Consider the following 288,358-nt stretch of genomic DNA (forward strand, 5'->3'; position numbering starts at 1 on the left):
CCTGGTATATGCGAGCACGTTTTTGAGTTTCAATATAAAAATCACTTGACATGGATGTTAACCTTGTCAGTACTCAATTTAAAACATGTTTTGTTGTAGTTTTTTCTGTTATGTATTGTTGAAAGTAGATTAGATACATCCCTGCACTGACCAGAGACCAAATCCCATCTCCACATTAAGAACCAAAATAAGTGTAGTATGCTAAATTGCTAATCATTTAAAAATCCTTTGAAAATTTCTGGAAAATGAATGGCCCCCGGGGGACAACCAACCAGTCACATTCACATTCAATGAGAATTGAACGTACATCAAAATTTGGGCAAGTAACCACTGTTATGTACCATCAGCGACTGTCACTTGAACCATGTGGTAGAAATCCATTTTCAAAGGAAGTGTTCAGTCAAGAGGTAAACAAGTCGGTGAGGGCATCCCCACAGTTTACACAGCTTAATTAAATGTTGCCTAGACACCGGTGAATAGGCTGCCTGTTAGTAAAAGCACCACATTCATCGATATACGTCAGATCAAAGAGTGATCAATATTATGAGTGGTTGCCTGGATACAGTTACATGAGTCCCATGTGAGAATATACACACTGGCAACCGTCACTTGGCACACACAAAACACACATTATCAATTTATCACATATATTAGCCCAATTTGCCATCAGAGCTCAGCAAATAAAATGTATTTTTTAACAAATTTATCTCCCCAATAAGTAGCTGCATACACTCCCACACACAGGTGCATGAATTGAAGATAGAGGACAATGTAAGGTAGTAGGCCGGTTAAAGCTTTCATGGCCAACGCGTACGCAGCTTGGAATCTGGTGGGAGTCAACTCGATTTTTGCAAACATGGTCAACATTCATTCCAGCAGAAAGTTCACTCACAAACGTCCTGGCCCACTTCTCTCTGGATAAGGACAGGGTCAAACAGTGATAAACATGTGCACTCAGGTATGTATACATACTCATGTAGAAGAATTTTTTATTGTAAAACAGTGTTGTTATTAATGTAAAATACAAAATATGAATATCTAGCAGCCTTGACTTTTGTCTTTTACTCGGAAAACAAACAGAAGTTGAAAGTTTTTTGTATTTTTGTATGAGACAGTTCCAAGGTCTTTGACATTCTGTCAAAATGAAGAATTGCACGAGTGTAGTACACTAAACAATAACATCCACCTACCAATAACACCCTTGTTGAAATTATTCTTTTCAGGAGGTCTTCACTGAATATTCAGTCAGTTATCAGAAGGAAACATTGCTAAAGCTTTGAGTTAATGCTAAGCTGTGCTAATGCTGCTACTCTGTGCAGTCTGGCATTTGGACTTTGCGGCCAAGTCAGCCAATCAGAAAGCGAGATGACGCGGCGGTGAGGAAGTATGGTGGGGAATCCAAAATCAAAACAGTCATGGTGGACGTCAGAGTCCTTTGATCAACACCTTTTTCTTTTTTTTTTTTTAATTTCACTTCTTTTTGTTTCCAACTAAAACCAAACCACAAACTATGGCCACTGCCCCTTTTCGTCTGCCATGTTTGTTTACTCAGAAGTCACGTTTAACTCCAAGAGGAATTGCCAGATTTCCCATCAGACTTGGGAATATTGGTGAGTTAAATCAGTTTATGTGTGATGTGCTGATTTGGCCGTGTGGCTGCACACCACACTTAGGCCCGTGATTTTTTTTTTTTTTTTTTTTTTTTTTTGGTCATCATATGTGGGGTCATTCAGGTTTTGCAAGCCGACAATTTTAAAATCTTGCCATGTGAACCAGGCTTAAAATGCCGCAAACACAAGATTTACATGGTTGTTATATAGCTCATTCCAATTCATCTAATATCACTGGTCACTCACATCATTTTTCTACAACATTAACAAAAAGACTACAATGGAAACGTTCAAATTCCTCTATTCAGAACACTTCCCATTACGGTACTTTCTCACCCTCCCACATGTTGAACACTTGAACTTAGTAGCAAGTTGATACCCAAAATTACAACACACACAAAAAGAAAAAAGAATTAGTATAAAAGTTTTTTTTTTTTTTTTTCTTTAAATTAAAACAAAAGACATAGTGGTACCTGTACTGTATTTAACTAGCCAAATGCACCTCCCTTATTAATTCTACTCCTACTTCTCCCCTGGAGTCAATGTTCTATTTAATTGCAAAACATAAATCTGTTTTTGTCACGATGCTGATAAGCAATAAGTAACACAGGAGAGTTGGATGAAGATTTTGTTTGCTATATGTGTATATTATTTAGTATTTCCTGGGCTGATTATCTGCCTGGTTCCATAACCTGGCCATTCATTACGAAGACAGAAACCTACAGTGGTATCTGCCTGTTATCGAAACAAAAATGTGTGTTTGTTTTGTTTTGGGTTCAGAAGAATCTCCAGGACAGGTTGTTCAACAAACACAACATCACTTCCAAGGACGAGACTTGTGAAGTTGTATGGAAAAACTTTCAATTATGACTCCCTTCTATTCATCTCACAGCAGGCACTTTTTTTTTATGTGTTTCGCATTCATATGAACAGACTTGTGACTACACGAACACAACCAAAACCACGTTTTCATCTAATCAAATGAAAAGGCTTATAAAAATGGTGCAACAGCTCCCCCTGTCATCCTGTTCAGATGTAGAGATGACTCGTTATTTTTTTTCCCCACCCAAGTAATATAAGACTTCCCTTGGTAATTTGATTGCCAATCACATGAATTCTCTTTAACTGCTAAATTCATTTACCCTCTTTATTTTTCCAATTATCAGTTTGTTTATAAGATGAGACTGAAAAAATAAACCCATTGAAGGATTGTGCCATGATGAAATAGCTATTTACATTATTCCTGGGTGACTAGATGTAACAAAATATTGTGGTGCTAAATAATAAATAAAATAAGACAAATAAAATAACATTACCTGCCACCCTTGTGAGGAGCAAGCCGTGAAGAAAATTGATGGCTAAAATAACGTTAAATGTGTGCATTATCTTCATGTTCCAGCAGAGGGCACCATAATACTCTTGTGTAATCTTGTCCATACAGTAGACTGGCAATATATTGGCAAATGTGAAGAAACCTTCAATTCCTCCCACATTCCAAAAACATGCACAGTGGGTTAACACTCTAAAGTTGTCTGAATCTGAGTGTGTATGGTTGTTTGTCTTTATTTGAACCCTCTGATTGGCTGGTGACCAGTTCAGGGTGTGGTGGCGTTATTATTATTATTATTATTATTATATAATTATTGCTGTTGTTGTTGTTTTTGTTGTTGTTTTTGTTGTTGTTGTTGTTGTTGTTGTAGCATCACTGATGGTACAGTGACACACGCGCCTGTAATTTTAACCGGCACTCTAAAATTGTTTTGGGCTTATTTGAGAAGCAAAGCATGAAAAACAGCCCTGAAGGCCATGCAGATAAATACAGCTCGGCTATCTTTTACAATGCATTTGGCATTATTGTGTGTTTCACATGCATTTGTTGTGGGAGCCTGGAGGTCTGATGCTCACTACAACAAAGCAGACTCCTCCTTTGTGTCTATCCACCCAAACAAATGAGTGATTTGACACACAGACACCCAGACGCACACACACATGCACGCCCACACACGCACACACACGCACACACACGCACTCCTATCCAAAATGTTGCTTCCTTTCTCTATGTCAGTCTCCTGTGGACATGTTGTTACTGTTATCTTGGTTTGAAAGCTTTTTGTAACTTTTCCCTCGCTCTCCTCCACTTTCACCTTCAAACTGAAGCCACAGGAGAGAATACCAATGAAGAGCAGAGAAGGGGAAGGAGAAATTATGTCAGAGTTTAAAGGTTAGGTTGTGAACTTTACCCTGTAAGTAGAACCCTACTGTGCGTCGTTTGTGGATGCGCACGTAGGGTTTTGTGCCTGCCTGAACAAAAACAAGAAGGAGCCATACATGTTGTGTTAAAAAATTTGCCAGGCTTTTAATGAGAGCACTGTGCATTTATCAAATAGAACTTTGAAAAGCTGCTGAAACTGTCAGTATGTTTCCATGAGAAAGACACGTAAAATAAAAACAAGTAGGTGTTCAATATATTTCATGTACTGTACAGACAATGTTGTTGTAGTTTGACTCTCGGCTCAGTTAAGATTTGCCACTGCGAGTAGGCTAAATCACATGATATGTTTGGCACCATTTTTTTAACCTTCCTGGTTGATGTACAAAAGTTTGTCAAAGCCATCTCCATTCCATCAATCCATCAATCCATCCATCCATCCATCCATCCATCCATCCAGCCAGCCAGCCAGCCAGCCATCCATCCATCCATCCATCCATCAATTTTCTTAACCGCTACTCCAATGACAGAAAATACTGTAAAATGCATGCCAGGGCAATTGTTGGTGGATGTGTGCTGCTTTTCCTCCCAAGTGTCATCCAAAAGAGTTTTCAATACCCTGTCAGTGGGTCTAAAAATAAATGCACAGTAAAGAATGCGACTTTGTTGAAGATATCAGTAGTGAAATAAATATATATTTTTCTTTAGAAGTGGTATAAGCACAAGTAATATCAAACGGTTGTTGTGTGTCATTGTTGTTTTAGAAGTATGCCCATACTTAACACTTAAAGGGAAGTCAACACAAAAAATGTCTTCAAAATAAACAGTATTCTGATTAATATTGCATTTGTGGAACATGCATTAAGCAGCAAAATCCACTTTTTTTTTCTTTTTTTTTTTAAATCCATCAAACCAATCACGGGTCAGCTTCATTAAACAGGTGAGCCATGATTGGTTGTTACCTAAGCCCTGAGCAACTGTGATATTTTAAGTCGGCAGCAAGTGGCAAAATGGTCGCCCGCTGATAATGATTAAAAAATTGCTGCTTAACTCACATTCCCAAACACATATTAATCAGAATGCTGTGTTTAGACTAGAGGGTTACATAGAACTTATTACTGTAAACAAAATTTGGTGGTTGAAATCCCCTTCATCATATTTTCATCTTCTAGAGTGGAGACGATTGCAGTGTTGTCTAAAAAACTTGAGACGTTTTACACAAGAACATACGTGTAATGTTGTCATCTGTACATTTAACTTCTTTAAAGTGCAAAGAAACAAAAACTCTCATTTCAACACGATCTCATCTGACTACTCAAAAAGCGAGAATTAATTATTGCAGTATGGCAATACTACACTACCAAACCTTTTAGATAAAAAGAATTTTTTAAGCAAAATGAGCAAAATGACAATGTTTGGATTTTCAGGAATCAGTGTTGTCATGTTGATGATTTTTATTTTTATTTTTTAAATGTGTTTTCAGTTCAAACTGGTATCACATAAGTAGCCCCTCAAACACAGACTAAAGTAGGAACATTCACACATTGGAGGTTCATTATTGAAAGGAAGGGGGTTGGGGAAAGGGAAAGGGAAAAAAGGAGCAGATGTTCATCAGGTCTACTGACCCCGCCCCACCCCATTCCAACACATGCCCACCAGACCCCCCATCCCACCCTCATTATGTCATTGGTAATAGTAGCCTCTTATCTCAAGAATCCTTTGTGGGCCCGAAGAGGAATGACTTCACTTCCACACAACAGAATTATTTGGCTGTGTGGGCAGCTCAAGAAAGTGAAGCATTTCTGACTCCGTTGTACATCAATTGGCAATATTTTGTCATCCTCAATTTGTGCTCTCGATCCCCAAAGCAGCTTTTGAAAGCGTTTCTTTTCTCCTGGGAATGCTGCAGTATAAAATTAGGAATATTCCTTCATCATTTCTGGTGTAAAAATGAGGCACCCAGCTGCCACAGTTTCGTCTACATCACACTCGCAATGTCTCTTCTGATCTTTTCTCACACCAAGCAGATGTTGAATAGGCAAATGCCTTTCAAACGACCTGGTTAATCATTCCACGGTGGGAAAATTAGTAAGACAAAGCAGATAAATCTGCCTGATTCATTCAATATCTACTACAAAATTCTCAATGACGCTCTCCCTTAATTGTAGTCCTCTTCTTCATGCTTCCTCTATAAACCCTCCATTCCACGACTCTTTCCCCAAAATCCACTCCTCCAAACAAGCCCTCTTTCCTCCCATTCACTCATCTATGTTAGGTCCACTGAGTGTGTGTGTGTGTATCGAGGTAGTGTGGTGGAAGGCGGGCCATGAGTTTGTTATTTGGTTCTGCAGCTCATTGAGCTCATTGTGCACCAAAGGTACTCTTGCCCAGCTGGACTCAACAAGAAGCAAAACTCCCTTTCAGGATTTCTCCTACTTTATCCCCCTCCCCCCGTTCCTTCAGATCCTTCCTATAAACTCAGTAATCCCAAAATAGCCCAAAGAGATTTGTTCATAGAATTAAACTCAACTTGCCAAACAAATAGCTTGTTTGCAGATAACACTTGTTTACCTAACCACATCAGCAGAGGGACCGCTTGCCTCAAGACACTTAATGTTGTTGACTTCTTGATAATTGCTTGCTAACAGTGCTGGTCTTCATCTGAGGCTAAATGCAGAGAAAATGTCTTTAGACTCTGGACTAATTACAGCAGTGAGTTGTTGCCTAGCATAATTAGCCGTTGTTACCGCTTGCCACAAAGGTCTCAAAAGTTGGACTTCTGAAGGTGTGAACACATCTGAATGACATGCTCACGAGAATCTAACCTCTCTGCCCATATTTGGAAGTTATGATGCACATTTGTATACAGTAGTCCTAACCGAAAACAAGAGATAATGCTCAGTTATTTGTAAGGACGGTATACATTCAACAATGTTTCTTATTGTAATTGTCATTTTTGCACTACATCATATTGAGAACTAGCTACTATTTCAGTTCCCCTATAATTATTGGCTATGAGGGGAGTGAAATATTAGAAACACATTTCAGCTTGAGGCAGTGCAGTTCTACGGCACTGCAAACTACAACAAGAATAATAAATGTGTGGTCTTGTGGCTTTTCCCATGTATGGAGGAAAACAATCATCCACATCGGCTGCTCTGTTTTGGAGCGTTATCAATCCTTTAGCATTTTGAGAGGGAAAAAATCGTTTGCTTTCTTTGTAAGGGGAGATTTTTTTTTTTTTTTTATCTCAATACATTCTTCAAGTGTACCTAATATTGTAAACAGCCTAGATTTACTCATATTTCAACTTTGGATGAGTAACTGTAGAACAAGCTAACTTACAGACCCTAGTTTCACCTGGTGTCTTGGCTGGTTAGACCGCCTAGGGTGAACTTTGAACAATTATATCATTACACGTGTGATCCTCTCAACAAATACAAAAGCTGCACTAATAGTAAATACACTCAGAGACATATTACTGTATTATACTAGACTAAAATAAACTCTTTGTCTTTACCGACCTAATTTTTCACTGCAGACTTCGAGCACTGATCCAGGTTCAAGTGTCCGGCTCATACTTTCTGGGTATGGGGTAAATAATGTGCATGACTTTGTGCTTAACATGAAGACATGGTCGGTATTTCGTCAGTGATGCTCCAGTTTGGCGTTAGAAGAGGATTTGGGATTTTTCAGGTCAGTGTAAAACCTGTGTTTGGGCTATCCTTTAGCTTTGTTTATTTTTGTTTTGACATCCATGATGCATGCAGGTCAGTATGTGATAAGAGACATGCAGTCTTGCAGGCCCAATCAACTGTGATACAGGATTGGCTCTTCTCTGCAGTGGGATGTTTCACACATCTACATTTACCTTTGAAAACAAAGATCTCGCTCCTCCCAGTCTGTGTCATAGGGATAGGCTGTCTCCAAGTCGTCACTTCAGTCCATATGTTTCTGTCTCTCTGTTATCTGCCTGAGCGTTGGGCTTCACATTTGCGTTTTCAAGCAGTTTAAAATTACATCGTCCCCATGCAATTTCCCTAGACAGTAGAAACATCTTATTACTGCAGCAGTAAAAATTACTGCAGCAGACAAAGTTTTCTTCTCATGAACAGAAGAAAACTTTGTCAGACATTATGTGAATGCATTAAAGTTTAAAACGTACAGTGCTTAACAAATTTATCAGAGCACCTCATAAAGAGACCACTCAGCATGGTGAAGTGGATAAATGTGTAAAGTTAATTTGAAAATCAATGGAAAAATAATAATGATATTTTAGCATTACAATAACTGTTAAACATCATACAGTGTCTGTTGTAATAACAATACACAACAGACAAAACATTTAGCAAAATAATACCAAAGTTGTTTTAACGTGTTGCAAGAATCTGAGCTGTCATGTCAAAATCTGTAGAGCAATGGTATCACTACTGTGTGTAACCAACAGGTTATCAGAAAATGCTAACCATCTGTCAATAAAATAAGTAACACTTAGACAAATAAAGACCTCTAAATTACAAATTTGTCAATTAAATCTATATGTGGAGTGCCTTTATTATTGACCTTATATATTTCCATATAAATCACACAAATTGTTCTTGTAGTCTACAACAAGCAATCGTCTCACGTAAAGACATGGATGGAAAATATCTTACTTCTCCCTATATGTTCTGTCTTATGTGCATCAATCAATCAATCAATCAATCAATCAATCAATCAATCAATCAATCAATCAATCAATCAATCAATCAAATCTAAATCAGGGTGAGGCTGACTTTACCTGCGTCATAAAGTAGGCTAAATTGACAAAGTCAAGAGCTAAGTAAATAGTTTCAAATATTGGCAGTGAAAGTTAAAAGTCAGCGAAATACAGCATATAGGTACGTGTAAAATATAATTAGTTAATCATAAACTTTTCACTTCAACTGAAGTGTAAGGATAGCGATACACGTTGGGTGTTTCCCTTGCCTGTTTGACATGTGAGGTTAGCTTCAGTGCTATACTTTTACTCTAGCGGCGTTTAAAAAAAAAAAAAAAAAAAAAAAAAAAAAAAAAAAAAAGTAGTTGCATGTGCATTTTATTTAAATGAGTTAGGAGCCGTTGGGGGCTACCAGGCGTGGTGAAAACAACTTTAGGGCTTTCTGGGTCGCGAATAGGCGGCGTGGGAGTGGCCTGCAGCAGTCGTGTCCGGTTAAACCCACACGTGGTCGGCGTCTTGAGCTTGTTTAGCCCTCCACTCACTTACCACAAACTTCTGATCGACTCATTCCACACACTGCGCCGCGTCCATCGCTGCGGGAGTGGACTGGAGCACACTGAGAGCACAGCAAGCATCATGCCGTCTTACCACCTCGACCAGTTGGCTGGTCTGGACGAGATGATGTGCAAGGTAAAACAAAACAACGAAAACAGGAAACTTGCGAACAAGATGGCCATATTGGCCGTGGCTGCGTGCTCCGCCACAACTTTGCTAAGGTTTCAACTTTTTCGTCGTAACTTTTCATTGTCAAGTTGTAGCCTTCACTAATGAGAGCCAGTTAGCCAGGCATGAAACAAACGTGTCATATTTGCGTGCTTATTAAGTGCTGGCCGTTATGTTGAATGCAGATGAAAAATAGTTTGGACATGTGTGCATCATCTGCAAATGTGAGAAAAGTAACGTCAGTATCTCAGAACTAATCAGTTGAAAACTGTTTACATTCAAGATGCTAAACAGTTGATCACGTGGTTAGGGGGCACTAGTTTGTGATTCCCATCAGTGTGTTGCCGAAAATTATCAAATTACATTGACTTATTATGAAAATGATTTACTTCAAATAATCCAGCCTTGTTTAACTATGTGAGTTAGTAATGTGCAAAATAATATAATGCTCTTCCAATAGATGGTATAAAATTGATCTGTAATGAACATGTATATCCACATTTTGTGACTTGTTTGATGGTGGGCTGTGAGACTTTTTGTGTAGCGTAAAATAAAGGTCGGGAAACGTTACAATATGGGACTTTTAAACTTATCCAGTGCAAAGGAATTAATTACTATTTCTCTTACCTCCAGCCTTAAAGGGGAAGTCAACACCCCAAATTTTGTTTTGATAATATGTTCTATTCAGCCCCACTAGTCTAAATATGGCATTGTGGTTAATATTGCGTTAGTGGAATATGAGTTAAGCAGCAAAATCCTGCTATTTTTATCCATCTCAGGGGGTGGCCGTTTTGCCACTTGCTATTGACTGAAGATAACATCAAAGTTGTTCAGGTCTCAGGTAACAACCAATCACAGTGCAGCTTCAGAAAACAGTTGAGCTGTGATTGGTTATTGTCATCTTCAGTTGACAGCAAGTGGAAAGATGCTCGCCCGCTAAGATGGATAAAAATGGCTGCATTTTGCTTCACAACTCATATCCCACAAATGTAATATTGATCAGAATGTCATCTTTAGACTAGTGAGGTCACATATAACATTATTGTCAAGGAATGTATAAGGTTGACTTCCACTTTAACAAAGTTTAGCATGTCATAGTTACAAAATTTGTGTAATCTTTTTACATTTGGAGTTAAAAAATAATAATAATAATATTGGTGCTTGTTTGAGAAATTTGCTAGTCAGCTGATTGTATGCAAATCCATCAAGGGGGAGAAAATGATTTTTGCGCCACAGCTCAAAGTGCACTTGGAATGAAGTAAACATGAACTGGTATACAGTGTTCCCTCGTTTTCCGCTGGGGTTAGGTTCCAAAAAATACCCGCAATAAATGAAATCCGCGAAGTAGTTAGCTTTATGTTTTACAACTCTTATAAATGTTTTAAGGCTCTAAAATCCCCGACCGCACAATTTATACACTTTTCTCATTGAGACATTTACATGTTCTCACATTTCTCTCTTGTTCAAACATTGACAATGTTCAAACCTTCATAAATTTTATAAAATGGGTATATTACTGTAAAAAAATATCCAAAATTGCACTTAAAAAAAAATCCGCGAGACCGCGAAAAGGGAACCGCGTTATAGCGAGGGAAGACTGTATGGGAACTGGCTTTGTTTTCTTGAGGTCCTAAGTTTTTATTTTTCTTTCTCTTGACAGTCAGGTCATTTTGCTTTATTGCAGGAATTGCTGAATCTAGATCTGAGAGGCCAGAACAGTCAGCCGTCAACCATCGGCTTAGCAATGAAGACACCAGGCTACATTGGACGGCAACATAGTTGTGACACATCCTTGTCTCTCAGCACCAGTCCTCCAGAGAACGTCTATCTATCCTCCACTATTTGGGGGCAGCGACCAGAGAGCCACACGGCTTCCCTTCTTCCGACTTCCAGCCAGTTGCGAAAGCAACGCTTCCTGTCTCAGCGCTCAGTCAGCATGGTGGAGACCTGCAGTGCCACAGCAAGTCTGGGCTGGCCTGATTTAGACATGAAGGACTTTCAAAAAGGCATCAGCCCCACTATGTCGTCTTCCTCCTCTGCCACTTCTTTGACCTCGACCCGCTACAAGACAGAATTGTGTCGTTCCTTCACGGAGAACGGTACGTGCAAGTATGGTGCCAAGTGCCAGTTTGCCCATGGACCTGAGGAGCTGCGGGACCTCAGCAGGCATCCGAAGTACAAAACGGAACCGTGCCGCACCTTCCACACCATTGGCTTCTGTCCCTACGGAATCCGCTGCCACTTTGTCCACAACAATGAGGAGGAAAAGAATTACTTGTCCCGTTCCTCTTCCTCTTCGAGCTTTGCCCCCTTGTCTCTTCCCTCCACGCTCTCCCACAGAATCCCGCTCATCAGACAGAGCGTCAGCTTTGCAGGATTCCCCTCTACTCCCCAGCAAACCCTCCCTCCTCATCCTCCCCCTGCCTCTTTCTCACGAGAGCCCTCTGTCTCTCCTCCTTGTGCCAATATCACCGATCTCCTCTCTAACGTCTTGTTCGAGATGGACTCTACTCCCTTCGAGGCCTCCCCTGGCCCCCAGTACCAAGCCCTCGCTGCTGCAGTTCCACGCTCTCCTTTCCTGCCCTCCCCAGACTCTGGCTGCTCCCCTTCTGGTTTGTCTCCGTCTGCATCTCCATCCCTGAGGCAGAGTCCTGCCGCGTCTGCGTTCTTCTCCCGCTCGCTCGACGCAAGATCCCTGTCCTATACCTCGCTTTCAGATCAGGATCACGATGGGAGCAGCTCGCCTAGCTCGCTGAATGGATTGGAGTCATGCGGCGGCGCCAACGACGGGAAACGCCTCGCTGTATTCAGTCAGCTCTCAGTTCCTGAGGACACTGCTGAGATTTGCCTTTAGGCTGTACCACAGTGCATGCACACGGGGGCTCACACCCATACCCAAATTCTCCCCTGATTTCCATATAAATGTGACATTAAGTTCCATGTTGCAGAAAGATCTTCCTAATGTTTACAAAAATATAGCAAAGATAGTTGGGACAAAAGTTCTCAAAGTCCCACTGAGGTTCTTGCATGTGCATCAAAGCCAAAGATCTTACGTTTTGTAGTTGAATGTTAAGTATGGCGGAATCAGGACCACTGTGTGGCCTAATGTTTAAGAAGCACTGTATTGTATGTATTGTTTTATAAGCTGCTCTTTCCGCCTAACTGCACAGTTCGAGGTTATGGTGCGGTCACTGGCCTCAGATCAGAGGCTTTAAAGTTCGTTGTTGTGTTTTTAAACAACTTGAAAGTACCTGTCGTGTTGCAGGTCATGTTGAACAGTTTGCTAGTTTGTTCCCGAGAGGTGTTTTTTTTTTTTTTTTTTTTTTTTTTTGGCTTTACAAGTCAAAAGTGTTGCTCCTCCATCTAGTTTATTAAGGGTAAAACAAGCCCAAATGTCAGTATGTATATATATATATATATATATATATATATATATATATATATATATATATATATATATATATATATATATATAATCTTTAGATTATCGGTCGATTTTTGGATAACAGCTTTTGTTTCTGTTATTTTTCTGGTAGTTGTAACATTGAGAATGGAGCATTGATTTAAACAGTTGGAAGGACTTCATCAGTTAGCCAGATGACAGCATACTAATTGGTTACAGTTAGGACCAAAAAAAAGTGGAAGGAGCAAGACTTTTGGCTTGAAATATTGATCACAAGCATTCCCCAATGTATCGGTTTGTTTGTTTGTTTTTTGTGAATTCTTCACTGATGTTTTGATTTCTCCCATCCAGTGTTCTTACTGTTCTGGCTTCATGTATTGTAATGACTGTAGCTTTATTTTTGTTTTGTTTTGTTTTGTTTTTTGTCTACCCCACCCCACCCCACCCCACCCCCCATCACTTAAGCTACAAACTAAAGCTAAATCTTTTAGAGATGTTGCAAACTTCTTTTTGTGCATAAAATGTAGTTAGATGATCACATCTTGCTGCGCTGTTTAAAAGGGCCTTTTTCATCAACACATTTTGAGGCCTGTTTAGTGTAGTTGATATGCTTTAGTAAATTAATTGGTTTAATTTATTTTAACCTATTTATAGAGGACTTTCAGTTGTTAATGCTTGTATCAAGTTTAATATATTTGATGGGTTTTTTGTTTTTTCATTTTGTTTTTGAAATAAAGTTGTTTAAAAAAAATAAGGCCTCACTGACCTGATTTTAAAGGTTTGTTTGTAAGTACTGTACTACAATTGTCTGGTAATCAGTTGTGGGTGTTTCCCAAAGTCAGCTGGGATAGGCTCCTGCCCACCTGTGAAAAAAATAAAATAAGCATAATAGAAAATTGATAGCTAAATAAATAGAAATTAACATAAAAAGCTGCAAATATAGTGGCTGGAATAGCAGCAGCAAAAATAAACAAGTGGGTGAACTGAACATGTCAGAACTTGAGCATTTTATTGACGCTTCAACACTACTTGTACATTGTTTGACGTGTAGTACAAACTATCCTGACAGTGACCACATGCACAATCTAGACACATTATGATGGATGTACATCAAAACTGATGCTGATGCTCAGTTTTCATTGACACTGTCAGATGTATTCAATATATTAAGGCTAGTTTGTCGTCTGGAATGTAACATTTTTGACAGTGTCACTCAAAGATGAACACATGTCCTCATTTTATTTTAGATCTTGTTCAACTTGTCATAAGAGTACCGGTACTTGATAAGTTACAACTTGCTGACGTTAGTAGAATTGCTTTGTTTACGGTACATGTACAGCATCATTAACAAGTGGAAGATGCCCAGGGGGGTACGTTTATGGTCTGCATGCATTTTTTTTATATCGCTGTTGTTGTTCAACAGTGATTATTTGTAAGTCTATGTGACAGCTCTGTTCACATGCGGAAAGTTTTGCAAAAATGAATAGAAGAAACGGACACTCCCCGAGGCCTGCTGGAGCCTGTGTGACAGCAGCATGCTGCCATGGAGATCTCATGCGGAGATAAGAAGTCTTTTGTTTGAGAGTTTAATCTCACAGAGCTTGGTCTCCCACCCATTTCCTTTCTCTCTTAACTCGCCACCAACACAGTCCAACCCCCCACACCCCCTTCGTCTTCCCTTTCTTTATTCCTCTCCTTCAGGCATGCCCCCCTCACATTGTCGCCTCAGCAGTTTATGGGGCTATTGGGACCTATTGGCTTCATTAGCACATCACTGCTTTAATTATTATCTGTTTTTTTTATTTTATCTCCATAGGTGATTGGGGTTTTTTTTCCTCCACAAGGATGTACTTTAATGTCATTTTTCATGCATGTCAATACAGTGCACAACTGGGCATGCAGTCAAGGAGGAGGCGAGAAATGTTGGGGGTGGTGCGGGGTACTTGATGCTCTGCTCAAGACACTTAATTCTTTAGCTTGACTTTGTTGATCCGCTAAACACAAATTGAAAAAATAAGCTTGGAATATAAGGTAAATTTTTCAAGAAGAATATCTTAACAGGAACTGTTAACTATGACTATGCAATAAAAATGTCCTAAAATCTAAATAACTGCAGACAGACCAATAGCAGTTTATTGATAGCAGCCGACCAGCTATAAATGACTTTCATCCACACTCATTCAAGCACTATTATCTTGTCACTTTTAACATGAGGGGTGTCTGGGAGTGATTAGTGGCTGTAAAGGGGTTAAAGGCCTGGGTTTGTGTGCATGTGTTGTATTGTATCTGATAGACATTCTCCCACACTCTTGCCCTGTGGGGCATAGGAAAGGCAGGCAGATGGCCGCATTCATGTCCACCACGGGTCAACATATGGCCCATAGAGACAAAGTTTGTGCTTGTGTGTGAGAGTGAGACTCATTCTCAGTATGCATGAGCGAAGGAGGTTGAATGACAAGAATGAAGGCGGAAAGAAGTAATCTCAGAAGTAAGGCATAAACAATAATAATAAGGAAATTGAAGAGGCCGTGGTCTCATATATAAAAGAATGAAAGTGAGCGACATCCCATGAGATCGTTCATGGAAAAGACAGAAAATAGAACACAATACCACACACTCCTGGGACTTTAAAGCTTCCCTTTATTGAATTTCCAGAAAAATTTGATCGACCAAGATGTTTTGGAGGAGGTACGTAAACTCCTGCGTGATAGGTTACAAATGTATGTGCACATGTACATGTACATATACTGCAATGTCTTGGCCACCCCAGATTTGTAAAAAAAAACAAAAAAAAACAGAACATTCATATAAGAAAGGAAATAGAACTATGTATCTGAGTCTGAAGAAAAGTGTCTTGCTCTATTATGAAGCTAAAATAACACTACAAAGTAGGGCCTGACCGGTCCTTCAGATTGTCTGCCAAATCCAATGTTTGTTTGATTGTTTGTTTTTAACCTTAATGTATTTTAAACATTTACAGGAGTTGTACACAAATAACACTGTCTCATTGTTTATTCCTTTTGTTTTATTATGCTTGTTGATTACTGAAGTGATAGAAAGTGGGTCACTGGTGTGCACATTAGCATTAGCAGCTAGATTTGTTGAGTTTCACATTGGTCAATGTCTGGGCCTGTACCGGACATTCGGGTTTGGTTGGTGTGTGGGATTCTCAGCAATCAATGAGTAATATATTTCTTTCTTTTACTTTTTTTTAAAAATTGGCTTTATTTAGAGCTCAGCACGCAGCACTAACAGTATTGGGCGCAATGTCAGATTTCTTCTTTGTGCCTTTTCTTGTTCTTTTATGTCATGTGTCATTACGTGGGTGCCACCCAGTGATCAGACACCACAGTTGAATTAAATTGTGATATAAAACCTGTGTTACTAAAATTCTCATTAATTGGCAGGTATTCATAAAGGCTACTTGAAGCAGTGTAGTATTCAGTTGAATTCTTTGTACTTCAATGTACTTCATTGCTTGAAAAGAAGTTTTACAGCCACATAGTTTTGATTGGGTCTTTTTCTTGCCAATAGATATTTGTGTTTCATTGTATTTATTTATTTTTAGTTCATTTTATTGTGTGTTCTGTACAAAATATTCATATATAACCATTCATTATATGTATTTTAATTAACTGGTAATCCTTAGTATTTTTGACACAGAATCAACCGGGCCTCATACAAAGTAAAAAGTTGAGCCTTTGAGAACGTGGCAGGAAAATGGGAAGGTGGTGAGTGCAACCGCCATCAACTTGACACACTAACAAATGTGCAGAAGTAGAATACAAGGTGTGCTTGAGCTGCGTCTCTCTTTTCACATTCTAACTGAACACATCTGCATATTCTGTGCTTTTAAAAGCTTATTATTTGTTGTTGTTTTATAGCTATATTGTACTGAGCAGCCCAGACAACAAGAGACAACAGTACTGAACTGCTTTACAAGTACAAAGTATTACACTAAGTTTACACATCCATCACATTGTTCCTCTTTGCCATCACACGCACACATATTATAGACCATGAAAAGTGGAGACACATTTGTGGAATTAATCTTTTTGACGATGTTCACTGAACTGAAGTCTGGCAAGACTTCGAGAGGTCTGGTGTGATGTCATGCATGATGATAGTTTGGTTGCTTCCACTTGAGAGGCATATTTTCTAATAATTTTGGTAGGATTCCAAATTGTTCAGGAGATACTGACCATGTGAGCCAATAACGCAAAATATTAATAAATTCTACTCTCCGTTTTTAGCCTGCCCTCTCTTAATTCCCACCCCCTTTGGTTACTTCCAGCCATGCTTCCTCCCGACCCCCAACTCCTCCCATCTCTCGTAAACTCAACCTTTTTTTACATTTCATTTCCCTCAAACCTCCTGTAGAGGTTTAATCTCCCCTTCACAGTTTTCCTCGCACTCAAACTCTCTCGCCACCCCATTTCTGAAATTCCCGCCCCTGCCTCCGTCTCACTGGCTCTCACCCTCTCTAATCCTGCCTGCAGACGTGTTTTATTTTCAGAGGATTTGTGTTTTCAAGCTTTCAGTGGATTGCAATACATGCATATTGTGATTTGTTTCAATAAACCTTCAGTTTATTTTTTGTTGTTCTGTTCATATGACACAGAGCAACATGTATAACTTAACCTGATCTCACTGAATACTCATTTAAAACATTTTAACCATTTTTGAACAATTGGGAAATTTAAAAGACAAAAGTGAGAATCCAACCATTCAACCAATATCTTCTCTGACATGTAATATTACCAACAGTTTGAGATTTAAGATTTAGGATGTGCAGTAGTCACATAGTTATTGGTAGTAGTAATAGTACACACATTTATGAATGGAAACAAAATAATGGTTGTATGCATTTTAACATAAATTGGAATTACCTTAAAATAAACTGAGGAAATTATGATGCTTTGGACATGCAATTGTAAATATGAAAAGTCTGTTGTTTTTAGTTTATTAAACACTCTAAGCATAGGGGCGGGCCTCGAGGGCTGAAGTCCTGCAGGTTTTGGAGGTTTCCGTGTTCCAACACAAGCTGATTCCAATCAACAGGATCGTTATCAGGCTCATGCAGCGCTTGCTGATGAGCTGATCATATATCAGCTGTGTTAGAGAAGGGAAACATCCAAAACCTGCGGGACTCCAGCCCTTGAGGACCGAGATGGCCCAGCCCTGAGGCCTAGAAAACAGTACAGACTTGGTTTAGTTACGATCTAAATAACAATAAAACTACATATTACTATAGTGACAAGCTACTTTGTCATAATTCTTATGTTTCTAAACAGAATGACTGGTTGAGATTTATGAGATCAAGACACATCTGAACTGCATCTAGATTTGTATTTCAGTCGAACCTTACAGCAGAATACCAGCGCTGTGGGTCCCTCTAGTGGCTGAAATGACAACTACAACAGGTATGGCCTTCATTCAGCTACTAAAACGTTTCTCGTTTATTCTGACCAAAAAAATAAATAACTAAAAATAAAAAAAGATGCAATCAAATATTACAAATTCTCACCGAGTGCTTGTATATATTATATTTATATAGATCGCTTGCTGTTCTCAGACGAGCGCATACGTATACGTATGCAATTTTTGACCCTCACCAAGAGTCTTTTGGCTGTTGGGCTAATTTACTGTGACAAAACATTAAACTTTTCCTTCATTTGTCACATATCTGCAGTGCTGAACATTATTAGACTGCCTGTCGTAAAAATAAGAAACATAATCCAGAATCATTAAGTGCTTTAAATATGGATTATTTCAAGATATTTTTTTTTTACTTTTTATACCCAAAATTGAGTCGACTGGCTGTTTCACAAGTCAAAACTTAATCAAGCATACGATTCAACCAATAAACCATTTTTTTTTTTTTGTTCAAGAATGCAAGTCAATAATTACAATTTGATACCTTAACAAAGAATAATGTGATTTAACTTTATTTCCCCACCCCCCATTCCTTGTGAAAACCGGTACATTTGGAAATAACAACCATATTTAAACATTATACAAATTCTGTTAAAGAGACATTGATATACAAGCATATTTTTTTAATTCCCAGTGTTGTAAATTTTGACTAGCTGCTGTATAAAATCTACAATGGGTGGTGCTCTAATTAATTTGTTAAGCTCTGTATTTAACTTGATGTACAACAGTTAACATGCGGACACATTTTGGTTATGTACAGAGGTATAGGACGTAATTTAGTGAAATCATTTTTTAATGTACTTGCAAATACATTTATGGAGCACAAGCGTTCCAAAAAAAAAAAAAAAAAAAGACACTATCAACAAGACCCCCATTGTCAATAAGGGCTTAGTTGCACTTATTTCCATACAATAGATGGAAAAAAGCACACAAACTGAACAAGGACAAATGTTCCATGTTTCTGAATTCAGTAAATGGGAGCAAGGCCCATTTAGTTCTATTGGACGAGAATCTGTACATGTCTTGGGCCCCTTGGGAACTCTGATGGATTCTTTCTGTTCTTCCAGTGATAATTAGGAGAAGAGAATGGCAGCCACTTTACTTTTTGGTAACATCAGAACTTGACATGAAGGACACAGATGCTTGAACTCAGCAGCAAGACAGGAACTTGTCATAATTTCTGGATAACCACCTGGAATTTACCTGCAAAGAGAACAGCACAGTTCATCATTTATTTTAGCTTACTGTACAACACATCACTTTCATTGCTTAAAAAAAAAAAAATACAACAGTCTGGCTTCCATGAACATAGAATGGAGCTTCTAAAGGACAAGACAGACCTCTTATAGTAAATAATGGAAACTTCAATAATTTTTTGGAGGAGTAAATATCTTGCCATCATAAAACATGTATGATCAGGGATTTAAAAAAAAAAAACACTTTAGCATTTAAACAGATAAGTTCACCATTGCTTGGAAAATATATATATATATAAAAAAACAAAAAACAAAAAAAACCTCTACCTTAACGGGAATAATTAATAATTAAGTGATTAACTGAAGTGATTAATGACAATGAGCTATAGGGTTGAAATCAGCACAGTCTGCTGACTGTTTGCACTAAATTTAAACCATTTGTATTAATTCTTTTCATTCTTCATTGTTGTATGAATTAGTTCGACCTTGACAAGCCAATCTTTTCCAAAAATATTCCTGACTTCTGTTGATGCAGTGACATGTTTTTGGCTTCTCCAAAGAAAGCTTTTGTCGTCATCCAGTTTAGTTTTCTTACTGGTAGTTATTGCAAAAACCACCACAAGATTTTTTTTTAATTCTTCCTAGCCCCAACCCCACTATTTGAAGGCAAATAAACTGAGTATTTTTCAATCACCAAATTAGTCGCCCGATCTCAACCCAATATACAGTAGCATGTTTTTCATACGCAAATGAAGGTAGTCTGGCAAAGAATTTCCAGGAAGGAAATTCTAAGGGCACTGAGTGTTTACACATGTCTACACTGATTTATTTTAAATTCACTGTTGTGGTGTAAAAACGTAAAACATAAAAAAAAAAAATAAATAAATAAATAAATCACTGTCCTAACTTGAGAGAAATAGTTTCCTTGGTTTTTATTGAAATTCCAAATTACAGGTTTCACTGTATTGCCCATGATTGACAAGAAGTCTGTTGGTACTTACATGATGGCATGACAGACACCTCAGCTGTAACCACACTTTCAAGTCCTAGATTTGACAGAGCTCCTCTCACCACACCACATGAAAAGGCAAGGTACTAGGAGGGATCACATACTAAAATTAGGAGTGTTGAAAATAATTCATGATGAAAAAAGAAACCCCAACATTAAATATGTGCTCTGACCTTAGGTGCTTGATCCAGGTACTGTTTACCATTAGAGAGCTGTGTCAGCAAATTAAATTTGTTATCTTGCAATACATAGGTGCCCTAAAGAAAGATAAAGAAACATAAGATTTGATATCTCAGAAATGATCGTAAATAAAACAGCGTGATTTTATTTTCACCTGATGGTTAGTTCTGAGATTGTCCACCTGCCGCCTGAAGACTTTTGTCCAGAAGTCTTTACAAATAAATTTCATTATATCCAACTCATCCTTGAAGCAAGGGGAGTCCCTCGTCAACCTTGACAGGGCAAACAGTACAACATATAAACGGGCTGCAGATATTGCAATTAACGAGTAATTATCCACCTCTCAATGAGTCCTTGTCCCACTCTGTAGCCCATGCCCTCCAAAATAGAAACACGGGAGGACCTGTCCTGTATGGGAAAAAGTAATGTTGACAATGTGAAACTCATGGCTAAATGCGACTTTAATAATTACCCCCCAAAAACCGCAACAATTCTTAGAATAACCATTAATGTATCCAAACCTTGGTGTCAGTGTCTCCTTTAAGTGATTGCAGATCCCTGTAAACGTGTGCCACAATCTCCATATGGAGAAACTCAAACAGAGCGTCGTCTGCCATCCCTGACAACCATGTAATGAGAAATAGAAGAAAGGTCATTATAAAAAATTGACAAACGTGTATAATCAGAGTCAGAAGTAAAATCATTGGTGGACGCGATGACAAGCAGCTAGCATAGCTTCAGTTAGCTTGCCAAGCAGTCCTTTTCATTGGCCATTTATTAGGTTACTTTAATTTAATGTGACTCTGATTAAATTGGGATATAAATAAATGTATTTATATGTTATCGTCGTCATCCAAACACGACAGATAACAAGGACACCCGTGTCAAAAACTGTTAAACCTACCCGTCGAAGGAACCAAGGTAAACAGAGACACTTCCGGCATTCACTCGTAAGTATACGCAGGGACAGTCCGCGGAAATAACTCCTAAATTAATATGCCACAACCTACAAGAAAATGATGGTACAGTACAGCGGTTCTACACCAGTGAAGAAATACACCCAGAGACCCGTGCTCATGTCCGGTCTTGTGTTTAATCAAGAGGCATGTAAATGTAGGTGGCCGAGGGGATAACATCCCCACCACCAAACGGTGTACGCCGTTTAAATGAAGCGTACCCTTTTACTATCAGGTGACATCCTCCTACGAGATTGGACTGATTTTTTACCACGTGACGTATAAACTGCTTTTTGGTTGGACATTCATTACAAACTATTTCCTGTCTTCTCACGTGATCGCTCATATGTTTGCATCCGGTGTTGACAATCGTGAGGTTTGATTTATCTTCTTTCATATTGCATCGTTTTGCATTAATTGTACGAGTTATAATATGCGACCACGTATCAATCGTTGTGTTTGATATTTTAATTTGATTCAAATGAAATATTGTTCTCTAATTCAAGTGTGGATGTTTGCTGCTGTGTGCAGTGGCAATGTCCAGCAGGTATCAGATAGTGGTGCAGGGTGAGGCATCAGAAACAGACTCCGATGATGAAGTTTATATCACCTCCCTATCAGCTCCCCAGACGGTCATTGCGGGAGCCAAGGTAGTTTGTTGTCTGCGGCAGTTGAACATAAAATTAAACCTCCAGACAGTCCCTTTTTCAGAAATGTCATTGATCATCGCAGGTTCAAGGGGAAGCTTCTGAAACGGACAGCGACGATGAGGTGGAGACGGCGCAACGAGGTTCTGTATTGAGTCAAGAAAGTGCTAAGATACTCAAAAAAGATCTCCCTCCACTTATTGTAATGAGAGATCACCCTGATATACAATCAGTGGTGGAAGACAGACCAAGCCCTACACATAAGCCTTTCGGTGAGCAATGCTAAACCTAAATACTACATAAAATAGTCATTGTCATGTCTTGACATGATCCAAACAATTAATGGACAGTTTTATTCTGTGTGCACTAACCATTTTGACCAATACATACATAATAATTCCTAACTGATTTATTGTGCAAAATTTTCAGGTGATACATTATTACAGCAGAAATTGCAGGAGTCGAACAGCCGGCTCTATTCTGATGTGGGACAGATGCTACGGCAAGTTTATGGCAGTGCCAGTAAGGAGGTATGGCACACCGCTTCAAATGGGAACTACACTAAGTGTCCATTGATGTACCTGTAGCAAAACATAATGGGATCCAGTGCAAGAGCTTGATCAAAATACATCTTTACAAAGATCATATGGTTCCATTCTGATTGACATTATCTGAGAGAGATGTATTCACAATATATGCCAGTGTGGTATTGTAGGTGTTTGCAGTGGTGTAAAACGTCACTGCATCAGACTGAGAGGATTTTTAATGTTTCCTTGTCTGTTCTCTTTCATGTAACAAAGTAGCAACTCTGTGAGCAACAACCACAATGTTAAAATCGTTAACCAATATGCCAATATGCTGCTGACAATCTACATTCTAAAACGAGAATTGTTGTTGAACCAATTTCAGATTACAAATTGAATTGTTGACCAACTTTAATAAAAAAAAAAAAAAAGGTTTAATCGGTATAAAACGAGTGAATTAAGTTTGTCCAAAGTGAATATATTAAGTTTAATTAATTACGGGTAAAGGTAGAATTTAATTGTAATGTACTAGATCTCATTAGATAGATGTGCAAGTGGTCATAAATGGTGCGTCTACTACTTGGTGTATTGTGAAGATATGAAGACCCATCTTATTGTAATTCTAACCATTTACATACCATTTTGTAAATAGGCTACTGTGTAAGAGTCCGGTTGCCTCGATTGAAACTTTTAGTTTACAATGTAATGACCTGCATCACTGAGACTACACAGACATAAAGAAAAGACCATTTTTTAGCAAGCATGTTTGTATTTTAAAATTGATAATATGAAGGTAAATTAAAAATTACTTAGCCAACTATAATATTGGTAACACTGTTCATTTACCATATGCACAACAAGTTTCAATATATGACAAAAAATGTTGAAATGTTTTCTTTGTGTTCTTGTCAAAGGTGCGCAGTGCAACAGCACAGCTTAACACATCCCAGAGTGCCATCATCAACGCTTCCCACAGCATCCGGCTGATTTTGGATGACCTGAAAGCCGTGTCTGAGAAAATTGACATCATCACCAGCTGTCAGATATTACCTGATATTAAGATGAACCATTCAGAGGAGAATAACACTCCTGTATCCTGAACAAACAAATAAGCATATATGTTATGAAAGGAAGTGAAAATGTTGAGCAACTTCATTTGTTTGTCTTGTATGTAAAGGATAACTAATATTTATCATTCACATTTGATATGAACTGATGATTGAAATATTTATTTAATAATCTATGTGCCGTACTTCTGTTGCATCTCTTTTAACAACAGTAATCAGACTCGAACTACAGATCTTTTTCTGTGTACATTGCTTAAATATGTTTCATTCTATGCATCATTCTACTGTATATTATTATACAATGTAAACTTCAGTTCATCCAAACATATAAGCAATGTAATTGCCTCAAATCACTACTGTTTGTATGCATCCATGCCTACCTTTTTTTGAAGAACCTTCATTAAAAATAAACGTGATAATTCACATTAAAGCGGATTCATGTTATTTCATGGTTATGAAGTATACACTTTACTAATTTTAAGTTGCAAATGCAAGTAAAGCAAAACTATAAAGATGTGGGTCATAACCGCATTTTAGAACTACTGTTAAAGTATTTTACAGTATTACACAATGATTCTGGACTTACAATCCAACAAGTAGTACACTGCCTCCTGTCAACCCAAACACAATACTGTACTCTTTCAATAATTAGCTGCTAAGAGGCGGGTCTCAGTTTCACAAAATCGCTTACATGTGAGATTGATGGAGTAGTAACTACTCTTGCCACATGATGGCATCACAGGTACAGAAATTCCAACTACTGTATTCCATTGAAGCGCTAGTCCATAACTGACATCTACTATTCTTAAAACTGATTATTGAATTTACATATATGTCTCATACGGTATGAGAGGCAGCGAGGGATGGTGTGAGTCACACCATCCCTCGCTGCCTTCCCTTTTCTACTTGCTGTTTCTGACCTGTTTTGCACTGTTGCCCTCTTGCGGTCATCACGTTGTCCATTTGTGTGAGATGGATAGGATTTGACGCTGTCTTTCAGGAAGCGATTCACTCCCTGATGTAAAAGTCCCAAGGGGAAAGTCCACTATATACTTTTTTTTTTTTTTCTTCCCAGCAGTTTTCTGCCAAAGCATTTCACTCGTTCTCATTAATCGTGTTTCAAGCAGACAGGTGCAGAGAAATTGCATTTGAAGAATCTTAATAATAAAGATCTATATCTACAAAGCTCAATGTGAGATGAAGAGAAGGGCTTCAAGACCTCACATAAATATGTATCTTCGGGTTCATTTAGACACTCAATCGTCAGAATCTCGGGAATAAAACGTGTGCTAAGATATGTAAAAGAGTATTAATTGATTTAAAAGGCATTCCTCATATAAAACTCCACATTACCAACATCTTTCCATATTTGCATTTTGCAGACTTGATTACACGTCTTCCTTCCTCGGTTTAAATTGCTTTGCTGCATGTTAGGGGGATCGAAGCAGAGCAGAGAGCAAGTAAAAGACCCCATTAAAAAGGCATTGATCAGTTTCTAAGTAATACATATCACACGAGTATAATGAGACCTCAGGGACGTCCGGATTCTGGGATCTTAATTGGTGAGATCCTCGTTTCAGCCAAAGAAGCATTTCTCATATCCCGTGGTATCTATTATCCCTCTTTTAATGAGAATCTACTACCAACACGTGTGTGATTATCACCCCTGCAGTGCTGAATGCGTGCCAGGATTCGATTTCCACATGAGGGCTATGAACAAGCTCCAGTATAAATGAACTGATCAGAAACGTACTTCGGCCAAAATGTTCAGCTTGCCAAGCTTGTCACTTTTTTGAATGGAGAATATAATCACTTCTGATCCACTTACCAGCTCTAATATTACAGTAGCTCCACTTTATTAATCTCAAAACACCAGACAGATAACAACAAATATTCATGAAAACAATAATTCACACACTTACCATTTATTAGAGTAGGTGTAGTTTACAGTGGTATAGAATGTTACATATGCCTATACAGTATATACAGTACAGTGCATCAAAAGTAGGACTAATCCTTGTTGTTTATGGCTCTGATGGTTTTGGTGTTTACTGAATGAAGTGTTTTGTTTTTGTATCACATGACCTCAAAAAGTCAACCCCAGACAAAATATGTACAATAATATGTTGTATACAGCCACATTAATCTAAACACAGCATTCTGATTATGATTCATATTACTTTGTGGAATGTGAATTAAGCAGCAAAACACACCTGTTTTTATCCGTCTCAGAGGGCGGACATTTTACCACTTGCTGTTGAGCGAAAATGTCATCACAGTTCCTCATTCCAAGGGAAGTGAATCCAGTGATTTGGATGATTTTTCAATACTAGGCTTTACACTGACCTAATTGGCTGGATCGGGATCAGATGATATTTAACATTTTAGGCAAAATCAGTGATCAGCTGGAATCTTTTAACTTGCCCGATCGATCAATGACGTCATTGATCGGCTTCATGAAATATTACGTGTTATAGTCAATGTTTGTTGCCATTTTTTGAAGATCCCCGATGCATTTCAATTGATGTTGTAGCTATATCCTCCACAAACATGCTGAAAATAACTTCTTCATGAGGTTCACAAATTAGTATGGTGGTAGGTATTACATGTGAAGTGGTGGATGAAAACCATTTTTGGACTGGGGTTGCACGATGAAAAGTAAAAATGTGTTTAGACTTTTGTAGAGCGAAACGGTTTTGTTCTGAATAATTACGCTATGCAAGTCATTGCAGAAATTGGATAAAAACGTAAGAACTGCAAACACGCCAAAGTCTGTGAATCACAGCAGATTTTCTTTCAAGGCTAAGTCGACTTCTGAGGGAGTCTACTCTTAACGCTTAACAAGCAAATTGGACGTTATATTTCAGTTTACATAAAACATATTTTCTTATTTCAGTGACAGTGGCTTGGGGCTGAAAGCTAAAAATGAGGTTCATGCTTGAGCTGGCCAGCTAACGAAAGCCTAAAAAGGAACTGCAAACTGGAAGAAGGCATTGAGCAGAAAACAGAAAAACATAATGTCAGTGGTGAACAGAGAAAAGATACATGAAAGTGTGTCGTTACCCCGAATTAAATACCGCAATTTTGTCAGATATGCTTCGAAAGGCTAGTGTGTGTGCGTGCGCGTGCATGTGTGCGTGAGTATGAAGGGCATTCACCCACATTAGCCAGGTCATTGGCTGTCTCATGGAGTGCCTGAGGATACACTCTTAGTTTATCTGGCTGGCTGAGCATGGTTGCGCACAACAGCACAGGTCTTCCAGAGCAATGGTACTCGAGGGGAGAGAAAAAAACAAAAACAAAAACCCTCTGTGGCTAATATTGTTAGTGCATTCATGAAAGCACTGAATTAAGAAGCATCACAGAAGTAATACCTAGAAAGGTAACATATTCTCCTCACTTCTAATTTTACATTTGTAGAATGATCTGCCTTGGTTTTGGAGGTAGCAATTGCAGATTTTGAAGCTCAAATGTAATACAATAGAATCTCTCGGGGCGAACAGGATGGTGGAGCCCAACCCAAGACATGCTTAGGAATGCCCGCATATATATATATATATAGTTATTTTTAATTTCATTTATATTTATTTTTTTAATTTGATTTTTAATTATATTTGTATATCCATATTTATTTATTTATTTAGTTAGTTATATATTCATATATTTAGTTATATATTTAGTTATTATTTATTTTAGTTTTAATTTTGGCAGGTTTGGTCCTCCATACTTTATTACCTCCAGTATACAGTTTTAAGGTAGTATCTCACTGAGCGGTGATCGCTTGCGAGTCTTTGCGTAAATTGGTTTTTCATCAGTGTTCGTTCAAGGTTACAAAATAATTGCAAAGACATTTGCAAGATGTTCACAAATAGTTCATGGTTGCAATCTTTTTTTTGTTTTGTTTTGTTTTTTTAATTTTGACCATGTTCAAACCTTCCTTTGATGTTCTGGGTGACAAAAAAAAAAAAAATTTAAAATGACTGACGTTTGTGACAAGTCCTCTCGTTTTTGACTAACCCTGACGAAAAACCAACATTCGTTATGTTCGCAAACACTTGCAAGCATTTGCTGCTCAGCAAGATATGGGCTTAATATAACAAGTGAACAGTCATTGTATTAATTCCATGCAATTATAAGGAAAATGCTATATTAGAGATATATAGAGGTCTTTTGTTAAAATTGTGTTATTGTTTTTTTGGAAGTTTTATGTATCAATATTGGGCTATGCATGGTATCAGTACTTGATAATGGTGACTATTGCATTGGTCTGAAAAAGTAGTATCGAATGAACAACTGCAGTAACAATGATAACAATAATGAAGTTGTTAAAATTCTCTGTGAAAGTTATCAGCAAATGTTTAAAAAAAAATCTACTTTTCCACAGTTGACTAATGTCGACCTGTGGCAATTTTGCATAAGCAATGAATAAGCAGAGTGCTCTGGAGAAAAACAAAGCTTGTGACATTTTCTACAGACTAATGGATTATAAAAAAAATCATGTGCATACTTAAAGTTGTCTCATAATTATTCTAATTCTGTTTTGGAGAAATTGCCCTGTCTGTTTGACTTTGTCTTGTTGTGTTCCCGTCAGTTCCCTCTGTCCTTTCTGTTCTGTTGTGTATGGCAGCTTGCCAAGTAAACAACATCATGAGCTTCCCTTCTATGAATGCTCCCTAGAAACAAGTGGCTGTGCAAATATGTGAAGCAACCAGGAAACAAATCTGAGCACCTACTCGTTGTTTGTCAGATGTGTGCTTTTGCATAGCGTGAGTTTAAATTCTGTTTTTTTTCTTTTATTATTATTATAATTATAATTGGCATCAATTCAAATGAATTGTCAAATTAATACACACAAGAATAAACAGAAAGCAGACAAAAAGCCTTTTGATGTGATATGCGTGAAACACTCTTCATCCAGCTGATCCATCGTATGCATAGTATGTTTTGGGGGGGAAATGACACAGTGCTTTTTTTTGTTTTTTTTTTATACACAATATAACTTTTATTAATGGCTGAGGAAAATTATGGCCACACTTTTAATATACCCAGTTAGCACTAAAGTTGTAAAGAAAGTGAATCATCATACTCATGCTGAATCTCCAGCTGAAAGTTGTTTTTGTGAATATTCATTTTCTTTAAAAAGTCAACAACTTCCCTATTTTCCCTTTGATTAACCTCATTAAAACCAAATGTTTCCTTACCATGCATATTGGTATTTCTTTTTATCCCGCAATGACTTATTTCTCCTCCATATTCATCAACAATTACAATATCTCCAGCACTCTCTTATGCAGAAGTTTTTTTTCTCTCCAGTCCCAGACAGGCTTAGTCCAAGATGCCCTCTCAGGCTGAAAATCAATTCATCTAATGCGTCATAAAAAAAACTTGAAATCTGAACCTGTCGCTGACAGGTTCAGACTCAGAATGAACATTTCTGAATACAGATGCAGAATGTAGAAACAGTTTAATGTTAATATTTCATTCTTGCGCGTGCAGTCCAAGGTGCGCGCAGCTGTTTTTCCTGTGGCAACAAAGGCGCTTTCCATTAGTGGTGTGAACACAAATTCATCTGTAGAGTGATTAAAAATAGGCACCAACATGAACACACAAAATATTATTTTACTCTGAAAGTCTGTGGGTGTGCGTGCGTGTTTGTGTGTGTGCGCGTACATTGACGGGGTGGCTGGGTGTCTGTGGGCACAGCAGATGGCGCGGACCTGTCCTCTGGGCTTTCTGCTTTTATTAACTTTGAGCCTGTAATGTTAAAAATGTTCTCAAGCAAATTTAAACTCAAATTAATTCAGGAAATTAAAGTAATATAGTTCTTTATCGCAGACCCGGAAACAATAAAATAAGAGTTAATATAAGAAATGTTTATAAATAACAATGAACATTTTGGTCATGTAACCATCGGTAACAAGAGCATCATAGCAATTACTGTTCCTGAATTGTTCTTATTTTCGGCTTGTTAGAGGTCTTCACAAGCACTACTTAAACTTTTGAATGTGAAAATTCTCAGGTTCAAAGTCTTTCCATGAAAAATATTTCATTTGTTTCTTTCCAAAAATATATACATATACAATTTAATTTTATTTTTTGTTGACTTATGAAAAGCCACATTGGTAAGAACTCCGCCTGAGCTGGTAAAATGCTTTATGTATTTGCTTTTCACAACTCAAGAGGACTTTATTAACCTGTGAGTTATGATACATTGCAGTGGCTTTATAACCTTCATTTATTAGAGTGGAGATGCTTGACTTTTGTATGTTGATGTATGACGATATCAATATAACAAATGAAGAGTGATGCAATTACAGTATATTGCCGTTCTTTGTTGGTTGGCACCAGTTGGCTCCGGGTACATCTTGATTTTCATAGATTTGAATACATTTATGCAAAGGGTCATTAAGATTGTGAACAAGAGCCCTAATTAGCAGTTTAGCAAGCTATCGTCATTTATTATTCTGTAGCTGTAGCGCTTAATGACAATGACAATTCCTGTTTAATTAAAAAAAGATGACTCTGTAAACTGTGACGCACAAATAAAATACAGCTTGGGCAATGCCAATTAATTCTTATAGTTATATGATAACATTGCTTAATTAGTTAAATGAAATAATCGAACCAAACATCAACTTCCAGGTCTCCTTGTTTCAAGTTGAATTATTGACATATTAACTTTAGGTGATTACAAACAGAGAGTGAACACATCTGGCATATTGCACATCTGAATGTATATACAATATCTTGTTTTTATAGAAGATCTCAAGAAAAAAAAAAAAAGAAAAAAAGGAAAGCAAACTTGGTGCCCCAAGCTATGAAAAGGCTGCAGTTGAGATATACATTTAGCATCATGTGATGTGACTTTCAAGGCTCCCCTCAATGTGATCTATTAGCAAGATGATAATCAAATATTTGGTGTAACATAGGCCTTCATACAGAATATTCTTCTGTTTTACTTGAAACTTAAAAGCTCATCATGCTGTCAGGAAATTGGGGCTGTGCGATATTCAGAATTGAATTGAGAGTGACCCCTAAGTTCTAATTCAGTTGCTGAATTTCAATTTCAATTTGAAATGAGGTGGCAAACAGAGTCAAATTTGAATTGCAGGAAGTATAATTGAAATTCCATCATATTCAAAGAAATTCATGATGCAATAGTGCGATGAAGCTTTACATTATATTAGCCTATTTACAATTTGAATTTCATACACATATTATTGTAAGGACTTAGGATTCTTAATGATAGTAAATATTAAAGTGTAGTATGTATTGCTATTAACATTAAAAACCCACTCAGATAATACAGATCATTAAAATTGAAAAAACTTTGACATTGTTTGATATGATGGTAGAACAGCCCCCCCCCCCCCCCACCCCCCCCCCCCCCCCCCCAGAATGCCTTGTTTTATGTACGTCTTTAAAATCCTGTAGGGTGGAGTCAATTCAAATGCATCTATTGAATCGAATGATGAAATTCAGAATTTCGCACAGTCCTGCAGAAAAACAAGGATTGCTTGTTTGTCTAGACATGGGCATGTCGTGATTTTTTTATGTATATCTGAATGTAGTCTGTCATCTAATAATACAGATATACAAAACTGCACAATGCTGCTTCCACTGTAATGATGATCAAAAACTCTTCACAAGCCAAAAAGGAAAATCACATTGCGGGGGAAGAGTTTGCAGGTTGCTTCTTGATTCATTGTCAGCTTGTCCTCCAAATTTGGTTGTACTGATCGCAATATAAAAGTGATGTGCTTTACTGCTGAGATTCACGTGCAGGTCCAGTTGTTATTATGTCTTCTCTGGTTTTAACTTGTTGGTAGAGAAGAGAATGACGAGGATCAGATGAAGATTCAGACCCGTTCTTCCCGCTTTCTTGACATGTGCATTTTCTCCTTTAATTGCACAATACTTCAAGATGGAACCCACTTGCAGACAGTTTTTGGTTTTGTCTTGTGATAAGAAACCATGCACAGACGCTTTCGGCCCTCTTATGTCAAATAATTCCCGCCGGTTCTGCTCATTTCCTTTGCAAACATCCTGCACCTTCAAGTCATGTCGCAGCACCACACTGTCATGATGTGTGTGACATTGTCTCATTTTCAAGCCTTCCAACCTGTGATAGTGCTCCGTGACGGCCTTACAGATCTGTTCAAAGAGGAAATAAACCATTATTCTATGACACCGCGCATCGGTAGCGCGATCTGACTTGACTGACTTGTCAACAACCTCTCGTTGCATCTTGGTGTGTTTTATGGTTTGAACATGAAAAGGCATATAGCGCAAACAATGTTAATTCGATGACATCTGTCAGCTTGGTTCTAAAGCAAGCTTATGTAAACATGTCATAATGTTCATCTGGACTGCGATGGATTTATGCAATACAACCTGAAGGGTGCGAAACTTCAGTCAAAATGTCAGATATGTAGCCAAGAAACCAATTTCTCATTTTGAGATATATAATATTGATATGAACCCAGTATTAGCTCAAGGATATTTACATGTCTTATGCACAGTATTACACACATACTAATAATGTATTTGAATAAGCAGTTTGTCAAATGGATGTGTATATGTAGACAAAGGCGAGCAGCAAGAGATTGAGCATGATGCCGATGACCCCGAGCACTGCCAGGAATCTCTCCTCTGGTGTGCTCAGGTATGGACACGTGAGGTCCATGGAAACGTTTCTTGATAAATGCTGCTCACTCCAGAAACTGATCGTATGCAGGAAGGAGAGGCACAAAGGTCCTTCAGTCAATAGTTCTTATAGTGGCCTTTAAGCTAGTCCGTTTGGTCCTTTTGGGTGAATATTCATCTGGCAGTGAAACAAACTTATGAACAAAAACACCGACATAAGCTTCTTTTAGAGTCTCGTATGAAAAACAGCACAGTAAAATCCACCATCAGATAAAATCTCAATTTCATAGAAATGCATGTCTTAAAGATGACACGTTCAATACAGGAGAGAAGATGCCTCATGGAACTCATTCCAGTCGTGACATTTGGCACCTGTCTTCAGGACTATTCATAAAGCAGTGAATTGATACACTTGCACTTGGCCACAATTCAGCTGCACGCACTGCCAAAGATCCTTCTATATCTTAGCACATAATGATCTAACCCTCCAAGTCCATAAATACTTGAAGAGATGTATGGCGGTGGGGATGTTGGGCGGGCGGCAGTCGTTCTTGTTTAAGTCCGTCTGAAGGTCTCAAGTGACCGAGGTGTAGATGTAGACGAATATGACTACTAAAAGATTGAGAATGGTTCCGATGATGCCCAGAACGGCTAAAATTCGCTCCTCTCGATCGTTCGTGGAGTCGTCCTCTCTTGCATGAGTGCTGCAGATATAGTGGCTGCCGGGGATCATGGTTACCATCACAGAACCCCAACGCCACAGGGCACCACGCCTGGATAAAACACAGCGAATATGCGGATGAGAAATGCATTCAGAGGTTATCTCGTGTCGAAAAGATGTCAAGTCACATTCACAATCACAACCTAAGGATAATTTAGATTCTTCAAGGAACATAACGTGCATGATTTTGGAATGTGGAGGGAAGCTAGAGAAACGCTACACGGAAAGACCAAAACCCCGGATTCGAACCCGCAACCTCATGCAGAACTAAGTGTAATGGTATGTGCGAACCACTCAGCATCTTTGCCACCCTCATTATCTTCACAGTTAAATGCATTTCCCCATTCTGAGTGACTTTAAATTGCCCATAGCTGTGTGAGTGAGTGTAAATGGTTGCCTGTCTCTGTGATTGACTGGTAATCTGTCTTGGGTGTCACACGCCTCCAGCCTTCAACTGGGATAGGCTGAAGTCCCCCAATCTCCTGCACAGGATAAGCAGTCAAAATGATAACTAGATAGATGGATGGATTTGAATCAATTCAAAACATCGGAAATTTTTTTATTTTCATTGTCCATGTTTCTTTGTTGGTCTCATTTTTCCACTGTAACTAAGAAATAGAAGTGATGTGAGATAAGTTGGGCATTTTTTAAAAAAAATGAAAAAAAGTTGGATCCTGATTAGGGATTCGTGCTGTCTCCTGAGACAGTTTAGGTGGGAAAAGGAGATTAAGGATAGTGATGGCATGTGCAGTGTGTGTGTCGGCTGAGATAAGAATGACTTCTAGCCACAGAAAGGCAGACTGTATTGTGCTGTCCCATAAGATCCACTCGTAGGTTACCTCATCCAATCCAGTCAATAATTCCGCTGCCACTGTAATACAGACTTTTACAAACAAGTGTGCACAATTACAAGGCAAGTCAAGTTCTTATTGTTGTACAAGTAGGGGAGACCGGAGCTACTTGTATCACTTATTATACTTTGATATATTTCTTGGAATCAATACATCATATATAAACAAAACGTATACCAGATGAAAGACCAAAGTCTTGGGTTTATTTTTCGTATTCATGTCATTTTCGTACTTTGTGTCGGTGCAGAGTTATAAGCTATCAAATAGTGAACATGTGACATGTTGCCCCACCAATGGGTAAGTTGTCACACTATATGGGGTAAGATGTCATGTTGGATTTTGGAAGTAATAAAACAAGGAAAAAAAATTATCCTTGTTCTCCTATTTTGTTTTGCTTGTTTGTTTGCTTTTCCAGCCAGATAAATTGTTTATCATTGATCTTGACAATTTACTATAGTCATTAAGCAAACTTTAACATAAAATATTATGAAATAAATTAAAGTCCTTAGGACCCGCAGGCATGTAGGTCATAGCTCTCGGGCCTCAAATGTCTGTTTTGCTTCCCTTAAACTGGAAATTTGAGATTAAATGTAATGAAAAAAAAATTAAAGCATTTCAGTTAATGGATGGATGGTTCATTATGAAACTTAAACCAATTCCGATATGTGGGCATACTGTAGTTCCAACAACTGGAAAATCAATTTTTATCAATGAAAGAAAACCTATTAAACAAAATTCCTCATTCTTCAGACTCATCATCTGAAGAGCAATTCTGCCATGCGTAAACACAGTTGGCAGAGGTGCATTTTTCATTTGCCCATTCTTTGCATATGTGACAACAAACCCCAAAATGACTGAGACAAGTTGCCCCAAACGACCCTGTTGGCTAAAACTGGTTCTAGTTCAAAGTTAGCTTAATTTTACAGTTAGCTTAAAACAGAGCAGTGACTGAGGCATGACAAGCAACCCGAATCTCTCCTCTCTCCTCCACATGATTTTCTGCTAGAATTTGTCTATGTATGACGCCTGTTTCAAAATATATGAAGGTGAAAAAAAATTACTTTGTGTTGTGCAAAACAGATAACTATAGCCCTCATCTCAACTCACAATATGTTATTTTCTTCTCAGACAGTACACAACCCCTGACCATTTATATGAAGAAAACTAGTGTTACACTTTTTTGATTCGCCCTCTGGTGGAGAAGAAAATTGCAATGTGACAACTTACCCGTGATACAACTAGCCCCGGTCTCCCCTACTCGGCTGTCAAGATCATTCAAGGCAACAGGTTATACAAAATGATGAATCTGACAGGAAAATCACACAAAAATGATATTCAGATTAATAATTATAGCTGCCCACCTTGTTTTCCAATGAGCACAGGGAGGCTTTCATTTACTGAGTGTGTTTCTGATCTCCTTTGTCTGCTCAGACTGAAGTAAGTTGTTTACTCACATCACCCTTCCCTTCTTCAAATGGAGGCTTTTAATAGCTCGCCACTGGTGTCAGTTTCTCTTTTGGCTCAAAAGCAACACATACCATTTGCACACATCCACTTCCTTACTGGTTCGCCATTATCCTTTGTAAATACTTTTGAATCTTACAATGAAAATAATATTTGCCAATTTGTGTTATTTTGGAAAATGACATCATGCACAATTACACATGCATAGGTACATTAGGTGAGATTGTACAATGATTCAGCTTCTTAACCTTGTTGGAGGTGCTAAATCCCACCAGTTTCCTATGCACATTCACCGAACCATTCTTTATTGAAAAATAAAATATGATTTAAAAACAAAAAAAAACAAAAAACGTGGTGTAACTTGTGCTAGTTGTGCTGGACTAGAATTGCTCAACTTTGCATCGCAAATCATGCAGTTAGGACACTCACACCCATCATTCAACTCAATATTTTTACAGCTCTTTAAAACAACCACCGCTGTTTTTTGTTTTTGTTTTTTTTTAGATGAAATCCAAGGGCAACAAATGCAATGCAAACAACAGAGGCCCCAGAATTGAACCCTGTGGAACACCATATGTTAATTCCATTACACATGTGAATCGATATCGCACATATTCGTCCAAACACTTTTGTTTTCTGCTTGACATCGTATGAAGAGATTAAAATAATAAAGAAATCACTGTGCTGAATCCCTGGGACTGACTCACCAACCCCTGGGATTTGATCAAACTTAGGTAAAGAACCACTGGACTGTAGCCTGATTCATTTGGTAGTCTTGTAACTTTGATATGATTCCAGCATGTTTCTTTTGAGTGTTTTCACGCAATAACTTCAGAGAGAACCAATATGAGAATGGTTAAAATGGCCCAAAGATGTGCAAAGGAGAATGACATAGAATTGTCTTTTGATGGAGCTTAGTCATTCAGCAGTGTAATTTAATTATTTCCAACCCAATTAGAAAAATGTAGGGCACACCTTAAAAGTCATGGGCAGAATGAGTGCATTGATTAAAAAATGGCATAAACATTAAATTGTCCTTTTATAAAAGCAATTCAACATGTGTTTACATTATATACTGTAATTATTAAATATGTGTAAAAGGAGGTAAGTGAGTCAGTGCACTTGCTTCAGAATGATTAATCACACAGATGTTAAGACAGGTCCTCCAAATAAATCATCAATAAATGATTTTCCAAGAACAAGCTTTCACTGTCACTCATGTTGTACCCTCCCTCTATCCTCTCCGCCAGGTTCCCTCTTCAAGGTCATACATCGAAATGAGCAGTAGCTGCTCAAGCATAAAGTCAATTCAAATTAATATTTGAATGCAAGCCTTCCATTTCAGCTATTGTAACATCTTCTGTGTCATTAAAGCACAGCCATACACAACAGACAGAAGACAAATGTGATTGTGAAATGGTTTCGCATCAAATGGCTATTATGTGAAACACTAACTGGCATGCTTTTAATCCCAAACTGCTGTTTGAACAGAATCTGTTGATGCCTCCATATATTGTATCATATCAAATATTAAACACTTAAAAAGTAAAAGCATTCATTTGTAATATGCAACTAGTGTGCTAAGTGCAAAATAAAAAGTAGGTTTTCCCACCGAATGAGCAACGCAAGGTCTGATCAAACTTGTGCTTAATATTCATCAGTTCATCTGCAGATTGCTTCTCTGCTTAGTTCACTGTCAAATTAATTCATATAGGATGTGATATGAATTCCTTCCAGATGGTGCATCTGCAATCAAGCATGCATTTCAGTCCAAGTCAGAATCACTTTCAAGTTCATCTCACAGTAATATCAAAACAGAACCTGTGAGATGCAGATGCTGAAGATGTGAGGATGAAATAAATGTTGGTTAGGTTACTGTCTGACAAGCTCAAATAGACACAAAAATAAGCTAAAAATTGCTTCAGGCCAACAAACAATGGTAATAGTAAATCAAAGAATGAGTTACATTACTACAAGCAGGGGTGTCAAACATACAGCAAAGGGGTTTAATCCGGCCCGAGATGAACTGAAAAATGAGTAATGTCGGACCAATTAATCAGATGGCCAAAATCAAAACATAATTCATTATTTCACAAGCAATTCTCAGATGAGCAAGGTAACTTAGACACAAAATTGACTTGGATGTCAGTATTTTACACACAACTTAAAGTTACAGTTGAAAAAAATATAGACCAAAATAAATCAAACATAAACATCCTGAATACGACACAAATTCAGCTAATAGTAACACAAACACATATGACATGAATTAACGTCCTATAACTATTAACTGCGACACACAATGCATTCTGGCATTCCATTCATGCTTTTTATTTATTTATTTTTTTGGAACAGCATATTTACAGTTGAGCCCACTATTTTGGGCTGCCCTGCAAATAGCGAAAATCTGTGTATAACTGACACCAATTGTTTTGACGTTATACACCATGATTTTACCGGTCCGGCCCACTTGGTAGTTGTACTATAATTTCCTCCAGGTGGCCCCTAATATGAGTTTGAGACCCGTGACTTAAAGGAATGTGTGTTCTTGCATGAAGAATTGCGTCTGCAGATTCATACGCATCTCCACTTGCTTAGTGAAAGATAGCAGACATCGCTCGTGATTGGCGCTAACCCACTTCCTATCCGGGAGAACCGTCCGCCCTCAGAGAATGGTGACCTATTTTTTGGAGTTGCTGACTCCAATCATATTTCAATGTGATGAGAAGACCACACACGCGCCTCCTCATCTCCAATTAAGAGAATGCGTTGCTGAACTCCCCAATGTAGTGACCTTGTGACAATTGCTAGTCCTAACACCCACTGGGAACATGCTGGAAGTGATGCTGAGCATACCGACACGGCTCTCTTCTTGATTAAAGAGGTTGACAATAGCTTCTTCTAGCACCCCCATAACTCATGCATCCTTATCAGCATATGACATTGAGACACTGAACAATTCCAGCAAATGCATATAGAAAAGTACAGGCAGAGTAATAAACATATACTGTTTGTTACTCAAATAACATTTCTGTTGAATATAGAGAAGAGTGTGAATCATCTGTGTCGGGGTGTGTGTTCTTGTACATAATACATATTGAGGACCAAAATACGTCTTTATCCAATAGAATGAGGACATTTTTGTGGTGAGGACATTTTGGCCGGTCCTCACTTTGCAAGACCTCTTTTTTGAAGGTCAAGACTTGGTTTTAGAGTTTAGGTTTGAATTGGGTTATGGTTGGGGTTAGGGTAAGGGTTAGGTTTAGGCCAGGGGTGTCAAACTCACGCTAGCTTAGGGGCCGCATGGAGGAAAATATATTATCAAGTGGGCCGCATCGGAAAAATAACGGTATATAACTTAAAAACAATTGCTGTCATTTATACGCAGATTTTCGTAGACCAGACCTAAATTACGGAGCTCAATTGTAATCATATTTTTCCGAAAAATAACACAAATGCAAATAGAACACAGCAACACTTTGCCGGTATACATTCTGGACGTGTGAAATCGACCTGTTTTGCATATATATTGTTCCCAGAATGCACTGCATGGCGCAGTTAATGATGTTATAAGGACGTTTATCCTTGTCATATCTATTTGTGTTACCAGTAATTGAATTTGTGTCGTATTTAACACATTTATGTTGGTGTATGATTACAAAAAAATAATAATAATAATTAAACAAACTGTAGTTAAAGTTGTGTGTAAAATAATGACATCCCGGACGACGATTCCCTGGACAAGTTGCATTGGTCATCTGAGGACTGCTTGTGAAATTACAAAGTTATATGTTTTGATTGTGGCTGGCTGATTAATTAGTCGGACATTACAAATTTATATATATATATATATATATATATATATATATATATATATATATATATATATTTTTTTTTTTAACAAAATTATCTCGCGGGCCGGATTAAACCCATTTGCGGGCCTGATCCGGCCCGCGGGCCGTATGTTTGACACCCCTGGTTTAGGCAATTTGAATGTAAATTTCAGTCAAAGGAGAATAAAGAAAACAAAACGAGCTTCCAGAGCTTTCCTAAAGAAAATTAATAAAACAGTGCAAGGATGCGATTGGAAGAGTCCACCTGCTCAAAGACCCGTGGCTGTGATCTTGTCATTTTAGGTCAGCTCACTGGTGTATATGGTTATAAACGATGGTTAAACTCAATGCAGAGCCATCATTACCTAAATGGCCACTAGTGAAAACTGTGCTAAAAGACACGAAAGACAGGAGGCCCTGGACACTTGCCTGGACCATGCATCTTGTCCAGTAGCTGCAGATACGGACGAAACCTGGCCACTGGACGCCAAATTCGCACCAGAGAACTCAACTCAATATTTATTTATAAAGCACTTTAAAACAAGCATTACTGTATACAATGTGCTGTACATGGAACAGAAATAGGTCATGCCGTAAAGAATAAAATAAGTAAAACAAGAACAAAAACAATTGTATGTGCACAAGTGAATAAAATATACATCAATAAATTAATAAAAAGAAGTAGGTAAGTGAATAAATAAATAAATAAATAAATAAATAAATAAATAAATAAATAAATAAATAAATAAAATAATTAAATAAAAAATTCACAACATAAACGCAAATAACAAAATACAGCAGACACCATAAAGCACAAAAACAATGCTAAATACGCCAAAAGCCAAAGAATACGGGTTTTAAAAATAGATATAACAACGCTTAATGCTGGTCAGTCTGCTTGGGTAAATGTGACATCTACTTGGAAGGAGATAGTGATTGGTAAACAACCATGCTACGTCACTACCTGGAATGCAAACAACATTGTTAACGTGTATATCTTGTCTTGTGAAAAACACTTATTTCCTTTTTATTTTTATTATTATTTTATTTATTATTATGATTATTATGATTATTATGATTATTATGATTATTATTATTATTATTTTACATGTTTACGTTTATGGGGTGAAACTGAATGCAGACCCCACATACCCCCCCACCCCCCCAAAAAACCATAATGAATAAATTAATTAATTAATTAAATTAAAAAAATTGACAAAATGGAAAAAATTAAGTGGTTTTTTACAGGGCAGTGACGTTTTACAAATAAAGCTCCTACAAAATGTATTAAACTGGAAATTCTTGATGAAAAATGTATTTTATCATTATGGTACTAACAACCAAGTAGAGCCGGTTGTAGATGTTTCCGTGCTCCAACACACATAACCCTATAATCAGCTCATCAGGAAGCTCTGCAGAAGCCTGATAACGATCTTGATCTTTATAATCAGTTGCGTTGGAAACGTCTAAAACCCGCAGGACTCCGGCCCTCAAGGACCAGGATTTAGGAAGCCTGAAGTAGAGCAAAAATGACATTGCAGTCGGGGTTCCATTCAAGATGACGGACTAATTTAATTCCGGGCGCTCATCAGTTGCTGGAGACTCTGCTTCTTCCTCAAGCAAAAAATATGTTAACATCTAGTCGACATCATGCTCTAAACAGCATTTTGGAGTAGTATAGTCGATTAGTCAGTAGAATCCCAAGTCTGTGTGAAGTCCCATCCTTTCCCATCTTGATGACCTTGTGACTTTGTCTAGGTCTTTGTTTTTACACAGATCACATGTACTCTAATTTCCAAATCAAATATGAGAGCGTTCCTCTACAATAAAATGAAACAGTAGCCCTCACCCCTAATAGTCCTTTGCAAGGATCTTGATATTGTCCGCCACTGAAAATGTTCTGCTTTGTGAGGAATAGCTTGTATTTCCCAACCTTGCAAGTCAATGTCTTCAGCTCCCCTCCGCTGTTTACAACATGAACAAGAGCTTTACTGGGGCGCATTGAGCTGTGTCTGGCAGCCGCACGTTCCGTAGCAATCATGGGGGGAAAGGCGCTTCAGGCACTGTTTGAAGAAATTGATTGACAATGGTATTGTCTACAGAAAGGGATCAAAGCAATGCTTTTACAGTGTTTGTATTTGCTGTATTACATATTGCTCCAATGATGTACAGAAAAACACATAAAGATTGCTTTTGATTGTTTTAGCTTAAAGGAATAATATTCTGCAGAAGAGGCATACATATCACAAAATGAGGCATATATATATACACACCGTAATATAAAAAAGAGCAACATTATATTTCCAGTTATTTATTTTCTCATTGAGTAGCTACACTGACACACAGACTAATGGTGTGGGGACCATATCCGTATGACACTTGGAACGTTCCACAACCTCATTATGAGCACGACAAGCCAACGCTGAGAGTACGAAGCCGGCGGCCATGAAGGGACTGTCACTTCTCCTCAGCCACAGCTCAGCTTCCCCCATGTTTGTGTTGTTACAGTGTAAGTATGCAGGAGTACATGAGAGGATGAACGAGAATGGCAGAGTGAGTGTGCATATACGCATTATATTTATGTGTTTTAGGAAAGGAGACAGGTTTATCTATACGAGGGCTGATGTGTTTGTTAGTTAGTTAGTTAGTTAGTTAGTTAGTTAGTTAGTTAGTTAGTTAGTTAGTTAGTTAGTTAGTTAGTTAGTTAGTTAGTTAGTTAGTTTGTTTGTTTGTTTGTTTGTTTGTTTGTTTCCAATTTTTCTAGCTAAAGAGCGAGAATCTTCAATCTTCAACATGTTTGAAATTGATGAGACAAAATCCACCAAATGTATACGGAGACCTGAATTCTTGCACCATTTTTTTGGTTTTAAACTGCGTAGTGGCCCAAAAGGTGTCTTAACGCAAACAAGGGGAGACCAAACTATGGGCCGGGGGCCATTTGTGGCCTGACATCCATTTTTCAGCGGCCCACAGCATATACTAAAAATGTAATTTGACAAAGGCCCACTAGGCAAAGTTTTTTTTTTTTTTAAGGGTCGAAGTGGCAGAGTGAGAATGGAGGATGTCACAAAATAGGTCTCACTACTCATAATAAATTGGTTTATGTACAGTAGAGCTTTTCTAGATATGCAAAGATGAAAAAACTGTTCACGACTTCAAAAGACTGGTGAACAAACATAATTAAATTTTAGAAGCAAATTTGCTCTTCCATTTTCTGCTCTGTGTCAGGGTCTGATTAATTGATTAATTAAACATGAATGATCCTCAAGTAACTGTTTTAAACATGGTCAGCATACTACAGTTGGCTCTTGTTTTGGTTCTGAATGTGGAGATTTGGTTGCTAGTAGTTTTTACTAGTGCAGGGGTGGTTCTCGTTTAGTAGGATACAGGACCAATTAAGACCACCCTGAAATTTTGAAAATCCTAAACTATTTGCATTTTCACCTTTAACAGTAAGCTATTTGGTAGCAATTTTTCAAAATAACTACAAAATTTGAACATATTGCCTATAACAATATGGCCGGTTTCAGGAATTGCATGTGTCCGTGTAACTAACATCAGTTACCTTTGCCACAGCATATCACAATGACAACAATTAGCTACACCTCCATTGATACTGTTACCATTGTAGCGCTAACCATGTAAGATGATTTGACATCACATTGGGTAGCAAATTGATTATTGTGGTTGTTTGCAGTGATCTAGAACTCCAGTATTCCGTAGTTAGAAGTGTTTTTAACATTTTGTCAGCTTTATATGGATAATAATAACAGACAAAATATAAGAAACGTTTGACCAATTGTGAATAAATGAAACATGTCTGGCAGCATTCATACTTTGTGTGTAGTTGACCTGTATCACGTCGTGAACATTATTAAGCACTGGGTCTTTCACCTTTGGCTTGGACTAACATCCAGAGGAAATGTGTCATTCATGTGACACACACACCCCAACACACAAATGTGTACTCACCACTCATTGCACCCAAGGCAGTCTCTTTTCTTTCTTCTGTTTATCCGAGCATGATGTTAGTTTTGTCCCATCCTTCTGCCTGTTGGTTTCTTTCTCCTTCCTATTCTCCTCCTCCCAGTGCCCCCGCTCACCACCGCTGTTCAGGTCCAGCTCTGTTGCTGGTGGGCAGAATCCAGGCAACACATGCAGCTCCGTGTGTCATTTGCGGGGGGGAAATGTTCAGATGCAGCTGGCTTCAAAAGCTTGGCTGGCACACACAGGTCGACAACATCACTCAAGCGTGTATAGCAGAGCTCCTCGATAGTACCTTGGACAAACGTTCATCAACATCAAGCTGGTCTTCAGGATGATCGAGAGACTGTTTGCTATCCTGTTTACTTGTTGTGGGGTTTTGAGGAATTGGATATTCAGGTCAGAGTTCGGGGCTGTCTAGCTTAATGCCTTGATGATATTAAGACCCATTACAATGGGAAGAGAGAGAGAGAGAAAAAAAACATTCTGGATCCTTCAAAAACAGTGTTGTGCTTCCTCAACCTTTAGAAACAGTCCAACTTGGACCAATTTTGAAGACAGGGACATTTTTGGAGCAAGCCACTTCAAGTTGAAATAAAAAATGATGTACTGACAGTAATTAGTATCTCCAAGTCGATTTCAAAACAGTTTATACAAAATGCAATCGTCTGTATAAGTCAACAATAGATTTATCTCACACAGAATAGATATGGCTGCAGTTCCCATGTAATTTTAATGGTCTCGCAAATGTTTATTTCCTCCCTGTTGACAGTCACAGCTTCAGTTCTTCTGCCAGTCGTCATTCCTTTCTCCTCACGCCTGGACGAGTACCTCCAGTAGGCCACGTCGTGATCCTCTCTCAATTTGCTGCAAAATATCAGCATAACCTGACACACTTGCCCGCTTGTCTTGTGTCAAAATCCCACATGATGAAAGCGGTTTTCTTTTCCCTGTTTTCCCTCTGTCGAGGAGGAAGCAAGTTGTTTCCAGAGTGGCCTGTCAGCATGAATATTTAACCGGAATCTCTTGCTGTGTCGTCGTCGCAGTTAAAGTTTCCATGCTGTCCCCGGCGTAGTGCACAGACTGACATGTTTTCTCATCTGTCGTGTTTCTATTTTAGTCTTTTTTAAAACTTCTGCTTCCAGCTTGGATTTTGCTCTGTGGCCTGATTCCAGTCTCTTCCTAGAGCAAAACAGTCTTAAGTACCTTTTAGCCCGCCCTGTCCTTTGCAGTCCCGTTTCCAGTGTCATTCAAGCAGCAAATCTTCAGTGACCCTTCAGCTATGCTAATTCCCGCCGCTTCCTCAACTCTGGTCCACCTTTCACCTTCCTCACCCTGCCTTCACCAGGCTGATTCACTCGGCCCACTGCCTCCAAGTCTCCTGCTCTTCTTTCTCCATCCCTGTCTGACGTGTGTTCACGTCTGTTAAAGTCTGCTCTATTTCGTTGCACGTCTCTCTCTCATTTCTCCTCTATCTCACTCGAGCCCCCCTCCTGCATACAAAACACACAGTATCCGAGCTGCTGTGAGTCATACTGCTCTCTCCTCCCTTTTTCTTCCAGGAGCTAATAACTGCCCAATTTTTTAAGTCTCCTCCTAAGAACTTGCCCGCATTGCTCATGAGCCACAATGATGCCTTTGCATCCAAACGAGAGATAAAATGGTATGTTTCTCTCTGTCTTCTTGATTTGAGGTCTGTTAGGTACATTACAAGTGGTCTCCTCCTCTCTGGTCCACACTCCGAGCATGTGTGTTCAGTAATACAAGTGTTCCTTCAGTGCCACTTCAATCTTAGGGAAAACAGAGAAAAAGAGAGAGCAGTGATCAGTGCTCTATGAACAGTACAGTAGAGAGGCTCAAAATATATTAGAGTTGAAGGATGTGGAGATGAATAAAAGAAAAGAGAGCTATGCCCTCGGGATCTGTGGAAGTGACTCGTGAGGAGATATGCAGGGGAGGGAGACTTCAAGGGTGGAGGAAGCATGCTCGTGTGGGTGGACTGTTGAGGAGATTGTACAATGGATATGAAGAGAAGAGAAGAGAGAGGAAGAGCTTTAGATAAGGTTAGATGGGAGTGGGAGAGATGAAGATATATGCAAAGATCTGTGGATGAATGGCTGAAAGGCTTGACAGGTTGACTGCTTTTATGACATCCAAGCAAATCCAGAAACCCCCTTCAGGTCTTTAGTCGTTACAAGTATTCATATTGGATCAATTTATTGAATATTTTACCTGAACGGGAGTCCTGTTCTGCTCTCTTTCGTCATTGCTCCTCTCCATTCTTCTGTCTGCTCTTACAGCCCCAGTCTGTGCTATCTGTGAAATGCAGCATCCCTCTCCCTGCCTCGGCTGCCCAGCCTCCTCTCCACATCTCCCTCCCTCACTTTCAACCCCACACATCCCATATTTGCCCTGCTCTGCTTTTATTTTCTCTCCCCTCCATCCATCCGTCCTCCATCACATTTTTTGTCTTTCCTTACACCCTCTTTCATCATAGCACAGCCTCAACCGGTGTACATACACTTTTGGCTTGATTATTCCACCCGTCCCTTCCAGCGAGCGAGGAAGCTTCTAGAACAGCAGGCTCCAAAAGTGAAAAGCTTTCCAAACATGTGAACACCATTCACAATCCTGCCACATGAATTAAACACTCCCAATACATTCACATTGTAGTTTATGCATGACCGTGCAGAGTAAACACAAGCTGGCAGTCGCTTGCTCCATCTGGCGGTCAAAAACAAAAACATTGCAGAAAAATGGGAATGAAGCAAGTGAAGTGTTTGTAATGGGCAGCATGTATACATGAGCAACATGTATCCCTCCAACACTGTGGCGGCATCTGTAATGGAAGAGGTTTTCCCGCAGCGTGAGACCACATCTGTAAATCATTGAAATAGTAAACCGAGACATGAGACACCATTGCCCCATTTGGGCTATCAGACCAGAGTGTGTCGGTGCGTGTGTGCGTGTATGTAGGTGTATGCATGTGCATGAATGCTTTTGTGTATGTGTTTGTGTTGTGTATTTCCATGTTGAGTAGAGTGGTACCACTAGCCTCAAGCATCACCCAAAACTACCATCTGTGCAGCCAGCCACCCAGTGTGTGTGTGTGTGTGAGAGAGAGAGAGAGAGAGAGAGAGAGAGAGAGAGAGAGAGAGAGAGAGAGAGAGAGAGAGAGAGAGAGACAGACAGACAGAGACAGTTTTTTTCTAGCTCAGTTGTTTTGCCAGAAATGTATGTGGATAAATATGACATTTCCATTTGTCACTTATACTGTATATCCAGCTCAGAGTGATGCTAACAGAACACTGCTACTGCATCTCGCTGATCTGTGAAAACTGCACTGGGGCCTGAGTCATAGACAGGTGACCATGCACTCAGAGTAAAAACTGTACATCTTAATCTTCACCTTCTAATTAGTCCATCCATTTTCTTGACCGCTTATTCCTCACAAGGGTCGCGGGGGGTGCTGGCAACTATCTCAGCTGGCGGGGGACACCCTGGACTGGTTGCCAGCCAATCGCAGGGCACACAGAGACGAACAACTATCCACACGCACAAGCACACCTAGGGACAATTCGGAGCGCCCAATTAACCTGCCATGCATGTCTTTGGAATGTGGGAGGAGACCGGAGTACCCAGAGAAGACCCACACAACATGGGGAGAACATGCAAACTACACCCAGGAAGGCCGGAGCCTGGACTCGAACCAGATTCCTCAGAATGGGGAGGCAGACGTGCTAACCACTAGGTCCACCGTGCCAAATTTTCAAATCAACTTGATAATGACACATTTCAAACCAATACAGATGAAAAATATAAAATTCAATGTACTACTACTACTACTACTACTACTACTAATAATAATAATAATAATAATAATAATAATAATAATAATAATAATATTAATAATAATAATAATAATAATAATAATAATAATAATAATAATAATAATAATAATAATAATGCAAAAATAATTCTGGTCACATCTTACCCAAACATACCTCAAAGTGAATAAAAACACAAATAACATTTGATTCTGTTTATGTCTGAACCATGACTTTATAATACAAATGAGGGAAGCCGCTATGATTGGGTGAGTGTGAGATGATGTTATGTTTCATGTTGCTGGGTTTGTTGGAATTCAAGTGTGACAGGATGTCTCCTTTTAATACATTTAATGTGGTTTCATTCGGGCGACTGAGGTAATAGTGGAAAGTGTCGTGGAAAATCGACCACCACTGAGGCGAATAGACCAAGTGCTGTGGAAAAGGAGCTTTAACATCTGCCTAATCCAATGCTAAACACCAATATCATGAAGATCCGTGGTGAGCCGCAGGGTTCTGGCCGTTATTTCAGAAGTGTAGGGGTGGTGAGGGGGGTGGAGTAAGACAACTTATATGAGCAAATGATCACCCTCTTACAGTCAGCTGCTTCTCTCCATAATGGCCAAATAACTACAGGGGATATTAACTTCGACTCTTGTTGTGTTCAGAATTAACCAAACACATCATTCATTCATTCATTCATTCATTCATTCATTCATTCATTCATTCATTCATTTTGTTCTCTAGAAGAAGCCTGAAAGTTTTATGACAGTGCAGACTGCTATTTGGAATGGTTCATAATTTCCTCCACATTAAGGTTCTCCAGTTGCAGCAGAGGGGGGGGAAGCCCCAAAGCAAGATGGATGCTGTCACTACCATGCTTCATTATAGGTACCAAGTCTTCTGGTGATGAGCACCGATGTGTTTGGACCTAACTTACATTTTGGAATTATGGCCCAGAAAGTTCGTCCTTGGTTTCTTCAGGCCAGAACAAAATCTCCCAAATACATGGGAAAATGTGCTTGAGTGTGATTGGTTAATCTGAAGAGTTACGTCCCCAGTTACAAGACGAAATGCTCACTTGTGCAACATATTATCTCAGTTGTTTATTTTTACTTCTAGTTTTTTTGGTCTCATTTCCTTTATATCGCAAAAACCTGAAATTTGAACAGGGTGTGTAGACTTTTTATACCAGCTATAAATAACCAAATTGTCAAACTTGGTTTGACGTGAAAGACAAGCAGTCTCTTTGTGTTTTAAAAAGAAAACAACTTTCATGGACATTCACTTGGATTTAGGATATTTATTTAGAGTCATTTATGAAACTTAAATAGCTCCAGGTCCCAATCTCGTGCGCCAAAACCTCAACAAATGAGACGATAATAATTTCCAAATATATAATTTTCATAAGATTAAGTGTATGTGAACATTAGGATACAAAAATGCAAATTAATAATCCATTTAAAATTCACTTGCTCTAAACATGTAAACGTGCTTTTATCCATCAATATAATTAGAAAACCTGAAGCAGCTTCTGACTATTGTGGAGTATGAATTGAATACATTAAAACATGTATTTGACATGAACAAATTAACATTAAATTTAAATAAAACCAAGTTCATAGTTTTTGGTACTAGACAAATCACTCATCAAGTTAAAATTATGGTGAATTCAATTGAAATAGAAAGGGTGTACGAAAACAAATTTCTTGGAGTAGTTATTGATGATAAATTATGTTGGAAGCCACACATAGAAAATGTTAAAAGGAAAATGTAGAAAATCATGGGGATACTCTCTAAAATTAAGGATGTCATGAACATGAAATCATTATATACATTATACAGTTCATTATTATTACCATATCTGACCTATTGTGTGGAAATCTGGGGAAATGCATAAAAACAAAAAAACAAAAAAAACAAATACCAACCCTTGTTGCACAGTGATACGAACGAGCAGAAAAATAGTGCCCGGCAGTAATGGAGTCTGACTTTTTTTCCGAAGGGAGTTTTGTATGCAAATGTATCACTATTTTGAACACAAATTGTTTTTAGAAGAAAAACGCTTTATTTCAGACCCCAGCCAACTTGCTGGACTATTTTCCTCTTGTCCAACACTGGACCAGAATTCATGTCACAGAACGCTGTCAGGGGTAAGTCAGTGATGATCTCACACACTGGAGGTGAGGATGAAATAGAGATTCATGTCCAAAAATCCGAACTATCACTTTAAGCAAAGGTGTGTTTCTAGGTGTTAATTTGTGGAATAATTTGGGAATTGACCTGGAAAGATGTGACTCACTTGTTGAATTTAGAAAATTGTTTAAAAGCAAAGTTAAAAAAAATAAATAAAAATTCTTATGTCAGACAAGATCATGAAAATTGTATATGTGAGTATGAGAATATGATTTTTAAATGTATTATGGTATATGTAAGAATTTTATGTACATATGTTGCTGGCAAAAGTAGGCATGTCTAAGTACACTTGTATACATGACCAGGTTTATACATTTTCTTTTTGAAAAACATTAACCTAGTATTGTATCAATCATGAAACAAGTCTAAATATACAATGTATAGGGGTAGGACTAGATAAGTTTTTAACTTCTTCCGGCTCCCTTTTGAACATGTAAACTGAGACTAATTGTTTTGATTTAAAAAAAAAAAAAGATTATTAAAAAAAATAATTTAATGTAAATTAATTTACAGAAGATTTAATTAATTTAATTAGACCATTTTGTACCATACTTACTACACATATTAAAAATAAAAAAGAATTTAAAATAATGCAAACAAATACAGCTTCATGATTCCTAAGAAATACATGCAAAGCACCAGTGCTCATTATTTATCATATATATATATATACATATATATATATATATATATATATATATATATATATATATATATATATATATATATATATATATATATATATATATATATATATATATATAAATAACTAGCAAGCAAACTAACAAACTGTAGCAATGTTTTAGTTTAAGCGTCAGGGCTCTGATTTACACTGTAGTTTTCCCAAAAGTGAGAGAAAAATAGCGAGTCATACAAAGCAGTTTCACAGATGGCACGTTTTATTTCATGACACGTATAGTTTATTATAATGCTCATAATTTCTGATCAGAAATAGCTGTTGGTAATAATCATGGCAATAATTACTCATTCTTACACTTCCTTTGCCATCCTCTCCCTCGTCTAGTAGCTATTAAAAGTATTAAATTATACTACAATAATTCAGTGCAACATGTCAATGTAAATTGTATTAAAAGGACAACAAAGACTGGAAAATTATTAGAACAGATGCATCTGTATGAATATCCATTCACAGAACAAATCTCTAAGTAGGAATCTGGGGCAAAACCACTCATGCAGTAATAAATGACTGAACAGTGTTTTGGCTCTCCCATGCGTTGCTGTCTGGGACTGCAGGATGTTTTTTTTTTCCATATGGTTCATGGAGAGTATATGTTTCATGTAATCAACATAATTAGTGAGTCCAAGTGGAATATGTTACAACATCTGCTATACTGTGGAAACTGCACAGTATGTGTTTATATAGACCATTTGACTCAGCAGAAGTTTATACGCAGCTCTTCTATTGAGTCATCTCATTATATAGTGCAAGTGGTCAAGATTTTATGGCAGGTCTGTTTAAATGTAAGCTGCAAAGCTAATAAACAAAAGCATGAATGTGGCACGTTGTACTTACCGCCCGCCGGGCTCTTGAGAAGTCGAAAAAAAAAAAGACTGTTGTTAGGTAAAATGATTTGTAACAAAAGTTAATTGCACATTCACACTTTGCCCATAAATAACAACACGCAGTTTTCATTCATACTGTAATAGCATTACTGTTAAAAGTCCTTCACATCTTTCTTTGATACACCAATGTTTTTTAAGCCCAAATCGTGAATTCAATGTTTTATATTTGATACCATTTTATAAAAATTCATAATAAACAAACATACAAGAGAAAAAGAGATACATTTTGCAGTTATCTTTATTAACATCACAAACATTCGTTGCTCAGTAAATTACATTCAAAATACAGAATGTCCAGCATTTTCCTTTTCCTTGATTTTTTTTGTAGTACATTCAATAGAATATAACATCTGAAAACTGTCAAAAGATAGTCCTGCTGAAAATACACATTTAAATAATAATAATGATAATACAAATATCATCCCAGATAACATTTGACTGTAAACCAACGTTGTACTTTTTCCTGGAAAGCGATCTGACAAATAACTCAAACCCAAACCTGCAGAGACAGCTGGTGGTTAAAAATGAATGCACTGGATTTTATTCATTACTACATTATTGGTAACATATTCGTCATGTGTGTTATCAGTATCATATAAAGATGCACTTGGAGCTTTTGTCAGCCAGTGGTGAGAAGTCAGCGTCAGGGTCAACACTATAAGAACGACAGACCTACATTTACTGGAAAAACATAACTCTAATAATTGTCCTATTAAATTGTATGAATTTATTCCTATTAACATTATTTTCTCTTTATTTAGTAGCATTTCTCTTTGCCGCACTGCATCTAGTTCATGTATGTGGATGTAACATGTTTTTGTCCTATCAGATGTCTTCCTTGTGCTGTCATTTTCATTTGTAATCAACACAGTAGCACTGGCTGATGTAACTTTAACTTCAACAATTTCAAATTTGTTCTCACAGAGCCAACCAAGTAGCTGGCTCATTATGATGTCAGCATTTTTACTTTCTCTGATTGGTTGGACAGAACAAAATTTGTTATTGCCAACTTGGATGAGAAAAACATGTCTGAAGCGATCAATGCTGAATAATAAATGCAGTCATCACAATTTATCGTGATTATTTATGGTATTTATTGTGAATATGTTACAGTTGTGTACTGTTATGCTGCCTGTTTTTTCCAGATATTACTATGAATGGTTCTCTAATTGTGATCTGATAGTGGCGGTATTAAGAGGTGAATTAAGGTACCACATGCATGACCTGCCAGTTTTCAACGCAGCGTGTAAAATATGGAAATACTTCTAAAATGGTTAAAGGTGAAGTCAACCTTAAACATTTCTTGACAATTATATGTTTTATGTCACCTTACTAGTCTAAACTTGACATTCTCATTAATATTACATTTGTGGAATATGAATTATGCAGCATAATCCAGCCGTTTTTGTCCATCTCAGTAGGTGGCCATTTTGTCACTTACTGTCAACCAATCACAGCTCACCTGTTTTCTGAAGCTGAGCTGATAGGTTGTTACCTGAGACCTGCACAATTGTGATGCCATTTTCACTTGACAGCAAGTGGCAAAATGGCCGCTTTCTGATGTTGATAAAAGCAGCTAGATTTTGCTGCTTAAATCAGATTCCACTAACACATTATTAATTAACCAGAAAACCGTATTTAGACTAGTGGGGCTGCATAGAACAAAACATTGTCAAGAATTTTTTGGGGGGTTGACTTCCTCTTTAAAAGAAGCGGAATGGTTGTGACAACATACTGTATATAATATTTATCTGGTAACTATTAAACCTTCTAGCAGTTTTGGACTCCGTGCGTACAGTACGGTACTTTTATCGTCTTCGTACCAAGCCTAACCACAGATTACCCCCACATCCTCTGCGTGTGAACAGTTGTGCTTCCCAACTCTGGACCGCTTGCACTCAAGCAGCGACCTCTCCCAGCCCTCACACTCCACGTCGTCCAAGTAGATCCTGACGCTACTGTCCGCCTGGCCCAGCCCGGCCCTCTTGAATATACCCAGCGCAGTCCTGAAACCCAGCTGTCGACACACCACCGTGCCCGCCTTAGTGGTGAAAAGATCGTCGCACACGGTCCCCCACTCCCCACGGATAAAGATCTCAACTCGGCCTCGGTCCGGTAGACCGTCTGCGCTTACCAGACGGACCGAGCCGACACGCATCCTTCCACTTCCTCTTATTCGTTTGTAACCGTAACCTCCGCGTCCTCCCCTGGGGCTTTTATTCACCTGGTTGCCTTCATGCCCCTCTGTGTCGTCAGTCTTCTCTCCTAACCCGAGCTTCCCCTCCTGTGTTTTTGTCTGAGTGGTATTTATCAGGGTTCTCTGGGGTTTAAAGGGTGTGGGCTTCGGGGTCCAATATGGTGGCCGCGGGGTTGTCCACCTCCTCGGATGTTCAGGATAACGTGCAGTGGTCAAAGGTTTGTAGGTTTGCTTTGTGGACAGAGGAGGGGGAGGCTGTGGGTGGGTTAATGGAGTAGGGTGGGGTAGAGGGGGTCTCATGTGTCTCCTTGTCCAAGTGGCGGTTGGGGTTTGAGTCCGAGACGAGGCTGTGGTGTAGACAGCCGAGCGATAACCTGAGGGAGAGACAGAATCACCCTCTTTACTGGTAGTTTCAAAAAGAAATCCTTTATCATTACTGATCATTGAAGCTATTCAAGGTAACACAGTTGAAGAAACCCGTAAACACAAACACACAAGGATCAATGTCCAAACTGAGGCTGGTGCAGAAACATTTATTCCAAATAAATAATGCCAATGTAACTGATTTAAATGAAAGTAGTGCAAATCTCAACATGAAAAAGGCACAATGTGTAGACAACATGATTGAGACTCGTGTACCAACCAAAGGTTAGCACACAGTTAAGTGGCATTTACACTGCAATCTACAGTACATCCACTACAACACCTGGTTTTATCACGAGAACATATAATCAGTGGAAAACAATGCAGTTGAATATTGAATTTGATTTTGTGTAAACCATAATAATTCTGACTAAACTTTAAGAATACTGAATGATGAAAATAAAAACGGATGTTTAGCAGAATTACATGCCTGTGATTGTCTTATGTGTAAAGAAAAGTGACAAATACATTTTGAAAGACCCTGCAAAATAAATTTAGAGATTTGTTACTGTCAGTGGAATTTGATTTGACACTTAACAGTTGATCATCGTGTAGTTTCAACTAAGGTATTCAATGGACACGCCTACATCTTCATTTTTTTATTTACAATTTTGAAGCCTCCTTTTATATGCGAGATGATTTTTTTCATTGAACTTTAGCAATTTTGATAACAACACTATTTAATGTGGTGTGCCAAATTTAGGTTTTTTTTGTTTATTTTTTATTTTTTTTGCATACTAGAAAAATGTGTAATTACACATCCACTACATTAGGTGGCAGTGATGCTCTGATTGTGAGAGAAAAGGAGTATATGAACTCCTCTGCAGAGGTCTACTTACAACAAATTTACAACTTTTTGTTTTGTTTTGTTTTAGCTTAAAACAATTTTATAGACAAATGGTACTATTTATAGTCACAGCAGAGTTTGGGGGAGCGCAAAATATTTTCTTATTCCTTCTTCTTCCCCAAAAAATAATAACTGAGAAGCACTGCTTTACAGGCACTTCCATCCATCCATCCATTTTCTTGACCGCTTATTCCTCACAAGGGTCGCGGGGGCTGCTGGCGCCTATCTCAGCTGGCTCTGGGCAGTAGGCGGGGGACACCCTGGACTGGTTGCCAACCAATCGCAGGGCACACGGAGACGAACAACCATCCACACACACGCACAAGCACACCTAGGGACAATTCGGAGCGCCCAATTAACCTGCCATGCATGTCTTTGGAATGTGGGAGGAGACCGGAGTACCCGGAGAAGACCCACGCGGGCACGGGGAGAACATGCAAACTCCACCCAGGAAGGTCCGAGCCTGGACTCGAACCGGAGACTACAGGCACTTTAAAATTCATTATTCTACATAAAGATATATCAGTTCAACTGAAGTAATTTAAAGTCATTCAATTATATATAAAAAATGTAAAACTTAAGTTCATAACATTTTGTGCAATATGAATGAACCGTCATCAGATTTGAGTCATGATCATTTTAAATATAGCCTGAAACACATTAAATCACAAACAAAAGCTAGAACGTAAAATTAAAAATAGGTCCAATGAATATATCATTTAAAAAAAAATCATCTCTGATATAGATTTGAAAAAAAAAAAAAACCAAACAAACATCAAACTATTTATATTGATTCATAATTTACTTTATAAATATAAATAAATCCCTGGAATATGCGTCTGAGATTTGTTGATCTTGATCTTTCAGTTATTTGTAAGCAAGACACATAGCAGCTGGGTTGCAATTGCAAACAACTAACATTTTAAACATGAAAGAGGAAGTCAACCCAAACAATTTTATTACAATATGTTGTATGTGCCCCGAAAAAGTCTAAACAAGGCATACTGATTAATATTGTATTTGTGGAATATGAGTTAAGCAGCAAAAGCCGCCTGTTTTGATTCATCTCAGGGGCAGCCATTTTGCCACTTGCTGTCAACTGAAAGAGGTGAGCCATGATTGGTCGTTAACTGAACCTTAAGCTACTGTGATCTGTCATTGGCAAGTGGCAAAATGGCCGCCCCTTGATATAGATAAAAACTGGTGGATTTGGCTGCTTAATTCATATTACACCAACTCAATATTAATCAGAATGCCATATTAAGATTAGTGGAGCTGCATTGAACATTATTGTAAAGACATTTTTGGGCTGACTGTAAGACGTAGCCCATGTAAATAGCTAAGAGCATCTTAAAATGTAGAGTAAAGCTAAAGTGGTGCAGAAGAAAATGTCCGGTGTGACGTTGATGTGCGCAGCTCGACTGGTGGATTGAATGTTAGTCCTAACAATGGACTTATTTTGGTAGACGGGTGGACCAGTAAGCCTACCGGTGGGTGTAGCTTTGACCACAGTGGATGCCAAGGTGGTGCGAGCTATTGTTGCTGGTGTTGTTCTTATTGTTGGTGGGGGTGTCCTTCTTTGTTTTCTCGTAGGTGCAGGTGTTGGTGGTGGGGGCGAGGCTTTTCTTGTTCTTGGTGATGGAGTTGTGGTTTTTCTGGTTGTTTTTCGTGTTGGTTGAATTTTTCTTGTGGTTGTCGTGGGAACGGGTGTCGTCGTAGTTCTCTTATCAATTACGAATTCTGCCAACAATAAAAGCAATCAATTGGGACATAGTTATCGACTGGCTGGTATGATATATTTTCATACTTGGATAGATAGTTTACACAACTTATTAAGATCTTTCAATGCGTTTCCACTCATTTCTGTACACTTCAGTTTGAGACGTTGCAATTCAGATGTGCTAACGCTCATTATACAGTACTAGCTTGTAAAGATGTGATGTTATATGGCGCTAAGTAGTGACATCAACCATACCAGCAACAACAATTTTCCAAACAGAGAAAAGAAATACGACACAGTGCAGTGCAAGTGCTGACAGTACCTGGAGCGGAAATCCAGCATTGATTCTACCCATTAAAATAGTTACGCTGTAACCTGGAAGAAGGCGAGGCACGGCTCCAGGATTTTTTCCCTCCCGGGGCTAAAGGGAGGCTTGACCGATACATAGTGGGGGCTGAGAAAACAATTTATAAATATATTTTAGAATATCAAGTAAAATGCCAGATTTCTGATGGGGCTACAGCACCGCATAGTCCCGGTGTAGTGCCATCCCTGAAGAAGACAGATAATTACAGCAGGGATGGGCGAGTATCGATACCAGGTGTTGGTATCGGGCTCATACCCGGCCTTATTTCAAGGTATCGGTACTCGCGACAGTGGCCGATACCAGTATCGACCACCCTCTTGTGGCCGTTTTACAATCAGGAACTATAGAAGAATAGAAAATTGCTATTAATTTCATGCAATTTTAAGGAAAAATGCATTATTGGGCCTTTCTTTAAAATGATTTGTCTTTTTTGGGGGGGGTGAGGGAATTTTATTTATCAAAAGTTAAAGTGATATCGGTACTAGGTCTTGGTATTGGTGACTACTCAAGAGCTGAGTACTCGTACTGGTATCGGTCTGAAAAAAAAAAAAAAAAACTGGTATCACTAGCCGTTGACTAATCAATGGACAGCAATGTACCTCGCTTTGACTTGCACTGCAACCAACACCAAACTCAAGGTTGACTAAAAAGTGTGATGATTCTGATTCAACTTGAAACAAATACTGGCACTCTATCGGAATGGAACTTAAGAAAATCAAAACGTACTGTTAGATCAAATGAGGTCATTTAAAATAAAAAGTATGGAAGGAGTTAGTTAGCAGGTTTATCTTACCTTCTTTGGGATAGAAGTGAAAAAGTTTTCCCTTTATCTTTACTGGGGAGGGCTTGATGGCACATCTACCTGGTGCTGCCCGCCTATGAGAAACATGAAGACAATCGTGAAACTACAGTATTTATATTGGGCATTTTTATTTTTATTTTTATTTTTTTTTGTGTGATTGTGGTCATTGTAGTTAAATCTGCCCTTGGAGTTCACTAAATAGTGGATCTTTTTTTTGTTATTGATTTTTTGTTTTTGTTTGCTTCTTGTTTAAAGCACATAATGCACATTTTCATTTTGATACCAAATGGGAGTTGTCATTACATGTACAGAATGTGGTCGCACTCACGGTGGATCGCTCAATGGAACACACAACAGCAACAAATACACTTCACATGCCTGAAAGTGCAGTGGAAGGTGTGTGACAGTGCTCACCTGGAGGGATCCATGATTTTGTAGATAATTCCTGCTCTGGCTGTTGCACTTGGGGCACCCGTGGCAAGGAAGTACAATTCACCTTATTAATGGAGAGGAAAGCACGAGACAAAATTAGATAAAACATTTGGAGACAAAAATAAAATAAAATAAAGAAATTAAACAGTAAAATGTATTTATTATTTGTCAATAGATTTTTTGTTGGAAAAAGGGTTTATTACTCAACTCAACTCAACTCAACTCAACTCAATTGTATTTATATAGTAAACCAGTTACAGTTAATTCAACCCAGAAAATAATAACTACAATATCAATATATTCAGATGTTGATGCCAGTAAAATCTGTAGTGTTTTACTACTTTTTTTTATTTTTTTTATTATTATCGTTAAGTGATGGCCTAGAAGCAAACATTGTCACTAAAACTGATACAAAAGTGTTGTCTCTGTGAATGTTTTGTCAAGACGTTGGCGGACATGTCGGAATGGTGGTTAGCTCATCCGTCTCATATTTCTGAGGTTGGTGGTTTGAATCAGGGTTTCGACCTTCTTAGGTGTGAATGGTGATTGTATAGTGTATTGAGTGTATATGGTGATTTGTCCACATGAGCTTTATGACTGATGACCAGTTGAGTGTCTACCTCTTGCCCGAAATCACCTGTGAGAGGCTCCAGTTCAGCTGTCACCCTAATTAGCATAAGAAGTATAGAAAATGATGGAATGGTTGAAAACTGCATCTGGTTGTGGCTTTAACAGTGAAAAGAAAAGTTATGTGCTAACTTTTGAACGACAGTGAACAATCAAAATAAATAATGCAGGGCCGTGCACAATTTGGTGTTGAATTGACTGTTGAAAACGAAGAACAATTTTCCCTTTCAGAATCAGATTGTGCCAATGCATATTGTCAGAAAGGAATGTTACGATGTGATGTCCCATCTCCCTTTTACGTGAGGATTGCACATTTGCAGAAGCTACGTACGCACAACATTTGAGCAGACACCTGGAAATAGTTGTGTGTGTATTGGAATATTTGGCCTGCTATAGCAACAGGAATATTTGCTGCTCCCTCGCTGTTGGTCTCTAACGCCATCCTAGCAACAAACGAATAAGATTGAATGCTGGCCGGCGCTGAGAGACAAACGGGCTTAGCACTACCTAGAACAAGACTACAGGCTAGTACAACACAACAGGGATTATTGTAGCAGATTAGGCTAAATGATTGCTTTATAGGACTGAGGAAAAACTTCAAATCTACTTTAGTTCATCATCTTCAGTAGACCCGAACTACATTTACGCCATCTACAAATAACCAGAAACTGAATCCTTACCAGCCTCATCCTCTGCAAAAGAAATGATGTATTTATAGTAGGTGTTAACAAGTTTGGGAAAGCTGCAGGTCTGGTCTCGTCCCATGCAAATTTCGTTGTACTCCCATTCACCTGTTGCCACATTCTCCTTCAAGGACATCAGACGCCTGGGAAGCAATCACACATGCGTTCAAACGGCTGTAATAAGAGCTGCAGGAACGTTACTACTTGCCAGCACATCAGAAGTACGCACCCACTCATGAAGTCCCCAAAGATGTACAGTCCATTCAGATTGGGCATCTGGCAACCTCTGTAGATGTATCCCCCTGTTACTGATTTGCCCAACTTATGGGGGTAGGCAAAGATAGGCAAGATGTCATCTATGTAACAAACAGTACATCAAGTGAGTGTTTTGAATTGAATGATTTTGAGTGTTTTTCAGAGTGCCATATTTAGCATCAAGGAAAACTTCTCGATGATTTTGCAGCAACGTTCGCTGCAGCACAGTACAAGTGAACACAAAATGAAATCAAACTGCCTCACCCAATGATGAGTTGCGACAGAGTTTGCGATCATAGCAGCTGAAGCCTTCTTTTGCCCTCCATCCGTAATTGCCTCCTTCAAACACATGGCATTGTTAACTGAACATCTATAAAATTAAATCACACTTCATAATAATATGTCCTATGCAGCCCCACTAGTTCAAAATACAGTATTTTGGTTATAATTGTCTGAGTGGAATATGAGTTATGCAGCAACATCCATCGATTTTTATCCATCTCAGGGGGTGGCCGTTTTGCCACTTGCTGTCGAGTGAAGATGACATCACAGTTGCTCAGGGCTCAGGCAACGAAGAATCACAACTCCCCTGTTTTCTGAAGTCTGAATGTGACTGGTTGTTACCTGAGACCTGAGCAACTGTGATGTCATCTTCGCTCGACAGTAAGTGGCAAAATGGCCGCACCCTGAGATTGGCTAAAAACAGCTGCATTTTGCTGGATAACTTATATCCACAAATGTAATATTAATCAGAACAGAATGTCATGTTTAGACAAGTTAGGTCACAAATAACATATAATTGTCAATAAATGTTTAATGTTGACTTCCTCTTTAATTGGTTATGGTGGTCTGATAAATTTGTTAATAACCGTATACATAAGCTTTTTTTTTTTTTTTTAGTCAGAGCTATAACAATGGAAGGGGGAAAAAAAATCAATGTACCTTTAATTATGATGTCTATTTCCTCATATTTGTTCTGCCCAACATCACCACAAAACATCCGGCCTTGGCCAAAACCGGTCTTTGGGTCTCCACGGTCAATAGAGCAACGCCACATGTTGCGCACACCGTACGCATAAATCTCTGCAAGGGGACATTTACACATACAAATGAATGAAAGTATGCATTGAAATGTTTGTAAAATTAGTGTAAGACTGTTAACACATTCTCTACCAAAAGAAAGATTAGTCTCTTCTTTCATCAGAAAAAAGTATATTTGTGTCTGTTTCCGTTTTGCAGCAATTAGCGTTGGAATATAGCTCAGTTTCGTCCTTATTCAGATCACAGGTAAAAACACTGACAAAAAGAGCTTGTTGCAACATGCTCTGTGATCTCTTCTGCTCTTCTGCAACCTGCTGGCCGTTTTTGTAATAACTACCATTGCTTTAAGCCACCTCTTCATGTCAAAAGCTGCATCATAGCCTTCTGTATGCTCTTGCAAAAACTTACAAACACGTTTTTGGGAGTGAAGAACAAAGTAATAAAATATGTTTTTACATGTTTTTGGTTTTGAATGAGTTAAGCATGTACCTGGGAGGCTCCCCTTCTCTCCTAGAAATGGGTTGTCTGAAGGGATGCTGTATGGGGCACCATCATCGTTGTTGTTAACATCAACACGTAGCACCTTGCCAAGGAGGGTTGACCTACGAAGGTAGAGTGTTAGAATATAGATTGTGTCTTGATGACGTTTTATTTTTTCTACTTTAGCAAGACCGGAAACAATTAACTAAAACTGATACACCTCTTGGATTGAATTATCCAACCGGCTTCAGTAGACGGCAGCTACCATTTAGCCCTTTTCTCTCCCTAAACTCACCTCCTCACAACCGTCCAAATACCGAAGTGTGGCAGCCCGCAATGTGTAGTGTCAATATTAGACTTGGCCAAGTGTATCCTCCTTCATTCCCAACAGTTAAACTGCGTGTCAACACAACCACTCAGAGACTGTAGCTGTCTGGCTAGGTGGTTTCAGGTTGCAATCACTAAACCACTAAAAAGATGCTACATTCATGTTTTTTATTGGAGGTTTTCACCAGACAGAGATTAATAATGAAGATTATAGTGCATGAAGGTGAAATACGTCCTATTTATTTCAAACGAGCGTAATTTAAAGAGTGAGTCGTGACATGCGCTTGTTTTGGTTGCTATTTATGATGAAAGTGTTACGTGACATTATTCTTTAAATACGAGCAGATGAGTCATAGCCACGTTGCCTGCTTTTGCCTGGAGACATTGTGGCTTAATCAGAATGAGTGATGACATTTAATAAAATTCATTGGTTTTTAAATTGCATACTGTAACATATGGAAATAAAAACAGCCAGAGGAAACTATCTATTAAATTGCTAGGTCATGCTTTTACGTGATTTCAAAGGTGAGTAACAATGTTTATTAAAACAGTAAAGGCAATTACTGTATGTCTGCAGTCATTTTAAGAAATCCATTTAATATGAGATTAGGTCATATTCTCCTGACATAAGTTTCACTGCATGAACATATTAATATTTTGTTTGTTGCCTTTCAGATGGAGGTTCACACTACAGGCAAATGTGACCCAAATTGGATTATTATTTTTTTTGCGCCTATGCGACCTGTACTTGGAGACAGTGACCTGAACTGTCCTATCTTACATCCTTCCCTCGTAGGCTGTAGCACTACTGTCCCGTATAGACCTCAACTCCAATGTTTTGTTTACAGCTAGTGCTGTTTCGTCATTTATTTTCCTCTCTAGTCTCTTTTTTTCTTCTCTTGTGTCATTCCCCTCTTTAACGCTCGTTCTGCTTGACTGCAAGCTTCAATAAATATTCCTTGTAATGCAGATGGCCACGGTTGTAAATGAAACTCCACTATTGCACAGAAGAATCGTTCCTGCATAAAACGGATCGATCCATTCAGCATCATCTAGCAGCCGGTAGGTCACACAAAAAAGGAGGAGAAAAAGATGGTACAAGGGCCATTCTAGGCTAGTGCCACAACACCAGCCACTGCTGTTCCCAAGCCAAAATAATAAATAAATAAATAAATAAATAAATAAATAAATGTGGTTTGTGTCAGGAAGCGCATCCGGTGTAAAACCTGTGCCAAACAAACCATACAAGTAACTTGTGGCGATGCATGCAAAAATAACCAATGTGCTTCACTTCAATCAGTCGTTTCTACTTTCACTCAAAGCACCTTTAAACTGTCACCTCAATCATCAAGTCACACAATGATTCAAGAAATTTACAGTCATGGAAAAAATTACCCCCTTCCTTCTTAAGTTTCTTGTTCTGTTTTCTTGCGAAAATACCAACACAAGGTCTAACCTACCTCCGCACAGATTTAGACACACATTGCGCTAGACTGGACACAAAAATAGAGATCTTGAACTTAGTCTTTTATTGATTTGGAATTCAGTGAGTCAATGTGCTTTTAAATCTAAATGCATCTTATTAAATAGCACTTCCATGATCAGTATCAGTCAACACGTTTAACAAGAGCTTTTATTAGGTGTGGTTAATAACTGTGCTTATATGGGAGGACAACAGTTCGTAAGCATAATAAAAATCATTGCTTCAGTATAAGGGAAGCTGTGATGTGTGCTACAATCAAGTCAAATGAAGCACAAGTATTATTTAACACAAATATATCTCTCACAAGCACTTGTGAGTCACACAATGATTTGGTAATACTCACTTGTTCTGCGAGTTGCCAAATTTTCCAAAAGGGTCCCCAGCTCGGCCACCATCTCCAATGAATATGTACAAATATCCATCATGGCCAAACAAAAGCTGCCCCCCATTGTGATTGGATGCTGGCTCCACCAGCTCCAGGAGGGTTCTGCATTAAATTGTGAAAACAAGCATGTGCAAATCAGTAAACAGTGTGCAAATATGGCCCAAAATAATACAGCATCCTCCCCCATCACCTCTCTGAGTTGTGGTCAAGTTGGTTGTCATCATGTGCCGACAGTGTGAACTCGCTGATGCGTATCCTTTCCTCCTTCTTGACGGACACCGAGTAGTAAACATACGCTTTCCTCACAGTGGTGAACCTACATAAGGACAAAAGTTCGCAGTCAAACATACACTGGATACCCTCAATTGTCAGTGGTTGAAGATGAAAAAAGCGAGTACCAACCTTGGATGCAGGGCTATGCATAGGAAACCTCTTTCGTCTCCAGCCCAAGGTGATGTCAGGACAGCTCGAGTGAGGTTGAGGAACGGACGATCGATCCTGGATCCGTTGGGCAGGTAGACCCACACGTAGCCCAGTTGCTCAGCAACAAAGAAACGGTGCGTTCCGTCATCTGCGTGGACCATAGCCACCGGGTTCCGGAGCCCATTTGCAACTTCCTGCAAGCATATCTCCAGGCAGCCCTCAGCATCCTCTCGAACCAAACCCAGGTTAGCATTTAGTTCTGTAGATGGACAAGAGGGGTGTCAAACTATTAATGTGTAAATATTACAAATATATTTTTAACAGCCTTTTAAAAGCTGATGAATAACACACTCACGTGTATAATATGCCCCACAAAAATCACCCTGTTTTTTTCGTCTGTACTTGTGTATAATACAATCCCTCCATATTATCAAAGTACACAAAAGTGTAAATGTTTTTAAATCCAGGTTAAAAGATGATTAAGGTATTTCAAATTATTTATAAAATCTAGTTTTCGAAAATCTTATTTTTTACTGTACGTACATTTACTTTTCCCATAAATCTCTTTTTCACTTTTCAATGTTGTACTTTCATTTAGTTTGTGAATCATATTGAGTTTCGTATGAAAGTGTGTATGAAATGCACCATAAATTAAGGATATCACGATAATGTCAGTGTTGTGATATTGTAATATTAAAATTTGCACAATATCGTCATCATCAATTCATGTCACAATATTAAAAGCAGTGCATCTGTTAAAAAAGGTGAGGTTACGTTCCATTTGTGCAGTTCTAGTACCCTCTGGTGGTTAGTTTAGTAGTACAGTTTAATTTTAATGACAGGCATGGTTTTGGCCACCTATGTTTAAGCCAGATGAATGGAAAAGTACCATAACACGTTTGAGTTTGACTCGATTTACAATGTGTGTATGCAAGTAAGTGCCTCAATATTAGTGTTATTAGTGATGGTGGGTTGTTTATGTATGCTAGTATGTGATGGAAAAATTAAAGCTAGTACAATAGAAAGTAATTAAGTTTCCTCTGTTTCTTTAAACCGAGACCACCATCTAGAGGTGTCAAAGCATATTGCAAGTGGTTCATGACGTTTCATTTTTCCATCACTACCTGTCCTATTTGAACTACTATTAACATTGTATAGACACAAAGTTTCCATGTAATTGTGCAGGTTTATATTATTGGCATTTTTTTCTTCTACAAAAAAACTATAACCAAACTAAACAGTCCAAAGAGAAAACCCGGTCTGATTATTGCTCACATGGACAAAACTATTTTCTAACCAAACATACTGCAGCGATTATCGGTCCCATAAAACATACATACCGGCAAATGTTTTTCAACATCTTCATTTAAAAAAAAAAATAATAATAATAATAAAAAAAAATGTTTTTTTTAAAAAAGAGCTACATAGTCATAGAGCATATTAATTTGCGCCGTTGAGTCAATAGGTGCACATGAGAATGAATTGACTGGCCAAGCCTATTTCCTTGTAACTGCTTTTATGTACAAAACAAAAGCACAATATTGTGTTTAACAAAATGAGCTTCTTCTTTTTCTTTTTCTTCTTCTTCTTTTTTTTTTAACAATATCTGCAGTTTTTATACAGTATTGTGAGCTTTTTTAATATCACCAACCTCCCCACGATATTGTAATAAATATTGTTTCATGAGGTTCATATTGTGATATTTATCATATTGAGACGTTTGGATATCATTAAATTCCTGACATAAATAAGTGATTTATTTATTTATTTATTTATTTTACAGCCCGTAGGTACTGCTTAGGTACTGGTTGTGATTAAATTACAGGAACGTGACAAGATACTTGTTCCGGCATGTACTCATTCACTTTCCACATTTCATGCGTGTTCGATTCTAACGGCGGGCTTGTGTTTGTGTTGACATACCTTCATTTGTCAAGACATTAGGGTAGCAGTACTGTTTGTCCTTCAGCTCCAGAAATTCGCAGAACAGTCTGTGATCTTCCTCGAGTGTGGCTGACAGATTTGCATACTGCATTAGGTTCCCTCGGTCCTCCAGCAGGAGACTCAGTGTGTATCTACACTGGTTCCAGTAGTCGTTGCAATAGTTGCCACACAGTCCTGGCAAAATGCGCATGGGTGTGTTTGCATCCTCTGCGTCGTACAGGTGGGCAGCATATGGGGAACACTCCTACACAGGGTTAGAAATGTAGGTTTAATTAATTACTTAACCGGTCTCAAATTTGTAAATTCTTGTATTGTGAGCTCAATATTGCAAGAGACAAAGAAGCTTGGGATAATTACATTTGGGATAACCAACATTCGGAGGAATAAAACTGGACGTATGTATTAATGTTCTTGCAGTGAGCACTGAAATTGGCTTTCCCAAACTTTTCCCAGAAAAATTGGAAGATTAATTGCAGAGATGAAGAATTAAGATTTACTTTATTTTATTGATAGTATTTGTCAGCACTTTCAAATGAACTCAATGAATCAAGTCAAAACAAATCATTCCATGAGAAGTTCACCCACGTGGTATATTTACAGCAACTCATTTTTGAGCTGTTTTCCAGCTAACTCAATGATGTCATCAGTTTGCATCAGAAAACTTGGCTTCATGCTACAAAAACAATGAATGAATGAATGACCTTTTTATGCTATTTATATTAAATTATGCAAACAGAATACTGCAAACAGCTGTGGCAGAGAAATACCTTAATGTTGATTTGGGATGTTTTCTTTCCACTAGACTGAACGAGGACAAAAAAAACAACTAACATTTTTGTGTCTTAATGTGGTCATATATGATTTACTTAGTTCTGTAAAGAATTATATCATAATGCTGGTTTGGCAATCTGGACGTCTTTCTTCGCACAAAAATAAATAAACACTGCAGTAATTTGACAATATAGGAGTAAAAGCTAACAACATACATAAATAGAGGACGTGTGTGTTTATACCCCTGCAGCTGCCTCACCAAAGTCCAGCCAGGCCTTTGGTTTGGTTGAACAGCTTGAGTTTGTGTGTGTGAGTGTGCGTGTGCGTGCGCTTGTGTAAGTGTAGCATGGTATAAATGGATCCAAGACAAGGTTCAGCCGGTTATTAAGTCGAAACCACGCTCTCAACCACACCCAGAAGGGTGAACTAAAGGCGGATGGAGACGCAAAATACAAACCATGGTGTGGTTGAGGCTGTGAAGTGGAAATGCCTTTTCGGACAAAAAAAAAAAATCAGGGTTGTTCATCTTGATTGATGACACTTTTGGTTAGGTGCACTGTCATATTTATTAACCCATGGAAAAGCAAGATTGCATCATCGTCTGAGTGTGTTTACGTCCCCAGTTTATTTATTTTTTTATTAAGTAATGACATTTTAATTATGGAATATGTTTTATTTGTGTTTCTATTATTATTATTATTATTATTATTATTATTATTATTATTATTATTATTATTATTTACAACTGATGTTTAGAGTTTTTAAGAATGCTTATGATCTCTCACATGAGCCAAAAATGGAATGTTTTGTTTTGGGGGTTTTTAATTAATGTCCCTTTTAATTAATGTGACAATTATCCATTATCTGTGCCATCAGACAAGCAAAACAATATAAATATTCTTTGATCAGTGTGGGAGTTGTGGACAGAAGATGTTTTAGATTTATGGCCCCTTCATCAAAAACAGATTCCCCTTCTACAAGACAAAGCTGTCAGTGTTGGTGGACTATCATTTAAATTTTTTGACAAAGTGTTTATATATATAATTAATGTGTCAATTTTGAGTCAATTTAAGTACCTTTCAACTCACAATTTTTTTAAAAACGCCTGATTATAGACTACCTTACTTGAAAAGCCTGTACTGGGGAAATTCCAGTTGCAACATGTCCAGGTAAAAATTTAGCAATAATAAATGTAATAATTCTACTAATATTTGTGGAGACTGGGGTCAAGCTGTATTTTACAATTTTTACAAATGTGCAGAATTTCACAAGTTACATCATGTTAAAAATTAGATATCGCTTAATATGAAAAGAAAAATGCACTGAGCTGCCATCAATGAGTTACAAATGCAATTATGCCATCTAGTGGCAGAAAATGACCTCAAACACAAATCAATGACACTTGTTTTTACACTAACTCAATTTTATGAGTTATTATGACATTACTGTATCAGTGACTAGACTACAAGATGCAGCCATATTTCTATTAGTTTATCATTTTTCCACTTTTATGTTTATAAGTATGAAAACTTATAAACTTATTTTATTGTACAGTTAGAACAGATATAAAGGTGTAATTAATTGTGAATTACTGTTGAAGTCGTGATTAATTACGATTAAAAAATGTAATTGCCTGACACCCCTAATATACTTTTTTTCTTTTTTTTTTTCTTTTTCAAGAAATGCTCTAAAACATACTCTAAAACTTCCACATTAGACACTTTAGAATGTTGCGCTTTCATGACCAAAAACACATGCAGTAACTCTTCTATGGTATAATTTTAATTTCAGGGACGGCCGTTTTAAACACATAAACACATGCACACATATCTCCAACCATAATAGAAAGTTTCTATTTCCGTTGTGTCAACATCAGTTTATCTCCTGTGCAATGTATTTGTTATCTCATTTCAAAACTTTTTCTTTGATTTCTTCATCCCTCACGGAGGAAATTATAATATCCTGTCCCCTGGCCAGAAGAGGATGTGGATGTTTGTTTGGTCCATGAAGTTTGTGTGGGGGATCTCTTTCACTCTCATTGAGATCAGTGCCAGGAGGCTCCCACTGTGATGCTTGGAACAGGGACTCCCAGTGTAGTGGCTTCATCAAAAGAAATGTATACAGGAAGTCCTCTAAGTGGGCTTTCTTTTAAGTTTCCATTAATAACTGACAAAAAAAACTTTGAGTAATAAATAATTATCAGTTTGCCGTTGAATTGTACTGCCTTTTTTTTAAAGTTCTACTAATGTAACTGTCAATTGACTCCAGAAGCGCTATCCTCATGCTTTGAAAGCACCTCTGTAGACTGTAATTACCGTAGTGTTAGAAACCTATACTTTACGAGTCAGAAGATATGTCATTGTCTTAACATCATGCACTTTTTAGTTTCTGGGTTAAATTCTATCTGAGGTTTATGGGCCAATCTTTAATTGCACTAGGCACCTTTTAATTCACACATATATTATTATATGGTTACAGTTTGGAGTTGCACAACCAGGATCCAATTATGCAATCGGCAAGGCGGGACTAGAGTCACGGCTCGCTGTGCCAGGAAGCAAGTCGTGGGAGTTTGGAGTGCAAGCGAGGCTCCAATGCAGGACCAGAAAAGAGACCTAAATGTAGCCGGGCGGAAATGGACAGCTGTTTATTAGGGTTGCAAGTCCTCTGTGAGGAAATTGCAGCAGACTGGCGCAGCGTGAGTCATTGTTTTCAAAATAGCTTTAAGTGCTACCCATTCAGACCGCGTCTGCTGCTTCTGAACTTAAGTAGCGTGCACGTTAATATGGTCATTCAATCCTCTAATGAGAAGTTGAAAGCAGTTGAAAGACCAGCAGCGCATGTCCGAAAAACATTACATAAGACGCTGAATGTGTGTGTTGTGGTTTCTCTCGTGTCAATCAAAAGTATTTTGCTCATTTGAAAGATGATGTTTTGCATGGATACATTGCAATTAATATGTAATTAAACTACATATTTCTTTTACTATAATATGGCAAACACAGTATACATTTAATATACAAAACATACAGTGTATTTTTGTCAACTAGACATCACATTATCAATTTCATGTTTACTCAGTGATTTGGTTTGCATGTCTGCTTCACAGGTCTGAGGTTCTGGGTTCAAATCTCGCCATACAGCCTTTGTGGGTGGAATTTGCATGTTTTGTTAGGTTAGATTAACCGAAAACTCTAAATTGCTCATAGGTGTGAATGTGACTTCTTATCAAAATTATCAATATGTGCCCAATGATTGACTGGCGACCAGTTCAGGGTTTACCACACCTCTGGCCCAAAGTCAACCGGGATAGCCACCATCTAATATTTGACCCCAATAATGACAACATAGAAAATGGATGGGTGATTAAACTATTTATTTATTCTATATAAACTACTATTACATGCTTATTACATGCTTATTACAATATGTGTGTTTATTTCTTGTAGTATGATCATGGCCAATGAATAAAATCACTATCACTATCACTATCACTATCAGAATTTATGAATCACAGTATATTGAATGCTTACCTGGCAGACGTAGCCTATGTCCCTTGCACAGGTGAAATAACTAGAATGAAGTGCTACGTGATGGAGTAAAACTTGACTGACAACTGATGATCAATTTCCTCATCACAGCATCCAAATTTGGCGTACTATTGATATTCTATTTAAATTACTATTACATGCTTATTCCATGGTTATTACAATGTGTGTGTTGTATTTCTTTGTAGTATGATCATGCGGCCAATGAGTAAAATAAGCATCATCGTTTCAGAAGTCATCAATCACAATACAATGAATGCTGACCTGGCACGCGATGCTGCGTTATGTCCATTGCACAGGTGACATAACCAGAATGATCAAAGTATTCTAGGACAGAGTAAAACCTGATGATACATTTCCTCATCACACCATCCAAATTTGGTGTAGCCTAATATTGATATTCTATATAAATTACTATTAAATGCTTATTACATGCTTAGTACAATGTGTGTTGTATTTCTTTGTCATATGATTATAGGGGTAAATGAATAAAATTCTCATCATTTCAGAAGTAATCAATCACAATATAATGAACACTTACCTGGCAGAGGATGCTGCACAGGTGACCTAACCAGAATGATCAAAATATTCTATAACAGAGTAAAACCTGACTGACAACTGATGATCCATTTCCTCATCGCAGCATCCAAATTTGGTGTAGCCTAATATTGATATTCTATATAAATTACTATTAAATGCTTATTACATGCTTATTACTAGTGTTGTTCCGATACAGTTTTTTGGCTCCCGATGCCGATTCCCATACCCAGCTTTGCAGTATTGGCCGATGCCGAAACCATACCGATACCTAAGGTTTTGTTTTTTTTCTCAACATGAAAAGCTGTCCTGCCATTGGTTTAGAGCATTCAAGGGCCAACAGGATATCTTAGATCGGCTTGCAGTGAACATGTCACATATTAGTGAATGTCGTGCACGAGCAAGACTCAAGATGCTGCATCCAAAGTCCTATATTAGTCTTGGAATTAATGGTATCGGCATGTTACTTGTTAGTAGTCACCGATACCACTGTTTTAAAGCAGTAGCGGAGCCTCTGCCGATACCAGTATCGGTATCGGAACAACACTAATGTGTGTTGTATTTCTTTGTCGGATGATTATAGGGGTAAATGAATAAAATCATCATCATTTCAGAAGTCATCAATCACAATTTAATGAACGCTTACCTGGCAGAGGATGCTGCGTATGTACCTTGCGCAGGTGACATAACCAGAATGATCAAAGTGCTGCATGATGGCGTAAAACCTGACTGACAACTGATGATCCATTTCCTCATCACAGCATCCGAATTTGGCGTACTCCTTGCAGAAGCGCAATGGCTGCTGGGGCTCGAACGGCGGTTTGTAATCCAAACACTGAGGATGACAGCACCCCCACTCCACTTGGGCGAGCAGCAGCAGCAGCATGGTAATAAGGAGATGAGGAGGGAAGTCCCAACCCGGGAGTTGATGTTTGTTCAAGGTGCATTTTGATAAAGTCATTTTTTTTTATTTTATTTTTTTAGTTCAGTAGGGTTTGACTTAACTTGCTAGTATTGTAGTGAGTCAGTTTGACAATGCTAAGTATGTGATGTGAAGTGAACAGGTGTCATGAGAGAATCAATCATCGCTCGTCACACCTGTTTGCAAATTGACCGACAGCTCACATATCACACCTGCCTGACAAGCTGCTCTGAAAGTAAAAAGAAAACAGAAAAAAAGGTCCCAGTGCTCCATGCAGTTCCAGTGCTTTATTTTGGAAATCTGAGGCGCATTTGCAAGTGATGTCGCCCACAAAGTCCTCAGTGTGTCCCCAGAATGTCTCCTTAAGCTTCAATCGTGAAAAAAAGTGTCTTCCCCTCACATGAGAAATTCTCCAAAACAAAACATTTTCTGTTTGCTAAGCGATTCTGACGAAAGCAGCCGCATGGTAAAGACACAATCCAGCCTCCGAGTGGTGGTGAAAACCGCACAAAAAAAGGAAATGAAAGCTGCTTTCAGCGTTCGGTCTTAAAAAACGACGGCTCCTGTTTTGTTTTCTCAGGACATGTGCTCGCTCGCGAATGGACAGCAGGGGAGAGAGGGTCCTTTCATTCAGACATGCAGCGAGCCACGCTGCAGCTCGCTTTTAGATCCCTCCCCTCGTTGCGTCTTTCCTCCACCTCCTCCTGTCCCGGTCTCACTTCTATCCCTCCGCTCGCCTACAAACACACGCATTCCTTCTCGTAGCATGCGGTCTACGTTGCCCTGTAGTTGCAACTTTCCAACTCCCCCTCCTCATTTTCTCCCCTCCTCAGCATTCCTAGACCTGCTCTCTTGTCTCTGTCATTTCCAGACAGACGCGTTCACATACGTGTGTGCGTGCGTGTGAGTGACTGTTGGGCTGATGATGAATCAGGACGTGTCTTAAGTTGTGTGTTTTTTATTGGGAAAGTGAGCACCACAGTTTTGCGTTTTAGTGTCTGTTCTGTTATATTTGTTAGAATTGACAATAGCTGTTATGAAACGTGTTTTCATCTTCGTCCAACAGAATGTTTACAGATTTGGACTTGTGGTCAACATTAACTGAAAAGATGTGATTCTGTGTTTCATTTTGAATGACAAAACCGCATATAAATGCAAATATTATTTGGACCTTGTGTGTTGCTCTTTCTAGAACAAATCAAAGAGTTGTTATGTGTGTGACCATCTGTGTCTCATTAAGTCAGCCCTCAATGTGGGACCCCTTACAGACAAACCTTATCAGTTTGTACCCCAAAAGGTTTAATCCACAGGCTGGCGCTCACGGCAATCACTGGAAAGACTGAAACCACATACACCCACACTTATAATGTGCTCATCCTCAGTCTGACTGAGCCTCTGAGTAACTGTTTTGGAAAAAACACGAAATCCAGCTTAAAAAGCAAGTGTCATTGATTTACCACTGTGATAAATCCAAATAAATCCTGCGCAGTCATTAGGTTGTGCAATAAACACATTTGCCAACTTGAAGATCTACAAAATGGAATGTGAGCATCTAACAGAGGCTAAAAAAAAAAAAAAAAAAAATAACTTTTTTGTTAACCTGAAATTTTATGTTAGAGAACATTTTTTTTATTACGGAAAAACACGTTTTAAAAATATATAATATTGCAATCATTTGTATAGGGGTGCTCCAATCAATCATCCCCCAATCCTGACCAGCTGATTTTTATGGAACATGATCGGTGATCGCCGATCAAAGCCTTTTATGGTTGATTTATTACCCTAAATCGCCAATCATTGTTACTCTAACATTTACCGCATTTGCAAACAATTAATAATGGTGTCATATTTTATTACAGAGAAATCTACCCTATGTCACAGTCAGCATTTTTTTTTTCTATATATCACTGATCTTTCACCAGAAACGCAATGCAGATTAAAACAACCCTAAAATGTACCTGTGGGTTACGTGTGTTTTTTTTGTTTGTTTGTTTGTTTTGTTTTTTGTAAATTTACAGTATTTTCTTTTAAAATGTACACACAGTTGTTTTTACTGTAAATCTTTATTATTTTTAATTCATTCTTTTTTTACAGAACAACTAAAAGTTTCTCTCAGTTAATGACTGTTCAATATATTTAATACAGTAAAATTACATTTTTGGTTTAACAGTCATTTACTGATGCAAATTGATAGTATTATTTTGTGTTGACTTTTTCCACAGTGTAATTAGCAGAATATCAAATGTAAACAAAGTGCTTTACTCTATTAAATGTGTAGCTAGAGTGTTCACTTCCATCAGCAATTGGCAACTGAGCTTGATTTCATGCAGCTGAATTAGATTTCTGGTCATATTCACAATCAACCTGTAAGTCCAGGTGTCCCTGACAGAAGGAAATTGTCAGAAATACCAACCAGGCTGAAATATTGCTTTAGCTCTCATATTGGCCACTGTACCGTTAGATTGTGCAGGAATGCCAGGCAGTGCCCACGACCCAGCCACAGTCGGGCCCGGGTTGCATCAGGAAGGGCTTCCTTCTCACGAATAGCCACAAAATACAACTCTTTGTGGCCTCTGATTGGACAAGTCAAAAGTCAACAATAATAAAATTGCACATTCATCAGTTTCAAAGCTTAGAAATCATCCTTCATTCAGTTTGTGCTTCATATGTTTTTCTCCCTTATGGTGTGAACTGCACTAACCTTGACCTTGAATGCAGGTCATCGTGTCTTCAAGATATTGCAGATAGTTTATAACGTTTACATATCTGCTCATGGTCACCTTCTGTTGTTTAGGAATACATTTCTTGGTGTTTATTCGCACCGAGGTCCTGCTAACCTTTTAGATAGTATTTTACCTTGATAGATATAATAAATGGGGGATTTGTTGAAAGGAATTTTATCCAGATGTACAAGTTATGTCATGTTCAACTTTGTTGCTTGATGAATAATCTGTCCAAGATGTGGCGGAAGGTTCATTTGACAAACACAGCAAATTTGCTTTTGGCTGTTATTGTACTGAACTAGCAAAAAAAAAAAAAAAAGGCAGAAATATTTTGATTTTCTTGGCCTGATAGCTGAAATATTTGCTCTACAGAGGCCCCTTCTCATGTCCTGGTGCCACGTAAACAAGGTCATAGAAAAAATTGCAGGAAACTGAAGGACCTCGTAAAATCTGGGTGAATGCTGGAATTGAAAAAATAAATAAATAAATACTTAGAACAAGTATAAAGTTTTGGATAATAGCATACTCTAGTCATTTTCCTCCCTGTTCATCAATTACACCCCTTAAGAGGAAGTGAAGGAGTTCAACAAAATTACATTATTGTATTAATCTACAATAACAATAATACATTAAAAGGAAAGCCAAGTCAAAAGTGTTCTTCAAAATAATATGTTCTATGCAGCCCCACTAGTCTGAAAACAGTATTCTGCTGAATATTGTGTTTTTAGCCATTTGGGGGCGGCCATTTTGCCACTTGTCGACTGAAAATGGCATCAAAGTTGCTCAAGGCTCAGGAAACGACCAATCACGGCTCATCTGTTTTCTGAAGGAGAGCTGTGAATGGTTGTTACCAGAGACAGAAGTCACCAGAAAGTGGTAAAATGGCCACCCTCTTATGCACACAAGGGTAAAATTAATTAGAATTCCATGATTAGGATAGTGGGACTGCATACAGTGAATTATTTATTGTAAAGAAATTGATTTGACTTCCACCTTTAAAGCGCAAACTCATCTCAAGCATGTGATGATGGATGAAAATGGATCAACACTACTCTTAATGAAGTGAGACCCTCTTTTTTTTTTTTTTTTAGTTTTTTTTAGTTTACATTTATACTTTATACAGAAAGCAGTCCTGCCCAGTAAATAACCTATAGCTAGCCAAAGATTACCAAATAAACGTGGCAAATACTCATAAGAAAAATTAGAAATGCCCTAGTTTGTCTTCTTTGTCTTGTTAATGTCCTTTGTTTTTCATTTCCCTTGTTTACTCAGTGATCGGGTTTGTTTGCCGCAGGGATGAAATGTACTTCATAAATGTCTTGCTTTGCCTTGTTTATTATTCCAGATTTGTGTTTTACTCATTCTTGCATAATCTGGTGACACAAAAACATGCGCATGATTCAAAGAAAGACAAGTAAATGAATAGACATCTCATCTTATTTTAATTTGTTAACTTGTTATTTTACAGATAATTCACAAAGTGCTTCGTACGTAGAAATACATTTTCATGTAAAACTGCATCAAAACCTAAACATCACTGTGTCATTATGACATGTTTGAAAGCAAAATGTTGACATCCTTATTGTAATCATGCATACTAAATAAAATATATAAGATGATGTGACATTATGAACTGCATTGTTCATTTACTGCATGTCACAGTAAACTACTATATCAACAGTGTGGAATGTGTAATCGGTTAGTAAAAACAAAACAAAACAAAAAACATTAATTACATGCACTGTATTTTTAAAATTGGCTAATAGTTTCGGGGCTCAAATATACAATAATGGTGATGTCAGGTCTTTACTCATGAATATGACTCAGCCATCCTAAAAAGCTCTTTGTTGCTTGCTGCACTGCCAGACAATAATGTGTTCATGGTTGTGTCTCATTGAAAGAAACCAAAACAAAAACCAAATACTTCTGTGAAGGGCTGATCATAGTCGGATCAACATCATGCATGGAGTCGCTCCTTGTCAAAATCCTTTTGAAAAGTGATGCTGGACATCTATTCAGTAGGAAAAAAGATAATGACACTCAGTTGATCATGTTAGAGAGATATTCAATGTTGGTTGTAAATAGTTATTGTTATTGTTACCATGATGGACATGCGTGCATGCGTTGGCTGTTGTCGCTTATAAGCAAATGTACATTAACTATACAATACCTCTATGTGTCCCATATACATTGACAAAGTTTTTGCACGAGAGAACAAGCTGTTGTTGAGCATGTACAGTGGATATAAAAAGTCTACACACCCCTGTTCAAATGCCAGGATTTTGTAATATAAAAACATGACACCATAATATTAATCATCTCAACCCTAATTTCATGAATAATGTGACCTAAAACCTGTACAACTCAATTTAGATTTCCAGTCTTTTCATGGAGAGAAGTAAAAATAAACAACTGAAATAATGTGGTTGCATAAATGTGCACATCCTGTAATTAATGGGATGTGACTGTGTTCAGAATTAACTACTGCCACCATTTAAAGTGACTGGGATTAACCACCCCAAATATATTTATTTTTATCTTAATTATTTATTTATTTTAGTGCTAACACTGACTGTTATTTGGAACTGTTTATACTTCAGTCCTAAATAACAGCCATCAATGCTGCTAACCTACAGGGCGCCAGTGGAAATTCAGAAGAAGATGTGAGGTGGAAAACGGGTTCAAAGAGAAGAGGAAAGCATAGGACCGAAACTTGAAAAATGGGACTATGACCAAAAAAACAGGCCGATAGCCTAGAAGCTTTTGACAGGGTTCAAATTGCTTAACAAGTGTAGTGGGAAGTGAAATGGAGTTAGTCGAGAAAGTCCTGGAGATGAAAAGTGCGTCATATCAAGTGATGGCCGGAAACCTGGACGAGACTCAAGATTCAAAACTTTGAGGTGAGGCAGAAGTTCAAACACGCTCCCCCGTGCTTCCTTTGTTTACTGTTATGTACAGTACGTGAAACGTTTTTTGTGTTCTCATGTTACAGTAACATGCACTTAATACAGTTTTTCCTCAAGAAAGACAAATTATTTGATTTGCCCGATGAATGGTCTGAATGTCAAACTGCTGTAGAACGAGGCAAAATTCCTTATGAGTGTTCAACCGAGCAGAGATGAGCCCCCACTGCTCCCTTGTCAGGTCAGCTTGCTGAGTCATTCAACTTGTTATGCTGCCGACTTGAGTTTACGTCCACTCTGGATGTTCTCTTTTCGAGTGACGTCCTGCATGGGACCTTTGGTATGAAAATGTCTTTGTATTAATGTAGAAATGACAAGATGTGAAAAATGATGCAACATTTTGTCAGAAGTAGATAAAATCTAGCTCGGTGTTTCTCAATCCTGGTCCTCGGGGCACACTATCCAGCCTGCTTTCCACGTCTCCCTATTCCCAACACAGTTGATTCCAATAACAGCTCATCAGCAAGCACTGGAGAAGCCTGAGTTAACGATCCTCACCTGCGTTGGAATCGGGAGAAATGGAAAACAGCTGGACCAGAGTTCAGAAACACTGATCTAGATGATCAAAGTTGAAGAACGATGAAATCAAAAGCAGTGTTACAAACAGAAAGGCCAGAATGAATTAAGGGAAGTCACTAAAGATTACATTTCTCACTACTCAATTATTTTTTTGTTACCCCAAAATACACCAATACTCCTTGTGCACCATCACAATGAGAGTGTCACCGCCACCTACGGTAATGCATGTGCAAATACAATGAATTCTTGCATGGCAAAAAAAAAAAAAAAACACGTTTCCTGAAGTCACCGCCCAATGAATGTAAGTGTGGAAGGTTGCCTGTCTCTCTAAGTGACCTATGATTGATTGGCGACCAATCCAGGGTTTCACCTGCGTCTCGTCCAAGTCAGCCAGGTTAGCTCCAGCTCGCCACAGCATCCCTGAGCACAATAAGTGGCATAAAAAAATGGATGGACAAATGGATTAAATTGAACATGCAGTATTGAAAATGCACATAAGGTTTGTGAGTACAAAGCCTTCATAAAATACTCATTTGTCCGCACATCATGTATTTAAAGTAGCAGAAACATTTCACTCTTACTCAATGACCCACTATTGCGTGATGACATTAAGTATCATTAATTGTAACTCACATTTCTTTGACTGTTTTGGATGAGTGCTGTCCTTCCACACATGATAGGTGATAGTTTAGGATTTTGTGGAACGTATAATGTCCTCAAAATTCACTTGTATCCATTGTGGTCCATCCTCTCTTCTTTATGGAATCCAAAATGCTGAAAGTTCTACACAACACTGACTTAACTTGAGACTGAAAGGGTCATGGACAATGACATCTGACCTTTGAATAATCACAAAGCCACTGTGGGAGGCCGATTGTGCACGTGTACATTATCTGAACTAAAGGAGGGGTGAACTATTAATAGATTCTAGAGTAGGGATCGTGCCTGGGGAGCTGCCTGGTTGCTCAGAGGGCTGCAACAAATAAATAGTGTGTAATAAAAACAAACCCTTTTCATCAACTCAATAAGAAATATGGAAAAGTTAAATCTCTTTTTTTTTTTTTTGCCTCCTCAATCCGCTTCACTCCTTCACTGAATTCCTGTAACTCCCGACATGTCACATCATGTTCCGTCATCTTCAAGTGTTTTATAACCTGCCTTCTTGTGCCTCCACTTTGAAGAGATTATGTGGGCACATTCTGTCAGTCCCGCGCATGTGCTAAACTCATCGTCCCTCTCTTTTTCTTAATTGCCCCTCTTGCGAGGATCATTGCAACATCATCTCACTCCAGTTCCTTTTACTGCCAGCTCGTTTTTGCCTTTGACGCAGGCTTGGTTTTATTCTGTCTGCAAACTCGTCTAAGACTAAAATCAAGGCGACAAGTTCAAATCCACTCTAATGGGCTCCACGGGGAGGTTTCCCTCTAGCTCAAGTTCGGGAGAGATGGTGAATTAAACAATATCGGAAGCTAAGGATCCGAGAAGAAGTAACAGTTTATTATGCTGGAGAGAGCTGACAGGATGAAGGCAGACTTTACACACAGTTTCAACTCAACTGAGATCAAATGCATGGCATGTAGCCATACTGTGTGTAGTCCATTTACATTCGACTACAAAACTGCTATCATTTTAATCTTGAATGGTATTGTTCCATGACATACAGTATTGACTACTGACATATTTTCCTGGTTTAGTTTATTTTCAAAAACATTTATGTATTGACTTAACACTCTAAAAGGAGAATTGCTGAACCAACTTAAAAAAAAAAATCACTTCAATTGTTTAGTCCAAAGTGAATATATTAAGTTTAATTAGATATGAGTTCATTAAAGTGACTCCAATCCAAAGTATTACGTTTAATGAAGTCATAATTAATTAAATGATATATTCACTTTGGACTAACTTAATTGTGTTACCAATTGAAGCGTGTTTTTTTTGTTTTTTTTTTGCTTTTAATTGGTCAACAATTAAATTTGTAATCTTAAACTGGTTCAACAATTCTCCTTTAGTGCATGTCACCTCAGGCAGCAGTCATAACTACTGTGGCCACTAGAGGCCCTCATAAACTGAGCCAAAAAGACGACATGAAAAGAGGCAAACGATTCCGTTTAGGAGGACAGACGTGAATTATTTGTCTCACTTGGTTTATCCTTTGTTGCTGTTATTTTAGACAATCACCCATTTAGGACCAACAGTAGCCAAAGACCTAAAATTGACATCAAATTGTTCAAATCAAATTTCTCTTTCTGCCTTGGTCAATCAACTGCGTTATTAAAACCAAACATGAAAAACGGATTTTGTTTACATTAATTCTTGGAGATGTATAGAGATGATCAAAGGGTTTGCTTTAAAGCAGTGGTGTCCAAACTACCGCCCGGGGGCCATTTGCGGCCTACCGTCTACTTTCTAGTGGCCCTCAGCATATATAAAACATTTTGACAACCCTATTGGTGCTGGTGTTGGAAAATGAATAATGAACTTGACTTAAATTGCTTGTTTAGACATAGAATAAATTGTTTACACGTAAAATAGTCACAAATGTCTCTTTATAATGCCTCATGAATGAAGATATTTTAGTTTCAAAAGCAAAAATTTTTTCCTCAACATTCTGCTGTCTGGTCTGATTTGTGAACATATCACATTAATGATGAACCAAGATCCTCAAGTAAACACTGCATTAAAAAGTGTCATCTTAGTACTGATTATTTTTGTTTTAGTTCTCAATTTGGATACCAGCGCATCTATTGTATTGTGATACAGGGCTGTAGGCCACCCCAAAATCATCAAAATTTCCCAACTGTTTGCCCGATCAACTTTTAGTGTATTTAATAAAGTCAGACAATGTCAAAGTGGCCTTTGCATCCTTTGATTTTTTTTTTTTCTGTATGCGTCTCTCGAAGGGAAGTGGTTTGGATACGCCTGCTTTATATGATAGTCAAAAGAGAATCTTGTGTGACATTTGCTGCAGCCCAAACCGAGCTTTTCTATAACATGCATATTGCACACAACAATTTTTTTTTTTGTCCTCGGAATCAGTGTACAGTATTCATTTGTCACTGTGAAAAAAAAAATACAAGTAAGGCTGTTGTTTCTTATCTAGAAAAAACCTAAATTATATTCAGGATGTACAAGAGTCCGTGTCCTCGCAAATCCTTGTTCCGCCATCCTGTCTTGTCAGAAGGCACAGGCACAAACAACAGCCACCACCACTATGTTGCCGATGGTTGCCAGGACAGCAATCCACAGCCAAATTGTGTCACTGGATACTTTGCCGTCATCTTCCGTCTCGGAGGGTCGCGAGTAGCCAGCGTTGAGGTTGGACGTGGACGTCTGCAAGGACGTGTTGCCATTATAGGGAGAATCCATGAAGGCAGCGCTCACAGCCGGGAAATGCTGTCGAGACAGCCGGGAGGGGGGGGCGTAAATTGTAATAAATTAATCGGCGTAACATTTAAAGTCATACATTTGTGACAATTCAGAGCTTTATCATCTTCATCTTTTACACTTAAGGACTTATTTCTTCTCACTTTTATGACCCCGTATAGGCTTTGTGGGGATGCGAGTTGACTTCTGTCGATTGACCACCTTTGAGGTGTATTTGTCTCAAGGATTCTGACCTCAAGAACAACATGACAGAACAAAAACAAGCTCTGTTCAGGGGGATTCTAACCTCACAGCTGCGATGGGCCCTTGATAGCCTGACTGTACAGTAAACGGCGTTCTACATCTCAGTGGGTTTAATGCTCAAAGAATTAACAAAGGCTGCCAAATGTTACAAAGTTTTGCTTTCTTCACGCACAAACTGGCAAAGAAAGCCACTGAGGGAACTAGTGAGGCAGGAAATGAATCTCAGTTTTTGCTTAGCTGGATGTGCGTGTGTGCCATTGTGCATGTCCATAGGGATGGTAATCCACAGTAGCCAGTCAACCAGTCAAGAAAGAGGAGACATTGTTGATATTTAATAACCATAATCACGCACACACACACAAAATCCATCACAAGACCGCTCCAATATATTTACTTGTGCAGCTAGCAGCTCTTCTCTGTGGAATGAGGCTTGTAAAGAGTTGTTGGGTAACACTTATCTTTTTTTAAACAGTCTCCACAAAAAGACAAGAGGACAAGCACAATCTGTTTGCAATACATAACACATGGCAAATGCAGTCACACAGTCTGTTCAGTGGCCATGAATAACTCCAGCTGACGTATTCAACCGATTTTGACCCTTTGACTTGGGGGTGTTTCAGCAAGTTAAAGCCCAAATTCAACATTAGTCCCATGACTATTATGAAAGTCAAATCGGGATTTACTTGGTTTGGGTACAAGGACACTGGAAAATTTGAAGATGACCCTCTGTACTTTTATTTCCGGGGGCCACACAATGACTTAACGTTAGTCAGCAGTCAGAGTGTGAGTGGAATCTTTATTTGTTTATCAAACATGAGCAGTGTTCACTCGGTGGTGTCTCAATTGAGTTCAGCTGCCGATTTGAGCTCTCATGAGTCCACTTTGACACTCAACCTCATTTGAGGGGAAATTGAAGACACAGCAATGTGACATACAGTGTCATACTTTTAACAAGGGAATTGGCTTAAATAATATCTAAGTGTTTGACTTTGCACCTATTGTGTTTTCTGTCTTAAAATGTGTCAATGTCGACTGAAATGCTGACATAAAACAGATGGATATGAATATGATTTTCAATCACTTCTACAACACTCTTTGCAACTTACAGTGTCCCATCACTGGTAACTTGAGCTATTTTATTAAGGCCTTTATAAAATGGCAAATGTAAAAAAATAAATAATAAATACAAAAAAAAATGTTTGAGACTAATATCACTTCGTATGTCCTAAAACTGCAACCAATCCCCTCCAAAATGTCAAAATGTATGTGGCTCTCTTTACTTATATTCGCACTTCAACCTCTGAAAATATGAGAACGATCATTGAGGATGAATTGGGCACAAGTAGCAATGTCCACATAAATTCAGATGACAATTGATTTTAGTTTTTTGACATGAAGTGACATTATTAGTATTTTTTTTTACATTAACTTCAAGCATTTTAACCCTTAGATAGGTTGCAGGCATTTCATGGAATTACTTAAACCTTGGTGAGATCATATTCGGGTTTAGATATGCATCATTTTTCAGACCTTCCTAATTATTAAAAAAAACATGCAAGCATTAATGTTTGCCTGTGCGTGTGTTCTTTAATTCTTCTTTCATAAGAAAAAAGAAACATACTGTATTTCAGCGGTTAAGATACGGCACCATTATTTATAAGAGTAAATCAAGAGCTCTCCTGCATCTGCTGCTTATTATTTATATTTAATTCAAACTGTCTCCGAGGATTTATCACGTTCGAAGCAGGGTTTCGGAAGAGCGACCACAACATCGAAGCTCGGATGTCATTTGACAACAGTACACTACCAAACCTATCAACTGCCACAGTGCATATGTGAATCAGACTTCACGCCCAAACTGGAGCCAAATGTTTCCTAGCAAAGACAGCACTGAACTTTTTCACTCTCATTAAAACGTCTCGGCCTTGGGGCTGTGTCTCTTCCAGAAGGAAAACAGAGCAGACATGGCATCAACAAAAACAGAACAGAGCAACAGTGTGAGCATACTGTAGCTGACGTGCATCCGTTTTCAAATGAGGGAGATGAGGAAGCAGGAGCCTTTCTTAACTGACTGTGGCTGAAAGCAAGACGACACATGAGACTGGTCACCTGTCAATCAGAACGGATAAAGGCAGACCACCATTTGCAATCACACGCACACCTGCAGTCACTTAGCGGGATTCAACCTCAAGCAAGTACAATCTTGCTTCAAACCAAAACATGAAGAGACTGAGCTATCATTTGAGCCAGTTTGTTACCTTGTGCTGTGACTTGTACAATGGCAATAAAGTTGAATATAATGCAATCTGATCTGATAATGACTCCTATCCAATGGCGGAGCTACAGGGCCACCCCACATCTAGGGAAAATTTGGATACTGCAGTGGCTTGTTTGCCGTTTTCACATGGATGCAGACCTCTTGAGAGTCTGCCACAATTCAACTATGTTAACTACTAAACACTTAAATCCACAATTGGTCTGAATGCAAAGAAGTTATTGTTTATCACACCATCCACAGTCATTGTATTTGTTACATATACTAATATATATCCAGAACCTTGCTCAACACATTCATACAAGCAGAAACCAACTTAACTCATTTTCTCCCAATGACCTATAAATGAGTTCTACTTTAAATGTATTAAGTGTCCCAAAGACATATTTTTTTTATGCTAGAGCTTACAGAAGGCTATGATGCAGCTTCTCAACTGCAGAGAACGGGTGAAAAAAAAAAAAAAGGTAATTACAAAAACGGCCAGCAGATGGCAGCAGAGTATAACAGATCAACCAGGCCATGATGAAAACAAGCTGTTTCCCCACAATTCTAATTAGATTTGTGAATAATGATGAAAAAAATAGCTATATTTTAATGCTAATTACTACAAAACGGAAACAGATAAAAAATATACTTTTATATGTTATATTTTAAATGTTTTAAGTGTCCCAAAGTCTTATTTATGCATTTTTTATGTGTGTGTGTGTGTGTGTGTGTGCGTGTGTGTGTGTGTGTGTGTTGTTGTTTTTTTTGTGCTAGAGCATACAGAAGTTTTGGATGCACCCTCTCGGCTGCAGAGAACGGTTGTAGCAATTGTAGTTATTACAAAAACGGCCAGCAGGTGGCGGAAGAGTATAAGAGATCAACCAGGACCATGTTAAAGCAAGCGGATTTCCCCACAGTTCTAATGATGAAACTTACATAGTATTCTAATGCTAATTGCTGCAAAACGGAAACAGATATAAATGTACTTTTTCCTGATAAAAGAACAGACTCTAATCTTTCTTTTTGTAGGTTCCATGTTTTGATGGCAACACACAGTATTCTGTGGGCCTTGCAAAATCAGTCCAAATCCAGTAAAAACCGGGTGTGAAGGGGCTTGCTTCAGTGAAAATGGATGGGAGTAATTGATTTAAGTGCAAAGCAGTGTTTAGAATTGTGAAGAATTGAGATTAGATTAAGCTCAGAGGCCGCAAGGGCCAACTGTTAAGACAAGTAAATAAAAGCAGGGAATGATTCAGGAATGAGCACATCAGACAGCACAGACTGGGAGAGACCAAATTGTAATTGTTTGGACATGCAGAGGAGGGACGGGGGATAGATCAGTAGAAGGATGCTAGAAATTGAGCCACCAGGCCGGAGGCACGGAGGAAGACTAAAGGGAATATGATGATATGGTTGTGGCGAGGGAAGACTTGCTGATAGTTAGAGCAGAAGATGGAGAGAAGGGGGAGTGATGCAAGAAGATGAGTCGCTGTGGCAACCCCAGAATAGAGTTAGAATAAGTACTCCATATTTGTGTTTATTTGTAATTTCGCTCATTAGTTACTTGCTGATTGGAGGTAACAATTAAATGTGCAATTTTGATTAGGGTGTGCCATATTCAATCCACCTTGTTCTGTTAACAAAGCTCAACTGGAGACTAGAGGTGCCAATTTTAGCCCATTTAGAGCCTCCAAATGACCCATCAGACAGCAACTTGACAGGAAAACCTCATTATGAAAACCCATGCATCACCATGGACACCTAAACTCCAAACAGAAATGTCTGAGGCAAGATTTGAATGTTTTGCTAAACTCTTCCTATAACAATGCACCATTTATCCACTAAGTTTTGTAGAATTTGGTAGTGTATTTAGGCCACCTGCTAGTTAATTCATTGACTGACTCTTATAGCGGTTTGCCAACAACAGTAACAAACAGTGATCATGCTTCCTCTTTACACTGAAATAAAGTAATTAGGCTCAGGTGTAATTGCTTCATGACTGTTTTGGCGTACCTGCAGGTTTGTTCTATAAAGTTATTAAAAGAGAATGAGCCAATACAAACTGGAATAGAGCAGGAGGATAATTAGAGGACATCACACACGTCACATCTTGCATTACTGATGTTATATTAGCTACTCAGATGAAGAATTACAATCTAGACAGTGTAAATAATCTCAGGGGAAAAAGATTAATCCTTGTCCTCCTAGCTCATAATCTGTCTACCTGTGTCCCAATCAAATTCACCAAAATTGTGTTAGACCAGCTGGACTAAAGGCGAGATCCCAGCAGGCGTATAATTAGACACCTTTCTCCATCCAACTCAACAAAGGGCACACCCTCGCTATGCCAGAATGTCCAGCTATTGCAGAATGGTCCGTCAAATTCCCAAACTGTCGCAGTGAGGCTCGCCTCTGCACGCAAAAAAACAAAAACACAAAAAAACGGATGTGCCAGCATTTCAAAAATAGAGCTCAGAATGAGAGATCAAAAGTTGACCCGTGAATTTCAGTGTTAATATCAGCGAGACTCTCTTCTCCCTCCGTCCATGCAAATGCAATTAGACATTCTTAGCACTTGGACCAAAGCCTTAATTTTCTTACATCTGCCCCTTTTTTGCTCAGGGGATCTTTATGCACCAATGTTTCTCATACTTCTTTACACTTTCCATTGTCTGTTTTCCGCACTTGAGTCACGTATGTCATACTGAAGCACATCTAATGAGTAGAGGGAACACACGCGCACACGCACGCACACATGCACACCGAGCTAGATGGAGGGGTGACAAGCTGTTCATTCACAATAAAGTTATGGTTACATAAGACTCTTGAAACATTTTACATCACCTGCAAATGGCACACATCATATACAGGTGCATCTCGATAAACTAGAATATACAGAAAGAGTATATTATAATGTAAGAGTTATACTTCACAAGTTTAATTTATAAATTAAACACATGGGAAAATATCTTTTCAAATCCAACCACATTTATGTATATATATATATATATATATATAAAATCTGATTGTTTCAGTTTGACTTCATATTCTAATTTCTTGAAATGGTGAATGTTGACTTTTAGTTAGCTATAAAATAGTTTATAAATTCTAAAGCATAAAACTGTGAAATTATTTCACAGAATCTATATAATAAATGATTTTCACTTTTTAAATTGAGCTACTGAAACAAGTTTTCCACAATATCATCAAATATTTTTTTTAGATGCACCTGTGTCTACTTTGCATCCACAATTGCAGATCACAATTGACAAATCTCAATCAATTAAGGCGGATATGAACAGCTTACATCTTAAAAGTACACAAATAATACAATAATAAAAAGTACTGCTATATGCCGATGCCACATCATGAAGGGCTTTAATGCGAACCATTTCAGTTATTATAGCCCTCTTGATGTTTTATCATTTTAACAGACATAACAATAATTCTATTAGCATTAGAAACTTTCTGTGAAAGATGTTCTTCATATTCGTTTATTAACCATTGTAGGAATATGTAAAAAAGAATTGCCATTGCTGTTCAGTTGGGCAGATGCGGCATTCAATGGTAAGAAATTGGTTAAACAATCGGTAATTATTATTTATTGAACTGATTAATTGGTAATTTACTTGTCTAATTGCTTGCTTTTAGATCAATATTTAACATTTTACATATATTTTAATTGAGATTGAAACACAATTATACTATTGAGAAATTAAATTACAGTATATGGACATGTATTGATTATCCTGTTTTTTTTTGTTTTTTTGTTTTTTTTTAGTTTAACGTATGACGGTTCACAGTATCATGGTTCCTTACATATTCACCATACAACAAAACTTGGGGAACTCGACCATATATCACTTCATCTTTTCTTCCATCAGCCAGACCAACTTACACAATAATAGTGACACCAGCCGCAGCAGTCGCACAGCGTGCACATTCGCTAACACGGCCAGTCAGTTAAGGACATTCAAAGGGAGGATGTTCACTGAGACGTTAGCAGTCAGCATAAAAAAATAACAAGTATAACTGTACGAAGGAAATTATGTAAGTGTAGAAAATAGTTTTGGTGCTGATGCTGAAACAAAGACCCACACCATAGCTGAATTATAAACATCATGCACTTGAAATTAACTTACACAAACATTGCAGTTTCAATCATTTCAAGTCAGTCATTAATAATAGCTATTATTTATCTATAAAGTAGCTATACAATCACTAAAATCAATAGGACAGTAGGAACACTTCTGTTTACCGTCGGGAAATAGAGTCACGTTTTTCATCAGGTAATAGTGCAACAAAAACAGGATCAAAGGGAGAAGTAAAAGCAAAGTTGTACCTTTACGGGTCTGAATGTGAAGTAAAAAAAAAATAAGATCCTCACTCTCCTCCTGCTCTACACTCTGACTGAGGCAGAGAGCACACACGAGAGCAAAAGATCACTTTAATGAGATGTTGTAAGGCGTACGAGAGAGCATGAGTGAGAGAGAGAGAGAGAGAGAGAGAGAGAGAGAGAGAGAGAGAGAGAGAGAGAGAGCATCCACTCTCTAAAGACGAAGTGTGTGGACAGAGCTCCTGCGATGTGTGTGCCTGCGTGTGATGATGGGTACAGGTTGTGCTTTGTGATATAAACGAGGACATAAAAGTGATCAGACCCAGTGTGCAGTGGCGGTTTTGCGGCTGTCTCAGGTGTGAGTCCACCTGAACAGATGATCCTCCCCCCAGGTGGGACCTAAAAGCGATGCCAGAGAGGAATACACCTGATTGAACAAATGGAATAAAAGAAGGATGAAAGGGAATACAGGTGGAGGTGGAGGTAAAGAGAAAAGGTAGGACAGTGGTGTCCAAACTACAGCCTGGGGGCCATTTGCGGCCCGCCTAACACTTTTTGGTGGCCCACGGTAAATACTAAATATAATTTAAACCTAAAACCTAAAAATAAATCCTGAACTATTTGACTTATGACCTTTAGCAGTAGCAATGTTTAAAAAATAAACTACATTATATCAACAATATGTAATTGCTTCAATTATTTTAATAAATAAGTTAAAGTAAAAAAAATAAATAAAAAAATAAAAATTCAAGGCCCTTGCATCTTTGTATGGGGCCATCGGAAGAAAAAGTTTGGACACCCCTGAGGTGGGAGGATGAAGTCGTGATGGAATGTACTGATAAACAAATAAGTGATGCATCAATGAATTTTGAGTGTCTGTCGTGGGGCACACTTCCGTCAATCCATCAGTCATTTTAATCGTTTTTTTTTTTTTTTTAACCACCAAAAGTAAATTTAATGTCATTCATCAGTCTGACAATCGTTAGTCTGTTATTTTAACAACACTTCTGTCATGCTAAAATACATTTTTCCTTACTAATGTTGCCACATATAGGATGCACTGCCAGGACTACTGCACTAGACTCAATACTTGCCCTTTTTAGCTGTTTATTTATTTATTTATTTTTTTAAAGAGCTCAGAATTGTTTATTCGGTAGTCTTACCGATTCAACGTCTTATCATCATTGCTCTTTTTTTTTTTTTTTTTTTTTTTTGTGTATGTGTGCGTGTGTTTGCGTGCGTTTGTGTGCGTGCGTTTGCGTGCGTGCGTGTGCGTGCAAATACGTATGAATTTATACTCATTAATTCACCTAAAACCTTATAAATGTCTGCCAGGACTACTGCACTAGACTCAATACTTGCCCTTTTTGGCTGTTTAATACCTGATGTAAAACGCAACACCGAAGGACCCTTAAAGGGATAGTTTGGATTTTTTTTTTGACATGAATCTCTATTTCATCCTCACCTCCAGTGTGTGCGATCATCACTGACTTACCCCTGATAGCGTTCTGTGACACGAGTTCTGGTCCGGTGTTGGACGAGAGGAAAATAGTCCAGCAAGTTGGCTGGTGTCACGGAAATAAAGTTTTTCTTCTCAAAACAATTTGTGTTCAAAAGAGTGATACATTTGCATCACAATACTCCTTTCGCCAGGCACTACTTTTCTGTTTGTTCATATCACTGCGCGTCACCCTGTGGACAGCTGATAGACGCGCAGCAGACAGCTGATAGTTGCGCCTTCCGCCATCGAAAAGACAAACAACTTGTAGATTAGTGCGCATCTATCAGCTGTATGCGGGGTGCCGCGCAGTGATACGAACGAACAGAAAAGTAGTGCCTAGCGGTAATGGCGTCTGACTTTTTTTTCCGAAGGGAGTTTTGTATAAGTATATTAACTTGTTTACTGCAGGAGAAAAAGAGTGGATCGGCTGCAGTCGTACTCTGCGGTGCATCAGAAAAATGAGCGTGTGTCGGTGCTTCCGTCATTCGTCAACGAAACAGGTGTCCGTCTTTGACAGACTGAGATGGTCCGTTGGTACTGACATTCCATGAGGGTATTGAGATGGCATGAGAATGGCAAGATTATGACTTTCCCTATAAATTAGAGTGAAGTGGGATGATGAAGGAAGATGAAATTATGATGTATGGAGGTCAGACCGGATAAGATAAATTAGTAATGAGAAAAATAGGAACTAAAACAATGAAGGTGGAGATGTTGAAATGAGTAAAGAGGATGAATGGCTGAAGAGTTGAAATGAGGTAAGGTATTAGGAGAGGATGGAGTTGAAGGATGAACGGGTGATGGTATGACAATTTAGGGCAAAGGCATACGTTGTAAACATGAGTTGGTAAAAGGGTGACAGAAATGAAGTAGAAGGATGAAGGGCTGATCGGGTGAGGTAGAGATACATTCGCAGGCAAGATGAGGACTGAAAAATGAAGGGATTATGGAATGAGGGTCAAGGATGAGGACAGAGATGCAGTGGAAGGATGACAGGATGATGGGATAGTGATAGAGTTGACGCTTATGATCCGGAATGATGGGATACAGATACAGATTAGATGTGGGTATCAACAAATGATGGGATTGTGGAATTGGTGAGGAAATGAAAGAATTGAGACAGGGTGAGGGAAGGAAAAGACAAAGGTGAGGAGGAGGTTGATGAGGTAGGAGGAAGCACATGTAAAGAAGGAGGTAAAAATTGCATGAGGTAGGAGGCTGAGCAGATGAGATCAACGTAAAAAGGAGGTGGAAGGGGACGGGGATGGATGTCAAATTGACATGAAAATGAAGCTTGTACTATAATAAGAGCTGGTATAATAAAACGAAAGGATGATGTTGAGTTTGGCTCACCCATCCAAGCATTTTTCCCGTTTTCACCCAAGCTCGTTTCTCAGCCGGATTTGTTACATCAAACTTTGAAGCCATCGTCTGTGCTTCTCACCTGCACCCAAACCTCACAGTGACTTCATCTGCTCTTCTCTATCGCCATGTCACATGTAAATTATTCAGTTTTGCTTTCATTATCTTGTCTAGATCTAGACACTACTAGTTAGAAATGCTACCCTTTTCAAAAGTTGTTGACTTTGTTAAACAAGCAGTATGCACACGGTCATCATTTTTGACCACTACACAAAAATAATTGACTTACTTTAAATTTTGATGAATCCACTAGTCCACAAATGAAAAACTTTATTGACGGTTCCTAGCCAGACCCAGATGTATAACAAAAATGCTATTTTTGGATATGGACAAAATACAATTATTGAAATTGATGTTTTTGATAATACATTTTTCAATGCATGGATAAAAGATCTACTATCCTAACCTAACAACAGAGTTTGAAAGAAACAACAAATGAATGTTGTTGTTTTTTTCCAGTGCAAAAAAGCTCTTTCATAAAAATTTAAACCATTCAAGGATGGCACAAAACTGCTGAACAAGAAACCAACATTTAGTGCAAAAACTCATCTTCTCTAACTTTTTTTTTTTTTTGTGACAAATATCTACTCACTCAAAATTTTAATATTATAGAGGTACTGTGTGGATGGATGGATGGATGGATGGAGGTACTGTGTTTGTCCTGAAAAAAATTCTAAATCTGCAAAAAAAAAAAAAAAAAAAAAAATTACTATATTCAGGTTGTGGTGTTGGGCAGTATAAGACCCAATCTAAGTGTAACTAAATACGGCATCAAGTGGTGAATGGTGATATTACAACTTAAAACTACAGTCAACCCCTGCATATTCGCAGTTCGCTACCCGAGGTCTCACATATGCGCTTTTTTTCTTCTCACAATATTTTTTCATTTTGGATTCCAAAATAATTTCCCTGTTTTCTGTAGAAAGGGTACATTGAATGCTTATCAGCATTTTTTGAAAAATTGTGGAGGTTTATTTTTATATTTTTCAATAATCTGTCCATCCCACCATTATCTGAACCATGCTTTTTTTTTTTTTTTTTTTTTTTTTTTTTTAAATGAATCAAAGGACAACTCAGCTTGGTTGGGCAAAGCCAATTGCACATCACTTGAACCATGTAATGTAAATCATCCATTTGCTGAATAATACAGAGATTCATTCAAGAAGTCCCCATAAGTTTAAAAGGTCACTAACTATAAGCATCCTTTTGTCCCTGACGCTTTCCATGTGTAATGTAATCCACCAACAATGTGAATTGCAGTCTCCTCTGGTTTGCTGCACGCATCCTGCAATCTCTCAAGCCATCGCTCTCATCCCGATTGGATGCATCCAGGACATCCTGGAACAACATGCAATGCTGCGTGACTTGTTGGGATTAAAGTGAAACATCGCTTCAATCCTCAAAATCTCATGATGAGGAAATCCTTGCGGCATGACACCTCAAGAACACAGCACAATTTTGATACGTCATGAATGACAATTCCTGGATTAAACTGAGTGTGAGTGAGTGACCTGTGCATGAAGTTTTATTTTGCTCATGTATGCCCACATTATCCACAAAAACAGTGCAAAGAAACATCTATCCATCCATATAGATAGATAGATAGATAGATAGATAGATAGATAGATAGATAGATAGATAGATAGATAGATAGATAGATAGATAGATAGATAGATAGATAGATAGATAGATAGATAGATAGATAAGAATGAAAGATTTTCATTAGTTTAGGGCTGTAAATGGGATTCTCTGTCTGCTGAAATGAAAAAAAAAGGAAAGAAACCAACGTGAAAAAAGGAGTGAATAAACAGCCCGGCCGCAGCCAGCTGTTCCTTTTCCCTCTAAAACATCTGTCGGGGTAGGAAAAAGACAAAAAGGGGGGAGATGAAGAGAAAAAAAGGGTTGAGGATACGGTAGAACAATAATGAATGTGCAATTTACTGGACACTTCATTAGGTACACCTGAGTACCTAATCTCAAATGATATCCAGTCATGAACTTCATCCAAAAAATTTGCCTCACAAGTCGGTCACAGAGGTACTGATTAAACAAAGTTTCTTTTTGTGTGTAGTGGACATACGAGGTAGCATCAAAATATTGAAAATATTTCAGTATGTCACATTAACTCATTCACTGCCATTGACGACTATTAACGTCAAAACTCAATTTTTACTGGGCTGGCAGTAAATGAGTTCAAACGGAGCAATGTTATTTTTATTTATTGCATGGCTCTTAAGTAATGAGGTGATTGAATTTACCTACAATATAGTGTAGAAGTATTCTAACAATTATAGACATTTTATGATGTCTTATACACCACCATAATGGATATGAATAACCAAATGAAGGCAGATTGCCATGTATTGCCTTCTGACAGAAAAACAAATATTACAAGCATTCACTCATTGTTTGCATCATTCTCTAAAAAGGTAAGTGAAGTTGCTTAATATGTCACCACAGTTTGAAACTGGAATTCTTCTTGGACACTAATTAATGGAAAGGGATGCTACTTCCATACATACTTTTAAAATCTAACACTGCTCAAATACTTTTAATTAGGCTGTCTATCTCTCACTTCTCAATGAATGAATGATACCCATTAGGAATGTGGCGACTACCGATACCAAATATTGGTGTTGGGCCAATACTAGGCCTTATTTCAAGTATTAGTACTCGAGATGGCAACCGATACCAGTATTAGCCGCTTTCTTGTGGCTGTTTTACCATCAGCATTAATTTCATCAATTTTAGGGGGAAATGTTGGATCTATAAAATGATTTGTCTTTGTTTTTGGGGGGACATTTTACGTATAAAAATTACTAGAACTACTAGCTTGCTCAGCATCGGTGACTACTCAAGAGTTGAGTACTCGTACTGGTAGCGGTATGAAAAAAGAAGTGGTATTGAACATCCCTAATATCCATCCACACTCATCAATCATGTTGATGATTTTTCACAATAACTATCACTGTCTGTAACTAAATCACTGTCTGACTGACAGTGATTTATTTAACAAGGTAGGAAATGTTCACATTTCAAATAATCAATTCTACAACATTGTTAGGAATTCATAATGTCTGGTGGGCTATTTTAAAAACAGTGTTCCTTTCCTTTCCTTGGGACCACCTAATGTAGGTGACCCCTGATGTAGAGTCTACACTTATAAACTGCGAGGGATGTCAGCCAAAGGGAAAACGTGAAAAATGAATCCGCCGATATTATCACAATCAAGTCCACCTTGGTAGCAGCGGCTCTCAAAGAGACGTGACGTCACTTTCTCTTGTCTTCTGGGAAAAACATAATAGAAGTGACGTTTTTCAAATGAGTCACAAGATGACTGTTTTCAAATCAATTTTAGAAAAAAAAATACCATCATAATGTCTTAGTTATTGAGCCATGTAATGAAAAGAAAATACAACATCTTGAGCATGTCTGGAGGGAATAGAAGGCTGAGTGAACTTATAACAGAAGGGGAGGGAGCACGAATTACACCGAGCAGGAGAAGAAAGACGATTGAGAAAAGTCTGCAGAGGAAGGTACGGTGAGGAAAAGTACAAGAGGTAGAAAAGTAGAAAAGGAGAATGAGCCGCGGAGAGGCGGGGTTGAGTTCCATGGGTGGCTGAATCTTTGCTTATCTTTGCCGGAGGCGTTCAAGCTGACAGACGAGCAACGAGCGGCAGCCGCTGACATCACAGAGTGACGTCGTCCGGCTTTCACCAGACCGCCTCATATGCTTGTGGATGCGCATATTGGATTGGATGTGTCCAGGTTGGCACACACATACACAGGAATTCCATTAAAACACGTTTTAGTGGGTCAACCTACACAAGTAGGTCCCAAGGTGGTCATGTTTATTTCTGCTTGAGGTCTTTAATCATATGGCGTCCGCTTCCCTTCTGTTCCCCATCTGTCTCCCCTCACTACATTAACACTCACTTAACATCAGTAATCTATTGTCTTCCAAGCTGTACAACATTCAGGTGAAAACACACCTACACAATCTTGTGATTCTAAATAAAACAAACTAATAATTACTTACACCAAGTTCAGGACCAAAAAGACACTTTAAAAAAAAAAAAAAAAAAAAGCAGAATTACACAAAGTACCATAATCTCAGATGTTCTTCAAATGCGGGGGGAAGGGGGTTGTTGTCTGCATAAATGTCAGAATAATGAGTATCACTATAAACTACAAATGTACTTGTCAGGCCATTTTAGGCATGGAGAAGCATGAGTAATAGGGGAAAATCCAAAAACAAAATCGGGAATCAACTTTTATTTTACGGTTGTGCAACATGTCACTGTTTACAGTGATATTTTTGGAAATTACGTTTTGTTAAAGAAATCATTTTGAACTCTCTTGCAAATTTAGGAAAAAGTTTGTTAATATAGTGCTTCACTCGCCTATGGAGGACTCATTTTCAGCCCTGCCAAATTGAGCACAGATTTTGGGAGAGTTCTTTTCCATGATTGCCATGTTGAATTTTCAGTCACCAGTATATGAGAGCTGAAATACCAAATTTAACACACCTGATGCCTATTCACACCTGAGACCTTGTAAAACTAATGAGTCACGTGACACTAAAGGGAAAATGGGTCATTTTCCACTTAGGGGTGTACTCACTTTTGTTGCCGGGGGTTTAGCTATCAGTGGCTGTATTTTGAGTTATTTTGAGGGAGCAACAAATTTACAGTTATATAAGATGTACACTGACTACTTTTCATTGTATCAAAGTGTGGTTTCTTTTGTGTTGTCCCATGAAAAGACATAATTAAATATCTACAGAAATGTGAAGGGTGTACTCACTTTTGCGGCATATTGCCATTTAAAAAAAAAACAAAAAAACAAACTAAATAACTAAAAGAAAAAAAAGAAAAAAAATCTGTTAACAAAATAAAACAAAAACCAAGATTGCTTTTAAAAAATGATAACCAACTGAAATTACACTTTATATTTATAAAAACTAAAACTATAATTAAAGTGAAAATGTCTTTCACTTTGATCTCTGTCAATTAATTTCATCTTTATTTTTGGTATTACTGTATGGCCGTATGGAAGAAGGAAGAGATCATACAGTCGTTTAAAAAATAAAATAACAAACCTTCTCTAAAAAAACATAATTAAAACTGTGTGGGAAAAAAAGTAAATAAATAAATAAAATAGGAAAAAAGTCAATGAACACTCCAAAACTATTACACCCCTGCTCTGTGACAGTGCATTGAAATGTAGTTTCTATAATTAGATCCCATCATGACCTCAGAACCCCCCCCCAAAAAAAATTTTTAACGATGACTCCCCAAAGTGGGCTGAAAATTGACATAACTTATATAAGAGGGACGTCATTGTTTCTGTCCACATGTGTGTGATGACTTTGTATGCTTCAAATCTGTCACGTTCGCCCCCTCCTGAATGCATAAAGCATTATGGGTCTTATATTATGCGTGCCATGACTCACGAGTCATTCGCCTGTGTGCCTAATGTGTTCAGCAGTAACGTGTCCTCAGGTTATCACTAGAGGTTGGCTCAACTCTCGATGTCCGTATGACAGGCACTGTGAATTTCAAAATTAAATCTGACGTTTGCATAAATGTGGCAACCTAGATGAAGACATCTACAATTTAAATCGGTTCCGAATTACATCTGAATGGATGATTACTTTAACGAGAAAGTGTATTGTCAGAACGGATTTCTGTGCATTCAGCTCGTTTTAAGAGATGGTTCTGCTCACATCATTCAGCCTTAGCATTTTCATTTCAGCACATGGGCAATTTAAAAAAAAACTCTCCAAAAAGACTCCAGAAGTTGGACTGAGAAGTAGCAACCTTGATGTTGAAGTTGTGTAACTTCAATTCGATTCCGTCAATACCCACTAACATATGATGTCGATATGGTGGCTGGGTGCCATTTTGTTCAATTGCACATATTTTAGATACGTTGGATAACACTATATTATGTCCCAGGTTTGAAAATTCTGTTTTATCTTACTGTCTCAAAAACCCAACGAAAAATGAAAACGTGGAGAGTTCAAAGCTGAACTGAGCTTTTGTGGGGCAAAGGTCTTGTGCAATATATTGGTATCACACATGACGGCAGTCCAGCTTTTGAAATAAGTGTTTGGAAAAAAAAAAAAAATCACTAGCAATGTTAAAGCCTTTAATGCTTGATGACATGAGTGGGATGAACTGTGGCCGCGCCTGATGTGCTGAGGGGGCTTTGGACAACAGAGTAGGCTTTACAACTACACTATGATTAAAAGCAACGGACAAGTGCCATCACTGATGAACAAATCAATTAGAGTTTAGTTTCTGATCGGTTCTACCGTCTGTAGTTCTGGTCATCTGACCTTTCTCTCGCCTATATGCACACTTGGATAGACGTGGCTTAATTGGGGTCATTCTAACATTTTCTCACATGAAAAAGAAAGAAATTTGGGCTTGAAAAGAGTAAATCCTGTCATCATCACAAGGTCAAACAAAAGCAAAAGCCCTGCTGATGTCTTACTCATCGACACATCATCAGGAAGAGCAACGCCACTAGATAAATTGGTCACTATTGCCTTTGTTACAATGACATTACATGAACAAGCAATATGAAACGACAGTAAATGTAGCAAGATAGCTAGAGCTGCATGATCACATCTTACGAATAGAAAATTAAAACTATTATAAAGACATATTTAGCTGTTAGGTTTCAGAAGAGACATCTATCCCAAGCACGGGCCACACAATGAGTGTTCCTTGATTTACTGTGTGAGACAACAGATGGCTATCGGATGAGGCTTTCCATCAAACTCATTCAGTTGAATGACTTCCAATCACCTCTGGGTCAGACTGGCCCAATGAGAAAATGAGAGCAATTAGAAAGTATTAATAAGGGATCAGTCAAGACACCTTTCAACAGCAAAATGACTTTTCATGCAGGTAACACGGGGCACTATATCAGTATCAATCTTTTGTCCCACCCCTTCATCAAACCATGAACAAGAGAGGAGATAATTTTGACACAAGCTTAGAAGTTGTCAGTTCAAAAGAAAATTGTCGTAAATCTGTCTTCCAGCTAATAGAACACATGTGGGACTGAATGCAACGAATGAAAAGACAGCACGTGGTCTAAGTAGGCCTATTCTTGCACTTAAAAGCAACAGCAATTACTTTCAAAACGTATCCAAAGGCTACCCAGCCCTGCGCTTCACTAAGGGACCTTGATAATGACAACAAACATCCCCTCTGGCTCGCTCAAGCACTCATCGAAGGACAAAGAGTGATGAGATGGAAGAACAGGCTGAAAAAGGAGTGCTGTTGACCATCAGCCAAGGAATTACAAGGAGAAGTCATGAAGGGTGGAGGCCATCAACCTTTATAGATGTGACAGATATTTCCCTCCAAATGACTTCTTTTTAAAACAATAGCCTTAATTTAAAAAAGCAAACAACCCACAAGACGTGACCTCAGGCCCAGAAGTCTGCCCCGTTACTTAGTGACTCAGTTGTTTAAATAAAGCCCTCGCCAAAAATGTCTCCTTGTGGAAAAACCTCACTCTCGCTCGAGTCATCTCACACACTACTGAAATCCACTCATACACAATACTAAATGTGTCTTACCCTCAAATATGTGCGCTAGTGAAACACTCACATATTACTGAAACGCATATTTCAGCACATTATATGAGCGGATTTTAGTATATGCGAAATGATTTTCGTTTTTGCATTCTTTTTCTTAAAGCCCTAAGTACTTAAAGTCCTCCACCCTCAAGATGCCTTTTCCATTCACGCACATATAAAGAATTCGACCTTACTTTAGCTAATCTTCATTCATCTGCTTTCTTAGAGCTTATCCCTGATGCCGCCCAACCTCCACCTTAAACTGTCACACCAACAAACCTCACCACTGTTCTGTACTATTTTAACAGACTTCTTTGCCACTTCAGGCTTCCTCATCATGCTGTACCATACCACGGTTCCTCTCTGGCCAACTGGCATAGTCTTTCTGTAGATCTATAAAGGCACATTGTGACATTCTCTTCCATTTTTCATCCTTTTTCGTGCCTTTCTACTTCTTCTTGCTAATGGTTACTCACTGGACCTAGAATATTGCCTTTTCTACCCTTCCTTCTCTTTGTATTATCTCTAAGTATTCATTCCATCCATCCAGCACACTACAGGCACCAGTCAACACATTTTCATCTCTGTCCTTAATCACCCTAACCTGCTGCATATCCTTTCCATTCTTTCTGTTTCTCTCTCTGGCCAACCTGTAAAGATATTTCTCTCATTCTTTACTCTCCAACCTGGCATCCATGTCAGCATATTTACCTTTGCCACCTTCACCTTTGCCGTACATCACTTCTCTTTGTATTCTTGGCTCCTCTCATGAGTCTCTCAATTGACATTCCAGAGAAATTGAAGTACAAATGTGAAAGCACCTTTAAGACCTTTTTTTGGACAAGAATCAGATAAGTAAATGTTACTTTGCAGTGGCTTTGGTTGTCCATTCAGTTACTTTCACTGGCTCAGTGTGCATTGTTTTGTTTTATTAAAGTTGACAGACGTTCTTAAAAACTAATTCAAACCATTCTTTCTCGAACCCTCGTCTGACTACGCATACCCTTGAAAGCAACACTTATACTGTCATCAGAGACTTCATCTTGTCAGTATTTGCAGTCATTAGATATATTTGCCTGCTCTCCCTTACCTGTGCAGCCATCAGTGATAACTCCATCATTCCTGGATCGATGGTGGCCAGCCTGAAGGCGGAGAGATTCACTTAGCCAGGAGACTGAGCACAGCACTGGAGGAGGGAGAAGGAAATGAGGTTGAAGAAGGTCTCTGCTGTGTCGCAGATATGCTACAATAAATGCGCTTCATGCTTGATGGAGTAGTTTATTCATTCGGCACATGAGCAAATACACCCCCACCCATTGCTCTTATGTCTGTGTCTGGAAGGGGGGACTCGCTTCTTTGAGCGTGCAAAGATAACCTTGCACAATTATTTATGCTGGTATGTCTTACAACATATCTTTCACTTTGTTTTGGGGGAGTTTATTTGCAAACAATGTGGTCTGTTGACGTATCTCCTTCGCAACATGTAATTTTAAACACGCTGTTCTTTATTTTTTCTTTCTACCCATATTCAATATGAGGATAATGGTGGATGCAGATAGGATTACAGAAATGTTGTGTCCTGTAGAGGTAATGTGTTTAACACACCAGAAAATAGTTTCAACACAAAATGTCAATGTTTACTATTTAAGGTCTTCGGTAGGTTATCCGGTATAAATAATTAGTGTACTCTACAGTTTTCCATTAATTTCTTGTATAAACATGTACAGTACTATATGGTGGTTTCAAAGTCAAAAGTGTCTCTCTAAGGAAACGGTAAACTACAATATCACCCAAAACAAAAATGATTTTGACACCTCTAATATAAAGGAAGCTCCGGAGAATTAGGTTTGGCTTTTTTTGTTGTCTTTATGTAACAATTTTAACAAGAAGCATTTACTTACACCGGAAAGTAAATAAATGTAATGTTTTCTTTTCCCTTAATTGTTTTTACATTAAAAAAAAAAAAAAAAAAAAAAAAACTAAGTGCAGTTTGTAGTGTGAGAAAAAGTCTGAGAGGCATATTTCAATTAGTTTATCTATACAAGTACTACAGTTAACAGTGTGTAATACACAAGTCTTATGAGTCATTTCCCTTTATTGCCAAGTATCTTTATTTATCACAGGCAATAAAAACATGAAGTGGATAAGAATACATTCATTAGATACATGTTATGATCGGAGATCAAAAATGGCAAAATTAGTGTAAATTGGTGCGGTCACAATTTTCTGACATTGTCAAACTAAGCATGATCCCTTTTTTTTTTTTTTTTTTTGAGTTTGCTTGATGGATTACAATACATTGCGCATGTGTACCTAGAGGCCAGTGAACGTGGGTTGATTCTTAAAAGTTGAAGTAGAAATTGGCCAAGCTGTTAACAGCAAACCTCCAGTCCACATGTGGCCTTTACAACAATTACTACTGCATGAAATGCGGCAGGCTTTGTATGCCTTTTGAGTGAGAGCAGGGGGTGAAAAATAAATAATAAAAAGCAGCATGCAAGCATGTACATGTGACACAGGAGCAACGTGGGCCTTTTTTGGGCACACCACAGACCATTTGAAAAGGGAGAGGCTCATTTTTCCCTGAGGTGCACTAAGTCCAGCTGTCAGCACTGAAAAGACAGTCACCATGGAGACATTTGGTGAGAGTAGCAAATGATATCAGACTTAAATGGTGCATTGAAGTGAATAACACTGCATATTCAAATCCTGAGGATTACATTTAATTCCAGTATCGATCTTTAGGACGAGTAGTGATGGCAAAATGAAGCCCCGTAAAGCAGTGAAGCCCTGCAGTGAAATGCTTCACACACACGTCGGGGCTTCAAGATGATTCATTTCCTCGACTACGCCTTCATGTGGACAGAAAAATGTATAACATGCTTGGTGCATGCAATAAAATGGTGGGGTGTAAATCATGCTCTAAATACAAAAGAATATATATTTGAACAGTGTTTTAACATGAATTGTTCTGTGTTACTTTGTCTATGTTTGTGCTTATGCAACAAGTGAAAATGTGAAATAAGGAGGTAAAATAAAGTGCTTATTCATTTTTATTTAAAAACAATTTTTTTCCGAAGTTTTTGGACTCAGGCGGTTTCTTTTTTTTGCAGAGAATTTCACCTGCTTTGGAAAAAAAAACTCTTTCACATGGTACTGATGAAGCAGGGGTGCATCGATATGAGATAGCAAGTTTGTATAGAATTGGACGCGTATATTTCTGTGATTCCCAGTACTGAAGGGGACTTTCAACTGTGAACAGAAAAATGTGAATTTTATGTGTTGTCACATTTTATTTTATTTTATTATTGGAATCTGTTAAAATAGTACCGTAATTGCAGTGCATTACCTTCTGAGGTGAGATCTGCTCAAAGTGCTCCCAAGCAAGGGAAAATCTCTTTCTTGCTGGTTCCATCGCAAAAAGAAGCTCGTCAAATCGAATGCCAAAAGCAAAAAAAGTAGCGCAATAAGGGACCCGAAAACACAAAAAGTGAAGGGGAATCCATAGCGTTTCTTTGCCGCTTTTATTTCGAACTACACTCAAACCGAGCGAATCATTTCCTGAATCAGTCACGTGGTACACCTGCTTCGTGGGGCTTCAAACGTCACTACGTACGTCATCAACACGCCGTTTATGAACCACTCATCTACATTACTCGGCACACGCTTCAGGGATTCGACCCGAGAGGCACATCACTAAGGACGAGTAGAAAATAAATGCAAATTTGTATATATTATGTACATAGTTTGGATGAAAACGTCTTCTGCGTGTGTTGACGAGATGCCAACGATAATCAGTCTAACGTGGACATGTAAAGTGCACAAATTTTAACGACACGAGGAAATCAAAGGGTGGCGTTTTATCGCGCTGCCACCGTTGTCCATTCGGTCGAAACAAAAATGACGCCAACCGTAAGAGGCAACGTTCAGGTTTGCGTCGTCTCATGAACCCCAGCCGTTAGTAATAATTACAATGGCGGAGACTGGGGAAGCAGACCAGGAAGAACGCGGAAAGAACCTCGCGTACAGCTTCCCCATCGTCAGGCACTCAGACATGCCTGAGGAAATGAAGGAGGAGGCTATAGCGCTGTGCATTTCAGCCTTCGAAAAATGTCCCGACAACAACGAAAGCGCAGCGAAGATGGTCAAGGACTCCATGGACAAGATGTTTGGCGTTGCGTGGCACGTCGTGATCGGTGAAAGTTTCGGCTTCGGCGTCACTCATGAGGCGAAGAATCTGCTCTACATGTTCTACGGAGGGAGCTTGGCGATTTGTATTTGGAAGTGCTTCTAGCATCGCCATCAGGTCGTCTTTCTCCTCGTTATCGATCGCAAGCAACTGTTCGAGCTAGGAACCATCATCTGATTATTGGAATCAGAAACACTTTAGTTGAAATGTTCGGAAATCGAACGTGGTGGCAACGAAACTACTTCCTTGTTTACGCTCCGATTTATTTTTTCTTCACTTAATTTTCGAGTGGCAGCGTTTGTTTTGTTCCCTCATTATCGCCATCTATTGTCTGGTGGCTGCAGTGGCATAATTAAAGCAAAAAATGTTTCAAATGTTTATAAAAAAAAAATACACTTGACAAGTAGACAACTGCACTACTGAACATGCTTTTCTTTCGTATTGTGTTGTTTGAAAATGTATGCATACATTTTCTTTTAACAATTAATAGTTTGGTAATTTGATTACACTATTTGTTTTATGGAAAACCATGTGAAACATAAGCACAGTCGTCTATGTCCAATATTGAAAATATTGATGTGTATGTGTGCAAATCAGTATAAAGAATTGAGGGTGAAATTTTGAAAAAGTGTATGAACCTATAATTAAATGGCAATTAAATGTCCTTCACATAGCTACAGCACCAAAATGTAGTTCGTGACTGCAATAATTTGGCAATTTATAGTATAAACTTTAACTATGAAATGACTCCGAGAGAATTAAGTCACAACCCAAATTAGTCGGGTGATTTGACAGACGGAAAATAAGCATTAGATTTGCTGCTCGTTCAAATGCCTCCACCTTCAGGCCAATTATACTACTTCAACATTTGTAGTGTAACGACAATAAAACTATTACATTTTTTATTTTCACCAAACCCCTTCTTCTAATTTTAAAAATAGTCATACACTAAGATATTAGCTTGGCAGTATTTTTTTTCATGATTTCTGATTTAAAAAATCAATTTCAATTTATTGCTAAAAACAAATAGACCAAACCGAGAACTCCCATTCCAAGTAGCAAATATACCCGCTAGAGGGCGCACGAGACAGGCTGTTAGAAAGTGACCAAACGAAGAAGACGTTGCTTACTGTACTCAAGTACTGTAGCTGCTGGTTGGCTAAAAATAACTGGATCTTGTCGACTGTACCGGTGAGGGGACGGCAGCTGTCCAAAATGGATTATTCTGCAACCCAGAAAGGTTTCAGACAGCGTAAGTTACGTACGTACGTGCTTTCATGTATCACGTTTCCTCGCTGCGCTCATGCGCCCGTTTTCAACTGGTCAGGAAAGACTAGAAAGATTGAATGGGATGAATGCTAGCTTGTAGCATCGCTGCCAATAAACCACATTATCAAGGCATATGATTGAAATACAAGTAATGAAGCTGATAACACAATGCATTTGGCCACTACAACTAATATAGCAAGCCTTAATTACTGATGTAGTCCAGTGAATTTCTGACTGTTCTCAATATCGATTTATGTCCGTACTCATTGTTTTGGAGTGTTATATTGATCCCATTTATTATTATAACATGATTACTGTATTTCACTGTTCGTCTCAGGTCGGTTAATTGGCAGTGTTTAGGTAACTGATACCGAATGGGTGTAATTTCGACTGTTTCAGAGGCAAGTGCCTCAAATGTCAAATGAGAGTTAATTTCCAAATAGTTCAATCTAAACATTAGATAAATAGTACTGGTTTCATGCCAATTTTGAAACAGTGGTTCTTCACTGTGATGTGATCACTCAGTGGTGCCTCGGGGAGGAGCACAAAAAGCGAGATTTCTCTGCAGTAAACAACACAAGATGTGTCAGCTGAATGCTACAAGTGTGTGAATTTGTTAGGAAAAATTATGCCTGTTAACAGAAAAACCAAACCACATACTGTATTCCTCTTCTCTTCATCCAGAGCCTAATGTACGAAATACTTCCATGGATGGTTCAGATGGCAGCCTGTTGTTTGAGGACACAAGTGGCTGTGGTTCACAGACATCCCAGCAAAGGTGAGGCCTGCCAGACACATTCAACATTAACATCTTAACTCTTCTAAGGCTTAGTGTACATTATCATAAATTTACGGTCCGATTAGCGAATTTAAGCACATGTGATGATCCTAATGGGGTTAAAAACTTAAGACACAATCTGTTCTAATAGCTGGTTTCTACTTCATACCCACTTTTCCCAAGGAATAATAGAAACAGACAGTTAATGTGCGTTTCTGTTGGCAGGAACCAACATAGTGGATATGAGGCAGCAGGTTTTCCGGGCCAGTCCATGCTGGTAGACCCCATGTCAAACCTCGCCATGGCTTATGGCAGCTCCCTGGCATCTCAAGGCAAAGAAATGATGGACAAGAATGTAAGCATGACTCACAGATCTTGCCACAAAAAAATAGAAAACAATTTGTCAGTGTGGGGAAAAATGTGTTTGTGTAGCTGGACAGATTCATCCCCATTTCCAAGCTGAAGTACTACTTTGCCGTGGACACGGTGTACGTGGGAAAGAAGCTGGGTCTTCTCGTTTTCCCCTACATGCATGAGGTAGGTGGGCTAAATTTAAAGCATCCTATTCTGAGAGCTGCTCCTTAGATGATTCTACTTCCTTCTGTGACCTCATTAAGTGTGCATATCTGAATTGACGGCCTACAGATCTTCCTTTGCTTGAAAATTTTACATCCAAACTGGGCTTGATTGTCTCGCCTCACCATTGAGTATTTCCAATGACATTTCCATTCCGACATGTCGACAATCACGTTTCAGAACTGGGAGGTGAGCTACCAGCAGGACACTCCGGTGGCACCACGCTTTGATGTGAACGCTCCCGACCTCTACATCCCCGCCATGGGCTTCATCACGTACGTGCTGGTGGCTGGGCTGGCCCTGGGCACACAAGACAGGTACATGTACACGTTCACTGGGAGAGCACATTGAGGCTTGGTACTTGGTGATGAACGGGAAGCCTGGTGGCTCGCCTTTCAGCGCCCTGAGATTCTTAGATGAACAAAATAATAATAATAATAATAATAATAATAACAGTGAGGAAAACAAGGCTCAAGCTGGTGTCTGTGTATTTATTTATTTTATTTACAGGTTTACTCCCGAGCTGCTCGGAGTTCAGGCAAGCTCGGCGCTGGTGTGGCTCATAATGGAAGTCTTGGCGGTGCTCCTGTCACTCTACCTCGTGACCGTTAGCACCGACCTCACAACCATTGACCTGCTCGCCTTCTCTGGTTACAAATATGTCGGGTATGTATGTACCTCACATACGTGCACGTTCATGTCCCATCTGTTGCTTTCGTCAGGTCTTTAGTGTTTTAAATGAAATATGTGATTGTCTGAATTCTGTGTACCTTTTCTCAGGATGATCATTGGTGTCGTCGCAGGACTGATGTTTGGGAGGCTGGCCTACTATCTCTCTTTACTGTGGTGCTGTGCTGCCATTTTTGTTTTTATGGTGAGTCCGCCAGGCAAAAACCCATTTGTGGACATTTTGGTCTACCGCTTCTTTACTTACTTGAAATCCCGACGTTTTCCATGAAATCATTTCCATTTACGATGTATTTTCAGACCCGCACGCTGCGCCTGAAGCTTCTTTCCGAAGTGGCGGCGGAGGGAAGGCTCGTGAGAGGAGCCAGAAACCAGCTGAGGATGTACCTCACTATGTCGATAGCGGCGGCCCAGCCCATTTTCATGTACTGGTTCACCTATCACCTGATCAGATAAAATGCAGCCGTTCTGTGATAGGAGACCTGCACACGCACTGAAGCTGCCATTATGTGTTAACGGTCTGTAAGAGTAAAACAACAGAGCGCGCTCCATCTTTGCACGGAGCATAACGCCACATGCAATGAGCAAGAGAGTACCTCTCACAGCACAGCCCGTAAATTTTTTGTACTGCCATGTTTTTGTCCTTGAAACATTTTACTAAGTTGTTTTTCTACACTCTGTAATTACTTGTTAAATTAGTTTTTTTGGTAATATTTAAATGTGTCCTATATGTTGGTTAGACGCTGCTATGATCTGTGATTCTTCTGAGCTGACTGAGTGCACATACGTAGACTAACTTAACCCACTTTATGCTTCAGTGAAACCAAAAGCACACTGAAGAGTGATGCGCGCAAGTTTCCAACAATTGTCTGATCTTTTATCATATGATCCGGACTCAAATGTACTGTAGTCCTTCAGGTCTGTTGGCGTGGTTGTGCGCCGACCTCTTAACCTTTACATGCTTTGTGTCATGTCCACGTGCTTGGCTGCCTGATGGTGAAGCAGTGTTAATATCACCAAATAGCAGTCATGTTGTTTTGATAGCCTTTTAAGAAACAATGTAAATTATTTGTCGTTTTTCATATTGAAAGTTGGATCGAATAAAAGAAAGGATTAATAGTATGTGGTATTGTTCTGTGTCAAATTGAGACCAAAGACAAATTTAGAGATAAGTGTGTTTATTTAGCAATCTAAGCACACAGTTAAAATGTATTTGCGACAATGTGTTTTTGTTTTGTTTTTAGAAATAATTCCAATAAGAATAAGACGTCACCGCATAAAACTCAGGATTAGTAATGATCACAACCAGTCTTTGTTTATCTTTAGTAAAAGAACATTTAAAGAGAACAAGTAACATAAGATTTGGAAGAGAAACATATATGCAGAAAGCCCCGCTACCCCTTAGCCTTCTGTTTTATATTTTTTGGTAAAGCCACGACTATGATTGATGGCATAAAGGAGCCTGTTGTACATTTGCCTTCCGACCGGGTACGGCAGATAGATGGGTAGTAACAGAAGGTAGTGGCAGGTGAGGGCCTCTGGGAAATGGAGATCCAAAGAGCCGGGCAAGATGGCGACTTTCATCTGGATGCTGGACATGCCTGAGAAAGGCACCCTGTCGCAGCCTGTAAGAAAAGCTGATGACAAAGCAAAAAGGAAATCGATGAAAACCTGATGAATTAAAAACATATGAAGGTGCAACACTTACAAAGGAATTTCTTCTTTTCTTCCTCAGTCAGTTTGTCAAACACCTCCCAGAAGACGACAATATTTGGATGGGCAGCATGATACTCGCCCTCATAAACGGTGTTCTGTTTGCAAAGGCAAACCAACAGGATGTGAGCAGTCCTAACACAGTGGCTGGAAGCTGACTCCTCTAACATTTGAAGTGACATCTACAATATGTTTTTGCACACCTGCTTGAATGCATCCCAGTCATAGTTTTCATTTCCCACCATCATCGCTTGCAGCTCCTCCGGCTGGAAGAAGGCCACCACGTCCGCCTCGCACACCTTGAAGAAACCTCTCTTGAACGCCTCAAAGACACCCTCCACTGATTTGTTGAAGGCGTAGTTGACAAAGGCAGTCACAAACTCTTTCCTGGAATGAAGAACATGACATTTGCATGTACCAAATATTCTGTTAATTTGTTTAAAAATTAAATAGATTGCGTTGAATGGCAAAATGTTTTTATTTAACCTAATAAAGACATTTTAAAGCTGTAATTTTAATATTTAGACTATTTTTGCTCATGGTTATACCGTCAGAATCTAATATCGGCCTCTGACTTCTCTTACCACAATAATAAACATTCAGACTCTCCCAATGAATTTTCATAATCGTTGTCTGTCATCACATTAAAATGTGCGTCCTTGAAAAGATCATTTTAACAACTTGTTCTTAGATCTATTTGGAATTGAGGCCGATGTGTGTGTGTTATAATAGCACAAGAAGGAGGTCACCTGAATTAAGATTTTGATAATTCAAAACGTTGATCCAAAATTCAAGCACTTTATTAATTGTGAAGTAAGAATTTCAAGCAGTTTGGTGTAAATGGTGTAAAGTGTAAATAAAATCTTCACATAAAGTGAGCAACCAATCACAGTTCAATTTGTAAACGTTAGGTAAGCTGTGATTGGGTGTTACCTGAGCCCTCAACATGTGATGTCATTTTCAGTTGATAGCAAGTGGCAAAAATGTGTTTTTTAAAGGTGAAAAACAATGACGTTATCACATATTACATTTTTACTGCTGAAAATTGCAAAATTAGTCAAGTTTCCCTTTAAACTTACTTGTTGGAACTTGTGACAATTTTATCAGTGTCTTCTGGATCAAGCTCAACTTTATCACCGCCCCAAGTCACCTGCACAAAAAGAAACAACCACCAGCAAGAATCAGAATCATGGAAGTCGTCACCTGTGTGAGAGTTCACATACGGTAAAAGTAGTCTCCATGTCTTTGAGGACATCCGCGCTGTAGTCCTCTAAGATGCATCGCAATCCCCTGATGAGACAAGGTCACGAATGACAGGAAATTGCAGTTTGCGTTACAGTACTTGCATGTACTATAACACAAACTGTGATGGGAAAATGAAGCTTGATGAACCACTTGCGATATGTTTTGGTGCCTCTAGATGGCGCTCTGGATTTAAAGCTGTAATGTCATCACTTTCCATTGCACTAACCTTTATCGTTAAACCAACAGCACCATCTAGAGGAGTAAAAAAATACTGCAAGCGGTTCATGAAGCTTCATTTTCCCACCGCTATCTGTAATGTGTTATTGCTTTCACATCACTCATTTCAACACAGTTATACTGTACTGTACTTAAGACATCCTACTCACAGTGTTCAAATTAATAAAATCTTAATTACTCTCCAACCGTTGGTTCAAATTCCTTCATGTCGTCCAATGAGGGCTTGACGCCGATTAGCTTCCTGAAGAGAACGAGCGGGAAGGGCATATGGACCATGTTGTTGTTGTGCAGAGCCAGGCCACATAGAACCCCAAACAGGAAGTACGTGTTCTCTCCTACTTTGGGCTGTGTTGACAAAGCGACCAGGTTACATTTGGAATGTCAGACATCATTTAACTGTGGCAAATATCATCATCATCTGAAAGGAGGCCATATTTCCGCATTGTGTCATACCTTGGGGGGGAACCAGGCCAGCGTCTTCCTCTCGTTGTACATGAACAAGTTGGATTGTGGCGCCATCAGCTCGTCAAAGACATGGAGGAAGAGGTCCCTCTTGTTGACATGCAGCACTTTGCCATCATCCACAAACTGCACCTTGGATGGAACAACAATGAAAGAATAAACCACCAAAGAAATCTATTGCAAAACACATACAAAAGTGTTTTTGTTTTGTGTGTTTATAACAGATCGTGTCTCTAATGACTTGGCTTACAAAGAATTATACAAACCCAATTCCAATACCCAATCATGGCAACCACCTGTTCTTAATTAGCCTGTTCACCTGTGGGATGTTCCAAACAGGTGTTTGATGAGCATTCCTCAACTTTCTCAAGTCTTTTTTGCCTGATATCCCAGCTATTTTGGAACGTGTTGCTGCCATAAAATTCTAAGTTCATGATTATTTACTAAAAATAATAAAAGTTCAATTAAGTAGAGGTTGAACATGATTTTCAAATCATTGGATTCTGTTATCTTTTATGATTAACATGTCCAAACTTCACTGGTGTTGGATTTGTACCTGACAATTGCAAACTACACCCACAACAGTAAACATACAATAATAATAATAATAATAATAATAATAATAATAATTAACACAAAAAAAACAGTCAAAACTAATAATTATTATCTTTTCATCAGAAAAAGTTGCTACTTTTACACTTTTCACATGCCAATGATATATGACAAATTGTGTCATGGTCACCTGTAAGGACATGCATAACATTAATCTGTCATTGTACAGTATATATACACACCGTGGGAGTCTTTTTGGCTAATCATGTCACCATCTGTCACAAATTTATAGAATTAGTAAAGTATGTGCTGAGTTTTTTTTTCCAGGTTCATACTGTGTCCCCCTTTGAAGGGGCAGATCTTGAGCCTTGTTTTCCCCCTTGCCTTTCCTTATTTCCATTTTATTTTATTTATTTATTTATTTTTTAATCTGAGAAACTCGGGGCATTGAAAGGCAACCCACCAGGCTTCCTGTTCTGTCTCACCCTGTTAGTCATTGTTTTCATGTTTCTTGGACAGATTACAACTGGGTTAATTGCCCTTTTAGGACTCAATCAAGTCATCTTAATCTGGCTTTAACTTCAAATCTATTGGGTTGAACAACTTGTATTTTACTTGCACTTCCCGATAAGTGTCCCACACCAGACACCTTTTGTCACAGAATTCGGTGGAAGCATACTCGATTTGAATCAGTTCTATTGGTTGAAAACCCCGTTGACCTCTACGACTTGTGGTCAATCTTGAGTTTATTTTAACTGAACCAAACCCAAACACATCTTAAGATTCATTACCAGAAGTTCTTTTTTGAAGGCGCTGTGGTCTGCTGCACCGAGTTGTCTGAAGGTGTCCTCGAGCAGGTGACTTGGTCTCAGTGATAGTTGAAGGACTGGCGCTGTTGAGTGGAAATGCGGGGCCCTCGGACCACCACGATCAAGGTGAGCTGACTGATGACATATGTTGAGACAAAAAAGAGAGATGAATGTGTCTGATGTACTATTAGAGATGCACTATAATAGAGCTCAGGTGGGCATTTAGTAAACGGCTGTCAATGCATACGATACCTTTGTTATAGATGCAATGATATCAAAAGCTGCCACCTTGCAGAACAAATTAAGCACAAAGGGATACCGGCATAAGATGGCAGGTGTGCTGGCATCGTCCTTGACAAAAAGATTAGTAGTTAATAACTAATATAAAATCTTCAAAACTGGTCAGCAAGAAACTCCAGCAATGCAGCATTGTGCACTTTTCAGTGATAAAAGATTACCTCATGTTTTGAAAATGCATGCCAAAGATGGACGTCCTCCAGGAGCCTCATTTCAAAGTCCTCAACATAAAAGGTGCTCAGCGGGACTTTGTAGGACTTCCCTCTTTTGTTTGCCTGTGAAAATATACAGTGGTATTGGCTTTATTTAAAACCCAGGTTTCTATAATATAATATTTGATACTGTATGTAAATAAGTTATGCTCGGATTGTATTGCTGTTCCCTGATTGATATCACAGCCATTGATAATCCTATACATATATAATCTTGTATTTCATATAATCTTGTGTTTTGCCATCTTGGTTATTTGAACACACACACTAGTACACGTGACACATTCAACTCAGTTTCACACTGACAAACTGGTCAGGTCAACACCAAACAATATTGTGACAAGCTTTGTCTGTGAATGTGGCCGAGTGAATTGAAAGAGATGGAGATATGATAAACTTGGAAGTCTTTTCTTTTCAGAAACTGGTCTGTCACAGAGTTCTCTTGCAAAGTGAAACGAAAACATCGTGCTCACTTTGTAGAGGAGCTTGAGGACTTCCAGTACGGCTTTCATGCCTGGAATGTGAGTTAACAAGAGGCCATTTTTGACTGCAAAGTCCAGAGCATTTTTGAACACCAGGATGTGTTGCAACAGCATGTCGGCTGTCATGGAGGACCACCAGCCTCCTGCAAAAAAAAATAAAATAATAAATTGTCAGCATAGTAATTACAACTTTATTTGTTTAGAAGCTTGGCGACATGAATGACAATTTTGGCCACAAGAACCAGTGTAACATGATTGAGTCTAGAAGATTCCATCTAAAAATGAATTATATTTATTTAGCATAGAGTAGTTTAAAGTGGCATAATTTTTCTGCTATGTAGCCCACCTTTTTCAGACTAGAAAAAGTTGACGAATGACATACTAGCTACTGCTTAGTAGTGTTAATTTTTATCGGGTATTTTTAAATTTAGTCTCAGTTTTAGTCTAGTTTCAATCAACGGTTGTTAGTTTTTTATCATAGTTAGTCAACCTCATCCCATTTTTATTTCGTCAACTTTTAGTCGACTATAAATCTAGAATTTTAGTGTTTATTTTAGTCCAAGGAAACATTTTTATTCAAGTAATTTTAGTCAACAAAAACTGTCAACGTTTTAGTCTAGTTCTAGTCGGGACAATATTTTACCCCACGTACATTTTTTTTTTTTAGCAGATAATGATGAATATTTCAGCTCTAAAACTATTTCACATGAAATTTTCTCTCATCTTTTTGATGAAAAACAACTTGACACACCATGCTATGAGCTAGCTAGCCAGTATTAGTTAGAGGTCGGATGAACATGATTGTTGGAACATTGTCGCCGTTGGATTAATGATACGTTATAACTAGAATGTACCGGTACTTCTTCTTCTTTTTTAACCACCTCTTGTCTGTCCCATGTGTTTGTGCATGTTGCACTCGCTGCAGATTTGAAAGGGGGTGTGTCACATGACAGTGTCACATGACAGTGTCACAGTGACAGATTAGTCGAGACAGGATTTTACAAAATCCTATCTTTTTTTGTCGCCTTTTATTTTTTATGAACTAAAATTCCCACAGATATTAGTCCAGTTTTTATTAAGTGAAGTACATTTTCCTCTCGTTTTCATTAGTTGATGAAAATGCGTACTGATTTAGTCCCAGTTATTGTTTATTAATAAGGGTTTTAGTCTAGTCTAGTTTTAGTCCGGTGAAAAGTGTGTGTTGAAGAAAATATTTTTGTTTAGTTTCCGTTGACAAAATTAACACTACTGTTTCCATCTGCCATCTGTAAAATCTTCAGGGAAAAGGGTTCAATAATTGCTAACAAATAATGTTGCCCTCCAAAAAGTCAAACTGAAAGATTTACTTAGCGTTGTCTGAGTCTTCTCGCTCATCTCGTCAATAACCATCGCCAAAGGCAAGACGTAGGACAGAACTGCTGAAGCATCTTGCAGGAGAGGACACGAGAGCAGGACCGCGATGATCTCGGGAGATTTGAGGGAGTTTCGCAAACACGTCAGCATGTTTATCAGTGCTGCCAGATTCATCTGCATGAAAGAGAGCCTCAGTCAGTAATTGCTTAGATTTACAACATGTGCAACAATGGAACCAATAAAGTTGAATGCCACTGAGTTGATACAAGAAAATTACCTCTCTAGTGTAAAGTAGTACAAAAACCTTTGAACTACTGCCATGCATGATATCACGCATCAAATGAATACTTGGCCACATACTGTTTCTTCTTTTTAGATATTTAGGAGCCAAATATTTAGCTTGAGACTTTACATACAAATTAGCATTAAAAGCTTCCACTGTACATGACAAAACTGAAATAACATCAAAACGATGAAAGTGATGCTATTAGGATTTACCTTTTTTTGAATCCATGGCACTGCCAGCAGCTTAGAGAAAGTTTGCCTGGCAGCCTCAAGGTCCACATTCAAGGCATCTGCTTTTAGTGAAAGCCCACTGTGGACAAATATATGACATCATAGTAAGACAGAGAAAGACTAGAAGAAGTGCCCGTCTATACATTCTGCAATATTTCAGCCTAATGGAAGACTCACATGTTTTTTGTGAAACTTGCGACAATGCTAGAATTGGTGAAAAACACCTCAAAGATTTCTCTGTTGGAAAGACAGAAAGGAAAAATAACTGAAAGTTCAACTATTGTGTTGATGGTACTGATTATATTAAATCACTATACTATATAATAAAATTCCCCAAATTGAACCTTTCAGCCTCTGGATTTCCCTTTTTTAATGCCAGCCATTTTTGTACTTTTTCCTCATCAAGCCTTCCGGTAATCTGACGTTGTTTTCCACTCTTGAACAAAAAAAAAAAGAACATAAATGGCAAACTAGATATTAAGATGAAGACATTATTGACACACACTTTACCTGTGATGAAGTGAAAGCAAAGTTTGAGTTCCACCCGGCTGCTATTTTCAAATCTGTTTCGATGGAAGACAAAGAGGAGGAATGGAGAAACAGATAAAAGTCATCTAATTGCTGTACATGTCACTACAATGTGATGAAAAGTACGGACTCCCTAACATGACGACCTGTGGGTGCGACTGCTGCACTGTCAGAGTTCCATGGTAGTTGCACTAGCGTGGGAGTCAGACTGCCCTCTGGTTTTCCAGTCCCAATCTGACCTTTCACCCCACTGCCAAAAGCCCAAATGTGTCCAGAGGATCCCAAAACGAGAGTGTGACGTCTAAAAGAGAAGAGTTGAGCCAGTGAACTGAATGTCTTCATTACACATGCACAATTAACAGTCATAAAAAAATAATATAATGTAAAAAAAATACATAAAATAAAAATGCAATGAATAAATATTTTATTAAAAATAAATAAATAAATACCGTAAATAGGACGGGGGGAAAAAAATAAATAAAAGTACAGTTTCCTACAGCAATTATGGTTGCGCAGAGTTTGGCACCGTCAGTGCCACAACGCGAGTTTATTTAGCATCTAGCAGTCCAGTTATGAACCATGTTCACCTGCCACATGCCACCTGTGAGGCCCCTCCATCAATCCCATCCACCAGTTTGGGCATCAGCTCATTAGCAGAAGAGCCATGACCCAGTTGACCGTGTGCTCCCTCTCCAAATGTATAAACTTTGCCGTCCTGCGAATGGCAGCATCACACCGTCGCATGAATAAACCAGCAGATTACAGTAATCCTGTATTTTGTAGGTGCTAAGGGAAAGGTGAGATCGGTACCTTTGTTAAGACGGCAGTGTGAGCCTCTCCACAAGTGATGAAGGACACACTCAGACGTCTAATAGCAGGAACAACACAGACGTTGAATCTGCCTGTACAGGAGGAAATGAATCACATTCAATCTCTATTGTTTTGCCTACACTGGAAATAAGTACTTAATTTCATCATGTTAATTGGTTGCACATGATTTAAAATGTGTTAAAAATAATAATTAAAATTAAAATCAATAAAAATAAATAAATACAAATATTTAAAAAATTAACGTTATTTTGTCCTTTCCGAAAATAATGCTATAAGTTCACTATGTGGTTACCATTGCTATCAATCCTGTTAAGGCCCAGCTGACCATGTCCATTGGCCCCACAGCAGTACACCAGGCCCGACAAGGTGAGGAACAGCACATGAGCCGCTCCGGCTGAGATCTGGGTTACCGGTATGCCAGTGAGTGTGTGCACCAGCTTGGGTGTGTACTGCAGAGAAATCTGTTTCCCCAAACCCAGTTGGCCGTGACTGTTTAAACCCCACGAGAAGACGTCGCCTCCTAAAAAGTGGAACAAACAAATGCAGGCATTCACTAAACACACTTGTAAATATTATCTTGTAAAAGTAACAACAATTATTGTTCTAGTAATATTAATATGCAAATATGATAAATCATTTGAATTATAGTTCTGTGGCGAAACATGTCAGCCTCCTGTAAGCAGTGATGGCAAAATGAAGCCCCGTAAAGCAGTGAAGCCCTGCAGTGAAATGCTTCACACACACGTAGGGGCTTCAAGATGATTCATTTCCTCGACTACGCTATCATGTTGACAGAAAAATGTATAACATGCTTGGTGCATGCAATAAAATGGTGGGGTGTAAATTATGCTCTAAATACAAAATAATATATATTTGAACAGTGTTTTAACATGAATTGTTCTGTGTTACTTTGTCTATGTTTGCGCTTATGCAACAAGTGAAAATGTGAAATGAGGTAAAATAAAGTGCTTATTCATTTTTATTTAAAAATATTTTTTTCCAAAGTTTTTGGACTTAGGCGGTTTCTTTTTTTTGCAGAGAATTTCACCTGCTTTGGAAAAAAACTCTTTCACATGGTACTGATGAAGCAGGGGTGCATCGATATGAGATAGCAAGTTTGTATAGAATTGGACACGTATATTTCTGTGATTCCCAGTACTGAAGGGGACTTTCAACTGTGAACAGAAAAATGTGAATTTTATGTGTTGTCACATTGTATTTTATTTTATTATTGGAATCTGTTAAAATAGTACCGTAATTGCAGTGCATTACCTTCTGAGGTGAGATCTGCTCAAAGTGCTCCCAAGCAAGGGAAAATCTCTTTCTTGCTGGTTCCATCGCAAAAAGAAGCTCGTCAAATCGAATGCCAAAAGCAAAAAAAAGTAGCGCAATAAGGGACCCGAAAACACAAAAAGTGAAGGGGAATCCATAGCGTTTCTTTGCCGCTTTTATTTCGAACTACACTCAAACCGAGCGAATCATTTCCTGAATCAGTCACGTGGTACACCTGCTTCGTGGGGCTTCAAACGTCATCAACACAAGCATTGACACGCCGTTCATGAACCACTCATCTACATTACTCGGCACACGCTTCAGGGATTCGACCCGAGAAGCACATCACTACCTGTAAGGTCAACGCGACCCATGTAATATAATTAATTACTAGACATCCGATTATTTAAAAAAAAAAAAAAAAGTACATTGATGTGATAAAACACATTGTTTTGTATATTATTGAAATTAATAGTGGATTTTTAAAATTAATGAACAATGAAATATTGGAAAATTCTACACACTGTCCCTTTAAAGGTCTCATTTCAACACACATTATGATACAAAATTACTGTTTGTTCGACGAGCGTAGTCCCACCTTTGGTCAGTGCCATGGAGTAAGAGTTTCCACAAGCAACCTGAACCACTGGTATTTGCACTGGTAAAGGCACTGGACTGCATCCAAGGCTTAACGAAGAGAAAGTCACAGTGAACAGAAATTGGGGGGGAATACTGTTTTGCATAATACGGTTTTTAATGTTAATACTTTTGAAGTGACTTTACAAATGATTAGGTAGGTAATGTTTCAATTCTGCTAAGCCAAGCTCAGTGGCAACCCAAAACAGCAGCATCTACAGAGTTTTTCAGTTCTTTCAAGATACTTTCTGCAGATAGGTAATAAAATGCTCCTGGCCGCTAAAGGAAGGAAATGCATTAAGCCCTTTTTACACTCACTCGCTCAGTATGAAAGCGATGTGGTGCACCACGGAACAAAGATGGCGCCCGGTTGCCAGCATATTGGGAAGTCATTGATTGTTGCAAAAATTGTTCATTTTAAGAAGGTGGAGACAGAGGCGATCAGCAGGAAAAAAAATAAAAATAAATAAAGGGACTAGTACATCATTTACTAATGGCTTAGTGAGAAATTGAAGAGTTCAACCATGAACCAAAAAAATCACTAAATCAGTCCGTCAGTTCCTCTACCAATGGAGGCATGCTGTACGCTGATCAGTGCAGTGTGAAAAGGGCTTTACACATGATTTGTTTTATCCATGGTGCAGTCAGTTAACCAGCAAAACTAAATGTTCCTCCTTTTATTAGTTAACATTTTATCCTACAAATAGCAGAATGGGGATCTTACCTCGGTCTCTGAGCATCAAATAAAACAACAGGTGGTAACCCGAGTTGTCCATCCTCTGCTGCTCCCCAGGAATACACTCTTCCAGATGCACAGAGAACCAGAGAATGGTTCTGACCACAAGCCACGCTCAACACCTCAGGTAGACCCTCCACACGGCCTTAACATGACCACACAACATACATAAAGACAAGCTAACAGTTAGTCTAGCTTCTTCCATTTCTTCTTCTTCATAGCAAAAGTGTGGCGGTGGCAGTAATAGTAGTAGCAGTATTTTTGTCTTACTGTTATTAATATTTCTTTTTAGTAGTGTTTTTTTTTCTGGTTATGTTGCATATTGGCAGCTTTAATTCGGCTACTTTGCTGCCATCTGCTGTCTCATATAAACCAGCATACAACAGTAAACTACCAGGTGTCATCATGTAATGCAGTGTGGTTTTGCACCGCTACTCTACAAAATTACAAAGATAACAAAGGTCATTTTTTTAAACTACATGAATTATTATTATTATTATTATTATTATACAAAAGAGTATCAAAGAGTATAAAAAAAATTTAAATTAACTGTGCGCTCTCTGTCCAAGAAAGTTACAGTTTTGTTTCGTGGTAAGATACAGTAATATCAGTTTCGTTTTGTGTAGAACAAAGGTGCAACTCTATGTTGAATACCACACCCTCAACGTGTCTAATTAAATTGCGTCCTCTACGTGTTGTTATCATTTATATATTATCAATTTAATTGGATTAGTTTCAACTGCTTCATAAGTTATTACTTTACAAAGATAACAAAGGTCATTTTTTAACTACATGAATTATTATTATTATTATTATTATTATTATTATTATTATTATTATTATTATTATTATTATACAAAAGTTAAGTAATAACTTATGAAGCAGTTGAAACTAATACAATTAAATTGATAATATATAAATTATAACAACACGTAAAGGACGCAATTTAATTAGGCCGCAGAAGTTTTTAGACACGTTGAGGGTGTGGTATTCAACATAAAGTTGCACTTTTGTTCTCCACAAAACGAAACTGATCTTACTGTATCTTACCACGAAACGAAACTGTAACTTTCTTGGACAGAGAGCGCACAATTAATTAAAAAAAAAAAAAAAAAAAAAAAGCACACGATGTTAGCTCACTTCTCCCATACTTCAGTTAAAGACATTTTAACGTTAACGTTTGATTTCAACCGTATCTTCTCCAAAAAAAAAAAAAAAAAAAAAAAAAAAAAAAAACATTGTTTCTTTTCCACACATCAACGACAGGAAAATGCAAACGTCATTAAAATGATGATGCTTACCTGAGGTCTTTTCACCTGGAAAAACCTTTCGTCCAAGCTGTCTTTTGGAGTTGCTTCCGTAGGAAGAAACAACTCCATCCTCCAGCAGGAATAAAATATGCTGGTCCCCACAGCAAATGTTAGTTACGACACGAGGGAAGGCCCACGACACGGGACTCGATGATGCCTGTGGACCAAATTGTCCACAGGTGCTGTCCCCCCAGAACAAGACGTCCGACATGTTTCAACTTCAACTACCTTGATGGAGCGATGAGGTCAGCGCCTGCGCGGAGGCAGTTTTAAGTGATACATGATGCCTTCCAGTGCCGTCGGAGATTTTGTTGTCATCGGAAAATGCCAATATTGAATGGACATGTAGGCTTGAACAAATCATATCAAGCATAATGTAAAGTACGGACAATTTATTTGGAGGCATTGGGGTTTGGTTCACAGTGCATACGGGACCACATAGGACCACACTCTTCCTAACCAGAGATGCATGACAAAAATGCTACTTTAAATATGGACAAAATACAGTATTGTATGTACAAACGTGCTCAACACGTTGTCTTATAGTTTCTTTTGATAATATATTTTCATGCTGTGTAAAAGATCCAATAGATCATAAACCAATAAAGGGTTTGAAGCAAAAAAAATAAAAAATAAAAAAAATAAATACATTCCCCAGTGCAAAGGGCTGTCTTGCACAAAAAATATAATAAACAAAAGCCAGCAGCAAGTGCAATAACTTATTTTGTAACCCCCCCCCCCCACACACACACACATCAACCCACTCAAAATTAGCATATGCATGCAGCATGATACCAAGTTAATCCCGCAGAACACTCCAAATCCGCATAAAAATTAAAATAAAATAAAAATAAAAATCCTACTCACGTTGTAGGGCAGCATAAGATTCAGTGTCAGCACACGTCTAGTGGTGAATGGTGATATTAGAAGTAATGCCAATGTCAGACTATGCGATTTTTTTGTCTTACACGACAGTTGCGCTGTCACATTACCCGACAAATTCGCTCCGTGTCATGGACGGGGCGTGTAGTCACACTACACGTCTGAACGCGACAAGACACCTGCCGATCATCGCGTGTTGTCTTGCCAAGAGAGACGCGTCGGTCGGGCTGAAATCGGGCTGTTTTCGTGTAGTCTGACATCGGCATTAGAAGTTAGAACCTCTGCATATTCTCAGTTTGGTACCTGCTTATGTGCATATTTTTTCACGTTTTAATTTTTCTTGTTTTTCTTTCTTTTCACAGACTTTTTGTTTATGAAGAATTTTCTGGGTTCGAAAAAAATAAATAAATGAATCCCCCCCCCCTTTTTTTTTTAAATTGAGTCAATGGACCACTAAGAGTTTGTCACATGACCACATCAGCCAGTTGCCCATCTCTGCTCAAGGAATACTATCATACAGTGGACTCTCACATCTAACACTGGCCTCTGATCAAAGGTTCAAGGAAAATATATGCCTTAAAAACCACAATACAATTTTGCTAATCAAACTGTTAAAGTACAATGCCTGATGCAGGCATACAGCACGAGAGTATCATTGTGGCTTATTAGTCTATATGTCTTTTGTGTTTGTGCGTGGGTTTGTAATAAAATCAACTCATTGTCATCTATTGCCTCATTCTTTTATGAGTGCATTGATTTTTATTTTTTTTATTACAGAAACTGTGATATATAGTTTCATAAACAAAGACGCGATTCCCCCCAAACACCAGTTGTGTGAACAATTCAAACCTTGGCAGCAATCTGACTTTTCCAGGTGTTACTCAAGTTCATGACAGTACTATGAAGAACATAGTAGCTAAGACCATGTAATATTGGGTGTTTCCAGCGGTAACCACCTCTGTGGTCCCACACTGGAACAGCAGCCTTTCAACTGACTCCTCAATTTTTTGCTGGATCTGAATGCATCCTCCCCACCTATGAAGGTCCCTGAAATAGAATACACACCTACTGATCCATCCTGAAAACCCACAAACACGCACTGCTGTTCATGCATGAGCAGCGTCAACGGATCCTTACACAGAAACACCCTGCCGACTTTTTCTCCATCAGAGAGTTGTAGCACAGTGAGGATGGGATGTGTGTGCTGGGAACAGACACAATCCCGTTTTGTACATTCTGATATGTAAGCCATGTAACATCCACTTTCATCCAAGCAGGCTCTCATTACAGTACCTTCGGCTTTAAACGAGCACAATCTAACCTGAGACACGTCCAAGAGGGTGATAGCATCATTCTCGATAGACAACAACGCAAAGCTCCCATTTGACGCCATCTGAAAACTTTCCGGCTGACAGTAAAATGTCGCCGGCAGCCAAAAGTGCCTACACACCGTCTCGTCGGACATCTTCCATGTGTAGATCCCCCCTGAGGCGACCACCACGACCACAAAATCGGCATGCTGGGAAAGCGTGCGGAAAGCAACGACATCTTCTGAGCTTTCAACTCTGGGGAAGCTTTTGTTGATCGTGCCCGACCACAAGCTGGCAGCCAGCAGGTCTCCGCCATGGAGGCCAATGAGAAAGGTGCTCTCAGCTGACACCTGTGCATCAGAAAGATACAGGTGAATACCACATACAACACTCCCATGTGTTATCTTCCAAACTCGAGAGAGTCCTTGCTCACAAACGCTCACGCCAAAGTTACAATTTGGTGTAATGAGAACATCTGTAGCTTTGCTTCCACCTATTCGAAGGATATTTTGTCCCGTTTCGGTCTGCCAAATGTAAATATCTTCAGCTGAGAGTGTCACAAGGGTCACGTCATCCGGACTAAGACGTATCTTTTTCACCGGATCGCCATGCAGGAAGTTAGCATGCGGAAGACCTGCCGCCAAGCTCCACCTCCACACCGTATCCGTCCCGTCTGTAGTGTAGAACCACCGTCCTGTTTGCGCCACCACCAGATCTTTGACCCCACATTCCATTTTTGGAGATTCACCAGCAACATAAAGCATTCGCGAATCCCACGTCAGAAGGCAGCCGTTGTCAGTGACGCATACAATATCTGAGGTGGTTTTAAGGAGTGTATGAGGTAGCGTGTTAGCCTCTAAGGAGAGGACGCACTGTCCTGTGCTAACCCGCCATACCAACACCAGGGAACAGGCGTCCAATAAAGCCAGGAAATGGTGTCCATCCTGGGAGAAAATTGCTTGAACGAAAGCTTGACCTTGTGGAGCCAAGAAGTGGTCACACTTCTTCCACTCACATGTATCCCACACTGTGACCTGGTCACAACCGCACACCAATAAACTGCTGATTTCACCCGAGTAATCACTATTGAGCATGTTGTCAAAATCCCTCCCAGCTGAGATTTCTTTAACCAGTCTTGGCGTTTGTGTTTTGGCAGGAACATTCCAGAACTTCACATCTCCCGATCTTTCAACACAAGCCATTTCCTGTTTATCCTCACAGAGGATTATCAACATTATTGCACTGTGGTTTGAACAAGAGTAAAGGAGGCTGCAGTTGTCCGTGTCAAATATCGACACAGTGCCGTCATCTTGGCCGCAAAAAAGGCGGGAACCACACAAGAAGAAACCCACACAGGTTACGCAGCTCGGACACTGCAACTCTTTCACAGTCACGTTGGAGGCATCAAAAAGTCCCACAACGCTGTCCTGCTTCCACCACACGGATAGCCGTCTTCCAAATGTCACAAAACCTTCTAACTTGTTCAGTGTGTGCGAGGTTTTGACCTCCGTAAGGATTCCTGGAGCGTTAACATCCCACAAAAATAGTTTGTTGCATAAGGTGGAAAATAATGTGAATCGGTGGCTGCTTTTCACTCCGGCAAACTTGAGCTCAGAGCTTGACGATACTCGCACGACACCAAAGCTCGAACCATTCCAGATCCACGCCGAGCCATCACACATCACCTCTGCGATCGTCCCACACTGCGTCCCGGCGGCGGACACAGTGAGATATTTCGGTCCGCCGTCACACTCGAGATGCCGAAGCAAGGCGACGGTGTCGGGAGCAGGAGAAAGAACAATTGCCAATCTTGAGCTTCTCTCACTTCTGATCTCGTCGACATAACTTCCAAGCGCAGGAAAGAGCTCCACATATGGAAGCAGGCTCGCCTCCATCAACGTGGGTAGCTCCAACGGGGAACTCTGCAGGAAACAGGACGAGGACGCCAAAATGCCCGCCAGGATTGCGCCTTCCCTGAGATTGTCCCAAGATCCCTCCTCCTGCCTTAACATGGCCACGAGATCCCTCAGGAGGCCCGCCTTCACCAAAACATGATGGAACCTCCATGACATCAACACCTTCCATCTTAACTCCAAACTGTTGCTTTCTTGCAAGTGATACACCAACTCCACAGCTTCTCTCCCATTAACAGCATCTACGTATCCTCTCGTTTGCACACTGCCCTCATCTTCAAGACATGCATTCCATCCACTCATAAAATAATCCGCCATCTCTGAATGAATTTCTTTCCTGGCCTCACATGTGTCAAAATAAGTTTTTGCCACCACAAGTCCAAAATGTCTGCTCACCCAGAACAAAACTTGCCTCCCTATTACAGTCCTCCTGATGAGAAAGGCCTTCATGTCTAGAAGCAGTCTTTCCACATCAACTTGTGCGACCTGATTGGCTTTGGACAAAATATCGGCCAGTTCCGTCTCAGTGAGTCCTACTCTGGAGAGGGACAGGTAAGAGACGGCACGAGCAACCACAGAGGAAGGATATTTGGACTCCAAGTGATCCAGCCAGACGGCAATAGATGAATGGACGCCGTTAGGGAGATGTGACTCGGACACTTCAGAATCTAAGAGGACAACAAAATAAACAGATGAGACTAAATGTAATCAAATAATTTGGGTTAGTTTGCCATACCTGAGCACCAGAGTGATGTGTGAGCATGAAGTAGGCGGACGTAGAGGGTAAGACAACAGGAAGTCAGCGCCTGGTTCACCAGTGCCAGTTGTCCCGAAGTCACTCTCCTCCCCGAGTTGCTTAGAAGTGACATCAGCACCTTTAGACATTGTTTCCTGTCCGCAAAACCCAGCAGTACATGCACATAACCCGCCTGTGAAACAAAACCAGGCGCACTGCACTCTGGGTAGTGTAGTTTGATGATCTCCATAAGTCGAGTTTGGTTGGAGGAGACGCTGATGATCATTTTGACTCCAGGAGGAAGAGGGTTGGGCAGGCTTTTGATGATTTGTACAGAAACGTTATACCCCATCTTGCGCACCCCGTCCAGAATCACAACTAAAGGCTTTTTGGAAGACGGAAGCAAGGAGAGAAGTGAGCCGAGACATTCCGTTGCCTCACATAGACTGATGTCAGGTTTTTTGATGGCCCTCATCACAGTTCTCAGGTTAATGTGAATGGCGTCAGATTCAATGACACCTTGGGAATAATGGCCAGCATTGAGGTCGCAGCAGGTGTCCTGGGAAGATGACGAGAGGCCATAACACCTGAGGATTTGATAGCACAATCTGGACAGAAGGCGTTCGGGGGAAGCGAAGTGTAGTAAGTCTGTAAAAAAGGTGACCACAGCAGGAGCAGTGTCATGCAGCCAGGATTTCATCTGCAGACAGATAAGTAATTTTAATGTTGATGTTGTCATTACACATTCAATTCATATGCTTTCTTCATGAACAATAAGCTCTTGATGGTACATTTTGTCACACAACTGTTGCTATTATGTCCTTTATATATTGTTTACATATTTACTTAATGGTCGGTGGGAAAGAATGACACATCATATCTCTGTCCTGGCTGCATGTTGATTAATATTACGTTTGTGGAATATGAATAAAAGCGACAAAATCCAGCCATTTTTATCTACCTCAGCGGGTGGGCATTTTGGCACTTGCTGTCGACTGAAAATGGCATCACATTTGCTCAGGGTTCAGGAAGTGACCAATCACGGTTCACCTGTTTTTTTTAGTTTGATCATGTAACATTCGCAAGCTGAGCCGTGATTGGGCGTTACCCAAGCCCAGAGCAAATGTGATGTCATTTTCAATCGACAGCAAGTGGCAAAATGGCCACCCCGAGAGATGGCTGAAAATGGGTGGGTTTTGCATATATATATATATATATATATATATATATATATATATATATATATATATATATATATATATATATATATATATATATATATATATATATGTATATATATATATTGCTAAGTGTTAACTGCTAGCTAACAGCTAATGCTGTAAAAATTGTAGTTGGTAATATTCATGTACCTGTTGAGCACAATGAGCCAGCAGCACCGTTTTCCCGGCACAAGGACCTCCTGTCAGCACAAGTGGCCGCTGTTGGTCACTCTGCTGAACATACGCTCGAACCTATGGAAAGTTAACCGTCAAGCTGATGTCTTTTCAAGCTTAGATCAGATCAAATTTCTTGACTTTATTTAAAAATGACCTCGTCCACCTCAGGCCTCGTGATGATGTAAAACTTCGACAGGATGCCACATAGTTCGTCCTGTTCGACTTGCTCTCGTGCCAAAGCATCACTGAGATAACAGCTTCCTGTAATGTTGTCCGTCAACCTCACCAGGTCAGAGTACACCTGATGGCAGAGCAACTCTGCGTACGTGCGCCTCCGCGCTGTGCTGTAACCATTGCGAGGGTCACACTCTGTGGTGGTGGTGTAAGCCTCAAGCTGGTGCGAGTCGATGAGGCTTCTCAAGAAGTTGTCAATCAGATCGGAGAGTAAATTTTTCTCACCAGATGATTGGTTGGAGTTGGGGAAAGTGCCCTGGAAGTGTATTGCAGATGTGAAGCTGTAGCTGGAAGCACAAATTATTCCTGGGCTAACTCCCTCTGTATCTATATGTGTACTGAAATTGGCTGGCCAAATACTTATTTGTTTTTGTTTTTTTAAAATAAATCTCATAACACAAAACCTTTACAGTCTTTTTTCCACTTCTTTCACTAACCATGTCTCACCTCTTGTTCCGCCTTTAGATTGGTGATTTTGTGAACGTAAACAAGACAGCGCCTGATGACATCATCAGGGGGACACTTGTCCAGGGCAAAGCGTAAATCGCATTCAAGGACTAAATAGCCAGAAAAAAAAAGACATATGCATATGATTAACAATGAAATGCACACTTGATGTCCAGGCTGAGCTAGCGCACCTGATCTGTTAAATGTGACGTCTTTCCCGTCAGGCAGAATCTTCCTTTGCACACACATGCTCACAGCAGTCTCAAACACCTTCATCAGATCCTCCATGTGATTCTCCTCCTTTGAATCAATGAAGTCAACAACTACCATTATGTACTAACAATACTAATTATATTAATATAGTCCATTATGTTTTAACCTGAGGCAGGCACGAGCGTCTCAAGCAGAACGACGGTGGAATGACGTTCTCATCTCTGCGGTAAACTCTCTCCAGCTCTCTGGTGCTGAGGCCCGCCTGCTGGATCTGCTGCAGCAGCAGGTGGAAATGTGACACTTCCACCTGGGTAGGAAGACCGGGCCTGCCGTACTCATGTCCTAACAAAGCCTTGCAGCACCACCGTGTGGACAGGGAAGGAATAATTAAAATTGAAATAATTATTAATAATTTGTATTATTATAATTATTAACCATTAACCATAATTATTATAAAGTAATTATTATAATAATTAATAATAATAATAATAATAACAATAATTATTATTATTATTATTATTATTGAGTATAATTATTAATCATATTAACAGATAGAATAAAATTGGAAAATAAGATGATTATTAGAGGTTTAGGTATCTGCCTTAATTACTTGGTGATATTTTATGCATTTTTTGTTATTGGTTTTAAACCATTCCCACGTTTCCTATAAACATCTCTGTGTAGTTTTTGCCACAGTACACAGTATTAATTAAATAATAATTATTTATAATAATAATTAAGAATAATTAAAATTGAAATAATTATTAATAATTTGTATTATTATAATTATTAAAAATTAACAACAATAATAATAATAATAATAATAATAATTATTATTATTATTAGGTTTATTGATTATAATTTTTACTTATATTAACAGATGCAATACAATTGGAAAATAATAATAATAAAATAATACCTATTTTATAGTCTTGACATACACTAGCTCCCAGTGAACTACATAATTTACATAATTATATTATTGGTCGGGCGGCATGGTAGTCGAGTGGTTAGCACGTCCGCTTCCCAGTTCTGAGGTCTCCGGTTTGAGTCCAGGCTCGGACCTTCCTGGGTGGAGTTTGCATGTTCTCCCCGTGCCCGCGTGGGTCTTCTCCGGGTACTCCGGTCTCCTCCCACATTCCAAAGACATGCATGGCAGGTTAATTGGGTGCTCCGAATTGTCCCTAGGTGTGCGTGTAAGTGTGGATGGTTGTTTGTCTCTGTGTGCCCTGCGATTGGTTGGCAACCAGTCCAGGGTGTCCCCCGCCTACTGCCCAGAGCCAGCTGAGATAGGCGCCAGCAGCCCCCGCGACCCTTGTGAGGAATAAGCGGTCAAGAAAATGGATGGATGGAAGATGATTATTAGAACTTAAGGTATCTGCCTTAAATACTTGACAAATACGTGACATTTTATGCATTTTTTTTTTGTTTGTTTGAAACCATTCTCAGGTTTCTTATAAACACCTCAGTGAAGTTTTTTTTTTGCCACAGTACACAGGATTAATTAATTAATAATTATTTATTATAATAATTAATAATAATTACAACTGAAATAATTAAAATAATATTTATTATAATAATTATATTAACAATATACAGCTGAAATTAGTCTGATGCAAATGATTAACTGCTCACGCTGTCCGCTATACTGTTGGGTATATGGCTTTTGTTACCATAACAACTAGTGGCGCAACTTGCATATACAGTAACTAAAAAAGCAAGTAAATTGTGACACGGACGCTAGCCCCCAGGAAGACGGCACTTCTGGAGTCAGCACTTCATCACCAAGGTGCCAACAACTGTCAATTAGTTTGAGAATGTGTATGTGGCGCTTGCAGCAAACAGCACTGAACAATCAACATGTGCTTATCATAAGTCAGCGGATGAATATTTTAGAGATTTAGATTAAGTATGACATGAATCCTGCTCATGCATTTACCAATAAAAAAGGTCCGGCAGAGCTTTCTCTGCACTCTTTTATCAGCTCTTTTCTGGTGTTTTCACCTGGCCAGTGGCTGGGATGAATGGACTCATGTGGGTCGATCACCTGTACATTCAAACACACGCATGCACGCAATCATGCTGCTAAAACAACACAGTGAGGTTCCAACAGTCTAATTACGTAAACTGCTGAATAGAGTTGGAAAAATGTGGCCTCGATAAATGACATTGTTTAGTTATTTGACAATAAAATGAGCAAACTATCAGGAGTTGTAACGAAACGGAACTGCACACAATACAAGCTCAAGTAAAATTGAAATGATGATTTCACAATGATAATAATATTCCATTTTAATCAACGCTATACCATAAATTGTTTTTGACTGAATGTTTACCACTGTGTGAAGTGTGTATTCACCCTGAAGTCCACGCCCAGCTTATGTCTGCAATGCTCTCGTAGTTTGGGGAACACAACCTCTCTTAGAGCTCTGCGCTCCAACACGCTGTCTGTAACATTACAAAATTGCACATAAAACAATGACAACCTTGACACGCGATGAAAATTCTGGTAGTCCTTCAGAGACTTCCTCAACGTACCTGCAGGGTTAGAGCACAGATAAAGTTTCACGCCGGACGAACTGACGCGGCGGTTGGGAGCAGCTTGATCCATAAGTTGTTTTGAATGTTCACTAAATAAGTCGCATTGTCCGACTTGCCTCACTGGGCTGGTGTTTGTCTTTTCCCTCCATCTGCACTCTGATACAGGAAATTCCGCACTTGGGTTATATATAGTGCGAGAGACTCTGTTCACACCCACTTCTTGTGCCTGGTACACAACAGGGACATGTTTGTTAATTATACACAATGAATTGACGTGGACATTTATTTCTAGGACAGGTGGTGCACACGCAAACACACACGCGAAGGCAAACTCTATTTCCAATATTGTTTTATTAATTAACATTTGTACACAATAAATACAAACTTAGCTTTTTGTACAGCCAATAATCATATGCAGAAAGACATTTGCACCTGTTCTCATTATTTGTCACCATGGCAACAGCCCGACTAGAGAGAAGGCCAGTGGTTCTACCACTTTGTAATAATTAAAAGGAAGATCAAAACTGGTGGATGCAATGAAATAAAAGAATTATACCAAAAAAAATAAAAATAAAATAGTATGGCAATACAAAAGGACTGTTGAAAGAAGGGATTAAAAAAAATGTTTTGTTTTGGGGTTTTTTATATTGGAGACCGGAAACAAAACATTTTACAACAGACTGATTGAGACTTTAAGAAATGAGTTTCTGAGGGAGGCTGATGTAAACAATAAACTTCAAAACAAGTTTCAACATCATATAATAAATTAAGATCTCAGAGAAATCAAGGCGAGGCTGCCGTTCTTGTTGCCTTGACCACACACCTTTTAAGATTGTGATCGGTATTACTACTAACAGCAGGGGGACACAAGTTTTGGACCAATACTGTAACTAATTCCAATGTGGATGAAACCACTGATGATCATAATGGATGCTACATAACATGTTAACACGGTATTTCGGTATCCTTTTTTGATGGTAACGTAGTTGACCTACATTTGTGCCATCCCAAGTCTTCACTATATCTATACTGTCTATTTGGTCAATGTAAAAAGTATATAAAAAGAAAAAAAGGGGGGAAAAAGTGCAGCTTCAAACATTACAGGAGCACTGACAATTATTTTTTTTTTAATTTCTCAACGGTATTCTGGCTAAGATTTTGAGATGTTTGTCAACTACACTCAAAATTAAAAAACAGAATATCACTCCTCACCTCAAAAAAATAAATTGTGAATTGGATTTTATATATTTAGTTTTAATAAACTGATTCCACATTTAGTTAGTTGAACTATGGAGAGGTATTAGACAAAAGTAGTTTTAATGTCACAAACACTTCTTCTATCCCATAGAACAGAAAAATACTGTGTGGGAAAATCAATGACAGTTCTGATGAAGGCTGACGTGTAAGCCAAAACTGTCAGCCAGGTAAGAGATTAGAGAACCCTCTCTTTCACCAAAAAAACAAAAACATTTGTCTCAACACAATTTCCACCTAATTATATTGATCGTCATCTCCATCTCAAATGTAAACACACGTTAACAATAGCAAGTTACTGTTAGTTAAACACCATGTTACACTATCCAAATTAAATTGTGTGGAAACGTTATTAAAGAAAATTGCAATTTAAGCCAATTTTGCAATTTTTGGGTATATGAAATTAGTATGCCATTGAGCTGCTGATGCATCTTTAAATTCTATCGATTTACTCTGAGAAACAACCTCTCTGGTGTAAATATGTAAAAAAAACAAAAACAAAAAATATATATATAAAAAAGTGGTATCTCAGAAAAAAACAAAAAAACAACAACAACAAAAAACACAAAAAAACCACATTCTTCACTGGAAACATTCTAACAGTACAAATCCTATTGTTTGTATCAGTTAAGCAAAACACCAACTTAGAATGTCCACAATGCCTCAGTCTCTTTTGAAGAAATTGAAATGAAAACATCAGTGCCACTGAAACCAAGAAGTCAGCATAGATTCACAATGAGCAGAGTTTCTGACTCCAGCATCATCTCTGGTGTGGAGGTGCTGCTACTTTACAGGGGGATGCAGAAATAAACAAAAGTGCTACGCTGCCGTTTGGCAAGGACTTTAAAGGCTTGAAAGGTATTGAATTAAGGGGTTTCCAGTGAGATGCACAAGAGAAATGAACTTGGCGCCCTTTGAATATCATTTGCATGTGTCCATTCAGCGCTTCTGTTCTATTTTAGCCAGCGCTGATCAAACACATGACAAAATTGTATTAAGAATGATGAATGATGGTACTTGATGCAAACACACAGATTGTCAGGTAAAGAACCGATGTAATGTGAAAGAAGCTATGGTGGCAAATGTGATCGAATGAGTCAGCCCCAAAAACAAAAACACAGCAGAGCCTCTATGCCAGAAATACTGTCCGTCCGTATAATTACAATGATACCTAACTCAATACCAAATCAGTCTTTCGGTGCTTTTAACATCACTTAACGTTCAACCAATTGCTGAGAGAAGATACAGCATGTGTGTGTGTGTGTAATATGACATAACTGCATACAGTTTGCGTATGTGAATACAATGACAGCCACCGAGTTGCACTCACTGCCAACGAACAGTACAGACAAAAGTTAGAGGGGGAGAAAGAACTGGCGGTGAAAGAGTTAGCGGGAAGAGCAGAAGGGAGGGTCCAGCCTCTCCTTTCTCTCTTTCCATTTCTCATCTCCTTCCAATTGTCCTTCCAAGCCCTCCTTCCAACTATATTTACAATGCCCTTTCAGAATAACATCTTGTGTTCAATTAGCCGAGTACTGTAATATGAGCATAACATTCCTACAACAACAGTAATGTACTGTACTAATACACATGAAATACGCACTGGAGGATGACGAGAACTATAAATGGCAAGCGGTGGGATGTCCTTGCTCATTCTCATTAAGCTTACTTTTTAGGAAATGCACTCATGACTTGGGAAAATAATTTGCATTTACCACCAATCAGATGATGAAAGGAAAATTGACCTTGCTATGGGCTAAGAATTCGGAACTCCAATATGGGACCAATTTTTTTCTTTTTTTTTTTCAGCGGCATGTCAACATTTGCGCTTATATGCTTGACCGTTGTTTTATTGTACATGACATCATACAGGATAGCACAATGGTGTGTTGTTTTTTTCTTCATTTTTGTGATGGCAAAGAGGAAATGTATGTTTTGCAGTGGCCTGAAAGAGGAAGTCAACCCCAACATTTTCTTGACACTAATATGTTGTTGGTTGTGCCCCTACTAGTCTAAACGCGGCATTCCAATTAATATTGTGTGTGTGGAATATGAATTAAGCATCAAAATCACCCATATGTATCCATCTCATGGAGCGGCCATGAAAATGACATCACTGTTGTTTAGCGCTCAGCCAATGACCAATCACAGCTCAGCTTCAAAAACCAGCTTAGCTGTGATTGGTTGTTACCTGAGGAACTGTGATGTCATTTTCAGTCAATCAACAAGTGGCAAAATGGCTGCTCCATGAGATGGATAAAAATGGGTGATTTTGCTGCTTAACAAATATTCTACAAATGCAATATTAATCTGAAAAACATATTTTGAAAAATGGTGCTTCATAAAATGTAAATAAAATGTTGGGGTTGACTTCCGCTTTAATTTAACATAATCAGATGCGTTTGTGATGACTCAGCAGCGTCGACTGCTTTCAATCCAGAGGGTCAGTGAGTCTCGGGTGTTCAATTTAACTCGTTAGCAGCATTTCACCTCTGTTGGGCCTCAAATTCCTCATTCGACTTCCCGCATTGGCCGCTTCCATGCAAAAACGAGCCGGGAAACAGCCAACGGTCAGCGTAAAAGTGGCCATATGTGATCTGACAGACCTGATCATGTCAATGAAGTGTTGGAGACATATTGACAGAATGGTGGTAAAGTACAAATTATTTGCCTCAGTCCTCATACACAATTATTTGTGTCATAATGAAAAAAAAAATAGAAGTAAGCTTAACAAGATCAGAAGAACTTTTCCAACACTCCTTCCCTCTGCAAACATTCTTCCTCATCCTCCTCTTCAGTGTGCACTGGGCCTCAGCCCAATGAGGTGAGGTTTTAAGGCAAGAATGGAAGGAGGTGGGAGGGCGCAGAGGGACGGCTGCACTTCATTAGGAAGCAAATACAGAAGAAATTTAACTGGGTAGCCTGCCTCCCCCACACTCCTCGATTCCCTCATCCACAATTTTAGGATAAAAGACGATGAGGGCTAGCTTGAGTGGGGGACGGGTTCAGTTCCGTTTTCATCAGTTTATTTAAGGTCAGAGACGTGCCAGTGGGATACCGGCTGCCATCAGTTAAACATGTTAAGGAGTGTGCGTCTGACCGCCTGCCATCTTGTGTCTCGGTTACACCAGCGTGATCTCCACCTCCTCCGCCTTGTCGCTCTTCCCATGTTGTCGGCGGGACTGCTGTTTGGGTGGTGGAGGAGCAGCACGCACCTGAGAGACAAACAAAGGACATATAATTGAGTTTGTTTCTTATCTGGCGAGACCTCTGACCTGAAATGTGATGACGACGTGAGTGGTAGTGCATCAACATAAACAGTACCTTACTATAAGTTGACTAATAGCAAAAGAAGAACAAAATGTAGTACAATGTGAAATAAGCTGTGTAATAACTGGACCACCGACATCAGATCTTCCCACATATACAGAACATTTAATATGTTGAGAGAGTGCATGAAAAGCAATGGATAAGATGGTTGGATGGATAAAATATCGTACACCGTAACTGTACTGATGCCTGTGTTTACAGTACACAAATCCTGTTTTCCAATCTAATAAACTTAGCAGCTCACAATACTGTATACATCATTAATCATGCCCAGAAAAGAGCAATTGCACATTAAAAAATGAACCTACAGCCATTGTTTTTTTTTTTTTTTTAATTTGTAGTCTTAAAATGCAGGATGATTGAGAATTCAGCAAAAATGAGTCTGAGCTTGAAGCACTTCCTGTTTTCCAACCATCCATCCACCCATTATCCAAATCGGTTTTGCTTCTTTAAATTTAATGTTGTGCTGCCACCTAGTAGCCAAAATTGGAATTACATTCCAAACTAGAACAAAATTGAGTTATAATATGGCAACCCCCCCAGAACCCGCGATGGAAGGGGGGTTTAGTGTATTTTTTTATGTACTTTTTTATACGTTTACAATAGTTTGGAATTTTAATGCAAACCTCAAAACATTGCCTGTAAAATAAATGTTTTTTTTGTTTGTTTTTTGTTTTCTTATGGCGACAGTTTTCCTGAATAACGTTTTTCTTGTTTTGATTCCTTCACTCTAAGAAGAGAGTTGTTGAACCAATTTAAGATTAAACAGAAAATTGTTGACCAACTTAATAAAATTGCTTCGAGTGGTAACACACGACTGAATTAAGTTAATCTAAAGTGAATATATTGAGTTTAATTAAATGTAAAATATTCGTTTTGGATTAACTTAATTCAATCGTCAATGACCACACTAAGCAAGTTCATCAAGTTGGTCAACAATTCTCTGTTTAATTTTAAATTGGTTCAACAATTCTCTTTATAGCGTGTTTAGGAAAACCCGTATCAAAAGCATCACAGAACGTATTGTGGTCAACCTCTGAGGATCCACTCTAAATTGCTTTTCCGACTGTGCATACTAACAGGTCGTAGTTTGCCTGGACCTCCTTCAGGGGGGATTCGAGGCAGCTGCGTTTGAAACCCAGGAGACACTGGACTCCGCCCAGAATTTTGATCTAAAGAGAAAAGTGACATTAAAAGCCCATTATGAGTGCTGTGATGTTACTTTACTACAGGAAAAGTGTGGCTCGTAACGCTTACTGGTCGTGGTTAACGGTGCCTTGTGTGATGAGGCGGGCAGTGGAAGCTTGTGATCCCCGTTGAGTGCAGCAGAGGGTGAGCGTGGGAGAGATGGCGGGGTAGAGCTCTCCGGGCTGGTGAAAGGGCTTATGGGAGGTTGATCATACAGCGGAAGAGGTGGAAGTGATGACGGCAGCTTTGCAGAGGGAGAAATCTGGAGGAGGAAATCAACATGGCTACAATTATGAATTGCTACATAATACTTGTAGACATATTGATCATTTGTTTACCTACGGAAGAGCATTAGGGCCAGTAAAGAGGGGAAAAAAAGGTTTGCAAGAATCTGACCTTAATCTCAGCATTCTGACTTTAAAGTCAGAAGAAGTCAGAATTTTCACTTTATTCACAGAATTCTGACATTAAAGTGAGGATTTTCACTTTATTCTCAGGATTCTGCCTTTATTGTCAGCGTTCTGACTTTAATGTGAGAATTCTGACATTAAAGTGAGAATTTTCATTTTTTTTTCAGAATTCAGTTTAATCTCAGAATTATCACTTTAAAGAAAGAATGCTGACTTTCTGACTTCCCCCCACAATCCATAGCTCCACGTCACAAAGTCAGAATTCTGATTTTAACGTCAGAATTCTGAGATTAAAGTCAGAATTCTCACTTTAAAGTCAGAAGAAGTCAAAATTCTTACTTTAACGTCAGAATTCTGTGAATAAAGTGAAAATTCTGAGATTAAAGTCAAAATTCTCAATTTAAAGTCAGAAATTTGAGACTAAAGTGACAATCCTGCCAGCCCCTTTTCTCCCCTCTTCACTGGCCCTGTTAACTGTAAAAGGTACATGATTCCCCCCCCCCCCCGAACCTTTCATGACTAGGCTTATTGTTGTATAAATACCACTGACTGGCAACATTTGGTACACGCACTAATGTGATCAGATAAACAATGTTTCTAGAGAAATAAAATCTGCATCTACATTATTTTTTGGAAATAATTGTGCAGATATTCACTACCAATGCAGTGAGCATTGAAAAAACACATTTAAATTTCCTTTCTTTAAACTTGTTGCGTGTTATGTCTCCAGGCATCTGGGAGGGGCGAGGCTGTATCCTTCCTGTCGCTCTAATGGGGCAGTGCCACAGATAAGAGACCCCAAGATGTGATTGCAGCGCCAGTTTTCTTTTCATCAGTGGACGACTGCAAGAGCATGACAGCTCTAATGCAATGTTGCTGAATGTCTTGCTGACAGAAAGAACAAATATTGATGATGGAAGCAGGGCGGCACGGTAGGATAAGATGAAAATGAACCATGTGTGTGTGATGGTTTGAATCCACAATGCATGTAACATCTCAAAAATGTCACCTTGACATTCTTTAGAATAAAATAGAACAGGAAGTCTTTTCATTCTTTGCCATGAACTGTGCACAAATAAGCTTCAATAACCTTACTGACACAAACAGCGATACTCTACCTGTATATCATTGGTGCCTCCCACTCCGGTCTCGCCATTCTCGGTCAGATCCTCCACCAAAACAGAGGGGAAGACGCCCACCCTTCCGTTAAGCTCCCCCTCCCAGAAGCCATCATCTGTCTGAGTGTCACGGCTTAAAAGGCGAATGACTGCTCCCTCCGAGAAGGAGAGTTCCTCCTCCGCCTGGCCTTCGTAATCGTAAAGTGCTCGTACATACACCACTGTGGGGGGAATAATGGACAGTAATTAGGCACACAGTAGGAAAAAAAACAATTTGAGACACAGATTCTTGGAAGACTGAATGAATCCTGTTATGGCTTGTGTTTCCATTCAGGCGTGTCTTTTCTAGACGGCATGTTTCAGCTCCTTCAACAGATGTTCAATCGGGGTTCATAGAAGGACACTTCAGAATAGTACAATTACTATTAGTTATTCTTGAGTGTTTTTAGCGCTGCGTTTTATGCATCCTTTCTGATACTAGGCAGAAAATCTTCTTTTATTTGTACATATGGCACAGGTGAAATTGTTAGTATACGTTTGTTGAAAAAAGAACATCATCATCATCATCACAGGAACATTGTCCCAGAATATTTGTAGCCATGTAAATATATGAATTTCAGCAAATTCCAGTCTCATTGGGTTCAAGGTATTTCAGTGATCAGTGAGTGTTTTGTTTTTTTGTCAGAGCACTGCACTCTATTGTGTTGCATTCATCTTTTTTGTTGTATTCATTGGTACACTGTCTCGGTGTTATGATGCAGTGCAGCTACTGCCATGTTAAGTCACGCTATGTGGTGGAAACAAGAGCACAAATGTCAAACTCAAGTCCCGGGTGCCAGATCTGGCCGCTATATCATTACATGTGGCCCGCAAAAGCTGATCAAGGATGTCAGCTTCTGTGAAGCTTGTTAAAATTTTTACCAACATGTCAAATTGTCATGTGTTGTAAATAATTATTGATGAAATTGCAAGCATTGTCTTGTTACCAACTTGCTTACGACAGTAACCTTGTTTTAATCTCTAGTTTTTCTTGATTGTATTTTATCTCAGTGCTATTTTAATTTCTAGTTTTAATAATGTTTATTGCTTATGCATGCTAGGTGATATGGATATCTCCATTTTATTGTTTTTTAAATTTGCATTATTTCTTTCCTATTGTTTTTATCGGTGTTTTTGAATATGTGAAACACTTTGGGCAGTGTTACTGCATTTAAATTTAAATGTACTATATAAATAAACCTTGACCTAACAGTTGAACAACGTATTAATTTCAAAACTAGTGATCTGTTATGTACTGTGTATGTAATAATATGAGGGTGTACATTTACCTATATGTTTTCACGTAACTACAATGTGGCCTATGACAAAAAATGAATTTGACACCCATGAGCTAGTGAGATAAACCGTGAGGGCAAAACTTAATACGGTGTATTTATCGTAGGGAATGGGCTATATGCCACGGAAGAGGCGGGACTTCCGACTTCCGTGATTTTGCACATGAGCTTTGATTCCGGTCCGGGTTGCGAACGCGCAACCGAGAGGCACAAAGTCAGAAGCACATGTATTGGGATGCAGCCCACACGTTGCAAACCGATCGGAACCAAAGCTCATGTGCAAAAACAGTCCCGCCTCTTCCGTGGCATATACCCCATACGTTCCAGACTTAAAATCTCCAATAAAGAGCAACCATATAACATTTTTAAAATCTATAGTTTTACCGCCACCCCCCCCTCCAAAAAAAACTAAACATTTAATCTTATTTAAAACATTGTAAACATATTTGAGAACACAATAAAATGCAAGCATAAAATGTATCGAAAATACTGTCCGTTTGTATTGTATTTCTCTGATGATATCAGCCTTTGGCGGGTGGTTGGGGGAAGTTTGGCAAGTATAGAATAAAAACTAAACCAAAAAATTGCTACAAAACAGCATATTGCTGCAATATAGTGATATAGGGGACTTTCACAAAAGACAAGTACTGGTAAATGCTGTATACAAAAAAAATAAAAAATTTCTTCAGTGTAACTGGGAACGCAACCATAATCCAGCTGGACTGTATGCAATACGTCTTCCTTGATGACGGCCTGAAGTTAATAAATCGGGAAAAATTACACTTAAAGGTATGAATGAGCAATTACAAATGGATTAAATCGACTAAAAAAATATTTTTCTTTTTTTAATCAAGGTCACAATACTTGCGATTGGCTGGCAACCAGTAAAGGGTGTACCCCGCCTACTGCCCAAAGCCAGCTGAGATAGGCTCCAACACCCCCCGCGACCGTTAAGGAGGAATATGTGGTCAAGAAAATTGATGGATCGTTACAATTAGGGGTGTGAATTGCCTAGTACCTGACGATTCGATCCGTATCACGGTTCATAGGTCACGATTCGATTCGATGCCGATTAATCCCGATATGAATTTACCAGTCGATTGTTGCGATTTTGTTACTCAAATTTAGAAAATACCATTCAGTAAACTTGTACATGTACATTGTAAGATTTGTATGAAAATGTATTATTTATTGATCTGAAACTTCAGTTTTATAACTGAGCCACTATATTTAACAAACAGGTTGTAACCTTTTTCATGTTAGAACAGCATTGAAATAAAATATTAAGGCTTAATGTTCCATTAATATAACATTCTTCCATGCTTAAGGTATGAAAGTTAGACGTTTTGTTGAATATTTTTTCATCAAAAATGGATGTTAAAAAATCAATTCGGCTGCCTATTGAATCGATTCGAGAATTGTGTGCTGTAGTATCGCGATATATTGCCGAATCGATTTTTTTTTAACACCCCTAGTTACAATACTTACTGTTAACATCACCGTTGATGCAGCCCAAGTGCAACTCCGGCTCGGTTGAGTTGGAAGAAGTATGTGATCGAGCGTCCAGTGTTGCCAGTGACTGAAGCATGCTCAGCAGACTGTTGGATGCGGGAAACTGGAGGTATTTCTCAGGGACATAACCCACTTGACCTGTCTTATTGCGAGCCTGTTGAGACAAAAGAAAAATCCACACTCAGCAGGTCTACAAGACGCAAACACCTGAACGAATCGTGTATTGTTTGTTGTTACTGTAAGCTTGATGCTCATTTGCGTGAACTTTGTATGTGTACTCACACACCTTGACCCAGTCCTCCATGTCACCATCCTCAATGACCTCCAACATCTCCTGTTCATCGATGGTTAGCTCATCTGGCTGAGAAGCCTGGTACAGATGAAGATACAAAACTGTTCAGTACACTTTACCTTGTGAACATAAGCAATAACATTTATGCTGACATAACATATACGGTATACATTTACAGTTCTGCACTAAAGCGTGGTCCCAGAAGGTAATGTTTTCATTTTTGTAACATTGTGTGTATTGGCCTGAATTGTTTCATACCTTGTATGAGAAGAGGACCTTGCATGTCAGTGGATAATTGCGAAGGGTTCCTGAAGGGCTGGAACTGCTGTCGTCGAAAACCTCCATATTCTCTTCACAGTCGTCACCGTCCTCACGCTCCAAGTCAACTGTACCCTATTAAAAGGACACAAAACAAGTCAAAAACCTTTAAACTGATGTCTTCGATGAGTTTCTCTTTTAAAATGGTTAAGTTGTACGTCCCTGTGAAATGATATGAACTTTTTGACACAGGTGGAGGGCAGCAGATGAATGACACCATATAGCCCCTCCCACTTTTGCTGCATAAGCTATTGACTGGCTTCTCGGAAGGTCATGTGATCTTGTGACAGGAGGCGACATAGCACGTTGACCTGTCCACAATAACGTTTGTGTGCATGTGCGCTTTCACCTTTGTGTGTGTATGTACTGTGTGTGCGTGTGCGTGCCATTCCTAAGCTATTGTGTTCAGTCATCAGATATTTGTTGACACAGTAAACATAATACCTGAGTGTGTGACTTTAAATGTGTGTAGGTCAGTATAACGAAGACAAAACTAATATATTGAGGTCTTTTTCTTTTCTAAAAATATCCTTGAGTATAAAACGTCATGCATATTTGAAACATTATTTAACGTTTTGTTATTATCATTCTGTTTCCGTTTTGTCTTCAATAACCAACATACAATTCATTTCCTCATGTCTTGCTTATGGTATAGCAAATACATTCCCCAGTTTGAGATAACAAGATGATACAGATGCTAGAAATAATGTGCAGGAACAAATTTGCCGTTGTATTATTCTAATAGTTATTCTCAGCTGTTTCCATTTTATTAGATGAGAAAGATTTGTTTCCCATTGTTTTGTGCCACCACTAAAATAAAGTGATATTGTGGCTCTCTGGTGGATACAGAAAGTGAAAACAAATCATTTAGAATACAAAATTTTATGATGTTAAAAAGGAGATCGAGGTAAATCTGTTGGGGAAACAAGAAACATGAATGTGTTATTAGGAAAAGTATTATGGTGTGATTAGATTACACCAAGGTTGAAATATTCCACATGGACTGTTTGACGTTAGTGATATGTAGTGCTAATTGGCAATATACAACTGAATGAAAATGAGTCTTTAATCATGCAGCACACAAACTAGATGATGAACCTTTGTCAGTGTTCACACAATTTGCAACTCTCTTTTTTTTCTCACTTTGGCATCTGAGTTTACCTTTTCATTATCCTTTGCTCTCTGGCCAGTTTACTTCCTGTACACCTGCTGTCATTTGAGTCTGGTAATACTGTACTGCATATGTCATCAGCCATTCACAGGCTTTCTCTCTCCTGAGAATCACTCTGGTGTTTGTAATGTGTACTGCAGTGTCATGTGAGCAGAATGACAACATCTCAATTTCAATGTCTGCACACAAACACACATGTATTATTATGTCTACTGACTGGAAGATATATTGATAATCTCAGAAATTAATAATGATCGTAAAGAGAGAATCTTTTGTCTCGTGAAGTTTGCTATGGAATTTGATATTTCAGAGTTACTTATGTGCTTCTTTTTTTAAGAGGCTGGCTGTTCAGACTGATAATTAGGCTATGCAAATATCAATCAATTATCTTTGCATCATTCAGGAGGTGATTTGTCAGGAGAGCTATTCTGGCTGGGTAGTTTATAATGAAATGATAAAAAATGAAAGTGTCTGGTTGCCAGTCTTAAGAGTCTGCATTTTTGAACGTTTCAGTACAACATGAAAAGGAAGGTTCCAGTTAGGGCAACAGACTGTGGTAGTGATATTAAGATGTAAAAAGAATCATACAGTTAGTCCTAACTTTCATGACAAAAGCATGATGTAGCACATTTGCAATGTGACTGGTGATCTCAAGTGTCTGATTGTTTACATTTCTACTTAGGTTTGTGTTTAAAGAAATTAAGCACTGTAAGACAATAAAATGTGCTAATTTTAAATGTGAATAATTGCTTGTCAATATGTGGCTGGTGACCAGGGTGCACCCTGTTGGGAGTCAGTTGGGAATGAGTCCAGCTCACCTGCGACCCTAAAATAAGGACAAGTTCTATCAATAATGAATAGATGGACACCATATAGACATGCAGTTCTGTGGTGATCATGTTCAACACTTTTGAGGAAGTGAGGTTCGTGGTTGTGATTTTTTTTAGTTGTGTTTAAATACTTTTTGCTTAACCCCCCCCCCCCCCCAAAAAAAAAGCAACAACTAAAACATCAGCTTCAAACAAAAATGAACATGTTTTGACAAAGAGACCAGCAACACAAACAGAGTGAGGAGTTGTCTCACCGACAGTGAGGGATCATGGGAAGTGTAGCTGGCCCAGCGCTCATTCTCGAGCTCCTCCATCACCTACATGCACATAAAAAGTGAGCGGCTTTACACAAACTACAAACCCTCGTTGTGAAACGTTGCATTCATGCACATACACAGAATGAATGCAAATCCTGCAGCAAGAATCATCCATGTACAGGGAGTAAGTAGTAGACTGTAACATACCTGGTTCATGGCGCTCTTTAGCCAGGTATCCACAGCAACGCCCACTTGCCGCAGGAGGTCCAACCGAGCTTCTGCTTTTAACTTTATTGTCTGAGGAAAAAAAGAAAACAATTGTAAAAACCATGCAACATGTTACTGGCTACACAGTACAGTACACGCTGATCTAGCAAAACATACGTTTTAATTTCTCGTTATGAAGAGATAAGTTGTGAATTGATGACATTTAACAATGGATATTTGGATGAAGATTTGGAAGAATATTAGACAGCTCAAAGCTGCGACTGATGTGACATGTATAAAGTTTGATTCTTGCAAAAACAATTATTGTTTGCAGAAGAGTCTAAACACTTTGAGGATGACCTGCTGAACTTTGTGAGCTGTGGCATTCTGCATATCAGTCGTGGCTAAAAATGCAATGAGACAGACATATCAGTTTGGTTTATTATACTTGAATGTTGGTTTTCTGTAATGACATTCATTTAATATATTTGATGAGTTTAAGTAATGGACTTGGAAAAAAAGTCCTACCACGGCTGTGGTAGAGGAAATTAGCAGCCCTGAAAACGTGTCATTAGTTTTGTTGTTGTTTGCCACTCAAAGTTCAGCTCTATGCAACAACTTGTAATCAGTCAATGTCAAACTCTCCATGGGAATAACGTACTAAACCAGCTCACTTTTATTTCCAAACTTACTTTTAATGAGCTGCCAGCACTGTGAGGGCTGGATATGTGCTGTCTTCTTTACTAATGAGACAATATGATAAAGCTATAAACACAGACTAGGAAATCCCTGCCTGCCTGCCTCTCTTGCTCAACTCTCTCTCCTTCATCTCTAATCCTCTCTTGTCGTATTCTCTGCATTTTTCATTGCTGTCCTCTTGCATTACCTGCTCCTTCAGTTTGTCTCTCGTGCTGACACAGCATATTGATTGTTGATGGATCCGAGTGTGTACGTCTGACTACAAACACTGACAGCTCTTCAGCTCTGCTTAATAAACACAGTGGCCCATCAAGTGCTATTTGTCACTTTCTGTAGGCAGAGATCAAATGCTACAGAAAAATATGCTCTTCATAGTGCTTTTGGGAATTAAAAATGATGCAAATAAGGAGTGAGGGTAGAGTTTGGTTGGGGGGGGGTATGCAATCTAATCATAACACATTATAAATACCAAAGTATCTTATAAGGGTTGAGTGAGATGTCTTCTTTCTCTTGAGAATTCTTCATTATTATGAGACTGTGTCATGTGTGTGCCACAGTGCAACAGCAAGTTCAATAAAGTACAATTTTAATAATAAATGTTTGGGTTACTTTGGTGTGGAAGAAGTAGCTTTACACCACACAGAGCATCACCCTGAGTAAAAAGTAACAAATTCACATTTTTCTGTATGTAGCTGCTGTTCAAATGTAAACGTAAACATGACGGGCGCTGCTAATGATCTCATGAAGTCATATAAAATTAACACAGTGCAGGTATTAAATGTTTTTATCTGGAAACAGAAAGAATTGTGTTTCTTTGAAACACTAGCCTTGGATTTGTATTTGTCATGCAGTTCCTCAAACGTAAGACAATGACATGTCAAAACAAATCATAGTGGTTCATATCAAAACCATTACATTCATAATGATAATGGCACCTTATTTAGGTACAAAAGCAGTTGAGGTTGCCTCAAAATGTAGAGTGACAAGCATAATGTGTGAACAATGTGTTCATTGTTCCTCTTCTCACATAGAAGACGATTTTTATTATCTTGCCTGCAAAGTGGATGGGAATATTACAGTATGGGTCCAAGGGAAAAGTGCTATAACTAGATGTGCATAATGCTATAGTCAAAAATGGATAATGCAAGTTGTACTACTTTCATTTCCTCTATAATGCTCAGATAAGAGCTCTACAATGTAGCCATTTCATTAAATATGTAAAAGCTAGATCAAGGTAGTGTTGGCCTGGAAGAGCAACGGATGGTAGAGAGACAAAGTAAGCAGGAGATGTTGTGAAAAGGGATGTGATTACACAGCTGATTCTTGCACCACCTGTGTTTGCATTACGTGTGATTGCATGTTATTAATAGTGTATTCTTCTTGTGTGAAGTTTGTGGAAAAAACTGCCAGCAGAGGGTGTCAGACATGCGAATGTACACAGTAATTAGTAGAGCTAAGCAAAGTGACAGAGCGGTAGAAGTCACAGTGATAATGTATGAAGGAACATTTGAGTTTAGTCTATTGTAAGATGCATGTGACCTTTAATAGGTCAAGGAACTATATCTGGTAGCTTAAACTTGATTAATAATGGGTTTCACATGCCTCAAAATAAGGCAGTACTTTAGAACCATTTTTTACGTGCCTGTCAAAAAAAAAAAAGGTCATTTATGATAATGAAAATATTGTACATAAATATCATGAAATAAGGTTATATCTTCTTGATATGTGAATTCAAAACATTTATAATGATATTAATTAAATGATATTTTTTGTAGACAAATGTGAATATGTTGCAATGTAGTACCATTCAGTAAAAAATAAAAAATAGAAAAAAAATCAGCCACATTCAGAATTTACCCAATGCAAAAATTTATTATGCTTGTAGTAAACAAGTCATTTTCAGACCCCTCAAAGCAAACTACCCCAGCTGCAACAATGTTTTAAGATCATGCAGCGTTAAGCGTTGGACTGAAAGAGAGGGGAAAAAAAGGGGATGAAAAGTCACAGACCTCAGCTTTGCGTATGTTTTCTTTGGATTCTTCTATCTTCATCTCAAGATCTGCTCTGCCCTGTTCAGTAGGGGGCAGGCCATGACTCTCACACTCCTCCAGTGACTGACCAAATACACACAAAAACACATACTTGAAGTCAGTACAGTTTTATACATATATATATATATATATATATATATATATATATATATATATATATATATATATATATATATATTAGAGCCGTCAAACGATTAAATTTTGTAATCAGATTAATCACATCGTAGAATTTTGATTAATCATGATTAATCACAGCTTTTTTTCCCCAACATTTTTGCCCGCTGCACACGCTCATCCTGCTCTTTCTAATCAATTATTTGCATAATTTAAAATGGGAAAAAATGACCTACAGCATATGTAAACATTTATTAAATGCTTTACTTTAATGCATGTAGTTATGTTGAATGCTCAAACTGCAACAGCTACCTTTAATGTAACCATCCACTGTTGGATAAAAAGGATCATCTGCGGTCAAAATTAATAGTGTGATTAATCTGTGGTAATACAATGATTAATGCGATAATTTTTTGTGATTAATTAGTTAACGCTTTAACTTTGACAGCCCTAATATATATATATATATATATATATATATATATATGTATATATATATATATATATATATATATATATATATATATATATATATATATATATATATATATATATATAAGGAATGAATTTTTTTTAAAAGCATTTAAAGTATTTTTAAATACATCTATTTCTTTTTTGCAAATATATCCCATGCTGTAATATGAAGAGCCACAGCTACTAAAGCAGTCTTAAGTCTTTTGCCAGTTTCTTGACATTTCCAATGAAAAGTAACATTAAAAAATGTTCAAAATTACCTGTCCATATATTAAAATAATGTGTTTAGAATGTATGTTATGCATAAAGTACCTTGCATTTACTCACTCTTTTGTAGTGGATGATATTCTTGTGTTCCCTGGCTACTCGTGTCGCCCATTTCCTGGCCTCCTTGTTCAGACTGTGCTCCTCTGTGGTCCCCATCTCTGACTCCAGCTGACGACTCTAATAAAACAAACACACACAATCATGCAAGCATGAGTAAAAACGTGGGCAAACATACTCGAAAGCAGAACAGAACTGAAAGAAAAGAAAGAAAATTGAATCAGGTTTTGTAACGTAGTCGCTGTTCATGTAGCGAACAAGAGTAAGAAAGCTTTCTTCTGTTTCCTGTAATAAAGTGAGGATGTGCTGCAAAGCTGCTCGACATCCTATTGCTATCAAAACCACATGTGTGAACAACACCGCGTTCGCGTGTACATTTTTGTGTTGTACTACAATTGCAAGTGTCAGGGGACTATGGTATGGTTATTCTTTGTACTTCATCAAATCATGCAGTATGTTTGTATCTACATATATACAGATTTAATTTCAAACAAAATACTGCAGCTTGATAAAGTGCTGGAATTGCCAAAACAAAAAGTTATGTTACACATGCTAATAATCTTCATGGAAAAGATGTTGATAGGATTTGTGAAATTGTCAAAACTGTGCAAACAACTGGAAAAACATGCTACAATGAGAGAGTATTGAGGGCAGACACAAACGTTTGATCCATGACTTCTGAATGCAATCAAGACACGAATGCTAACAATTAGAGCTACCTGTGCCAGGGTCATTCTCATGGCACTGACGGGTGAAGGCTCAATGTCCACCAATTGCTGCACCGAGCTCAGAGTCTGGCACACGCAGCCAAAAACAGCATCACAAACACACAAACACAAGGAGTAGTTAGTGGGAAAATAGTTAAGGGAAAAAGTGTTAGCAAGGGTTAAGTAGGATCAGGAATAGACAGGCAAGGAATAATCATATTTTATATGAGTAAGCACATTAGGACAACGTTGCGTTCACCAGCTCTCACCTTGTCACACTCGCTGGGCTGGAACTGGAAGTCGTGTGCTTTGTGGAACACGGGGTTCTCTTGCATGAATAACTGCTGGTTGAACTCTTGTATTATCTAAGAACAAGATACGTACACTTTGCATTAGACCATTCCTCAAATACCCGTTACTTTACATCAGTAAAAGAAGAGTGATGGTGAGGATTTATAGACTACCATTGGTGTTTTGGATTGCACCTAAACACATTAAACACACCCAGGGGCCTATTCACTAAAGGTTTGCGTCACCTTTGCACGATGCTAACCGCAAAAAATGGAGAAATCCGGGAGAGCCTAATTCACTAAACGCCCCGCAGATGGGGTGATCCGTCACTAAGTGCACTGCCAATCAAATTGTGCCACGGTGCACCGGTGTTATTTGCGCGTATGTAAATTAGGTAATTTGCATAGATTTGATGCAAAATATGCCCACCCCAATGCAAATTAGACTCATTGATATGCAGCGTCTAATTCACTAACACCAGCGTAAATAGCCACACAAAGTTTGCGTGACACAAATAACGTTTTTTGGAAAGCATGTATTAACCTGACGCAACCTCGATCCCGGGATCATGACAGCAGTGCATAGCACAGTGCACCGTTGCTCTCTGGCTGTTCACGCGCAGAGAATGAAGGGGACGTTCCTCAATGTTGGTTTAGGACAACGTAACCCGGGCCGATTGACAATGGCGGGGAGGCATTTTACGATCATTTTTACGTGCCAGATGCATATACTGTACGGCCACGCCAACCTCTGAAAATATATTTCTAAAAAACTATCGCACCAATAGGTGCGTAACTGGGCGCAGACTGAGGGTGCAGTTCTGGTGCAATATTTCGCGCTATTACCGGACGCAGCACATTCTTAGTGAATATGGCCCCCAGTGTTTTTTTTTTTTTTTTTTTTAATAATTTGGGCTGCTGTGTTAGTAGTCCATTAAGATTACTAGCAGCCTTGATTTCCTCTGGAAGATGCCACCATAATATCATTCATGTAAGAAACAGCTGCTTACTTGTAACACATGCCAGTACTCAAAAAGTCACAACTTGATTCGTGTTAGTCAGCATGACGTAAAGTTTTTTGCCTTTACTAATTGCTGTTGTTAATAATGAGTGATAAAGGACTTATTACGTACTCTGGTAGATTTGTCTAACAGGAACTGGAAGGTGTTGTGTGTTGCTTGTGAGGCTTCCAGCTCAGTGCGACACAATGCTATCAGGTAGTCCTTCACATGCTCATAAATCCTGCCATCCAAGGCCTGGAGGACAGAAGAAATAACAGCAAAGATGGATACTTCGTATTTACATAATCCTGAAAAATAAATCGAGACAGTGGACACATTTGATTCACAATGCCTGTAGGCAAAGTCGCTCAGTCACCAGTGAAGAAAAGTAGAATGTGTTTAATTTAACAGATGATATCATTATTCACGTTGGATGAAGTATGACCTTCTAAATTAAGGCCATGAGGAGCTAAGGTAGTTCAGTCTATTTCAAAACACATCAGACAGAGAGGAAAAATATACACAAACAAATGAAAATGAGGAAGCAATGGAGAAAAAGAGGAAAAGTGAGGATTTAGGCAGATATACGCAAGCCACCGATATAAACAGAAAATATGAGTGCGCAGTCGTCTGTGTGTGAGAGTGTGTTTTGGATTTCTTTCTCACAGCTGCAGGAGGAGGTGAAGGGGTTCATGTGCCAATTCACAACAATTCATCACACACCCTCTCAAATGTCCAGACACCAATAATACCAATGTTTGTGCAAATGATCAAACACAATGGAATATAAAGGAAATGTAAAGGAAGTTATGTCATTATGGGTGGGCTGACTTCATTCAAAATGTTTCCTTATCTTGATGCTTATCTCCTTCGCTCTCTTTCTTTACTTCCCACACCTTTTTTTAATCCATTTTAGCAAAATGAAATGAGTCAGCTTCCAGGAAAAGACCTGTACCATAGCCAGACGCTTGGTGTATTTGATTGTGTGTGTGCTTGGGTTGAATGAATGCACGTGCAATAAACAGTCCAGAGAGGCAGCAGCAGTGTGGCTATGAGTTGACTTACTCTGATGACACATCGGGACAGAAGATGTGTTTATGGAGTGAACTTACAAGCACAGGAGAGAAATAACTAGCAGATTGGTTTCCTCTGGCGCTGTCCCCCATTCGATCCATTGTGTACACGTTCTTGTATTTGTGTATGTGCACAATCCCCTGCAGCCTTCTGCCACTCGGAGCCGCTGATTTATTATTCAGGAGTGCCTCATAGTGTCGATGCTCATGAGCATCTCAGACTTGAGTGTATGGAGGGTGAGGGGTGCATAACAATTGGAACTGAACAGAGGGGTTAACAGTGATGATCTGAAGACGACAGTTATGTTTTAGGGGCAAAGTCATTCATGTACTTTTTTTCTATTATTAGGGCCCGAGCAGCGGCGGCGCTGCGAGGCCCTATTGTTTTTGAAGGAATTCTTATTATTATTATTATTCTTATTAGGGCCCGAGCAGCGGCGGCGGCGGTGCCGCTGCGAGGCCCTATTGTTTTTGTAGGAATTCTTCTTATTATTCTTATTATTATTATTCTCCGCAAAGAATCGCATTTTTGAGACGCTAAACGTGAACGAAAACTCACCAAACTTTACACGCACATCAGGCCTGGCGAAAAATTTTATATTTTAAAGTCGCCATACATGATAACAGAAAAATGGCTCCATAGCTTAAAGAAGCATTCCCATTTGTACGAAGCAGCTAGAGCTACGAAAATTTGTAGACATATGTAACAGCCCAAGATGTACAAAAATGTCTCTTGGTGACCTGTGCTAAACCCAACAGGAAGTCCCCCAGGGGCCGGGCATCACATTTTGAGCTAAAAAAATCCTCTTTAACAAACGTACGTTTCACCTAGACTTACCAAAATTTGAAGAGGTATGTAACAGCCCTGGAGGTACAAAAAACTCTTTTTGAACCATATGCTAAACCTAACAGGACGTCCGCCATTTTGATTTACTCTGGAATGTGTTGCCATTTTTTTTGGCCATTTCATAGGGGTCTTATTTTAATGAATTCCTCCTACAGAGTTTCTCTGATCATTTTCAAACTTGGTGTGATTCATCTTAAGATATTGAAGATGAAAAGTTATTGAAAGTTTTTTATTTCGTCACACGCTGTTGTCGTGGCATGCACTTTTTGCAAAGGAAAAAAATCCTTCTTAATGAAGCATTCCCAGTTGGACGAAGCAGCTAGAGTTACGAAAATTTGTACACATATGTAACAGCCCACGATGTACAAAAAAGTCTCTTGGTGCCATGTGCTAAACCCAACAGGAAGTCCCCCAGGGGCCGGGCATCACATTTTGAGCGAAAAAACTCCTCTTTAACGAAGCATTCCTGGTTGTACGTTTCACCTAGCGCTATGATAATTTGCAGGCATACATAAGAGCCCATGATGTACAAAAAGGTCTCTTGGAACCATGTGCTAAACCAAACAGGAAGTCTGCCATTTTGATTTACGATGGGATTTGTTGCCATTTTTTGTGGCCTTTTTCAGGGGTCATATTTTCACGAACTCCTCCTACAAAATTCATCCCACCGCCTTCAAACTTTGTGTGTTTCATCTTAAGATGTTTAAGATGCAAAGTTATCGAAAGTTTTTTATTTTGTCACACGCTGTTGCCATAGCAATGCATTGTTTGCCAAGTGCTGCTTTTTTTTTTTATCTACATGTGTGAAAACTCATGAAACTTTCCACACACATCAGACTTGTCATGAACATGAATTTATAGAGATTTATTGTGCAATTTGCAATAAATAGCGCCCTCTAGACATTTTTATGAAGCATTTCCGATTGTATGATTATGCTAGATTTGTGAAAATTAGGACAGACCTCTATCAGCCTAAGACCTACAAAAAAGTATTATGTAGCCATTTGCCAAACCAAAGAGGAAGTCTGCTATTTTGATTTTATTTTGGGAATTATACATCATTTTTGGCCTTTTTCATTAAACTTTGCACAGAAAAGGCATGGAAAAAACTAACATTTTAAATGGTCCTTCTTCCATGTAACAGTACCCCAACGTGCCAGTACCCTGACGTGCAAGTAACCCAACGTTGTGCTCAATAGCGCCCTCTATGCATTTGTATGGAGCATTTTCAATTGTATGATTCAAGCGATACACAACTAAAGATGACTTGACCTAGATTTGTGAAAACTGGGAGGCATACCTATTAGCTTAAGACCTACAAAAAGTATTCTGTAGCCGTATGCTAAACCTAAAAGGAAGTCCGCCGTTTTGAATTTATTTTGGGAATTGCACACCATCTTTGGCCTTTTGATAAAACTTTGCACACACAAGGCTTGTCAAAAACATTTTAGATGGTCCTTGTCCTATTTGATAGTACCCCAACGTGCCAGTACCCCGACGTGCAAGTACCCCAACATGGCCCGGGTTGCGAGGGCCCTTCATAGCTGCTCGCAGGTCTAGTTTTATTTGTTTCTAAATGGGGGAGTACGGTATTTCGCTAATATTTGTCATCTGTGGGCTTGTGAAGGCCTTTGAGACACTTTTGTGATTAAGGGCTACACAAATCAATTTGACTAGACGTCACTACATGGGATCCTGTAATGGTTTTAATGTAGAAGGTTAATGTTTAACTTCCTGTTAGTGCTCACAGTTTTTGATTAATCAGTTGGGTATTTGGATATAGGGGATAGTATTCTTCCCTGAAAATTCACTCATTAGGCCTTCCAGATTTTTCCACTGCATATTATCAGTTCGACTAACTCACGCCAATTTGGTGCAGTCAATATCCACTTCAACATAGAACCAAACTAAAGTTGGAAAACCATACCACAATGAAAGCCTCATCATAAGGAAACACACAAACAACAATAGTGGACTACTCTATGATGACCTTCTGTATTTAGTTGTAGGTACAAGTTAAAGACACCAATTTATTCAAGAAGCAAGAGCAACAAAATGGATCGCTGCTTCAAAGGGGTGAGTGTGGACAATTCACCTTAGCGGGTCTCCTTCTCCACAGACAAGGAAATGTGACTTTGAACATTTTTTTTTTTTGTCTCAGACTGTTTTCTAACTCAAAACTCTGAGCTGAAAAATTCTTTCCTGGAAATTCCCTCAGGACATGAGCCATGACTGAAACTCATAAGCCACATGTAATGAAAGCGCATGTCATTGCAGTAATACTGTAGCTGCCTTGAAGATATTACGGACATCAAGTAGGCTACAATACTTGTACAAATGAAATGAAACATGAAGTGCATGGATTTAAGGAACTTGAGTCAGTCATAATGTGAAGACATTTTTTCAATCATTTTGTCGAATACCTGTATGCAGTGGAGCAGGTCTGTGTGGTAGTAGCGGTCATGGTGAGCATTGGCAGCAGCTAATGTTAACAAATAGTCATTTCGGGCCTGTGTTGCCTTTGAGTTGCAGTCACTTCTCTTTGCTTTCAACTGAAAAGACAGAATGACAGCCACCATTTCAACATTCTCTGTAGTTTGCAGGTATTGTAAGTTGTTATGGCCTGTCCAAGATGCAACAGCTTTAAAAATGTTACACAGTCGTTTCTAACAATACCACATCAGAAGACAAATACACAGTATATGAACAGTCTTACCTTTACACTTGCTTTTTGCAAGCTAATTCTTGACTGGAAAAGAGCCAGTTTAGACCTAAAAAGAGAACACAATGAACAAAAACAAATTAATTTTAGTCTAATCTATCAATTTTATTTGCCTACATGCTTTCCAGTGGAATTCAAACTACAAAAACATTTTACTATGTTACTAGCCAGTTAATTTGAATGTGAATCCTAGTGGCATGTCAACCCACATAATGTAATGAAATTAAGTGCAACTGCCCACTGTGAAGATTCTGCATTGAAAAAGATAATGTTGCTTATTTTTGATCGACACTGTTGGAAAGGTATATAGTAGCATTCAAAATGATTCACTCCCCAATTCGAGAAAAAATATTTTCATACAGACTGGATAATTTTATTGAGAAACATAAGCTCTTAAGTGAAACTCAATATGGGTTTAGAGAAAAACGGACCACCTCAATGGCAGTCATGGAGCTTGTAGAAGCAATATCTACCAATATAGATAATAAAAAATTTACTGTTGGGATTTTTATGGATTTAAAAAAAGCTTTTGATAATATAGATCATTCTATATTAATGAATACATTAGAGAAATATGGAATAAGAGGTTTAGCTTATCAGTGGATGAAAAGTTATTTGGATAATAGATATCAGTATGTGCAGTTTAATAATGTACAATCGGAACACATGAAGATCACTCATGGAGTTCCCCAAGGGTCTGTGCTCGGCCCTAAATTATTTATACTGTATATAAATGATATTTGCTGTGCCTCAGAAATATTGAAAAGTGTCTTATTTGCTGATGATACAACTTTCTACTGTTCAGGAGAAAACCTGAAGCAGCTTCTGACTACTGTGGAGTATGAATTGAATATATAAAAAAACTGGTTTGATGTGAATAAATTATCATTGAATTTAAATAACACCAAGTTCATAGTTTTTGGCACTTGACAAATCACTTATCAAGTTAAAATTATGGTGAATTCAATTGAAATAGAAAGGGTGAATGAAAATAAATTCCTTGGAGTTGTTATCGATGATAAATTATATTGGAAGCCACACAGAAACTGTTAAAAGAAAAATGTCAAAAATTATAGGGATACTCTATAAAAGTAAGGATGTTTTAAACATGAAATCATTATATATATTATATAGTTCACTATTATAACCATATTTGACCTATTGTGTGGAATTCTGGGGAATGGCATATAAAACAAATACCAACACCGTTTTCAAATTGCAAAAGAAAGCTATAAGAATTATTAATGGATCAAAATATACAGAACCAACACATCCACTATTTATTAAATTAAATGCAATGAAATTTTATGACTTGGTGGATTTTAAAATAGCACAAATAATGTATAAAGTTTATAACAATTTACTCTGCCACAGTACTCAGAAGTTATTTGAAATTAGACACAGTCCTTATGATATAAGGGGTACAAGTGTGTACAAAAAACCCAAAACAAGAACAAATATTAAGCAAAGGTGTGTCTCTGTAAAAGGTGTTAATTTGTGGAATCATTTGGGAATTGAACTGAAAAATTGTGACTCACTGCTGGAGTTTAAAAAAATGTTTAAAAGTCAAGTTAAAAAAAATTACCTATGTCAGACCAGAATATGAAAATAGTACATGTGAGTATGTGTAAATGATTTAGATAGGTATTATGGTATATGTTTAGGAAATGTATGTATATATGTTTTTGGCAAATGTGAATATGTTTAAGTGCACTAGTGTATATATATAACTTGGTTTATATATTTCATTTTAATAATAGTAAATTAGAATTGTATTAATAATGAAATAAGTTTAAATATATTTAGTAAAAGGGGTAGGACTAGATAAGTTTCTAACTTCTTCCTACTCCCTTTTGAACATGTAAGTTATGATTGATTGAATGATTTTTTTATTGGGATTTTCTTCTCTTTTGATTGTTGTTTTTTTTTCTTATCTCTGCTGTTCATCTGTTTATATGTTCAATAAATTAAATAATGTAAAGTATATGTACTGTATGTGAAATGTGCAAATTTTAACTAGACTGTCTTAATATTAAAGGAGAGCTAAGATATTAGTTGTGTTGTCCCTAACATCAAATATATACTATTGCAGTGTCGATTTAATCATTTTGAGGACAACTATAGGTGCCAAGAAGACGATCAAAATTGTCCATCTAGAGGAAGTAAAAATTATAACAAGGTTTCCGTTGTAGTAATAGTAATAAATAGGTTAATTAAAACAATGCAAAAGATCTTAAATTATTTTGCGACATAGAAGGGACAAAATATAAGACACACCTCTTACAGGTTGATTTAAATAAAACATGAATATTAAAATTTAAGTAAACCTTGTCATATAGCGATTGTGTTGGAGCAGTTATCCATTCATATTACAGTATGCTTCAAAAGAAAACATCTGATAGTCTCCTACACAATAAGAATGATGTCAAAACTGTGATTCATAATGAAAATAAATCTCAAGGATGCAGTGGCTTGACAGCAATAATTCTCAGCCCAATGCAGCCATCATAAGTCATTATGACACCAAACAGAGCTGATAACAGGGTGTGTGTTTTTTATTTTGTTCCTTGTATGGATCCATTTCACATACTGAAATGTGCACAGCATTATTTCTGAAATGCAAGCATATATGTACTGTCAATTTTTATATCCAATTAGGTAAAGTGTGGTAAAGTCAGAATGGAACAGAATAACTATTATCGAAATCTATACTCAGAAATTAATAGACCTAATTCTGAACATATTGAGGTATTCCTAAATAGCTTAAATATACCTCAGGTATCTACTGAACATAAAGATATTCTAGATGCCCCGCTTACTATAGATGAGTTGTATCGTGCTTTAGACAGTATGCCTAATGGCAGAGCACCTGGTCCAGACGGCTTTCCGGCTATATTTTTTAAACATTTCTGGTTAATGTTTGCTCCATTATTTCTAAGAGTAGTAACTGAAATTAAAAGTAAGGGTGATATACGTCAAGATATGAATATAGCAGCAATTAAACTTTTATTAAAGCCAGAAAAAGACCCCACCCTCCCGTCAAGTTACCGACCGATATCACTAATTAATACCGATATTAAAATTATCGCTAAGGCCTTGGCATCTCGACTAGAGACAGTAATCTCGACAATTATTCATAGCGATCAAACAGGTTTTATTAAAGGTCGTCATTCTACTAATAATATTAGGAGGCTCTTTAACTTGATTAGTATGTCACAGCGGTATGATAAAAAGGCAGTTGTTATTTCGCTGGATGCAGAAAAAGCCTTCGATAAAGTTAACTGGTCCTTCCTCTTTGCTGTCTTAAATAACCCCGACTTTCAACTTAGTAATCAGTCGTTCCATTTAAGCTTATGGGAGCAGAAAGGAATTACACACCTTCATCATCTTTTCTCAGATAATAAGTTTATATCATATACAAACTTGGTCCAAAAATATGAAATAAAAAACGGAAATTTCTTACATTATCTGCAAGTCAAAAATATGGTTAAGAAACAAATCCCAACACTTCAGGATACGCTCCAACTGCCTGTCTTAGCTAAAGATATTATAAAGCTTTCTCCAACAACAATAAAGAAAATATCAAAAATATATAAGTTATTTTTATACACAAATAAAACGTATTTACCGACTTTAAAATGGGAAGAAGACTTGTCTATAGTTCCGGAACCAGACTTTTGGACCCAAATCTGTGAAAATGTATTTAAAATGACCAAACAGACAAATTTGCAACTTATCCAATATAAGATACTTCATAGAACATATATTACACAACATATGATGAAAAAAATGGGACTCTCTGACTCCGACATTTGTCTCCAGTGCTCACAAAACACTGCCGATACTTATCTTCATGCTTTATGGTCATGTACTCCAGTGCTGCATTTCTGGACTAAAATCTTGGAAAAGCTCGCTGATATATTAAACTGTAGGCTTCCTTTATCTCCAAGATTGTGTTTACTAGGTGACTTAACAATAACTGAGCGACCATGTAAACAATCCCAATCTATATTTATAGCCCTTACTATTGCTAAAAAAATAATCCTTGTCAATTGGAAAAATAAACAATCTCTAAATATCGACCACTGGTTAAACTTACTAATAAATTATATCTCAATGGAAAAAATCTCTGCCTTAAATAAAAATCAAGTATCAAGATTTAAACAAATATGGTCTATGTACATAGAATATTTTAATCTTAATTTGGCAACTTAATCCTGCCTAGATTCTGCCTGTTAACGAGAGCCACCACATCGTTACAACTTTTGTTTTCGCTGCTTCTGTATTTGGTATTTTGTATCTGATTGTTTTTATTTTTATATAGTCAGGAACCTAGTTGCTGCTAGTGGGCTCGAGCACACCACACTATACGACACTATACTCACTAACTCCTTAAGATTTATTTCTAGTGGGCACTAAGCATCAACACTTGGTGTTACTGCATGCTAATTAGTCAATTTTCTTGACGCCGTCCCCTGTGGTCGGGCGGGGGTAGCTCTAACCCCCCCCCCCCCCCCGTTGTCTGCTCGGTAGCGGTTGCGTCTTGGCCGCTCCCTGGGCCCCCTGTGGGGTGCGGTGTTGGGGTGCTTTCCCTGGTACCCGGGGCGGTGCCGTCCCGGCGCGGTCCGCTGCTCCGTGCCCGGCGGCGCGGTTCGGGGCGGGTGGGCCTCTGGTGTGCCCCGTGGTTCCCTCTCCCTTCCCCCTTCCTCCCCCCCATCGCCTCTCCCTCCTCGCCTCCCCCCGACTGGGGGTGGACTGCTGGGGGGCGGGCGTGCCACCTACACCCGCCGGGTTGGGTGAGGCCCCGCTGGTCGCTCCTCTTACTCACTTCACTAGTTTTGCACTATACACTTTGTAAATATACACATAGGGCAAAAGAGAAGAAAAAAAGAAAAAGAAAAAGAAAAAGAAAAAAGAATGGAACAGAATAAGCTTTAAATTGTCCAAAAATGGGGATATTTGGGTTTGTACAGCAGAAAATAGACACCAGCGCAACAAAAGATTATGTAAAAAGAAAACAAATTATCTAAAATATGCATTGCTGGTATGTATATATTTGCAATGTACTGTATGGCAAAATGACAGAAAACACTTCTATTTAAGTATACTTTTGCAGACATACCATGTGCATGTTTTTGCTTGTCATTGTGGTAGGATGTGAGTCATGACAAAAGCAGTAATCTTGTTCTCAAATTAAATAAAATGGCTGTCTGAGGAGTAGCTGTAACTTTCTATTGAGTGGCAGTCAATAGGAAAGAGCTGAATGGTCAATCAACGCAGTCCACACAGTATGGCAATGCGTCTCACCAAATAAAGCTGGCAGTCGCAAATTTCACTTGAGTTAGAAAGTGAAACCTAACCTCAAGATGTTACTATAAAAAGACACTTGGGTTTGATTTGTATTTGCCCTTACCTGTTAAGAGGTATGCTGGTATGCACTTGGCACAAATCTATAGTATTTTTATGCATAATTTACACACACTTACTTGGCTTCTATATCCGCCTTTTCTCGTACTGCATGGGCAACCTGCTCACAGTCGTAGTATTTTTTCTTGGCTTTTGCCAGTTCCTTTACCGACTCCTGCAGCTCTGCCTGGATGCCACTTAACTGATCGATGATCTTTGTCAGGAGAGAAGAAATATTAGGAAAATAATTTTTCAACATACAGTAAATCACATGTGAAAGTGTGTCATTACTTGTGAAACTATAATAAAGCATAACACTCTTTATGAAACTACACAAGTATCTTCCTCTATGTACTCACCTTTTTAAGTTGCTGCTCTTTGTAGAGTCTGACAGTCTTTGCAGGATCTGAAACTTGACTCTTGTAGTCGTCACACACATTGAGTCTGGACTGGCTCACCTGCACTGTACCCTCTAAGTAGGACCGCCACACTGCATATACATTCCTGGTTGGACAGAGAAAACACAATTTATAAGTTATCCTTTATAAGATGATGCTTGAATCTTTTTCTAAAAGCAATGCACTGTTGTAGTTGCTAAAAATCTTCACAGGACAGGAATTAAAATGTCATTAAATCATCATGTGTCAGTGTCTTTTTATTAAACAAAGAATAATTACTCAGAGGACACCAACAGGCCCTGTTTTGGCGTAAATACAATCTGCACATATACAGTAAATGAAGTTAGCTTGTAATGGAGTCGACACGCACTGACCTGTAGTCTGTTCTCTGGTCATCAGGATTGATCCCAGGCCATTCTCTCTTTAGGTATTGGCTTGCTAACTTCTGCAGAGCCTAATAAGACAACAAATATAAATATGCCATGTTTCAAAATTACATAATTTAGACATTCACAATTTTACACAATTGCTCTATAATGCTTCATTTATGTGTGAACAAATCTGACAGCGCTGGATAGAAGACCCATTGAAGCAAGCCCATTTATTCTGTGCTGATCTACTTTGTTCAGTCTTTCCAATCCATTTCAATCAGTCATCGGCTTAACTTGTTCACCCTGATACGATTGTTTCTATAACAATGAATGGGTCCGTCTTATAGAACAATTAAGGCACAGTTATCTTGTACAGTTTGTGAACCAGTCAGAAACTAGAGGGCTGCAGGAGTGTGTGGCCCACATCTACTACAGTGGGTCACTGTGTCAGTCGTGACAAATCTGCTACACACACACTCCCCTTTGTATATATCTGTGTGGCTGTATGTGTGCTGCACCAGGAAGCTGAAAACAATGATACATCAAGTACAACATCATTCAAATAATTACCATATAATGTATTGTAGCTTCAAGGTCATTTCCTACAATCACTTAGTCATCATTGCTCCTCTCCTTTTCCTCTACCGAGTCTACATTTACTCCACTCTTCTCACATTAGCTACTGCCAAGCAACGGCTTCATAATAATTTGCAAATATTCACCATCCAATCTTTTTACTATTCAAGTCTCTAAATAAGTGGTTTTGCATCACAGTTTGGGAGTCAAAATTTGCATTTTGCGGCATATGAAAACACAGGGAATAAAAGTTTTTCAGGCCGGACCGGTCCCAAAAAGCTTCGCTTCAGTAATCATTGGCTCCATAGCGGCGAATAAGATTATACTTCTGACAAAAATCATTCTCGTGAAAGGAGTAGACTCCCATAGGTGGCAAACTCCGATCCTCGAGGGCTGCAACCCAACATGTTTTAGAGATTTCCCTCCCCAAATACTGCCGAATCAAATATTCAGGATTGTTTTCAGGTCTCTGCAGAGCTTGCCGATGAATCAGGTGTGTTTGAGTAGGGAAACCTCTAAAACATGTAGGACTTCACCCTCGAGGACTGGAGTTTGACACCGATGGAATAAAGGAAATAAGGAGAAGTCATGCTAATTGCTAAGCTAACCCAAAACAGACAAGTAGTCACTTAAGCCCGGAATTAGATGCTTCAGGGATCGAGTATACTTTCCACAAACGTCTGGCTGGAACCACAATAAAGGGGAGTGTATCCAATTTTGAACAGAAAATAGCAGATTAATTAATAACTGTCTGGATTCTGGAAAGAAAATCCTACTTGCCAAACAGAACCGGACACCGGAAATGAATTAAGTTCCATTTTGGCGTGATTTAGCCAGGATGAGTGGCCATTAAGTTTAAAAGTACATTAAAATTGTTTATAAAATCGCTAATATTATTTGTTTTCACAGGAGTCCTGAGTTTTCATTTTTGAGTTTTCATCTGCACAATACATATTCTCACAACTACATTACAGTCGTTTTTTTTATTATTAAATTAAAAATAAAAGAAAAAAGATGATAAAAGACCATTAAGCCATTCAGAAAGTTTAAACTAAAATTTACATTTGTGTTTCAAATTTCCCCACTGAAAAGATTTCTAGACAAGAAAATACAGTTTGCTGCTATACACAATGCGAATTTAAGAAAATAAAACGGTAGATTATATGAATTAACAAATAATAAGAAAAAACTTTTCATTTTTATATTGTGATATTTTATGGTTTAATAAAACTCTTGTTTCAGGTCCCGGGGATTAAGTTGCAAAAAAATAAAAATGAAAAAAATAAAATAAAATAAAATAAAAAATTAAAAAAAATGCTAGAAATTTGCTCCTCAAATGAAGTAATTGATTAGCAAAACTGCCCCGCAAAGAAAAAAATATATATTTCGAGCTTTGTTATTTGTATTTTCCACTCATCCTTCAGTCAATGTATCCCAGCCCTCTTTTTTGAGACACACCTCCTCCCACCATCGTCTTGTCAATGATGTCATTACCTGACAACCTACAGTAGAGTCCAAATTACCACAGCACCCTATATATAGTCTTCCTGTGTTGTCATGCTAAGGTGGAAGTAGTCATTTTAGCATGCACACACACACACACGCACACACGCACACACGCACACACGCACCCACACCCCCACATGCACATCCTGTTTTGATCAGATAGACTAACTGTGTACTCAGTCAGACATCAGAATTTCCCAAGACTTGGGAAATTCTGATGTCTGACTGAGTACACAGTTAGCGCATCAGATCTTGAAGATCTGATGCGCAGCCGCAGCCCAATAGAGAACAAAAAACATTATTTGACATACATTTTCATTCATTTCTTTCATCATCTGTATTTGATTTTGATTGATTTTTTTAAATCAATGTTTCCAAGCAACTTTAAACAATGTAATACACTTATGTAATAGAAATTCTGTGATTGGCTGGCAACCAGTCCAGGGTGTACCCCACCTGCTGCCCAGAGCCAGCTGAGATAGGCTCCGGCACCCCCCGCGACCCATGTGAGGAATAAGCAGTCAAGAAAATGGATGGATGGATTTATGTAATAGAAATTGTGTTTTTAACTAACCGAACATCAACAAAAATAACTCAATTGACGGTTACCTGTACATGTCACCCACAGTTTTTTGTCTCGACTCTACACTGAGTTGTTTTTGTTTTGTTTTTTAGTCACTTTTGCAATTCCTTTGGGATTTTCCCCGTGGCACTTCATGGCAATGCCAAGCCGCGCCTGCACGCTGTGCGGATTTTCTGGATTTGCACTGAAACTGCAGCCAAATTGCCGACCATGATGTGCAACCAACAGCAGTCAATCCGCAATGACCCCATGTCTTGGAAGTGCCAACTGCAAGGCCCACATGTCCAGTTTGTTCAGCAGAATTCAGATTAATGCATCACAATTTGCTTCTTATTTGTTTGGGCTGCTATCACCTTTGGGGTTAACCAGAAACCCTGACCCGTGACCAGCAAGAGGGCTGAATAATTTGGCATGGTTTTAGGCACTAAACGACACCCAGGTAAGGATGTTCAACAAACCAGGTGCTGACGTCTGCTGGACCCTTGAAAGCGTCAACAACCAGAAAGCAATAAGTCCTGGACAGCGGCTAAAGGAACGTGCTGACAAACTGGCCCTAGTACCTTATTCAACACCTGGCTAGATCAGGCTATAGTTCCAAGATGCTAAATGAACAAGCACAATCAAAGTAGTGAAGATGCCCACGATCACCTTCACCAGTCTCAATAACTATTACCAATTAGCAATGACTCAATTCATGATGAAATGCTTAGGCTAGATAAAGTTCACATCACCCTTGCAACCCCTCTTCCTTCTATCTATCTCATATCACCCTTGCAACCCCTCTTCCTTCTATCTATCTATCTATCTATCTATCTATCTATCTATCTATCTATCACAAGGCTACAGCTGCTTGTGCTTAACAACAACATAACATAACAAAAAAAAGGGAAAACATGATTTAAAATATGATGTTCATCCCCTGCTCTGAAACATCGCCTTAGTTTTGTAACAGAACACTGAGCCAGGGCAGCACATTACATGGAATAAACACTGCGTGTTTGTCTGCTACAACCTGTCTCAACATCCTCTTGAATCAATATAGTGTACTGTACATGATTTCCTCTCCATTCTCTACCTGTCGGCACTTCTCTATGCCAAAGCCGTATGCCTTTTGTGTGAGGAGAAACACGGTATCTGGTTGGCTATAAGAGAACACGCCTGTGACTGACTCCACTTATCCACTCAAGCAGCAGCCAAACAGCATGCTGGCCTTTTTGGGCAGTACAGTGAAGAATGACCGCAGCCTACAAGTATGCCAGTAATGTTGATTGTGGGAGGGCAATACAGGACAATCTCTCTCTCTCTCTCTCTCTCTCTCTCTCTCTCTCTCTCTCTCTCTCTCTCTCTCTCTCTCTCTCTCTCTCTCTCTCTCTCTCTCTCTCTCTCTCTCTCTCTCTCTCTCTCTCTCTCTCTCTCTCTCTCTCTGGGCTTCTTTATTTATACAGTTAAGTTTAAGTAAACATTTAAAAGCATTTCAAAACAAAATCTAAAGACATTTAAAAATTAGGTATAGAAATAAAGACCGACCAAAAGAATATACAGTGCAATCAAACGTTTTTTCCCATGATTTTAAAAGTGCTTTGAAAGAGCTTGATCACAAGTATGAGAAAAAAAAAGAAAAAAGAATAGTTTTTAACCTAGACTTAAAAACATGCACACTTAGGGCTGACTTCATTCTGTTGGTAGCTTATTCCATTTGGGTGCATCATTACACCTAAATGTTGCATTACCATGTTTGGCTTGAAATCTTGGTTCCACTATTTGAATGAATTTGAGTTCTATGGGTTAATATTTTATGACAATTTCTTGGATGTATTCAGGACCAACGAGTAAACCATTCAGTGATTTATAGACCAGTAACATCCATCCATCCATTTTCTTGACCGCTTATTCCTCACAAGGGTCGCGGGGCGTGCTGGCGCCTATCACAGCTGGCTCTGGGCAGTAGGCAGGGGACACCCTGGACTGGTTGCCAGCCAATAGCAGGGCACACAGAGACGAACAACCATCCACACTTACACGCACACCTAGGGACAATTCGGAGCACCCAATTAACCTGCCATGCATGTCTTTGGAATGTGGGAGGAGACCGGAGTACCCGGAGAAGACCCACGCGGGCACGGGGAGAACATGCAAACTCCACCCAGGAAGGCCGGAGCCTGGACTCGAACCGGAGTTCTCAGAACTGGGAGGCGGACGTGCTAACCAATCGACCACCGTGCCACCTGACCAATAATATAATTATGTAAATTATGTAGTTCACTGGGAGCTAGTGTATGTCAAGACTATAAAATAGGTATCGATATATCGATACATGATTTTATGTATCGATATTGGGATATGAAAAGGCGTATCGATATGATATCAATATTTTAAACCCAGCCCTAGAAAAGAGTCCAAATCAGTAAAAAAAAAAAAAATTAATAATAATAATAATAATAATAATAATAATAATAAAAATAAATAAATAAATAAATAAATAAATAAATAAATAAATAAATAAATAAATAAATAAATAAATAAATAAAATAAAATTTGCCCAGCAGGAAAAGTACATGTTTGAAGGGGTTAAAGACTATAGGCTACAGTTTCGTAGACATCACACAAGCGCTATTACGCTCGGGTGGGAAAAAAAATGCTGCATCTTGATTTACGTGCAGGTGCAAGCCTCCTTTAGTGTGTTTGGGAATTTGGCAGACTGCACTGCACAATGCTGGGCCTTCCGGTGGACCGAGGGCTTTTTTATTTTTTATTTTTTTTTCATGCTCAGCTAAAAGCAATTCGAAGTTGTGGCACTGGTGATATAGCACGATTTTGGTGGTTTTGATCAGGGTGAGGTGCAGGCAAATGTTTAAAAAACTTCATTAACTTTGACCCTCTTTTTTCATCCTCCCCACATCCATTAATGTTATTTTTTTTTTTCACGTGAAATTGCTTGTGCCTATTTGTCCCTTACAGCTTGTACTCTATTAATCTGTCTCCCCTTTCCCTCTCACTTTCTCCCATCTCTCTGACTCCATCTGTCTCCCAGGCCTGCTAATCGGATGAATTTATGTCTGTGTTGAGAGTAATTTGTATGTGTTAACAGGACGAGGCCAACTAGCCGATCACCATGTACAGTGATGAGAGGCGAAGGCGCAACATGGCCTCATGAAAATGCTCCACAATAACATTACAGTGCATGTGAACGTTTAAAATAATTATATTTTCTAATTCTATTCATCGCCTACTCAAAAAAAAAAAAACGGGTGTGAGCATGTGTTCATCACACAAAACAGGCACACAAAATTAAGGAGGCAATCCAATGAATCCCATAGGGGCTTGTTGCTAGGCAACCACTATTTCTAAGGTTATAGAGACAGTGCTAAGGGAGAAAGGTGGGAGAAAAATCAAGGCAAAGGCCAAAGAGGTAGAGAGGAGCAGACACATTGACCCTGTTCTGAAACCAAAAATGCTGAGCACAATAAATATCCATTTACGGTATATAAAGACCATCCTATTCGGGGGAATGTGCGAACTGATTTAAAGCAAAAGGCAGAATACGCCCTTGAGTAAGTTCTGTAGTGAACAATATAGATAGATGATATATCAGCTCTCCCAATTTGTCTCTATAGAATGCTTCCAAGTACTATTTTTAGCAGCATCTCAGCTGAGACAACCCTTTAAATTAATGTGTCATCTCTGTTGACATTGGTTGCAAGGCCTTCTAGCAAGAATACATTTATGAAATAACACAGTGTAAACAAATTGCCGTTCGTGTTGTGATAAACTTCCAAACTCCGACAGTTCGAGAGTATGTTGGCGGGATTAGTTTTTTTTTTAAGAGCAGGAATAGCGCGGCAGCTCGTGGCAAAAGTCAGAGCTGTTGTCACATACCTGCTTTGTTCTGTTTTGGAATACTAAATGAGACACAGTAGTGACATTACATATATATATATATACATATATATAGAGTGTGAAACACGCTAACGATGCTCGTTGAACTGAGCTATTGTGGGCTCAGATCTCACACCATATGCTGACATCTCGTGATGTCATCCATGACGGCGGTGCATCTTTTTTTAAGATGCGTTGCAAAGAAATCCACCAAAAAAGTCAGAAAATGAGGACAAACGGTTAATCCTTTCATGCTGGCTGAACTTAAGTCTCATATTTGCTGACATTTGCGCAGTTTTAGTGGGTTTTTAGAGAGGGTTGAGATCACAGCCTTTAACATGCATTTTCCCCTCCATCAGTAAACTTGAGATTCCGACTGACAACGTTAGTGTAGATTCCTTCAGTACAGTAAAAAGCAGCAAGACATACCTGTGCATAGTCCCTCTCGAGCTGTCCCTTTTTCAGACTGTAGCTCCTGTAAATAAAAATAAAAAAATTAAATATAGTAATTAAAATGACTTTGTCTTTCAAGTCATATGCTCTATATTCCATTCATCCAGTTATTTTCTGCCAATTATCCAAAGACATGGTAAAGATCCGATGGAGTATTTATTAGCTGACTGGGTGAGAGGCCGGTTACACCAAGTCCTGTTCACCAGTGATTTATACATTACAAATTAATCTAACAGAAACATATTTTGTGGTGTAGATATTGTCAATGTACCGGTTACAGTAACTGTAAAATGGCTGATTTGAGTTTTTTCCCCCCTTTAATGTGAATTTTAGTGTTTAATACTGTGTGTGCATGTGTGTGTGTACTAAGACAGATATAAGAGTATAGGGGATTTAGTAGTTGGATTGAGGACACCAAGTAGACTGCCCGTGTCCACAAACCCATCGTCATACTCACTCACTCTCTTTCTCTTTCTTTTATCCCCCTCTTAAGACTCTCCCACCTAAAATGCACTGTCTCCCGCCGGATTAAATAGCCTTTCATTCTAGCTATCTTTCTATTGATCTGTCCATCTGTTTTTTTTTTCTTTTCACAATATCTTTCATGACAGTGTGCATGTGCTTGTGTGTGTGTGTTCTGTGTGTCTATGCTGATTAAATCCAGCCAGTGGATTAATTAGGGTAAATAACCTCAGAGCAGCTTTTTGGATTTAAGAGTTAAAATCCAGCGTAGGCTTTACAGCGTGAATGTGTTTGATTATGTTTCGCTGGTGTGATGTTTGAAGGTTATTTGGCAGCTAATGCCAGGTAAGTTTCAAGGATGCATCTCATGAATTCACATGGTTGGTTGGTTGCAGAGGTCACTGTCGTTACATTGGGCGCTGTTGTTATGTCAACTTGAATCTGAACCTTTCTAAACATTATGATTTCGCAGAAGAAGGTGAGTAGCTCAACAGCAGAAATTAAATACCCTGCTGAACTCTTATCGGTCGTTTACCCCCTGCATACAGCAGATTTTTTTTCTACTGTAATCACAAGGTGTCATCATCTTACATAGCTGACAAGATCCGCTAACAGATGTCAAACACTTCTACCAAGGAAAATAAGAGCAATTAACGACTGAAACTTTTTTTTTTTTTTTTTTTTGAAACACCAGCAACAACCTCCAGAGGCCAGGAGTGAATGTACAGTGTCACAAGTAATGTTTGCAGAAGAATTCATGAGCAAAAGTATGGAGGCTATATCACATAATGCTAACCACTCATTTGAAAGAAGAATAATGAGGTCATCAAAATGTATGTGCATACGTACAATATATGCATGCCTAAATAATACTCAATATTAGAACAATATTACAACAAAAGTCGTAATATTTTTAATTTTATATGCCTCCTACAGAACAAACATTAACATCAATGTACAAAAATCATGATCGATTGTCACCACAATGTATGTGCATATGTACTGTAGATGCATGCCCACTTCATAGTCTGAAAATATTAGATTGTCCCAATATTTTGGATTTTGAAGAAGCAATGTTGGGAGCCGGCTCCCGTGCGTAAAATAAAAAATATTGTGACTTTCGTTCTAATATTTTTAGGATATGATTTGAGCATGCGTAGAGATTTACACCAAAATTTTGGTGACGATCCATCATGGTTTTCGGACGCAGAGCTTTTCATAGACCACCATCCTGCACCGCACTGAAGAAGACAAAAAAACAGTTCCCGTTTGTTCAGCAACTAGTTCCAATTATGGGCAGGGTTGTGTCGTGTCTGAGCCAGGGTTCATCAATTCCAGTCCTCGAGGTCCGGAGTCATGCAGGTTTTAGATGTTTCTGTCCACTAGCACACCTGATTCATATCATCAGCTCTTCAGCATGCCTGATAACGGATCCTGATGGTAGGCGGAAACATCTCAAACTGCAGGACTCCAGACCTCGAGAACCGGAATTGGTGAACCCTGCCTACACCCAGGTTTGTGCCATGCAAACTATATTAAGTTCAATGCGGTAATTTCCTAAACTCCGTCAGATGTCGGATATCGGGGATTCCCTTGTGCATATTCTGTGCACTGCCTACACGTGCCCATGAGCCCACACATAGACTGAAAAAATATATGCAGTATATTTTTGGAGCAGTGTGGGTGATGAGGCTTAATTAGGGCTGTGTTTTTCATGAATGATTTTACTCGAACAAATTTGAGTGAACATACCAAACGGAATTGTTTCATGAACTAATTCACTCCTTTCCTCAATTTGTTTCTATATGTTTCGAAGCCAGCCCATCAAAATATGTCAATACTCGAAACCGTTGTGTGGTCCAAAAATGGTTGTGGACTGCTGCCCTGGAAAACTGTGCCAAATCAGCTGATCGTGCAGTCCCATTCTCCAGTTTTCAATTTCATCCAGGGATGCAATCCTGGGTGTGTCCGTTGATAGAGCAGTTTCCACAGCTGTTTGCATGAGCAATCAAGTGTGCGCCTGTCCTTGCACACACCTTTAGTAGATCAGGCCCACAGTATTTTAAGAGTGCTGCGTGGTCAAAACAAAACCTGAAAATTTTCACTTGGCAAAATAAGATTGACTTCTCAGTAAGCGAGGACGTACAGTATTGCCATCCGTTTTGCATACTAAGCGAAAAATGGCCCTTTTCAGTTTTCCCACGTGAAAATTGTTGTACAACTTCTCAATGGCATCTACAGTAAAAGCCTGCTGCAGAGTCAGGGAGTCATCCTGAGATGTCATGCTAAGAAAGGGACTTCATGATTCTTTTTATAGCGCAATAGCGAATAATTGGCGGAAAGTTCTGAGAGTAGGGTACAGTTCAGGCAAAATTTCACATTTCACAGGGACATTTATTGCTGCTCGAAAATATAGCTGCTTGACCCTGCAAGAAATGAAGGTATACGTGCATCTTTGACAATGGTGTAAAGCAGTGATTAGCAATCAGGGCCCCATGACACACTAGTGTGCCTTGAAAAATCATCCCTGATGATATTTTGGGGCGGAAAATTATATTATTTCACTGAATTTGTCTGAAAATTTGTATTTATTCATTACAAATATAGAGGTGCAATGATTAATTGGTTAATTGACAACTAATTGATTAGTTTTTGTAATGGCTTAATTGTTTAGATACTGTACATTTGTTTTAATTTAAAATTGTCCAAAATTCTCAGAATTTCAACTTCTAATAGACCCCTTCAGAGCTTGTAAACAATGTGACGCAATTTAAAGGGCGGGGCTTAGCTGGAGGCAAAAACACCTCAGTGGCGTGTGGTTCTAACACCAGTCAGCATATTTTCAGAGTTCACGTCGTAAAGGACGCGGAAAACGGCCATTTGAGTTAATATGTGAGTAAACTGACTCCCCACGACCGTGAATGTTACTTTAAAAAGTTAACTCTGACTGATGGGACGATATTTACTGACCCCTACGCACTCACGCACTGGATAGACGATTTAACAGGACTACCCACCGTGCAATGGCCGGACATTTAAATCTACCTTATAGAAAAACTGAGGGTTTACTAAAGATAAACTGAAGGCCTATAAATCATTACATGTCTATAACTACGTCTTGAATGAACATGTTCAAAATCTAGAATATAACAACTTGAGCAAGGACTTTTGTGTCGTGCGGTCGCAAGTGATGCCAAGTCAACGACAGGGACAGAAGACGAGGATATACGAGGCATGTACCTCTCCTACAAAAATTTTACAAGAAGTTATCGGAACTATTGTGCCTCAACAAAACTGAAACAGACAGCTAACGTTTGGTTAGCTAACGGTTAGCATTGCATGTAGCATGTAAACACGGGCTTTTTGTAAGTCTATGCATGTAAAAATAATCCCACAAATAATGACTAACTTGAGTAATTTCATTCACAAGTAAGTCTAGCCCATATAATTGTCCAGGCTGAATCTGATAGTTAAATCTTACCTGATATGATGTGTGCGCTGCAAACACAAGCATTGTTGATGATAGTCTCAGACAGTCCAGTCCTTTCACCTAATCGCGTTTAACCACAGCCGTCTGCTATTACTCTGACTGGCAGAGGCTGGGATGCGATAGAATTTCAAGTTTTTGTTGGTGCTTTTACGGTTCTGGGAACCATAAACACAACAGGACGACATTTTCTACAGACAACCAGCGTTGTTTACTTCTAGCTGCACTTCCATTGCCTCCAGCGGCAAGTTGTTTTTGCCTCCAGTAAACACAGTGACGTCATCGTGACGTAGGTTCTGCCGTCCGACTCGTCCATGAAAGTGGAATCATCTTTGCGTGGAAACAAAATCCAAATTTGTGTTTACCGGTACTTTGGAAAACAAGGATCACCTGACCATTTTTGCCAATTTTCTAACATGTTACAGACCAGGCCAGTAACTGAATCATAATTAATTTGTCACTTCGAAGTAGCTGCACCCCTACACGTTACATCTTTCTTCAACTATCTATGCCAGTGACTTATAGTGACAGGCACAACATTTAAATGCTCTTCCGTTAGATAGGTATGCACAATAAACCTGTTGCCATTTCAGAATAAGTCATAGCTTCCTACGACTATACAGTATCAGTTTTGTGTTCAAATGAACAGGCCCAGATTTCACACTGATTACATCAATGAGTGAGTAAATGGGAGAGATCATCATTACGCCGTATTCATATATTTTGTGACATTAAAATTGGTGTAAAACGGTTGTCTCAGCTCAATGAGTGTTCAGAAATACCGGTGTAAATAAACTAATGATTTTCAAATAGGCAAACTGAAAAGTGGACTTTAATAGTTACTTTCTTTGTCATACGTCTGGAAGAAACTATATAGTCAAGAAATAGAGCATATCAGTTAGCATATTTGATAAATCAGCTTTCACCCACATAGGATCACTCACACATTGGGTAAGCACAGAACAGATCATCTTGGGTGAGTGGCCTTACCATAAGTGAACTGCACAAGTGAAGGGCTACTGTAAACGAGATATCTTTATTTTTCACAAAATATTCTACTATACCAGTAAGTGCACTGATTATTGTTAATATTTTCTCAGGAAGAGACTTGAATGGATGTAAACATAGATAAGTGTCCTGTTAGATAAGTGTCTTTGCTGACAGTAATTTATTTTATGAGCATTTCCTGTGTTGCCTGGCTGGAACATTGACTTCAAATTTTTAGATGTAATGCAAATATTTGCATAAGCACACAAATACTGAGGGCTTTCGAATGTCGTCAATGCCTACTGGTTGAGATAAAACTGAAAAGAAAGCTAATTTGTTGTTTTCAGTCTTGACTAGGCTTTAGAGTTCAGACTAATTAGCTTACCGCAAGACCTCTAATAATAAATTTGCCTGAGGTTGTAAACTTTCCAAATGAAGCAAAATTTTAGAGAAAATAATAAACTCCTAAATTTACACCTCACTTGAGTTTGAACTGCCGCCGTACAAAACTTATCACATGAAACCTCAGAAGACCATACATCAGTTGTTCAAGTGTTCTGGCATTATGTAAATCCTGTAACAACAGAGCAGTCTAAAACAGTGTAACCTATGGTACTAATGAGCAAAGAATAGAAAACAAAGGACATTGGAAGACATCTAGCATTTGGGGTTGTTATTTGTATTTGGCTACTGATTAATTGGAAAAACAAGACAGACTTTTATGTTTCCATTCCATTTGTCACACAAAAGTGGTGATTCTCTGACTAATTTTCATACCCTTGATCCTTTTCGTGGAAAATTTATACTTTTAAGGGCATTTGGATAGGCTACTTTTATTTTTATCATCTTTGTTTTTACATTTTCAAACACGATGCTTTTATTCGCACCAAAATATGCTACAAAACATATTTACATCTTGCATGTGTTTATGTTTAGCATGAGTGAAATCATGTGAGAAACTGAGCACAAGAAAAGGAATGCAAACAAGAGAGAGTGAGATGATTAGATCGGGCTGTCATAAATTATCGATACTTCGTCCACAAACAAAATGAGAGCATGTGAGGGACATGAGCTTCATCCTGTTGCCAAACAGAAAAAAAAAGGAAGTAAAAAAGAAAAAGAAAGGAGACAGATAGAAAAGATTATCAGAGCAAATGTGACAAAATGAACCCAAAGACAAGGGGGTGGGTGACACGAGGGACTTAGCATGAATGAAAAAAAAAAATGAAAAAAAAAGAAAGGCATTCAGGGAACAGGAAGAGGGCAGCAGGAAATTCCTTCATCATTTCCCTGACCCTTTGTCCTTAAAGAAAAAAAAAAATTCTCAAAGCTAATCATGGTGCATATTATGATGAGACTAAAATCATCTGCCATTTTTTCTGCATTTTGGATGAGAAGACTGTTCATACCTCATGTCTTCCAGCAGGTCGCATTCAGTCTGATTTTTAAAGTGCAGTCTTGTCAACTGGTCTGTGTGAGTGTTCTTCAGCTCCTGTGTTACTTTAACCTGGAGGCGAAAAAATACACATGAACAAATGATTTGGATGGCAATTTTCATACATTAAAAATGCAACACAAAGTGCTTGACAGAAAGTTTGACACCCTATTTAATAGGGATGTCATGATAAGGGCAATATCGTGATATTAAAACTGCCACATATCGAGTGCACTCAGGTACTTCAAGGCACAATTAATCAACAATTTATACCACACAAATCTGCCAAATTTGTATCAAACGTATCAGTTAGTGTGTCTGTATGTAGTTTGCATACAAAACTGATCATACATAACAATTATTTTCTCTTTTTTGGAGAGACAGGAGGCAAATGTTTGTGTGCAGCAGATGCTATGCTAAAAACAAAAATAGACATGTATACACAAACACACACACGCACGCAGAGAAATGCACACACACTCCTGTCAATGCCCAGGGAGTCACTATGAAGGTCATCGTGTATTGTCTGGTGAATTCCACCGGCTATTCACTGCATTAACAGCGGGCAAAATCCAGAGTCTTCTAGACAAAACAAGTAAACACACAAATACACCGGCATCTTAGCCGCACACATACACACACTGCAGAGCCTGTCTCTCATCCGCTGTGTCTTTGAAGATAAGGCGGGCGAGGTTCATTACTTTATCAGGAGAAAAGCGGCTTGATTTGCCCCTCTCGATCATTCATTGTAAAGGACGGGAAGCTATGGAGCAGATGAAAGGCGAGTGGTGGCAGAGATAGAGTGGGAAATAGTGGCTAAAGGTATGCTGGGCAAAAAAAAAAGGCTTAGTAGGGATGAAAATGGCAGGTGAGCAAGTGATAATAGAGAGAGAGAGAGAGAGAGAGAGAGAGAGAGAGAGAGAGAGAGAGAGAGAGAGAGAGAGAGAGAGAGAGAGAGAGAGAGAGAGAGAGAGAGAGAGAGAGAGATGACCCCAGCCTTTTTTCTTTTTTCCAGGGACCAGTTCATGGTAGGACAGAAATTTCTCGGACTGGCAAGCAAAGCTGTGGTGTAATATTCTCACTGAATCACCAATGCTCCCAACTGGGACATATATGCTCCACACCTCCACTCAAAAAACAAAACAAAACAAAAAAACGACTAATTTTGGGGTCAGGGGCAAATATATCAGTAAGACCAGCGCTACAGTGTCGCTGCTTTGATTGTCCGTCAACTCTTGTTGAGGAACTCTATGTGTCAAAAAAAAATTCCAAGACAAAGACAAAGCGCAAGACACAATTCATTCCTGAATACTCTCTGCCAAACAGCAATATTTGTCCAAGTCTCACAGGAACTTCACGTGTCTTGTATTTGTATGGCATACTTTGCCTGAAAATTTCTGAAACATTCTGAACTCTCCAACCACAGGAGCATTCAGTTTTATGTGTCTTGTTTAATCAGTCAGATTTGTGAAACCGTCTATTGAAAGCGAGGGTGTGACATACGCAAGATCTGAAACAGGAAGCAAAGCACGAAAACCTGTTTGAGACTGACATATGGCGATATTCCATGCCTCCGCTGATTTTCTTTTTTGAATTAAATGTTACGTCTATTGACGTCTACTCTTCTCCCTCAAAACCCAGACATACACTGAAAGCAGTTTAATTAAATTCTGGTCCGGAAATATATCAGAAATATGCTCCAATGAACAGGATCCTAATCAGGTTTATGCAAAGCTTGCTGATGAGCTGATCATACGTATCAGGCGTGTTGGAGAAAGGAAACTTCCAAAACCTGCAGGACTCCGGCCCTTAGGACCGAATTTGCCCACCCCTGGCCTGGTTGGTGTACATGATACATATTTTCACAATTAGTGTGCCCCGTTAATTTTTCAAGGGGCTTCTATTTCACTTCACAATAGTTTACTAAACTGCGAATTGAACCACAATTGTTTCTAGTAGACTGCACAATGCCACAAGGTTCCCTGCACAATCTAGTGATATCCATAGAGTGGATGCTTTGTTTGCATTTAGCAACATAATAGTCAGATTTTTTTTTATGCTCTCAATATGATTGAGTACAAGTTTACACCACTGAAAACTTACAGGTGTATTTTTACAGTGAGTGACATTGAAGTATCAAGAAGGGAAACATTGAAGGAACACAAACATTGCAGTGCAGTGCTACTTACTTTCTACTACTTAATTTCATTAGTTTTTCAAATACACAAATGGACATGGCAGTGTGAATGTTATTATGAATGGGTGTCTATCAATATAAATGATCTGCGATTGTTGGTCAGCTGGGTAGGCTGGCATCCCTTCAACCCTGAACAGAATAAATGCTTTAGAAAATGAACTGATGGACTTTACGATGTGTATGTTTATATCTTTCTTAGAATTAGTAACCACTAACAGCCCATCTATCTATTTTCTATACATGTCCTCATCATGGTTATAGGTGAGCTGGAGCCTATCGAGAAGTGCTATACACCCTGGACTGGTCGCCAGCCAACCGCAGGGCACTAACAGTCGTATTTTATCAGAACATGTGAATGAGGCTTGCTCAGTGTGTAAACATACGTTCCGAGACATCAACAAGACACTTAAGTGGCAGCATAAGTCCTACAGGGAGACTGTAATAGTTTCCAACAGACTGATGCAGCTGTGTAATGAACGCGTCAGCCAGCCACATTGCCAGGTTATGCCACAGTTGGCAAGTTATTATCCTCTACCCAAAACACTTATAGATAAGTAAGACTATGACTAACTGAATAAAGCAGCGGGCAATCGATATTGCAATCACTAAGGTACATTTGATCACTGACAGTGTGCAGCCTCCATGGTGATGTGTATTACAGACGTGACATATTCAGGGAAGGTAGGAACTCGAAGCACAAGTGGCACAAGGGGAATATGTGGTAATTAAGAGGAAATTGTGCACTGGTTCACACCAAGGTAATTGCCTCTCATGCAGCTATTTCAGGATAACACACAGACACACAGAGTCACAAACAGGGTACCGATAATAAAAGGGACTTAGCAGTGTTCTCAGAAGCTCTTTCTGAATCGATACAGTGCGTGTGTGTGACCCTGGACATGCTGAAGGTCTCCCCCCCCCAGACAACAAGCATCACACAAACATGATGAGCCAGTGCTGCAGTCACTGTACAGTACAGCATACCTGTACAGTAGCTGAGAACATAACACACAGATGGAGACATTGCTAGCTAGCATCACGTTATGTGCTTGCTAACGTCACGGAAAGGGCAAATATGAACGCTATTAATGATATTGTATATTGTCGCGTTGTACGTGGAGGGGGGGTGTAAAAACAATGTGTCACGTGCATATAGTAACGTGGCTCGTTGTATATTAAGACGACATTTGAGCCCACGTAGTGTTTATCTTGACGGCTGGGCAGATGTTGTATCATCACCATTATGTCATTAAGGAATATGTATTATATGAGCGATAACACACCGCTGTTGCAAGCAAGCAATATTGCCCTTTCTGTAATGTGTCAGCTTTTTCAAAAATGACGTGTTGTGTGCGGTTATCGACACTATTGATGATGTTACTACTGTACATTGTTTTCCATTCGTCATTGTCTCAGCCAGGGTTTAAAAAAAAAAACATCAATAACGGGCTGTGGAAATCACTCACCTTCCTCGGCGGCGGCTGCATTTTGGAGTATTGACATGAATGGTATTTCCTCTGTGAAATGTATAGTAATCCAAAAAAACTCTGATAATGTTTCTTCCTCCAACGACCATAAAAAAATGACAGTAATCCTCCCGTCCACGAGACAGGGAGTAAAGACGGTGAGTTAGATTTGTACTCCGGCGGCCATGATTGATGGCAAACGGGCTGGTTTCTACGAAGCCGAAAGTGAGGCTGCGCTACGAGGTGAGTGTGTGAGCACTTTTGTGTTGCTTGCTGCCACTGCTGGATGACTGGAGAGTACAGTACTGTACTGAGCTCAACTGAACTGGGGAGGGGAGCGGAACAGGCAGAGGGGAGGAAAGGTGGATTATAACGGGGAACCCCTTCGGCCACGAAGGGAAATGGCTCCCCCGAGTGACGATGTACGGTAACGCATCCGGTCAGTCAAGGCTCAGAAGTGAGAAACAAACGTGTCTGTTTTCCACATTTCTAATTACCTGCCTTCCGTTTTATGTCTTCACAACATTCGGACAACATGTCACTGGATTCGGTGGGGTTCTTTTTATTTGTTTATTTCAGCCCGCTCGAGAACATCCTGCTAGTGACAATTTAGCTTGTGCCGCAGAGGAAGAGCTGCATAGCAACAAGGGAACGCAATCGAGCGCAGAGGAATCGATGAGCCGCTTTTAAACCGCTATGGAGATGCAATGCAAGTTCCATTTTAACATTTATTCGATGTCCTTCATTGTGCAAGGTCCATTTACTAGTACGCTATTTGTCCTGGGTCAGTTGACAACTTTGACAAATAGGACAAAAAAAAATGTAAATTTTATATCGAGTCTAGGAATAGATAACGGCCCACGAGCCAGATGTGACCCACGCACACACTCTGGTTGGCCCCTCTATCAATTAATGTTTTTCTGTTTAAATTGAAAATGTATTTATTCATTTAATGAATTAATTTATTTGTTTTCCTTGTGTATATTCTTCTCTCTACATGCAGCCCACTCATTTGAAACAGAGTCCTGTCAAATCAGTTGCAGTAGTTGAAATTTATTTAAATTTTATCTCCTAAAATTGATTTATTAAAAGGTTGATTCATTTCTTGTATTTAAAGGAAAAACAAAAACATATTAGCATAATTAACTATTTTATATACGGTATACATGAAAATATTGCACAGTATAAAGTCATTGTATCATTAATTGTAAATAAACAAATAATAAATCATTACTTTTTCAATGAGAGTCATTTCTTGTGTATGTTTTTGTCATGATGTCAACAGTGATTTGAAAATAATACCATTATTCACACACATTTTGATCAAAAGCACCATAACAAACCAACCATTACTTCAGAGGACCCTTCATCTTGGCCATCATCTATAAAATCGGAGTATTTGTGTTGCTCGCTGCCACATTTTCAAATTGTTTTAAAAACAATGTGACAGAAATATTCTAAGTCTAAGCCAGCCTGATCAGATTTGGGCAATTTTTGGCTTGTTCCATTATTTGGTCACAGAAACTCGACTTGTTTTTACACCAAATGGCCTTCTCATGTCAACCCACCTGTTGTTTTTATTTTTATTATTGTTTGTTTGTTTGCTTGCTTGTTTGTTTGTTTGTTTTTTGCTTGTTTGTTTGTTTGTTTGCTTGTTTGTTTGTTTGCAAGTGCAAAGTTCTCTAACCGTAATCACATAATTGTATTTTATTTAAAAAAAACAACAACAACAAGCAAAAGAAAGAAAGGAAGTAGTGCAAATGTATGTTATTTTATGCCTCCATGGCCAAGGTTAAGTGTCTTTTAATCATTAATACACAGTTTCAGAAACAGGTGAGACATTAAATGCGCTTTCTCACCTTCAGTGTGGGCGAAATGGCTGAGAACCAGTGGTTTGGTTTCTGCAATTATGTTTTTGGCGGCAATTTTTTTCCGATTTCTACTTGCATTTATTCAGCTGTGTTGAGGTAAGAAAAATAAATTGAAGAAATAAAATGAATTGTTTTTGCCTTTGTTGCCATGTAAAGTTGAGGACAATTTTCAGAGAGAGTGACCTGCTGTAGCCAGCCTCCATGCGAATAACAGCCTCAGGGTCTCTGCGCATGCAAGTCCCAGCTCGACTGGCTTCAACTCAAATTTGCTATACTTTGGCCCAAAAACCGCAGGTACACAGACAACCTCGGAATATCAGAGCGCTGCAAGAGGATTATCTGCCTCTGTCTGGTATGTTGCTTCTTAATCTGAATTTCTATTTGTTGTGTTCAAGGAAAGAAAAGAAGACCAAAAAGAGGTCTTTTGAATAAACATGAAAGGGATGTCATGAGGTTTAGATTTTTACATGAGCAAAAAGAGAATGAAAAAGGAACTCAATTTCAAACTTTGTGGCGAAAGCTCTCTGAATACTTAGGTACATCTGATATCTTGTTTTTTTATTTTTAATAAATAAATAAAAATATATATATAAATCATGTTGTCATTATGGGGTGTTGTGTGTAGAATTTTGATGAAATGGAAAAATAGTCAAACGTTTAAAATGTTGAAAATCTTTAGATAGATGACAAATATGAACTCTGTTGCCTCATACTGAGAGCTCTCTCTAATAATTAGTTTAAATAAATAAATTAAGACATGTTAGAAAGAGCTATAATGTCCTACACTATAAATAATAATAAAAAAAAAAAGTTAATCTGACAGAGCAATATTGTTGTTCTGAAGACAGAATTTACAATACAGCTCTCGTTTTGTTTTAATATCATATATATATATATATATATATATATATATATATATATATATATATATATATATATATATATATATATATATATATATATATATATATATATATATATATATATATATATATATATACATATGGGTGTGTCTAACCAGTGAGTGTATATTTTCCCAGGTGAAATTATGCGCATGCCTTGTACAAATATTTGAGTCTGATGTTTTCTCAGAAGCCTCTCTAGTGAATATTTATGTTTTATATCTGTTTTCTTGTAGGCGGAGCAGTCATCATGAACTACACCGACCCAGCAGGCAACATCAGCGACTTCTACTGTCATTTTCAAGAAGATTTTAAATACATCCTGCTTCCCGTCAGCTATTCCCTTGTGCTCGTATTCGGCTTGGCACTGAATTCCATGGCACTATACGCGATTGTGTTCTGCACAAAACACTGGAAACCCTCCACTATCTACATGTTCAACCTGACAATATGTGACACCTTCTACATCCTCACGCTGCCCTTCCTCATTTACTACTACGCAGATAAAAATGACTGGCCCTTCGGCGAGCCTCTCTGCAAGCTCATACGCTTCCTGTTTTATGCCAATTTATATGGTATGGTTCTTAAATGCGCTTGTCCTTCATATCATCTTTCTCCAATCAAATGAATGAAAATGCCATTAATCCATTCCAGCATCCGCAAAAATATTTTAAATATTTTTAAATGAGTTCTTTGATGGGGAAAAAATAACACAGACACCTTTAAATAATCGCCTACGTCATTTTTCCAGATTTTTCAGGAAACACAGAAAAAAAATGAACCATTTGCATCATGAGGGGATGAATTAGGCAAAAAAAAAAAAATACAAAAAAATGACTAAGGCAATTATTTTAAGGTGAGAATTTAATTGGATGTAAAAAAAAAAAAAAAAAAAAAAGCCACACTTTTGCTTCAATACGAGCATTCCTGCATGCATTGTGCTGCTCCTGGTCAGGTGAGTAATAATAATAATAATAATTAAAAGTACAGTATAGGGAGGTTGTTCCAGCATGACAATTGTTCTTCCCAGTCAGGAACTGTCAGATGCTCAGGCATCGTGACCAGGTTCGCTATTATGGTTGAAGCAGCCAAAAATGTTCCTGACACAATTCTCACCACGGGATATTTTTTACATTTATTTAAAAAAAAAAATTTTTTTTGCAAACGTGGGCTTCGAAGGGGGGAAACTCATAATTGTAAAGTATTCTAGTGGATTGGATTTGAAATATTTTGTGACACCAGTCCTGCAACTTTTCAAACACTTTTGCATGTATGGTGGGAAGGTCTCAATTTTATGTGCTGCCTTTTATTTGTGAACATTGGACTTATTGTCTCACTATTTGCCTAATTCGTTTATTCCCCCCCAAACCCTTACATAATAAAGATGACTTGTATGATGATAAACCTATTGCATACTATAAACAATTACATTTGTCTAGGAGTTGAATTAAACAGGAGTTCTGTAAACCTAACCGTGACAACCTGACTACTTTTCCTAGGCTCTATTCTGTTCCTGTGCTGCATCAGCCTGCATCGTTTCGCAGGCGTCTGCTATCCGGTCCGCTCTTTAAAGTGGATCAGTGCACGACGGGCCAAACTGGTGTCTGTGGCAGTTTGGGCCTGTGTGTTATTCGGCCAGGCACCTATTCTTCACTTCTCAAGAATAAGGTGACAACTCCAACCTCATTTGCTCCTCTTTTGTCAGTACAACGCTAATTATGTCATCTTGTATGTTCCTGTTCAGGGATGTGGCCACGGAGAAGATTTGTTATGATACAACCAGCCCAGAGTTCTTCGACGACTTCCTGGTGTACAGCTCAGTCGTGTCGGTGTTTATGTTTGTTTTGCCCTTCATGGTGCTGATAGTGTGCTACGGCCTAATGCTGAGGAAGCTTGTGGGAGCAAGAGGCGGCGGAGGAGCGGCAGAAGGCGAGAGAGAGTGCCAAGTAGCCCGCCGCATCAAGCAGAAATCAGTCAAGATGATCATCATCGTGCTGGCAACCTTCATGCTTTGTTTCCTCCCGTTCCATCTCACAAGGACTCTGTATTATTCTTTCAGATACCTGAGACAGGTCAATCCTGCGCAGGTGAGGACAACAGGCCCTTCGCTAACATGTTGAACACATGCTCAAATGTGGAATGACAGAATTTCCCCCCCCAGGTCAGCTGTAACTTGCTTGAGGCATCCAGTATTGCCTATAAGGTGACCCGTCCGTTTGCCAGTGCCAACAGTTGCATGGATCCTATCCTTTATTTCCTGGCTGGACAGGACGTCCGCAGTAATTTCACCAGGAAGATACGGTTGGTCAGACGAAAAGATGCGAACAAATGATCCACCACAGTGGAGATTTTACAATAAAGTTGAACACTATCCATTCCGAAACTGGATGACCTCTGCTTTGTTAAGACTTTTCCCATAGGACAATTGGAAATAGCACAAACCAGAGGTTACTATATTAAATTGTTAACTAACCACAGTACTGTATATAAAAAAAAAAAAAAAAAAACAAACAAAAAAAAACAGTATAAAAACTGTACTTCTTAACTGTAGTAATTTAGTTTACCGCTAGATGGCGATACAGCCCAACAATTAAAACTATGTTTCAGACTGCCAACTGATTTCACAATACTGCAATACACGCACAGTAAGTTGAAACATCTTTACTACATTATTTCATTGACACCTTCATTAAGACTATTTAAAAACAAAAATGCTTTCAAAATTTCCTCATTTTATTTCTACAGTAAAAACATACATTTACATAAAAGTGACATTGAGATGCTTTTTTTTTCAGCAACACTTCAGATTGAATACATGCAAGGACAACTGATGACAAGGATTATCCTCCTGATCATATCCCATTAAATAAACATGTATTCTTTGTAACAATGTGACAAAAGCATTAAAAGTGATTTATATACAATATAAGACAGAATTTAAAGGTGCATTGTGAGTTTAAAATGTTACTGTTAACACGTTCTCTACCTCATGCACGCTCCACCAATGCCCAGATGAGTATGAGTCCTGACTTTTTAACTGTGACCGCGCCTATCAGCTTGTATCTTCCCTTTAACATGTTTGGGGCGAACACTCTACAATTTCTTGTTGGGGTGGAGGAATTGTGTCCATACAATTGGGATAGAAACGGAAAAAAATAAGAGAAGGCCGGCTTCGCGCACAGCCCAAACTCCAGCTCAGACTCCAAGTTAACCGAAAAAACAAAGTTTATTCGAGCGCACGTACTTGCACACGTGCCGTGCGCAAGCTTGAGAGGCTGCAGTTATACTTTAGACCAGAGGTGGCAGTTGCAATGTAAAAAAAAAAAAAAAAAAAGTGATAAATTCCACAATGCACCTTTAAAATTCAGTAAAACGTCAATTAAACCACTAACACCTCAGCAAGAATTTTATAAATATACAGTACCAAGTTCTTTTGAAGAAATGACAATAAGTTAGTTATAAGTGGAAATAAGTTAAATCTTTTTTTGCAAATATATGTACATATTGGTCTTCTAAAAGTCAGGTAAGTGCTCTGTTTTTTTGTTTTGTTTTTTTAACTGACTGATTGCTGATATTTTTGCATGAGCAGCTTTATGTTAGAAGTATGAAATTATTTAAAAAAAAAAAAAAAAAAAAAAAAAAACTGTCTCCCAAGCTGTTGTCACATGTAGATTTTGTTTTTGTTTTATTTTTTATTTTATTTTATTTTATTTTGACATTTTTTTGTACAAGGCTGTGACAATTTTCTCACTTGTGCATAAAAAACTAGTGTGTTATAAAACATGGATAATTTCTATTCCTCATTCATGTCTACAGTAAACATGGAAGCAACAGAATATTAACTAAGTTGAAGGGAACATTTTTTTTTTCTTCCTTCCCCTACTACTTGCTATTGTAGTATAGTTTCAACCTGACATATAATCCTCGTGATGAAAACCACATTCATATTTTTGGGATCATGTTGCACACTAACCAGTTGAATGTTTACCTCACTTTAGATACACACCATGGATTTTTCTGTTTTCTTTTCACTATCGGGTTCTCCTTTACACAGGGAAGAAAGACTGTCTATTGCGCAAGCATGAGAGAGTTTACCTGAGCACGTGTCTTTTGTTCTGAATGTTCAAACACTGGGGTGTATTTTTCCGCTCACCTGCCATTAAAGTGCAGAGCAATGACAGCTGCTAATCCAATAATATAGTATAACCCTCTAAGGGTCATCCACATTTTCTCTTTGGATTAGATTCATGCTGTTCATTCTTCTTTTTGTTTCATTTTGCTTGTCATGAAACAACCTCTTGCAGCAGGGTTGAACGTAGTGGTTATCCTTGTCAGAGGTAGTGTAATAATGCAGCCTCTCTCGTCACCTGAAATAGTGTCGTCATATTGAGAGATGGTATGAAACATTACTTGGAAAAAAAAATATGCATGTATAATTGATCATCTGTATTCTTTGTTGGCCAGAGCTGCCAAACATTTTTACAGACACTAATTTTGTAAACATTGGTTGAGTACAGACAATGACAATGTGCTGACATACCTCATGAGGCCTGCTAATGAAGAGGAAGAAAACTGGATCCCTCCAAAAAGGGATTTACATTGCTCCTGGGATGGTGCCCTTGTTTCCTCGATGACTGGTTTGTATTCAGGGATCTGAGCCACTTGAAATCTGTTCAGAAAAAATATGTATGCTTATGTTGTGTAGCTTTCCAGTTAAATTTCCGTTCTAACTTGAACAAAGGGATCGCAAGCATGACTCCCACTCAAGGGGAAAGGTATGCATCCATGATGAAATGGAACCAGAGTCTTGCAAATTCCATGAAATGACTCAGATGTTGTGTAAAGGAACGATTAGATATGTATTGTATGGCAGCAACAAGTCTCACCTTCCCACAGACAGAACTTTCAGCTCTGTCCATTCCTTTCCGTCCTTGACCTCCAGCGTCTCCTGCACAGTATTTGGCACCGCAGGATGCGGACACTGAGTGTTAACACGCATTCCTGACAGCAGGGTGTCCTTCTGCTGCTCAGTGGATGTTTTCAGGGTGGGAATGATAAGGGTCTGTGGGGGCTTAAGTGGATCTTTAAGGGAATCCAGAGGGGGTATGAGTACAGTGGGCCAGTTCTTCTGGGCACATCGGGAGCAACGGTAGCCGTGCTTTGGTCCCGAGTCGGAGAGGCCAGAGATGGTGTGAAGGTGCGACTGATGGGGGCAAAGTCTGGGGAGGGAACAGAATGAGGACAACGCAGACAGCATCGGGAACCTGAGGGGGGAGGAAATGAGGATTTATACAATGTACACCAGAAGCATCTACCATGAATCATTTTTATGTTTTAGTGGTGGCCAAAATCAAAGAACAAACCACTTTTCCCCAATTTTGCCTTGTGTCTTTGTGCTGTATCATGGATGACATGACTAAATACATGTTGGCACATAAACGTTGTGTAAGTGGTGCCGGTATGTGTGTTGACCTACTTGACTGATGAGACTTTGCTCAGGGCCATCTGCTTGCTCTCATACTCCTGCAGTAGTTCTTCTAAAGCAGCGGCATTTTCTGAAAACCATCACATATATATTAGCGATTACCGATTTTTGGCAGAAAATAAATCTGATTAATCTTCCGATTATTTTGGAAAAATATATATATTGAGTACAGAAGAAGGTTACGATTGAATTCTATTAAAATAACTCGTTTTTCACACATTGGGAAGAATTTGTGTAGTATTGTGGGTATGTGTTCCCACAGCATTTGTGTGTGAATATTCGTTATTTCAAGGAAAAACACTCCCGTAGTCGATGCTAACTTCCCGTTAGCAGTTGAGTGGAATCCTCCATTCGCTTTTAGCATTAGCGCTAGACTAGCAATGTTTGAAAAACAAAGCATGTTTTGTATTTAAATATACAGTGGATGTAATTTTTTATTGTCGTGTGTTTAGTTTTACAGTTAACTCTAACTGGGGTGACATTAAACAACTTAATGCACGCTTTAGGACAACAGAATAACCAGAATAGCATATACTTGCTAGCTGCTAATGCTACGCAAGCAAAATGGAGCACACAGGTTACTTTTACAGTGTCAGAAACTCTGTTTTCTTCAATTATAACATTTTAAGGGGAAAATAATCGGCTATTGGGCCCAATTGGCTGATTGTTTTGACAGATGTTTGAATTATAATTGCTCAACCCTAAGATATATATGTATTTGTCCAAACAAATATAATTTGACTTAAAATTGACTATCACAAGGCAAAGCCTTTAACAGTGAAGTAATGTTTTAATGTAGAAAAATACTTATCTGCAATGTGTAAAAAATATATATATTCCTGTGAATGTACAAGAAGTGAAGAACATCACCCACCTTTTTTCTCAGTAATTAGTCGAACAAGAACGCCAATGGTGTCTTCATTGAGGTCGTCGTAATTATTACCTAGAACAAAGAAGCGTAAGAGACACATTTTAATAAGCATTTAATGCGCTCTAAACTATTATATCACCAAGTCAGACAGTGTTTTTATATTTAAATATGTATGAACAAACATGTTCATGTATTCAATGTTGCTCAAGTACTTTTTGTTACTTGTGCATATTAAAATAATGTAGATGCAAGCATGCATGTTCCAATTTCACTAAAAGCTCCAAGTTTGAATCTTGATGGAGTAAAATAAGTTTCATAGTCTGTGACAAAGCCAATGTTTACACAGTATGCCGAATCAACCGCTATCCCACAAATGTTTGATTTACAGCAGATAATAATGTACTTCATTCATAAGTGGCAGCTACACTTTCAAGCCCAGTTCACACAGTGCATGTCATTGCTCGGATACTGTGCCTTAGCGTACGATGGGACTGATAAATGCGGCTCCAGGGCAACCCCCCCTGACATCCCATAAAATCAGTAAAGCAGCTGAGAAGAGAGTGATAGCAGTGAAGGATGGGAAATACTTTGGTCAGCAATCTGTTAAAGCAGAGGGCTATAAATAAATATAGTGGCTCGGTGGCCTTTTATGGGAATTTGATGTTAAACTTGTTCAAGAGAGGCCATAACACTTAATTCTCTTTACTTCTTTTTTAATACTCTATAAGTGAATATTGTAGGATGTGATTTGAGTTCCACTAAACTGAGCTCCTCATGGGCCTTCCCCAGCAACTTGAGTTGATGACAGACTGTATGTGCTGGAGTTTGAACTGTATGCACTATAAACTATAACAAGGACCTAATATACACAACGTGCCAAAGATTGTTACGTAATAATGAAAAATGAGAGACAGAAGAGGCAAACAAATACGTAGTTTGAACCTACAGTTACGGACACTATTCCTCTCTCAAGGCTGCCAAAGCAGATGTAAAACAGAGCAGCACAGTAGAAGAGAAGGAGATGAAAGAGGAGACATAAACCATGAGGTGAGCACCAAATTGAATTATTGATCCGGCTGGGAAAGGAGACGAGAAGGATGGAGTGTCATGTTCACATGAGGGTGACGTGTTGTTGAAAGGGGTGGAGAAGGATTGCGAAAAGAGGTAATGGGATTGGGGCGTTTCCATTTAGTGCAGAAACAGGCTCATGTTTCACAACAAGATTCTCACCAGACGAAAAGAACAACTCAAACTGTTAGTTTGGTCCTCCTTCAACACACTGCAATCTTACGATTTGCTCTCACTTCTACAGTTCACTCATGCATATTGGTCAAGAGGAATTATTCTCCTTTCAAGTAATAATGATCTTCTGCACCGATAAATGTCTTAAGTGCCGGTAGTATAACAGTCTTGCCTGTTAAATCACAGTTTAATCAATATTTAATTAATGACAACGGCGAAAAGGAGCCGTGAGCGGTCTTGCTTCACGTGTGCGTGTAGGAGACATTTGTGGAGAGCAGCTGCGCTCAAGCGCTGACGTCCTTGTGGAAAAAAACAAACGTATGGTTCATCAGCTGTCACGGCTTGTGCCATCGGGTCAAAGGGAAAAGCCAGCTCAGCTTCGTAAATCTGTTTACTTGTGCACATCAACTACCTGTCCTTCAGGTTGCTGCCGTGCACACACCAAAAAAATTAAAAAATCAAGTATGTATAGCTCCTTACAAGAACTGTTAAATTAGCGTGTGAGACTTCAGCTTAGTGAGTCAGTTTTAAGTGCAAACCTTTTATATTTTTATAATTGCCACACTAAGCGAGCGCTTTTCTTCACTATAACCCTTACATGCAAATAAAAGGAAACATTCATTCATTGGTATGAAACTAATTAACAAGTAAGCTATTCTGCAGTCCCCATCGGGAAATGCATTTTTTTCACCCAAGCCAACTGTGAAACGTTTAATTTGCAAAGGGCGTTATTCCAATAATTCAATTCTATGCTGTTCAAATGCACATCTGTCCTGCATCGCGTGTGCGAGCTCAACCACATTATTGCTGTGCCAACAAACAAATTCAACTGTCAGCTAAGATTTCCTCATCTTGCTGTCCAACCAAGTGTGTGAAAAGCCTTCGACTCTGCGATGCCTTCATATGACAGCGCCTCACTAATGTCACAGGAATAACATACCACAAATAAAGGAATTCAACTTGTGACAACAAACACAGAAGCCGAGAGACAGCCAGACAAAGTTTGAATCATTGATTGTATTTCGTCCCTCCCAACCACCAGGTGGCGGTGCTGAAACAGCACGGAAATTCTTTTTTTTTTTTCTCCTTCACGAGGTAACATACTATGACACAGATATGTTGTTTTTGTTTTGTTTTTTTGCACCAGTGAGTGATATTGTAATTTGTTTATGCCCAAAACATAACCTAATCACCTTTAATAATAATAATAATAATAATAATAATAATAATAATAATAATAATAATAATAATAATGATAAAGTGAATTGCGCTTATTTGTTCTTTCTGTTTTATGTCAATATCTTATTCACAAGACCAATAAGGGCTGCTCGATTATAAAGAAAATATTGATCACGATTAATTTGGTAATAATTGAAATCACGATTAGGACGATCATTTGTTGTTGTTTTTTTTGTGCAAAACAAGAAAATGTTTAAAAACGTAAAAAATGTTAAGACAAACTTTGTTGAGACGCAAAAATTAAGCAAGTTTCTTTTGGATCAAACAAGATTTATAAAATTAGTTATTTTTAAAATAAAATGTGCAAATATATAAATTTAAACAACTCAAAATTAGTATGAATATTTTTTTATGTTTGTTTACAATGATACCAATGTTGTAATTGTGGAGTGTAATAATTGCAATTTTAATTGAATTTTGATTAGTTGAACATCCCAAATCTGTAATAATTTGCCCTGTCACCTATAACAAAACTGAGATGCAGTCCTGTCTTAAGTGGGTATAATAAGATAAACGTGGCGAATATGAAAGTTGCACCACTATTCATTTGTTTTCTTATATGCAGCCCTCTAAAAAAAAGTTTGGACACTGGTTGACTTGGTTCGGTACAAATCTTTTATTTTTTACATTGTCTATCTCGGATGTCTCTTCCCAAAATCATTATGGTTCTCTATTTTTTGATTAATTTAATTTGCCCGTTCTGCCCACATCGCTGCCTCCCTCATTCCCGCCTGCTCTCAGTCTCTCCCATGCACAGTCCCTCAGGAGAAGCCGGGTGCCCTCTTCCCGTCCCCACTTCTTTGTTTACCGAAGTTATTTTCTCTCTGACTCCCTAGTGAGTTGCAGGGAATGTTTTTCAAGAAAATTGCAATAATAACGCTTGGAAAAATAGAGCATACATGACCTGTAATGAATGGGCCTGGAAAAGGTCAAAGTTCAAAACATTACACATGGAGGTCTGCAATGAAGTTACATGACTGACTCGTGACTACCTAACCAGTGGTTGTGCATAGACACTCATGCATTTAGAAAATCACGATTGAATGGAATACTTCTTACGTCGATATCCGTCACTGCTCACCTTCTCTCTGAGGTGTGGCTGTCTCCGCATCAACCCCATCCTTCTCAGCATTGCAGCGGCATCCCTTCTTCTTTAAGAAGTTGCAAATCCCGATACCCAGCAGGCCCGTCACGCAGAAGATGGGCACCAGGGCGAACACGGCATACTCGGCCGTATTCTCCTCAGCGCTGCGCATGACTGTGTCATTGACTGGTCCTCCAGCACCGTTTCCCAAGCTTTGCTCCACTGTGCGCACGCTTCTGGTGTGAACAGTCACTGGAGGGAGAGATTGCAATCGCAAAAGATTTAATCAGTCTTCATTTGGCCCTTAGGATATTTAATCAAGGAGACTGGGTGTTGAATGCAACAGTTAGAAAAATGTGCTTACTCTTCACACAGGGATTTTTCTTGGAATCATTTCCCACTCTGGGTTTGGAGTTCAATCTGTTCAAAAAAAAAGAAAAAAAAAGACCATATTTGGCAGGACAGAGAAGAAGAGAGACAATATACAATTAAAAATCTGATAACTGTAGCAAATAGTATTTTTTGTGTTTTAAATAAAACAAAACAAACTAAAAGATTCCACAGACAGACAGCAGACAACAATTGCAACAAATGTAAAACAAAAACTCGAGATCATTACCCAGGCAGACAGTCTCCACACACAGCATCAGAGTTTGCAGTGCCGGGTGTTACCAGTTTTCGACTGCGGAATTTGCAGGAGGAGTGTGGACGACACAGTTCAGAGTCTAATGAGTCTGAAAAGGTTCCTGGTCGGCATGAACGGCACTGCACTTCCTCTGTTCGACTCTGGATCTGCCCACAAGGCTGGTAAGACAGAAAACAGCAAATATATATAAATATAAAGTAACCTCCTCATTCATAGATATGAATAAACCTGAATTTGCACAGAAACTGCTGTCAAAACAGAACTATAAGTGAAGAAAATGGTTTCTTTAGAACAGAATATTTTCCCCTATGTTGTCTGTGTCTCCAAATTTCTCTATTTTTCACAATCGTTGAAGTAGTTCCATTCATCAAGACCTGGCTTGGTGACCAAGACCTGCTGTCGGCCAGATGAAAAATTGGGACAATGCCAGTACATTTGAAGACAGTCATCATAGTGCTTTCTATACTCAACAATTATGCAGCTAAAGTATACACTACGGCAGATCATACGGAATTAATGTGAGGAAACACTCTCCCGCCTGACTCACTTTAGACGGCTCTTGACCGGCGGGGCATTCAAGACACACACACCCTTCTCCCCACTGACACTGCACTGCTGCAGTCCCACAACAGCCGAACACCTGGAATTAAACCACACGTACAAATTCATGCAATCTCATGAGTCATTAAAGCTTTTCTCAAACTGGTGATGCGTCATTAACCACATGTCACCTCTCCAGCAGCTTCAAAATAAATGATGAAGAGTACACATACTAGATGCACAGTGCATATCATTTCTGCATACACTTTAACAGATTTATTTTATTAATATTATGAATTATTAATGACATTATCATTTGTATTATGACTATTGTGAAATGAAAAGCCTTACCGTGAGCAGAACAGTAACTGAGCAGCAAAGGTGGTTCCTCATCTTCTTCAATATATTCTTGTATGCACATATGATCTGTAGAAGAAAACTTCATGAAATATTTTCAAGGTGCACATCTGGACTCAAGCACTTTTTCATAAAAGATGCAGAAATAATAGTCCCATGAAGTAATGACAATTATACTAGTTCAATAGGTTTATAAGAACGAACAGTCATCTTCAGGGTACTCCAGGCTTTTTATAGAAACAAAACAATACACTGCCTGTTTTTTGCCAGTAATTGTAAACCACCAGAGAGTGTTGAAAGAAAAATGTATTTACATTTAAGTTGCCTTGCAAGTCCAGACAGGACAACTATCTATCAAAAATATTCCACACTTTCCCCTTCTGATGCACATACCACAATGAATAGTCAGCTATGAGTTGCTTGAATCCATCTCAACATGCTGATCAGTCACACAATTACAGCTTCTCTTGAAATTCTTCCCGAGTTCATATGTGAAGCGCTGGACTCAAACGAAATTATGCAAGTGGCGGTACTGAACCTCAATGGTCATAACGGGGATGTGAAATTGCGCCACGGATTATGACAGCAGACTGGAAGTAGAGGAAAGGTTGGAGAAACCCAAAATGACCGAACGAAGCAAAAAACACAATAAGAGGGAAGTGCACACTCACCCCCGACTTACTGATGACACACTTTCTGGGAACAGACACTGAAGGAGCATGTGTATTGCTTGCTGAGTGGAAGTGTCATTGTACCTGCTCATATTATACTGTCATTCTGACCTACGATACACACCTTGGGACGTGCCCCTTCAAATAACAGTTGACACACTTACACACACATTTGGGATACTATAATAGAAATGGATGTTCCGGCAAGGTCCTGGTGAAATTGACAGGCTTGTAAAGTATTATTTCAATCATCAAACGAACAGAAATGTGTGCCCAGAAACCGGAATAAATAGGCTACTTGTCCAAAATGGTGCACATTGTTGCATTTTCTTTTGAAATTTCATGCTACAAATTACAATACATGTGAAATACATATATGAATAGTTTCAGTTTTCAAAAGTAGGGGTTGCAATGTACATAGATGGGGGCTTGGGTGTACACTCTGGAAAACACCTCCTGTGTCTCCTTTTTTTGGTAAAACACTGCAGTATTTTTTTTTTAATTGATCTCAAATTCCAATTATGGACTGAAATTTAGTATGTAAAACAATGACTTACGAGCAATGCAGCTTACGAACAGCCTCTTGAAACCCAGTGTGCTTGTATCTACACCTGCCAACCATTTCCTGTGACGGTTTCTAACGGTGCATTTCATACATGGCTCCCACATGTCAATCAGGTCCTCAACCATTCATTATTTCTGACCTTGGCTTTACTGGCATGACATCTGTTGTCAAGTTTTCCAGTGGAATGGTACACCAGCACACACTCCTCCTGCACACTGTCGGATCAGACTTTATCACGTTGGAACGCAAAGACGTCAAGTTGACTGACCCGATTGGAGCGAGAGAAAGAAGAGATGATAGCAGGCTCAGATGGACGTGCCTGGTGTCCACTGACTCCACTGTATACTAGAGTCAGAAGTGGGCATCATCATTGACTGGAATTGATGATTGATTGAAGTGCCCACCTTTTGGCGTGTGCTTCAGCACTTTTCAATGAATGGTTGATAATGTGGAGCCTCACAAAAATACACGGATTGGACTGGTCCTGATGATTCTTTTGTATTCGTATGAATCCAGTTGGAAGTATTAAAGTGAGCTTTGCTGGTTCCTCCACAAGAAACCACCTGTTTACAGCAATTGCATGTCACTATTTAAGTATCTCTTCTCTGGGTACTCCGGTCTCCACCCACATTCCAAAGACATGCATGGCAGGTTGATTGGGCGCTCCGAATTGTCCCGGGGTGTGCTTATGCGTGTGGATGATTGTTCGTTTCTGTGTGCCCTGCGATTGGCTGGCAACCAGTCCAGGGTGTACCCCGCCTACTGCCCAAAGCCAGCTGAGATAGGCTCCAGCACCCCCTGCAACCCTTGTGTGGAGCAAGCAGGTTCAGAAAATGGATGGATGGATAGATAGATGGATGGATGTTTAAATATCGTTTTGTTTTAGTGAAAAGTAATCCCTTACAGCAGATGAGTTGACGTTAGGATTTTTGACAGCCGCAAAAACTTGTGAAACTGGATCGGTTCGAACAGGTAATCATGTGACTAAATGCGATTCTCTCTGATACTCATAAAAGAACCAGATCGGGTACCAATATCAATATTGGATCGGGCATCCCTACTGTGTACCATATACTTCATATATATATATATATATATATATATGTATATATATATATATATATATATATTTTTTTTTTTTAAATATACTTCATATTAGCTTGTAACTTTACAAACCCTGAAACATGTCAACATAATCCCATTAAAGAAACACCACAGACATTTCTATTTTTAAACATATATACAAAAGTAGTAAGGTAGTTTATTATTCTACTAATGGGAACGCAACCCGACCACTTAGCTAGAGCGAAAGCCTGACTCATTTTTTCCATCATCTCTCTGATGGGAGAGCTAAAGAAATCAAACAAACCATTAAGTACTACTCTTATTTTTGGTTTATGACCAGAAAAAAAGGTGAATGTGGAAGACGGGGAATGCTACAGACTGTAAAAGTGGGTAATGCAAATAAAATGAGTGAGAATTCAAGTCCCTTGGCAAGAATGCAAACATTTGCTAATGAGTGCTCGAATTATTGCAATTATTTGCCCCTTTACTCTCTAACACAGAGAAGACAACATGTTTTCCATGACCACCAGATGTATAACCGTACGTGTTCAGTTTAGAAAATGAACTGCACAGTGCACCATATCCCTAGTGTTTTCTAATTAAAATTAACACACACTTAAACTTGGCTCTAAATGAAGTGGTCGAGTTTAAGGGAAAAAAGATTCAGCAACTGCAAAGAAGTTCAATTTCATGCTTTGTTGGTCTCATTGTTATTGCTCAGCAGTTGTTTTGAAACAGGCTCATGTCTGTATCACCACAAGCACGAGGGACTGAGTGTATCCTTTGCAATAATACATGACACACACAATCAGTCACTTGTGCCTTGTCACAAAGACATTGACCCAGACCGGCATTGTTCTCTGTCACTGGCAAGTTCATCTGGCAGACACTTAACACTTTCAGATTTCGTTCCTCGAAAAACCAACCAAAATACTTGCTATAAAACCAGATAAGCACACAAACAGTACTTATGTGATTAACTTTTCTAATGTACAGTACTTGGACTTTTAGGGTAGCACTAGCATGAGGTCTGCGATTGGTTGGCAACCAGTCCAGGGTGTCCCCCGCCTACTGCCCAGAGCCAGCTGAGATAGGCGCCAGCAGCCCCCGCGACCCTTGTGAGGAATAAGCGGTCAAGAAAATGGATGGATGGACTAGCATGAGGTTTACCTGTAGTGGTACAAAAACAAATGATAAGTTCAGCTGAGTTTTCCTGGATGGCTGTCAACGGCTAATAGCTTATGATGAGCCCCTCTGGCATTTTCCGTTTAAGTTCCCAGTGTAATAATCCATAGCTTTCCTGTACCACACATAGCGTCTTGAATCTCTGCAGCAGGGTATGATGAGATTTCAAGATTATCAAAGCATTAAAGAGTGAAACATGCTCCCTAGAGTCAGAAAGCTTGGTCCCAGATCTCACAGTTCAAGTCCTTCAACAGGCTAACGATCCCAAAACACACCTAAAAACACCCAATAATGCCAAGGAACAAGACATCGGAATACAAAGTACTTAAATGGCAATGAGCCCAGAACAAAATCCCATTGAACATGCAGTCTGTACTGGGGAACGAACCCTTCAAAATGAAACAGCTGGAACAGCCTAGGAACAATAACAGGGCCTAAACATTTCGACAGGTATACCGTACACAAATCCCATTGAGAGTTGCAGAAATCTAGACATGGGCTGATAACCGATTTGACGGTTCACGGTGGTTTTAAAAAGTCAAGGTCTCAATAACTGCTAATAATGGCTGTCAAAGGTAATGAATGGGATCTTCTCTTTTTTGAGGGGATGTGTTAGTATGAATATGCTTGGCTGCTTGCAAAGTTGAGTAAACTAGCTGCCACTTTGAAATTAATTGCCTCAAATTAACTTTTTTTCCCTCCTCCTTCATGTACTAAAGATGAGCAAGACAAAAGAGACACAACAAACACTGATGTATTGTGCTCTGATTAATGTGCATTCTTTTCATTAATAGTGCCAGTGGCTACTAGTTGGCCCCAAACACAACATGAGTCATATGTTGAACGTCTGTTCTAAAAATAGCTCACAAGTGATGGGACAGTGACTTACTAAAGAAGATTTTAAAAAAAAAAATTTATTCTTTTATTTATTGACGCTTAACATGGTAAACGTTTATTTTTGTAGCAAATATTCTATATTTTGTTTAAAAATACAATACATCGTGTTCAATGTGCAAAAGAAATGCTGTTTTTATTCACCCAAATGTTTCCAAAAAAGGTCATTTGAGTTGAGAGCTGTAATTTTAATACAGTGATATTTCTGCTCACAGTTATCATAATGTATGTAAGAATCTAATATCGGCCTATGCCTACTTCACATTGGAAACTGGAAAGTTTTTTGTTTTTTCTGTCATAACTGTAAATACATTGACAATAATATGCAACCATATAGTAAAAAAAGATTAGACTGAAAAATCAGAATTTGACCTGCAGTCTCTCTACAGTACTCAGCAAGAGCCTTTTGATGTGTACTTGGTCTACTCTGATCATCACTGAAAAGTGGTGTTTTAAGTATATTGTATATAACGGTTCAGAATCATCACCTTCAATACCTGTTGTATATTCTTCATTTAAGTATGTCTTCATTCCATAGTATTCATCTTATTAGTCATGTCTTAACAGTGACACAGAGTAAATCAGACCATTTGATGAACACCAAGTTCACCATCTATTGAAAGCAAAAGGGCATATTATAGAAAATAGTTTGTATACAGTTAGTTTGGTCACTGGATAGCATGCCCACCCATCAAAAGTATGAAATTAAATAGCTCAAGGATGAAATTAAACAGTGTCACTGCACCGTGATTGACTAGCAACCAGTCCAGGCCGGGGTATAGTATGCCTTTCACCCAAGGTCAGCTGGGGTAGGCTCCAGCTGTCTGCCACCTTGAGCAGGATAAGCTGCATAGAAAATGGACGTATGGACAGCAGCAGCTTGATGATTAAGTACTGCCTCAACAAGGGAAAATCTAATTTAATATTTATAGATGTTTTCTTTATGGAGAGAAATCAGTAGTGGCTTTATTTATAATCTGAAGACACACTGGGTGAACATCTCTTGTTCTGGTGGGATTCTCAGATGCTCCACAAGACTCCAAATAACACCACAAAAGTACTCAAGTAACTCAACGGGAAGTCAGTCTCTTGTTCCACCCCTCGATTTGAAATCATTGCTCAAAGGGGGCGTTGCCTGGAGGGCCGTTGGGTTGTGAATGGGAAGAGGGTTGGGCGTGGTCTGGCTGTGATTGACAGCATCAGCTCGCTAAAAAGGCGTTGAAAGAAGCATGCGAGACTAGCCAGCCAGTGGGTGGCGGGGGCGACTACGTCAAGATTCACAAGTGACGTAGTCTGTAACTTCTCGTGAAAGGAGAGGACAAACAGCCAAATTGTGTTTATCTCAGTATTTAACCTTAAAATGGCACCAAACACACGGCCTTTGATCCAAATTCAAGCTTTCAGCAAACATGCACTAAAAACACTAAAATGTAAAAAATAAATAAATACTGACCAGGACATGTAGATAGCACTTGTAGACAGTTTATACAGTTTATCAGGGGAAAAAAAAGTTGATTTAGTGATGAGTTACCCCTTAAGAAATTTTTCCAACAGAGAAACTGAGAGGGCTACCAGAGGGGGCAGTCTCATCTTAGATAACTGTTTCTATCAGCAAAAAATCTAAACAAAAAATCATCTTAACCCATAAGAACCCACGGTGATCCCAGTGATGCTACTATTATTAACCTACTGTATCTATCTTTAACTTTATGTCGCCAGAAAAAAAAAAAAAGTGTTTTTAAATGTCACAATATGAAAGGTAACACAAGTAAATGTTGGACTTCAAGGTTAATTAACCGTAATGATGATGCCAAAATGGATGAATGGATGTTCCAAAGCTACAAGTGGATAGTGTCAAGGCCCCCCCAAAACGTCGATTTTCATAGTTTTATTCCAGTTGCAAGCCAATGTTGCCCCTCAACGGTTCCGTGTTGTAAAACACAAAACCAGAGGACGTGACGTCTTGCAGTCAAGGGGAGATCACGCCACTGGGAGTGATATCATCAAGTCGGCTATCAGTAACAACTGACATGTCACTGCGTCAACATTTTGGACACAAGCTCTCGTCTGCCTGTTGAACGTTACAAGCCACCATTTGTAGCAGACGGACTTGAACGCATCACGGCGAACACCCTTTTTGAAAAGATGTACGACTTTAAGTCGTACATTAAATAAATGGACAAAGCAGCAGAGTCAAAACTCTTAAAACTTGTTTTTTCACAGATTAAAAAACAACCAAACACACTTTTTCGCCGCGTGTAATTAATGTAGTGTAAATAAAAAGTCCAACACGAAAAGTAGAGTAAAACTCAGTTCCCATCACCCATTAAAATACAATCGTGTACAAGTAGTCAAACTTACCGGTTTCGGTGAATAAAAGTGGTGGAAATTCAAAGTTCCGTCACGAACATGACCACAAATGGTGAACCAAGTTAGTTGGTTGGATTTGTTATGGATGAAACGACGCCGGTTAAGATCCTTCCTCACTATCCCGGGCTTCGCTCTCTTTTGTGGCAGAGCGCATGAGCTCACCCTACGTCACCGCCGAGCGATGACGCGAACGAGCGTGGGCAATGCAATGGCACTCTTTTGTTTTTTTTTCCACTGCCCCTTACAGTGCAACATTTTGGAACGACCTTGAAAACTATTGTGCAAAACAAAATACAGGATTGCATTGGATGAGAAATTATCACTCTTTCTGAAAGATTAAAAAAAAAAAAAAAATCATGTGCACTATTGTTAATTTAATTTGTATGTTTAAGTGTTGTTAAATTAATGCTCCATGACAACTGCGCATGATTCGTCTTTGTATTTTTAATTGCATTATCCATCAATTGCACAGGTCTATAGTGGTTGCACATATGATTGAAATATATTATCATTTGGCTTATATAGCTTCATTATAATCTTCAGACAAGCAGCTGGATGACATAATAGCAGCCTATTCATGCAACTAAGTGGGATTCAGTCTTTCAATTTGTACATGTTTGCTTTCCCTACAATGGAAAAATGTTATGATGTAACCTATATTTGTGTTGGAAAATGAAACGTGTGTCAAAGTCATACATTCTTTTTTGTCAATAACATCAGACATGAAAGATAGTGTAATTTTATGAAAAGGAATGACAATAATGAAGAATAACAACCATGAATCAATGTATCATTCAATATGTCTGTGTGATTTAGGAAAAACACAACATCAATTGCTTCAGGCGCAATGTAGGTGTGCACTGACCAGGAATAGCATTTAAGCTAGCATAAAAGTCAGCTATGTGAACCACTACACTCCCATTGGTCACAAAAAGCGTTGTAAACACACGTTTTCTATATGGAGCATCACAACCTTGAAAACAATAATCTTTTGTGACGTCCTCAGGTGGATGCCTTAATTCTCTTGAGTCGTTTTATTGCATTTACTGTACATTAGTTTTAATGGTTGTAATCACGACCTAAATGGAAACAAGAGCTTGCTCTCAACTGCCCCTCCCTGAGTAAATAAAGGTTGAAATGAAGTGCAATCTGACGTCAGGTTTATGTTACTTCAAAGGTAAATAAATATGTAACAAGTATTGTGTGGCTCCTATTAGGAAGAAGTTCCCTTGATGTAAATAGCTGGTGAACCTCCTTTTTCACATAGTTTTCAATAGAACAATGGAATACGTCTCTTATTACAAATTGCACTCATGGTCAACAGGAAATTTTAATCACAGATGGATTTATGTGTCCTTTAACATATTTTTGAAGCTGATTCCAAAGATGAACTTTTGTTTCTAGCACATCAGATTTTTGCAATATTTTCTTTCTTTTTTTTAAGTTTGCTTGCACAATACATATTTTACCAGATGTAGTACGGTACTAGTAATTTATAGCTATGACTGTTGTGGGTAATAATCACACAACACGGCTTAAAGAGCGGGAGAAAAAAAATGACATGTATTGCTGAGTCTAACCCTTAATTAATAAATATTACTAAATATATTACAAAATACTCTTATGATCTGGAAAAGTTTACTTGCATCAATGATTAAAACAAATATTGGAAACATTTGTTGACTATTTTAACTGCAGTATTTGTAGTTGTATGTAAAAAAATAAATTAAAAAAAGATACACAAGATAAAGAGATATTACTAGTGATATTTGCCCTCAATATTGAACCGATTGCAGTTACAGAGTCGGTGGCCACCACATGACAGTACCTTGCTCAATATGGAAATTAACCAAACATGTTTTAACAGCTATGATCTGATAATTATTGACATTGGTATCTGGAAAACACAAACACAGTGGCACCAGTGAATGTATTTAATTACAAGTATGAATCAACAATGACAAAACAGGTAAACAGGAAGTGACGTATGACAACTACGAGATGTCAAGCAATTGCACCTGCTGCAATCGTTTACCCCTTTTAGACATCCATCATGTTGAAAACACAATCAAGAGTCAGCAACAACACAAATGGCACAAATCTCTTGCTTGCTCACAATAGAGGCCATCTTTTTTTTGACAGAGAGATGACAGGTATAATTTACAGGTGGTGCTCACGGGGCATGCTGGAAGGAAAGAAAAAAAATACAAACAATAAGCTTTACACAAATATATAAAAATATGCCATTAGACTCATATCGACAATTGAGGACCTTGGGTGCATTATTTACAGAAAAAGGCCATTTATACCAATATTTACAACAATAAAGACTTTGCCCACGTTAGGCATGAGGAGGTTTTATCCAAGCTTAACAAGTTTAAGGGATTTATGGACCAGATTATCCTTTCAATTCTTATGTATTGTGATGGTCACCTTCATGAGCGTGAAATGTGCCTGACTGACAGTAAGATAATCATTCGACAAACACTGAGAAAATCAAATTAGATACAGACAACAATTTGAACTATTTTAGGAATTTTCTGGGCCGAACATCAAGACACCACCCACTTTTTTAAAGTGGACAACTCAGTCAAAATGCAAAACACTACAATTGTGATGCACACATATTGCATCAATGTTGTCATACTTTATACACACACACACAAAACACAGTCACATCTGGACCCTACAGCCAACATGAGTGCACTGTACAGCATTTTCACTGAATTTGGCACTTGTCTTTACCGTCAAACAACACAAAATGTTAACCTGTAATGACGGCATTTTTAGAAATCTTATGAGACTGATGACTCAGCATTAGGTGGACATATTTGATTATTAGTCTCAGCAAAAGTAAAATAAATAAATTCTTAAAGAGGAATTAATCCCCCAACCCCCTCCATCTAAATTTAAAAAAAAAAAAAAAAAAAAAAAATCTTAATCCACCAGTTTGTATCCACCTCAGGGGGTGGCCATTTTGCCACTTCCTGTCGACTGAAAATGACATCACAGTTACTCAGGGATCCGGTGATAACCAATCACGACTCGGCTTCACAAAACAGGTGAGCTGTGATTGGTGAGAAACTGTGATGTCATTTGAAGTTGACAGCAAGTGGCAAAATGGTCGCCATCGGAGATGGAGCAAAATGGCTGGACTTTGCTGCATAACTCATATTCCACAAACACAATATTAATTTGAATTCCGTTTTTTGGGGGGCTGGCTTCCCTTTTAAGCAAAACTGAACATCATGTTCCTAAAGGGTGAATTCAACTGATAAGCATTTTTATTGGCTCTGTTTAGATTGTGAATGTGAACCCAAAGTTATAGCTAGTCAGTGACCCTACTGTAAACGAGTTAACTTCTCAAAAATCGTATTTCTTCGCTCCAAAATGTGCTTTTAATCTATTGAAATATCTAAAATGGTCCACCACATACATACTGACCACATCTGAACCTAAAAGTATGTCACGAAAACTGCAGCCGAACATGATAGTAAACATTGAGAAAATACTAAGACAGGTGCTAATCAACGTCAGGCAAGGCCAATATCGCATTAACTACGAAGCAGATATCACAATGGCCAGTTTAATCCACTTAAGCATTAGCTCCCCCCTTCGCAGCGGGAGAGTTCAACTGATGTTGTTGTCCGAGTTGAAGAGCCCAGATGGTGCGCTTTCTCGGCTTGGAGCGATCCGAAACGATCAGCGCTAAACCTCAAATCCCGAGGCTACGGTCGGCGTAAGGATACATTCACCCGTCCTTCACTTCCACTGACATCTGTGTGTGTGTGCGCGTGCGCGTAAATGTGTAAAATGGCTTAACTTCTAGCCTTCTAAAAGGCACGTGCAGGTGCTTAGCGCTTGTCCTTCTGACCTACTCAGTATCTCGCACACTCACACTAAAGATTGAAACAATCAACAAATACTACATTTATGCTTTTGTATTTTTTTTCTTTTTTGTCTTGCAAAGGTTTGTAGGTACGCCCTCAACATGTTCAGATCGGGCAAGCGTGTGGAAACATGGCAATAAGTGTTGACGTGAAAGAAATGAAATCAAATATGTGAAGTGTCTTTGAGGCTTCTGTTATTTCCTGTGCTTGGACTCAAAAACACTTGCCACCTCGTTGTGCCTCAAACTCACAAAAGAAAAGGTGTAAGCTACATCTTCGATAAATTAAGTGCTGTCCAGAATAAGTTGACGTCAAAACCATAAATACTGTACATAACTATCTTCATCTGCTACTAGTATATCAACTTGAAAAGCTCCTGGTCAAGAAGTCAGCCATCAATGTGCTGATTTGTCTTCCTGGCAGATCATAAATCTTCCAATCATGCAAACTAAGACATAGAAGGAAGGCTTTGGCATAGTTATGGTAATGCACTTTTTGTCTGTAAAAACTTAAAGTGGAAGTCAATCCCCCAATTTATTTTGACAATAATATGTTATATGCAGCCCCACTAGAGTAAATAACGAATTCTGGTTGATATTGTGTTAGCGGAATCCGAGTTCAAGGGACACTTGACTCTGTGAGCCATTTTTAGCAGTGAAAAGTTAATATTTTGTCCAGAATTAATGTGACAACTTCATTATTTTTCATGTACAATTAATACCTTTAAAAACTAATTTGGCCACTTGCTGTTGCCTTACAATGACATCACCTGTGCTGAGGATATAGGTAACGACCAATCATAGCTCAGTTTACTGACAAAACCCAGAAAACAGGTGAGCCATGATTGGTCGTTACCTACTTCCTCAGCACAGGTGATGTCATCGTAAGGCAACAAGTGGCAAAATTAGTTTTTCAAGATATTAATTGTACATGAAAAATAATGATGTTATCACATTAATTATACACAAAATATTAACTTTTTATTGCTGAAAATGGCTCAATGAGTCAAGTATCACTTTAAAGGAACAAAATCCATCCGTTTTTATCCATCTCTTGCTGTCGACTGAAGACGACATCACAGTTGCTCAGGGATCCGGTAAGAACCAATCACAGCTTAGTTTAAGAAAACAGGTGAGATGTGATTGGTTGTTGCCTGAGCAACATTAATGTCATCTTCAGTCCTTAGATGGATTTAAAAAAAAAAAAAAGGAAAAAAAAAAAGGACTGGATTTTGCTTCATAACTCATATTCCACAAATGGAAAGTCATGTTTAGACTATTGAGGTCACATATAACATATTATTGTCAAAACATGTTTAAGGTTGACTTCCACTTTAATTTGTGTGTAGTCTTCAAACATTAAACACAATCATTTGTGTATATCCAAGAATAAATGGCTAGTATTTCCGCTAATTCGAGGTGATGGATTTAACGTATGCACAAAAAGTGGTTACATACCTTCCAAACATATACTTCTTTTACATGTTTGAAATGTGTCCTTCAATATGCTTTTTCAATACTGGATTTGAGCTGTCTTATCAATCTGATTTTAGGGGCCAATCAGGTTTTAAGAAGCCGACTTCATTGCTGAACTTCTCTGTTAATCGTCAGCTTTGCGTTATCACCGAATACATTACAAAATTATATCTCACTACAATGTAGAATGTTTTACATGGTGCCATGTCTGGAAGTAAAACATTTTGTTGCAACATGAGATGAGCAACATCTTGCTATTCAAAATGGTTATCTCTTTCAGACTTCTGCTTCTTGGCTGTTTAATATGCCATTGTAAAAAAAAAAAAAAAATCAATACTCCTCGATGAAACCTACACACCAGGACTAGGTTTGAAGTGAACATAATTATGTGTATGTTTATGATGGACTTCGTAGCCAAAATGCACATAGAAACCGGCAGAACTAAAACAACAGCAACATATACAAGGCTGAAGCACTTGTATGCGGCAAGTGGAACGTTGGGTCTGAAAGTCCAAACGGGGCTTGATCATCTCAGACTCTCCACAGCAACAGGTGGTTGGTGCTGTCATCCCGTCCAATAGTCTCACTGCTATTGTTCAGTCGGAAGTCCTCGTAGCCATCGCCACCTGATATGACAAGTTGATTGGTTTTCGGAGGCAGGTGGGCAGAGGCTCGGCGGCGAGTGGAATCGCGCCTTTGAAGGTTCCCGTCAACGATGGTGCCATCCTGGGATTGTTTGCCTTGGAAAAAGATGGCGCACAAAACGATTCTTTGACGTTAAAAGTTATTTTGCCATTTGCTCTCAACAAACAAAAAATGTAACATACCATTATATGATTTTTCCTTAAAATTGCATGAAATTTATGGCAACTTTCTATTCAGAAAGGAAAATCAATTCAATATCGATTATTCTATTTTTTTTTTTTTTTTTTTTAAACCCGACCCAACTTTTATGTACCTGTGGAATCTGATGTTAGAGGATGAAAGTTCATTCCCAAACCTTCCGGTAGCTCGACAGATGTCAGGAATCGAACGTGACCTGTGTGTCCGTGGGCGGATCCCATTGGCACCAGGGGGGTTTTCACTGCACATGCACCTGTTCCAGAACTCACTGCTGGGATTGGCAACGTGAGGACAACACCTGCAAAGACAAAATGGCCGTCGTAATAAAGAAAAGTAGAGATGGGCAAATGATAACAAGGCTCTTAAACTTGTGTCAGTCAGTCGGAATTTTGAAATTTTAATTTAGTTTTAGTGTGTTATGTGGTTTGTGTTATGAAGTTTGGATCCCAAAGTGCAGACACAAATAAGAGTTTTAACACTATTCGCATAACATCAAAAGGCGTGCAACTAACTTGACTTAACCAGAAACAACGAGAAGGTATCGAGGAAGGGCCAGAGGAATAATCAGACAAACACACTTCTCAAACCGCTACTACAGACAGTGAATCGATCTGATTGGTTGTGACTAAGTAAAGGATTAAAGATTGACATCACAAAGCTCCTGACATCACATAGCTGTCACATAACTTAAAACCAGTTGAAACTAGATGCTGTTACATCACTTCCCAACAGACACGACCTTACGGTCATGAACCCAAATTTAACAGGTCATGAACTCAAACTTAACCCTGGCGTGACCCAGACATGACATAGTTAGTCTTTTGACTAAAATTAATTAAGGTTTTTGTCATAATTTAGTCAAATGATTGTATTTTAGTTTTAATACAATTTTAGTCCAAAGTAAAGGCAAATTTTAGTAGACTAAATTGGCAATTAATGTTGGATTAAAAGTAAAATACAATCAGATGGCTAAATTATGTCTAAAACTAATTAATTTTAGAAAAAAAAAAAAAACTATAACTAAAACTAAATTAAAAATTATTGTCAAAATTAACACTGTTGAAACGACAATATGTCGTCTAAAACTTAGTTTTCACCAAATTAAAAAAGAAAATAAATTAAGTGCATAATTGCGAGATTAATCCTACATCTGCACAATGACTGTAAAGTGGTTTGAACATTAAATAAAGTGCAGTGAACAATTTCCGAGTGGTTCTTTTCTACCACCCGCGTTTCATTCCTTCTTCTGATTGGATTTTGTGAATTTTTGTCACTGTGTTGTTTTTGTTTCACTCATTGTCAGTCAATTTTAGTTATCGTCATCTTCTAAATATAAATGGCTTCTATTGTAGTTTTGATTTCATTTTTGTCTGGGGGGAAAAAAAATGTGACGAAAAATATGGCAAAAAAAATTTTTCATCGACGAAATTATCACTGGTGTCAGTCTTCAATCGTTTTGTTTTGACATTTACATAATCTGCAAATCAGCAGTGGCAATTTCAATCTAACGTCTGGAGGAATTGAAATGATGCGATCATAGTTATACCTGCACTGGTGCCAATCCACAGCAGATCCTTACAGGCCAGCAATGCTGTGATTCTCAAGCATGCAGCTTTGTGCTGCCTGATGATCGCATCTGCTCCTGAATGATAACGAAGAGGAATATGAATGAGATGGAGGTGTTATGGATGCGTAATAGGAAGGAACAGGACACAGTCTTACCTGCAAGCATCTTGTGAACAGCAGGCGCCACATCCACCTCGGTCAGGCTCTCCCACGTTTGAGCGTGGTACAGTTTCACATGCGCACTTCCCTGCAGGGCCAACCACACACCTTGACCGTACGCCACCATGCACGTCACACATCGGCTGCTGTCCGTTCCCACCTGGAAGCAATGCTGGGACGGCGACAGTCCACGTCAATCCTCCACCAGGCTTTCTATGCATCTCATCATTTTTGTCCATCACAGCGCTTACCTCTTGCATCAGCGTCGTTGAGTTCATGATTAGGATTCTGTTCTGGGAGCCGCACCACAATTTTCCTCCGACTGGAACCATTTTGGTGACGGGGCTGCTGGGAGTGCCCAGAACTAATGTTTGAGAAGACTGAGAGTCCCAGAAACTACCTGAAGATTAGGAAGTGACAGAGATATAATTTTCAATTTAAATTTTTATTTCACTCTTTAAAGTAAAATAAATGAAAGAGGATAGAAAGAAGTCAAACTTGTTTTGTCTGCCCCTGATCAACACAAAAATCAACACAAAATGAATGACGGTGAGCGGCCAAGACGCTTTCAGTGTCACAATACTACAAACTAATTCAACTGCATATTCTTGTGCTATATATATTTTTGCAGTATTTGAGATTTGATACATTTTTTAAAAATACAAAAAGGCTGAGAAGATTTTGTTTTTGTTCCACAGACTGACACCTTGAGTTTAAATACATTGTTCTTTTTGTTTTGTTCTATATTTAGGTAGGAAAAAAATGTCTGTTCCTCTTAATTTGTACTCACTTTCCCCTTTTATAAATTTGGTTTGTATATTGACTGGTAAATTTCATGATGGGATTTATACAATATTTTAAGGCGGTTAAACTCCATATATTCATTCAATTTGAAAGTTTTTAATTGTATAAATAATGGATTAGTGTGGTCTCTGTATCCACAGCCGCAAACGACACGAATAGCACGTTTCTGTAAAAGAAAGATGGGTTCGGTGTAGGTTTTGAATGCACACCCCCACACTTCAATGCAATAGGTCAATTTCTCTATGAAATAACGAGAGCAATTAAGAACGCTGCTCTAAACAATCCAAATTATCTTTATGGCTTTTCTTGTGACATGTTGAGCCCCTAATGACCAAGTTACATTTACTATCTTGTTATTGTTTTTTTTTTGTTTGTTTTTTTTCAATGCCATCTATGTATTTTGTTGATGACTGTAGTGTTGATCAGTTATAGTAGTTTTTATTGGATGTTTTAAACAGGAGCTCACAGCTATTGTCAATTACCCATCAAAACTGTTACACAGCACAATACCAGCAGAGGGCAGCAAAGTCACATTAATATGTTGTACCTGTCGTTTTTTTTCTTTTAATGTACTTTTTATTTGTATATCTGTATTAGAAGATTTAAATGAAATACATACCTTTTTATTACATTGATATTGTGTAAATGATTTTGAATATTGATTTTTATAGTACTATATTAATTGTAGTTTAACATGAGTTGTTCACTAAATTACATTTAAATAAAAAAAAAAATGTTTTCTTAAAAAAATGTGTTTAGTGCAAAACATTTTATATGATTGAAATGTGATTTATCAAGATAAATTAATTACAAAGTCTACAATTAATGACATACATTTTTAATTGAGTCCAACCCTTATTTATAATCTTTATAAGTATGATCAGGATAAGAATAGGAAAAGCAACAACTATTAACTTATTGTTATTATATTCATAATTGCCACACTTTAGGCTCCCAATGTGAGGTTACCTGCTTCTCTCTGATAGACAATCACCTCACCATTAGCCAACGATACGAAAACTTTGTTGTCCAAATACCTGTGGAAAAGGAAAACAATAAATGCAGAACAATAAATGACAGTGACTTACGTTTGTAAAATATGCAGGTATGTATCAGGTAGTAGAGAGAGCTGCTACAGAAATATTAGCTTGCAAACGTAATACAAAAATGTAATCGTGACATACTTACAATATACACAAAATGGAAGCCGCGTGCTGCATCTTCATGCTGTTTTTGCGGTTGCGGATGTTATCTGAGGACTGGTACACGTGGATGCTGCCAGGAGAAGAAGGATTATCAAATATTAGCGTTTAGTCGACGTATTTACGACCATTTGTCGAGAACACACCATCCGTCTTCCGTGCCAAGCCACACGGAGCTCTGGTAGGCTTCTGGGTCAATACTGAGCAGGTCTTCCAGACTGGCTCTGGTGAAGGATCCCCGGGAGGAGCGGCGCATGGCGCGGCCGTCCATGGGACTCTCCGTGTTGGCTCGACCTCCTCCGCCAACGGTCAACATCCCCGGAGCCGAATATGAACTTGTCACCGAGTACTCCTGTTCCTCCTCACTGCTGGTGGTCTCTGTAGCCAAGTCTTTGGAGCAAGGGGCCTCTTCATCTTTAGGAGGGATGCGAAGGGATGAGAGACTAACGAGAGTTCCACGGAATATCAGCTAATGTCACTCAATTCATCAAAAATATATATTTAGTACAAATAATGTAAGTTTGGTCATCTACACTATAATAACAATTGGGTCAAACATAACCCAATTTGGGTCAAAAAAGGACCAATCCAATGCTTGGATCAATTTGACCCCAAAAATGGGTTGTTGTGTGCAAAACACTGTCCAAAAATTAGGTCGTTTTGTGAAAAACACCCCAAAAGATTGGGTTGGTTTGTGCAAAACAACACAAAAAAAACAAAACTTTTTTTTTTTTTTTGTACAAAAAAAAGGGTAATTTTGCTTGAAACAGAACCCCCCCCTCAATTTTTTTTTTAAATAAATAAAGAATAATAATAATAATAATAATTAAAAAAAGAAACAACCTCTCCCTCCAAATAAATAAATACATTAATAAATAAAATAAAATAAAATAAAATAAAATAAGAAGTTGGGTCAAATTCACCTAAGTAGTGGATCGGTCCATTTTTAATTCTGGTTTTTAGAGTTTATCTGCGCCAATGTACTGTGTATGTGTGTACTGGCAGAGCAATTAAAAGCTCTTCCACTAGATGGCACAATAATCAACTAACCAACCTGCTGTCATTCATACAATGGCCGAGATTTCACACAAATGACACTTGTGAGCAAATTTAGACAAGATCATCATTACTTCAGCATACAGGTACTTGATTTCCTATTTGCAACAGTTTGTAACTGGGGCTATTACGTGACTGTGTCGGGCTAGTATAAATTTCAGAATTAAATCTGATGAAATCAGCACATTCTTACTTTTTAATACTGTATTTAATTTGAAATCTTGTGAGTTTTAGCCACTTAAAATTGATCATTTTGTTTGCACATTAGGTTAAATCCTTCAATAAGGAATGGCTTGAAAAAAACATAAAGCCCAGAAAAAATCAAATGTTAAAAATATTCAGTTAGATTTCATACTGCCAAAAAAAATGATGTGGAAATAAAATGTAAATCCTCCTAGAAATGCTATATCATGTAAAAGCTATGATACCAAATCTATATGTTTTTCATTTTCACCTCCTGTCAGTGTACTGGCTGGGTGTCCCAATAATTGTAATACATGAGCGCGGTTTAAACTTACTGCCATAACTGGAGGATATGGTGGAGTGACTGGCTTGACTCTGTAGAGTGGACGAAGGGCTTGGTGAATCCTCATCGTCCGTGTCGTCACTATCAAATGGGATCAGCTCAGCACCTGGTCCTGAAAAACATGAGCAGGTCAGACGACATGGTCGCTATGATCATCATTTAATCACTTTCTAAACAGTCTAGACAGCAATGGCAACAATTCAAGTAAATTCAACCAATCCAATAATAAATTGTGCAAGTTTCATCAACAGTCAACAATCAAAAAGCAAACACGTTTCATGAATTACCTGTTGGTTGCTCGGTCATTTCCAAAGAGGAATGTGAGATGGAAATATGTAACTGCTGTTGAGTGTGGTCAGGTGTTGTGGATGATGGGGGGACTTCAGGGCCACGCTTCCTATGACATAAACAGATGAATTTATGGTATAAAGTTAGATGAGGTCCAAATATATGCAACATAATAAAAAGCGTGCATGTGCATGCTTATTCGCTGACCTCCCCTTCAGTCCGGGTACAGCAGCAATGCAGATGATCCTGGCTGAGCAGACAGCAATACAGGCCTCCACTGTGGGCTCATCTTTAATGTTCAACAGACAAACCTGATGAAGAAACATCACAACTGTCAACACACTAGCAGAGTAGTTGAAATAAGCTGTTTGTTATGCAAACAAAGTAGTGTCAAGCTTCTTACCTGTCCAACATATCCATCACTGTTACACACCCACACCTCACACCCACTGTCAGGGCAAGTGTGACTCGGAGATGCACATGAAAACTAGGTACAAACCAACAAGACAGTGCATTCATAGATATGACTTGTTTGGACATTATTTTCATAATGTAATCCAGGGGTCAGCAACCTTTTACTGTCAAAAGAGCCATTTTAGGCCAAATAAATCACCAAAAATGTGTGTGGAGCCAGAAAAAACATTTGAAGATTGTGATGAAGGAAACAAGTGTGTTAATCTAATGTATTTAGGGCCTAAGAGCTAATATGAGTTGCACCACAACAGTATGACAGCAGCATCCACAATGTGCACATTCATGTTCTTCTACCTCTCTTCTTCTGTTTTTGGAGGGTTTTTATTTTTTATGTTTTTGGGGGGGGGTAATTTTTTTCAGGGTTTTTATGGATATTTTTTTATTTTTTGCAATTTTGTGTGCATTTTATGGTAATTTTTTCTTTTGATTTTGGACAATTTTATGCTTACTTTTTGAACATTTTTCTGATTTTTTTTTATTTTTTTTTTAGCAATTTTTGTGGACATTTTCGGGATTTTTTTCTTTTGTTTTTGGACATTTTATGGGTACTTTTTCAACATTTTCTTTTCAACCCTTTTTTTTTTTTTTTTTTTAACAATTCTCTGAGATTTTTTGGCCATTTCATTCATAGTAATTTTCTGCTTTCTGAACATCTTTCCTCTGTTTCTTATATCAATTTTCTGACCTTTTTTTTTGGCAATTTCTGTGGACATTTTCTGATAATTTTTGGGATTTCTTCTTTTGTTTTTGGACATTTTATGGGTACTTTTTGAACTTTATTTCTGCCTTTTTATTCAATTCTCTGACATTTTTAGCATTTTCATGGACATTTTATGGTAACTTTCTTTCTTCATTTTTAGTACTAATTTAGAAAACCTTTTCATCTCTCTTTTTCTGAAACCTTAAAAATGTGGGCTCTGACAATCTTTGAATATTTAATTATTCTGTTTAAATCAAAATCATTAATTGATTTAAATAATATTTCACATAAAAAAATACATATAAATATGTAAAAAAAAAAAAAATTCTCCGTTTTTTGAGATCCACAGGGAGCCACAGGAGAGGGACTAAACAGCCAGGTTGCAGACCCCCTGATGTAAACAGTAAATAATAGGTGTCACACTCACCTGCATTCCACTGCGTGTCTTCATAATTGGAATTGCCTTCAGGAATTCTGGGTCCCACTGGTCCTTTGTCATAGCTAAACAGGCAATACAAGTCAAAATGAAGGACAATTATTAGTTTATCTATGATTATTATTTATTCTATTACAGACTACGACACACTGACCCAACTTCTTTTTTGCTTCCTCAAACGCCTGTTCAAAGTTGGAGCGAACGTCAGGTGACGTGAACTCAAAGACAAAGCTGCTCTCGGCCGATACGGTGGTGAACTCCAGCTTGGTGGGCAGGAAGGTCATATTGAAGGCCAATGACTGTTTTTCTGACAGCTCCCTATGCACAGAGGCCATCAGATCCTTGATCACCTCATCAAGGGACTAGCGTGAGAGATGAGAATAAACGTCACCGTGAGAAGATAAAACGGGATAATCGGCACAAGTGTGTTCATGCAGGTACACCACCGTACCTGGTGCGGCAAGCTGAGGGTCTCAGACAATTTGCTGATCTGACCCAACGTGCTCAAATCCTCATCGAGTCGGCTGATAGTTCTCTGCATGTTTTCCTTGTTTGTTGTCTGAGTAGAACCTGAAAAAAGGAGGGTGAAAAAAAACAATGTATTTAAAGGGAAAAAAAATGACAGGATGTCAAGTGACAAGTGCCTTACTTACTTTTCACCACCTCCACATCCTCCAGAGGAAGCTTCCACAGAAACTTATACTTGCTCGACGTATCGATTACACTAGTAGCAGAATACCTGATGGGCAAAACAGCAACATAAAAGATGTGACATGAGAGACAGCCGCAGACAAAAATGGATGCCAGACATCTAAAATACTGTCAATCCTAAAGAATGCAATTTATGGTGAAATTGTATGGGAAGGCTGAGAGGCTGAATTAAAAATTGAGGAATGATTATTGAATGATCTGAAGTGATATTGTATGATATCGAATAATATACAATGACCTTGTATGAGCTGAACATATTGAAGTTGGAATGGTTTGAATCGGTCAAAAATGTAGAAATTAGAGGAGTAAAACAAAAAATTGTAATTTGGGCTTTTATATTGGAATTTTGAAAAAAATATTTACGGTATGGATAAGGTGAAAAGTTTAAAGTCAGAATGATTTGAAACTGTCCAAAAATATAGAAACTAGAGAGAGAAAAAAAACAACATACATTTTGGCTTTTGTTTTGAAATTTTTAAGAAACATTTGTGGAAGGGATAAGTTGAACTGTTTATAGTTGGAACCGTTTGAATCGGTCAGACAAAGTAGATGAGAAAAACAAAAACGGGTGTACGGGGGAATTTAAATACACAACTGCAAAGTACCTGGCATGTATTAAGTATTTATATGGAAGAGGCATTTGTGTAAATTCATTTGATTAAAATACGGCATGATATTACAAATTTAAATGTAAACAAAAAGTAAATACCGTACTTTTGATCCTAATAAATGAAAACAATGCAGTATTAACCACCATTAAATATAAGGTTTATGTAACAGTTGCTTAATGTTTTACTTAAAATTTGTTGCAGTAGTTGAATATTATGCTCCTCTTACTTTTCAGAGAAGCCCAGTGAATCTGCAGTAAGATACAATATGACCTATATGTTGTCTTTGCCCTGCAAAGACTGGCAACCAGTTCAGGGTGTACCCCACCTACTGCCGGAAGCCGGCTGGGATAGGTTCCAGCAGCCCCGTGACCCTTGTGAGGAGTAAGTGGTTAAGAAAATGGATGGATGGATGTTGTCTTTATGTTGAAATATTTAGAAGCTTAAGCTAGGAAAATAGCACATAATTATTACTTTACAGACCTTCCGCACTGTTCAGGTAATGCTACTGCATCATGGTGGTATCAACATCAGATTGTAGTAAAAAGGCAACTACAGCACCCAGTGGCATCACCTCTTCTTGTTTTAATTGGAAAATGTATTTATTCAAGTGGATGATGCACCCTGAAATTAATTGTGGCATACAACTGTGGTGTATATAGTGTATATGAGGAAATTTTGAATGTCTATAGAAGTTAACATAACTGAACACTAGAGGGCAGAGTCTGCCCTTGCCTTAATGTGTGTTTGCAATGCAATTTTTTAGAACGTTTTTTGTGGAGAACAAGTACCAAGGACTCATTTAAAATGTGATACAGATCTGAATTAAAGTATGATCCATGATAGTTTTTACTTTTCCCTGTTTACATTGTGAGATATATTCATCATTTGAATTAATTTCAAGGAAACTAGTCATGCAATTAATGATTAACAGATTTTTCATATGCAAATATGGGGGTCTATTAAGGTGTGGATCCACATGAGAATTGTTTGGCCCCAGTGGCAGTTGGTGCTCTACCATACAATACGATGATGCGTGAGCGTGTGTTTGAACTCGTACAGGCTCATGGAGCTGCGTCTCAGTGATCCCGACTTCCTCTTAAGTGTGGTGCAGATGATCAGATCACTGAAGAGGAAGAGGGAACGGTCCTTCTTCCCGCCAACTGTCTTCTGCAGGAATATTGAAACAAGCTCAGTTGGTCTTTGAAAGAGTTGCATGAAAATGATACACTAAAAAATATTATAAGATGAGACAATTGTGCGAATTCACTTGTTCCATTTATTCAATTGAATTAGGAGGTATTCGTCCAGAAATAACGGTGACACATACTGTACATTTATCAAAGACAATTCTTACCGCTTCCATAACCATCTCCTGCCTGATGAACTTCCTCTGGGGATTCAAAATCTAAAAAATACATAAAAAGGTATTGATAAAATGTGCTGTCATCTCATCAAATCAAACAAACTATTATCTGCTAGAAAAATGCATCATAATGTAAAATCTCAGTAGGAGATAACAGTTTTCCCTACATTGAAACAATGACAAACAAACGCAAGAATTTGATTCAGGTAAGAGAAAAATATCTCACATGTTCAACTCCCTCTATATGCGCCTCAATCTCCTGGATGACCCTGGCCTCCCTCTCCGCCTCCTCAGCAGAGCGGCGCCCTTTATTAATCTTCTCTGCCAGCCGCTTGATGTCCCTCTGGGCGTCCAACAGGAAGGAGTGGTCCGGGTGGTCATCTGGGGTGTGCTTCAGAAGGTCCTGCACACATTATCCAGAACATATTTACTGTAGTTTAACAGACACCGTGATTACATGCCATAGGAATTAGCTTGAAAGAGAATTCACCTTGACCAGAAGCTCATACCGAGGTATCCTCTGGACTGGCTTGATCATCAGGTCACCCAGGGCCTGCTTCTCTTTGTTCTCACGCATATTTTGCTTTAGAAAAGGGAAAGGATTATTTACATGAGGAAACGGTCTGACAACAACTGCTTTAATGGAAAACCATTTCTAACTGCTAGAGAAATATGTTAGTGAGACGTGGAATTACAAAGCAAAAATTTGCCACCGTGAATAATATACATCATCTCTTCATCTGATTAGTTTACATTATGTTAAAACCAAACCAAACCAAACCAAACCAATCCAATAAGACAATTTCTTCAACTTTTTGCTCACCTCCAGAAACTTGTGAAAGGCTGGCTTGGCCTCCTTAGCAATCCTCACAGCATCTTTGGCATTTAGAAAGTTGTCGATGTAGGCTGAATACATGTTAGCCAGAGCCTCTTTGGAGAACTGGAAGAAAGAAAACGAGGATATTAACGCTAGCAAGTGCATTTGAAAACATTCAACACACACAAATGTGACTCATAACATAAGCGCTGCCTGTAGAAAACCACACTAAAATTATAGATATAAAACTGTTTGGGAGAATTTTTTAAATATGTTGATGTAATTTTCCATAAACATATGCACATAAATCACAGTGACCTGTTTGAGAGAGAGAGAGAGAGAGAGAGAGAGAGAGAGAGAGAGAGAGAGAGAGAGAGAGAGAGAGAGAGAGAGAGAGAGAGAAATTGGTCGAACTCCCTACTGATCCATTCACACACTCACTACAGGGGAAAAAAAATGACAAAGAGAAAAAATAACATAATGGGAAGTAAAGTTACAGGAGAGTACAGATTAGACTAGCCTATTTATTCTCCTTTTTTTTTTTCCTTTTTTTTTGCTGTTGTAATGTAGTCATTGTCATGGCAAGAATGGTATAATAAATCAGATAAAAATAAAAAAATAAAAAAAATTAAAACAAAACTAGCTGGAAAACAGATTGGGGGTCATTTTTTTCTCCATACAACCCCCGCTTAAACAGTCCACCTTTGAGTGAACAGTGACACAAACCCAAAAACATTTGCCCCATTGAGGCTCAAACTCACGACCTTCAGATTATGAGACTGACTGGATCAACAAGGCTTGTTGGCTGTTGCTGACTTAATAATACTGTTAAAAAAATGTAAACAAAAAAAGACAAGGGCACACTAAACAGTGAACAAAACAATCCAAGCCAAAAAGCAAAGCAGCAAATCACATGACATCGCTCTCTTCTCTTATTGGTCACAAGAAAATAAACAGGAATAAGGTTTGCTCGAGCTACGAGTGAGAGATGAGCAAGTAAAGCAGCACAAATGTACACAAAATGGAAGAAAACAGTATTTGTTAATACACTATCAATTTTAGTGCAATGTGACAGGCGACAGCATACCCGCAATTACTGGAGAACACTGGTGAAAATTGATATTACTGATAGCTTGTTGTACTCACTGATTGGATGAGGAAGTGTCCAACAGTTTGCCTGTCGTGCCACTGGTTGACGCAGCCGTCAACCTGTTCCAGGAAGTGCTCGTGGTGCTCTAAGATCTCCGGGATTTGGTAAAACATCTCGTCCACCAGCAGCGGGTCCACGATGGAGCCTCCGTCCGGCTGTTTGAGAGGACGCATGTAGCCCTGTGAGTGAAGAAGTACAACCGTTAAAGTCAATGCTGTGACTGTGCAACACGTACTATGTCAGTGTTTCACAACCCTGGTCCTCGGGGCCCCCTATCCACCCTGTTTTCCATGTCTCCCTAGCTTTAGAGGCATTTTTTTTTAACTGCACTACAAAGTATGAAGTAAAATTAACCTCTGAACAAAACTAAAAAGAAGTAAACTACTTAGTCTTTTAAGATGCCTTGACAAATGTCAATGGAGCGCCACTGGGAAGAGGCGGTGCAGGAAATGTACGACAAAATCCACCCACTCATGTCCCTTCTGTGTTTGTATCAGTCTCTTTATCTTTGGCACACCTACGTGGCTCTTAGCGGGGCCGGAATGGAAGTTCACATAGTACCTTTAATTTATATTTCATCAAACGGGTCCCCCCCAACTGGCATGGCACACTGGTGACCCACTTCCAACACAGCCTTACGTAATACTCGCTCAGATATTGAGACTTTTGAAGATCAATTAGACTTGGAAATGATTCTTGAAAAAATGCCATTTGCGAGTTATGTCTCAGTGTGCACTAGCTGCACTGCTATGAGGATTTTCCTTAACGAATGTCTAAACAAGCTTAGTTGAGAAAAGTCATTTTTCAATTACCTTTATTAACTTGCGAGCAGTGTGTTACATAAGAGCTCTGGAGCTAAAATTGATCATTTGATCACACAGGGAAGCTTCCGGCTTGTGATGGAGTGTTTCTCCCTTTATTTCAACTACAGGCTCTCATCATTTGTACTCTTTTTCAGAACAACAAATAGAAATACGATTTGTTGTTTGTTTAAGCAAACAATTTAAAAATTGGTCAGCAAGCACAATGTAGGTCGTTTGTTCGACTTCTGTTATTAATCCTATTTTCAGATTTCATTTTAAATTAGATATGTATCAATTAATGTCAATGTGACCACTACCCAGTCAATAATCCATCAATTGAAAGATGGCGATCTTAAAGTGGAAGTCAACCTTAAACATTTCTTGACAATAATATATGTAACCTCACGAGTCTAAAAATGACATTCTGGTTAATATTACATTTGTGGAAGATTAGTTATGAAGCAAAAATGCAGCCATTTTTATCAATTTTAGGGGGCAGCCATTTTGTTACTCGCTGTCAACTGAAGATGCCATCAATGTTGTTCAGGGCTCAGGAAACAACCAATCACAGCTCAGCTTCACAAAACAGGTGAGCTGTGATTGGTCGTTGCCTGAGCGCTGAGCAACTGTGATGTCATCTTCAGTCGACAGCAAGTGGCAAAATGGCCTCCCCCTGAGATGGATAAAAACGACTGGATTTTGCTGCTTAACTCATATTCCAATAACTCAATATCAACCAGAATATCATAATTAGACTTGTGGGGCTGCATAGAACATATTGTAAAAAAAAAATAATAATTGGGTTGACGTCTTCATTATTGACTTTAGACTTTTTAAAGTCGACACTCACTGGTGAATTCTGGACATTTTAAATCAATTAGTTGACTTGGGATCTGACCCACTAGGTATATATTCTGGTTTACTCTATTTTTTTTAACATTATAATGCTTTAGCTGCCAAAATATAAATAACACCTTTTCATTCTAAGTCTTCAAATGCACATGTTCACCGAGTCCCTGTCTGCCCCCTCCAACTCCATTTAAGACAGAGCTTGCCGTCTCAGACGAGCAACATCCTCCTTCAGGAGTCTGCCGCCTCAGTTTGCGGTCACTGTGGTAACACTTTCCCTGGGTCGCCATGGGAACACAGCAGGATTTTATCACTTGGAAGCCACACATAATCGTACAAGCGGCCCCATAGGGACAAGTACAGAAATGTGAGTGCCCGTGTGGTGCATGGATGCATATAAATAGGCATAATGCAGGGTGATTCTGCAGGGTGATCACGGGTGACGTGCGCGCGTGATTGTTGGTGTGTGTATGAGTAAGAGGGGGGAAAAATGCAGCAAAGATTTGAGTTATAGGTTAATTAGTTGTGTGAGAGTAGATGTGTTGGTTATAGGAGAAAGTGAAGGGGTGGAAAGATGACATTTTTGGTGTTACTCAGCCTACATATTCATGTTGTGATTCACTTGAGCGAGTGCAGTGTGAAAAGGGCTGCTGGGGCACATTCAATGGAACAAATAATTAAAAAATGATTTAGAAAGGTGAATAATTAAAATTGAGGGGGAATTAAAGACCGCTAATTAGTTCATAAGATGTTTTTTCGATGAAAGTGGTGGTATACGAGACAACCTCATTGGCTTTCCGTCCACGGGTGCTGGTAATGCTGATGACAGTGCGACGTGATGAGGTTAGCAGATTAGCTTGATGGGGCAAATGAGTGAATGTAAGTGGATTACATAACACCTTTGTTGCCTGCATTTTTTAATTCACGTCCTCAGTGATGTGCGCATGTGCGTTTGTCGGGGTCAAAATTTGCAATTCGGGTGTGTAGACTTACCTGAATGAGAGTGCGCAGTGACTCCACATATGATCTTTCTGTGTCCAGCAGTGTCATCATCACATGTTTTCTCATGTCCTGCGAAGACGGGAGAAAATCCAGATATTTAATTACATTATCAATCCTTTTTATTGTGTCATGCATCTCATAACAGAATATTTTAGAATATGAAACGGTTGACAAGATAAGATTGCTGCTCTGTTATGCTCCTGGTTCTGTGAAATATGACGTTTCTGTGCTTCACTGTAGTTTTGTCAATTAGATTGTAGGCACACACGCATGAGCACATGGACGCAGAAGGCGGCGAAATAATGCTAGGAATGCCATTTTCATTTTGGTAGCGAGCGAGTAACCATGGAAACGCCGGCTAAGAGGCAAGTCTGACTCAGACTGCAACAGCACCTCTGGAGCTAAAGTCAGGAAGACCAGTACAGAAAGGAACGAAGGAAGGAATTTTGCTTTTTGTTAACATGTTGCATATGAAATCATGTACTGTTGTAGAATTAACTCTTTGACTACCAAACGTTATCCAACAAACAACCCCGACAGTGCAAGCCAATTTTGAGCATTTTTACTCATCTTTCATGGCAAACAGAATATTATGTGCAATGACTATATAAACATGGTGGACACCATATGAAACAATGGATTCCATTCTTTCATTAGAAAAAAAGGTACGTTTCTAACTTATTCCCTTCTTTAGTAATCGATTATGGAAAATAATATATTTGCAAATTTTTTCCTAAAAATTGCGATTGCGATATCATGTGCGATTAGTTTTTTCAAGGTCCTTTTCAATGAATTTTTTTACTCAACAAAAAGTTAATCTTATAATAAACTATCAGATCTATTATACATTAGATCTATTATATATTGCAGCCCTGCAGGTTTTGTATATGTCCTTTCTTCAACACAGCTGATTCATGATCAGCTCATCAGCAAGCTCTGCAGAAGCCTGATAACGAGCCTGTTGATTGGAATCAGCTGCACTTTGAGTAGGGAAATCTATAAAACCTGCAGGACTCTGGCCCTCGAGGACCGCAGTTTGCCACCCTTGCATAACAAGATCTGAAGATAAAGGCAAATGAAGCCTTTTAATATCAGTTTTTGTTTCTACTAGTTACATTTTACCACACAACGTATCCAACTTTTCATGTTGCATGAAACATTACATGTAAACACTGTATTTACAAATAAATAAATTCAGTATACATACTTAAAAAATAAAACTTAGTGTAAGTGAAAATAGAAAAAGATTAGGAGAAAAGCTTTTTTGTGAAAAGATACCCTGTGATTGGCTGGCAACCAGTCCAGGGTGTCCCCCGCCTACTGCCAAGAGCCAGCTGAGATAGGCGCCAGCACCCCCCGCGACCCTTGTGAGGAATAAGCCGTCAAGAAAATGGATGGATGGATGAAAAGATACCTTTTCTGCACAACAGTGACACTAATATTTTTTGTTATGTAATGTGACAAAGATTTTGATCATTCACGTCACCCTTGAAAACGTTCTATTTCATCACATTTGTCATGTTTCATATAATTTGATACCTGAGAGCCCATTGAAAAGAGATACAATGCTGCCATCTGCTGGCCATAGTTAGTGGGTGTTTTTGATTTCACAACTCCATTGACCAGGCAGAGCTCCACAAGACGTTGCACTGCCCATTGATTAAAAACAAAACAAAAACAAAAACAAAAAAAACATCATGGATGACTGCATTCAGTAGGATTTTAGCATAAGTCATTAAATATTTTTGGTACTCAAACAGTTAAATCAGAATAACAGAGTGTGAAAATGTGTCGCGACTTTGCTTTATGACTGGAGTGGTGTCATTGTTGATTAGTATGCACTGTATCATTCTGTCATATTCCATCAATAAGGACCGGCCATCTGAAGTTTAATGATGAACTTGAACTTTACTGATGAAGTGCCTGCTGAGTAGATTTTGTCCTCTCCCTCAGACACATTAACAGCTTGTTGACAGGCGGTCAGGGTCGTATGTATGTGACTGGGATGTGGAGAAATGGGAGTGAATGGATAGATTCGGCCATCGGTCGTTCAGGAGAGCCTTCAACTGCATGAAGGAGAAATGCCATAAGCGGACAAGTGTGAGAGAAATGTGAAGCTGATTCAGAGTTAGAACAAAGACCGGCGAGAGTTCATGCATCATGTCTCCTGTGGCTCTGCCTGACTATCTTATGAAGGTTTCATAAACCCAAAGCCACAAGGTTTATAATAAATGTGAATGTATGATGTCACATTATGGCTGTCATGTTTTCCCACTCCCTATTCTGGATTTATGTTTTATGTGTTGTTTTTAAATTACATTATTTTGTAACTGAACTCTGGGGAAATATGATGTCTTCTTTCTGCTCCGATATATTGTCTTTTTTCTTTTATAAATGAAAATAAAATGATTGAAATTGGAAAAAAAACAAACATGTTTCTTTTTTTCTAAAATAGAAAATATTAGTACAAAAACTGGATAAACAATACATAGTACATACATAGTTTTTAGTAGGGCTGGGTTAAAAAAAATAAAATAAATCAAATAATAAATAATAGATTTTCCTTTCCGAGCCTGATATCCATTTATAAAACCATGAAGTGATTATTTATCAATATATGTTTCTTCATAAAGTCATAAGAAAATACATAAATTTGTAATATATATAATAAAATCGAATTTTAAAGGCCGATTTTTTTTGTATCTTGCCATTTTCTTGGAATTTACTGTTCACATGAATTTAAAAGTATTTTCTCACATTTATGAAAGACCTGATTTATTGCACTTTAAGATAATTCACTGTCTTTTAAATTTGTATTTATAATTATTGAATTAGAAATCTGAAAATTATTGTCATTTCGTCTTTGTTGATGTGATGTTAAGGTTTGTGTAACACTTAAGTGATTATAAGACGTGTTACTTTCATTACTAGATCTCCCAGAGCCGTCATTTTGACTGTTCTCAAAATCGGATTTGTTCTTACTCGGTTTACATAGATCAACAATGTTCCAGGACTTTTGACTTTTCCTCTCTCTGAATATATTTCATTACTGCACTGCCATTTTATTGTATTAAAAATAGAAAAATATTCAAGAGTAATTACTACTTTACCCTGTGATTGGCTGGCGACCAGTTCAGGGTGTACCCCGCCTACTGCCAATAGCCAACTGAGATAGGCTCCAGCTCCCCCCGCGACCCTTGTGAGTACTAGTAAGCGGTTCAGAAAAAGGATGGATGGATGAATACTACTTTACCTCCGCACCCATCAATTTGACTGCTCTATTCCTTTCAATGTACATCTTTGGTGCCGCTGCGCTTCCGTAGCAACTACCATTCAACGCGGAGGCATTTGGTTTTGGATACAAGCTAGATCAAAAATAAAAAAAAAATAATTAAAAAAAATCTATACTAGAGAGGAGACTTCTCAGCTACATTCTGAGAAGCTGACAGAGAGTCTGACAAATCACAATGAGTGGTCGCTGGATCACTCGGCAGTTTGAGACAGCAAATCCAAACAAGAAAAGCCCACCCCGGCTAAAAGGAGACCTGTACCGACGCAACTCAAGGTAGAGAAAAAAACTTATAGTAAAAAAATGCGCTCCTAGATGTGATGGAGTCATCACGTTTTTGGCAGTGCTAGCCTGATAATCGAAATTAATACACCCGTTTTCCACAGAAAAGCAAGAGAGGGGCTTTATTAGCTACTCAAAACAGCGAGTAATAACCATTTTAGGCATTATTAGGCGGGAGTGCAAGCCGTCAAAATGATTGCTCTAGGAGATCTAGTTGTTTTAGAATTCTAGTAGTGCTAGTGTTAACAAACTAAATCATTTAACCAGTTAGGGTATCAGCAAAATTGAATTCAGAATTAAATGTTTGTGGAGTTTTACTCATGTCCTTGATATTTAAGTAGAATTTATGCTCCATAATTATTCAATATCGGATTGAATTGAAGGGAATCGGAAAAAAAAAAAAAAGAATTAAACTGAACTCTTGTGAATCAAAATGGAATCGATTGAGGAAACTAGAATCAATACCCATCTCTAGATTTTAGTTAGGGATGTTTGACAACCAATGTTTTTTCCAGATCAATACCCATAAAATTTCCCCAAAAACAAGGACAGATCATTTTAATTTTTCTTGTGTAGGATAAGAGGTTCAGATGATGGATGGATGGATGGATGGATGCATGTATGTAAGTTTCGGTTAGGCTCTGATGACATGAAAAATAACCCTGAAATGTTATGTATGGTATATTGTCATTAACAGACAGGTGCAAATTTGTATGAATGGCCATTAAGACATGTCTAAATCTAATGATGGTCTAACAGTTGTGCAGTCATAATAAGTGGATGTGAGTTACATCAAACCCCTCCTGCCGCAGTCCACCCCCATTTCCTTGCTGACACCATCCCATAGCAACAGCCTGGCTGATGCAGCAACAGGCTGCCCTGTCCCCCAAACACAATGCATTTCCTCCTCCACACATCTGATGTTAACATAAAGCATGGCACCCTTGCCGTTATGTAATCACGCACTAACAGCATGCGGGGGTCTCCTTACTCACTAATTGCCATTTGCAGGCCACGGGCTGCTGTGACCTTCTCTTAAATGATCAATAGCTATCAGAATTGATCCAACAATTTTATTTTAATTCTAAAATATCACCTAGCTCCTCACAGTTATGCGTGTAAGAGTGAGTTGAAGCTAAAATACAATATGATTCCAATAATATACTTTGAGAAAGTGATGTACATATTACATTGGCAACATTAAGATTTAATAACACTAACTCGTCTCAATGTACGGTCAAGAACTATAAAAATAGATTGACTTTAAAAACACTGTCCTATTCTATACAAAATCAATAATGTACAGTCTTTAATAGTTTATCGCGGTGTTACGTTCCCAAAACCACCCGCGATAATGGAAGTCTGTGTTAATTTAAAAAAATAAAAATAAAATCCCATTAATTTTACATACATACATATATATATATATATATATATATATATATATATATATATATATATATATATATATATATATATATATATATACACACACACATATATATACATATATATATATATATATATATATATATATATATATATATATATATATATATATATATATATATATATATATATATATATATATATATATATATTAGGGGTGGGACAAAAAACCGATTCGACCGAACCATCGGTCGTCAAGGGGAGCTAAACGGCCGTATCGGTAGCAGACTTGTCAACCGATACAAAATCCGCCGGGAATCCTTAGATACATTGCTTGTAAAGCTGTGGACCGGATATCGCGTTGCTGTGAATCGGTTGCGAGTGAGGCTTTATGGTTTTCATAACAATAGCAAGAGTTCTGCACCGTGCTCTACTTGTTTTGTTTACATTTCAGTAGCAGCACTATTCAAGCTACTTCCGTGTTTACAGAGAGCTAGCAAAGTAGCGCTCAGAGACGCTTCATTCCCCGGATGTTGTAAACATAATGCAAAGACGTTACGCACCTTTTTTTTTTGGGGGGGGGGGGGGGGGGGGGAGGCCTACCGTCAACGCCGTGCTCGCGACACGGCACGCGCGCAGTCGCGCACAACGAGTGACAACATGCAAATGGAGACAGTTAGCAGAAGCCGGTGCCTCACATCTCGGTATTTCCCATGGCTATCGAGTCCTCTCGGTGCACTTGTATGTCTCGGGCCGGCGTTGGTACTGCGCGCGAGCCAAAAAGAATAACTCCCGTGACGATCCAATGCATGGATTCAAACGACACAGGTATGTCCCACAGCCAACACACCAGCTAAGCTAAAAGCACACTGCAAGTATCTCATTTCTCAGTTTGTGGCTCCCTGTCAACGTATACAACTAGCATGAGCAGCAGATAGGAGAACTAAGACGTGCCCGCGATTACGTCATCAAACTCAAAATGAACGACAGCCCAAAAAACAAAACATAAACAGTAGTGATTCCGTGGTCATCATCGTGTCTCAGATTAAAAAACAAAAAAGATGTCAAACATTAACCACAAATGAATGTGATGTCAAAGAAAAACAAAAATTGTTAAAAACAAAAATTGTTGATAAAAAGGAAAGGGCACTTTTGGAAATATTTTTGGATATATTAAGTGGTTAAAATGTGTTTGATAGATTTATTGTTCCATAAGGTGGCTTCATATTTCTTTTGGCTGGACGGTAGGTTTATTTCATGTCTTAAATTTATGTTTCTGAAATACTTCACAATGTGGACATATTCTGTTTAATTGTGTTGGTGTCTTTTTAAAGGTTAAATATTTATATTTCAAATTGAATTATCAGCCTTTTGTTTTCCTGATCCTGATTTTGAATTAAAAAACAAAAAACAATTATAACTGTCAATAACGACTAATAAATATTTAAACTGATACATTTTTCAATCGAATCGCAACTTGTGTATCGAGATACATATCGAATCGGCCTCATGTCAGAGATTTCCACCCCTAATATATATATATATATATATTAGGGGTGTGAATTGCCTAGTACCTGACGATTCGATCCGTATCACGATTCATTGGTCACGATTCGATTCGATACCGATTAATCCCGAATTTACAAGTCGATTGTTGCGATTTTTTTACTCAAATTTAGAAAATACCATTCAGTAAACTTGTACATGTACACTGTAAGATTTGTATGAAAATGTATTATTTATTGATCCATTCAAAGTATGTTTTTTTTTTTTTTACTTGTTATACAACACAGTGTATATATTTTTTCATTTATTATATGTTTTTCGTTTTGGCATTAAACGTTTGTTTTTTTACTTGTTATACAGCACAGTACTTTTTTTGCATTTATTGTATGTTTTTTTTTTTTCGTTTTGTTCTGATTTTTAGTTTATTATGAATGCTTTTTCATTCATCATTTTTGTTTACAGTCATTTTTTTTCATTAAAAGTATGTTTTTTTTAATTTAGTTCTTATATAGTCAAGTAAAGTCATCTTTATGTATATAGCACAATTTATAGTTTCTATCTATGGAATGAAATGTTGTGGGGCGACAGGACAGACACCGTTGGAAAGGTCTCGTCGAGACCAATCCGTGGTTGCCCGTATGTCCCCGGGCGGATGTAGGGTACGAAAGATACGGCTGCGCAAAGACAAAAAAAAAAAAAAACAATCCTATAAGCACGTAAAAAAAATACAATAAAAATCACACTGAAAATCAAAAACCGCGAAACAACGAGCCCGCGAAAGATGAACATTGTATTTGCTAAGATAACAACTTAGTTCTTTCACTATCTGTGCTATACAGTACGCAAAAATATACTTGTGAGATATGCAACTGACCATCATGTGCGCGGGGAAAATTATCCGTTAATATTTCTCTGCCCTCAACAAGATTAACGCGCGTCCCTCACACATGCAACGTACGTGGATTAACAGGCTGAGTGTTAAGATTAGCAGAGGTTGTGTTATGTCTATGAATTACTTTGCATAAATAAATAACGTAGATTCAAGTTCAATATACTTACGATAAAATAATACTTAGTCACCGAGTGAGTGAAGGTGTCGAGAGATGAGAGCGAGCAAATGGATTGACAGGTGGGAGTCAATACGAGTGTTAGTGATTATCATGTGATTCACTTCGGCTCTAATTCAATTACAGCCTACTGAGAGCAGAAATAAACATCACTCTGAGAGAAGGACACGTAAACAATCAAAAGAATGACTGAACAAGAGAAAAGTGCGAGTACCTCTCCGTTCGAGTGTTGCCCATTCAAATTGCCGTTATTGTTTCTGAAATGATCCAAAGCATCGCTTCTGTCCACGAGTTCCTCTCCTCCGCCTCCCTCATCTCCTGGATTCTCTCCGTTCATTTCCTCCAGAGCGATGCCGAACTGGGCCAGGGTTCGAACCATCTGCAGCATGCGAGGCGGCGCGTCTGTGGCTCAGTCGCTTTGACACGAGGAACGAGCCCAGATCAGCGGCCGTCTTTTTAACTGCGTTTCACTCGCATCGTCGGATTCCTCACCGCAAAAACAAAATCAAAACACAAACAGCTGCTCTTCTCGTTTGCGCACAAGTAAAAGCCCACTTAAACACTCCGCAAAAATCTTCCGGTTTTGAAAGTGAGTGGAAATGAGGAGCCCCGTCACGCCATGTGCGACTGCGCGCATCCTCATCTCATCTTCGACCGCATGGATGATGTAAGCAAGCGATGAGCGCAGGTTGATGCATGTGCGTGTCACCGCCCTCCCCTTGGGTGTGTATAATGAGAGGCAGCAGGCGCGGCAGACGTGCGCAGCCAGCCTCCAGCTCAGCCAGACCGGACCAATCCGCTCGTAAATCGCCGATGGAGGCGTGCGAGGGGGTGAGGAGCGGGAGACGCCCTATTATTGGTCGTCACCTTAGTGTATCAAGTTTTTCCTCATTTTTGTATAATGGACTATATGCACAAATTACTTCTGCATTTGCCGGATGAGCGCACCCCAAGCGAGGGAAAGTTGGCTTGACGTCTATATTAGGGAGCGTTTCATTCTCCAGGGGGACATGTCATTAAATCACCATAAAGATTATATATATATAAATATATATATATATATATATATATATATATATATATATATATATATATATATATATATATATATATTTATATTAAGGGTGTGAATTGCCTAGTACCTGACGATTCGATTTGTATCACGATTCACAGGTTACGATTCGATTCGATACCGATTAATCCCGATACGAATTTATAAGTCGATTGTTGCGATTTTTTTCATTCAAATTTAGAAAATACTAATCAGTAAGCTTGTAGAGTGTAAGATTTATATGAAAATGTATTATTTATTTATCTGAAATTTCAGTCTTATAGAGGTTGTAATCTGTTTCATGTTTGAACAGCATTAAAATAAAATATTAAGGCTTAATGTTCCGTTCATATAACATTCTTCCATGCTCAAGGTGTGAATCAAAAAAAAAAAAAAAAAAAAAATAAAATAAAATAAAAAAATAAAAAAATAAAAAAAAATCGATTCTGCCGATTATTGAATCGATTCGAGAATCGTGCGATGTAGTATCGTGATATATCGCCGAATCGATTTTTTTTAACACCCCTAATATATATATATATATATATATATATATATATATATATATTATTATTTTTTTTTATATTTTGATTACTGTAGTAGCTGGCAGTTATAAGGAACTACATACAACAGCTCCAATATTTATCATATCTCTCATTTTGGACAATTTGGGGACAAAATGACCATAAATTGGGACAAAATTACCATAAATGTTCAAAAAAATTCACCAAAAATCAATAAAAACACATTTTCTCATTCTGATTGCTGTAGTAGCTTGCAATGCTATACAAACAACTACTACAGCTCAAATTTTTAATCATACCTCTCATTATGGACAGGTTGGGGACATTCTCAAGGGCCAAAAATGTTCAGAAATATTCACCAAAAATCAATAAAAACACATTTTCTGATTCTGATTGCTGCAGTAGCTTGCAATGGCATGCAACTAACTACTACAGCTCAAATTTTTAATCATACCTCTCATTATGGACAGGTTGGGGACATTCAAGGGACAAAAATATTCAAAAATGAATAAAAACACATTTTCTGATTCTGATTGCTGCAGTAGCTTGCAATGGCATGCAACTAACTACTACAGCTCAAATTTTTAATCATACCTCTCATTATGGACAGGTTGGGGACATTCAAGGGACAAAAATATTCAAAAATGAATAAAAACACATTTTCACATTCTGAGTGCTGATAAAAATTTTAGCTTTAGTAGTTGGATACCATTGAGAAATGAGAAAATGTGTTTTTGTTGATATTTGGTGAATATTTTTTTACATTTTTGTCCCTTGAATGTCCCTCACCTGTCCTGAATGAGAGGTATGATAAAAATCCAAGCTGTAGTAGTTAGTTGCATACTATTGCAAGCTACCACAACAATCAGAATGAGAAAATATATTTTTGTTGATTTTTGGTGAATATTTTTGGACATTTATGGTGATTTTTATCCCTTAAATGTCCCCAGTGTGTCCATAATGAGAGGTATGCTAAAAAAAATTAAGGTGTAGTAGTTCGTTGCATACTATTGCAAGCTACTACAACAATCGGAATGAGAAAATATGTTTTTGTTGATTTTTGGTGAATATTTTTGGACATTTATGGTGATTTTTGTCCCTTAAATGTCCCCAGCGTGTCCATAATGAGAGGTATGCTGAAAAGTTTTAAGGTGTAGTACGTTGCATACTATTGCAAGCTACTACAGCAATCAGAATGAGAAAATGTGTTTTTATTGATTTTTGGTGAATATTTTTTAATATTTTTGTCCCTTGAATGTCCCCAACCTGTACATAATGAGAGGTATGATTAAAAATTTGAGCTATAGTAGTTGGTTGTATAGCATTGCAAGCTACTACAGCAATCAGAATGAGAAAATGTGTTTTTATTGATTTTTGGTGAATATTTTTTAACATTTATGGTCATTTGTCCCTTAAATGTCCCCAAATTGTCCAAAATGTGAGATATGATAAATATTGGAGCTGGAAGTAGGTAGTTCCTTATAACTGCCAGCTACTACAGCAATCAAAATAAATATCTTTATGGTGATTTAATGATATGTCACCCTGGAGAATGAAATTTGTAGACGCTCCCTTATATAGATGGCAAGCCAACTTTCCCTCTTTCGCACCCAACCTTCCGGTGAGGGGAGACTTCCGCTGAACGCACAAACTCAACCCTAAATCCTTAACCCAAAAGCTATACTGTTATTATTATTATTGTTATTGTTATTATTATTATTATTATTATTTTAAATGTAAATTATGTATTGTAGCTCCTTGACGGGTCCACAAAATATCGTGCGAATGTTAAGAAGTTACAACACACTGTCTATCTATGCACACAACAGTGATTGTCTCTCCTCTTCTCCGATGCCTTGACAAAAGCACGCAACCACACTCATAAGAAACAACGATGAAAATGTACTCCAAAACGCTGACAAATGATGAGGTTCTCTGAAGGAAAACAAACGGCAATCGCCACTACCGGAAAGGGCGGTGCGCTCAGAGATTTTCCCGGAAGCACGTCACGGCTATTTGCGTATAGAGTCCATAGCAGAGGGAAGTGCAATTAATCAAAATTCAGTTACAATTTAAATTATTACTCCACAATTAAAATCAGCATAATCGCAAAACAAAAAAAAGATGAGTACTAATTTTTGAGTTGTTTAAATTTATACATTTGCACTTTTTTAAAATTTTAAATAATTAATTTAATGCATTTTGTCTCATCAAAAAGGAACTTGCATAATTACTTGTTTCAAAGAATTTTGTCTTAATCTTTTTTTTTTAATATTTTTTTAAATATTGTTTTGTTCCAAAAACTCACATGCTGCACTCGAAAATCAAGTTTTTGCCAACATAAATAAATAAATACATATTATTATAGATATATATTATTATAAATTCTGTTTGGTCCAAAAGCACCTTACATAATTATAGTGTTTCTATTTTTTAATTGATCGTAATATTTTTAAATGCTTAAACATTTTCTTGTTTTGTACCCAAAAAATTAATAATCGTTTGAATAATCGTGATTTCAATAATTGCCAAAATAATTGTGATTATTATTTTTTTCCGTAATCGAGCAGCCCTACAATAGCAGCAGGTATTTATTTTCAAAACATTCTAAAGATGCCCTCATGCCATTGCCGTTGTTTCGCTTACACTTAATGATGTCACTTTCAAAAACATTTAGAATCGATTAATCTATCGATTATTCAATCACTTAATTGATTAATCTGATTCATTTGAATTTTGCATTAAACTGTATTAAAAAAGCATTTTACCCCTTGTTTCGTGATTATTAAGCATTAATTAGTGTTTATTTCATACTTCAAATGGAAAAAAGGGGCACTGATGTACTACTAGTATGTTACCCATTCAGTCATTATTTTCCAACGTAAAAACAGGATGTTTGCAAATGTTTTATTTTGATTAAACACGGAAAATAATTAGTCTTCTTTCCTGAAGGACTACAGAAATCAGTGAACAAATACTGTTGATGTTGAAATCAGACAATCTTAAATTAAAAAATGGCTCCAAACGGTTACTCAATTATTAAAATGATTGTCGATTACCGGTAATTTGGTTATCAATTACTTGTCAATGCATTGATTCATTTTGACAGGCCTACTTAGACTTTTAAAAAATGGTACATTAGTAACAATTAATAAATCGTCTTAATTACTAACCGGGGGAAAAAAAATGTATAGGCTATACATATTTGCATATAAAGTGTCAATAGGGAGCTTATTATAGTTTCTATCAGAAATAGAGAGCTTTAAATTATGCATTTGCAATTTGGCCTATATTACATACATCCTTCTTACTTAATGGAATATGTTTGGAATAGTTTCTGCTTTCAAGCCCATTTTATATTTGCAGACACAGTCACAGTGACAAAAGTAAACACTAGGTCAAAACTAGGTCATAGGTCAAAACAGCAGCCCTGAAAATAGGTCACTTTTTGTCAAACTTTAAATGACTTTTGTCTTTTCAGGCCTGAGTAAATAAAACAAGATTGCCCAGCGGGAACATTGGGGTTCTTTTTTTTTTTTTTTCCTTCTTTCTTTTCCCAGCATTGATCATATGGCAGTGGCAGGAAAGGTCACAAAAGGGCATTTAAAGGTTGAGCTTGTGGCAGGAAACTGGCCTTAATCCTCGTTGCCATCGAAACAATAGATGTTGTTGTGTTTTTTTTTTCTTGAGAAAAAAACAAAAAAACAAAACAATAGATGGTTTTGAAGGTCCGCTAACAGAGATCAGAAACATTCTCAGTCGATAAACGCTTTAAAGTCTACTTTTCATTGGATTTGTCTACTTGCTGACACAACATCAAAACCCATAGAGAAAGTGAGCTGACTTTACAACCTTCAGCTCCAAATATGGATTCCTCCTCCCCACAACAATACGAGTGTTTTCGTGCGCTTTAACACGTTGGTGTGCCCGCCCACCTGCCGTCTGCATGAGGGAAACGTTACTAAACCGCAGTGCATCATTGCCAACAAACCACCCCTGCACCCTAAATATTGGTCAGGCGTGAGTCAGAGGGGATGAGCACGGAGGAGGACTGATGACACCTGTCAGAACATCCACGCAGATTTTGGTGGGGGCGGGGGATTTTTCATTTATTTATTTTGATTTTTTTTCTTCAATTGGGCAGGAGAGTTTTTTTCGAGCTAAAGCAGTGGATGTCCAAATATATCAAAACAAAGGTCTCGTGCACTTGTACCATGTTGTGTTCTCGTATGTGGGAGCTGGTCACTTAATGTGTGGCGTTTTACATATTTGGCCACACCCACACACATGCGTAACATCATAAAAAAACAAAACAATAAAAAAATAATGAAGCCGAACAAAATATCAAGCATGGATGCTATGTTGCATTCAGGCACGCAAGTGTTTCAGATGTGTGTCAGTGACGGTGAAAGGATGATGACAGCTAATGCCACAACTAACAACCTGGGTGGTCCAGCTAAAACAGACCAAATATCTTTTTATGGAATCCTCTCTGTACAAAGGAAAATCATCATCAAAAAAATAGTCAAATATCTTCATTACTGTAACTGCACTACTGTCCACAAGGGGGCAGTAGCCATAACAAAGAAAAAGGCCTATTTACTACACGCTTATGTCTCCATCCCAGTATCACGTTCAAGGTGTATTTTCATTCAATATTCCTTTCTCTTTATACAATAATGTGTCTATTAAACGTAGCCTGGAAGTAAACAGAGCCGTGGTTGTTAATGAAACTGTATCGCATGTGAGATTGAGAACACACAGGTAACCAGATAGGCTCATGCTCCCATGGCTAGCTGGTGTACATGTGAAGTGAAAAGAGCCTTTGTCTTCCATAGGTTTGGATTGTAACGCACTGGCACACATATCATATTGTAATCCATACAAGAGGACGCACAATGGTTAAGTTAAAGAAGCAGCATCTTGCATGTGACCTGCCGGTAAGATACACAAAGCAAACAACAATCGGTTTTGTTATATTCAGCAAAAAGTAGTTCACAATGCAACCATTTTCTATAACGCTTGTCATCTCTTGGGTCGCGGGTGAGCTGGAGTCTATCTCGAGGACTTTGGGCAAGAGGCAGAAAGACGGGTCGCCAGCTGCTCAAAGCAAAGTGATTTAAAATGTGACGTCAAACAATGTTGGCTGAGGAGGAACAAACAATGTGTTTGAACGATTCATACAAGAGGTACAGAAGGTCCCCAGCTGAGCTCCAGTTATAGCAGTCGTTTCCAAAGGACAAACTGTTTGCCGGCAAGTATTGATAAAGTAGTAGTTGTTTGGAATTACTCGAACGCCGATGTTAATTTCGTTTTGCAATATGTTACAACTAAGCTTTTTGTTACACTAAATTATAGGGTTTCTTCAAACATTCTGATACTTCAACATACGATTTTGAGTTAAATTTAAGTGTGTTTAATACGGCGCATGGAGGAAAATATATTACCAAGTGAAGAAATAACTGTATATAACTTAAAAACGATTGCTGTCATTTATACGCAGATTTTCACTATTTGTGGGCCAGCCCTAAATTACGGAGCTCAACTGTAATCATATTGTTCCAAAAAATAGCACAAATGCAAATTGAACGCGGCAACATTTTGCCTGTATAAGTTCCGGACGTGTTAAATCTACCTGTTTTGCATATATATTGTTCCCAGAATGCATTGTGTGACGCAGTTAACTCATTCACTCCCAGAACATTTTTCGCTGTTTTACTAGATTTTGACTGATTTTGCAAGGCCCACAGAATATTGTGTCCTAATGCTATCAAAACATGCAACCTAATGAAAAAAAAAAAAGGATTCTCTTCTTTTATTTAGTTAGTTGCTGATTTATTGCTTTAGTTGCATTGCTAATCTTTAGACTGCTTGTGAAATTGCAAATTTATATGTTTTGATTGTGGCCGGCTGATTAATTAGTCCGACATTACATTTTATTTTATTTTTTTTTAACTTTACAAAATCATCTCACGGGCCGGATTGAACCTCTTTGCGGACCTGATCCGGCCCACGGGCCATATGTTTGACATCGCTGGTTTAAAGCATGTGGTGGCATACAAAATTTGTTTTTAAAACTTTTTATTAGGGGTGTCAGGCAACTAAAATTTTGAATCGAAATTAAGTGCATAACTTCAATAGTTAACTCACGATTAATTGCAAATTTTATGGGGATGCACAGATTATTGGCCAGGCCGATTATCAGCGCCGATATTTGACATTTTGAGGAATATAGGTATCAGCCTTTTCAAAACATTTGACAGCCGATAAAATATTTATTTAAAATTGTTAACCTCAGGGAGCTAAATTTTCCGTTTTCAGTCAGTCCCTGGGAACGCTCTGCACCTTTTTGTGATTGTTTGAAATGATAACAAAGATAAGTATATAATTAACATTTCAAATATTTCAAAATTTTTACTGGAGAAATTAATACAATTAAAAATATTTATTTAAGTTTTCATTTAAGTTTTTAAAGATGTGCTGATGACCCTGGGAACTCACTGAACTTTTTTGTTAGAATTTTAAAACAAATGTGTATTTTACAATTAAAGAATAAAAAAAAAATATGCATGTTTTAAAAAGTCTGAAAAGTTGTTAAGAACTATTAAGAACTGGAACTTGTATTTTTTTTAATTTTCACATCAATATTTGTTTCCCTTTTGCTGAAATATCAGCATACCGGCTCCAAATATCGGTCATCGGCCTCCTTCGTTATTAATTATCGGTATTGGTATCGGCCTTGGAAAAAAAAAAAGATATTGGTCTATCTCTAAAATTTTATATTTGTTAGAAATGTACAATAAAATATTTTTTCATACTCAACATAATAGTGGAAAAATGTTAAAAAAAAAGAAATATGGCTGCATCTTTTAGTCAGTGATGCAGTAATTTCATAATAATTCATAAAAATTAGTTAAAATTAAATAGATGTACTGCACTGTAAAAAAACAAGTGATATTGATTTGTGTTGAGGTCAATTTTCTGCTACTAGATGGCATAATTGCATTTGTAAGACAGTGACAGCTCAGTGCATTCTTCTTTTCATATTAAGAGCTATCAAATATTTCTTTTATTATTTTTAGCTATATATAAATACAGAGCTATAACTAGTTTAAATTAACTAATTTTGACACCTTTATTTTTTATATTATCTTGCCAAAATTGGAGATTTTTAGGTCTAGAACATAAATGGAGGTTCACTGTTATTGTAACTTTTTTCTGATCCACCGTTTTTTTTTTTGTTTTTTTTTGTCAGGGCTTGGGACTGGTCACAGTCGAGTAGTGCGACACTGGCCAAGAATCGAACACAGACCGTCTGCACAAAAGGCTACAGCATGTACCGCTGCACCACCAATGCAAACAGAGATTCTTTGTATACTGTGATTATATAAGAAAGTGATTGCGGACAGTTCCCACAGTCATCCATGCGTAATTCAAAAGACACACCAGGAGGAGCCTATCATCCATTCTTCCATATGAAGTCATACTGCCAGCATGTAATCTGAAATCCCATCACTTCCTGTCCAGCAACCTATCCCACAATGCACTGGGCTCCAGAGATAGCCATCATAGACAAAGTCTCTCACCCCAATACCCCTCCGGAAATACTTCCTCTGGGTCACTGTCTCTCCCACCCAGTATTTCTTCTCTAATTGTCCTTCCTTCTCTCTCTGTCTGTTCATCGCCATTAATTTCTCAAATTCCTTGCATGCCGCCAAAACAAAGTCTAAAACAATTTCCCTTCTATAAGCCTTTCCTTCCTTCGGAAATATTGTAATTTTACAGAGTTGTGGTGAAGAGCGGTTCGATTTCTCAAATGCAGCACTCCCTGACGCTCCCTGAAAGTGAAGTCATGTACAATCACCAGTCATAACATATAAAAACATCCCATTCTATATCCTTCAAGTATGTTGCACTACACCATGTCATTTTCAGTTCAAAATGGCCGCCTTACTTTCCTTCTCTTACCCTCTTTTTCTCTACTTTCTCTATTTCCTCTTTTCTTAACATTCCTGAACCCCCCCACCCACCTCCCACCCCCAAGGGGGCCTTAAATCCATACATCTGTGTGCATGTGTGTAGCGGTTTCCTATAGTAAATACTATACAGTGTTGTGTTATGGTTTGCTACACCCATGAAAATATAAGTCAGTTCAGTGCTTTTGTTTTTTTGGGGAAATCTTGTGGAATCTCCTTGTTGTTGTTGTCTTTAACAATTGGTTGGATGCAGAGATATCAATTCACTGCCAGCCATTTGAAAAAAATTCAAATTTTTTAATAACCATGTGATATTACGTTCAATAATTATATATAAACCGAATCTACCAAATAACAGAATAGACTCCCTACATTTTGTTCTTTTAGAATTGACAGTAGAAAAATGTAGGTTTGCCAAAATACAGCCATTTCTCCCATGGACTGTGAAACTGTGTTTATTTCATATAAAATGGGGCAATGATGTCATCTACCGGTGGTTGGGCATCAGTAAAGTTGTTTCCAGGTTTGATATTTACTGTGGAGCTTAGTCAGATTAGCCCCCATTTATCTCCGCTCTAAAAAATACAATTGACAAGTATACTTGTCAAAGGCAGTGAATGAGTTAATATCCCTGCCCTTGTTTATCCCAAAAGTGTGTGGTGTGGTTGAGGTCAAGGCTAGTCAAGTTCTTCCACACCACATTCATACAAGGCACCTTCATGGACCTTGATTTGTGCACTGGGGAACAGACAATTCCCTTCCTGAAATTTGGAAGCTTAGTATTGTCCTCTTAAAGGGATAGTTTGGATTTTTTGACATGAATCTCTATTTCATCCTCACCTCCAGTGTGTGCGATCAGCACTGACTTACCCCTGACAGCGTTCTGTGACACGAGTTCTGGTCCGGTGTTGGACGAGAGGAAAATAGTCCAGCAAGCTGGCTGGGGTCACGGAAATAAAGCATTTTTCTTCTAAAAACAATTTGTGTTCAAAAGAGTGATACATTTGCATCACTAAACTCCTTTTCTGAAAAAAGTCAGACGCCATTACCGCCAGCCACTACTTTTCTGTTTGTTCGTATCACTGCACGTTGCCCTGTAGACAGCTGATCGACGCGCTGCAGACAGCTGATCCGCGCACCTTCTGCCTTCGAAAAGACAAACAACTTATAGATTAATGCGCGTCTATCAGCTGTATGAGGGGCGCCGTGCAGTGATACGAACGAACAGAAAAGTAGTGCCCAGCGTTAATGGAGTCTGACTTTTTTCAGAAAAGGAGTTTAGTGATGCAAATGTATCACTCTTTTGAACACAAATTGTTTTGAGAAGAAAAACGCTTTATTTAGGTGACCCCAGCCAACTTGCTGGACTATTTTCCTTTCGTCCAACACTGGACCGGAACTCGTGTCACAGAACGCTGTCAGGGGTAAGTCAGTGATGATCGTACACAGTGGAGGAGAGGATGAAATAGAGATTCATGTCAAAAAATCCAAACTATCCCTTTAAGCAAGCATGCCCTCAATCTCAGGTCCAAAAGATATCTTGTGGAGGTTTGAGCAGGAATTTTTTTTTTAACAATGGTTGCCACAGAAATGTGTGAATAGAGGGCAAAGGATGAATGTAGAGAAAGGGGGTAGAGAGAGAGCGAGAGAGAGATGACACACATACATACATAGCACATCCATGTCAACAATTGCTCTGCAGTGTTACATACAGGCAAGGCAATCAAATGGAGTTGCATCATCAATCTTCAATAACAGTTACAAAATGAAGGTCAAAACAGTTTCAGTAACTGAGTTCCAAATTTCAGACAACTGTGACCAACATTGGAAGAAAATGTTATTTTGAGTACAGATAGTGCTATGAAGTAGATTATACAAACACTACTTGACTTGATTAATTCGTAACAAGTATAAACCGAAAGTACTGGATATAAGTGCAGCAATTGCACCCAGTATTTGATTAAATGCTTTTTTTTTTTTAGCCATTTAATGCACTATATGTAGTAACGGAAAATTCCAAGACACCACAAAAAAAAAAGTTTTAACTTGCAGTTTCTTTTATTCTGCCATTTCCATTCCTCTCTAGAACCTTCCACAATTCTCACAGGAAATTTTCAACAGTGCAGTAGAACCTCACGATACTTGGCATAGTATAAGGAAGTCAACAGTAACTAACAAACTTCAGAATGGATGAATGAATAATCAAACGAATGAACGAACAGTGCCGAGTACAGCCCTCAAATGTGCCTCAGTTGCTTCAAGATGTGATTACGCAATCTATCGACAATTAAGTATTATGCCCATGCCGTTGTGTGTTCGTGGTGTGCAATTAAGGGGCGTGGTCCAGTTGCCCACATGCAACAGCAGTACAGTATAAATTAATTGCTCGATTTTGAGTACCATTGCTTACTCAGAAGCAATCACTATCATGATTTGCAGTATCTATTTATAATGGTAGTCACTGCTGTTTATTAGCCATTTACATGGGAAGAAAGGGGGGGTCCTTGTTTTTTCTTCCCAACAGTGGTTATGTAACCCAAATCATAACACTATCATACGGAAACGCAGATTGAAGTGATTTTTACAGTGAATGTGTATGAAAAAAGTACAACAGTAGCTAAGAGTGAAACTGCGTATGTTGGTACCACCATCATAAACCAGTAACCCGCTGCTATTTTCTTAACATCCAAAAAGATAAACTTGTCAAGGAAACATTCTAAAGACAACACTTGCCAAAGTCTTTAAAAACAAGCACACCAGCGTTCATGACTCCTTGTGCTGGAAGAGCAACGCAAACACTGATGAAGCTGACAGAAGAGGACCTCATTGACGACCATCGCATTCCCAGTAGAAAACAAATATACTCCAAAAAAAAAAAAAAAAAGTTAACTTTTTCATTATCTCCCAAGCATGCATGGCACGCACACACACACAATCCATTTGTAACTGCTCACATGAAACACTCACATTCCACAACTTATACGTGCGCACACAAACACGCACATCAACATAGCACAGGCGCCACAGGGGGCGGTTTTCATCATCCTACAAACATTAACAAGTGCACTGTCAAAATATTCACTCACAGTGTCACAGCGGACTTTGCGACTCCCCGTAAACACAGAACACTGTCGAGCCAAATATTTCCCATTCAGACACTTGCAACTAAATAAACGTGAGAGCCACAAGGTCATTTTGGAATCCACACGAGTCTGACTCAACTAAGTGATGTTTGCAAAACAATTTTCTATGTCGGACACTTTTCAGAGGAATAAATTGAGTCTTTTAATTCTCGGAACTCAACATGCAAAATCTCAGTCTTGCAGTGCAACGTTGTGCAGCACAATTTTCTCTACTGTGGTTTATTAAGATTTAAGACACACATCAATGTTTGCTGACAAACACATCACTACACCAACATAAATTAATTACCTGAACATTGATATGTTTGTTTTGCTGTGTTTCTGTAAAGCGCTTTGTGACAGCTAAGGCTGTTTGAAAACGTTATATACAGTAAGTAAATGAAGATGACTTGACTTGAAAACACAATTTTTGTTGAGTTGACAGCAGTTTTTAACTCATTTTATGTGCAGAATCCAAAACTGTTCTCAAATTTTGTCTATCATGTCAAGTTTTTGAGCTATAAGATCCCCGTTTTCAATAAATAAATAAATACAATTGATGTTTGTAAATAAAACACGAAAATTGAATAGTTACAAGCTTTAAAAACACTTAAAAAAAACACCATAAAACAAAACTTAGTAGAAAAACTTGGTCGAACTTAGTAGGGGTGTGAATTGCCTAGTACCCGACAATTCGATTCGTGTCACGATTCGATACCGATTAATCCCGATACAAATTTACAAGTTGATTGTTGCAATTTTTTTTTTTACCCAAATTTATAAATACTAATCAGTAAACTTGTACACTGTACTAATTGTACACTGTAAGAGTTGTATGAAAATGTATTATGTATTTATCTGAAACTTCAGTCTGATAACTGTGAGCCACTGTATTTAACAAACAGGTTGTAATCTGTTTCATGTTTGAAATAAAATATTAAGGCTTAATGTTCCATTAATATAACATTTTTCCTTGATTATGGTATGAACCCTAACCGTAAGTAATGCGTTCTCACCAAAAGCGGGCGAAGGCATTTCGGCGGCGCGTTTGCAATTGTAGACAATGGAGTTTGCGCACACCGGAACGAAAGTGCGTGGGGCGGCGCAGAGGACGCGTTTGGCGCGCTGGGACGCGGTGCGCAGCAGCGAAAATCCGCATATTCGTGACGAAAATCCGCATATTCGCCGAAGTTCAAAAAATTCAACTTTTTCGCATTTCGCCTCGCGGTAGCCAATCGGCTTCGAGTACGGGCTACGTCACACACAGTGTCCTCTCTATTGTCACCCCGAGCGCAACAACACGGCCAGCCGGGACAGAATGATGAGCAAGAAAGTGCTGGTAAGTCTGTTTACTTGCTATTGAACTTTACCAAGGTAACAGCATTGTTTACCATCCATGCCAAAGCTATTATTAGCACAAATGCCGGCCGCCAGATAGCCACTGAAAAAGCGAAAGTGCTATCATGTACCTCAAAAAAGGAGAAAATAGTGCCACGGCTGTTTAGTCCCAGGAAAGAAGTGGAAGTAGTTGGCGGTGCTCACTTTTTGTTGACTCGCTAAGTGCTCCACTTCCTTGTTCACCAAGGGACACGCCTCCTCCGCTCCGGTGCGCACGAAAGCGCGAATGTGCGGCAATCGTTCCACAAAAACTCTACGCGGTGAAATGCTCGAGAAGGAAGCGTTCCAGATCGCCTTTTCGGATTTGGTGAGAACCCTACATAACACTTTTTGTTGAATATTTTTCCATCAAAAATGGATGTTTAACAATCGATTCAGCCGCGTATTGAATCGATTTGAGAACTGCGCGATGTAATATTGCGATATATTGCCGAATCAATTTTTTTTTAACACCCCTAGAACTTACAATAGTATGCAATGGCTACAAGTTTAAGAGAAAAGAACCAGCACAATTCTGTTCATTCCGACTATGCTAGTTTTCTGTTTGCAGATGTTGATGGTGCTGACCTATTGGGAGCCGCACATACCTCTCACCACACTGTTACAACTCTGAAAGCACAAATTTTGTATGTAGTTGTAAATGAGTCCAACTGTAATCAGCTTTTCTTTTTTTTTTACTACAGTCTTACTACAGCTATTCAGTGGAATTTTGCTTATCTGGAGAGTTAGCTGTGGAGAAACAAAACTGACAGCAATTTTTGAATCAACATGCCAGTTTTAATCATCATAGAAATCTAACTGAACAGACTTTTTTTTTTCTTCAAATTGTTCCCCAGTGTTGTATGTGTAGGTTCATGACAAAAAATGTGATGTATAATTTCCCAGTCCATTTAATTATTTGTAATGAATCCTTATGGAATGTTTCCAACTGAGTGTTTTGAACATTCCTCAGTTTCCCGTAGAAAGTTTCTAGAAATTTACAGGAACCACTTTCCCACCCCATGTTCAATATGGTTGGTTACCCACAAGAAGCTCATGTTGCCAAACACTGATATCAGCTGCAATGGTGCACCAAACAGCGGTTTATAACAAACAAGTCCAGCCAAACCACTGAAAACTCTTTTTAAAATGTCAAAATATGTGGCGTCACTATGGTCTCGGCCTGTGCAAAAATACTTTGAAATAAAACATAAAACTTATCGTGACATGTTAGTCAAACTCGGAGGGGGTGGGGGGTGGGGGGGGGGGGGTCTGTAGGGGCAAAAGGTCAAGTGTTCTTTTTGTTTCAATTAAATCTTTTTTCTTTTTTTTTTCCTTTCTAATGGCTATACTCCGGTGATAGCCTAATATATATTTAAACAGGGCAGCAACAGAACATTTAGTTAATGTGTACCACTTAGTCAAACCAGGGAGGAAAGAAAAGCTTTGTGCTGGGAGAGTTATCAAAATGTGGGTGTGTGTCTTCTATACTGAGAAACACTCTGGCCTCTAAAGTGAGTGGGGGTGGGTTTTGGGTTATGACAGCATAATAAGACAGCATACTAAAATGGAAAATGAGCAAGGAAGAAAGAGATGCCAAAGAACTTTAGGAGAACAAGAAAGTGGATAAAAGAAGGAGAGGAGACCCCTTGTTTAAACCATGCACTCACTCACTCCTTATACGGCAGTATTGCATGTGTGTGCGTGTTCGGTGTGATTGTGGGCTCAGTCCCAGTGTTGCTTAAAGAGGGAGCGATTAGATCAGAGAATGCAGGATCACTAAACTCCTACTAAAGTCTCTTACTTCATGAAACCACTCTACTGCAGTCAATAACCAGGAAATAATACTCCTGAATTACCGGGAAACTCATTACTGAGGAAGTTATTTTTAAGCTCCAGAAATTTTACACGCCCCTTGGAATAATGATTAACATGTTTGGGCTGCCAGTTGATTTAAAAAAAAAAAAAAAAAAAAAAAAAAAAGACTAATTAATAATGGCAAGGATGAAAACATATGAAAAGGAGAGGTGAAGATGTGGGAAAAAAAAAGGATAAAATTGTAATCCATTTTTTGACTTGTCAAAACGAATCATATATGCCTCAGAATGGAGGAAATCATCCAAAAAATCCTTTCCTCTTTGTTTCCCATAATTCCCTCCCATTTCACTAGTCTGTTTCCAGAATGTTCTGGCTCAAAACCGAATGAGTGGAATGCAGGATTCCAGGTAGTCTGCACACACACGCACACGGGCACACAGCACAGTTGGAGCCATCCAAACTTTGCTGTTGTCGATGAGAAATATATTAATGAAGGAAATGTGTATGCAAGATGATATCAGTCATCATCTCTTTATATTTAAAACTGATGGCATACATGACAACTGTATCATTTTTCTTCCCTAGGACACTTACATTGCTGGCTTGCTAGCTAGCTAACTTGATGGATGGATGGTTGGATGGATCGAACCTGCTTTCAGGAAGAGGGGTGGCACAGGAAGTGAGTAAAGGCGGCCTGACACGATTCTGTTGTGGCGAGTCGTGTCATTTTGGGGCACGGACTGGGGGAGGTTCCCGCACTGTTCACGACTAGTTCACGACGAGTTCATGAATGCATGACCATTCGTGTCCACATTGACACGAACTGACACGACGAGTTCACACATAGTTTGCGCACTTCCCGCATTTGCACGACGAGTTTGCGCAATTTGGACGGTGTCGTGCCGACTTGGGCACGCCATATAAAAAGAGGGCCTCCCCAACCCAGTTGCGTACCTGTCGGCTGTCGTGTTCCGAGGTGGCCGCGTGGCACCGGCGGGAGTATAGTCAAGTTTGATCGTCTTCTTGGCGCGCCACCGGCGCCGGGGAGGGCCCATCCGAGGCGCACACTGCCACCCACTGACAAGAACTGGCGCGCATCCTTCCCGCATCGTCCCGACGAGTTCACGAACAGTTTGCACATAGTTCACGACCCGGTCGCAAAATTTTGTCGTGACAAAAATTTTGCACATTTCAAAAGTTTTGCCCCAACATGGCACGCAGTCACGACAGGTTTACGCACACTTCACGCAACTTTACGACTAGTTCGCGAGTCGTGCCAGTGCGCGAATTTGTGCCACAAAATCGTGCAAGTGTCAAGGCGCGTTAACAGTATCCCTCAGTATAAAAAAAAAAGCCCTGTTCCCTTATCTTGTCATTTTCATTACCCTGCCACATGGAGTTTGTTTTTCTGGAGAAGACAACATTCCCAGGCCACTTCTATTCCTCTTCCTATTAATAGCGCTTGTGTAATGCACACGCACGCACAAGCACATGTATACGCACACAGACAAATTTATCCCTAACTTTATTTTGTAGTTCCCAGCGGGAAATCACAAGCAAGTCTCAAGTCTTAACCTTCATGTTTTAAGCAAGTTACTGGGACAAAAATGAAGCAAAAGCCAAGTCCCCTCTACAGTTAAGTCACACAGACTTGCTCAGTCACTAGCATATACATAGAAGAACATAGAACATGTTGACTAGACAGAGATTACTGACTTGTCTTGAAAATTGTTTTAACTTGTTGGTTTTCTGCTGGTCAAATATAATTGGATGTCATATTTTGCCCAAGTGGAACTATGACATAATGGAGCCACCCTTTAGACATACTGTATGGTGAAAAATAATCAACAAACTCTACATTCCTCCTTTGTCGTATTTACTTGATTTCAATCACTCGTTGGGGTAACTCGATTAAAACTCCTGACTCAGTCTCTAGTGAAAAAATTGTCCACTTTGTTCTTATATTAAAGGTTATGTTACGTATGCTATGGTGACTATGTATAAAAAAAATAAACAAATGTTTCAGTAGCACATTACGTGAGTGTAGCGGTTACTTGTTGACACTAGGAATGTGTCTTTAAAATTGTGTCAATGACCCTGCAGTTATGTTATATGTGCAAAAGGTCTGTAGTTCTGATGGTCTGTAAGTTCGTTGACGTGTGTCGGTTGAGTCCTGATCTGTGATTGGATGAGAAAGTCAAGGGTGGACACAAGTGGAAAGTGAGCAGTGCAGCTGTGTAATGAGTAGACCGCAAAGAGAGAACAGAGAGGCAATTTTTGTGCTGTTGCTTTTGCTAGAGACAAAAAAATACTTCAAAAACAAACAATAACATGACCTACAATGTAAAAACACTGAGTAGCAACAGTAAACAAGAAAGATTTGCCAAGTTGCACAGTATAAAACTAAGTCAAGTGGAGTCCCGTGAGATGCAAGTCAAAGTCAAGTCGAGTCTTTCATAAGTTTTAAGCCAAGCAAATTGCAAGTCCAAAAACTGCTGACTTGTGTCTGACTTGAGTCAAGTCATATGACTCGAGTTCTGGTTCCCAAAAGCACACAGGTGGCTGCCTCATGCAACACCATTGAGCTGTGACAGCAAAAGACAATAAGATACAATATCCTCCTCTGCACTTGAGTTTTAAGCCTGATTAATGTGCTGTGCTTGGCTTTCTCACGTTGACCCTTTCTCACGCTGACCGCCAGTTCATACACTTCCTTAGTAGCTCATGTTTTCACACTACAACTGGGATCTATTCTCCTGTGCCTTTCATACAGAACCAGCCAAAGCGGGATATTGCTGTGTCCAAAATGTGCTTTCATACAACATTGGACAGCTTTCCTTATGAGTTGATTTGATACAGCAACAGTTGCTTTCAACACAAAGTGGGGTGGACAGTGAGTCTAGTATGCACTCTTTTGAGTGAGTGTGAGTTCAAGTTAAATAAAGTGTTTTCAAACTCTTAGACATTTGACTATGAGCTAAGAAGCTGCGTGCCATTACATCATCAAACCTGCAGTAGGATGTGCCTCAACAAGGCATTTTATTGTTGGGAGAGCCCATGATTGCTTGGCTAAATGTTTGGATAGTTTGGTCACGATCTTTTGCTCAGGCCTGATTGTGTTTAGGTCTTACCATGCTTTGCCATGCGCATGCAAGGACCCAGACACACACTCACACGCACAGTCCAGGGAGTCGTTTATCGCTGAAGCCCTGTTCCCTCTTTCAATGAAATCCAGATGTGGGCTCAGAGGGGGGAGGTTAAAAATAGAAAGAGGTGAGGGGGACAAAGAAAGACAAAAGAAGCAGATGGGGTCAGAGGAAACTAGGACATGAAGACAGAAAGACAGAAAGATGCAAGTAGGTGACGTAAGGTAAGCGATGAGCTCACAGACTAATGGAGTGGAGAAAGTTTTGGCAAAAATGCAAATTTATTTTGTTGTCCTTAACTTCCTCTCCCTCTCGCCTTGGTCAAACAGAAACACTAGACGCTGTGATGTCACCGCATTCCGACAACCACACACACACACGGGTTGCCATGGGTGACAAAATTAACGCATTAAGGTGGTTTCCTGTTTGGTGCCTTTAAAAAAAAAACAAAAAAACTATTTTTGCTCTCTGCATGTGTATATGTGTGTGCCTCCCTCAAACCACTTCCTGCCCTACCCTCTCGATGAAGACAATTATGGCTCTTGCAAGAAGGATAGGAGGAGAAATGACTCCTTAAAAGGCAGAATCTATAAAGTTTTCTCCCACTGCACTCATTTTCAGAAACTATAGCCAATCTGGCTTGTTTTGTGCTTTTAAAGACAAACACATTTCGTTCCGCAGGAGTAATGAAACCTTACTTTCATAATTGTATTATCGGAAAGATGACAGTAACAAACAACCACAAAGATCACAAACAAGTTGGATTAAGAGAGCTAGTGATGATGGGAAACAAGCTTTCAGCAAAAAAACAACAACAAATATCTCCTTACTGCCCACTAGTGGTCCGTTAGTGAGCTTTAGACAAAAACAAAAACTTAACCTGGAAAACTAAGGAGTTCAACTAAAAAATAAAAAATAAAATAAAAAATAAATAAATAAACTTAAAAACACACTGGTATCACAGTATTGTACAAGCACTATTTAAGAAGTAACATATTAGCATTAGCTAGTGGGCTAACTCATCACAGGAAGTGCAGTAGGCCTACGTGGTTAGCCTATGAGACCGTTGTACCAAAAAAGTTCAACCACCAGACAGACAAAGAAAAGTAAAATCACTTAATTTTGTCTGAAATAAAGACTTCTGGCGTGCGTGATATGCTGTCGATAAGTTTCTTTCTCAGTTCTATCATTGTCATTACAACTTTCCTTTTTACAGTACATAGCTTGAAACATGTCCTTTGTGCTTAGGAAAAAATAAATAAACTTCCAAAATTCATTAGTTTCCTACTTAGTAGTAAGCTTAAATCTCAAGAGACAGTCTACAGTCTTTTGATATTTGTCTAAGTCTTGTGTTGTGTCACACATGATAACAGTTAAGAAAGATCCAGAAATGGGACATATTTTCACCAAAATTGTGGTCAAACTCCAAATTTTACAACCATTGGGGTGATACAGTGGGCTGTGACACTGACCGAGATTCAATATGACTCAGTTAAAAAAAACTGCATATTGTCTCTGTCTACGAGAGAGTTCTGCTCCTTCCAATGGGGACTTGGTTGAAGCACAACCTCTGCGAACACATTAGTAAAATCCCACTATAAACATTATGAGACAAGTTTGTGAGAGATACATTCTGCAATTTAAAAAAGTAAACTTAATGTGAATGATATTTTCTTCTATTTCACGTGTGGTTTTTCATTTTCTGGTTCGGACCCCAATCTTACCACAGGTATTTTTTTTTTTTTTTTTTAATGTCCCAACATGGCTTATATTGTGCTGCTTTTAATCTGACTGGATCAGTTAGCAACATTTGACGCTGGCCCAACACTTCTCAGGAAAATATGCACTTCACCGACGTTCATTTGAATGACATCTCCTTGGGAACATGACACAAACCCCGAATAATTTCTCTGCTCCTTTCACAATAATATTTCAAAACCGCACAATACAAACGCCAGCTGGTGAATCAGATTTTTCGTCGGGGGGAAAAAGTAGAGGCCTTGTTGAAAATAAGAAGCCCATTGAAGAGTGAAGAAGGACTACATTGTTTCAGAAAAGACTGACCCGATTACACACAAGCCCCCCACACTACCCCACCGCTGACATTGGGTGATGGGAGCTTTCTTTGAGACCATCAAATGTTGTTGCTTTTGGGGTGGGGAGGAATCTGCAGACATCATTAAACATCACTTTAGCCAAGGAAATCATGACCTGGGTTACATTTGTTAAGTGACAGCACTAGAGATAGACCGATATGCTTTTTTCAGGGCCGATACCGATTCCGATTATCGGTAGTCAAGGAGGCAGATAACCGATATTTGAAGCCGATATTCATTTGCAGTAAAAGTTAAAATGTTGGCACCAAATTTTTGAATAATGCAAACCCTAACCCTTCTTTACAATGGATTCTCACACTGCACTTTTCATTTTACATCCTTCTATCTGCAATAAGACGTTGGTGGCGGGGGGAGTTAAATGTGGGGGCCAATGTGACATTACCTTTTATAGCATTTGGGATACTTGTAGTTTTATTCTATAAATGTTATATTTTTATATTTTGAAGTAATAGGAGGAACCCTGTCATTCAAAATGTGCATCAGCTGTGGCATTACTTATTACTACAGCAAAAAATAAATAAAAAAAATTCCATGAGAAAAACTATTCATCCCTGAACACCATACAGTTCTTGTAGACCTTATTATAATTATTGTTATTGTTACCATATAGACAGTTTTGATAAGCTGAGGATCTTAAATCGAGAACAGCAATATCATGCTACTCCTCTCTACAAGAGAACTGTCAAAAGACACTTCATCATGTAGTTTAGTGCCACTTAGGATGCCCCAATCAACGCAGAAAAAGGTAGAGTAAAATAACTTGGTTATAATAATAGTAAGAATAACTTGGTTATACAGACATTGTTGCGGTGGACCGCTGCCACTTTCTGCTGTTTAATGTGTTTTACACTTATAGACACGTGTGTGTATATGGGCCCACTATTCTCTCACTACTGTACTGTACTGTATCACTTAATGGCACAGATGTACTTGTCTAAATAATAACTGGGCTGCAACATTGCTAATTCACATTAACAAGCACTGTCTTAGCTGTCCACATGAATAGTTACTAACACACGAGAAAGTTATACAACACACCAAACATGAGCTCATTATTCAAAGTATGAGGCACGTAACGAAATTACATCACTGAACATTAATTGCAGCCGACTACGGCCGTAGATGTTACATATTAGTGGCATCCATTGAGAGCATAATGTCCCAACTCACAGCAGACATGTCGTGAAAAGAGAGACAAAACAAGCAAATAAGCACACTATACTTTAGTGCACTTCTCTACTAATGCCAAACATACGGAAGAGAACACGTTCGTGTAGTTAAACGGTGTTTGAGACACTTAATTAGTTACGGAGCGGACTTTAACGAGGTGCACAACGAGCTGTCAATCAAATCGACGTCGAAGCTTAAGGCACACAATGGCAAACCAGTGCGACAAATAAACACAATATAAAGTAACTAAACGCTATTTAGTGTCACTGTGGCATCTCACTGCATAATAACCGCTATGCAACAAGTAGTGGACGTGACACAGAATGCAATGTGTGCGTCACGAGAGGTAAATATAATGACATTACTCTACTCTTAACATGGAACTAGACAATATAATAATGACAACTGTTAATATTTGGAACCTTTCTAACAAACATTATTTACTTAATTAAGTGAAAATGTGTGTGATTCCCTCCCCGAGTAGTTCAAGTAGCGTATTAGCTACTGGGTGTTAGCCTACATGCTAAGCTGAACACACCACTGTTAGCTAGCGGGGATTCAATGCAAGGCAATGCAGCTCCATTCATATAGTGCATTTAATACACAACATAATTCAATGTGTTTAGCTTATCATGGTGAAACGATCGGCGGAGTCTCTTCTCTTTTAACTTACCTTCGAAGCATGTGTCTGTCGCGTTGTGTCCGTGGGTGCGTGTGTGACCGGCTACTGTGATACAGGCATACACTACTGATTGGTTCTGGCTCTTGCACGGCTAACCAATCAAATGCTGCTATGGGAGTTACATTGCTGGAGTTGGACTCCATAACAGACAGAGACGCTCTGGGCTGCATTCGAAGCGAAAAGACGGAGTTTTAAATGGATCGCTCATATCGGCCGTCAGATTAATAAAACAGACCGATACCGATATGTACCAATATGTCAAATATCGGCCCATCTCTAGACAGCACTCACACACAAGCACACAGTTTTCATAATTATTCGGGGAAGTCAATGAACTTTGATGCACAGAAATGTTGGACACAACATGAAATTATCACAACAAACATAAATCAAAAAGCTTACTGAACAACCAATGGAAATCAATCTGGGACCTGTTTTACGTCCAAGCTCCATATCAGGAAAACTTTAATTAATTAATTAATTTAATTTTGTTAATTCATTTAATTTACTATCTTCATTAACCTTGTCATCAACACTTGTGCTGGGACATGGCAGCCTGATACACACAGCACACCTTATGGTTCACAAAAATACACAATATGACAGAAAAAGAAACAAAGAAAAAGAGAGCATAAGGGACTACCTGTAAATCCAGAGCCGTTGATAGAGTTTGGCCAGCTCTGTTTCGGCAGGGTAAAAAGATGGCGTCCATATGTCATGTGACCAGCAGTTGACCAATCACAGCGCTGTGTCACATGGCATATGGACACCATCTTGTTACCCTGGATCCCCGTTAAAACAAAGAATCTTAACCTCGGATTCTGACACTTTCAATCACACGGACACACGCGTCCTTACGCATTTTTCTCTAAGGTCAGCATTCCTTTAGGCTGACTCACACTTCAATGAAGACTCTTCCTGGGATCAAAGCTTTTATCCAAGCAAGTAGCAGCCAGGAGGATGAGACCTCCCAAAGCTGGAGACGTGAAATGAATAAAATGACTCCAAGTTTTTACAAGAGTGCACCAAAAAGAGACTAACAGGCTAAAATCAGGACAACATCATCATTGAGATACCAAAATCATGAAACAATGTATCCATTCATCACATTCGTTGGAACTTTGACACACACCACCTGCCTGGGATGCTGCTTTCAATTTCGCTGCCCTCCATTTACTTTCCTCCTCCCCTTGCGCTTTGATCCGCGATCCCAGCAGCCATTCCTGTACGGCGCTACGAGACTTCCAGCGTCTCTCGTTCCCATTCTCACGTGCGTTTCTCAACTGGCAGCTAGAGCATGATCCAAAGCGGCGCACCGATGCCATAGGACGGACGAAGAAGCGGGTGACAGGGCGAGTAGGAGGAATGAGTTGGGAAAGGAGGACCGCACATGTATTTCTACTGTCATGTTTGACTGGATGACAAAGGACGAGTGAGAGAAACCGACTGAAGGGTCCAGTCAACCCACAGTGTGTGTTTATGCATGGAGCTAACCACCCTCAAATGATGCTACAGTTGCACTATTGTGTGAATGACTCAGTGACGCAGTCAACACAATACGTTTACATAAAATTAACATTAATCCTGCATATGAACTCACATGACAAAGACACCACTTTCACTATCAAGCCTTCTGACTGCTACATCACAATAGCAGTCAGATGGGATCTGATTGCTATTGTCGTGTAAAGTGTCAATCTTCACACATGAAAAAGTGAATTAGAATAGTATTGCAGTCTGTCGTTGTAGGTTCGTAGCAAAGAGAGCTACGTGGGAAAAATTTGATTTGAACAAATGTATGAGTATTAAATTTATTTAACTATTAACGAATGTCAATAGGCTGCATTTGCATTTCTAACAGACCCCAGAGGAGGTAGGGCACTATTATGCAGTATCCCTTAATTACGAGCTATTCCTCAAAGGACATGTGATTTGATAATAATAATTATAAAATGACATTAAATACAAGCTCAGTATCAAAAATCCTGTCGTTATAAAAATAATAACGCTTTTTTTTGTGTCAAACTCAAGTAATGTGAGACTATCTGGCCCTGGTGGGCCGCCGGGCCAATAAAACGCTGGGGGAAGCCTGTTACTTTTCAAATGGTGTGCTTCTCATTTATATGTTAGCACTGCCCAGGAATGGAGGAAGCAGCAACATTTTGTGAAATCATTTATCTTGTTTCAATTAATACCTGTATGTTGCGTATTCCTGAACTTTATCTCTAACGTAATCAATTTAAAATAATCTAAATTAGATCATGTGTGTTTTGTGTATTTGAGGTAGAAGTGAGATGGAGTGACAAAAATGACATTCCTACGTTACATTCATGCGTCAGCACACATTACAAACACTACATAAGAGACAGAGCTTAACTGTGCCCCGTCATCCCATCAATGTAAGAGCCAGGTGAAATCAGAATCCACGTAATTCACACAAACACACCGTTTAGTACGTATGCTAAAATACAGTATGTGCTCCCAAAAGAGCTGAGAGAGCAGCTCAAGAGGTGGAAAGTGCTGTTTCAGAGGAGACTTTCCTTACATAAGCAAAGTGCTCTGTAATTACACTGGGTGGATCCGTACACTGAGCCAGTTAGCGCAAGACCGGCCAGAGCAAAGCTAAAGGACGGACACATGATGAGGGAGGGCATGCCAATATTATTCAAATGTTCAAAAGGGCTAAACTTCCCTGACTACTTTATGCTGGCAAGACTTGAGTAAAAAGTCAAAATCCTTCGAAGGGGCAGCCCTTAGAAGGGAAAGTTCAAGAACTGCCACCAACCAAAGGGCCTCTAGCGCGCTTTTCCCACAGACATATTGCCTCGCTTTGAGAAACCAGACAGCGTGCCAGATTGGTTTGGAGATGCTGCATGGCAGTAGGATTTGCATTTTTTTTGGTCCACAGAAACACTCATGACCTCTTAATATGCTAACTAGTCCTCAACGGTGGATCTAACTATTGCAGATGACAGGATGTATGAATCACATATTATTATTATTTTTACATTTCTACTTCAACTTATATATATTGTATCTACCATTAGTATATTGGCCATTAAGTGATATTAATCCTGCAAAGTTCAAAACTATCTTGTACTTCGTAATTACTCAACTGTGTGCTTCAGACAAAAAAAGTACAATCCTGGGGGAAAAAATATCAGCTATCATAGCGCAAAATCTCAGTCAGAAATCTGGAGAAATCCTCTCATGGTGGAACAACACACTATGACATCATCTTCATAATTTAAAAAAAATAAAAAATAAAAATGGTGCTGTGTCTCTCTTCCTGTCACTGCTGGCTCTTTGGCAAAGTCGCCAATCAGCTGTTACGGTTTTCAGATTCAAACAGCCAGCTAAGTGCAACTGGTATGTGTTTGAGTGATCCCAGTGAATACTACCTGACTATACGTTGAAACCTGACGTGACATGGATAAAAAAACTAAAAAAAACTTGAATGTATTATTTATAACATTGCTGTTAGATCGGATTGCAGGCACTGGAATTTAATAAAAGCCCGATGGACAGTAAGTGGGTTCTGCATCTGTCCTGGTATGTAGCCTTCTTGGTTTCAAAATACCATTGTCCAATTGAAAAGACATGGCATCACTCCAATTCTCCATTTAACACGCATTCTTCATGATAAGAATGTGTATTCATCCTCAAGAGTTGTAAAGATTTATATGAGACAGCAAACCTGAAAGTGGACCCTCTTAGTACAGGACACACACAGGCGCACAAGTTAGATAGCATCCATCCATTTTCTCAAACACTTGGCCACAACCATGAACTGGTTGCCAGTCTAATATACTAAATGACATCATTCAAGATAAAAATCAGACCTCGATCATTCTAGAAGAATCCCATGTTTTTGCTGTCTGCAACAAAAGCAACACAATCACTTCGTCCATCTATGCCCTTCTCCGTCCAACAGGTCCACTTAAAATAGCAGCTATTACGCAATCCTAAAAAGAGACTGATGAAGTTGATCAATGCTTGCTGCTTTTCACCATGACAACATGTGGAGGAAGAGGAAAAAACATCAGCCAAGAGTGGAGGCATTTGTTTCATGCTGGGTGGTCTGATAAAACACAAAGTCCATCCTGAAGGAATAAACACTCCACCTTTAGCGCTTGTGGGATTTTGAGCTCTGCTTCGTCTCTTCAAGCTCTTCATTTGGATTACAACCAGCATCATTTCATACTACCAAAACTGTGGTTGGAATGAATGAACACGTCTCATTCCAACATGATTGGAAAGACTGGCAGGCGTTATTTCACTATTTAAAGGGAAATGCTAAGCAACACCACCATCCCTCCTATTGATTTATGATACCATATTTTCTTTTGATGACAACTATGACAATCGGACCAATTGAACTTAGAAATAGTCCACATAGAGCAAGCAAATAGCACATTGCAGAACGCGTCCGACAAAGAAGAATGCCCACTAGAATTCTCATTTTCTTCTATAGCCTATGACACACAAGTCCAAGTTGTTTTGAAATACGCTTGTAGCATACAACCAAAACATGCAAACACAGACAAATTATATGTTTAAAAAAAAAACAAAAAAAAAACAAAGACTAAAATTTTAGTGCAACCATAACAACATCATCTCTGCTAATTGCAGCCAGAATGACCTCCATGTTACCTCAACTGTTTCCGGACATCATTAATTAACAATCAATTTGACCATTCAGTTACTACATCCAATAAAGTAAATCCAGTGAACTAAGAAACTAAGTTGATAAAGATACATTTTGTTTTTAATGGACATAACAGCCCACCAAAATATCTGTTGAATTTGAACGATTGTATTTTTTTGAGGAAATATTTATAACAGCTTAATGAGCAAAACTGTTATCCTTTCCCAGACTTCAACGTCAACATCCACGGAGACAACCCAGACCTCCATTATCATTCAAACATATTTACAAGTATGTTCTAACGTATTTGCAAGTAAGTTTGAATGTACTTGTAGGCTAAATGCTAAAGCATGGAAGGGATCACATCATGCTATTTTAAACCCCCCCACGGTTAACTATTAGGCATATAATGATTAAATCGTACCGTTGACACCATGGCGATGTAATTTTTTTATGAAATAGAAGGTGTTTTGCTGGTTATTTTTTAACGCGGTAGTAAAACGGTTCAGCAAAACCCCGCCATGCCACCGGTGAGCCGACTACAGCCTGCTGCTGGATCTTTGCGTTTGGCCACGCAAGCCATCAATTCTTCAATAAACATTTAAAACAAAATGGCTCCTTGCCGCAAGATATGGTGGAGGAGAGGGAAGAAGAGAGAGGAAAGAAGAAGGAGAAAAAAATAAACATGAGCAAGTTGCGAACTGTGTACCTGTTGCTTACAGGGTGAGCGTGCTAACTACAACACTATTCATTGAGTTAGGTAAGTTTTACTTGGTGGTTTACACAAGTGTCAGCCAGAACCTTTTCTGGGATTCTAAGACGGCCAATTGTCATTACACTTTGACATTGAAAATGTGAAGGATAACTGATTGCTTTGAATTCATTTGGACGGATGTTTACTGATGAAGGCTACTTTTGTCACTATCCCATGGAGGTCTCAAAGAAAGTGGGCGTGCGTTTACTCCGCAAAGGCGGCGCGGTGGTGGGTCCGCACCAAATGATGTCATAAAGTGAGCACCCGCTTGTTTTCTCAGGTTGGGAGGGGCTGGTGCTTGGAGAGCAGAATGACCTAGAGTTTCTCATAAGGGGGGGACAGGGGGGAAAACACCACTTCGGTGACGTTTTTGGTGAGGAATTAGCATTTTAACATGGCTAAAAGCTCCAAAAAGTTGATTTTTCACATTGCTGTCCCTTTAAAGCTCATCATTTATTGCTAATCACAGTTGATCAAGGAAAACATTATCAAATATTCATTTATAGTTTTAGGGTAAGCTGTGCACAATGCTTTTTGCATAAACCTCCCATCTGTCACAGAGGTCATTAGGATATTCCTTTTTTTTTATTTTTTTTTTTATTTTTATTTTTTTAAAGAGCTCAGAATTGTTCATTCAGTAGTCTTACCGATTCAACGTCTTATCATCATTGCTCTTTTTTTCTTTTCTTTTTTTTTTCTTTTTCTTTTTGTGTGTGTGCGTTTGCGTGCGTGCGTGCGTGCGCGTTTGTGTGCGTGTGCAAATAGGTATAAATTTATACTCATGAATTCATCTAAAACCTTATAAATATCCCACTACCCTTCGCCTTAACCAGGTACTTCAGAATCTTGCCAGAGTCGTGAGGTTCAAATGGTCAGGAGACCAGAGAAAAGGTCAGAAAAAATAAAGAGAAAAGAAAGATAAATCAAAGTGAAATCCAGCACCGACCAAACACTTCCTGCCTTCCCCATGGTTACAAAATCAAAGTCTTACGCCAACCCCGGAAGCCTCTAAATTCCAACAAATTAGCGAGATCTCAAGAGACCAGAGGAAAAACTAAAGAGAGGAAGGAGGGAAGGATCAATGAGGCAGAGTGAGATCCATAGAAGCCAGTACATCAAATCCATCAAAGTGAAATCCAGCACCAACCAAACCCCTCCTGCGTGGTTACAAAACCAGAGTCTTATGCCAACCCCAGAAACCTCAAACTTCCAATAAATTGAGATCTCAAGTGACCAGAGGAAAAACTAAAGAGAGGAAGGAGGGAAGGATAGATAAAGCAAAGTGAGATCCACAGACACCAGCACCCACTGATTCAAGGGGCTGTGGGAGGGAGAGGCAAATTCTGTTTGAGTTTCAGTAGATGCTGGTGCGATGGATCTGGCATGCATAAGGACCACCACCAAAGAAAGAAGCCGTCAACCGCGGTCCAGCAAAGCGAGCACCCCCCCCCCCCCCCCAAGGGAATCCCCAGGCCGCGGCAGCCCCAAGGCCACCTCCAAGCCACCCGAGCGGACACCGGTCGGCGAGCCAACCCAGACGCCCAGAACACCCCCGCCCCAGCCCCGGCCCACACCCCCGAGCCCAAGGCCGCAGAACGAGGCCCGGCGGGCCCCCACAGCGCCCCACCGGTCCCCAGCCCCCATCCCCCCCACGACCCCCCCGCACCCCACCCAAACCCGCCACCCGCCACGACCCAGGCCCCGCCACCCCCGGCCCCCAAACCCCCGAACACACCCCGACCCCCAACACCCAACCCCCCACCCACCCATACCCCCCCCCCCCCCAAACAAGCCCCCCCCCCCGACGACCGCCAACCCCCACGCGAACCCCGCGAGCCCCCCCCACCCCCGGAAACCGGCACCGGGCAGCAGCGCAGAGAGGGAAGACGTGCCCACCCCACCTCCAGCCGTGCGAAAGGAGCACAGCGGCGGGAGGGGGGAAGCAGAGGAGGAAGCACCGGGGGAGAGGCGGAACACCAGAACACCGAGCCCGGTGGGAAGAGGCCCCGGTCGTCACGCCAGCGTACTAGTGACACCTAACTCTGTTACTGAGTCCGCCAGCTCACCGACTGGCGAGCTCTACCCTTACACCGTGAATCTGGCCCCACCCAGTGTATATACAAGTGTGTGCATGTGGTGCATTAAAATTGGTAGCAGGTGAGTCGGAGCAGAGGGAAAAAATTTCCCCTACTCCGATACACCCACATCCCCCCAAAAAAATGAATATGTATATGTGTGGTGCATTAAAAAAGGAAATGGAGGGACAAAGTGGTGGGGCAGGGACACAGATGGGGGGACCACAGCGCTGCCAGGCACTGCAGTCCATCCCCCCTGATGACTCCCCGCCCCAACTCACCCCTCCCCTTCCCCTTGGACATGAAGGTTAGGATTCATCATTAGGTCATTAGGATATTCCTTTTGACCAGACCATGTTGCTGTGGTTCAGTGGAGATGTGTACAATCACGCTTCATTGCCTCACTCCCTCCCTCGTTCTTCTCCGTCATGGTTTCATTCTTCAGCACTCTGTCAGTTCTAGTCTCCATTCTTTTAGCCAGCACTTTTCCTCTGAACTTTCTCTCCCCCCCATCTCCCTACCTGATATTTTGGCTTGGTTTGCTTACACCAAGACAAATGATCTCACTTCACTGCTATGTTCCAGAAAGAGTGCGAGAGGGGAGAGGAAAGGGAGAATCTTTAACAATATAACCACTAGAGTAAGAATAGGAGGATGTAATAAAAAAGCAGATCTAAAATAATTTGCTGAGGAAGAAGAACTCAATGGGATGAGAAGACGTAAATATACAAGCGAAAAAGGCAGCAAGAGATCGAACAGATCAAAGCTCTATTCTACACTATCAACAACGACAAACAACTATTTTCTCCCTTAACTGTTATTCTTCTTCCACATACTGTATCTAGACTGTGCTGTTTTATGGCTTGCCAAAGTTATTGTTATATTCAGTCCAAATGGTCTCCCTCAGACACGTACATGCACACAAACACACGCTGCAAAAGAGCAGCAGGCAGTGCTCTAAACAGCAAGTTGGGAACAAGGTACTGATATATTCCAGACTAACAATATACCCAGAGAGAAAACACACACAAAATAGTGCTCAAGCTCATGCCAGCCAGTAGCATTGGACATCATCAAACAACTTCAGTAACCACAACAACTTCCTATTTTCCTAAAGCCATTTCCTGCAGGCCGAGGTCATTCACCAGCTACGGGCTTCTGTCACTACGGCAAACAATAGTGGATAACGAAACAAACCAAAGAAAGCAGTCATTTTGATGTTACTGTATTATTGTGGTTGTATTTCCACGTAGAAATGAGTTTTTCTAACATTCTGACTCACTCTCTAATTTCATGCAGTTTTAAAAAGTAATCAAAACACCGCAGGATGCTGTTCTTTCTAGTTCTACAGCACTGTAAAGAATACTGAACGAAATATAGAGTAGTCATGAGATTTATACTAAAACAAATGACATAATAGATTAAATCAACTTGAAATTATGTCAATAATCATAAACTGTACCAGAAAATGTTCCTCATACTCCAACATTATCACAAAACACTACATCACAAGAGAAATACTGTTCATTTTTGTATTAAAATACACATTATCACTAGATTATAGTCTGATGGGCAGCTTTGCACTTTGCTATATGTAAGCATTTCGCCAATAGTGAACATCACTAATAAAAAAAAAAAATGTCTGAGTGATACTGAACTGCTCATTGTGTCCTCTCTTTCTCTTTGGCTGGCTTTAATCTATATTGGATGGAACAAATAAAGACAAACGGACACATGCACTTGACTAGCTTGGCCGGGCTCCTTAATTCCGTCTTTCTGACATTTGTTTAATCAGACCAATAACATCCTCTGATGTTTGTTGAACACAGCTCAGAATGTAATGGTTTCTCTAATGTAGTCTTGCAAAGGCACTCTTGCATTATGACAAGTAACTCACGACAGCACAACTTGCCAAAAGCACATACACACTTGTCAGCTTCTCTGCTGTAAGCATAAGAAAGAACCAACTGTTCCAAATATTATGGACTGCTCTAAAACATTATGCAAAAAAGTATGTTTTTAACTCTCTCTTTGTCAAAATACCCAACTATAATTCAGTTTCTAACCTCTCTTTTATGTCTGAGTCAAAGCATGCCACAAACTCCAAAATGTGTTTTAAATATGCACAATGTTGTTTTAAGTTCAAAAGGTACACAACAATAACAATATAAATGTGGACTTACCACTCTTGGCTTGGTCCTCTGAGGGGCTGGTGTAGATGGTGCATGGTCCAAACCCTTCTGTGGTACAGTTCCTGTAGTTTGACTAGTGAAGATCTCACTGGACCCCTCCGATGAAGACACCGAACCTTCAGCCCCATCCCTGTTCCCATGGAGAGGCCCTGGACCATCTGTGTCTCTCTCAGGAGGGCCAACGTCTAGGATATATTTCTGGGTCACATCCTCTAAAGATGCAACCTTGCCTACTACGGGGGTCTTACTGAAGGCTGTATGAGTTCCAGTATGTTGGTCTGAGAGACTGCTCCCTTCCTTGAGAGGCTCTGGTCGGGGAGGTGGCGAGATAGGTATGAATGTGGCAGGCTCGCTCGTATGTCTTACATGTTTAGTTCTGGTCTTTGGTCTGGATGTGGGAAGAGGAGGTGTGAGCTCAGATGTATCATGGTGACTGTCTTGCTCATCTAGTTCTGGGGGCTCAAGTGGGTCTTCGTGAGAAAAAAACTGAGCCAACCTGTTTGGGCGCTTTCTAGGGGATCGGCGAACCATCCTAGGTGATAAAGCTTCAGCGAGCTTGAGGTCAAAGTTAAACCTCCTTGTCTCCTCTGCTTTCTTTTGTCCACCTTGATCTACAACATTGTCCTCGTAGGCAGGACTGTCAGATCGGGGAGGAGCCTTATTGATGTCAATAGTGCTACTTCCATGGCGACAATGACTTGGCTGTGTGTTTATGTCCACTTTAGGCTGCTCCTCTACCTCCCATGTTTTTTCTTTATGCTTGTTCAGGATTGGCTCGCTGCTGGAAGGTGGGATGGCGCCTGCCTGATCCAGCTCATTGATTGGTCCAGTGCTGGTGGACTGACCTTTAAACTGAGTGTCATTATGGGAAAGCAAAGATGCATCACTACGTCGACTCGGGTCACTAAATGATTTCTTCTTGGGAACTTTGCCATTGCCATTGTCGTCAGTCATCAGTCTGTCCATGGCTCCTGGCTCAGCTACAATGCTTCTGATCACCCCACTGTAGTCGCCAACTACCTCCTCCCAAAGTCCACCATCACTGTATACAGACAAGTCACTGGCCACACTTCCTTTGTATTCTGATAAGGTGGGTATAGAAGGGGTCTCTGGTGGCCCTCCTCCTTTAATAGCAAGAGATCCTAAAAGGTTACTGTCAACAGAGGAAAAATTGTCATCCTCTGCCACAGAAGAGCGTCTTTGAGGGATAGGATCACTGAAGGAGCGATAAACTGTTGACTCCCCGTTCGCATCAGCTGTTGTTGTTGAGTCTGTGGTACTGTTACTAACCTCGGAGGTTGTGTTAATGTTACCAGGAGGGGAAAACTTGCGTCTTCGACGGACAGAACTGGGGGTTGCAGGTGCTTCGAGGCCTCCTAAAATACCAGTCGATGCCTGTGGTACAGTGTTGCTGTTGTTGGTTACATCTTTGGCAGCGTCGACACAGCTGAACCCAGCAATTGAGTCTGTGATAACACCGTCACTCTCTTCCAGACAGGAGGGGTGAGGCAAGGAGGGAGGTATGCTGACTTCATTCAGACGATTCGTACAGCCAGTGTTGTTCTCCAACATTTCCTCTCTTTCCTTCTTAAGCCCTTTCACTTCATGGAGCGCTGATTGTTTCCATATGGTGACAGGCTGTCCCAGCACATCCCTAGCAATGCATGACCCCAAATTAACCCCTCCTGACCCTGAGAAAGCCCTCTCAGAGGGGTCACTGGGGCCAATCTCTGGCTCTGTTACAATCCCTTCATCTGTTAAACTAGACTCGTGGCCTGAAAGTTCATCCATAGAGCGGTCATAGCACACACTTTCTTCCGAGTCCCCCTTTTGCAACGCCCTCGCCGTCTCTCTGTTCTCTTTCTGCACCTTCTCCTGGTAGTCTGTATCCCTACTGTTTAGCTTTTCCAGCTGCATGCTTTGTCCATCCCTCTCTCTCTTTTCCTTCTCCCCATTCTCGCTCTCCCTCTTGTGTTTATCTCTTCCCGTTGTGGTCTTAAACTCAGCCCCTTGGTCTGTTTCTGCCTCACCTTCAGTACTCATTCCTTTTCTCTTCTCTTCATCTGTATTCTTAATTCTAAAACATTCATCTTCAAAGTCATTCACACTTTTCATATCAATATCATCATCTCTGGTGTTCATCTGGCAGATATCCTGAATAACCTGTCTTGCCTCCTGCACATATTTTTCTTGCAATGGTGTTGGCATCACCTCCTCGTCATCATCATCATAGCCATAATCCAACAATCGCTGTCCTCTTCCCAGCCTAAAGTCACCTCCATCGCTTTCTACTTCCCTGTCTGGCAGGGAAACCCTGCTTCCAGTCTTCTCCTTATTCACGTCTAGCTGTTGGTCGGAAGTACTTCTTTTGGTTGTACCACCTGCCAGGTAACAACGCACAGCTGCCGGGGATTTACCAGAATAGGTGAAGGACTTTGCACGCCGCAGTGTAGCCGTCAAATCTTTCAGGGACAAGCGACGACCAGAGGGCAAGATGTGACTCTGCGGGCCCAATCCGCATTTTTCTTCCTCACTTGTTTTCCGCACCTTCAACTCTGACAAGTCTGATTTCAGGAAATTTAGCAGTGTCATTGTTTCTGTGGTGATATCAGGGTTGGACTTGGATATTCCATTTTTAACATCTGCCCTATCACCTCCACTTGTTGGCTGTAATCTCATAGTCTCAGTTAATTTTCCTTCTCTTGCAAGAATCCGAGAAGATGAAGTGACTGCAGGCACAAACTTGGGGCGAGTCCGCACTTGGGTACGAGGGAAATTATCCCCATGTCCGAAGCTAGGGGAACGGTACATGGTAAAATTCCCATAGTATGTTTTACTCAGCATAGACGAGGAAGCATTTCTGGTAGTGTTGTTTCCACCAGGGTTCGAAAACTTGTTTGCTCCATGATTTGTGCAGCAAGCTTGGTCCTCCACCTTTAGTGTCTCAGTACTGGAATATCGACTGCTATAACGTGAGCCAAAAGACGGGATGTTGACCTTTGATACTCGAGAGACACTAGGAAGTGTTGTGGATGCCACGGGTGAAGAGATGCGCTCCCATTGCTGCTGCACTCTGGCTCTGTTACTATGAAAAGTTGGTTCTCTTGCAGAGTGGCTCCGTGATAGTCTTGGTACTGGCTCTCCTCCTGTGGTCGCATGGCGGGGCCTATCCAAATGCTCCATCGTCACGGAGGGCTCACTGTCACTGTCGTCTGATTCGCCATCACGATCGTTATAATCATCACGGCCTGTCGCTAAAGCACCACCACAGGACCTCTTCTTCTTTCTCAGAGAGCGGCGCCGCACAGCCTCCCGACTGGATGGTCCTAAAGAACCGGGACTCTCCTCCTCACTGCCCGAAGACCTACCGATGCCCTTCGCACTCCACCGGCCATTTTTACAGCGTGACAAATAACTCTCACCTCGCTCTGTGACGCCCTTCTCTCTTCCACTGACGCCAACAAAAGGATGAGAGGGGCCACTCCAGCCTGCACCTCCTCTTTTTCTCCTGCTATGCTCCTCCTCTTCGTCTCCAGAGCTAAACCTCCAGCGGGAGCTAAGCAGAGAGTCAACTCTGGAAGGAGCTGAGGAGGGAGCTATAGTCGAGGAGGAGGTAACGGCTTTATCTGGAGCTGGAGCACGGAGGGGGGATAAGGGGGGGGAGGCCGGAGCTGTAGAGGAGCTATGTGAGGAATGTAAACTATCCCTCACCAGCCCGACCCCCTGACTAACCCTTCTCTCCCTCACGATCGGCTCCTGAAGAAAGGAGGCGCAGAAGGAGGCATCCTGGCTCAGCAAACTGCTCCGAGAAGTAGTAGCAGAGTTCTGAAGGTCACAGTGGGGGTCAGAGGTCAACTCGATCAGTGTGGGAGTTTTGGGGGAAGCCTCTGCCTCTGAGCTGGGGCTGTGAGATCTGAATGGAGATGAGCTACTTTTTTGAATGCGGCAACCCTGAGAACAACTACAAATGCTACTGTTTTGAACTTTGTTTCTAGCAGAAATCTTGTCATTACGATATCTTGATGTTTTTAAGTGTGCCTCCTCATCAAGTGCATTCTGCTGCTTGTAGAGTTTGGAATGCAAGTCCATAGTGTCACAAAGTTTCTGTTTGGCAGCAGTGCTGTTTTGGCTCTGTCCTTCAACTAAGCTCGCCTCAGACGAACATGGAGTTCTGGCTTCATTAGTTGAAGTGAAAGATGGGAGTTTGCTGCTTTTATCCAAAAGACACTCTGGGTTGTTTAGCTGGCCTAGATCACATTTACTAGCCTGTTTTAAATGATCAAAAGTGTCGTCTTGATTTTGTCTCTCATCAAAAAGCTGTCTAATTTTGGTCACACTTGGCCATTTATCAGAATGCAGGGAACTAAATTCATTGCAATGTGTAGATAGGTATGTTCTGTGAGCTTTACAAGGTCCACTAATCGTGACGTCCTCTTCATTTTTGACAATACAAGTCTTTTGGAAATCAGATGAGCAAGAAGATTGTTTCTTACCAGTGTCGTCTTTTGTTAAAACTGCACAAGCACGCCTTTTGCTCCTTCTTTCAGAATCCGACCCAGACACAGAGTCCGTGCTGGAGTTAAACTTGTGCACTTTGTCCAAAAAAGACTTGTTGTCGGAAAACAATGCCGCACTGCTGTCCTGGTGCAATGACAGTCGAGAAAGAGAACTGCTCCTCCTGGAGGCTCTGACGCGGGGAAGTGTGCTGCTCTCATGCGGCACTGCTTCAACGTCTCCCGGCCAGGCGTTGCTGGTCCCCTCGGAGCCGCCTCCTCCCCCACTTTTACCGCTGTTGTTGCTGAATTTCTCGGTGAGCTGGCGGATAGAGGGAGAAATGGAGGCGAGAGGGGCGGAGGAGGCTTTCTTTGGCTCTGCGGTCGCAGCGGTTGTGGTGGCAGAGATTTTGGAAACTTTTCTTGACGCACTGACATGCCGCTGCTCTGCCCCGCCGGGTTCCAGAGGAAGAGAACCACCGGCTGCTTCCAAATCCTCACTTTTGTCTTGTCGCTCCTCACTTTTGTTGGCACCCCACGAGCCCAAGTTCTTAAAAGAGACGCTGCGGTACACCGGTGCACTCCTCTTGTGTCTCTCTGCCATTGTTCATAGTTGTCTTTGTTATGTCACGCCGCACGTTGCATCCTTTTGGAATTAAAAGCCATTTGTGCCTCGCAGCCTAAAGTCAACAACTTTTACCAAAGTCTGGAAAACGCAGGTTGCTCCTCAGTTGTTAAAACTCACATATTGGCGATTCCACACTTCAAAGTCGAACTTTTTTTGTACTAGCCAACTCTTCATCGTTAGCTAAACGTGTGGCCATTAAGCAGGTCACCCTCGCATCAGTCTGTGTTCTTTCCGCAAACTGTTTGTGGATTCCCTATTTTGGCATTATTTGGATTTCCGTGACTTGTGTTGTTTTTTGTGCATGTTAATGCCTGAGATAGGGCAAGAGGGAGTAGGCGGGACTAGGGGGATAGGGGCTGTCATAACCCCCTCGGGGATTGAGAGGAAAAAGCCCCCCACGCCCCCAGCCTCTATTTTTGATAAGAGACTGATACAGTGGGACTGGCTGGATGCACTGCAAAATGCAGAAGCATTATGCTAATTGGTGAGAACAACTTTTTTTTTCATTTTGCTAAATTCAACAATAAATCAGTGTATGTCTTTTGTACATCGCTCCAGGTAAAAATGTCTAATGCTGTAGGTGATTGTGTTAACATTGACAGCATCCAGGATCGCTTTTCACTCCACAATAAAGGCTCTGTGGTGCTTCCCATAAAGCTGTCTACTTTACGTGTCCTTTTGTTCTGAAGGGGAATCACACACTGTCACATAATTAACTTTGGCTGCAGCTCCCTCCACAGGAAAATGTCGAACATGACTGATTTATTGTATGAGGGGTGAGCAAATTTGGATTTTCCTCATTTTTAAAACAGAAACATGGCCCAGGAATAATATTAAGTGTAGGTATATAGTTAGTGTGTACATTTACTCATTTCATTATTATTTAAATAATAATAATAATAAATCAATATCCTCTGGGATGCATTAAAATAAGTGGGGGGATACATTTGAACTGTCAATTACAGGACTCTTAATAAAATAAATGCCAACCAACCAAATGCTTTTCCCAACAGTGCAGTACTTATGCTGAATCTACTTGAGAATGTCTTACTTCCACTGTAAAACAAGAAGTCATACCATAACACAATCAAATTATAGGCTTTGGTCTAATGTATTCTAAATCTGCACTTCAGTGTGCTTTTTGATGTTGGTGCTGTGCTAGAAGTTCACATTTGTACGTCTTATAATTTCCGGGTCTCTCACAAATTCCCTTTTGTTTACAGCTGTTCAATCCATTCAAATAACTTGTGCAGATAAGGAAATAAACCTATTTTGACAGGTTTAAATTAATCAGTGTGTCTTGTCAACATCCAAAAAGTTGTTCACAAGCAAAACAATAGCAGCATTTCTAACTCACATAATAAAAGTATAATTATGTCGCTGATGCAAGCCTGGAGTTTGACTATTTTATACATGAAATGTGTGGCACAGTTCAGAACAATCATGACAGACAAGAAACAACAAACAAGCCTGTGACACACTGAAAAGCAAGAGTCAGTCAACTTATTCATTTTGTGCATTGTCACATCATTGAACAAAAACCTTACACAATTCAAAATGAGTTTGGGACGCTGATGCCACCTTGTGGAGATAAAGGCAACAACAAGACGGGCATCACTTCAAAACGGTCCAACAATATTGCCTGAGATATCGAAAACTGAAAACATAATACTGAACAATATGTTGCTGTAATTCAAATCAGATAGATGTACATATATACAGTACAAAAACTGACTTCAACCTAGTGCATTTTTTAAACCAACCATATAAAATTCACAGTACAGTGATTTGACTCATGTAAAAAACAATTCCACAGATAACACCCGCAAGTAAATACAGTTATTTTTAGTATAATCACACACCATTTGATTGGTGGGTTTATTCTATGACATCAACTATTATGAACAAATTGGCGGCCATTTTGAGTCACGCACTGCTTTGCTTATCCCTCAGGGTGGTGACTCTGAGGAGGAACCTTTTGGTGCTCTGTCTGTACCGTGGCTGAGTAAAGTAGAAAAGAATGGGGTCCAGAAAACTATTCATACTAGCAAACGGTCTGGTGCTCTTATAGATGATAGAGAAGAGGTTTCTGGTCTCGCAGGACACACTGGGCAGCGTGCGCACCACCAGGTATGAAGTCTTGGTGAGGTGAAAGGGCAGGAAGCTGATGCAGAACGCGGCTGCCACCACAATAATCATTTTCACCGCCCTGTCTCGTTTGTCCCTCGTCTGTACGTTGACGCCGCGGTACGACACGGGCAGGCACAAGATGTGGGCCATTCTGCAGTAGCACATCATCACGCCCGTAAAAGGCAAGAGGAAGCCGAGGCAGGTGAGGGCCATGCCGTACGGGTAGTAGTCCACGGACTGCTTTGGTGTGCTTAAATCGTAACAGACGGTGCGGTTGCGCTGGATCCCCGTTGAGGCAAAGTGAAATGTGGGCGCGCAGAGGAGGGCCACCACCAGCCACACGCATCCGCAAATGAGCCACGCCAGCCTGCGGCCGCCTTGCTTGTGCCACGTGGCCAGAGGGTGACAGATGCCGATGTAGCGATGCACACTGATGCAGGTGAGGAAGAGGATGCTGCCGTGAAGGTTACTGTCATAATAAACAAACAAACAGGATATTAAAGGGGAAGTCAACCCCCCAAAACAATTTATTGACAATAATATATTCTATGCAGACATTCTGGTTAATATTACTATAAGTGGAATATGAGTTATGAAGCAAAATCCAGCTGTTTTTATCCATTTCAGGGGGCGGCCATTTTGCCACTTGCTGTCGAGTGAAAATTACATCACAGTTGCTCTCTCACGTAACAACCAATCACAGCTCAGCTTCAGAAAACAGGTGTGCTGTGATTGGTCATTCCCTGAGCACGGAGCAACTGTGATGTCATCTTAAGTAGACAGCAAACACCAAAATGGCTGCCCCTGAGATGGATTTTAAAAAAAAGAAAAAAAAGGCTGGATTTTGCTGCATAAATCATATTCCATAAATGGAATATTAAATCAGAATGTCATGTTTAGACTAGTGAGGTCACATATAAAATACTATTGTCAACAAATGTTTAATGTCAACTTCCCCTTTAAGCAGCAAAATCCAGCAGTTTTTATCTATACAGTATCAGAAAGCGGTCATTTCGCCACTTGCTGTAAACTGAAGATGACATCACAGTTGCTCAGACAACAACCAATCACAGCTCACCTTTTTTTCTGAAGCTGAGCTTCAATTATGTCATATTCACTTGGTAGAAAGTGGCAAAATGGTCGCCTTCTGATATAGCTAAAAATTGCTGGATTTTGCTGCTTAACTTAATATTCCACTAGCACAATATGAACCAATATGCCGTTTTTAACTATTGTATAGCATATTATTGCCATGAAATGTTTAAGGTTGACTTCCCCTTTAAATACATTTGACTTCAAAACTAGCAAACAATAACAAAGTTTTAAGAACTGGACTGCCTTCTAAGGACATTGTTTTCGTACGAGCCTCACCTGTAGAACTGAAATCGGACCAGTTTGCATGCAAACTCCCCAAAGGGCCAGTAATCATGACTCCCATAGTTATAGATGAGCAGGGGAAGCGACGTCACATAAAGGATGTCGGCTACGGCCAAGTTGAGCATGAAGATGTTGTTGCGGGACAGCGCGGGCCGCCTCCTCCATATCTTCAGTATGACGGCAGCGTTAAGCGGGAGGCCCAGCAGGAAGACGAACGTGTACACGGCCGGGAGGAGGTAACGTTTGAAGTCCTCCTTGTAAGTGCAGCGCAGGATTCCTTGTCGGCTGACGTTAGAAACCACAGATGTGGTTTGAGCTGTGGACTGGATACTCGTGTTGAAGACATCCAATGTGAAGTTTTTGGAGATCAGAGTTTCCGTTGTGAGGGGATCAACAAAATGTGGCATCTTCCATACACTGGACAACAAACAATGAGAAATAGTCATTAACGCTGTTTGACAATTGAATGCAAACATGTTGTAGCGAGCATGGATACCAGAGATGACTTTGGTCAACCTTAAAAGTATGAAGCAATACAAGGCTTGTCTGTCTTGATGAAGGAGGAGAAGAAAGAGATTTATTGGCAATATTGTGAGGAAGTTATCCGAGTTCGAGTAGGGTAGGTGGGTTCGCCTCCCCGCCCGGGAGACCATGTTTGTATGTGTGTGTGTGTTTGTGTGAGTGAGTGTAGAGAAAGAGAGCGGGAAAAAATCTGGGTTCGGCTGATGCCACTGGCATCAGCTTTAAACAAGACTTCTCTAAAAACAGTTGGGTCTAAATTAACCAAATTAGGGATAAAAAATGGACTGACCCACTTTTATTGGTCAATTTGACCCAACTTTCTGGGTTGTTTTGTACAAAACGGCCCAATTTTTGACCCAAAGTCAGGTCAAATTTGACCCAACTTTCTGGGTTGTTTTGTACAAAATGGCCCAATTTTTGAGTCAAATTAATTAAGTAGAGGTCTGACCTAATTTTATGGGTTGTTTCACACAAAATGACCTTTTTTTAATTTATTATTATTATTATTTATTTATTTATTTATTTATTTATTTATTTATTTATTACCCGAAGGTAGGTCAAACCGACCCAAGTAGAAAATCTGACCCAATTTTGTTGGTTGTTTCAATTTTTTTTCCAACTCAAAGTTGGGTCTAATTGACTCAAGTTAGAGTATGTCAATTTAGACCCATAATTGGATTATTTTTGACCCAACTTGTTTTCAGTTTTTTGTTTTTAAGTGTAGTAATTTCTTTTTACCCGAAGGTAGGTCAAACTGACTCCAAGTAGAAAATCTGACCCAACTTTCCCGGTTGTTTCAATATGGCCATTTTTTTTTTTTTCAACTCAAAGTTGGGTCTAATTGACTCAAGTTAGAGTATGTCAATTTAGAAACATAATTGGGTTATTTTTGACCCAACTTGATTTTTTTTTATTTTATTTTTTATTTTTTTGTGTAGTAACGTAGCTGGTTAGGCGAAATGTACTGGAGTGAAAGTAGACATTTTATTTCGGCATTGTAGTGAAATAAAAGTGAAAGTTGGCAGAAATAGAAATAACAAAAAACAGTACAGATATATGAAACTTTTACTTCTGTCTCAAAATATTTGTACTTGGTTACTTTACAAGATGACTTAGCAGTGTCAGTATTTCAAACTTCACAGACAGACAATGATTCAGACTGGCTACTATATTTCACAATTAACACCCACATTGTGTGTGCGCAAGCATGCATACTCTCTGAAAAGCGTGTGTGCTTAAAGTGATTTCGTAATTCCAAAGTAAGGGAAGTGTGCCAGGGGATTGTGGAACATGTCTCTACACTGAGCCAATAAGTAGACACAGATTCAAAAAGGCCTGTTAACAAACCATTTCTCAGAACTGGCCTTATCGTTCGTTTCTAGTTAATGAAAAAGCCAAATGAAATCACTAATGAATTAAGTTTGTTTAAATGTGTATTCATGCTTGATCTAATCCAGTGCTTCCAAATAAATCCAAACCGCATGCTCAATGTGTTCTGTTGCATCTGTCACTTACAAGAGTGAAAAGCGGAAATATAAATCCAAAGGTTTTATTTCCATCCTGAAATAACCTCATCTTGGCATCGTTCTGGTTTTACCACAATGGGAGAAGAAAAGAGAAGTGAAAAATGCAAGTCCTCACAGGCAAATTGTGAAGCAAAGCAGGAAACAGGTAACTCATATGGTATTGGAGAATGCAGGTATCACACATGCTATGGCTCTTCTATCTGACCCATGCTCTATTCATCTATAGCAAATAGGTTAAATAATGTCAGTTTAAACATTGCTTGTCCGGGTGAGTCACAGTAGCATTTTATCAGTCAGTTATCAAAGAAACAGGAAGCCCAACTAGAGGGTGGGGCAGAAGACAAAAGGGCCGCTGGGAGACATGTGAACTTCTCATTGCATTCACATTAAACCATGATTTAAGTAATTGTCATGTTGTTCACACCAGTGTGTTAATATTAACCAAATTGTGACTTATTCTGCTTTATGTGCTGTATGGTAGTGGTGAATGCACACTTTCAAATTGTCAAAGAGAAGAAAGAAAAAAGCCTTGTAAGAAATTTTAGACCTGCTATGAAACATGAAAGCATGTTAAAACCAGTGCCGGTGATCAAAGATTGACAGATTATAACAGCCTCGGGAATTTAGCAGACTGGGGCAAGAATAATGGTTCGGACCATTCCAGAAAAGAAGTGGAACGACTTTGCGGTGTGTCAGATGAAGTGGACGTGTCAATGTTTAGCAAATGGGCATTCCATCATTAATGTACTGACCTTGTTATTGATGATTACATTGATAAACAAAAACCCACTTCCGGCAATGCTTAGCCTGTCAATTTCTCGAAGTTTCTCGTCAATCATGAACAAAATGGGTGACAAATTGTGTGTCAAAATTGACATAATCCCCCACCCCTGTTAATCAACTATTTTAATAAAGGAGTAAAGGAGTAAAAAACGATGCAGTCCTTCGCGTTTTTGAGGTTTCCCTCCTCCAACACATCAGATTCAAAGTCAAGTCAGCAATTTATGCAGAAACTTGATCACAATTCCTGATGACTTGATTCAAACATGAAGGGCTACAGCCCTCGAGGACCTGACTGAGTTTGAGATCTATAATTTACCGCCATTGCTCAACTGAAAATTGTCCAAATTCTCCAATTCCAGCGTCTCAACAGTAATTATTCTCTTATTTGCGTAGTCCTTTAGCAAAGTAGACTATCTTTTGTGTCCGTCACATTTTAGGTGCACCTATCAAAAAATAAACTAAACATACACCGATGACGACCAGTAAAGGGTGGAGGACCTTTAAATCAGTGGCGGGAAAGGGCCAGACAACTAAACTATACTCCATGTATTTGTATTATTTAGATTACATAGATTATTTCCATTACCCAGTGTTGACACTTGTAGAGATATGTGAAATATTGTGATACTTGAGAGTTGTTCCATGTGTTCCTTTAGTGTCAAGGTGTCAACATAACCAGCCAGGATGTTACAGTTAGATGTACATGGAAATTGGCGGTCAAAAATTGGGACACATTATGTATATGCATTAAATTGGAATTGAGAACTTGGATTTGCAGTGTAAATCCAGGCAAATTGTCTTGAGTGCAGGATGCTGTTTGGTTGTGTGAAAGAGCAAACAATTCCATTGTTATAGCAGTTTTTGACTGCGGTCAGGCCAGCCGCCACTCGAAAAGACGAAGTCAAGCCAGCCGCCCCAACGATTGTTAATACTGTGCATTACGGTAACGTGCCGACGTGCCCCTGCGTTGGCCACCTTCAAAATAAAAGCTGAGCAACACCTGGTTTATGGTTTAAAATAAAGAATCATAAAAAAACAACGGTTTGTTATTCCAGAACCAGACCAGTTCTAAGGGACACTACTCCACCCCAGGTATCCAACCAAAGTACTTTGAACAAAATCTGATGTTGGATTTCAAAATAAAACTCATTTGAAAATTGCAATCTCGACTATAATCCCTGATTTCAAAAAATCATTAAAAATTCATGCTTTGTTATCCCAGTACCAAAACAGTTCTAGGGGACACTACAGCACCCCAGGTATCCCGCCAAAGTACTTTGAACAAAATCTGATGTTGCATTTCAAAATAAAACTCATTTGAAAAGTTACATCTCGACTATAATCCCTGATTTCAAAAAATCATTAAAAATTCATGGTTTGTTATCCCAGTACCAGACTAGTTCTGAGGGACACTACAGCACCCCAGGTATCCCGCCAAAGTACTTTGAACAAAATCTGATGTTGCATTTCAAAATAAAACTCATTTGAAAATTGCAATCTCGACTATAATCCCTGATTTCAAAAAATCATTAAAAATTCATGGTTTGTTATCCCAGGAACAGACCAGTTCTAAGGGACACGACACCATCCCAGGTATCCAGCCAAAGTACTTTGAACAAAATCTGATGTTGCATTTCAAAATAAAACTCATTTGAACATTGCAATCTCGACTATAATCCCTGATTTCAAAAAATCATTAAAAATTCATGGTTTGTTATCCCAGGACCAGACCAGTTCTGAGGGACAGTACACCACCCCAGGTATCCAACCAAACTACTTTGAACAAAATCTGATGTTGCATTTCAAAATAAAACTCATTTGAACATTGCAATCTCGACTATAATCCCTGATTTAAAAAAATCATTAAAAATTCATGGTTTGTTATCCCAGGACCAGACCAGTTCTGAGGGACAGTACACCACCCCAGGTATCCAACCAAACTACTTTGAACAAAATCTGATGTTGCATTTCAAAATAAAACTCATGTGAAAATTGAAATCTCGACTATAATCCCTGATTTAAAAAAAACATTAAAAATTCATGGTTTGTTATCCCAGGACCAGACCAGTTCTAGGGGACACTACACCACCCCAGGTATCCAACCAAAGTACTTTGAACAAAATCTGATGTTGCATTTCAAAATAAAACTCATTTGAAAATTGCAATCTCGACTATAATCCCTGATTTCAAAAAATCATTAAAAATTCATGGTTTGTTATCCCAGTACCAGACCAGTTCTGAGGGACACTACAGCACCCCAGGTATCCCGCCAAAGTACTTTGAACAAAATCTGATGTTGCATTTCAAAATAAAACTCATTTGAAAAGTTACATCTCGACTATAATCCCTGATTTCAAAAAATCATTAAAAATTCATGGTTTGTTATCCCAGTACCAGACTAGTTCTGAGGGACACTACAGCACCCCAGGTATCCCGCCAAAGTACTTTGAACAAAATCTGATGTTGCATTTCAAAATAAAACTCATTTGAAAATTGCAATCTCGACTATAATCCCTGATTTAAAAAAATCATTAAAAATTCATGGTTTGTTATCCCAGGAACAGACCAGTTCTAAGGGACACGACACCATCCCAGGTATCCAGCCAAAGTACTTTGAACAAAATCTGATGTTGCATTTCAAAATAAAACTCATTTGAAAATTGCAATCTCGACTATAATCCCTGATTTCAAAAAATCATTACAAATTCATGGTTTGTTATCCCAGGACCAGACCAGTTCTAGGGGACACTACACCACCCCAGGTATCCAACCAAAGTACTTTGAACAAAATCTGATGTTGCATTTCAAAATAAAACTCATTTGAAAATTGCAATCTCGACTATAATCCCTGATTTCAAAAAATCATTAAAAATTCATGGTTTGTTATCCCAGTACCAGACCAGTTCCGAGGGACACTACAGCACCCCAGGTATCCCGCCAAAGTACTTTGAACAAAATCTGATGTTGCATTTCAAAATAAAACTCATTTGAACATTGCAATCTCGACTATTATTGTTGATTTCAAAAAATCATTAAAAATTCATGGTTTGTTATCCCAGTACCAGACCAGTTCTGAGGGACACTACAGCACCCCAGGTATCCCGCCAAAGTACTTTGAACAAAATCTGATGTTGCATTTCAAAATAAAACTCATTTGAACATTGCAATCTCGACTATTATTGTTGATTTCAAAAAATCATTAAAAATTCATGGTTTGTTATCCCAGGACCAGACCAGTTCTAAGGGACACTACACCACCCCAGGTATCCCCCCAAAGTACTTTGAACAAAATCTGATGTTGCATTTCAAAATAAAACTCATTTGAAAATTGAAATCTCGACTATAATCCCTGATTTCAAAAAATCATTAAAAATTCATGGTTTGTTATCCCAGGACCAGACCAGTTCTAAGGGACACTACACCACCCCAGGTATCCCCCCAAAGTACTTTGAACAAAATCTGATGTTGCATTTCAAAATAAAACTCATTTAAACATTGCAATCTCGACTATTATTGTTGATTTCAAAAAATCATTAAAAATTCATGGTTTGTTATCCCAGGACCAGACCAGTTCTAAGGGACACGACACCATCCCAGGTATCCAGCCAAAGTACTTTGAACAAAATCTGATGTTGCATTTCAAAATAAAACTCATTGCGACTATTAAGTCGAGATTGCAATGTTCAAATGAGTTTTATTTTGAAATGCAACATCAGATTTTGTTCAAAGTACTTTGGCGGGATACCTGGGGTGCTGTAGTGTCCCTCAGAACTGGTCTGGTACTGGGATAACAAACCATGAATTTTTAATGATTTTTTGAAATCAACAATAATAGTCGAGATTGCAATGTTTAAATGAGTTTTATTTTGAAATGCAACATCAGATTTTGTTCAAAGTACTTTGGCTGGATACCTGGGGTGCTGTAGTGTCCCTCAGAACTGGTCTGGTACTGGGATAACAAACCATGAATTTTTAATGATTTTTTGAAATCAACAATAATAGTCGAGATGTAACTTTTCAAATGAGTTTTATTTTGAAATGCAACATCAGATTTTGTTCAAAGTACTTTGGCTGGATACCTGGGATGGTGTCGTGTCCCTTAGAACTGGTCTGGTCCTGGGATAACAAACCATGAATTTTTAATGATTTTTTGAAATCAGGGATTATAGTCGAGATTGCAATTTTCAAATGAGTTTTATTTTGAAATGCAACATCAGATTTTGTTCAAAGTACTTTGGCGGGATACCTGGGGTGCTGTAGTGTCCCTCAGAACTGGTCTGGTACTGGGATAACAAACCATGAATTTTTAATGATTTTTTTTTAATCAGGGATTATAGTCGAGATTGCAATTTTCAAATGAGTTTTATTTTGAAATGCAACATCAGATTTTGTTCAAAGTACTTTGGCGGGATACCTGGGGTGGTGTAGTGTCCCTTAGAACTGGTCTGGTCCTGGGATAACAAACCATGAATTTTTAATGATTTTTTAAAATCAGGGATTAGTCGAGATGTAACTTTTCAAATGAGTTTTATTTTGAAATGCAACATCAGATTTTGTTCAAAGTACTTTGGTTGGATACCTGGGGTGGTGTAGTGTCCCCTAGAACTGGTCTGGTCCTGGGATAACAAACCATGAATTTTTAATGATTTTTTGAAATCAGGGATTATAGTCGAGATTGCAATGTTCAAATGAGTTTTATTTTGAAATGCAACATCAGATTTTGTTCAAAGTACTTTGGCTGGATACCTGGGATGGTGTCGTGTCCCTTAGAACTGGTCTGGTCCTGGGATAACAAACCATGAATTTTTAATGATTTTTTGAATTCAGGGATTATAGTCGAGATTGCAATGTTCAAATGAGTTTTATTTTGAAATGCAACATCAGATTTTGTTGAAAGTACTTTGGCTGGATACCTGGGGTGGTGTAGTGTCCCTTAGAACTGGTCTGGTTCTGGAATAACAAACAGTTATTTTTTTATGATTCTTTATTTTAAACCCTAAACCAGGTGTTGAGCAGCTTTTATTTTGAAGGTGGCCAGCGCAGGGGCACGGCGGCATGTTACCGTAATGCACAGTATTAACAATCGTTGGGGCGGCTGGTTTGACTTCGTCTTTTCGAGTGGCGGCTGGCTTGACCGCAGTCAATTAATTTTGTTGGGTTATGTATTAAAGACAGATGCATAACTTCAACTGCCAGTGCCGTTTTTCAGTAAACTACAAACTTTTCACGTTGCGGAAATTGTTTATTACCTTGCATCTCAAAACATTTTAGTTGCATTTTTTGTATGAAAAGTGCTATATAAATAATGACTTGATTGATCTGTTGAAAGCAATTCAAAAAATATATAAATCTAATTACAAATGTTAATTCAGCTATTCCAAATGGTTATAATGTAATAAAGGACAGACATCGTTTATGCTTTCTCTCCGTGTCACCTACTCCATCTCTGTAACATTTTGATAAATCATCAGTTGTAACGTGTTACAGCACATGAGCAACACAACACTACAGCAAAACTTGCACACGGGTTGCCGCAACAAATACCAGGAGAAAAGTATTTACTTACCTTGACCGACGGTAATAAGAAAAGCGGCAGCATCAACAGGTTGACGATTTTGCCACCATGGCTGAAGACTCCTCTTGCTCGTCGCTCTAGATTAGAACAAAGACCGGTGGAGTGGGCGCACAACGTGTGAAGAACTCACTTCCAACATTGTTTTTCCATTTGGGTTGGTCATATAACGACAATATCGTTCGACAAGTGGCACGTTTAGAATCCTGTACACGTTCTCTAACGCACACACTCACTGCGTGTATGGGTCATGCTCCGCGCATGCGCAATAAAGTCTCACTTTCAAATCGATTCTTACGTGTGATTCATACGTCCACATCTAATTGTTTTTCTGACAGTTACAAGAACTGTATCTTTTATTAAAAAAAGAAATATATATATATAGAAAAAATATATATATATATAGAAATATATATAGAAAATATATATATATATATATATATATATATATATATATATATATATATATAACAATCATTTTGTAGCGCTCAACTAAAATACTTGAAAATGATTGTGTAATTAAACAGGAACGTCATCATGTCAAAACATACAGTAGTGTAAATTGAGTTACTCTTTGAAGGATTAGAATTGGTACCGTAATTGTACAAGTATGATAAGAATTAATGCGAATGGATGTTATTTGAAAGCGGATATCATAATCTAGGACAGGCTACATCTACCTGCCATCCTGGTGAAAATCTTTGCACCTACTGAGATAAGACCATCCCACCCAAAAAAAAAAAAAAAAAAAACATTTTAATTTTGTGGCTCTAAAATATATTTAATAAATTAAAATATGAATATGACGATTTTTTTATATACCAGTGCAGTCTTTTACAACCTGATATTGTATGACTGTACAGAAACTATGAATACAGTTGCAAAAAGAATTTAACCCAAGCTAATTTTCCCCCATCGCTCAATCTTTGTGATAACCACAATGACATGCACTCCATTTTCAAATCTAACAACCCACCTATTAAAATCGCCTACGAAACGATAGCCACACATTTTATTTCATAAGTTTTTGAATCTGTAAAATTTTGTTTTAAATTTAGTTTAAAACCGTTAGACAGCGTCATTGAGGGTCTTGAAAGGCGCTTCCAAATGTAATGAATTATTATGCATTACAAAAGGTGGAAGGATGCAAGCTGGCATTGCTGTGCACCTTCCATTCTTGCTGATCGATGCCTTATTGTACTGAGCAGCCTGGAGAGAGATACAGTGCACACTGAGCCACAAGTATGCAGTAACAGACTCAATGTAGTCGAGGAAAACATGTTTATGACATCCCACTCTTGTCCATCGCTGCCTCAGCCTTCCAAGCAGACTATTAGAACTATCAACTTATTACATTTCCTCCCTGGTTCAAGTCAGTGATTTCAAACTGAAAACGTTCTCCTTAGGCAATATTAGGAATTCTACAAATTGGCTATAGAAAACATGCACATTCCCCCTGCAAAAAAAAAAAAAAAAGTTCATTAAACAGTTCAAAATAGTTCAAATAGGCTTGTTCATTAAGGTGTGTGTCATTGTTAAGTCAGCAGTTCTGACGTGCGTGATAGATCATGTTGCACAATCCGGTCGGATGACTGAGATCAGTCAAGAGAGAAGTGAGAGTGCCATCAGGATGTCTGATAACAGTTCTTTCCTCACAAAGTTGTACAATACAAACATGTATTAGGAATTCTCTATATTAGAATTTTCTATGTACAGATGGAGTACTTACACTGTTATAATGTGAACATTACAACGCAAATAAATCAGATGAGACATTCTTCCTTTTATAGGAAAATTTTAATAGTTATTCAATGTTCTACATTTTACAGTAAATATACAATTACAAACTTGGCTTAGTTATAGTACTAAGATCACTAACTGATCTTACAAAAAATAACCCAACATAAAAAACAAAACAAAATAAAAACAAACAGATTTACACTTCATATCACAAGCCTGACGCAGGTCCTTCACTCTGGACCAAATAGCTAAACAAACAATTCACTTCTCTCAACGCTGAACAGACGTTGGGCTTCAGTTTCCGAACACAACCTTACGGTGAATACCATAGCATGTGCAAACTTGGTACCAAACTCAAACTTCCAAAAGTTGGATTGTTCCTAAATACTTGATCCGAGAGGGATGGATGCAAGTATGCTTGCTTTTTTGTTTGTTTTTTGTTTTTTTGGAAGACAAGGAATTTCCACTTTTTGCATCACATTTAGTGTCAAATTGAACCGAGAGCTATCGCTGACCAGTTGAAATTAAAAGGCTGCAGCAGACCATCCAAGACACTATTCACTGTGATAGTAGTGTTTTCATTTTCAAAATAAGACTTAGCAACTGCAAGGCAAAACAAAAGAAGGAAGGAGTGGTGAAAATGGAAAGAGAATTTCTCTGAATGGTTTGGTCACACTTTCACTGTCAAAGTGGAGGAAAAAAAAAAAAAAACATCAGGGGGAAAAAAAAAAAAAAAAAAAAAAAAAGAGACCAGTAAACTTGTATTTCCATACATTGCTAAGGACAGAATATAGACGGGAAGTACAAGTACATTTCCCCCTAAACACACCTAAGTGTTAACTGTCCATTTTTAATTTAAGTGCAAATTGAAATCAACGAGAGACAAGGAATGGAATCTAATGAGGAAGCATCACCATGGAAAACAACTGCTTTGAGCTAATTGTTTTGGGTAATGATCTAAAACAGCACCGCTCTAGCTTCCACATTAAGAGGCAATGTGTAAGCACCACAACGTATTTTTGTCTTAAACCTATTTTTTATATAATGGCAACAAGCCCAATAACATAACTACTGTTCATCACTTGTTAACTTTGTCACTGGTGACCACCATCTGCTCTGTTGTGTATTAAAAATACCAAAACATGGTGAATTTAGTACAAAGTATGTGTGCCACAAACCACAAAACACTTTTATTCTCATGACTGTTCATGTAAAATTACAACTTTTCTTTTTGTAGTGGCAGTCACGTTTTCCCCCTCACTATTTGTGCGGGTTTGCTTCTCACTGTGAGCACTGATTTCACGCTGACGACTTTAGAGGCGAGTTGGAATGAAAGGCGGGATGTGGCAACATTTTGCATCAGTGAACGTTATTTAGAGTGGGTGACAAAATGGCCACTCTAGTGAGTTCTGGCATGGATTAAAAAAAAAAAAAAAAAAAAAAATAGAGCAAGAAAAACAGCAAGACAGGTTAAAATCTGACAGGTAATATGCATCAACAACAGTGTGAGAAAAAGAGGACAGTCATAAGAAAACGAGATTCACAAGAAGCAAGACTTAATAACAAGAGTTCACCAGTTACTTAGGAGAAGAAAATTTTTTACCGAACAACAGTGACGTATGGCACAAAGGGCGTGGAGGCTGAGGACCAACCAATCATGCGAGTATCACCTCAGGTCTGTCACTCCACCTCGACTCGTCGAGGTGTGAAAATGAAACGCAAGCGACATGGAGGATTTTCAACTACGTTGCAGGTGATTTCACCCTCGCTTCCAGAATCGCAGCCTCATTTACACACCTCGACGTCTCCTCCCCCTCAATCAGATACAGTCGAGGGCAAAGAGAAGCTCAAATAAAATATCAAAAGCACAAACAATAGCTGCCACATGGATGCAACCATGCTTAGCTAGAAATGCATTACTGTACCACTTGCTGTATAAATATACTGCATTTTTTTTTTTTTTTTTACTTCCAATGCTATAGTTAGACACCTGAATATTATGCATACCATTATGTGGAATTGACCAGAGTTGAACAAGTGAAGAAATACTGTAGTTTAAATAAATCCTTAAGACAAAGAACTTTACTTCTGTCACAAGAAAATCTGCAAATCTACCCCCCCCCCCCCGTTTTTCCAATACCTAAATTATAAGGACCAATTTCAAAACAAAAAAGAAAAACATAAGGCTCTTTTTTTCGACAGAAGCTTTACGCAATATTTCTTGAGGATTAATGCTGTAATGTACAAATATTTGTGGACTAAGAGTACTTCACTCAACTTTGTTTTATTTTCATTACAATATAAATAGCGTCTTCCACACTCTTGCAGTAAAAAGCCTATATGTACCTGGTTACTATTCATTACTTTATTTAGTTTGTCTAATTTTGTGCAATAGCTCCTCACGTTATTCAATACCCAAATTGTTGATATGTTCTTCTCTTCTTATTAATAGTTGATATTAAGGCTGCACATAATCTGCAGTTTTTTTTAAAAGACATTTTTTTTCTCAAAAAAATTCAAAAAGCTGATAACAGAATCACTATGCTAACAATTATGAGGCATTCCCTCTTATTTTATTGCAATATCAAGCCACCTCATCTACATACCTTTGTTGTAAATGCTCTTTAATACATTTTCATCTATAAAGTGAGTTTTTTTCTCTTCTGTGACTCCTGAAAATGCCACAGACATCAATTTTAGACCTTCCCCTGCTTTTCCTCAAGCTGAGAACCAATAACCAAACAATTTAGTCACAAAAGTTGAATTTTTGTAGTTCAATGTAACACATGCATATAAGTGCTTTTTTCTTTTTAGTATTCTATTAAAGAAATGTGCTTTTTTTTTTTTTTGGAGGGAGGGCGGATTATGTACGCTCTTGTCATTGGATGACAATGCTTTATGACATTTTAAAGGTTAGATGATAACATCCTTTTGGTACAAACATATACAAGTAAAAGCCTAAATAATACTCGTAACTTGGCCACATTTTGTGTTACACACGACGACCCTCTTTTGGCTTAGATATTTGCGCAAGTCAGATGCTCATGCAGAATTTAGTGCTGGCAACAGTGAAGATAAGTTTTCAAGACAAAAATGTAAAAACAGAGGGATGTATGTCACTTTCAAGTTCTATTACTCCTTCAAAATGAATTCAAATTATGTGACGCTCTTAAGTCGGATTTGAGGAGTTGGCTTTTGCGATTGCTATGTGTTTGGTTACTGGTCCTCATTTAGGTGAGGGAATGAGAGGACATGCTTGGTGAGGAAACGTCAATGCAAAACAGCCAGGTGTTTGTGCAGTCCCTTGCAGGTAAGATTCCACAAACGCAAAATGTCTCTCACTGTGAATGGCCGCCTGCCAACACAATCCCTTTCAACTCCCTTTTGGGTTTTCGTGTGTTGATCAGTAACGTTAACTCGCATTACTGTACATTAAGTGCCACATGGCGGTCGTGTCCCTCCCCAATCAAACACAGGAGCCTGTGTTAGTGTTCACACGGTTATCGTAAATATTTTAACCTTTACTGAACATCATGACCGACATCAATCTAACAAAATCAATAACGAAATGTGACCAAAAAAAAATGCTCTCTAGCGCTAATAATTGACAGTTTCACACCATACTAGCCTGCATAGTATGTGGCATGAAGTGGGTGACTTTTTTTTTTAAGAATACTCTACAAAATGATTGGAGGCAGGTGATAGACTCACAACAAGACAGTGAGGCGTTGGAAGACAAGTGTGGTTGGACTGAAAGTGAAACAAAGCTGACGAGAGTGAACTTAAAAGAAACTGAATGGAAAAAAGGCAAAGGAATATGAAACAATAGAAAAACTTGCATGACACTAACTGAAAAATTGGGTATTTGAACCCTGTGCTGATATCTACTTTGGAGGAAATTTGGCAGCATAAGTCAATAGGGTCTAGTATTTGCAATGACTGAGGGAAATGATATTGAGGAATAAGTGCGCTATACTTTCCAGCCAACTGAGCAGCAGGCAGGACCCCCCCCCCCCCCCCCCCCAAAAAAAAAAACCCCACACACAGCAACTGTGATTGGTCTGCGCCCTTCTGGAGTTCCAATGGCAAAATGAAAAAGAGAGTAGGGGGGAAAGAAATACTAAAATAATAATCATAATCATATATATATATATATATATATATATATATATATATATATATATATATATAAACAACATCAAAACACGGTAATGACTGGTTGGCAAATAAACAGATTTAAAAACTAAAATAAAATAAAAGCAGCTTTAGTAAAAACAGAGAATGATATTAAAGTGGCTGTTGCACTTTAGTTTTGTTCTGCAGACATGATGCCGAGTTCCCATGGTTACCGGGAGTCTGGGTCAGATTTGAGCAGTTGCATATGATGGCGGACTCCAGAGCTGGAGAAAGAAAGAAATAGCAGAGGTACAAGTTGGCGATGCATGTATTAATATCAGCACATTAAGTTTTGGCGGAATGAATATGGGGAGAGGAAATGTGATGCGGTTTTGTTGTCAAGGAGACAAAAGGGGGGATGCACAGAAGGAATGCGAATGAGAAGTGGGGCCAACGAGTGAACACTTACATAAACTGGTGGGCTCTACCAGTGAGGTGGAACATAGCTGTACCCAGGTGTGCCCTGGGGCCTGTAAGTGGGCACTGTAACGGGGTGTGCTCCAATAGGGGCATGCTGGGGCGTTGTCAGCAGTGTCCCTTTTGAAAGGTCAGAAAGAAAATTTGCCAGCATGGTTAATGATGGTGTTATGATTGCGCCAGTAAATGTATCTTAGGGCTGTGCAATTAATCAAAATTAAATTCCAATTTAACTTATTGCACTCCACAATTACAAAATCAGCATAATCGCAAAAAATACTAATACTTATTTTTGAGTTGTTTAAATTTATACAATTGCACCTTTTTGGAATTTTAAAATAATTTAATAAATTTTTGTTTCATCCAAAAGGAACTTGCATAATTATAGTGTTTCAAAGAATTGTATTTGTCTTAATATTTATTTGCTTTTACGCTTAAACATTTTCTTGTTTTGTACCAAAAAATAAATAATCGTTTGAATAATTGTTGTTTCAATTATTGCCAAAATAATCAGGATTATTATGTTTCCCATAATCAAGCAGCCCTAATGTATGTTTTGGTTTGGATTGGATTTTTGGTTTTGAACATATATACAAAAACACATTACAAGTGCAAAAAAAACAAAAAAACAAGTTGCAATAAAATAAAAATTTTAAGGAAGAAAGGAAAATTTATCAACAATAGTTTCCATAATTTACATGTTCAAGGAGTAGGAAGAAGTGGACGTACTTATCTAGTCCTACTCCCTATTATTTCTATCATATTTATATACTAACAAATTGTTCGTATTCAATAACATACAAATACAATTAAAAAAAGGAATATAAAAAGGAACATGCCTATCCCAAATGCTCAGATAATAAAGAAAATAGAGAAAGAAACCAAAGCAAAGGCCCACATATAAAGCACAACACACACTTTTAACTCATTCACTGCCTTTGACAAGTATACTTGTCAATTATATATTTTTTGAGCCGGAATAATGGGGGCGAACCTGATTATGCTCCACTGTAAATGTCAAACTTGGAAACAACTTTACTGATGCCCAACCACCGGTAGATGACATCATTGCCCCATTTTATACAAAATAACCACAGTTTCAGAGTCCATGGGAGTAATGGCTCTATTTTGTGCAACCTACATTTTTCTACTGTCAATTATAAAAGAATGGGATGAGGCAAAAAGTAGGGAGTCTATGCTGTCATTTGGTAGATTCGGCTTATAAATAATTATTGAACGTAATATTGCGTGGGTATTGAAAATTTTGAAATTTTCTACAATGGCTGGCAGTGCATGAGTTTTTAACAAACAGCAAATTTGTCGTAAACCAACACGCTATAATGGCTATGCTAGGGATACAATCCTGATTCTAGTGAATACGAAACTAAAAAATTAGCTAAAAATCCCTCTTGTGGACTTGTGGATGTCAAAGCAAAGGAAAAAATAAAAATACATCAAGCATGTACGACATGTCTCAACTCAAGCGTGGTCCTACCTGCACTCATGGCCATGGTTGTCCCGGCGACCATCCCCATGGCGGCCATGCCGTTGTTACGAGGAGTAGGGACAGGGACGGGGGCTGGGTAGAGGGCTGTAGAGGGGATGCTGTTTGGTTGCACCACAGTGGTGTGATGGATCACATGTGGCTGAGCTGCATACACCGGTTGGGTATAATATGCACCCTAGCGAGGAATGCACAAGGAATTAGATGCTTCTGATATCTAAATATCTGAATACGTTGATCATTAACAGACCAAATATTTTGAATCAAATATTACAAAAAAAAAAAAAAGTACCCTTACCTGTGTGTACAGGTTCTGCTGTGGGTAGGCACTGCGGATGGGGTACATAGCTGTAGGGTACGGTGTCGGGGTCGGTGTATAGGGAGGAGGTGCTCCATTTGACTGAGTAGGTGGCACTTTGTATGGGGTGCCCGCTGCAGTGTATCCTGAAAAAAAAAAAAAAATAAAGACAAAAATATGTCTGAGTAAAATGAGAATAATTCAATTTGAGTCAACATTTTCTTGAACCATGAGGAAAAAAAAAATGCTGTTATCATCAAGCCTTTATTGTAAAAAGCATGACTTCCCCTAACAACAAAAATATGATGTCGAATAGGCACTATAAGCGCCACTAATTCTGTTGGTTTAAATATCTTATGCAGGTAGCATGGACAAAAAAATTAAATAAAATCCATGTATATCAACTTAACACATGTTGCAACTCTCCAGACCAACCCTCAACAAAATTTGAGACAGTGCAATTAAGTTTTTCATCTCCTCATGCATGCGCAAACAGTAAATTTGCTAATTTTAATAATTGATGATCATCATCATTATTATTATTATTATTATTATTATTATTATTATAAACCTCTGCGACACAATTCAGCCCATGTGAAAATGAATGGAAATGTGAATATTTACTTAGCAAGTAGATTTAGAGTGTGTACAACTAGATTCCTTACTTGTGCCCCTAAAATTCCAGGTTTGGGGCCACTTTGCTCCTAGTTAAAAAAAATAAAATAAATAAGTGACTGTCTTTGTAAAAGGCAAATGGACAACCTTTATATTCTGACATTCTCATTTGAAGAAAATAATGAAATATGGTGTACTTCCCTAAAAAAACCTCCAGATGGTGCACTGGTGCAGAGTTGTTGCTGGTGGAGACCTCATAACATTGATGGCATATTAAAAAGCACATTTGAAGATGGCACTAAAGTCATCCATACAACACCTAGACATTGAAGCAAGTCATTGGGCATAAGTAATAGATACTAATAGGCGCCATATGATCTGGAAAGTTTGTATTCATTCATGTCTGTTGCTGAATGTAGTACCTCTGAATGGCCACTCGGAGGAGCCTGAAGGTCAAATATGCTATTAGCTAGCGCTGCACTGCTTATAAAAGCAAGCTTCCCTTACACAAGGACAAGGGAACAAAGAGATGCAGCTCCTCTCGCTCTCAAAACCTTCTTTGAATCCCTTCACAGCAATGGTATTGGCACCCTTTTCTGATATAAACTTTAGTGTATAAAAATAATGTACAGTAAGTATCACATCTTTTAAGTGGGAAAAGTAAATACTTCCTGTTATAAGAGGCAGAAAGACTCAAATTTATTTTTCTCGCTGCTTCTTTTAATTAAAATTTTGCATTTTCATGCCCCCTTTTCTTCATTGAAATGAAATAATTTTAAATAACACAGTGTAGTCCATTAAAGCTAAACTGATTGAAAAAAACACACACAAAAAAACGCACACAAATTAAAATAGAGCAGACAACTTATACTTTAGATATATTTATTATATTAAACAATATACTTAATACTTTCTGATAAGCGCCTCATCCAGGCCGACGCAACTGATTCTGATTCAGTTTTGGGGTGCCTGTGCTTACTGTTATTATTTTCACTCTGGACACTTCAAGTTGCTCTCTACTTTAATGCAGTTCCAGCCAGACCTCTGTGAAAAGCATAACATACGCGGAAGCAATTTTCGCAAGTTTAGCCACCGAAAACATTAGCTTAGCTATTAGCTTGGCATCTTGTGCTCTCTGTTGATGTCATTACTCCTTGTCCGCCTGCCAAAAACCAGCAGCAAAATTTCAAGCACATTTCAAGCTAAGATGAAAAAAACAAAAACACTATCAATGAATTAAAAATATTGAAAACAAGCATGCAAAATAAAAGTGGGGCTTTCCCTTTAAATTTGAGTATTTATTTTTATTTTTTTACAAATAACAGTAATAACATATAACCATTTTTGTGCATTTAATTATGTGATAGGTGATTTTTTGTTTTGTTTTGTTTGTTTTTGTTCATTATTTTGTTGGCACCACTTGAAAGCTGCAGCGCTCTTAACATTTGCCTATATTACTTGAATTGCGAGCCAGTTGTAATGACGATCCTAGGGATTAATTTTGAGAAGAAAAAAAAAACTTTTAAAGCCCGGCCTTCCTCCCTGAGCGTCTATCTGTGCATGTTATATACCGAATACTGTTGTGTCCTTTTGGACAGACAGAATACCTCATGGCTGAACCTTAACGAATTAAGGCCTAAAGCGCCTGGCAAAACATGCCTCTAAAACCTATAAGTGACATTTAAGTCCCCACCAAAAAGTTTTCCTGAAAATTCAACAATATTTGTTATGGTTTGTGTTTCGTTTTGTCATGTTTGTTTGGTTTGGTTTGGTCTTAGTTTTAGTCTTGTCTTTGAACCCATCATCCCAGTCCTCTTGTCTTCCAATTAGCAGTTCCCTCCAATCAATTAGTTCCATCCTTCCCTGCACTCCTTATTGGATAATTTGTTTGTGTCACTAAGGCCTGTTTCACACGGCAAGATTTTAAAATTGTCGGCCGATTTCCAATCTTTGACAGACACCACACGTGAAGAGAAAAAAATCACGGGAGTTACAGTTTTGAACCTACCGTCTGTGGTGTACAGCCACACCGCACAATCACACACCACACACGAGCCGAGTTCATTCAAGAAGGTGACGGGAAGTCTCGCAAAACCTCTCGAGATTAAACGTGACTTCCAAGTCAACATGAGTCAATCCTGGTTTTCAGCCAAAAAGCGACATAAAAAGGAAACGTGTTGTTTAAAGGAGTGTAAATCGGCACTGGCGAGACATCGCTTGCCTTCGGCTTGGTGCTGGCGGCGCGGGTTGGCGCCCCACCCGGAGACCACGTTTATTTGTGGAGAATGTGTGTGCGTGTGTCACGACTGTTTTGATTTTGGATTCCCCACCGGCTTGCCCTCGGCTCGGTGCTGACGGCACAGGTTTGCGTCTCACCCGGAGACCACGTTTATTTGTGGAGAATGTGTGTGCGTGTATAAAAAAATTATAATAATTAAAAGAAATAAAAAATAAAAAGAAATAGCGCAAACACGGACTTTCTGCTGCGTCATGACTGCTTTGGTTTTGGATTCACCACCGGCTTCCTCGCTGGCTCGCTTTCTGATTGGCTGCACGTCACCGTCAACCGGCTGCGCGCATGGTTCGTCCTCAGGGGACACCGCACACGAAGCGAAGTCGGGCCAAAAAAATCCAACATGTTGGATATGCCCAATTTCAAGTCGGAGGTTCCTTCCGAGTGCCGATAACGGGAGGTGCCATGTGTGTTGGATTGTCTGTTAAGATTATCGCTTGCGTCTCGGCGCGTCCTTACGATTGTCGGGGCTAAAATCGGGCCAATTTTCCTGCCGTGTGAACCAGATTAAGTCTTTGTCATTCGTCTCGAGTTAGTCTTCTGTTTTTGTCTATGGAAATAAAATCCCTTTTTGTTCCGTACATCCGTAAGCCTGTGTTTCCTGCACTTGGGTCCTCCACCATGCCGAAACCATAACAAATATTAAAAATAATTGATATCTCAGCCCCTGAAGCAGATAGAAACATAATTCCAAAAACATTTTAGAGCTTACACGTGGCGTTCACACAAACCCAAGTTTATTATTATAAACATGAAATATATATATATTTCTTTATCAACAAACAAATGTCGCATCTGCGGGTATGTAAGTCCATTTGCACAGTTGTACTAACTTTGGAGAATTGAGTGGTAATTATTCGTCGTCCATTCCATTACAAAGCCATTGAAATTCTCAACAAACTCACTGTCTACCAACATATTTTTTAACAGTATGTCACTGTCGACTAGTTACACTAATTTGAATTCCTCCCGCGCCGTTGTCAATCGTATCATTTATCTACTAACTCCTGCGAATCTGCGGCAACTATAAATGCTCAAATAAAATTCCAGGACATACTACGAGACCCACGTCACCCTCTTGTGTATATTCTGATGCATTTCATCAGCTAAGACACCAAGAATTGGTCAAAAAAAAAAAAAAAAAAAAAAACATAACCGCTTGGCCGGGTTTAACCGGAGAAGAGCGCTGGAGTGTTCCCGGCTTTGACAGTAGGAGCACAGTCACGCACTCCCGGCCTTAATGGGTTAAAGTGTTTCAATATATGATCGCTCCCATTTTTTGTGGAGTTTGTGGCAATATGTTTATATATGTGTCAGACAGACTAGACTCACCAGGTGGATACCCGGGGCTTCCTGTTTGATATAGGTTTGGCGTATATGTGGGTGCTGTGGTGGGATACCCTCCTGGATAGCCTGCTGGACATCAGAGAGAGACAGAGATTAAAACAAGGAAACTGGCAGCAAAATGCTAGAAACTGACACACAAACACAAATAGGGGTGGTGCTTGGATTGCAGAGAGATGTGCACAGATGGTGCTCATTAAAAAATGTCTGAATTAGAAATACTGTCTGTTAGACACAGCCAATAATAAACTAATCTAGTAGATGATACACAGGAGGAAACAATTCAGACACAAGCAATACAAGCAGAAACAGGTATGAGTAGAGGTGTGCAAAATTTCCGATTCTTAGATTATTCACGATTCGGCCGTGGAACAATCGAGAACGATTCACAAAAGTCCAAATTCCGATTATATAAATATGCCAAGGGAACCGAAACTAAAAGTGGACCGGAGCGAAAAGTACGCGGAACTGAAACGCAGTAGCGCGCGCGGTCTTCGGGACGCTTAATGGGACGGACCGAGAGTACACATCCACAACTCACGCCTCGACATTCAAAACAACAACAAGCATGGCTGAGCTGACCAACCCACCTCATCGTGAGATCAGACCTGCTCCGAAAAGGCAAACAACTTCAGGCGGAAGTATCAGCTAGCTGGCTGCAGTGCGTCGGTTAGCGTTCTAATGGCGTCTGACTTTATTCAGAAAAGAGTATTGTGGTGGAAATGTATCACGCTTTTGAAAACAAATAGTTTTTAGAAGAAAAAGGCTTTATTTCCGAGACCCCAGCCAGCTTGCTGGACTATTTTCCTCTCGTCCAACGTCGAACATGAACGCGTGTCACCGAACGCTGTCAGAAAGAAGTCAGTGCTGATCGCACACACGGGAGGTGAGGATCAAATTGAGATTCATGTTAAAAAAGCCGAACGATCCCTTTAATGTTTACACGTTCATGTTTACACAAGTTAAAAAGCAGAAAAGCACTTGAGGTTTTTTTTTTTGTACCTCTGAGAAACTTTAATGTTTACATGTTCATCTTTACACAACTTAAAAAGCAGGAAAGCACTTTTTTTTTTTTTAGGCATTTGTATTGAAGTAGTAGTTCACATTGTCTTTCATTTATATCTCAGTGCACTTTTGAGTGGATAAAAATAATATATTTTTGCTCAATGCTATGTTTTATTCTGTTGAAGACTGAATATACTTAAAAGCTGTTGTTACAGAATGAGGACTTGAGTATTTTATTTACTGTTTTGAACTGTTAACTTGATACTGAAATAGTAGTTTATTTAGGCCTGAGAGGACTTTTGTACTATTTTTGTAACTAATGTACGAAACATTAAAAGCACCAAAATACATTGTTTTTTTTCTGCTGCCTGGGGGGAAATCAATAATCGTTTTATAATCGAATCGTAGCCTCTGAATCGTAATCGCAATCGAATCGTGAGGTGCCCCAAGATTCCCACCTCTAGGTATGAGTGTTTAAACACAATCCATATACCTTCACAAACTTTTTGAATTGATTAGTCCATTGATTACTTTTGGAATGACCCATTGTTTTGTTTCAGATTCAGGGCAAGTGACGTTCAACAAGACAAGAATAAAATGTTTCCCCTTTCTAGAATCATAATTTATTCTAAAATGAAAAGCCATTTATTTTCAAGTTTCATTTTGCACTGAAAACTGTTTACATATTGTTTGATAAAAAGAATCACTGTAAAAAAAAAAAAAAATACAGGTGTTTTGGCTAACATAACAAATATCCATCCATCCATTTTCTTGACCGCTTATTCCTCACAAGGGTCGCGGGGGGTGCTGGAGCCTATCTCAGCTGGCTATGGGCAGTCGGCGGGGTACACCCTGGACTGGTTGCCAGCCACATAACAAATAACTGACTAATAAATTAGCATGATAACATTGATCCAAAATAATTGTGATTATGACTTTGGCAATTAGAATGCTCCACCCAAACATTTAAATCAGGCACGGCTTTTTATCAGAGCCTATCGGGCCACTAATGGCCCTATTTT

General features: G+C 38.8%; 13 protein-coding genes and 3 long non-coding RNA genes across 31 annotated transcripts in view; 4 read left to right on the plus strand and 12 right to left on the minus strand.

Annotated features, from left to right (window-relative positions):
* The first annotated feature begins 7,579 nt into the window (after window positions 1–7,579).
* LOC144033571 (uncharacterized) lies at window positions 7,580–12,623 on the plus strand. Its single transcript, XM_077541754.1, has 3 exons — window positions 7,580–7,589; window positions 8,934–9,208; window positions 10,926–12,623. The coding sequence occupies exons 1-3, from the start codon at window positions 7,580–7,582 to the stop codon at window positions 12,093–12,095; spliced, it is 1,455 nt and encodes a 484-aa protein (XP_077397880.1). The 3' UTR covers window positions 12,096–12,623.
* Window positions 12,624–18,576: 5,953 nt separating this feature from the next.
* trappc6bl (trafficking protein particle complex subunit 6B, like) lies at window positions 18,577–21,612 on the minus strand. Its single transcript, XM_077541206.1, has 7 exons — window positions 21,370–21,612; window positions 20,987–21,084; window positions 20,806–20,873; window positions 20,620–20,737; window positions 20,459–20,542; window positions 20,278–20,371; window positions 18,577–19,283 (listed from the first exon to the last, which is right to left on the minus strand). Exons 1-7 carry the CDS (start codon window positions 21,407–21,409, stop codon window positions 19,252–19,254), a joined length of 534 nt encoding a protein of 177 aa, XP_077397332.1. The 5' UTR covers window positions 21,410–21,612; the 3' UTR covers window positions 18,577–19,251.
* Window positions 21,613–21,650: 38 nt separating this feature from the next.
* Window positions 21,651–24,089, plus strand: bloc1s3 (biogenesis of lysosomal organelles complex-1, subunit 3). Of its 2 annotated transcripts, none has more exons than XM_077541419.1 (5): window positions 21,651–21,797; window positions 21,953–22,071; window positions 22,154–22,340; window positions 22,498–22,598; window positions 23,507–24,089. In XM_077541419.1, the coding sequence occupies exons 2-5, from the start codon at window positions 21,958–21,960 to the stop codon at window positions 23,690–23,692; spliced, it is 588 nt and encodes a 195-aa protein (XP_077397545.1). In that variant the 5' UTR covers window positions 21,651–21,797; window positions 21,953–21,957; the 3' UTR covers window positions 23,693–24,089. The 2 variants fall into 2 exon arrangements, with proteins under 2 accessions (XP_077397545.1, XP_077397544.1); XM_077541418.1 differs by having other exon boundaries at window positions 21,747–21,792.
* Window positions 24,090–31,047: 6,958 nt separating this feature from the next.
* On the minus strand, window positions 31,048–43,419 carry LOC144033822 (uncharacterized). The gene is made up of 2 exons (XR_013288090.1): window positions 43,147–43,419; window positions 31,048–33,078 (listed from the first exon to the last, which is right to left on the minus strand). It is a non-coding gene; the product is annotated as an uncharacterized LOC144033822 (long non-coding RNA).
* Window positions 43,420–52,396: 8,977 nt separating this feature from the next.
* On the minus strand, window positions 52,397–71,773 carry LOC144033407 (HHIP-like protein 1). 2 transcript variants are annotated; one of them, XM_077541472.1, is made up of 14 exons: window positions 70,701–71,762; window positions 65,181–65,445; window positions 63,237–63,516; window positions 63,025–63,150; window positions 62,793–62,936; window positions 60,649–60,761; window positions 60,061–60,201; window positions 59,383–59,457; window positions 59,093–59,219; window positions 58,861–59,006; window positions 57,536–57,617; window positions 57,113–57,195; window positions 55,721–55,972; window positions 52,397–53,336 (listed from the first exon to the last, which is right to left on the minus strand). In XM_077541472.1, exons 1-14 carry the CDS (start codon window positions 71,013–71,015, stop codon window positions 52,594–52,596), a joined length of 2,892 nt encoding a protein of 963 aa, XP_077397598.1. In that variant the 5' UTR covers window positions 71,016–71,762; the 3' UTR covers window positions 52,397–52,593. The 2 variants fall into 2 exon arrangements, with proteins under 2 accessions (XP_077397598.1, XP_077397599.1); XM_077541473.1 differs by lacking the exon at window positions 52,397–53,336 and adding an exon at window positions 56,275–56,406 and having other exon boundaries at window positions 55,825–55,972; window positions 70,701–71,773.
* Window positions 71,774–75,118: 3,345 nt separating this feature from the next.
* On the minus strand, window positions 75,119–80,352 carry LOC144032855 (uncharacterized). Its single transcript, XR_013287811.1, has 2 exons — window positions 77,815–80,352; window positions 75,119–77,601 (listed from the first exon to the last, which is right to left on the minus strand). It is a non-coding gene; the product is annotated as an uncharacterized LOC144032855 (long non-coding RNA).
* An 11,122-nt stretch (window positions 80,353–91,474) lies between these two features.
* Window positions 91,475–102,371, minus strand: LOC144032856 (uncharacterized). Its single transcript, XR_013287812.1, has 3 exons — window positions 101,277–102,371; window positions 99,018–99,113; window positions 91,475–91,665 (listed from the first exon to the last, which is right to left on the minus strand). It is a non-coding gene; the product is annotated as an uncharacterized LOC144032856 (long non-coding RNA).
* yif1b (Yip1 interacting factor homolog B (S. cerevisiae)) lies at window positions 102,217–106,548 on the plus strand. Of its 2 annotated transcripts, none has more exons than XM_077540336.1 (8): window positions 102,217–103,377; window positions 104,070–104,163; window positions 104,389–104,518; window positions 104,596–104,700; window positions 104,920–105,056; window positions 105,250–105,405; window positions 105,520–105,613; window positions 105,727–106,548. In XM_077540336.1, exons 1-8 carry the CDS (start codon window positions 103,332–103,334, stop codon window positions 105,880–105,882), a joined length of 918 nt encoding a protein of 305 aa, XP_077396462.1. In that variant the 5' UTR covers window positions 102,217–103,331; the 3' UTR covers window positions 105,883–106,548. The 2 variants fall into 2 exon arrangements, with proteins under 2 accessions (XP_077396462.1, XP_077396463.1); XM_077540337.1 differs by having other exon boundaries at window positions 102,217–103,368.
* Window positions 106,549–106,587: 39 nt separating this feature from the next.
* On the minus strand, window positions 106,588–118,841 carry LOC144032853 (E3 ISG15--protein ligase HERC5-like). Of its 2 annotated transcripts, XM_077540333.1 has the most exons (23): window positions 118,609–118,841; window positions 117,296–117,452; window positions 116,534–116,622; window positions 114,956–115,183; window positions 114,643–114,734; window positions 114,420–114,547; window positions 113,979–114,133; window positions 113,815–113,867; window positions 113,649–113,740; window positions 113,482–113,541; window positions 113,287–113,383; window positions 112,782–112,962; window positions 111,427–111,578; window positions 110,903–111,016; window positions 110,697–110,795; window positions 110,427–110,579; window positions 109,075–109,215; window positions 108,800–108,966; window positions 108,363–108,429; window positions 108,219–108,289; window positions 107,343–107,526; window positions 107,135–107,237; window positions 106,588–107,063 (listed from the first exon to the last, which is right to left on the minus strand). In XM_077540333.1, exons 1-23 carry the CDS (start codon window positions 118,826–118,828, stop codon window positions 106,828–106,830), a joined length of 3,039 nt encoding a protein of 1,012 aa, XP_077396459.1. In that variant the 5' UTR covers window positions 118,829–118,841; the 3' UTR covers window positions 106,588–106,827. The 2 variants fall into 2 exon arrangements, with proteins under 2 accessions (XP_077396459.1, XP_077396460.1); XM_077540334.1 differs by lacking the exon at window positions 116,534–116,622 and having other exon boundaries at window positions 118,609–118,758.
* Window positions 118,842–120,217: 1,376 nt separating this feature from the next.
* On the minus strand, window positions 120,218–128,426 carry LOC144033821 (NACHT and WD repeat domain-containing protein 2). 2 transcript variants are annotated; one of them, XM_077542159.1, is made up of 10 exons: window positions 128,288–128,426; window positions 128,109–128,197; window positions 127,689–127,796; window positions 125,916–126,101; window positions 125,728–125,836; window positions 125,537–125,646; window positions 125,010–125,345; window positions 124,829–124,930; window positions 123,459–124,158; window positions 120,218–123,390 (listed from the first exon to the last, which is right to left on the minus strand). In XM_077542159.1, exons 1-10 carry the CDS (start codon window positions 128,358–128,360, stop codon window positions 120,416–120,418), a joined length of 4,788 nt encoding a protein of 1,595 aa, XP_077398285.1. In that variant the 5' UTR covers window positions 128,361–128,426; the 3' UTR covers window positions 120,218–120,415. The 2 variants fall into 2 exon arrangements, with proteins under 2 accessions (XP_077398285.1, XP_077398286.1); XM_077542160.1 differs by lacking the exons at window positions 125,728–125,836; window positions 125,916–126,101; window positions 127,689–127,796; window positions 128,109–128,197; window positions 128,288–128,426 and having other exon boundaries at window positions 125,527–125,644.
* A 196-nt stretch (window positions 128,427–128,622) lies between these two features.
* Window positions 128,623–175,354, minus strand: fchsd2 (FCH and double SH3 domains 2). Of its 2 annotated transcripts, XM_077541567.1 has the most exons (22): window positions 175,017–175,354; window positions 171,328–171,425; window positions 164,959–165,004; window positions 157,992–158,071; window positions 157,579–157,723; window positions 157,300–157,433; window positions 151,808–151,862; window positions 151,515–151,643; window positions 147,304–147,426; window positions 146,150–146,245; window positions 145,893–145,967; window positions 145,177–145,293; window positions 144,220–144,324; window positions 141,512–141,601; window positions 141,302–141,364; window positions 138,987–139,121; window positions 138,723–138,806; window positions 138,413–138,590; window positions 135,591–135,811; window positions 134,132–134,324; window positions 133,955–134,046; window positions 128,623–132,759 (listed from the first exon to the last, which is right to left on the minus strand). In XM_077541567.1, the coding sequence occupies exons 1-22, from the start codon at window positions 175,035–175,037 to the stop codon at window positions 132,667–132,669; spliced, it is 2,373 nt and encodes a 790-aa protein (XP_077397693.1). In that variant the 5' UTR covers window positions 175,038–175,354; the 3' UTR covers window positions 128,623–132,666. The 2 variants fall into 2 exon arrangements, with proteins under 2 accessions (XP_077397693.1, XP_077397694.1); XM_077541568.1 differs by lacking the exon at window positions 145,893–145,967.
* Window positions 175,355–177,200: 1,846 nt separating this feature from the next.
* On the plus strand, window positions 177,201–180,121 carry p2ry2.1 (purinergic receptor P2Y2, tandem duplicate 1). The gene is made up of 5 exons (XM_077541755.1): window positions 177,201–177,239; window positions 178,026–178,364; window positions 179,289–179,457; window positions 179,534–179,876; window positions 179,951–180,121. Exons 2-5 carry the CDS (start codon window positions 178,040–178,042, stop codon window positions 180,119–180,121), a joined length of 1,008 nt encoding a protein of 335 aa, XP_077397881.1. The 5' UTR covers window positions 177,201–177,239; window positions 178,026–178,039.
* A 314-nt stretch (window positions 180,122–180,435) lies between these two features.
* On the minus strand, window positions 180,436–196,139 carry relt (RELT TNF receptor). The gene is made up of 11 exons (XM_077541249.1): window positions 195,995–196,139; window positions 189,248–189,322; window positions 188,904–188,996; window positions 188,330–188,514; window positions 188,075–188,130; window positions 187,708–187,962; window positions 184,149–184,217; window positions 183,266–183,344; window positions 182,676–183,053; window positions 182,330–182,458; window positions 180,436–182,156 (listed from the first exon to the last, which is right to left on the minus strand). Exons 2-11 carry the CDS (start codon window positions 189,287–189,289, stop codon window positions 182,153–182,155), a joined length of 1,290 nt encoding a protein of 429 aa, XP_077397375.1. The 5' UTR covers window positions 189,290–189,322; window positions 195,995–196,139; the 3' UTR covers window positions 180,436–182,152.
* Window positions 196,140–200,787: 4,648 nt separating this feature from the next.
* On the minus strand, window positions 200,788–262,342 carry arhgef17 (Rho guanine nucleotide exchange factor (GEF) 17). The gene is made up of 24 exons (XM_077541461.1): window positions 256,905–262,342; window positions 216,720–216,797; window positions 214,071–214,253; window positions 212,931–213,047; window positions 212,598–212,690; window positions 212,334–212,510; window positions 212,099–212,149; window positions 211,802–211,911; window positions 210,076–210,161; window positions 209,874–209,992; window positions 209,577–209,784; window positions 209,414–209,487; window positions 208,216–208,299; window positions 208,020–208,123; window positions 207,812–207,921; window positions 207,517–207,636; window positions 206,089–206,356; window positions 205,929–206,015; window positions 205,710–205,777; window positions 204,188–204,336; window positions 203,934–204,108; window positions 203,758–203,853; window positions 202,327–202,509; window positions 200,788–202,108 (listed from the first exon to the last, which is right to left on the minus strand). Exons 1-24 carry the CDS (start codon window positions 262,008–262,010, stop codon window positions 201,900–201,902), a joined length of 8,055 nt encoding a protein of 2,684 aa, XP_077397587.1. The 5' UTR covers window positions 262,011–262,342; the 3' UTR covers window positions 200,788–201,899.
* A 1,084-nt stretch (window positions 262,343–263,426) lies between these two features.
* On the minus strand, window positions 263,427–274,175 carry p2ry6 (pyrimidinergic receptor P2Y6). Of its 2 annotated transcripts, none has more exons than XM_077541463.1 (3): window positions 273,939–274,175; window positions 265,536–265,958; window positions 263,427–264,594 (listed from the first exon to the last, which is right to left on the minus strand). In XM_077541463.1, exons 2-3 carry the CDS (start codon window positions 265,946–265,948, stop codon window positions 263,961–263,963), a joined length of 1,047 nt encoding a protein of 348 aa, XP_077397589.1. In that variant the 5' UTR covers window positions 265,949–265,958; window positions 273,939–274,175; the 3' UTR covers window positions 263,427–263,960. The 2 variants fall into 2 exon arrangements, with proteins under 2 accessions (XP_077397589.1, XP_077397588.1); XM_077541462.1 differs by having other exon boundaries at window positions 263,427–264,633.
* Window positions 274,176–279,727: 5,552 nt separating this feature from the next.
* Window positions 279,728–288,358, minus strand: part of fam168a (family with sequence similarity 168 member A) — a 26,300-nt gene continuing 17,669 nt past the window's right edge. For 6 of the 9 annotated variants that reach the window (XM_077540307.1, XM_077540308.1, XM_077540305.1 and 3 more), the window contains 5 exons: window positions 286,320–286,403; window positions 282,080–282,225; window positions 281,773–281,959; window positions 280,270–280,397; window positions 279,728–280,084 (listed from right to left, as the gene is read on the minus strand). In XM_077540307.1, the coding sequence (XP_077396433.1) occupies window positions 280,285–280,397; window positions 281,773–281,959; window positions 282,080–282,225; window positions 286,320–286,403 (530 nt within the window). In that variant the 3' untranslated portion in view covers window positions 279,728–280,084; window positions 280,270–280,284. The remainder of the gene's footprint in view (window positions 280,085–280,269; window positions 280,398–281,772; window positions 281,960–282,079; window positions 282,226–286,319; window positions 286,404–288,358) is intronic. The other 3 variants (XM_077540309.1, XM_077540304.1, XM_077540301.1) reach the window with 1 other exon arrangement.

This window comes from Festucalex cinctus, chromosome 13, assembly GCF_051991245.1.
Source record: "Festucalex cinctus isolate MCC-2025b chromosome 13, RoL_Fcin_1.0, whole genome shotgun sequence".
In the NCBI taxonomy this organism is placed as follows: domain Eukaryota; kingdom Metazoa; phylum Chordata; class Actinopteri; order Syngnathiformes; family Syngnathidae; genus Festucalex; species Festucalex cinctus.

Coding starts and splice junctions, on each gene's coding strand:
- LOC144033571 (XM_077541754.1), top strand. Junction 9,209..10,925: donor TGGACGAGATGATGTGCAAG/GTAAAACAAAAC, acceptor GCTTTATTGCAG/GAATTGCTGAATCTAGATCT.
- trappc6bl (XM_077541206.1), bottom strand. CDS start 21,409: ATGCCGGAAGTGTCTCTGTTTACCTTGGTTCCTTCGACGG. Junction 20,738..20,805: donor GGACAAGGACTCATTGAGAG/GTGGATAATTAC, acceptor TGCCCTGTCAAG/GTTGACGAGGGACTCCCCTT. Junction 20,543..20,619: donor ATCTCAGAACTAACCATCAG/GTGAAAATAAAA, acceptor ATCTTTCTTTAG/GGCACCTATGTATTGCAAGA.
- bloc1s3 (XM_077541418.1), top strand. CDS start 21,768: ATGTTTGCATCCGGTGTTGACAATC. Junction 22,072..22,153: donor CGGTCATTGCGGGAGCCAAG/GTAGTTTGTTGT, acceptor TGATCATCGCAG/GTTCAAGGGGAAGCTTCTGA. Junction 22,599..23,506: donor ATGGCAGTGCCAGTAAGGAG/GTATGGCACACC, acceptor TTCTTGTCAAAG/GTGCGCAGTGCAACAGCACA.
- LOC144033407 (XM_077541472.1), bottom strand. CDS start 71,015: ATGACTTTATCAAAATGCACCTTGAACAAACATCAACTCCCGGGTTGG. Junction 60,762..62,792: donor TTTGGCAACTCGCAGAACAA/GTGAGTATTACC, acceptor CTACCTTCGTAG/GTCAACCCTCCTTGGCAAGG. Junction 59,007..59,092: donor TTTGGGGACTTCATGAGTGG/GTGCGTACTTCT, acceptor ATTGCTTCCCAG/GCGTCTGATGTCCTTGAAGG.
- yif1b (XM_077540336.1), top strand. CDS start 103,332: ATGGATTATTCTGCAACCCAGAAAGGTTTCAGACAGCGTAAGTTAC. Junction 105,057..105,249: donor GCCCTGGGCACACAAGACAG/GTACATGTACAC, acceptor TTTTATTTACAG/GTTTACTCCCGAGCTGCTCG. Junction 105,614..105,726: donor CTGCCATTTTTGTTTTTATG/GTGAGTCCGCCA, acceptor ATGTATTTTCAG/ACCCGCACGCTGCGCCTGAA.
- LOC144032853 (XM_077540333.1), bottom strand. CDS start 118,828: ATGTCGGACGTCTTGTTCTGGGGGGACAGCACCTGTGGACAATTTGGT. Junction 111,579..112,781: donor GAAGACTCAGACAACGCTAA/GTAAATCTTTCA, acceptor TTTTTTTTGCAG/GAGGCTGGTGGTCCTCCATG. Junction 107,064..107,134: donor AGAAAAGAAGAAATTCCTTT/GTAAGTGTTGCA, acceptor CTTTGTCATCAG/CTTTTCTTACAGGCTGCGAC.
- LOC144033821 (XM_077542159.1), bottom strand. CDS start 128,360: ATGGATCAAGCTGCTCCCAACCGCCGCGTCAGTTCGTCCGGCGTGAAA. Junction 124,931..125,009: donor CGAGGCCTGAGGTGGACGAG/GTCATTTTTAAA, acceptor AACTTTCCATAG/GTTCGAGCGTATGTTCAGCA. Junction 123,391..123,458: donor CACATCACTCTGGTGCTCAG/GTATGGCAAACT, acceptor TTGTCCTCTTAG/ATTCTGAAGTGTCCGAGTCA.
- fchsd2 (XM_077541567.1), bottom strand. CDS start 175,037: ATGCAGCCGCCGCCGAGGAAG. Junction 158,072..164,958: donor TCGAGAGGGACTATGCACAG/GTATGTCTTGCT, acceptor TTGTCTTATTAG/GCTCTGCAGAAGTTAGCAAG. Junction 145,968..146,149: donor AGCCCAGCGAGTGTGACAAG/GTGAGAGCTGGT, acceptor TGCGTGTGCCAG/ACTCTGAGCTCGGTGCAGCA.
- p2ry2.1 (XM_077541755.1), top strand. CDS start 178,040: ATGAACTACACCGACCCAGCAGGCAACATCAGCGACTTCTACTGTCAT. Junction 178,365..179,288: donor GTTTTATGCCAATTTATATG/GTATGGTTCTTA, acceptor TACTTTTCCTAG/GCTCTATTCTGTTCCTGTGC. Junction 179,877..179,950: donor GACAGGTCAATCCTGCGCAG/GTGAGGACAACA, acceptor TTCCCCCCCCAG/GTCAGCTGTAACTTGCTTGA.
- relt (XM_077541249.1), bottom strand. CDS start 189,289: ATGAGGAACCACCTTTGCTGCTCAGTTACTGTTCTGCTCACG. Junction 184,218..187,707: donor AGCCACACCTCAGAGAGAAG/GTGAGCAGTGAC, acceptor TCTTTGTTCTAG/GTAATAATTACGACGACCTC. Junction 183,345..184,148: donor ACTAATTACTGAGAAAAAAG/GTGGGTGATGTT, acceptor GATGGTTTTCAG/AAAATGCCGCTGCTTTAGAA.
- arhgef17 (XM_077541461.1), bottom strand. CDS start 262,010: ATGGCAGAGAGACACAAGAGGAGTGCACCGGTGTACCGCAGCGTCTCT. Junction 209,488..209,576: donor GGAAGCAAAAAAGAAGTTGG/GTCAGTGTGTCG, acceptor TTGCCTGTTTAG/CTATGACAAAGGACCAGTGG. Junction 202,510..203,757: donor GTGGATTGGCACCAGTGCAG/GTATAACTATGA, acceptor TTGTCTTTGCAG/GTGTTGTCCTCACGTTGCCA.
- p2ry6 (XM_077541462.1), bottom strand. CDS start 265,948: ATGCCACATTTTGTTGATCCCCTCACAACGGAAACTCTGATCTCCAAA. Junction 264,634..265,535: donor GTCCGATTTCAGTTCTACAG/GTGAGGCTCGTA, acceptor TTATTATGACAG/TAACCTTCACGGCAGCATCC.